This window comes from Diospyros lotus, chromosome 1, assembly GCF_014633365.1.
Source record: "Diospyros lotus cultivar Yz01 chromosome 1, ASM1463336v1, whole genome shotgun sequence".
Classification (NCBI taxonomy): domain Eukaryota; kingdom Viridiplantae; phylum Streptophyta; class Magnoliopsida; order Ericales; family Ebenaceae; genus Diospyros; species Diospyros lotus.
In genome coordinates, this window is record NC_068338.1 from 8,327,031 (window position 1) to 8,615,388 (window position 288,358).

Here is a 288,358-nt window from a genome sequence, read left to right on the forward strand (position 1 = left end):
CAACAAATCATCAACTCGGGGAAGAGGGTACTTATTCTTCAATGTCAACTGGTTCAACTGGCGATAGTTTATGCATAACCTCATGGATCCATCCTTCTTCCTAACAAACAAGACCGGAGCGCCCCAAGGTGAAGCGCTCGGGTGAATGAATCCCTTCTCAATCAACTCCTCAAGCTGTACTTTCAATTCCTTTAGTTCATTTGGCGCCATTCTGTAAGGTGCCTTGGAAACTGGCTGGGTTCCTAGCATCAACTCTATGGAAAACTCTACCTCCCTCGGTGACGGCAAACCTGGCAACTCATCAGGGAATACATCAGGGAATTCTCAGACTACAGGAATGTCTAGCAATTTTGTATCGTTCTCCTTGCTCGTGGTCACAAAAGCCAAATACACTTCACATCCATGTCGCATCAATTTTTCAGCCTTCATCACCGATATCATAGGAGTGACACTCATTGGTTTAATGCCTCGATACGCTATGACTGGTTGCTGAGGTAACTCAAAGTGGATAACCTTACATCTACAATCCACCTTGGCATAATGTCGAGATAACCAGTCCATGCCCAAAATAAGATCAAAATCATGTATGTCTAAGATTATCAAATCCCCGGGCAGCTCCTTATCATGCACCATAATCTTACATCCCTTATAGACTTCACTCCCCACTAACTCAACTCCTCCCGGTGTAGACACGATCAAATAATAAGGCAACAATGTACTAGAAAATGGAATATAGCACACAACCCTAGGTGTAACAAATGAATGTGTAGACCTCGTGTCAAACAAAACACGCACGTCAATGTCATATAGGGAGAGAATACCTTGCACAGTGTCCTTTCCCTTCTCTACCTCTGCTGATGTCAAAGCGAATGCTCGTCCCTGGGTGTGGGGTCGACCAGCGTATGTGGTGCCCTGTCCTGATGGTAGTGCCAATGGTGGTGCTGTCCCCTGAAGTCTCGGCATTGGTTGCCTTTGTCCCATCTTGTTGCCTTGGTTCCCATACCTCTGTCCTCCTTGTTGTGGTTGTTGTCTGCAAATGTCAGACGTATGCCCCTTTCTTCCACACCGGTAACAAGTCACCTCCCTGTTGCCCGTTATACCTTTCCCTTGTGGACAATCATTCTTCATGTGCCCCAACTGCCCGCAACTGTAGCACGCCTTACATACACCTCGGTGTCGCTTCCCACAAGTGGTGCAGGGAGGAATGTTAGCTACATTACCAGAAAACCCCGGTGCTCCCTTTCTTTTCCTGTCATTGCCTTGCCCCCGAGCTGAACCTGATCCCCTAGCGGCTGCCTGAACTGCCCTTAGCTCACTCATCTCCTTCTCTATGATATGTGCCCTCTGCACCAGTGTAGCATAATTCGTGATCTGTGCACCAGCTAGGTGAAATCTGATGTCCACTCGTAGACCTCTTTGGAACTTGGATGCTTTCTTTTCCTCGGTACATACCAACTCGGGAGCGAATCGTGCCAGAGAGATGAACTCTTCTTCATACTGCGCCACTGTCCTATTGCCCTGTGTCAGCTCAATAAACTCATATGTCTTCTGATCTCGGACCCAAGCTGGGAAGTGGTTGGCATTGAAAAGCTCTCTGAACTCCGCCCAAGATAGCTCTCTGCCCACAAACCTCTGTCGAACTGTCTCCCACCACCTCTTAGCTCCTCCTCGAAATAGATATGTAGCCAACTGTACCCTCTGGGCGTCATTGCACCCTATTGTTCGAAGGTGCTTCTCCATTGCCATCATCCACTCCTCTGCTGCCAACGCATCAGTCCCTCCACAGAACTCTGAAGATCTCAGTGCCATGAAATTCCTTACCAATTGGCTCCCGGTATTACCATGCACTCCATGGGGCTCCACCTCCTGTGGCGCTGGGTTTGGAGTCTGACCACTAACGTTCTCATTCAGGCCTGGTTCATTCCTCGCTCCAAGTGGTACTTGCTCCTGCCTTCCCTGATACGCCATAAAATTCTCAAAGTGCCTCAACATAGCAGTCATGGTGCCCCTCAGCTCACCAACCTCCTGGCGCAAGTCTGCCACTGACTCCGCTGGAGTGGCCGGTGTAGGTGGAGGTGTAGGGGTAGGAACAGGTGCAGGCTCAGGAATGGGTCTAGGAACTGGAGTAGGGATGGCCCGGTTGCCTCGGGCACGGGTCGGCGGTCTTCCTCGTCGTCCACTCATTTCCTACATGCCAAACGACCTTTTAGTATTCTATCTTAACTTAGGCTTACTAGACCATTAGACACAATTCTAACTCTACCCAAACCTAAGTGTACAGAGACTCCTCTACTTCCTAACTTATGCTTTGATACCAAAATTGTAAGGGCCCACTCTCGAATATTCCCGCTAGCATAGGATATTCGAAAGGAGGTCATCACAGAGATGATATAGAACAAACCATAATAAAACATACAACTCAATTTATTACTAGCAGCGGAAACTAAATTAAGATTCAATTACACTTCCAATATCTCAAGAGTTCAGGCTCAACGACCATACAAAATAGATAAGAGACTCTAATGTTAACTAACAAAATAAGAGTCATTTCATCTCAAGTCTCACCAAAATGCTAAACAGGATCTTTAAGTTAAGACGCGTCCCCGTACACCACTATCCTTAGGCCTTAGTCCCACTGGACTCGCCCCCAATAATAGCTTTCCCTTTACCTGGAATGGCAAAGAAGATCAAGTGAGCCACAAGGCTCAGCAAGTTCTAGGACAATAAACAATGATCATGAACCGAGAATAAGGTGACACCAAAAAGAGAGTAATCCAGAACTCAACAATTGTATACAAGTATCACAATTTAAGAATTGATCAATTCCAAGTTAAATGTATCATGCCACCATGTAGTATTTTGAAATGTGCATATAAATTAATGTTAGTATCAAATCTCATAGGCTCGCAAGCCATCAATTCACACATGTCCAAGTGCATCATGTAAATAGAAACTCACAAATAAATATGGAGCCAACCTGCCGGGCTATAGCCATCTCATCCCGTGCCAGGTGCTCTAGGGTACCCTTTCCTTCCGCGCAAAATAATAGGTGCACAAAGATAAGTAATACAAAACATCATAACATGAACATACTATGTACAAAACGTGTCATGCATTCATTTTCATGTAAACATCATGAAATTTTGTCTCACAACTGCTGCTATACTTTTATATATTTTCTGTCCGTCTCACAATACTGGGTAGTTTCCCACTTACATCAATTATACACATGAGACACAATGATTTATCTAAGAATTTATTTAATAAATTTCCAAGAGGCTCATGAATATACAATTTATTTAAATGAGCCCCAAGTATTTATATATATAAATATATATTTGATATATTATTTAATTATTTCATGGAATAACAATTACAAAGGAATATTTACATCTTTATATACATAAATATAATTAATTGGGTAAGGATGAGTTGCACTCAAGTAAGGCAGGCGTTTAAAGGCTTGAATATATATAATATATATATATATATAAGTGGGTTTGTTTGCAACACAACATCCATGCCTTGAATATGTATATATTTATATATATATATATATAAGTGGATGTAAATAGGTTTGTTTTGGGTACCCAGTGGCTTAGACGTATATATATGTATATATATATGTATATAAATGTAAATGGGAACAAGGCATTGGCTTGGACGTGTAAATGTACATATATATATAAATGTAAATAGGTTGTTGGGAGCAGGACGTTGGCTTGAACGTATCTGTAAACATAAATGTAAATGAGTTTATTTGGGGCAGGCATCCAACAACTTGGGTGTGTATGTATATATATATGTGCAAATGTGGGGGCAGCCGAACAGAAACAGAGCATGGTGTATATGTATATATACATCTTGGGTGGTTCGAAAATGGCAAAATGGAGCTTCCGAATGTAGCAGTGAGGGGGAGAGAGAGCTCTATTTGGATGGTTTTATTGATATATATATATATATATATAGAGAGAGAGAGAGAGAGAGAGAGAGAGAGAACTTCCAATGAGCAGCTACTCTGCTATGCACAGAAGTATATATGTATGAAGATGTAAATGGGTCTGCTGGGGACAAGGCATCCATGGCCAAACTGTGTAGGTATATATATATATATATATATGTAAATGTAGATGGGTTGCTTGGAACAAGGCATCCAACAACTGATACAGCTACAACAATATATATATATACAAATGGGTTTGTTCTTCTGGCTAATGCATTCGACAGAGGTGGTGCATATATATAAATATGTGTATATATACATCTCTATATAATTTAGCTGCTATGGATACAATGAATGAATATTTGCATCCTTATCTACCAAAGAGCCATTCACTTGAAACAAATAAGGCGATCCGAGTCCCCACTGTAACTCAACAAATTTGTATATATATGCTATTTACATCAAAGGGCTTACAGCATGCTAGCAAATTTCAAAATACTAAGAAGTTAAGTACCAAATGTAGAGAATGTAGTAGAGGTTGAGTAAGAAACTTGCCTGATGAAGATGCAAGCAAGAAAAGCTCCACCAGCGTAAAAATGGAAGGCAGCAGTGAGTTGAATAGAAATGGGAGGGGAAGGTGAAGTATAAGAAGATATGGGGAGTGAGGAAAGAAATGACAGAGTAAAGAAAAGAAAGGGGCAATATACACTTAAAGTAGAAAATCTCTGCACTTAGAAAGGCTGTGCAAATTGCACGCCAATTTTGAAATTTTTACCAACATGTCCCTCTTCTCATATAATAGATAAAAATATCTAGGGACTTTATTGACAAATGCTAACTTAATTTATTTTTTTCTTTTTCTTTATTTTATTTATTTATTATTTTTATTGTTATTTTATTTTATTTTTTATTACACCACCAATTTCATTATTTTCAAGTTATTTATCACCATGGGCCTAAGCCCAAGCCCCATATACTCCATATATATATATCAAGCCCACTAGGCTTAATTTCCCACCCTGGTCAAACCCGTGACCTCGTTAACTAATTAATTGCGGCCCATTACATTATTTCTAAATTAAAAAAACAAATTAGACCCACACACTTATCTTCCGACCACATGAACTATAAAATAAAATTGTTCGACCTAAAATTATTTCTACGCCCTCAAAGAAATTTTATTAAATATTAAAACACTTAGACCCACATCTAAAATGCCCTTGAGCTAAAATTAAATATTAAAAACACCTAGACCCAATTTAGGGTCATTACAGTTTCTCCCCCCTTTCAAAGAATTTGGTCCCCAGATTCGTACCTGGTCATGCGAATAGTTGGGGAGAAAGACGTCTCATCTCATCCTCACGCTCCCAAGTAGCCTCGTCCGGAGAGTGGCGCTGCCACTGAACCCTCACAAAAGAAAAAATAAAAAAGAAAAAAGAAAGGAAAATTTGGAAAAAATGAGAAAAATAGGAAAAAATAGTCGACAGTTCCAGGAAAAATTAAAAAAAATTAAAAATTAATTTGGGGCTCGAGAAACGTGCCAGAGGCTCGAAAATAAAATTTGGGAGCAAGGTGGCAACCAAGAAGGCTTCAAGCTAACAAAAGTGTGTGCAAGTCGAGAATTGGTCTTTTCAAGACAAGTTCCTAACCCTCTCATCGTGTTCTTCAATCCCTATGCAAGTCTCTATCGTTTTAAATATTTTAATCCTTTCCTTACTATGATTTGATTCTTACATTAATTATATCTATATAATAAGGCAAGAAGGTTTTTGAAAATATCTCAAATGTATCAGAGACACATTTTATATCAATGACTAGGATTAATTTTGAACATTTATCAATGGCTGAGATACATTTAAGTTCCCGCCCAACACTCACTGTTTCTCTCTCTCTCTCATAGACCCACCCACTTCCTTTCTGTTCTTCTTTCCACCTAACACTCACTGCCCCTCTCTCTCTCCCTCTCACAGAACTGCCTACCCACGTCATCGCCGACCCACCTTGTGTCCATCCCTCAGGTGGGGTGGGTATGACGACGGCGGGTGGGGGTGAGGTATTGCGAGCGGCTAGTGATGGTTGTCCGAAAGGCGATGTGGGGAGGGGGGCGACTACCGTTTGTGGCCGGTGAAGGGGGCGACTAGGTGAGGCAGTGCGAGCGGTAGGTGGAGAGGGCACGACAAAAGGTGTTCATGGAGGATGGCGACGGACGACAAACATTGTACGCGATGGGAGGGGGACAACGATGCTTGCAGTGGTGGTGAAGAGGCGTAACAATTTGAGAGAGAAAGTGATGGGTTTGAGAGAAAGAGAGAATATGGGAGAGAAAGAGAGAGAGTGTGTGTATGTGTGTGACAATAGGCGACTATAGCGAGGAAGAACAACGAGATCTAGCGAGGAGAAGCAACGCGGTAGCAACGAGGAAGAAGAACCAAATTCGACGAGAAGCAGCGCAGTTGCGTCGGAGAAGAAGTAGCTCCGACTACCAGCAGTGGCGACGGCTCCCTCTTCCAACATCCAACGATTGCCTCTTCAATATGGGTTTGCTAAATCTAGGTTTGTAATTTTTATTTATGTATTTTATATAAATTTTGTATATATTGAAGTATTGGGTTTTAATTATATTTTGATTAATTTGTGTATTTGATTATACATTTGTTTGTGTGCGAATATTTAATTAATTAGTGTATTTGACTATACATTTGTTTGTATGTGAATATTTGATTATACATTTGTTTGTATGCGAATATTTGATTAATTTGTGACATTTGAAAAAAATTTAGTAAATTTATTTAGTAACCCAATGTTGGGACTCAAGAATGATTTTGCATGCCTTGATGTTAATCTAATTATAATGTAATGTTGTGGGATTTAATGGATTGGAATGTTGATGTTTGGTGTAAGTTGCTTCGGTGTTATGTGTAAGTGGTATGGGTGTGATCAAGTGTATAAGGAAAAAAAAGATAGTGTTTAACCTAAGGCATTCGAATGAGGCTTGAGCCACTCGGATGTGTTGGATGTTTGGCCATATTCGGATGAGGCATAATGCATTCAAATGACTTGGGGAAGCATTTGGATGGAGAGACCACACATTCAGATGTCATTCGCATGGGTTTCTCACCCTTTGTGTCTAACATTCGGATGAGGCATGGAGCACATTCAGATGTCACTCTTATGCTTTTTCCTTTTTTTTTTCTCTCATGTTTAACCTAAAGCAAGAAGCTTTGATATCATTATTAAAGATACAAATATTAAAAAAGAATTCATTTATTCGTATTATTACAATAATTTTTTTTAATTAAAATAATATAAAAATCAAAAAGTTCCTGACCACGCATGGTCGGGGAACCTAAGGTTCAAGAACACAAGAGTTTTCGATCACTTACGGTCGAGAACCCAAGGCTTCCCCGACCGTGTATGGTCGGGGAACCCAAGGTTCTCTGACCTTAAACCAAGGTCCCCCCGTTGATGTCAGTAACACTAACTGGTGTGCAATTTAATTTTAATTTCTTTTAGATTGCAGAGTATTGACTGTTGTGCTTTATTTGATATTTATTTTTTTATATTTAATTTATTTGGAATTTTAGAATACAAGCTTGTATGTATTGTTTGATTTTTAATTTTCAATTTAATTTGTTCAGATTTTAGAGCACTTACTGATGTGCTTTATTATATAGATTTAGTATTTTTTTTATTATAAAACGTTAACAAGTATACAATAACTTCAATTTTTGTTTTTTGTTTAGTGTTTACATTTTTTTTTTACTTGATCTTATATTTTGATTTACAATATTAGTGAATATTATAAATCTTATATATTTGTTTCTTATTTGAGTTTTGTAGAGCGTTTAATACAAGTAGAATTGTTACAAGTTTTTTATAAATTTTAACATAATACGTATAAATTATAATTATATTTTAATTTTAATATTATTTATACCGTATTTTTAGACACGAGTATACACTAGTTAATATATATTATATTATATATAAATTCCATATATATCTCAGGGAAAGGAATTTCCCTCCCTAATTGATTTTTCCTATTTCTCTTTGCAGGTCCTGCAATGTGCCAATCTCAGAGCTTTCCTTGTCTTCTCAAATCTCTTCAAAATTTTTTAATTTTTAATTTCTCACAATTTTGACTTTTCTAACAATTGCCCTTACATATATACATATATATATATATATTATTGTTCCACTAAATGTAAAAAGTGTGTGATAGAAAAAAAAGAAAGATAAAGTCAAAGATAACAAATAAAAAAAGAGAAAATAAAAATATAAAGAAATTTATCTATATTTATAAATTGAATTTTATTATTTTTATATTTATTTAATTTTTAAAATACATAATTTAATTTATTAAATTTGACAATTATATTTATCTAATTTAGGACAAATTATAATTTAGTTCTAATTAAATTATAATTATTTATGATAATATATATAAAAATAAAAAAAAGTCAGCTGGGTCAAAGCCCAGCTGGCCTGGCTCCGCCACTGCAGTTTCCCCTATGGTCTCTTGGACACTTGTCTATCGAGAGACCTTTACTCAACCTTTCTTCTTTAGCCGTACAGCCCTTTTTCCACTCACTTGATTTTCCCTTATAACGGGTGGGTCTACGCAATGTGCTATGGGCCTATTTTTATCATATTGGGCTCATTATTGGGCATAAGAGATCATTTATCTTATTCTATAAGAAAATTAGAGAGAGAAAGCGGAAGGGAGCGCGGCGATTAGAATTAGCGCTAAAATCTCTTCAATGCTCCCGAGCGGAAGCGGCAGAAAAAGGCAAGTTTCCGGGAGGGACTGAGACTCATCGGAGTTTCTCTCTCTATATCTCTCCTCTTAAAACAAAGAAAGCCCTAACCCTAACGCCAGCCAACGCACGCAAGAACAAGCACCCACACAGCTCAAGAAGGATTCCAATCAATGGCGGCTGCTGGCCACCGGGATGCCGCCCACGGCGGCATTCTGACTGAATTGGAAGGCGACCATCTAGGCTCCGACGACTACTGCTTCATTAGGATCGGCGAACCTGTCCCCATCAAGCCTGCCGCCGATGATGATGATGATCCTCTGTTTGATTCCGAAATTCCTCCTTCTCAACCTTTGGCTGTTTCTGGCGGTCTCATATTTGTTGCCCATTCCACTGGTTCTTCCCTTCCCCTTCATCTCTATTACTTTTTAAAACCAATAATTTTATTCTTATTATCTCCATTGCGTTCTCATTAATTGATTATTCATTCCCATCCTTTCACATTTGGCTTCACGTGTTACTCCTCTTTTTGTTAGGGTTTTGCGTTGCAAGGACTAGAAATGTCATAGAATCTGCCAAGGAGATTAAGGAGAAAGGGCAAGGTTCTTCAATAAAAGAGGTCAGTATTGTGGATGTCCCCCTTGGCAGGGTGAGCATTTTAGCTCTCTCTGCTGACGACTCCACTCTTGCGGCTTCTATTGGTGGCGACATTCATTTCTTCTCTGTCAGCTCGCTCATCAATAAGGTACGGCCATCTAAACCTAAACTCTTGTCAATTTGTGAATTTTCTTTCAAAGATTTTCAGCTTCTTTCAGAAATAATTGTTGTATGCATCCAAGGACTTCTGTCACACGGTATCTGCTTGTACCCCGTCTTTTGACAATGTTTAAAATAGCCATTGATTTTCCTGCCAAGTAGCCTTTGTATGGAAGGCGCAAACATTGAACTTGTTACGAAGTAGAAGTCTCTATTTCTATATTTAAGCTTGTGGATATGTATTTTCCCATGTTTTAGTTGGGTGTTCTAAATGTTGATCCAGCTTTGTCTCAATTTTTTGACTTTTTCGAGAATTTTGAACGGTTTGCACCTTAAAAAAAAAGGTTTTTATGTTTTCTGCGTGTTATCAACGTGAATATTGTTGATTTTATTTGAAAGTATCCCAAATAAATTGTGTTAGGGTCTGTTTGGTGTCCATTTCATTTTCATTATTTTCAAAATAAAACCAGAAAATTGTGTTTGATTGTTTGTTTTTCATTTTAGAAGTTTTTGAAAACTTTTGGAAAAATGAGGTGGCATTCTTTTTGCTGTTTTTAATCCGTTTTGAGTTTTCATTTTTTCAGCACTTAAAATGCGTTTATTTTGCTATTTTTAAAAACGTATTTTCGAAAACAAGAAAAAATATTGTAAAGGAAATCCAGAACACCTAAAACCTGGAAAACACATAGCCCCCCCCCCCCCCCCCCCCCCCCAAAAAAAAAAAAAAAAGAAGAAAAAAACGCACACCAACATCTCTCGTCTCTCCCCCCTCTTCCGTCACAACCCAAGGGCAAGTCTGTAATTAGAGAAGTATAGCAGGGTAAATGGGGAGAGTGGTGTAATTGTAATTAGCTTCATTCGGCACATGGCCATTTGGAAGCTCTCGAGAAGTAGTTAGAGGAAGTCTCTAGCTATAACCACCCCCTATAAATAAGAAGCGTCTAACGAGGATGGGGATATGTGAAAATTATTCCATAAGTCATTTCCCTCCAATTTTCAATCTTTATTCTCTCTCTCTTTTTCGCTCTGATTCTTGCCTATTCTCTTCTTCTTGCCTATTCTCTTCTTCCTCAATTCTGGAAGAATTTTCTGGTCAGATCCCTTGATCTAACATCTTCTTTTGGCTGTCGACTGCCACCGTCACTATCGCCGTTGACTGTGCCTGTCATTGGCGGTGCGAGCCGCCGTCGACCACCCCCCGTTGTTCTCTTGTTGGTTTTGTCTCCTCTCTTCTCTCTCCTCTTCCTTCTCTTGTTGGTTTTTGGGTATGTTGGTCGATGGGCCCTTGGGTGTCGGGTGGTTGCCTCTGATCGCCGGAAACCATCAGTCACGGTGGCCGGTGGTGACTGTCGGTGCATTTTTCACTTGTGGCCGAAAATTTAAAATTAGATCTACGAAAATTCAATCGTTAAATCTGGCCCATTTTTGTGTATGTTAACCCCCATTTTTTTGTATGTTAACCCCTTTGCCTTGGAGTTTCTAATGGTAGGTTTTGATTGTGTGAATTTCTGGCCGGCGGTGGTCGCTGGCGATGGAGAAGAAGAAAAAAGAAAAAAAGAAAAGGGAAAAAAAAAGAAAAGAAGAGAAAAAAAGAAGAAAAATTTATTATTAAAATTATATAGGATAACAAAATAAAATTATATATTGATTTAAAATTTTAAAAATATAATATATCTATATTATAATTAAAAATATAGGATAACATCTAGTATATTATTAAGTGTATAATTTAATATAAATTATTGTTAAGATGTATGTCAGTAGTTTATTAATTAAATCTTAATATATATTAAAGTAATAGAGTTCTTACAAATAGTTTCTTGCCTAAAAGCTGCCTCTAACATTTGCATTAAATTTACATGAGTTTTTCAATGTTATTAATTAATCAAAAATAAATATTTTTTATCATATCTTCTTATCAATTAATTAAAAATAAATATTATTTCTAAAAAATATCAATAGACAAGTTAAACTATTAATTCAGTCATAAAACATCGTCCATATTTTTTAATATTTTCAATGTTTTGTTATTATTGCATAAATTAAATTTCAATAGTATAAATCAAAATCCATATTTTCAATATTATTGCACACAATTTCTCGCTAAAAAGTTGCCATTTAGTTTTTTTTTTTTTTTTCAGGAAGTAATATTCCTTTCAATTAAAAACGTGTTATTGAATTTATCTAAAAACATGTTATGCAACATTCAAATTTTGGACTATTTGATTTTCACGCATAGACTGCTCTATTATTAGATATTGAAAATTGGAAAGTGTGTATCAGCAATAACCAATGGATTTTTCAATGCTATTAATTAATCAAAAATAAATATTTTCTGTCATATCTTCTTATCAATTAATCCCTCAATCAATCAAAAATAAATATTATTTCTGAGAAATATGAATAGACAATTAAACTATTAATTAAGTTATAAAAAATTGTCCATATTTTTCAATATTTTCAATGATTTGTTATTATTGCATAAATTAAATTTCAATAGTATAAATTAAAATCCATATTTTCAATATTATTGCACATAGTTTCCCGCCAAAAAGTTGCCTTTAGTTTTTTTTTTTTTTTTTTTCAGGAAGGAATATTCCTTTCAGTTAAAAACGTGTTATTGAATCCCTCTGAAAACGTGTTATGCAATATTCAGATCATGGACTGTTCGATTTTCGTGTATAGGCTATTCTATTATCTGATATTAAAAATTGAAAAACGTGCATCAACAATAACCAATGGTTTTTTCAATTTAATTAATTAAACAAAAATAAATATTTTCTGTCATATCTTCTCATCAATTAATCCCTCAATCAATCAAAAATAAATATTATTTTTGAAAAATATGAATAGACAACGAAACTATTAATTAAGTCATATAAAATCGTCCATATTTTTTAATGTTTTCATTATTTTCAATGTTTTGTTATTATTGCATAAATTAAATTTCAATAGCATAAATCAAAATCCATATTTTCAATATTATTACACACAGTTTCTCGTCAAAAAGTTGCCTTTAGTTTTTTTTTTAAAGAAATAATATTCCTTCCAGTTAAAACGTGTTATTGAATCCCTCTGAAAACATGTTATGCAATATTTAGATTCTGGATTGTTCGATTTTCGCGCATAGACTGCTCTATTATCTGATATTGAAAATTTGGAAATGTGTACCAAGACACAAGGTCTTCATTTCAAGGATGTCATTGACTCCATCAGATTCAAGATTGTCATTCAAGTTTCAGAGAAGACAATTTTATTTGATTGTATTCTACGTTATGACTATCAACAAAAGTCAGGGGCAATCATTGTTGCATTTATGACTTTATTTGAAAAATCAGTATTCAGTCATGATCAATTATACGCAGTTGTATCAAGAGTTACAAGCCAGAATAGTTTAAAGATACTAATATGTGATAAGAAAGGAGAACATACAAACTCAACCACAAACGTTGTATTCAAATAAGTTTTCCAAATTTTGTAATATTTAATCTTATTATAAATTTCATTTCTTATGATATTTACAATCTAATAAAATTAAATTGTGGTGTTTCCAATATTTATCGAAAGTTCATATATTTTTTATGTCTCCGTTTGTGAATTCATTTTCTGTGTATCGCACGGGTGAAGAACTAGTTTATTATTTTATTTTAATAGTAGAATTTCATTAAAAAGAGTTAATTTTATTATTTAATAATTAAATTCATTAAATAAAATATCATAAAATAAGGTTTTTCAAAATTTCAAAGTAAACGCATTTTTTAGTTTTCTATTTTAAGAAATAGTTTTTAGAATAACAAAAAGAATGCGTTTTCAAAAATTTCAAAACACACTCAAAATACAAAGTTGAAAATGAATTAAAAATTCAAAACTTAAAACTGAAATACGAAGAGAACATCACTTGACTTTTGTTGTTTCCACATTTTCTATTTTGTTTTCATTTTCTTTTCCTACCCCCTTGCTATTTGTGACTGTTGTCACTGGGCTCTCGGCAAGGCCTCTAGGAGCCACTATTATGACTCCTAGAAGGCCAGAAGGGTTTGGGAGTCATGCCAGTGACATCAGACCCTATCCCATTGGCGCTTAATCTCACGCAACATTTTATTTATATAATATATGTCGACTCCTCTATACGAGACCACTAGGGAACTAGTAGTTTAGTACATTGATGACTATTATGTCTAAAGTTTGTTTGTATGTTTAATCCTTGGACTCATGGATGTAGCCCATTTATGTACTTTATTTTGGTCCAAATTATACCTTTAAGTGGCATTTTAACCATGGATTATATCTTAGTTTCAACTTGCAATTCCATCTTTGACTTGGTTTCTGTCTAGCTCAAGGCTCTTGATTGTTGAAACTTTTAGCCATAAGCCTAGAAGTTGTTGATAGTTTCAAAGCTCTAGTGAACAGTCGTAAACCTAGCTTTCAGTTCCTTGTATTTTGGCCCATAGATTTTGTCTGTTAATAGTGCCTTCTGATAGATTGATTGACTTGGCCACCAACTGTCGATTGTTCCATTGTGTCACGACCCAGGGAATCTCCAAGGATATAATAGTTATACGAATTATATGTTTCTTCTTTTGATTGTATTTTCTGTTATACCTGTTAGTATATTCATTTGTAAGCCTATAAATAAGCTGGAGTAGTTAGAGGATGGTATGTTTTTTGAATGATAACTGAATTCTCCCATTTCCCCCTCATTAATTCTCTCTCAATTTCCCTCTGATCTCTCTCTCTCTCTCTCTCTCTTTCTGTGTAAATGTCCCCAATTCTTGCCGTATCTTTTCCCCCTTTCAGCCTAATTTCCCTCAATTTCTTCCAAATTCCCATTCAAACCCTAGCCAAACCCTAGGGTCGTAACATTTGGTATTAGAGCGAGTCATCCTCGACTGAGATTCCAACAATTCTCGCTCTAAGAATTCAGGCGAATTCATCTTTGGCTGATTTCCAACACTTCTTGGCGGATTAATCTCCAACCGTTCTTGATGCAATTCCGGTGATACTGAGTCGAATCTAAAAGTAAATTAGAGTGGCGTATCAGGAGCATGATAGATGATTCATAGGCGCGATGCAGCGAAATTAAGTCTACAACGATTTTCGATTGCCCAGTAGAAATTAAGGTTGCTCAGGTTAGGTCTTTCACAGAAGTTAGCTGAATCGCGGAAGTTGTGCAAGCCAATAGGTTTTCGAAGCTGCCTCTTAGGCGATTGTTGCCTGTGAATTGTGGCACTCTTGTTTGAATCTTGAAGGCGAAGCGGGCCAGGGGACTTCCGACAGTGACTCCAAGAAGATCGCAACAGAGCTAATGGTTCTTCGGCCCTTGGACGGTGATTGGGTGAAGGACGATGGCATCAATTTGGGCGGGAAAGGAAGTTGCAATTGAAGAGGAGTCAATCAATCCTTGGCCATTTCAATTGTGATTTTAGATCTAGTTCGTTGCATGAGAAAGGGTGACTGTTGTGATGCAATTTCGGATGGAATTTCATAAATATTGTTCGAAATTGGAAGGCGACGAAGAGCCAGTGAATCTCGGTTGATAATCAAGGTTCGGATTTGAAGGCGAATCAAAGTAAAGTACTCTTGGAACCGATCTAGGTCATTGTATGTGACCGAGGGGAGAAGGAAGGAACAGTTGGAAGTGGATCTTGAGCGATTGAACAACAATAGCGAGTGCATGTTTCTGATGAATACAAGGAATTGTTGTAGCAGGCGATTCAGGAGGTTGAAGCAGATATATCGCCTATCAATTCAATTCGATTGGAAATTGAAGGTTGTTGACCAGCGGACGATTGATTTTAGGAGGTGAATCAGGTTTGTTGAATTAAGGCCTGAAAGCAATTTTAGAGACGGTCCTTGGAAGCTGTATAGGAGGTGATTACCAAGAGGTCGTTATAGAGGTAAAGTGGATTCTTAGAAGGCGGATTCGTAGCAACCGATTCTCAGCTACTGCATTGTGACCTAGGTTTTGTAGCTTTGAATTGTGGATGGTCAAACCACAGTAGATGATGATGTTGATTGGGTAGTGATTCTTGTAATTTCGGTGAATTCAAGAAGTTCATTGAAGAAGAATCGGACTTGAAGATTGGTCTCGGTGGCGATTCAAACGGTCATTAGCAGTTGTATGATTCGATTTTGAAGGAGACTCAGGGAGCTAATTGATTCTTGACTGTTGCATTTCAGATCAGGCAATTATTGGAGGCTGTTCAGCAACAATTGAACTTTGGAGGTTGTTTCTAAATCAGAGATTAAGGAAGATGTACATAACAAAGATCTATGGAAGATTCTTGACGGAATTTTGAAGCTAAGGAATCTAAGGTAACGTAGGAGGCGATGACCCACAATTGGGAGGATAGTGGGGCCAACAAAGAAAACACGCGGGAGGATCAAGTTGCCTCTTAAGAAAGAGTGTAGAAAGACTTGGAGAGGCATTGGAAGATGTTGGAGCAACATGGTCAGCAGATCCACAACATGTTCAACATGTTGTCTTCGCTATCTCAATTTCAGTTATCACTGGATTTTCCTCTCTCGACAGTAGCTGATCCAATTCTGCCCAACCATGGCACCCTCCCTATGACCTATGGTTTGCAAGAGGCAGGGGAACTACTGGCCTTGGAACCGAAAATTCAGGTAAGAGGTTCATCTTCCCACACTCCACATCATACCCCAGTGCCTAGGAAAGGGGAGGCTTGAAGGACTAATTTTGCTGGAAATTTACATGACCGATTTGGGGAGAGGAACATGAATAATGTGATTGTGTCACAGCCTGAGCCTGACAATGCCTTTCCTTACAATCCGATATGAATTAGAAGGACTAAACATCGAAACAGATAAAAAACGAGAGAAGAATGAGGAAGAACAGAGAGAAGAGAAGAGAAGAGAGATCTTGCAGAATTATGATATTTTCGTGTCTTGTGATAAGGGTAGCTGTGTAATAGCCTATTAGAAGAAGGGTAATAGTGTAATAAAAATGGCAGGTGGTTAGAAGAATAGAAGAATGTAGAAGCTCGGTAGTTAACAGCATGTAATTCAAATGTTGGCGCCACTCCTCGAGAAGGGTATATAAGCCAACACACATTGCTGGAGCAGGCATGATTGAATACAATTGGATCTCAATTTCCTCTCTCATATTCTTTCTCGACTCTCTCTCTCTTTTTCTCTGTATTCTCTCCTCTCCCTCTTTTTTGATTCACAATTCTCGTGCAATTCATCTTGAATTGTGAGAGAATTCCTTGTCAGTATCGAGTTCTGACAATCTGGTACCAGAGCAAGTTCTTGGGCGATTGGGTAAGCCATGGCAAATGGAACACGGATGAAGCAGATGGAGGCACAGCTCCAGCTGGTGACGGCTTTGGTATCGAGGATGCAGAATAGGATGGATACGTTTGAAAATTCGGTGGAAAGATGGATTGATGGAGCGGTGAATGTATGGTGTGAGGAAAGTAAAACGCAGGTTGCTCGATTGGAGGAGCAAATGAGAAAACATAACCAAACTCTCCAAGATCACATGCATCAGTTTATGCTAATGCTCTCGCGCCAAACTCAAGTGCAAATATCACCTGAGTTCCCTCTGAGGGAGCACTCTGAACCGATCCTAAATGCCAGGGAGGTAATTGCAGATCGGATGGATATGCCAAATTGGAAATAGAGCAACCGGTGATGGAGGAAAACGCGGGAGTTAGGAGGCCGGGTGTGGCACATGGAACGAACCAGATTGGTCCACTTATGCCTCAAATGGAGATTCCCCAATTTGATGGTTAGAACCCGAGGTGATGGGTGAGGCAATGTGAGAGAGTGTTCAGCCTCTACAATGTGGCCGAACAACAGCAGGTAACAATCGCTGCGGCCTACCTTAATGATGTAGGGGATGCATGGTATCAAGGTTGGATGGGAGTGAAGGAAGAGTGCTCCTGGGAAGAGTTCTTGGAAGGGCTATGTGGGAGATTTGGGGAGAAATGAATGTTAGACGTGGTGGAAGAATTCAATAAGCTTAGACAAGGGGGGTCTGTGCAAGGTTACCAGTAGAGGTTTGAGGAGTTGAAAGCCCTCATGCTGATCTCCAATCCCACCCTTACCGAGGGATACTTCGTGTCAAGTTTTATCAGCGACTTGAATGAGGAGATTCGCCCCACTAGGGGTGTTCAAAAAAACGGGCAAACCGCGGAAACTAATCGAACCGAATCGCACCGCACGGTTTTTTGAGGGGGGGCAGTCCAGCATAGTTTGAGAAATCCTCAAACCATGCGGTTTGCTATTTGAGAATTTCTCAGTTCGATTTGAACCAAACTGCCCAAGTATAATGTAATAATAAAAAAATTATGAAACAATTTATTTTGGTTCATGATGTTTATATACATGAACCAAAACAGATCTCAAACTATAACCAAAACAGATTGTATAAATAAACAGATTGTATAAATAAAAGATTGTTTATATACAATCTTTTATTTATTTTGGTTCATGGGCTAAATGGTTGATGAAACAATTTATGAAACTGTGGAAATCGCATCACGAAAATGGGTGGATTAATATTTTGGATGTTTTGGGCAAATCGCGAAAATTGCATCGAATCGTGCGGTTTGGTTTAACAGAATAACCGCACAAGCGGTTTGCATATTGAAAATGTCAAAAACTGGCCAAACTGGACCGTGCACACCCTTACGCCCCAACATGAAAATGTTCCAACCAAAAACAATACAACAGGCCACGAAGTGTGTTTAGTTGCAAGAGTTAATAGTAAAGGCATTAACAAAGAAGTAGAAGAGGGTGAGCAAAGGATGGCAGGTGATGCCTCTGCAACAGAGTAACCGGGGTTGGAATAAGGAAGGCGGAGCATCGGGACAGAGCAACAAGGGGTTAGCTCTCTCGGCTCCATCTTAGTCATTTAGGAACAGTTTGAGGGAGCAGAGGAGGTTAGCAGGGCTTTGCTTTAGATGTGGGGACAAGTAGACCTCGGGCCATCAGTGTAAATGCCAATTACTACTACTAGAAGGAACTGAGGAAGAGGTTGGCAAAATAGATAACCAAGAGAAAGAAGAAGAGGATGAGAAAATGGAGATTTCGTTTCATGCTCTAAGGGGAGTGTCCACAAGTAAGATCATAAAAGTAAATGGTAAAGCATAGGAGAACGACCTATCAATACTCATTGACAGCGGAAGCACACATAGCTTCCTCGATGAAGGTGTGGCTAAGAGGCTTCAGTGCAGACTAACAGGGACTCAATTGCTGTCCGTTATTGTCGCGAATGGACAGAAAATAATTTGCAAATCAGCCTATATGGGATTTTGTTGGCAGATACAAGGGGAAGTCTTCGAAGCTGATTTAAGACTTTTCAGATTGGGAGGCTGTGACATGGTCTTAGGCGTGGACCGAATGGGAGAAGTAAGCCCCATTTGCTTTGATTTTAAGAAAATGGAAGTTAAATTTGAAAAAGGGAGAAAAAGAATGATTATCATGGGCAACATAGAGGCTGGTACTTGCAAGCTTATCTCAGGAAAGAGGTTGCATAAGCTATTAAAAAATAAGTGGACACAAGTGACTCAACTGTTCTCGATACAAGCCGTTAACCAGGAGGAGGAGGAACTGGACTATGGTGGGAAACTTATGCTGGACTCAAAGTGGAATGGCTTCATTCCCTGGGAGGTAAACCAATTGGACTTACTTGATGTACTATGTCATGAACCTAGGGTTCATAACGAGCTGAAATTGGCATTCGGAGGGATCCGAGAGGCTTAGGGTTAAGGATAGAAAGTTTAGAGGGATATTTGGACAGAAATGGGGGAAGGATGTAGAGAGAAATGAGGGAGAGAAGTAGAGAGAAAATGAGAGGAAGAATTGTAGAGAGAGAATTAGATTTTCATTAATCAATTCAAGCATAATCATCTCCTCTTATAGTGGGCCTTTTTATAGGCATATGTAGCTCCTTAATTAATTTCTAACAGCATCCATGTGCTCCTAACAAACAACGAAATATCTCTTAACAAACTAATATAAACCTATTACAATATTACTCATTTATTATATCCCTGTCACAATATTATCCTTCTAATCCTCCTAGGGACATGACAATTTCTCCCCCTTGAAATGTTTCTTGTCCCCAAGAAATTTATTACCACCTAGCCGTTGCTTCTTTATCCAATGCTCATCTTCACCCAGTAGTTTCTTCTTTGCTTTTCCTTATCTTGTTTTTCCCTTTTCTTTTGCCTTCTCTTTTCTTTCTCCTCAGCAGCAACAACATTATGGCTTGCTGCCACACCAATGAAAACATGAATGAGCAAAACATTAAGGGTCTCGGTCCCTTCAACAAAGAAGTCCTTCCCTTTCTTCCTTTCATCTTGTTTCGCTTTATCCTTTTGCGTCCTTCATTGATCCAGATGCGCCGTCAATCCTACAACCCCATTCTCCAACTCTTCGGGCTGCAATGTTAACTTTGTTTTGTCTTGTGTGCTCGTGCCAATGACATGCATGTGGGATGTTCCAAGTAAGGTGCTCGGTGCAATCCTTTGTTCCTTCTCTTTAGACTCCTTATTTTGCTATTTTAGGAGATCAATGGCATAAGGAGTCTCAACACAAGTGGCAGTGCTTGAGAGACTGCCATCCTCCACTTTCTCCTCCCCGATCTTTTCTTCCATGTACTCCTCAGCCTTCTCCATAGCCAAGACCAAGGGAGTAGTATGTTTAGACCCTTTCATATCTTTTGTAGAGGTCTCCTCCAGTGGAAATACTTTTACTTGCTGGTAGCTGGAGTACACCAAGGATTTACTTTCAGCAAGGCTGTCCTCCTTCGGCTGCTCCACTTTAAGGAATTTCTCCTTGTTAAAACTCCCGCGATAATCATCGAAGTATTCAATGGGAAAGTTGTAATAATACTTCTTGATTAGTATCATTGCAAACTCCTGTAGCTTCTCGCCGAACATACGGCCAAATTCCTCGCACTCTTCATGAATCCCACTGCTTGTTCCTTTGTCCTTGTTGTTGCCAACTGAAAATGCAGCCTTCTTTGGCTGCCATTGAGGCTTTATTCCAGCTGAAAATGAAGCATTCTTTTGCTGCAATTTAGGGCTCATCTGCTCCATGTATGCACTGCTTCCAATGGCCTCATGATCAGGTTGTCCCCCCTGAAAATGCAACACGCTTCTGCTGCGACTGAGACTCTAATGTCCTCGTGCTTGCACTATTGCCCTTAGCAACTTCTCACGAGCAGGACAACTCGAAGGCCAATAAACAGGAGCTTTGTACGTCCTAAATCCCTCACTTCTCTTCAATATGTACCTCTAACAGTCACCTCTAAAGTTGATCCAAGAGGTGGCAAATTGCAGGTTCTAGAGTCGCCTAAAGCTATCAATTGTCCTGACTCGCCTGTTATTTATTCCGACAGTCGAAATTCTAGCTTCGAAGCTACCACCTGCTTCCCCTCTCAAGATTTGAACAGGAGAGCCCAGCTTCATAGGTGACAATCGCCTCACGTCAATTGCCCAGGGAAGTTGCCAACTCAATCACCGTCCCTACTGGTTGTGACTCCCATTTCCATGTTTGACCCAATCTCTATCACCTTCCAATTTCAAGTCCGACAGTGCCTTCCTTGCACCGGTTGCCACCCAATCACCTTCCAATTTAGAATCGCCCAGCGGAATCCGTCTTCTATGTTGATCGACTTTGATGCAGTCAATACACTTTGTCGGATTCAAGCCGGAAATTGCTTGACCCGCTTCGCACGTCAGTTACGAGCAAGAATTACTGAGATTTGCAGCCGAGAGTCAATGGAACTCCTTCGAATCTCAATTGGGCAATATTTCCAATCGGAGGTGTTCAATCCGTTCGCCCAGACTGTTGGACTCACCTCGGATCCTTCCTTTGGTTCTGCCCAATCACTGATTGTTGAAAATGGCTGCGACACCCACTGCAACATCGTGAGGAACCCGCTGCACAATCGCCAGACCTACTGCAATTAACTCGGCTGCAACATTCATTTCCTTGCCTGATCAGACCGCGATCGCTTGGAACTCCTGCACCAGTCGCGACCTCCTGGCCATTAGCGTCGACCTCTGTCACCCACTCCAGTCACACTAGTAGATGGCTCATTGAATTCGCTTGGGTTGCTAAGAATCGTGGCCGTATCTCACAACCTCTATCATGATCGGATCTGAAAATTCACTAGCTTGATACCGTCCTTCGAAGTCACCTCCAGAAGTCGGCAACACGCTTGAATTTCACAACCGATCATCACTATCGGCTTCACCTCCAAGAATCCACAATGCTTCCAATCACTTCCTTCAACTTGACCATTAGAGTCTTAGCCGAAGTCACTCCTCCTACTTCTCCTTCAGATCCGAGCCGACACTCACTTCCTTGTGTGTCGGAATCAATTCTGAGATTCAATGGTCGTCTTCGTCTTCAAAACTCGAACAGGAGTGCCTCTGATCTTCAATTGTAAGCCTATAAATAGGCTTGAATAATTAGAGAAAAGAAGCTTAATAAATGATTTGAATCTCAATTCCCTCTCTCAATACTCTCCCACGGCTTTTCTCTCTCACCCTCAATTCTGTTATGTTCTTCCTTGCCCTCTTCTTTGCTTTATCTTCCTCAAACTCTTATCCAAATTCCTTCCTAGACCCTAGCTAAACCCTAGGGTCATGACAATTTGTTCTATAAAATTGTCTTGAAAGCGTGAAATAACAAGTTTTCTGTTCACATTTCATTTATTGGAAAAGAAGCTTGGAACAAAAAAGTTGTAGCACCTTCTTAAAGCTTTAGTCATAAGTATATTAGAAGTATAAGAATTCTAAAATTAAAAAATCTAAAGGAGGGATTAATGGATGATATCCAATTTGTTTTGATAATTAGATGCCGTGTTATCTTCTGCAAACTTATAATGTTTCTCATGTGTATGGAAGTTACGTGTTTTCTCTAAAATTTCCAGTATATGTTCTGTTATAGAAGGGCCAAAACAACATGGCATGTCTAGCATGATGTTCAATATTTATCTGTGAGCATCCAATAAGGTCTGGTGTTTGACACACACACGGTACCTTTAGAAGTGTGTGCTTGTTAGTCTATTTGTTTGATGTATGAAGCTTTCAAATCTTGATTAACAATATGTTCTTTTAAGAAAGAGGGGTTGACATCATTTCTGTTGATGGGAATCTTGGTCACAATAGAGACACTACTGTCCAATCCATTAGTGAGTCTTGCATGGGCTTTCTTCTATTTTTTGTTTTCAAATATGTAGGCTAAGAATCTGGACCACATTATATGTTCTGGCCATATAAATTCTGAAAGTAAGCTTGGTGTAGGCTAAGAATCTGGACCATATTAATTCCTGCAGGCTGCCAGACTCTTAAGCATCTTTTTTTTTTTATCTGGAACTGCATGATTTAACAAATATACTGCTCTAACATACAGAGATCAAAAGGTACTAGATCTTTGTGCAATCTGTTTAAAGTCCATGTCAAGGTTTTTGCCCAAGGATGTTATAGATAAGTTATACAGTATGTAAATAATGTTTGTGCCATTAAGGTAGTGTAAACAATTAGTTAGTTTGGCTTATCTCTCAAGCTATAAGTGCATGAGAATAATGTTGCTGCCTATTTTTTGTTCGTATTTATTTATTTTTCACATTTTTGCTTGTAACAGGAACAAGGTGCATCTTTCTCTTGTTCACTTAATGACTCAAGTTGTGTCAAAGATATGCGATGGACTAAAAAGTTGGAAAATTGCTTTGTTGTTCTTTCAAATGTTGGGAAGTTGTACCATGGAGCAAGACAAGGCCCTCTTAAGCATGTAATGGATAATGTAGATGCTGGTAAGTTGTATTATATCAAGCCCTAATTTAGTTTATGTCATATGGATTATGTTTACTTTGTTAGTGTTTATTATTGAAGAGTATATGTAGGATAATATAAACGATAAAAGTTACTCCTCTTCTTGGAAACTTAATCTTGTTGATGAGTTGGTGTTGAATAGTGCAACATAATACATGAGCAAACAAAAGTCTAACGTGAACCTATGGGGAAAGAGAGAGCAAAAAGGGAGGGAGAGACAAAACAGAAAGAGGGAGAAATTGAGAAGAGAGGGGAATGGTTTGGATGAGGAGAGAGAGAAACAAAATTCCAATTCATTCATAAGCTACCGTTCTCTAGTCCAACAACCTATTTATAGGCTATTACATCTCTTCAGTTAGTAACTAATTGTAGGTACAACACCATAACAACCTAAGGTACAACAAATACAAATACATGTAACGAAAAAATTACTCCTATGCCCTTGGGGTCGTGACAATCTCTTCTCCTTGAAAAGTTTCTCGTCCCCAAGAAACTTATTACAATTGAACCGTTGTTTCTTCATCCAATATCCATCTTCACCATCTAGTTTCTTCTTCACTTTTTCTTGTTCTTATCTCTTATTTTCCTTTTTTTGTACTTTCCCTTTTCTTTTTCCTCAACAGTAACAGTTCTATGACTTGCTGCAACACCAAGTGTGAGCATCCTCCGTCAATCTCTCACCAACCTTGAATTGTACTCCATTGGTCATTCACTTTGATTAAAGCACCGATTCCCTCACCATTGTCTGATTTTTTAGTTGACGTTACTTGATCCAGTGTAGGTAATTCAACAATTTCTTCCAGTCCTGGTGATTGAGGGTCTATGCCTTCGCGCAAAACAGATTTACAATCTTCAAACTCTAAGGTTAGTGTAGTCGTATCCTCTCCCATCTTCACACCCTCTTCTCCTTCCTCATCTTCAGTAGAGACCTCCTCAAGTGGAGTATCTTTTACTTCCTGATTGTTGGTGTACACCAAAGGCTCACTTCTAGCAAATTTTTCCTCTAGTGGAACCTCAATATCTTCTTTAGCAATTACCATTCCTTTCTTGTTATCTTGAATTGCCTGATCCAATTCAAGTTTTTTCTTATTCTTTGCAGCTATCATTCCTATTCTTAGGACCTTCGTCAACCTCATACTTCTCATAAGTTGCATGAATGCTATCTTTATCGCAATCCTTCTCTTCCAATGCTACTTCATCAACTTCTTGCAAATATAAACTGTGATCCCCATCGATATACATGTCTGATCTCTCTTCATTGCTGGAGTTTTTAGTTACAATTGCCCAGTCCAATTGCAATTTTCCCTCAGATTCCAGCTCGACATGATTTGTAGCCTTAGAAGCTCCTTTAATTAGTTGGCTGCTCTTAGTAGAACTGTTAGGCTGCAACCCTTGCTTTCTAAAAATGGTTTCTAGGGCGAGTCCTTGAAACCTTGCTTTCTCAGTCGTATGTTTCACGGTTGCAAGCATCATTATCTTGACCATTGACCTCAGTTCGTCCCTCAAACCACTAATAAAACTTGAAACAAAATAGTGCTCCGTCAGGGTTGGTTGAGCGTTCCACATTAAGGATCTTATCTCCTCCAATCTAACCTGATAATTTGTCACCGATCTCTCTTGCCTTAATTTGTTGAACTCCTTAATCACATCAATCATGTTCTTCTCCCCAAATCGGTCACATAAATCTTTAGCAAAATCAATCTGCCTGACCTCCCCTTCCTAGAGGCATTGGGATATGATTGGGAGTGCGGGAAAATGATCCTCTTACCTGAATTCTCGGTTCCAAGGCTGGTAGTTCCTCTATCTCATGCAGTCCAGAGGTCCTAGGGAGGATGCCATGGTTTGGCAGAATTGGATCAGCTACTGCTCGGGGAGGAAAATCCAGTGATACTCGAAATTGAGGTAGCGAAGATAGCTTGTTGAACATGTTGTTGATCCGCTAGCCATGTTGCTCCATCGTCTCCCAAACAAATAGCTTTCGATGCACGACTCTGATTATTGCCTATCCTGAATTCGTCGGAATTGAGAATCAATCGTTGCAGTCGTCTGTGTAATCACGTCCAAATTCACGATTGGCTGCCTGAGTCTCTGTCACGGACCTCTTCTAAATTCCCTAACTACCCTTAATTTCTTGTTGTAAAAGCTAGTATAGGAGAGTAACTAACCGCACATGTAGCGGTAGTTATATGGCGGGAGTAATAAAGAGCGGGAAGCTCCTTTCATATTCAAATTGTAAGTGATCAGTATAAAAGGCTGACCGCTCACGGCAAATGCATGAATAGATTGATTCCAAATTCAAACACTCTCATTCTCTCTAAAGTTCTCTTACCCTCCCTTAAAATTCTCTCTCTCTCTCCCTCTCCGTCCATTCTCTCCCGCATGAATTCTCTAAGAACCGAGAAGTTCACCGCTACCAGGCTGCACTTGACAATTTGGTATCAGAGCGATCCAGGCCAATTTAGCTGCGGACCGATCTGGATATGGCAGACGGCACAAGGATGAAGAACATGGAGGCGCAACTACACCAATTCGGATCCATGGTCTCGGACTTGTAGGTGCGAGTAGATCAGCTCGAATTAGGATCAAATCGTAACCACGAGGCGATCAGTTCCATTGACCGCAAATTGGATGGGGCGGTCAATCAAATCAAGAAGAGGTAGGAATGCAAATCCGAGAGTAGCTTCAAGAATTCATGGTTATGTTTGCGCGACAACAACCGGTAAGTCTCTCTCCAGATTTTCATCCTCGGGATAGGGTGGATCTGATTCTTCCCAGCCACGGAATGAGCAAGAGGAGGCCGGTAGCCTCGGAGGTTGGGGAGGAGCCAGAGGATATAGGAGATTACACGACCGGCCAGAGGGCAGTAGGAACTGGTACTGTTGGGCATTCGGGAATACCAATGCCAAAATTGGATATCCCCATGTTTGATGGGAATACAACCCGTTGGTGGATTAGGCGATGTGAGAGAGCCTTCGAGTGGTTTGGGATTTCGGAGCACCAGAAGGTAACCATGGCTGCGACCTACCTAAACGATGCTGGGGATGATTGGTACCAAGGATGGGCGAAGACAAGGGAAGAGTGTCACTGGGCAGAGTTTGCAACAGAACTCTGCGAGCGGTTTGGAGAAAGGGGAATGACTGACATGGTGGAAGAATTTAACAAGATTAGGCAAAGTGGATTGGTGGTCGAGTATCAAAGGAGGTTTGAAGAGTTGAAGGCACTGATGCTTAACCATAATCTTTACCTCACGGAGGCTTATTTTGTCTCCAGTTTTATCAGCGGTATGAATGAAGAATTGAAGCCTATGGTTAAGGTGCTACAGCTCCAGACTCTTAAGCATGCTACTGATAGTGCCCAGTTGCATGAGTTAGCAGTGGAGGCGCTTATGAAGAAGCAATGGTTGGCGAGTAAGGGAGGAACACACAATGTGTTAACTCCCATTGGAAGGGCTCCGATCAGAGACAATTGGAAGGGAATACAAGGAACGCGAAATTTACTTCCACCAGCCCCCACAGCTTAAGGGGAGAAACTGATAGAGCAGAGGAGATAGGCCAACCTCTGCTATAAGTGTGGGGATAGGTACTTTTCAGGCCATTAATGTCGGAAACAGCTGCTGTTGTTGGAATGAGAGGAGGAGTGCTGGGAAGAAGAAGAAGAAGTACTGGAGGCTCAAGAAGGAGGAGAGGAAGACAATGGTGAGATTTCGCTGCATGCCCTCAGGGGTTTAGCTAATAACAAGATTATTAAAGTGGAAGGAAGAGTGGGGGATTGCAAGCTTATGATTCTCATAGACAGTGGAAGCACCCACAACTTTATAGATGAAGGAACGGCTAAGAGACTAAAGTGTTCATTAATTAACACTCAGCCGCTGACAATAATTGTGGCTAATGGAAGTAAAGTGGTTAGCCAATCAGCTTGTGCGGGTTTTTGCTGGACTATACAAGGGGAAAGCTTCGAGACAGATCTTAGGTTGCTCAAATTGGGAGGCTGTGATATAGTCTTGGGAGTGGATTGGATGAAGCATGTGAGTCCTATATGTTTTGATTTTAATAAGATAGAAGTCATTTTTGAGAAGGATGGGAGAAGATTGACGCTAGTGGGAGGCAAGGAGGTGGGCATGTGTGAAATGATCACAAGCAAGAGACTACAGAAATTATTCAAACGCAGAATGAGCAGGGTGACTCAGCTTTTTTCTATCCAAGCGGTAGAAGGAGGAGAAGAGGAGCCCAAAGAGCAAGGTGATCTGATGGCGGTGGTAAGCAGTCCGCATCCAACTACTTGGGAGGTAAGGCAACTTGACTCATTAGATTTATTGTTGGTTGAATATGAGGATCTGTTTAAGGAGCCCACCACCCTACCTCCATCCCGAAACCATGACCACACCATTAACCTTAAACCCTAATCCAAACCTTGCAATTCTCGAGCCTATCGTTACCCCCTAGCCCAGAAAACGAAAATAGAGAAAATGATCAAAGAAATGCTACAAAATTCTCTAATCCAGCCTAGCCACATCCTCTTCGCGTCCCCGATGTTGTTGGTTAAAAAAAAAGATGGTTCATGGCGTTTTTGTGTGGATTATCAACAACTAAACGCCATGACTGTCAAAGACAAATTTCCCATTCCACTTATTGAGGATCTTTTGGATGAATTCAAGGGGGCCACTTTTTTTTCTAAACTAGACCTTTGAGCTGGCTATCATCAGATTAGAATGAGCCCAAACAATACCCATAAAATTGCCTTTCGTACCCATCAAGGCCATTACGAATTTTTAGTAATGCCCTTTGGTCTCACCAATGCACCAGCTATATTCCAATCCTTAATGAACCAAATCTTCAAACTGCACCTCCGCATCTTTATACTTGTGTTTTTTGATGATATATTGGTATATAGCCGAGACTTTAACCAACACATTACACACCTAAAGGCTACTTTTGAGATCTTTAGAGTCAACCAATTGTATATCAAAAAGTCAAAGTGTTCCTTTGCACAAAAACAAGTAGAATATCTAGGGTATGTTATTTCTGGAGACGGGGTCGACACTGATCCCAGCAAGGTGGTAGCTATGCAAGAGTGGCCAAGACCTACAAATCTTAAGTCCTTAAGGGGCTTCCTCGGGTTAACAGGTTACTACCGACGATTTGTGAAAGGGTACGGTATAATAAGTCGACCACTAACTCAATTGTTAAAGAAAGATGCATTTAAGTGGGGGCCGGAAGCTGAGGCAGCGTTTGAGCAGCTGAAGAAGGCCATGAGTGAGGCGCTCGTGTTTGAATTGCCAGATTTCAACAAAGCATTTGTGGTTGAAATTGATGCTTGTGATAATGGGGTAGGGGCGGTATTGATGCAAGAGGGAAGGCTCATAGCATTCCTCAGCCAAGCTTTATCCCCACGACATGAAGGGCTAAGTATTTACAAAAAGGAGTTTGTGGCAATCTTATTAGCAGTGGAAAAATGGAGGCACTACTTGGAAGGAGGTTAGTTTGTGATCAAAACTGACCATCAAAGCCTCAAATACTTGTTGCAACAGAGACTCCACACACAATTACATAAAAAGGGTATGGCTAAATTGATGGGGCTTGATTATACCATATAATATAAAAAAGGGAAAGACAATATAGTGGCAGACGCTCTATCATGCTGTATGGAGGAGGGTGAGACCACTGCCATTTCAGCAGCCATACTAGAATGATATCAAGAAGTGGCAAGTAGCTATGAGCTTGATGAATTAATGAAAAAGATATTGGAGCAGTTGGTGTTGGATCCTAATAGTAAGAAAGGTTACACATTATAGAATGGGGTGTTGAGATATAAAGGGAGAATAGTGGTTGGGGATTGCTCACAGTTAAAAGACAAGATCCTCCATGCCTTACACGGATCTCCTTTGGGGGGACATTCAGGGATTCAGAACACCTACATCAAGTTCAAGCAACTTTTCTTTTGGCTGAAGTTGAAGGAAACAATGGTTCAATTTGTTATGGGGTGTGATGCTTGCAAACGGTGCAAATATGAAACAGTGGCCACACCAGGACTCCTATAACCTTTAGAAATTCCAGGGCAAGCATGGGATAGCCTATCCATGGACTTTGTGGAAGGGTTTCCTAAGTCTGAAGGAAAGAACTGCATAATGGTAGTGGTTGATCGGCTCACAAAATTTGGCCATTTCATAGGGCTATCCCATCCCTACACTACCCAAGAGGTTGCTAGGGTATTTTTGGACCAGGTTATTAAGTTGCACGGGATTCCAAAGACCATTATTTCTGACCGTGACAAGGTATTTACTAGCTTGTTCTGACAGGCTCTCTAGAAGAATATGGGGACCAAACTCAGCATGTCATCAGCCTACCATCCTCAAACGGATGGACAGACGGAAAGGGTTAACCAATGTTTGGAAAATTACTTGAGGTGCCTCAGTTTTGAACAACCAAAGTAGTGGTACAAGTGGCTGGCTTTAGCCCAGTGGTGGTATAATTCCAGCTACCACAACTCCATACGAAGATCACCATTTGAAGCTCTTTTTGGATATAAACCCCCCTTCCTACCAATGCCCCTTGAGTTTGTTAAAGTAGCAGCGTTAGATGACTACCTTCAGCAGCGGCAAGGAATTCTTCAACAGTTAAAGAAAGACTTAGCTATGGCAAGAAATCGAATGAAGCAACAAGCTGACAAAGGGCGAAGTGAGAGGGAGTTTTCGGTAGGAGAGTCAGTGTACCTAAAGTTGAGACCGATGCAGGTGTAGGCGGTGACTGGAGAGCCCACTACTAAATTGAGCCCGAGGTGCTATGGTTCATTCGCTATAATAGCAAAGCTGGGAAAGGTTGCTTACCAGCTCCAACTACCGCAAGGATCTCTCATTCATCCGGTCTTTTACTTATCATTGCTCAAGAGAGGTGTGGACAACCAACCTACTAGTTCCTGCCTACCTACCAGGAGTCCAGGTCCAGAATTACCAAAGGAACCAGAAGCTATCATGGACAAAAGAGTGATCCACAAACACGGGATTGCCCTAATGCAAGTGTTAGTGAAATGGAGCTAGCTGCCTAACGAAGACAGCACTTGGGAATACCTCCCAGAACTGCACAAACAATTTCCGAGCGCTGCAAGTCTACTCTATATTTCTTGAGGACAAGAAATTTTTCAAGGGGAGGGTAATTTGTCACGGACCACTCCTAAATTCCCTGACTACCCTTAATTTCTTGTTGTAAAAGCTAGTATAGGAGAGTAACTAACCGCACATGTGTGGTAGTTATAAGGGCGGGAGTAATAAAGAGCGAGAAGCTCCTTTCATATTCAAATTGTAAGTGATCAGTATAAAAGGCTGATCGCTCACGGCAAACGCATGAATAGATTGATTCCAAATTCAAACACTCTCATTCTCTCTAAAGTTCTCTTTCCCTCGCTCAAAATTCTCTCTCTCTCTCTCTCTCTCCCTCTCCGTCAATTCTATCCTGCGTGAATTCTCTAAGAACTGAGGAGTTCACCGGTACCAGGGTGCACCTGACAGTCTCCTACAAAATTGGATCGACATAACTGCCTGACATGCCACCGAAACTAATTGTCAGGTCTCAATTCTTCTTTGTTGGGCTTTGTTGCAGTTAATAAATGTCGTTGGAATTCTTAAATTCGTCGACTCTGTTGAATACGCCGGAATTACAAGAATCATTGCGCGATCAACATCGTCACCTGCTGTGGTTCGACAATCCACAATTTCGAGCTGAAAACCTAAGTCACGATGCAATAGCCGAGAATCGGCTGCTACGAATCCGCCTTCCAAGAATCTGCTTCGCCTGCTATTTTCGAACCGAGATTAGCTCCAAATTTGCCTCCAATAATCACCTAATCTAGCTGCTTAGAATTCACTAAGATTCGATTCACCTTCTTCAAAATCAAAATTCAGCAATCTTGAGTTTGCCTCAATCAACTGCACATGATCGCTTATGTTCGCAGTTACCGACGATCAGCATGCTCAGGCATCTACTTCCAACACTCGCCTTCCTTCTCGCCTCAGTCACATGCAGTGACCTAGAGAGGTTCCGAGAGTTGCTTGCTCTAGGATCAACAACTTTGCTCGGTTGCGATGACTGATCGGAATTATTGTATTGCCTCTATATCCATAATTTTTGTGACTTGATCGGCTCGGTTGAGCTTTTCTAAGAATCGACTCTCTTGTCGCAACTTCTTGCTTCGATTTCAAACTAAACCTTGATCAATTCCCCAGAGAGTTGTCGACTTTGTTGCAATCTTTCGAGAATTCGATCGACTCTGTCGAATTAGCAGCATTGAATTGCTGGAATCATTTGCAGAATTAGCTTCATTGGCCTGCTATGCCTTCAATCAGCTTTTGAGGAAAGCCTTGCTATGATACCAAATGACACGAACCTAGTGTTGGGCTAGGGTTTATAAAGGAATTTGGTAAGAATACGGGAAAATTAGAGTAGAAAAGGAGGAAGAGATAGAACAAAAAGAGGGAGAAATTGAGAAGGGATGGGAATGGCTTGGACTAAGAGAGAGAGAGATAGAATTCCCATTCATTCATAAGCTACCATTCTCTACTTTTACAACCTATTTATAGGCTGTTACATCACTTTAGTTAGTAACTAACTGTAGGTACAACATCATAACAACCTAAGGTACAACAAAGACAAATACATGTAACAAAAAAATTACTCTTACGCCCTGGGGGTTGTGACAAAGTCTATGTTCAAACAACGACAACAATAACAACATATTAATCCTTTATCCCACTATCTATAGTTGGCTACATTAATTCTAGACCCCTTTTATCTATATGATTATTTTCTATAAGGCCCTCTTTATAAATCATATCATACTTAAGTGCCCCCATCTAGTTTTTCTTGGTCTTACTCTACCCCTTTTGCTAGGTACTAGTTCCATGTCCGCTTTCCTCATAGAAGTTCCTATTGGTCTTCTTTTCACATAACCATACCATTTTAATTGTCTCATGCATTTTATCTTCTGTTGATCCACTCTGCCTGTATTAAGAATAATCTCATTTTTAATTTTATTTTTTCTTTTCTGGTTTCACAGTCATGTTAACATCCTTATCTCCTTTATGCTCACACTTTGCATATGTTGGTGCTTTGCTACCCAACACCCTATGTCATTCAACAAAGTTTTTGTTATAGTTGTCTTATAAAACTTCCTTTTGCTTTAATGAAATTTCACTCACATAAAATGTCAGATGCACCTTTCCATTTTAACCTCTTGCCTTAATTCTATGGGTAACTTTCTCATTAATCTTCACATCTTTTTGGATGATTGATCCAAGATATTTGAACTGATCTTTTCTTGATATGATGTGATCTCCTAGCTTTACCATAACTTTATCTACACTTGTATGTTTGCTAAATTTACGTTCCATATATTTGGTTTTCAATTTGTTTAACCAAAAATCTCTGGATTTTAAAGTGCTCATCTATATCTCGAGCTTGGTATTCATGCCTTCTTTGGACTCTTCCACCAAATAGACACACCGAGACCTAGATATTTTTATTGAGTTCTTTTATTACTAGCGTAAATAGGTAAGGGCTCAAAGCAAATCTTTGATGTAATCCACTTGTAATTTGAAAATCCTTAGTATCTCCTCCACGTGTTTAGACATGTGTTGTTGCTTCATGATGTCTTTAATAATCTGTAAGCAATTTAGACTGCTTTCTTCTCTAAAACCATCCATAAGACTTCTCTACATTACCATTAACTTTTTCTTTTTTTGTCCGTGCTGTTCAGAGGGGAAGCATGCTACTCAGTTTTTAGTAATAGTCTCGTATGCAGACTTAGTGTAGTTAATTGTTCCATACGCTTTCCAATTTCTATTGGTTTTACCTGAAAGCCAACGTATACAAATTTGTGGTGTTTTGACCCATACCCAATGGATTGTAATGGGGTTGGAAGTGATATCTTTGTTCCTAATAAGTAGTTGCAGTAATTTCTTTTGTATGTATTGCTTCTTTACTTTTAAAATACATTCTGTTATGCAGTTGAATGGAGTATGAAAGGAAATTTTGTTGCTGTGGCAAGAAAGAATAATCTTAGCATCTTCTCATCAAAATTCAAACAAAAATTCAGCATCTTGTTGTCATTCAAGTCGTGGATTGGTGACTCTGATTTGGATTGCACTGTGAAAGGTATTTACTTGTCATATGTCTTAATGCTTCAATATTTGTGATTAAAATTTGTTTGTTATGAGCTTCTCTTGTCCTCTGTTTTTGTTACATAGAAATAATTGTCTTTCTTATGTCACATCTGCTTCTTTCCTCTATTTAAGCATGAATTCTTAATTGATCTAGTTTTTTAATTTTTGGTTTTATATGATCTAACCAGTTGTAGGCTTCCTTTTTCTATTTATGAAAACTTATAGCAATCATGAATTGGCAGTATGACCTATGGTGATATGTCCTGTTATTTGGCACTTAGAATTTAGGCATCTGATGCATTTCTAATGATATGAGAAACTCACTGTCAATTCCAAACAAGGGAAAGCTTCCAAAAATCTATATGCTTAATTCTCTATTATTAGATTTGGCTTCTGTGCACTTATTTTCTATGCATGCCTATGCAAAGCTATTTAATTTTTATTTTATATTTCTTTTTTTTTCGTTGGAATGGGGGGTTAATAAGTTGTTTCAACCCACAACCCTCACCTACTCCTTTATCTATTATTAGAGTTGACATCATTTTTCCCCTTATTTGATTTATGTGCAGTTATGTATAGATAGATCGCAAAATAAGTATATATGAAGCTCACTTTTTCTTTTCTTTTTTTTTTTTTGATAAATAAAGAATATATTATGCAAAAATGCATTGAATAGTGCAAACCCTAAAAAAAGGTATAGGGAACCTAGAGTTTCCACTATTCTCAATCGAGAAATATTTGTAATAAATAAATTGCATGAATAGGACAAACAAATTAGAGAGTACACCTTAAAGCAAAAGAAAAAAGGGAAGAAACAACATTACCTTTTAACAAAAATACAATACAGTTACAACCTTCAAAATCCTTTTTTTTTTTTTTTTTCTAAATGGCAGCTTGCCCAAACTTGGGGCTAACCCTTGTCCAAAGGGTTATATATATCGATAGCAATGCTTAGCAGGTCATTGATAGCAATTAGGGTCTCCATCTAGGTTGTTAGAATTATTAGTATAATTGTGATTATTATATGTTTATGTTTTATTTTTTAATTAGGATAAACCCATACGTGTTTAAGGCCTGTTATGCCTATTATAAATAACAAACTAAGAGGGGCTAATCTTTTAAGTTTTTCTCTCATAATTATTTTCTCACATGGTATCAGAGCCACCGGTAAGAAAAACCCTACCCGTCGCTGTGTATCTTTTTCCAGTGATCGTCAAACCCTCGCTGTCAAACCCTAACGTCACTGCCTAATACTAGAACCCCACTGTTCGGCCACCATTGGATAACATCGCCACCACCATCGGGTTTGCCGCCACTAGATCAACTGACCGCAGAAGACTTGTGGCCGCCGGACCACCCACGCGCCCCCGCCACTTGTTGCCTCCGTCTCCATGCGCCGACGCGTGAGAGTGCGTCCGCTGGCCAATATTTTCCAGCTTCTCCAGATCTGATCGCCGGCGACCCCTCAAGCCAATTCCAGTGTCGAAACCCTCACCATGTCTGATTTCAATGATGCCGTTTCTGCTGATGCTATTCCCGCTTCGATACCTATTGCCCCTGTTGCCTCTCAATCCTTTACTGTCTCCAATCTTGGGACAACCAATATTACCACTGTTAAGTTGATAGGGTCGGCTAATTATCTCTCATGGGCAGCCTCTGTCAAAATATTGTTCAAAGGGCAAGGCCAAGCGAATCATCTTACCACAAAGGTTGAAAGTGTGCCAGAAGCGAATCGGGCAAGATAGGAACTAGTTGATGCCCAGTTATGTAGCCTCCTATGGCAGTCTATTGATCCTTCCATCATGCAACTCTTTCGCCCCTTTGAAACTTGTGTTGATATGTGGAAGGAAGATGAAGAGTGTTATACAAACGACATCCAATGTTTGTACACTGTGATTTATAATATCAAGAATCTCAAGCAGGAGTTGTCCATGGAATCTTATCTGGGGCAGGTTCGGGCTCTCATGCAAAACTTTGATGCTGTTCTTTCTCTCACTACGACCCGCACTGAACATAATGCTCGACGAGAGAAGTTTTTTATGGTTATTGCTCTCTTCGGTCTGAAATCAGAGTTTGACGCTATCAGGCATCAAATCTTGACCAGCTAGTTCCACCATGAAGGACTCTTTCAAAAGGTTATTGAATGTGACAGGTGCGCATGGTATGTCATCTTCTTCTCATGTTGTTCCTCCAGCCGATATTTCAGCTCTTGTGTCTTAGGCTTCCACCGTAGGAGAAAATAGAGGACGCAATAATAATCGCTCACGTCCACAGTGTACCTTTTATAAGAAACTAGGTCATCTTGAGGATAAATGCTGAAAGAAACATGGTCGGCCAACTACTCCACCTGTATCATCTACTAGTGCAGGTCATGTATTTCAGAGCGATCCTAATCCTGCTCAATCTTCACTAGGTTCGCAATTGGTACCTATGTCTGCAGATGAGTATGATGCCTTCCTAAAGTTCTAGGCCACCTAATAGTCTCATCCTGGTAATCCTGTTGCTCAAGGCTCATCTTTTAGTCTTTGGATTATAGATTTTGGCGCCATTGACCATATGTGTGATAATGAACTTTTTTTCTCCTCACTTGCCTATTCTGATACCTTGCTTACTGTTACCCTGGCTGATGACACCAAAACTGCAGTTAAAGGAATCAGCCAAATCACACCCGCCTCGTCTTTCTCATTAAATTTTGTTTTATATGTTCTTGATAGTCCTTTTAATTTGATTTCAGTTAGCCAACTCACCAAAACCCTTCATTGTTCTGTTATCTTTACTCTTACCTTTGTTTGTGTTCAGGACTGGGGTGTGGGGTGGACGATTGGTGTTAGGCGTGAGTCACAGGGTCACTATCATTTTGCTGTGCCTAGTTCACTGGTAGCTTGCACTAGTGCCGCTTCCCCAGATCTTCTCCACTACCATCTCGGTCATCTTAGTCTCTCCAAACTAAAGAAATTAGATCCTAGTTTGTCGTCATTGTCCATGTTTAATTGTGAGTCGTGTCAGCATGGTAAACTTGCTCGTAATTCTTTTTCTCATCGAGTCCATAATAGGGCTGAGACTCCCTTTTCCCTTGTGCACTCTGATGTATGGGGGCCCAGTCGTGTCAATTCTACTCTTGGTCTTTCATATTTTGTTACTTTCATTGATGACTTTTCTCTTTACACTCGGTTGTTTCTTATGAAGAGTTGGTTCGAGTTGTTTTCTATCTTTTAGACACTTACTGTTGAAATAAAAACACAATTTGGAGTTTCTATACGTACCTTACGTAGTGATAATGCATTTGAGTATTTTTCTTCTCAATTTACTACCTTTATGACTACTAATGGTATCCTGCATCAATCTTGTTGTCCTTACACACCTCAACAAAATGGTGTTGCTGAGCGTAAGAATCGCCATCTTATTGAGATTTCCCGGACGCTCATTTTACACGTCAATCTTCCTACAAAATTTTGGGGAGATGATGTTCTAACTGCATGTTATCTAATCAATCACATGCCATCTTCAGTGTTACATGACCAAATCCCTCATTCCCTTTTGTTTTCTACACAACCACTTTATTCTGTTCCTCTTCGTGTTTTTGGTTGTATCTGTTTTGTGCATTCTTTTTCACCTAGACAAGATAAGCTTGCTGCAAAATCTCTCAAGTGTATCTTCCTCGGCTATTCCCGGTTGCAGAAAGGCTATAAGTGTTATTCTCCTCAGCTGAACCGCTATCTTTTGTCTGTTGATGTCACATTCTTTGAACAATAGTCTTTCTTTTCTGTTGCTCAGTCTGATTCACAGAGTCTTTTCTAGGTTTTGCCCGTTCCTTTTTCTTTTCTTTCGCTGTCCTCATCAGGTCTGCTTGTCTCCTCTCTGGCGCCTACTCTACCATTTTTCCGTCCACCTGCCATGACGACTCCACTTCTTACGTATCATCGTCGTCCTCATCTCGCTACCGGCGCCAGCATTCCTCTAGCCCAGGACTCTCCTAACTCATTCTCTCCGTTTGTGGTCCCTCCTGCTTCAGATCCTGAGCCCAAAAGTCTTCTTGTTGCATTTGCAAAGGTACACAGTCTACTCGTAATCCCTATCCTATTTCTAACTTTTTATGCTATGACCGTTTGTCCCCTTCTTATAGTGCCTTTATTTCGAGTCTTTCCTCTATTTCTATTCCTAAAACCACAGGTGAAGCTCTATCCCATCCTGGTTTGCATCAGGCTATGTTAGATGAGATTGATGCCTTACATTCAAATGGTACTTGGGATTTGGTGCGTTTACCACCAGGGAAGACTGCCGTTGGTTGTCGGTGGGTATTCACTCCCAAAGTGGGTTCTTATGGCCAGGTGGAACGTCTTAAGGCCCGCTTGGTTGTCAAAGGCTTTACACAGATCTATGAGTTGTATTAGTGATACCTTCTTTCTTGTTGCGAAAATGGCCTCTGTTCGCCTCTTTTTCTCTTTGGCTACCACACGTCATTGGCCACTCTACGAGCTCGATATTAAAAATGCCTTTCTTCATGGTGATTTGCAGGAAGAGGTCTATTTGGAGCAACCACCTGGTTTTGTTGCTTAGGAGGAGTCTAATGTAGTCTGCAAATTCAAGAAGTCTCTCTATGGTCTAAAACAATCTCCACGAGCATGGTTTGGCAGGTTTAACACTATGGTTCAAGCCTTTGGTCTCACTCGAAGTGAAGCTGATCATTTGGTTTTCTATCGCCATTCTTCTTCTTTATGTATCTACCTTGTTGTTTATGTAGATATTGTTATCACAGGGAGTGATCAGGTTGGAATACAAAAGCTGAAGGAACATCTACATCAGCACTTTCAGACCAAAGACCTAGACTGATTTCGGTATTTCTTGGGTATTGAAGTTGCTCAGTCAAGAGGTGGTATCTCAATTTCTCAGAGGAAGTATGCTCTTGACATCCTAGAAAAAACTGGTATGGTGAACTGCGAACCAGTTGACACCCCAATGGATCCAAATGTTCAACTCGTGTCGGGACATGGGGAGCTTTATTCAGACCCTAGTAGGTATAGGAGATTGATAGACAAGTTGAACTATCTCACAGTCACTCATCCCGACATTGCTTTTGCTGTGAGTGTAGTTAGTTAGTCCCTCAGTTCTCCATGTGATTCTCACTGGGATGCAATTATTCGGATTCTGCGATATATCAAAAGAGCGCGAGGTAAAGGGTTACTCTATGAGGATAAGGGACACACATATATTTGTTGTTATGCAGATGCAGATTGGGCAGGATCTCCTTCTGGTTGTCAATTAACCTCTGGGTATTGTGTTCATGTTGGAGGAAATTTGGTTTCTTGGAAAAGTAAGAAACAAAATGTAGTAGTTAGATTTAGTGCAGAGACAGAGTATTGGGTTATGGCTAATGCAACTTTTGAGCTCATCTGGCTTAAACAACTTTTGTAGGAACTCAAGTTTTGTGGAGTGTCCCTTATGAAGCTTATTTGTGATATTCAGACTGCCTTATACATTGCTTCCAATCTAGTATTTCTTGAGCGGACTAAGCATATTGAAATCGACTGTCACTTTATTAGAAAAAAGATGGTTGAAGGTGTTATTGTTACAGAGTTTATTAACTCCAGTGATTAACTTGTAGATGTCTTCACCAAGTCTCTAAATGGTCATCGAGTGGAATATATTTGTAACAAAATTGGTGCATGTGATATTTATGCTCCAGTTTGAGGGGGAGTGTTAGAAGTATTAGTATAATTGTGATTATTATATGTTTATGTTTTATTTTGTAATTAGGATAAGCTCATAGGTGTTTAAGGTCCGTTATGCCTATTATAAATAACAAGCTAAGAGAGACTAATCTCTTAGATTTTTCTCTCATAATTATTTTCTCACATGGGTTATCTTTATCGGAATATCTTGACAATATCCCTAGAATACTTATAGATCTTTCATTTCTTCTTTCTAATCTTTCCATAATTGTTTATTACCTTTTTAGGTTAGTCAAAAGCCTTGTATATATCCATTATATATTGATTCTCTTACTTTAACATGGTATTAGAGCCTCACTGATTTGCGAGCATGGTTGTCAAAGGCATAAGGCACATTCTGGCGCAAATTAATGCTTGGGGCCTAGGCATGAGGTGCAAGGTGAAGCACGAGCTTCAGGCACATGAGGCTCGCAATTAGTTTCGTTTAAATTGCAAAAGGAATTAGAAGAGAGAGAAAAAATTAGTAGGTCCCACATTGAAAACATTTGCCTCTTAGCAACTAGTTTCTTCTTGCAACAAAAATTAGAGTAGAATATACAGCAAAAAACAATTACAGCGTAAAATTAGTTTCTTCTAAATTGCAAAAAAATTAGAAGAAAGAAACAAAAATGAAGTAGAATGCAGACGTGAATAGTTCTCTAGCAAGTGAACATCACTGCCAAAGGATCCCAACCAGTGGGAGATTCGACAAACTTTCGGCTTAAACCACTAGGTTTGCCTCTCACTAATATACAAGAATATGCGATCAAATCAACGTTAAATAAGATCTCATATGACAAATGGATAAGAAATAGAGTTTTAACCCAAATATACAAGGCACCTCATGTGCCTTGAGCCTTGTGCCTTGCATGTGGGGCACTCCTTGTGTGCCTAGGGCAGCACCTCAAGCATGGCTTTGTGCCTGAGTGGTGATGAGGTGCCAGAGTTGCGCCTCTTTGGGCCTGGCCTTTGACAACTATTTGTTCGAGTCTTATGTGTTATTGAACACGACACTGATCATGTGCAAAATCAACTTCCTTTCCATTATTAGTGTTTGCCGAGTATATTCTTAGTTCTCTTTTCTTTATCATTCTTTTTGCCTACATCATCATTGTTGAGTTATATGGTTATTGTTTAGGGTTAATCTTATGTTAGAGCCCATGGCCTATTGTATTTGTATATATATATATAGGTGTATAGTCTGTGAGTTTAATTAAGTGGTATATATATATATATTAAAAGTTAGGGTTTTCTTCCTAAGCTTCACATGGTATGAGAGCTAAAATCAAACCCTAACAGCCACCATACAAACCCTAGCTGCCGCCGCTGCCCACATCATTGATGACCATCGTTGGTTGCGTCGCCACCGACCGCTGCAGCCTGCTGTGCTACCGTATTCGTCGCCCACTGCAGTTTCACTGCTCGCGCTACTAGTCTGCAGCGGGTCTTCACCATCCGACCACCGATCACGCACACCGCCACCACTGTTGCGTTCGTCGGCTTTCGATCTGTCGACCCTTGGAGGACCATTGCCGTTGCCGCTGCCTCTCTCGCACTGTTCACGGAGAGTTTTTTGCTCCGATGTCTCTCTCCAATGCTTCGATCGCAATGCCGTCTTCATCATGGGACTCGCCTCCTTCAGTCCATCCCAGTCTCGTTGGTTTCGTCGCCATCTGCCGTCTGCTGTCGCTCCAGCACGCCTCATTCTCTGTGCTGGATCATCCAGCCTCTCTATTTGGCTATTTTTAACCCCTTTTGTTTCAGATTTGTTGATCTTGTAGGGCTCCATTTTGTCCAACATGGCTGGGAATAGTAAATTTGGCTCATTCTTTGGTATTTTGTCTCCCTCTTCAGCCATTGCTACTGAGAAGTTGATGGGCAGTTCCAATTATATCTCTTGGTCCAAGGCGGTTGAACTATGGTGTATGGGTCAAGGTTTACAGGATCATCTAACCACCAAGGCCGAGAATGTGACCACAGATAAAACTGAGTGGCAGAGAGCTGATGCTCTATTGTGCAGTCTCCTATTGCAGTCAGTTGATCCTTCTCTTCATTCGATCTATACTAACTACACCACGTGCTGTGAATTGTGGGCTCAGGCCAAGGCGCTTGTGGGCTCAGGCTAAGGCGCTATACACTAATGACATTCAACGTCTGTATTTAGTGGTGTCTAATTAGCTTAGTTTACGACAGCAGGGTTTTGACTCTTCTTGATTTTCTTGGTCGGATGACCTCTATTAAAGCTGAATTTAATTCCTTGTTACCTGCTGGTAAGACTGCTGCAGAGGATCTAACTCAGCGAGATAAGTTCTTCATGGTGTGTACTCTTGCTGCCATTGGTCCTGAGGTTGCTTTTGTTCGTGATCAGATTCTTGCTAGTCCTACTGTACCTACTATGGATGAAGTGTATTCTCGTCTTCTTCAGGTTTCATCTATTCCTACAATACCTCCCTCTTCTATAGGTGATCATTCAGTTATGGCTTCACAGGTTCAGAGTAGTGGCGAACAGGGAGGAGATCGTGGTAATCGGGACAAACGCCCCAAGTGTAACTACTGTCACAAGTGGGGGCATACTAAGGAACAATGTTATAAGTTGCATGGCCGCCCTCCTCGTGTTAATGTTGCTCATGCTGATGGTTCTCGATCTGAGTCATTTGATGGTCATCCACCACAATCTGTCTTTCTCACTGGGGATGACTTTGATGAGTATCTCAAGTATAAGACATCCTAGCAATCCTCATCCACAGTTGCTTCTGTCACCCACTCTGGTGATTCCACTGCTTGTCTCGCTTAGTCATCTTCTTTAGGACTATGGGTCTTGGACTCAGGTGCTTCTAACCATATTTCTGGTAATCTCCATTTGTTCTCTCATTTTACTAATTCTATTTCTTTACCTTCTATAACATTAGCCAATGGGTCCAAAGCCGTTGCTAAAGCTGTTGGCACTGCCAAACCCTTACTTTCTCTACCTTTAGATTCTGTCCTTTATTTTTCTCATTGCCCCTTTAATCTTGTCTCTGTTAGTAAATATACGTGTGCCTTAAATTGTTCTATCACCTTTGATGATCATTCTATTACTATCCAAGATCGCGGTACGGGATAGATGATTGGTGTCGGATGTGAGTCGTAGGGTTTCTATCATCTCAACCTTCCCGCATCTCCTGTTGCTTGCTCGGTGACTGAGTCTTCTGCTATTCTCCACAATCGTTTGGGACATCCTAGTTTGGCTAAGTTTCAGAAAATGGTCCCCATTTTGTCTAGTTTGTCGTCTTTTCATTGTGAGTCTTGTCAACTTGGAAAATAGTCTCTTATTTCTTTTCCAAAGCGTGTGAATAATCGGGCTGTGTCACCGTTTGCTTTAGTTCATTCCGATGTCTGGGGTCCTAGTCGTGTCGTGTCTGTTTTGGGTTTTAAATATTTTGTAATGTTTATTGATGATTATTCTCGTTGCTCATGGTTATATTTAATGAAAAATCGTTCTGAGTTATTCTCAATTTTTGAATCTTTTTGTACTGAAATCAAAACGCAATTTCATACCTCTGTCCAAGTATTGCGCAGTGACAATGCCCCTGAGTATTTTTCTATTCCCTTTACTACCCTTATGTCTTCTCTGGGGATCTTGCATCAGTCGTCTTGTGCATATACACCATAGCAGAATGGGGTTGCTGAGCATAAAAATAGACATTTGATTGAAACTGTTTGCACTCTTCTTCTACATCATCATGTCCCTTTTCGCTTTTGGGCTGAAACTGTCCTTGTTGCTTGTTATCTCATTAATAGGATGCCCTTATCGGTTCTTTTGCACCAGATTCCTCACTCTCTTTTGTTTCTTGATCAACCATTATATATTCTTCCTCCCCGCGTCTTTGGTTGCACCTGCTTTGTCCATAACTTGTCTCCCAGTCACGATAAATTGTCTGTTCGGTCTATCAAATGGATTTTTCTTGATTACTCTCGCCTTCAAAAGGGTTATCGGTGTTATTCTCCTGACACCCGCCGCTATTTTCTTCGGCAGATGTTACCTTCTTTGAGTCGTCTCCTTTCTACTCTTCACCTCCTTCCAAGTGTCAACACATTTTTGAGGCAATCCCTCTTCTTGCGAGTCCTCTTGCTCCTATTCTCCCTGTTCCTTCTTCTACCCCATTGCAGGTTTATCATCGATGTCATCAACCTCGGTCTCCTCCCGGTGGAGATGTTGTTCTTGTGCCTTCTCTCGTGTCTCTATCACAAGCCTAATGGCTTAAGTGTAATAAACTATAGATGCATAGCTATAGCGGTAATAGTAGAATGTAATATCAGAATGCATGTGATGGGCAATTCCGCCTAGGCCACTTGTAGGCAATTGGTTGCAATAACAAATGGATGGGTTAGCCTATAAAGGCCAGTGTATATGAGGATGGGATCTATCAATGAATACATTCGGATCTTTCCCTCTCTAATTTCTCTCTCTTTCTTCTTAATTCAAATCCTCCCTCCCTTTCTCTTTCTTAAATTTCTCGGCTCTTCCAGAATTGCCCAAGCCTCATACTCGAGGCCTGACAATTGGTATCAGAGCTAGCGGCCTCGGTAGTGTTTGTGGAAGGAATTGCGAAGCAGAAGATGGCGGAAGGAACGAGACCTCAAACAATTGGAAACCAGAATGGAAGCGCTGGAGTTCAGAATGTCGCAGACACACGAAGTTATCACCCAAAGTAGGGAAGATGTGGCTGCAATGCGAGAAGGAATGCGAGAGGAATTGGCGACTTCTCGTGAGGATATGCATCGCGAGCTGGAGAGGCATAGAGAAACGATGGATCAGTTTGGTCAAATGATCAATAGCATGTTTAATATGCTATCATCCTTACCGCAATTCTGTTTGCCAACGGAATTTCCCCCGGGATCTGGAGCTGGACCGAACTCGAATTGATCTGGAATACTTCCGAGACCTCCAGGAGAAGCGGAGTCAGAAGGAGTGCAAGGAATTGACACGGACCCTCAGGTAAGGGAATTTCAATTACAATCTGGTACTCACACACCAATGCTAAGGCTGGAGATACCATTGTTTGATGGAACAAGGCCAAGGTGGTGGGTCCACCGGTGTGAACGTTTCTTCCAATATTATAATGTGGCTGAGTCACAGCGAATTACATTGGCCACAACCTATCTTAACGATACGGCTGATTCTTGGTTTCAAGGATGGTTTAGGTACCAAGGAATTGGGGTGAGATGGATCGAATTTACCGAAGAATTGTGTAGGTGATTTGGAGAGAAGAATATGGTAGATGTGATAGAAGAATTCAATAAACTTCGGGCGCGGGGGGGGGGGGGGGGGGGGGGGTAACGGAGTATTTGGAAAAATTCGAAGAGTTAGGAGGCTTAATGTGGAACGCTCAATCAACACTTACTAAGCAATATTTTGTGTCTAGCTTTATTGGTGGGCTTAAGGATGAGTTGAGATCAATGGTGAAGATGATGATGCCAATTACAGTTAAGCAGGTAGTAGAAAAAGCCAGATTACAAGAATTGACGGTAGAAGCCATCTACAAAAGGAATAAGGCCTCTTATACAGGACCATTAATCAGTTTACCTCCTAGTGGTCATGCTAGGGAGAAGGAGCGATAGGGGGTACAGGTCCACCGAGAGGAAGTCAGCAAGCCCTGGCGATCAGAAACCCCACTATGGGACAGAGGAGGCAGATGAGGCTTTCTTTCAAATGTGGAGACCCTTATAGTCCTGGCCACCAATGTAGAAGGCAACTACTGAACATGGAGGGTGGTGAGGAGCAAATACTAGAGAAGGAGCAAGAAGACCTTGAAGAAACAGAAAAGGAGGTTTCTCAATGTGATTTTGCCGGTGAAGGAGGGGAAATTTCATTTTATGCACTGAAAGGGGAACATGCGGGGCAAATCATTAAGGTTGAAGGGAGAGTGGGCAAGAGAAGGATAATGGTGCTGATTGACAGTGGCAGCACCCACAGCTTTCTCAATGAAGCAACTGCTACTGAATTAGGTTGTACCTTAGTGAATACTTCCCCCTTATCTGTAACTGTAGCCAACGACAGTAAAATGTACAACAATTATAAGAGTGTAGGGTTTAAATGGTTGATGCAAGGGGAAGAGTTCTCTACGGATCTAAGAATTCTGGAGCTAGGAGGCTGTGACATCATCCTTGGGGTGGATTGGATGAGGACAGTCAGTCCTCTGACTTTCGACTTCAACAAATTGGAAGTCACACTGGATTTGAAGGGACGAAAGTTGACTTTAAAAGGATGCCTCGAGGCAAGGGAATGCAAGATGATTACAGGGAAAAGGTTACAGAAGCTGCTGAAGAAAGGAAAAGGGCAGATATCCCAGCTGTTCTCTATTCAAACTATGGAGAAAGATGAGCAGGAGGCCCCTCCCACCACAGACCTCTTTGCAAAGGTAACCTTTCCTATTGTATTACGACCATTGCTTATGGAATTTCAGGAATTATTTGTGGAACCACGCACCTTACCCCCAAACTGCTTGTTTAATCATACTATACCTTTGAAACCCAATTTTGAGTCAGTAAACGTCCGAGCCTACCGTTACCCCCCTTACCAGAAGGCTGAAATTGAAAGATAGGTCAAAAGTATGCTCCATGCTTCCATTATCCAACCTAGCCAAAGCCCTTTCGCCTCTCCTGTTCTTCTTGTCAAAAAGAAGGATGGTACTTAGCGCTTTTGCATAGATTATAGACAGTTAAATGACCTTACTGTGAAAAACAAATTTCCCATTCCCTTGATTGAAGACCTATTAGATGAGTTAAATGGGGCTGCCATCTTTACTAAACTAGACCTGAGGGCAGGGTATCATCAAATCAAGATGAACCCTGCCGACATCCATAAAACAGCCTTCAGAACACACCAAGGCCTCTATGAATTTCAGATGATGCCATTTGGACTCACCAATGCCCCAGCCACTGAACCACCTATTTGCCCCATACTTGCGGAAATTTATCCTAGTATTCTTTGATGGCATTTTAGTTTACAGCCCTAACCTCAAAGAACACCTATCCCACCTTCAAACCACATTTGAAATCCTGAAATTTAATCAATTGTTTGTTAAACTCTCCAAGTGTTCCTTTGCAAAGAATGAGGTGGATTATCTAGGGCATATCATTTCCGGCCAAGGAGTCAGTACAGACCCCAGTAAAGTTGCAGCAATGTTGGAATGGTCTAAGCCTTCGTCTATAAGGGAGTTGAGGGGATTTCTTGGCTTAATAGGGTATTATAGAAGATTTATACAGAATTATAGAGTGATCAGTAAGCCATTGACTGAGTTACTCAAGAAGGACAATTTTGGATGGAATTCCCAGGCTGAAAATGCTTTCAACACTCTTAAAAAAGCAATGACACAAGCCCCGGTTTTGGCTTTATTGGATTTCTGTAAGGCTTTTGTGGTGGAGACCGATGCATGCGACATCGGGGTAGGAGCAGTGCTGACACAAGAAGGGAAACCCCTAGCTTACATCAGCCAAGCACTGGCTGCTCGACACCGAGGGCTAAGTGTGTATGAAAAAGAATTGCTAGCTATGATCATCGTTATCGACAAGTGGACACATTATTTGGAAGGAGCCCCCTTCTTAATACGGATCGACCATGACAGCCTAAAACACCTCCTACAACAGAAATTGCATACACACCTGCGAAGGAAGGGAATATCCAAATTGTTGGGCCTGAATTATGTGATACAGTATAAGAAGGGGAATGAGAACATTGTGGCAGATGCTCTGTCACGAAGATCAGAAATAGGGGAATGTAAGGCTATCACCGCAGTGGTGCCTGATTGGGTCAAAGAAGTTATTGAAAGCTATGAAAAGTCTGAGTGGACTAAGTCCCTACAAACTCAATTGGCAGTCCAACACACCAACGAACAAGGGTATTCTATGTCTAATGGTCTAATCAGGTTTAAGGGCAGATTGGTCGTGGGTAATGATAGGGAACTAAAAGCCAAAATCTTATAGGCACTACATAGCTCTCCACTAGGCGGACACTCGGGGGTTAGAGCTACTTATTATCGGGTTCGACAGATGTTCTTTTGGCCTGGCCTCAAAAAAGAAGTCATGGAGTTTGTGGCAGCTTGCATGACATGCCAACGCTGCAAGCATGAACAAGTGGCTTATCCAGGATTGTTACAGCCACTGGCTATACCGGATCGAGCGTGGGAGGAGATATCCATGGATTTCATCGAGGGCCTACCTAAGTCAGAAGGCCGAAATGAGATCCTAGTTGTGGTCAACAGGCTGACCAAATTTGCTCACTTCATTGGCCTCACACACCCATTCACAGCCTAGGAGATTGCTCGAGTGTTCATTGATACAGTGGCCAAATTGCATGGACTACCTAAATCCATCGTCTCGGATCGAGACAAAATTTTTACCAGTCACTTCTGGCAGGAATTGCTCAAGAACCTAGGGGTGAGTCTACACATGTCATCAGCATACCATCCTGAGTCAGATGGGCAAACCGAAAGAGTCAACCAGTGCTTGGAATCTTACTTGCGATGTATGTGTTTTACTCGGCCTAAGAGTTGGGGTAAGTGGCTATCTTTAGCTTAGTGGTGGTATAATACAACTTACCATAGCACTATCAAGAAGACTCCCTTTGAGGCTCTATTCGGTTACCAGACACCTACAATGCTTGCCACGACTGGTACCAAGAGAGCGCGAACTAACGCAACTGAGTATTTGCAAGACCGATAGGAGATCATTTCACTACTCAAACAAGAGTTGGCTACCGCTAACAACAGGATGAAGCAGGTCGCAGACCGCAAACGAAGTGATCGAAACTTCGAAGTAGGCGATCAGGTCTTTCTAAAGGTTAGACACTTCCTACAGTCTTCCTTTTCCAACGTTACTCCCACCAAGCTCAGTCCTAAGTACTTCAGACCATTTCGTATCTTGGAACGGGTGGGTCAAGTCACCTACAAGCTGCAGCTACCTCTCCACATGGAATGCCATCCCATATTTCATGTCTCCCTCTTGAAGAAGTATATTGAGCCTAATGCTACTGTGAGCTTAGAACCACCTCCTGCGGCTGAAGAGGCCGACGGAGAAGTGGAACCACTAGCCATCATCGACAGAAGGGTAGTCCATCAGGGCCTCGTACCTCTCATCCAAGTGTTGGTTCAATGGTCCAATCGACACCTTGAAAATACCACTTGGGAATACCTTCCCCAGTTGTTGAATCAATTTCCACGCGCTGCTCAACTACTCACCTTCCTTGGGGACAAGGAAGATTTTAAGGGGCAGGGATTGTCACAAGCCTAATGGCTTAAGTGAATAAACTATAGATGCATAGCTATAGCGGTAATAGCAGAATGTAATAACAAAATGCATGTGATGGGCGGTTCTGCCTAGGCCACTTGTAGGCAATTGGTTGCAATAACAACCAGATGGGTTAGCCTATAAAAGGCCGTGTATATGAGGATGAGATCTATCAATGAATACATTCGGATCTTTCCCTCTCTAATTTCTCTCTCTCTCTTTCTTCTTAATTCAAATCCTCCCTCCCTTTCTCTTTCTTAAATTTCCCGACTCTTCCAGAATTGCCCAAGCCTCATACTCAAGGCTTGACAGTCTCCTACTACTTCAGCGACTCCTGCTGCCTCACATCCTGCTCCAGTTTCTCCACTTCCTGTGGTCTTGCCTTTTGAGGATTTGCTTCCTATTGCCCTTTGGAAAGGTACCCATTCTTCTCGCAATCCTCACCCCATTTATAATTTTCTTAGCGATCACCATCTCTCGTCTCCTTTTTGTGCTTTTGTCTTCCTTATTCTCTATTTCAGTATCTAAGACTGTTAGTGAGACACTTTCTGATCTGGGGTGACGATAAGCAATGGTGGATGAGATGACTGCTTTGCATTCCAATGGTACTTGCGATTTGGTACCTTTACCCCCAGGGAAATCTCTTGTTGGCTATCAGTGGATCTATACTGTCAAGGTGGGTCCTGATGGGCAGGTTGATCGCCTTAAGGCCCGTTTGGTTGCCAAGGGGTATACTCAGGTTTATGGTCTTTGTAAACAATGGAATAAAAATTCTGTTTCTATCAATCTAAGAGATATTTACATAAAAGGAAAGCAATCAATCTATGCAATAGGAAACTATAGATCTATACACAATAGGAAACTATATAATAGGAAAGGATAGCAGCTGTATATTTAGGAGAGTTTCCTAAGATTGGTTTAGGCAAAATTCCCTAAACCAATTTTAGGAAACTCATATCACATTGAATTCTCTGAATGCTAACACTCCCCCTCAAGTTGGAGAATGTATATCCAACATTCCCAACTTGCTTACCAAGTCTTCAAACCTCTTCGTTGGTAGCCCTTTGGTTAGGATATCCACAACTTGTTCTTTGGATGGCACATAGGGTAAATGAATTAGGCCGGCTTCCAATTTCTCCTTGATGAAATGTCGGTCTATCTCAATATGTTTAGTCCTATCATGTTGGACAGGATTATGGGCTATGCTAATTGCTGATTGATTATCACACCAAAGGCTAATTGGTCCTTGGGCTTGAATCTTCAGGTCTTCAAGGATAATTCTTAGCCACAAAACATCACATAGGCAAAGGGCCATAGCCCTAAATTCCGCTTCTGCACTTGATCTTGCTACAACACTTTGTTTCTTACTCCTCCATGACACCAAGTTTTCGCCTAGATAAACACAGTAACCACTTGTTGACCGCCTATCTGTGATAGACCCAGCATAGTCAGCATCTGAGAAACCCTTGATGTCCAGCTCATTCCCTGCTTTAAATAGAATTCCCTTGCCTGGAGTGGACTTGAGGTAACTTAGAATTTTTCTTACAGCAAGCATATGATCCTCAGTTGGGCTGTGCATGAACTGGCTCACAAGGCTAACTACAAAAGCAATGTCAGGCCTTGTGTGGGAGAGATAAATCAGCCTTCTAACAAGTCTTTGATACCTTCCTTTGTCCACTGTTTGGCTGCTAGGGTTGTTCCACAACTTACTGTTAGGTTCAATAGGGATTTTAGACCCTTTTACGCCTGTTAACCCTGTTTCTGCCAACAAGTCCAGCACGTACTTCCTTTGAGAAAGGAAGATCCCAGCTTTAGAATAGGCAACTTCAATTTCCAGAAAATACTTGAGAACCCCCAAGTCTTTGATCTTGAATTCCCTAGACAGCCTTTTCTTGAGTTTTTCTTGCTCCTCCTTATCATTGCCCGTGACAATCATATCATCTACATATACTAATAGAATTGTCACTTTACCTTCTTTAGAGTATTTTATGAAGAGAGTGTGGTCTCCCCTACTTTGGTCATACCCGAAAACTTTCATAGCTTTGGAAAACTGTCCAAACCAAGCCCTAGGAGATTGCTTAAGCTCATATAGAGCTTTCTTGAGCTGACATACCTTCTCTTCATGCCCTTCTTGGAACCCTGGTGGCAATTCCATATATACGTTCTCCTCCAAATCCCCATGGAGGAATGCATTTTACATCTAGTTGTTGTAGGTTCCATCCAAAATAGGTTGCCAATGAGAAGAGAATACGTACCGTGGTCATTTTTGCGATTGGAGCAAATGTCTCAAGATAATCGACTCCATAAGATTGTATGTATCCCTTAGCTACCAGCCTGGCCTTATATCTCTCTAGGGTGCCATCAACCTTGTATTTTACATTAAAAATCCATCTACACCCCACCGAATTGATCCCCTTAGGTCTGGACACAAGATCCCATGTATGGTTCTTTTTTAGGGCACTCATTTCCTCCAACATAGCTTGTTTCTAGTTCTGATCCTGTAATGCCTCATTTACTGACTTAGGAATGATAATTGAATCCAAGGAAACTAGGAAACTCTTATGCCTTTGGGAGAGACGATGATAGGAGAGAGAATTGGTTAAGGGATGTTGTGTACAACTCCTAACCCCTTTTCTAACTGCAATAGGTAGGTCTAAATCATCAAAGATAGGGCCATCAGAAGAAAAAGTATCTTGCGTGAGATTCATACCTAGATCAGAATCCGAGGGTGGTGTATGCTGTGTGTCTTGGATAGGCTGCCTTCGCTTGTAGATGTAAGGAGACCCCTTGTACCGAATTGGAGAGGACAGCCGTTTGATGGCCGCTTGTTCACCCAACTCAGCCTGATCATGCACTTCTTTGTGACTGCCAGGGAACAGACTACTGAGAGGATGAGAAGGTCGGGTTGATGATGGCTGAGTTGTTTGAGCGGTAGTAGGGCTGGTGTGGTCAAGAGAATTAGAACTGGAGTGAGGTGTATGCCGAGAGGCAGACAAGAGAGTATAATCAAAGCTTTCATTGAAGCTGTAGTCTCCATAGGAAAGTCTCTCCCCCTGGGGACCAGCTGGAGAGGTACCAAAAAAAGAAAGGGACTCAACAAAGGTAACATCTTTGGAGACATACAACTTGCGAGTAAAAGGATGATAACACTTATATCCTTTTTGGGTAGGAGAATACCCTAGGAAAACACACTTAAGTGCTCGTGGATCCAACTTATCTCGATGTTGTTTGGATATGTGAACAAAGGATACACACCCAAAAACTCTAAGAGGAAGAGGATCATGCACATTAAAATTTGGAAAATGAGTAGTTAGACAAGCAAGAGGGCTTTGTTGGTGAAGGAGCTTTGTGGGTACTCGATTAATAAGAAAGGCAACAGTGAGGACAGCCTCTCCCCAAAAACTTTTAGGAACTCTATGATGGTGAAGAAGAGTACGGGCCACATTAAGGAGATGTCTCATCTTCCTCTCAGCTACTCCATTTTGTTGTGGAGTATCTATACAAGAAGATTCATGGACAATTCCTTCTTGTTGGAAAAACTGATGCATATGGTGATTAAAATACTCTCGGGCATTATCAGTTCTAAGTTTCTATATAGGTGTTCCAAATTGAGTAGTAATCATCTTACAAAAATTTGGCAACACCGTTCCTATGGCAGCCTTATCTTTTAGCAAAAACACCCATGTCATTCGAGTACAATCATCAATGAAGGAGATAAACCACCGAGCCCCAGAGTAATTAGGAATTTTACAAGGCCCCCCATACATTAGAATGAATTAGAGCAAAGGGTTTAGAACTAATTTTATTACTCATGGGATGAGGAACACGATGCTGTTTGGAAAGAATGCATACATCACAATGAAAGATATTGGGATCAATAGAATGAAATAAAGTAGGAAACATAACTTTTAGTAGAGCAAATGGAGGATGACCAAGGCGGTAATGATGCAGCCATATATTGTGATGATCTGCTGTAGTTTGAGAGGAACAAGCAACCGGTGGCTGGTTTCTAGATGGATAAGAAGCCTTCCCTACAAAGCAGTACAGCCCACCTTTTTCTTTAGCAACACCAATCCTCGTCCCTGTCTTTAGTGCCTAAAACTCACACATATTAGGTGAAAAAACAGCTTGGTAATTTAAGGTTTTAGTGAGTTGATGAATGGACAGCAGATTAGCTGATAAGTGTGGGACATGAAGGACTGGTTTGATGGAGAGATTAGGGCCAAGATCCACACTGCCATGGCCAACAATAGGAACTATTGTGCCATTAGCAATTGTGATCATTTTGGTGGTCCTGAGAGGTTGATAGGTGGAAAATACATAGGGGTTAGGTGTCATATGGTCTGTTGCTCCCAAATCCAAGATCCAAACATCATTCCGATCAGTTTTTAAGGTAGAACAGAATGTAGAATGAGTGCATTTACTTGGGATTTTCAATTGTGCTAGAGAGCAGGATCCATCTTGCATTGATTTGAGGAAGGACTTCAGCTTGTTGATCTCTTCAGCATTAAATGGAGTGAGATTGGAGCTGCTGTCAGCCTCATCTTTTACTCCCGACTGGTCCTCTTCTTTCTCATTGTGTGATAGATAAACCTGATTTCTTACAGCCAAATTCTTGAATCCTCCTCCACTCCTATTTAGGACAGCCTCTTTGCCATGAAGCTTGAAACATGTGTCATGGGTATGCTTGGGTTTCTTACAATGAGTGCACCATAGTCCCTCTCTTCCATTGGCTCTAGTTTGAGCCTCTATTCGCCCAAATCTAGGCCGTGTCCCCTCTCCTTTGTTCACTGCCATTGCTGATCCGTCAGTGACAGATTCCCTTAGCATCACCAGCCTCCTATTTTCTACACTTCTTACCACAGCAAATACCTCATTAAGAGAGGGAAGTTTTTCCCGACCAAGTAGCTGCACCCTTACTTGATCAAATTCGGGGTTAAGGCCAGCCAAAAACTTAAAAATCCTATCCCGTTCGACTATTTGGTTAAGGGTTGAAGCATCCATGCTGCAAATCATCTTTATATTCTGTTAGTGGTCTAACTCAAGCCAAAGACCATTCATATGATTATAATACTCGGTGACAGACAACCCCCTTGTTTAGAACCATTAATTTTAGTTTTCACTTCATAGATGACTGATGCATCCTGGATTTTGGAGTAAGTTCGCTTCACAACTTCCTAAATCTCCATAGCAGTATCCAAAAATATGTAATTCTTACTTACCTCTGGAAGCATAGCATTCCACAACTAGGACATTATTTGGGAATCCTTAATATCCCATTTTGGGTACATAGGATCGGTTGACCTTGGAGGAGAGGCAGTGAGATGACCGTTCTTACGCCTTCCTTTAAGAAATGTCCTTACTAATTGAGCCCATTGCAGGTAGTTTCTCCCATCTAGTCGATAGGATAGGTGGAAATTGGGCAACTCCCCTGCTGCTGCTCTATGCCCAGCTTCTGGGATTGCTGCTGGAACTAGATCTACTGCTGGTGAGGTTTCTCCAGTTATCACTGCTTTAGATAGTTCAGACATGCTGCAGAGAGCTTAAATAAAATGCGAGAAGGCTGGCAGCAAGACAGGAAGAATGAGTGTGATGCAGGAAGGGTTTCAGAAGGTACTGCAGTGCTAAAAGGTGCAATGAAGGCACTAGGGTTTGTACGGCTGTGATGGCTCTGATACCATGTAAACAATGGAATAAAATTTCTGTTTCTATCAATCTAAGAGATATTTACATAAAAGGAAAGCAATCAATCTATGCAATAGGAAACTATACAATAGGAAAGCATAGCAACTGTATATTTAGGAGAGTTTTCTAAGATTGGTTTAGGCAAGATTCCCTAAACCAATTTTAGGAAACTCATATCACATTGAATTCTCTGAATGCTAACAGTCTTGACTATGGTGACACTTTTTTCCTTGTTACTAAGATGTCCCCTGTGCGTTTGTTTCTCTCTATAGCAGCTATGCACCACTGACCGTTGTATTAGCTAGACATTAAGAATGCCTTCTTACATGGTGAGCTTCAGGAGAAGATTTATATGGAGCAACCTCCTGGGTTTGTTGCTCAGGGGGAGTCTGGGCAGGTTTGTAAACTCTGTTGCTCACTATATGGGTTGAAGCAGTCTCTTCGAGCCTGGTTTTGTCGTTTCAGTGCTATTATTCAAGACTTTGGTATGACTCGTAGTGAGTCTGATCATTCGGTTTTTTATACACACACATCATTGGAGAGGTGTATATACTTGGTTGTCTATGTGGATGATATTGTTATTATTGGTGATGATCAGGATGGTATTGTTCAGTTGAAGAAACATCTTTTCCATCATTTTTAGACTAAGGACTTGGGGTTACTTAAATACTTTCTTGGCATTGAAGTTGCTCAATCCAGTTCTGGTATTGTTATCTCTCAACGAAAGTATGTGTTAGACATTCTGGAAGAAACTGAGATGCTTGATTGTAAACCTATAGATTCTCTTATGGACCCTAATGTAAAGCTCTTACCAGGACAGGGGGAGCCTCTTGCTGATCCTGGAAGATATTGCAGGTTAGTCGAAAAACTTAATTATTTCACTATCACTCGCCCAGATATTTCTTTCTCAGTCAGTGTTATCAGTCAGTTTTTACAGTCTCCTTGCGATAACCATTGGGATGCGGTAGTCCGGATTCTTAGGTATATTAAGGGAGCTCCAGGTAGAGGACTATTGTATGAGGATAGAGGTCATACTCAAGTAGTCGGATATTCTAATGCTGATTGGGCAGGTTCTCCCTCTGATAGACGGTCTACTTCAGGATATTGTATTCTGGTTAGAGGAAACCTAGTATTTTGGAAAAGTAAGAAACAAGAGGTTGTTGTTAGGTCGAGTGTAGAAGCAGAATATCGTGCTATGGCCTTAGCAACATGTGAATTTATCTGGTTAAAACAATTGCTTCAGGAGCTCAAGTTTGGAGAGATATCACAGATGAGATTAATTTGCGACAATCAAGCTGCATTACATATTGCTTCCAATTCTGTCTTTCATGAGAGGACCAGATATATCGAGATAGATTGTCATTTCATCCGAGAGAAGATTTTATCTGGCTGTATTACCACAGATTTTGTCAATTCCAATGACCAGTTAGCAGATGTCTTCACTAAGCCTCTCAGGGGTTCTCGAATTAAGTATATTTGTACCAACCTTGGTGCATATGATATATATGCTCCAGTTTGAGGGGGAGCGTTGAGTTATATGGTTATAGTCTAGGGTTAATTTTATGTTAGAGCCCATGGCCCATGGCCTATTGTATTTGTATATATATATATATATATATAGGTGTATAGTTTATGAGTTTAATTAAGTGGTATATGCATATTAAAAGCTAGGGTTTTCTTCCTAAGCTTCACAATCATCATCTTCTTCCCTCGCCCCAGTCTGCCTGTTTGCTGCCTATTTACCGGTGCTGGGTCACAACATTGATAACTTCTGAGCATCTTCTTGACTGCAGTTTCATCATCATCTTCTTCTGTGTCTTCATTGGCAACCGTGAAGCATAACTGCTGCTGGGTTTAAAGAACCAATGCCTAGTTCTCACTGCTTCTTGCACTTGCAACCACTGCAGATCTAGCTGGTTCACCAAATGGTTTGCCAATTGCAATCTCGCTGCCATAGCCTCAGCTCTGTTTGCTATTTTCAGTTGCACTGCCCCAACCTTCCTGATCAGTCACCAAGGATCCCCATAGAAGACCCAGCCCAGATTCCGACGACCATCCATTGTAAACCCGTGCAGCTTAGTTGCTGCTGCCTAGCCGGAAGTCTCTGAGATAGACCAGCCCCCTTCTGTTTTCCCCCTGTTTTTCTCCAGATCTGTTCCTCCACCATTTTGCCATTGGATCCGATTTTCATGGGTTTTCTGCCACTGTTCTTCTCCAATTCTCCATCCTTAAAGGCTGATGTTATTGCTGGTTTCATGCTTTTCCATCGCAGGACCTGTGTTGCTTCTCTGAGTCTCTTGTTTTGCAACTGCCATTGATGCCAACCTACCATGGTATCTGGTCTCTCTCTAGTTGCCGCCTGCTGCAATCTCCTTCCCACTTGTGAAGAAGATAATCAGATCTGTCCAGAGGAGCCATCTTTAGGTGATTCTGTTGAGAAATTTTTTGGGATTCTGTTTCAGCTATTGTGGGCATCTTCTTCCTGTGGAGGGCATCTCCAGAGGAGACATGTTCTGGCTTCCCTCTGCCTTCTCTGTTTCGGGCATGCTAGCAGCTTTGGTGCATTGACTGCCAAGCTTAGTCATGCCGCTGAGCATCATCATCTCTCTTTTAATTTTGTGGCTTTAATATTTAAGTGAGATTTTGGTCATTCCAGCAATTTGACTTTCTAGTTGGCACCATGATTTTTTCTTTTTTTTTTTAAATTTTCCATTTTGATATATCAATATTTATTGTGATCAGAAAATTCAACACCTTTGTTGAAGCTGCAACTCTCAGTCTACTTTCTAGGGTGAAGCTGGATCAATCACCTGTCTCTGGCCACTTGTGTTTCCAGCCATGTTTCTCTCAATGGTGGTGCCTGTCTCACCAGCCACGTCTCTTATTAGCTGTGTGTCTTTCGGGCAGTGCATCATTACGGCTGTGCATCTCGCAAACTGTATTGATGTCTGTTAAAACTGGGAGTACTATTCGTACGCAGTAATCACAATATCTCACTCGATCACTCACCAACTCAATCACAAAACATACACCATCAGAAAATAAATGAAAGACATAATTGAAATACAGAAAAGAAAGATCAAACCACAATCTTGCACGCATGCTGATTTTTATCTTGGTTCATGCCACGAAAATGGCACTACATCTAGCAACTCTACCGAGAGAACAATCCACTAAGAATAAAAGAATTAGTACAATGGAGTCATTCACCCTCTCATAGAACCTGAGTACAATTCTCACAAAAGAATTCAAGAACTATTCTTCTCATAACTCTCTCTCTTTTTCACTGCACTTGTACACGAGAATAGAATGATTGTGTGATTGATGATCACGATCGATCTCCTGTCCTCATATTTATAGACTATGGGATGGACCAACCTAGGGATATAACTAACTCTACAAAAGTCTAAACTACTCCTTGTATATCTAGTTAATTACAGAAATGGCCTGCACACTAATTGCCACTCAATCATCATCCTTGACTCCTCTGATTTCTTCTAAGCTTCCAGCACACTTAACTCGGGCAAAACATCAACAAATCTCCACCATTTTGCCTCGAGTAACACCTGAAACTTTACCATTTTCGCTTTGCTCTCCTAGGAAACTTGAAAAATGATCAATCAAACAACATAAAACTGTAACAACCTTAAACAATGATGCAGTTTGGATATGGGAACAACTTTAGTGAACATATCAGCTGCATTATCATCACTTGCAACTTTAATCAGATCAATCTCTTTCTTCTCAAGAATTTCTCTGGTAAAATGGTACCTAATGTCAATATATTTAGTTCTCTCATGGTGGCCTTGATTTTTAGCCAAGTGTACAACACTTTGGCTGTCACACTTTGGAATAGCCTTCACATTATTTCCTAAGATTTCACTAGCCAATCCTTTCAACTACAATGACTCCTTAACAGCCTCAGTCACTATTATATACTTTGGTTGAAAGAGCCACAACTGGTTGAAGATTAGTCTTCCAACTAATTGTGGAGTTCCATAATTGGAACACATAGCCGGTGGAAGACCTTCTTCTATCTAGGTCTGATGCATAATCTGTATCTGTATATCCTATAATATTCGGCTTTTCTAATTCTTTAGCTCCACCATAGACTAAAACCTTATCAATTGACCCCTTTAGGTATCTAGACACCCACTCTACAATTGTCCAATGTTCCTTCCCTGGATTAGCCATGAATCTACTTACAACACTCATGGCATGGGCTAAATCCGGCTTAGAACACACCATAGTATACATAAGGCTACCAACAACATTAGAATAGGGAATTCTCTCCATTTCTCTTAGGCTCTTTTCATTCGTTGCAGATTGGGCATGTGATAACTTGAAATGTTGTGCAAAGGGTACATTTACCACTTTTGCATCCAACATATGAAATTTTCTTATGATTTTCTCTAGATAGGCTTTCTAGGATAGCTGGAGGGTTCTATTATGTCTATCCCTAGTGATTTTCATCTCTAAAATTTTCTTAGCCTCACCTAACTCCATCTCAAAGGCTGAACTAAGTTTCAGCTTTAAACTTTGGATTTCAGCTGTGAATGATTTGCAATCAGCATGCCATCTACATATAATAGGAGATAGATTGCTACTTTAGAAGAAACATGCCTAAGGTAGACACAACAATCGAATGAGCTTCTTTTAAACCCTTGACTTAGCATAAATGAATCAAATTTCTTGTACCACTGTCTAGGAGACTGTTTTAGTCCATATAAGGACTTCTTCAACAAACAACCTTGTCCTCCTTTTCCCTAATTTCAAATCCTCTAGGCTGCTCCATTAGAATTTCCTCTTCTAACTCGCCATGGAGGAATGCGGTGGTGACATTCATTTTCTCTAGGCATAGGTCTAGATGGTGTAAAGATTGAGCTAGGGCAGAGAGTAGAATGAAAACAAGATGAGAGAAAGAATGCTCTGGAATTCTGATTAGTGAATCGAATGAATACAGAAACAAGACTAAGCTGATTTTATACTCAGCCAAGTCTAGACTACAAGCATAATAAAGAAAGCTAACTAAAGGCGCAAAACAGAAAGCGCAAGTTTAAAATAACAGCTGCTACAACTGAAAGCAAAATATATAACATAACTGAATAACAGAAAACTAAAACAGCTTAGGTTATATTTTCTTTAACATTCTCCCTCAATGAAAACTCCCTTCTGACCAGTTGCTTTCCTGCCTCTTCTTGAGAAATTGAGACTGTTGAAATAGGTGACTTTTTGAGATTGATCTTAGCACACAAATCCTGAAACCGACCTCTTGGCAAACTCTTAGTAAAAATATCAGCTAACTGATGTAAGGTAGGCACATAACGAATTTCAACCTCACCATGTTCAATCTTTTCTCGCACAAAATGAACATCAATCTCAATATGTTTAGTGCGAGAATGGAAAACCGGATTTTCAGCAATACTTTTTGCAGCTAGGTTATCACACCACACTATAGGTTTTGAATGACACTTATAACCTAGCTCTAAAAATAGTGATTGTAACCATAAGATCTCAGTCACACCCTGTGCAACAGCTCTATATTCTGCCTCTCCCACTGATCGAGCAACCACAGATTGCTTTCTTGAACTCCAAACAATCAAATTTTGACCAAGAAATACACAAATTCCACTAGTGGAGCGTCTGCTGACTTTGCAGCCAGCAAAATCAGCATCAGTGTACACAAATAGGGGTAAATCAAGAGGTGCTGGTGAGAAAAAGAGACCTAGACCAAGAGTACCCTTTAGATATCTAAGCAACCGCTTACAAGCTTGCCAATGCTGATGTTTAGGAGAGGACAAGAATTGGCTAAGCTTATTTACAGCAAGGGAGATATCAAGTCTGGTGTAGGTAAGGTATTGCAAAGAGCCAATGATAGTACGATAGAGCGATGGATTTTCAAAAGAATCACCTTCATCTGTTAGTGACACAGCAAAATTCATAGGAGTATCACATGATTTACAATCTTGCATATCAGCTTTCTTCAATAAATCCAAAGCATACTTGGATTGTGTAAGATAGATTCCAGAGTGATTTCTATGAGCTTCAAAACCAAGAAAATAGTGTACTGATCCAAGTGTTTTTAGAGCAAAATTTGTATCCAAATCATGAATAAACTTTTCAAGAGCTGCTGAGTTAGAACCAGTGATTAAAATGTCATCAACATATACCAAAGCAAACAAGACAAACTGAGAAGTTCTTTTAATGAATAATGAGGCATCTGAAACAGCTCGTTTAAATCCCCATGATTGTAAAGCTTCTCTCAACTTAGTGTACCATGCCCGAGGTGCCTGTTTAAGACCATAGAGAGATTTTCGGAGCTTACAAACATAAGAAGGACACCGGGAATCAATAAATCCTTCAGGTTGAGACATGTAAACATTTTCAGTCAAGTCTCCATTCAAAAATGCATTATTAATGTCTACTTGTTGAATATCCCATCCAAAAGTAACAGCCAAAGTAAACAAAACTCTAATAGTTGGTGCTTTGACAACCGGACTAAAGGTTTCAGCATAATCAACCCCCGGTGTTTGAAGAAAACCCTTGGCAACCAACCTAGCTTTGTATTTAAGAATAGTTCCATCAGGATTATACTTTATTCGATACACCCACTTGCAGCCAATAATGTTCATATCCTTAGAAAATGGAACTAAGTCCCAAGTTTGATTGCGCTGTAAAGCAATAAACTCATCCTTCATAGCTTTAACCCATTGTGAGTCTAAAAAGGCTTCATTGACAGAACTAGGTACTACGGAACTAGTTAGAACATGAGGAGAAGTAAGTTGGAGCTGTTTGGTCTTGGACTGGGTAAGCATAGGATGAACAGAAGGAAGGGGTTCAGTAGGATATTTAGGATTACGTGCTGCAGGTTTGGAAGAAGGCTGAGGAACTAATGGAGTAGGAGGCAAAGTAATAGAATTCTGAGATGGAGAAGAAGTTGCATTGCTTGGCATGGAAGAGGATACCGGAGGTACTACTTCAAATGGAGCAGAGACTGGAAGAGACTCAAAGAAACGAGTAGAAAAACCAGTTGAAGTAGACTGAGATGTAGAAAGGGAAGAAAATAAGCTCTGAAAGGGAAACTCATATGAATTAAATTGCACATGACGAGATATATAAACTCGACCAGATGGATGTAAGCATTTATAACCAGAATGTATATGACTATACCCAATGAATATGCATTTGGTTGAGTGAAAAGCAAATTTGTGCTTATTATACGAACGTAGAAAAGGAAAACAAGCACATCCAAACGGTTGCAACATCATATAATTTGGTTGCTTGTGGTAAAGAAGTTCAAAAGGAATTTTAAACTGAAGAGATAATGAAGGAAGCAAATTAATAATATGAACAGCTGTTTCGAAGGCATCAACCCAAAATTTTAATGGCATGTTAACATGAGACAGCAAAGTAAGTCCCATTTCAGTGATATGCCTATGTTTCTTTTCAGCAACACCATTTTGCTGATGAGTATAAGGACAAGTGAATTTTGGTTGAATACCACAGCTATGAAGATAGGGTAAAAATGCCTTAAACTCTCCTCCATTGTCTGTTTGTAAGGCCTGTAATTTTGTGTGAAACTGAACTTCAGCAAGTTTGTGAAAGGTTACAAAGGTGGACAAGGCATCTGATTTAAGTTTCAAAGGGTATAGCCAAGTATATCTGGTATAGGCATCAACAAAAATGATATAGTATCGATGTCCTTCAATGGACAAAGTAGGAGAGGGACCCCACAAATCTGAGTAAACTAATTCAAGAGGTTTCTTTGCTGTAATAGGACAATCAGCAAAGGGAAGTTGATTAAGTTTGCCAATTTTACATGAATCACAAAAGGAAACATTCGAATGAGAACAAGGCAATCTGATTTTATTAAGAACAAAACGAAGTACATTGAACGATGGATGACCTAGCTTTGCATGCCATTGATTATACATTCGCTTAGTTTGTGCTAGCTGAACATTAGGTGATAGTCCAGAACAGAGTGGAAGCTGCCCCTTACATTTATTTGAGTGAAAAACATTACAATCAGAAGAAGATGTATTGCTAGAAGTAGAGTTAGACTTAATAGTCTGAGCTGAAACACAAGGCTGGGCTGAAGCACAAGGAGCAGCAGAATTAGGAGCAGCAGAATTAGTTGCTGAACTCAGTTGATATAAGCCATCCTTAAGACATCCTTTGAGTAGCACCTCCCCGGTATTCTTGTCCTTAATCAAACAAGAACTAGAGTTAAATTCTGCTACAAGATCATGATCTCTTGTAAGTTGAGATACACTAATGAGATTCTTTTTCATGGAAGGAACATGTAAAACATTTGACAAAGAAATGTTGGAAATAGGTGCAGTTTGTGTGAACAAATGTCCAAGACCAATGTTAGAAATTGGAAGTTGCTTACCATTACCAACTGAGACTTTGTCATTCCCATTGTAAGGAGCATGGAGTGAGAGATTATTAAGGTTTGAGGTTATGTGATTAGTGGCTCCTGAGTCAACAAACCAAGCTGGATCTTGAAAAGAAGGCTGAGACAAAGGTGTATTATAATCAATAGGTTGAGAAAAATGATTATAATAAGTTCCTTGTGTAAAACCTAGATCACTCATGTAAGCCTCGTTAGAATCACTAAGGGAAGCTACAAAGGCTCTTGAATCTGGTTGTTGGGAAACCATAGGTGGCCGTCCAAAATTTGAATTCTGTCCAAAATTTGAATTCAACATAGGAGAACTTCTTTGAAAATTTCTATCAAACCGATGATAACATTTATCAACAAAGTGCCCTGGCTTGCCACAAAGCTGGCAGTAAATTCTTTTTCCTTGTCTACCTCTGCCTCTACCTCCTCGATTTACAAAACTTCCTCTGTTTTGACCGAAACCTCCTCTATTATTAACAGAATTTTCAGAGTTCTTTTGAGTGTAAGCAGCCATATTTACTTGCATAGCAGATGGCATAACTGACTCAACATTTACAGTTGACGCTTGTGCCAAATTCTTAGAGTTTAATCTTTGTTCATGCATCAATAGCAAATATTGAACTTTCTCAAGATCTATATCATCCATTTGGTAGGTAATAAGACTTACTACTGTCTCATAATCATAATCCAGTCCATTGAGAATTGCAAGAAGCAAATCTTTGTCACTTAGAGGTTCTCCAATAGCTGCAAGAGAGTGACCTACAGTTTTGATCTTAAGAATATAGTCATTTATAGACAAAGAATCCTTCTTAATGGATCGAAGTTGCTATTTCAATTGAAAAGACTTGGCAATTGTTTGGCGGGAGTATAAATTTTCAAGTGCCATCCATACCTCAGCAGATGATTCATAGTGAATCACCTGTGCTAAGACTTCTTTATCAATTGTTGAGAAGAGCCAGCCAAGCAGCAATTGGTCCGATCGTATCCAATTCAAGAATTCAGGATTCAACGTGGGTGCTGCATCTTCATTTGCGTTCGGATCTGTGATATACTTGGATGGAGGAGGAGATTTGTTGAGGAATGATTGCAGGTCAAACGCTCGAATTGTAGCAGAAATTTGTGCCTTCTAGAAAATGTAGTTGTTCGGATCGAGTTTGATAGGTATATAGTTAAACGCTTTTGCCATCATTGAAAAATCAGATTGCGAGGCTGAAGACAAGGCTGAAAGAGATCGAGGAGGAACAAAGGAGGAAGAACTGTGATCCGAATTGAATGCCATTGACCTTAGTCATACGCTCTGATACCATGTAAAGATTGAGCTAGGGCAGAGAGTAGAATGAAAACAAGATGAGAGAAAGAATGCTCTGGAATTCTGATTAGTGAATCGAATGAATACAGAAACAAGACTAAGCTGATTTTATACTCAGCCAAGTCTAGACTACAAGCATAATAAAGAAAGCTAACTAAAGGCGCAAAACAGAAAGCGCAAGTTTAAAATAACAGCTGCTACAACTGAAAGTAAAATATATAACATAACTGAATAACAGAAAACTAAAACAGCTTAGGTTATATTTTCTTTAACAGATGGGCTGTCATAGGTAGCAAGGTTCTTATAGAAGTGTGTCTCACAACCGGAGAGAACCCTTTGTTGAAATCTACCCCTGCTACTTAGGTAAAACCCCTTGCTACTAGCCTAGCTTTATACCTAGGCTTGAGGCTATCTCCAGCTCTATCTTTCACTTTAAGCAACCATCTACAACTTACTATTCTTTTTCCCAAGAGTCTATTTACCAAAACCCAATTCTCATTTTTCCTCAAGTATTCATCTCAGCTTCCATGGCAGGCTGCCATTTTTGAGATTCCTTTGAGTTTACAGCCTCTTCATAGGACCGAGGCTCTTCTCCAGCCATCTCAGCCGCACTTAGTTGTGCGTATGCCACCAAATCAGAGAACCCATATCTCACTGGTGGCCTATTGACTCTTCTTTGCGTATCTTGTCCTACATTATACCTTTTCTCAATTAAATCTCCTACTATACTTGATGAACCAGCATTGTCCATGTGCTGGTCTTCATCATTACTCGATGAATCCCCCACATCTATAGATCTGTCAAGGCTATTTCAACTTGAGGAGCCTTTACCAACACTTGGTTGGTCCTGAATAGGTTCTAAGGGAGTATCATATGCAGCAACATCATCCTGTTGCTGTTGTTCAAAATTTACAACTTTTGCTTTCCCTTTCCTATCCCTATTCTCCTTATTTTGATCAATAAAGGAATTCTCATCAAAAGTTACATCTCTACTTACCATGGTTCTAGGCATCTCTTCTTCTAAATTTCACAACTTATACCCCTTAACCCATGATGGATAACCAATAAACACACACTTCTTAACCCTAGGTTCTAATTTACCTTGTTTTACATGAGCATAAGCTATACATCCAAAACACCCTAAGATGATCTAGGTTTGGCTTATGATTATTCTACATTTCATAAGGTGTCTTAAAACCTATGGCTGATGAAGGTCACTGGTTTATCACATAGGTTGCTATAGCAATAACCTCTCCCCAAAATGCTTTGGGAAGCCTAGCATGAAACAACATACATCTCACCCTCTCTAGGAGGGTCCTGTTCATGCGCTTAGCTAATCCATTTTGCTTAAGGTTACTAGGGGCAGTAAAGTGCCTTAGTATGCCACTCTCTTTGCATAGTTGGGCGAATTTCTTATTACAAAATTCTAGGCCATTATCAGTTCTAATGATCTTTAATTTTACACCCCTTTGATTTTCAATCATAGTTTTCTAGGCGTTAAATGCATCAAAGGTATTATTTTTGGATTTCAAAACAAAAACCCAAACCATTCTAGAGTAGTCATCTATTATAGAAAGGAAATACCTTGCTCCACCTTGAGTTAGGGTTTAACTAAGGCCCCATAAGTCCGTATGGACATATTCAAGTGGGCCTTTAGAGGTATGGAGTGTCTTCTTGGGGAACTTTACCTTCACAGATTTTCCATAGATACATGATTTGCATGTGTCTAAATCTGTTACCTTACCAGAGCCTAAAATCCCTTGACTAACTAGTTCTCTAAGCCCTTGGACACTCATATGAGCCATCCTAAAATGCCATAGCTTTGTGTGCTCATAGGTTTTATTTTCCCCTACATCCACATCCCCACATAATGTGGTAGCTAACATAACAAATATCCCATTTTTCAGGACTGCCTTCATACATACAAGTGATCCCCTAGTTACCTTGAGAACATCACCATGACCACTATAACTATAGCCACTCTTAGCTAGCTCCCCTAGGGAAATCAGGTTCCTCTTTAAGTCCAGGACATATCTCATTGATGACAGGGTCCTTACTGACCCATCAAACATTTTAAGCTTAATGTCCCCAATTCCCTTTATGCTATAGTCTTGGTTATTCCCTAACAAAACTTTCCCCCCACCAATGTCTCTATAATTCAAGAACCATTCTCTATGGGGTAACATATGGAAAGAATAACCCGAATCCAATACCCACACCTCTCTATCCGAATGACTTGATACCACAAGTGTATCTGAGCTATCATAGTCAAACTCGTATATAGAGTTTGAGAATTCTGGTTTACCTTTATCTGAAAATTCCTGCTTTTTCTTTGGACAATATTTCTTTATATGCCCTTCCTCATGGTAGTGAAAACATCTAAGGTTTCTCCTACCACTTCTTGACTTTGATCGAGCCTTCCCCTTAGCCTTAGGATCTCGCTTTTCAGGCCTATATCTAGTTTTTTTTTTTTGAAAAATGTGAGCTCAATATATTAAGACCTATATCTAGTTGTAAGGGCATCCCCAATAGATTTCTTCATCTCCACTTTATGCTGCAGCTCTTTAGAGTTAAGAGCACCTATAACATACTCGAAGGATATGGTGTCCCTACCATGCTTTAGAATGTCCACAAAATGCTCATATGACTTAGGTAATGAATGCGATAGAATTAGGACCTTATCCTTCTCTCTCATATAACATCTTCTGGTTTACCTTTATTTGTGGACTGTCACTATTCTCTCTCTCTCTCTCTCTCTCTCTCTCTCTCTCTCTTTTTTTGGGTCTCTGTAAGTGGATCTTCATGGTACAATTTTTGTTCAAGGATGGCAGATGTTTTGGTTTCTATACTGAAGTATGGTATAATGGAGTCTATTTGAAACATTTTCCAAGAATATATTCTGACACAATCATTTCTCCAACCAGTGGATTCTATCAGGTGGGTGCGTTCAGATTGTATAATTCTGGGATGCTTTCAGCTAAACGCAGATGGCAATGAGGAAAATTATCTGGTTCAAGTTATCACAAGCAAAGATGGAAAAATTACTGATGTTAGTATGCTATCCCTTGATATTTAGTTTAATGAAATTATTAATGGAAGTTAGCTTGTCAAGTACAATGTTGATCAGCATATTCTGACATATTTTGTTTGCAGTAATATTTCAATTTGGTAGTATCTTCTAGCCTTGGTTTTGATTAGTTATTCTTAAGAAATCTCTCCCTCATGATATGCAGTGACTAATTGGTTGCTTATATCTCATCCTTAGGATAAACACTTACCTTACAAATTGAAGAATATATTGCCTGAGTTTAACCTAATCATAGTATCTAAAGTTTTGATTGGACTCGTAGTTATTATTTCTGTCCGATACTAGCTAAGAAACTGTTAGCCTATGTTTGGAAGAGAGGTGGTATAGAGAACTGAATGGAAAGTAAGGGTAAATGAAGTAGTGTAAAGTTTGTTATCTTTCCATTGTTCGTGAAGAATAAAATATAAATAAGTGTAATTTGTTAGATTTCTGATCTGACAAGTGAATTCTCGAGTGATTGAGAAGAGCGAGAGAAAGAGAGAAGGAAGGATTCAGAGAATTAGAGGGAAAGAGAGAATGAAAATTGAGAGGGAAAAGAATATGAGAAGGAAATTGATTTCCTGATTTCATTCAACATAGGGGTAAAGGCGTAGATTGGTTCCTTTTTATACTGATCTATGGCCTATTTGGCGCCAAAAGCGGTTATGCCCTCCCCACTTGCCTTACAACTTGCCTGGGAACATGCTGAAACATTTCTCCAGCTATGCTTTATCTGAGGCTTTTATTTACATAGGCTTCAGCCCAACAGATCGACGCTTACAGCCTATTACATTGGCTCAATTATTCAACTAATATAACATAATATAGCTTTATTTTCTTTGGATAGAGAATGAAAAGGGATAGAATAGTAAAAAAAGGAAAATAAAGTTACATTTATACTCCTTTACTTTCAAAATGAATAAACAAGTGAAAAAAATAACAAGGTTTAGATAGTAAAAACAATAATATATTTATAAATATATTTCCTTCCCCCTCTTTACACCCCAAATCGGGTGTAAGCTGCAAAATATATTTTCTTCCCTCCCTTTCTATTATGAAATTGACGAGAACTTGACCAAAGAAACAAAAGTAATCTTGATTACTCAAAACCAATATCAATTTTCAATATCATTCATCAAAGGTTGCTCTACAATACATCACTAAAAGATTATTTATAGAGATCTAAACAAATAAAAATCTATTCTAACTAGGATTCCTTTATCCAATCTAATTAAGATCATACAAATAATCCCAATCTAATTAGGATTCTAGAAAATAAAAGAAATCAAAAGAAACTAGGAAACAAATTAGAAATAAAGAAACTAATAAAACGTATTAATCTCTATTTTTACTGCTAAAATATTGTTTTCTGAAATATTTGTTCTATGATCTTCATCATTCTCCCCCGATTTGACGCAGCGTGTAGCGTGAGTGTGAAGAAAACACACCAAAATAAACCCTTGAAAGAGAAAACTTCAATAGCCGAAGCTTGGCTTTCAAGAAGACGCAAAAACAAGACTGTTTTGCTAAGAAAACCCAAATAGGTTGCTGAAATTTGATTAATAAAAACTTGATTACAATCTCTAGATCCTAGGTATATTTATAGTGTTTGGTTAATCCAAATCCATCTAATATTTGGAAAACAAAATCCAACTAAAATTCTAATAGAAATAAATCCTAAATAAAAGTCAACTAGAATCCTAATAAAAATAAAACTCTAATCAAACATGAAGTAGAATCCTAAATCAAGTAGAAACATGAAATAGAATCCTAAATCAAGTAGAATTCTAAAATTTAAGAAGTATTAAAATAACATTATAGCACTACTATTTTGGTGATACTATTCCGGTTTAATTGGGTCAGCCTTGGGCCGAGTCTTGATTGGTGACCGCATCATTCACCTTCACTTGAGAAAAAATTCGACCTCGAATTTTGATCCTGTTTGGACAAATCCACATCCGATAAGTACGAAGAGAGATTAGCCACTTTGAATATTTAGAAATACCCATATGATTAGGCAAATCCACAACATAAGCATTGTCATTGGTCTTCTTTGGAATCTTGTAAGGACCATACTTCTTGAACTTGTTCTGCTTTCCTGCTAGAATTTGTTCCTTCTTCAAGAATATCATGACTTCATCTCCAACCTCAAATACCTTGTGCTTCCTATGCTTGTCAGTTGTCGCCTTATATTTCTTATTTGTGCAACTTTTGCTTGACATCTTCCTGAACCGCTTGAACTTTTCTGCAAAGGGAACATGAGCAAAGACATTCCTCCCCTTCTTAGCCATATCAGCATTGGCATGGGTCCAATCATCGCCATGTTTGTTGCCTTCTGCCTCCATTGCATTATTACTGTTAGATTGAGGACGTTGAACCTTCCATCTTGAGCGCTTCTCTAATATAGTAGATCTTATTGCCTTCGATTCAACCATGTCAGATCTTGAATAAACTGTAGAAGGATTTGCTGCCATGACCTCCATCTCCTTTACAGTAGCAAGTCGATCAGAGAAAACACCACCATCATTGGGTTGCGAAGCAATGCTTGAGCCATCAGGACTGGAAAATACCCCAGTATGAGTCAATAACCTTGGAGTTTCTATCATGTTAGCAACATAAATTAGACCTGAGTTTGCAAACGTTGAGGTTGCTGGGACAACATAATCTTCGAAATCAAGCTCCACTTTAGAAGCTTTGGGTTGATTCTTTTCCACTATGGGTAACAAAGTATAACGCACACCTTCTTTCTCAAGTTGATATGTGTTCTTCCTACCCAAGTGCGTAGCATCTACATCAAATTGCCAAGGCCTCCCAAATAAAATATGGCAAGCATCCATATCAACAATATCACAATAGACTTCGTCGGAGTACTTACCAATAGAGAAAGGCACCCTGCAACGTTCATCCACATGTATGCCACCAACTTCTTTGATCCATCCAATCATGTAAGGGCTTGGATGTTTTTCAGGAGTTAACTGCATCTTTGCCACCACGTCTCTTTCTATGATGTTCTCCTGACTTCCACTATCAATAATCAACTCAAAGATTTTTCCTTTCACCGTACACCTCGTGCGAAAAAGCTTATGCCGTTGAGTAGTATCTTCATTCTTTTGAGATAGCATTAACTTCCTCACTACACAGGTATATTGCCCATGTCCATAATCTTCTTTGTCATCCTCCCCATCAAGCCCGCAATATACTTCCTCTTCAGCAACATCTTCCTCTTCCTTTTCTACAATGTTAACTATTTTCCTCCTTGGACAATCACTAGATCGATGCCCAACCTCATTGCACTTGAAACATTTTAAAAGAATAGGCTTTGCATAAGGATTAGGGGATTTTGGAAGATTAGAAATAGTACCTCGAATGTTTCCCCCCGTTGTAACCTTATTAGGGTTGACTGTATGGGGTGGATTGGAGGGTTGCGCTCCTTGATCTGACTTGCCTTTATCAAAAGCTGGTTGTTTATTTTCATTTCCACTATACCGACGATAGTTGTCATTACGAGATCTCTCACTCGACATTAACTCAGCCTTTAAAGCTAAGTTCCTTGCTTCTTGCACACTCAGAACCATCTGAACCCCAATTTTATCACGAATAGCAGGCTTCAATCCATTCAAGTAACAAGCTGCTTGTTGATTGTCACTTTCTGATAATTGGTTTTTCTCCGCCAATTGCAGAAACTCAAAGGTATATTCATTCACACTCTTCATTCCTTGTATACATCTTTGATAAGCTTCAAACATATATTGTTCATAGTCAGGGGGCAAAAATCTACCTCTTAACAGCTGCTTCATTCGTCTCCATGTCTTAATTGGCAGTCGGCCTTCCCTCAATCTCGTTTCTCTTAATCGCTCCCACCAAACAGATGCACCGCCTTTCAACCTGTAAGCCACTAACTTTACTTGTCGTTCATCTGGGATCTCTATGTATTCGAAAAAACGGTCAACCTCAGTGATCCAATCCAAAAACCCCTCAATATCAAGATCTCCACTAAAGGTAGGAATATCAACTTTTAGTTTATACTCATCGTTGCCCCAGTGGTTGTACTGATGCGCATTCCTCCTAACCCCTCTACCACCAGGGTTAGCTATTGCTCGACCAAAATCATTCTCTTCATCGCTATCTTCAATCACTGGTTTTCTAGGATTAACAAGGACATGATTAATGGGTGGTCTTCCCGCTCCGGCTTGATTCACCCCATTATTCAGGTTCCTGTCATCATCAACTCGTAGTAAGGTGCCCAATTGGTTGCTATGTTGCTCCAATCGCTGTTGGATAGTACGAGTTACTTCCCGCTGTTCTTCGATTGCTTTCCAAACTGCGGACAACCCCTGATCATCGTCACGAGGCTGGTTGCTACCGTTACGTTCAAGATTGGCCATCTGATTGGTTGATTAACCGCTCTGATACCACCTGACGCAGCGTGTAGCGTGAGTGTGAAGAAAACACACCAAAATAAACCCTTGAAAGAGCAAACTTCAATAGCCGAAGCTTGGCTTTCAAGAAGACGCAAAAACAAGACTGTTTTGCTAAGAAAACCCAAATAGGTTGCTGAAATTTGATTAATAAAAACTTGATTACAATCTCTAGATCCTAGGTATATTTATAGTGTTTGGCTAATCCAAATCCATCTAATATTTAGAAAACAAAATCCAACTAAAATTCTAATAGAAATAAATCCTAAATAAAAGTCAACTAGAATCCTAATAAAAATAAAACTCTAATCAAACATGAAGTAGAATCCTAAATCAAGTAGAAACATGAAATAGAATCCTAAATCAAGTAGAAATATAAAATAGAATCCTAAATCAAGTAGAATTCTAAAACTTAAGAAGTATTAAAATAACATTATGGCACTACTATTTTGGTGATACTATTCCGGTTTAATTGGGTCAGCCTTGGGCCGAGTCTTGATTGGTGACCGCATCGCGATTGAATAGAACTTGGCTCTGATGAGTTGAATTGTAGATACCACTCTAAAAGCTTATGATCTAGAACTCGAAAATCCTCTTTAGTAATCCAAGTATTATCTAAATCTGGTTGAACTTTTTGTTTGACAAGAAATGTTGATAATCATCAGTTCGAGAAGAAGCCACAATATCATCGTCAAGCACAATATCATATCACATCCTTTTGTTGTAGTATGCGTGGGATACAAGGAACCTAGTGAACCTGGTGAAGAGGGGGAGGGTTAGAGAAGAGAGAGGAGAGAAAAAATAGGGGAAACTAGTGAAGAGAGGGATGGAAAGAAGTAATTGAGAAGGGTTTAAGACAAGAGTTAGAGAAGAGAGAGGCTAGGTATTTTCAAATAATCAAGATGATATATTTATTCCTATACATGTTCCTCAAATTCTCAATAATGAGTGCCCTTGTTGGAGAAGTGACCAAAACCTTGACTTCATTCACCTGCAATTTCCTTGATAATTAAGGCCCATGTTTGACAAGTAGCTGACAAGTGACCAATATCCTTATATTAGAAACAGAATACCCGTTAGTTCTTGGAGCAATCTTGGCCCTGCCTCGACTCACCTCTTCCTAAGTCTGGCGCAAACCGACCTCCATAGTGTTCAGCCTTGCCTCCAATTGTTTCATTCGAGTGCCTTCCGCCATCTCCACAGATCACTTCTTCGGAATTTCGCCATCTCCACAGATCACTTCTTCGGAATTTCGCCTTTTGAGAACAACCTCCAAGAATCACCTTACTTTGATACCAAATGTTAGGTTCCTAGACCTAATCTAGGGTTTCTTTAGGGATGTAGGAAGAAATTGAGAATGAGAGAAACCAGAAAGAACTGAGAGAGAGAGAAAGGACAAAGAGAGAATTTTAGAGGAAAAGATTCTGTTATTTCTCATAATGAATCCCCATCCTCCAACAGATTGCCTTTTTACAGGCTATCAAACTTTCAGTTGTAATTGTAATTGAAAGGTACAAGATGTATCAGCAGCAAAAAATACAAGAAGAAAAATACAAGTAAGCTATATTTACTTCTTTAACCCTTTTGATCTTGACAGTTGGCTAACTAATGTTAAAAGTAGCCAGGAAAGAAAATTATTAAATGTCAATAAACCTGATGTCAGGAACCTAGCCTCACTAATGTTTTATTTGAAGATAGAATTAGAATCAAGGGAGAAATAGGAAGAATTGAGGGAGAAACAAACAAAATACTAGGGAGAATCATACAGAATTGTGGGAGAAGCTGACAGAAAATAGGGAGAAATAGAGAGAACAATAGGGGGAAATAAGAGATTTCAATAACTTCTTGACAATTCCGTCCCCCTTACAGATTTCTTGTTCCTAAGAAATCACAACAACTGGCCACTGTTTCTTCATCTAATCCTTGTTTTCACTATTTGATTCATCCTTTGCCATTTCCTGTGCCTTTCTCTTTGCATCTTTTTCTCTCTCCTTGGCTTTATCTTATGGATGAAAGAGGAAACAACATCTCTTCAAACACCTGCTTTACTGACCTCTGCTAAAACCAACACCGAAAACTGGTCTACACCATCTGAAATGGCAACAAGATTGTCATATTATTCGAGATCAAAAACATTCAGAACAACAATAAAATATTTTCCTGCTGGAATTGTCTTAACCTTTTTGATGCCTGATTTACCCAAAGCTATGGACTCCTCAGTCTTCTCTGGAGCCAAAGGCAAAGGAACAATATTCTTAGGACCTTCTTTCTCAATCTGAAGAAATTCTCTGTTAACTTGTTTCAATCCTGATGATTAATTGTCTGAATCAATCATCTCATGATCAGAATTTCCGAGATAGTTATGTTGAGCTTCTTCTTCCGAAACTTCTCTTTTTAAGCAGTCAGAATATTCCTTAGAAAATATGTCAGCTGGAATACTAACCTGGAACTTTCTTGAAAACTGAATCAAAATCTCGTCCAGCTTTTGGTTGATGTTAGCAAAACTTTCCATGAATGTTTTCTCCAGTGACTGTATACTTTTAAGCTCCCCTTTAGCCATTTCTTTAGGTGAATCCTTCTAACTTCACCCTGAACAGCCAATATAACTGCCTAGATCTCAGTAACTGCCTTTGAACTGCTTCTAGAAACCAGCTTGTCCTACTCACTTTCAAAGCCTTGAGTGAAAACACCTAGATCCAGCCTAGAACCGGACTGCTCTAATACCAAATGTCAGGAACCTAGTCCTTACTAATGTTTTTTTTGAAGATAGAATTGGAATTGAGGAAGAAATAAGAAGAATTGAGGGAGAAACATACAGAATATTAGGGAGAATCAGACAGAATTGTGGGAGAAGCTGATAGAAAGTAGGGAGAGACCTAGGGAACAATAGGGGGAAATAAGAGACTTCAATAACTTCTTGACATCTGATACCTCTGCGTTGGTTACATAGTTTTCTATTACCATTGTTGATGATATTGTGAAATCTTTCTTGCAGGTGTCTTCCAACCCTTGTGCACTATCATTCAGTGATGTTTTTGGAGGTTTGGTGGATGACATTGTGCCCTTTGGAACTGGGCCATATATGTCGTTATGCTATATAGATAAATGGTATGTGAGCTGTTCTTCATATTTGAAAAGTTTCTAGGTTTTTAACTTTTGTGATGCTTGATTTCTTTTTGATACTTGATTTTTGTTTTTGTGTGGTATCTGTTCATTCTATTTTTTCTTATTTTCTTATAAGCATTCAATTATCTTCATTCATTGCCATCTGTTGAAACTTCATTCAAGCCAATTGTGAAGGTGACCTAGATCTGCAAATGGTGTTCCAAGGGAAACTGAGTTTGCAGCAAAGATTCCCAGAAGACAGAACATTTCTCCTGTAGAAGGGCGCCCAGCCCAAAGGTCCTCCACTTATCCAATAGTGGAATGTTCAACATGATATGTGCTCCCATCTCTCTTTTCCCTCTCTTCTTTTCTCTCAGTTCTGCATACCATTTCTGATTGTATTGGAGCCATCAAGAGGTGAATATGGAGAATTGAAGCAGATCTGTAGTAAAACATCAAACTTGTCTAGGTTCTAGATGCGAGCTGCAAGCTACGAGCTGTATCCTCTTGGTTTGAGGATTCTTCATTGCATTTCTGCACTGTGATCTAGTGATCTGGTGCTTAGTGCTGTGATCAGGTTGCTTTTTTGTCTCGTGCAATCTGGTGTAGCTGTGATCTGATGTTGTGAGTTGAATTGATCTTTTTGTGATTTTTGTTGGAGCTAGGGTTTGTATAACATGTCTGGTTCAAATATAATCTCCAATACTCCTGTTACCATTTCAAGTCTATCTGGCACTAAAATCTGAATGGGACAAACTATTTCTCCTGCTCAACTTCGTTTAAAATGTGGTTTAGAGGCCAAGGGGTTAGCGGTCATCTCACTAAGAAATTGAGTGAGATACCATAAAATGATAGGACTTCGTGGGATAAAGTTGATTTGCAGCCTGTTTCTTTATTGTGGCAGTCAATTGAATCAGATCTAGTGTCCCTATTTCGTGTTTATGAAAGTTGTGCAAAGATATGGTCACATGCACAGAGGCTTTATACATGTTCTATGTTTGTATGCTGTGGAAATGGAAGACTTACTTGGCTAATGGGCTTACCATTGCATAAAGAAGATTATGTTTCCTGATGTAGATATGGAATGTACAGTTAGTTTTTCTGTATTAAATTATTAATTAGCTGCCTAATTAGTTAGTTTCCTAATTGTATAAGGTTCCTTAGTAGCTAGTTTCCTTAGAAGATAGATTGATAGTTTCCTTATGAAGGTGTCAAGATTCACCTTAATGACTGTAAATCTATGCTGTGAATATACAAGAATTCCGAGAATTCCTACATATACAATTATTAGTACATTGTTTAGTCTTCAAAAAGAGATTCAAATATGACAACATATCTGGGAAAGATAGAATCTGCTGTAACAAATTTTAAGTCAAGATGTCAGTTACTGAAAATGTTGTTGAACAGTGTGTCCAGCTTGATAAACTATTCATGGTGCTTACATTGGCTGGCTTGGGACTTGATTTGGAGAGTGTGACACAAATTCCTAGTGGACCAGTCATTCCTACCATACAAGATGTATTTGCAAGGCTGCTGTGTAGTACTCAGATATTTTCTGACATTGTTTCAGCAGCTGAGGGTTCTATTAAGGTTTCTCAAGCTCCCTCTTTAGGTAATCAGTCCAAAAATAAGCAGTTGCAGCATGGTGGAAAAGGGTGCAAACGTTCTGCTTGCATAAGGTCACTATAGAGATACCTCTAATGCTTTACATGGTCGACAACCAAGAGTTAACGAGACATCTGTGGATGATCCAACCGCCAGCTGGGTGAAGATTTTGTTTCTACCTCAGTTTCAGCTGGACAGGGAGTTGGCTTTAGGTCTAGGTGTTGTTTCTCAACTCATTTTTGGGGAGGAGTTGGTTGAATGTTATCACTTCCAAGCAATAAGCAGGCATGTACTTTTGTAGCTTAGTTGCACAAGCTGCAGGCTCTGTTACTTTCCTAGTGCTGGGATTTTAGAAAGAACATCATAACTTTATTCATCAAAGTGAATGGTATATATACAGAATACTTCCTTGCTAGTTTCCTATTATGTACACTAAAAATAGAAAGTTACATCTAGGCTATTTAGGAAACCTACAGCTGGCTTTGAGAGTGATTTATTCTCTCTACTCAAACTGAGAAATAAGTTGACTTTACAAAAGAAAAAGGAAACAGAGAAATTAGTTGGCTAATGACTGATACTGCTTGAAATCTCCATACTCCCCCTCAAGTTGGGCTGAATTTGTTGTTTAGACCAAGCTTGCAATTAAAATCTTCAATTATTTTCCTCGGTAAGGCTTTAGTGAGTATTTTTGTGGCTCGACTGTTGGTAGGTGTATAAATAAGTTGAAATATCCCTTCTTCCAACTTCTCCTTGATGAAATATTGGTCAATTTCCATATATTTTGTTCGGTTATGATGAACTGGATTCTTTGCAATGCTAATAGCGGATTGGTTGTCACAATACTTTCACTGGTTTTGGAACACTCATCTTCATATCTTATAGTAATCTTCACAACCATATTCCTTCACAAAATCCTATATCTTTGAACTCAACGTTCGCATTGCTTCGAGAGACCACAAATTGTTTTTTATTGTGCCAAGTAACAAGATTTCCCCATACATATGAGTAGTATCTAGAGGTTGATCTCCTGTATAGAATTGAACTAGCTCAGTCTGCATCGTTGTATACTTCCTCCTCTTTGTCTTCAGTTTTTCTGAATATTAATCCTTTGCTTGGAGTTAACTTTAGATACCTTAGGATGCGATTCACTGCTTCCATGTGTTCTTCTTTAGGATCATTCATGAATTGGCTCACTATACTACTAGAAAACCCTATATCTGGTCTAGTGTGTGACAAGTATATAAGTTTTCCCCCTAGTTGTTGATATCTCCCTTTATCAATTGGAACACATTCCTTACCAATGTCTAATTTTGTAATAGAGTCCATGAGAGTGCAAACCTTTTGACAACCCATCATACCATTTTCATTTAGCAGATCTAAGATATACTTCCTTTGGGAGATTGAAATCCCATCTTTTGACCTAGCAACTTGGGTGGAAATTCAAGGCTAAACAACCCTTAAGTTTGCTTCAATTCGTTTGTTTCTATCTATTGTTACCACTAAACATTGGTCTCTTCATCAGCTTGACATAAAAAATGCTTTTCTTCATGGTGATCTTTGTCACTATCCTAGATAGAGACAATGAACTTCCCTTGACTCGGTGAGATTTAAGGGGACTAACAGAGAGAATTGGGTAGGGAGGATAGAAAGAATAGAGGAGGAAGAGAGAATTGAGTGAGACGAGAGAGAGATAGAGAGAAAATAGGATAATTTTGTATTTAGTCTTTTCATGCCTTCTCCCATGGAATGGGATGAATACATATAGGTGCTTGGTGTGGCAGTGGATGCAGCAGATCATCTCCCCTCTAGCGGTTACAATAAACTATTTTGTTTTTTTCCTAAAGCTTTACACGTGGCTCTCTAATCTAACAAAATTTGATAGCTGGAATATAAATGCAACAGTCAAAATAAAAGAAATATAACATAGCCTATTGTATAAACAAGAATAAGACCGAAATTAAATGCAAAAAATAGCCATAACCATGACAATTCCCCCCCCCCCCCCCCCCCCCCCCAAAACATTTCTTGTCCTTAAGAAATGCTAAGAAGGCTCACAGCTCTTGGAAAGCGCTGAAGTAGACTTGGTAGATATTCCCATGTGTTGTCCTTGTTGTTTCCCTGCTCCCATTTCACCAGCACTTGGATGAGAGGGGCCCCTTGATTGTGTACAACCCTTCTATCTATAGTAGCTTCTAGTTCCATCGGACCTTCCTTCCCCTTAAGTGGTGCTGGTAAGACTGTATCAACTGGCTCTGATTCGGTTGATCTCTTCAGCAAGGATACATGGAAAATAGGATGTATGTGGGTGCTTTCGGGTAGTTGAAGTCTGTAAGCCACCTTACCTATTTTTTCTGTTATGCTAAACGGGCCAAAATATCTGGGACTTTAACTTAGACACTGACCCTTGACTGTTGGTCTTCAAATGAGGGTACCTTAGCTTTAGATACACCTTTTCCCCCACTTCTAATTCTCGATCACTTTTTTTCTTGTCAGCATACTGTTTCATTCGATTTCGAGCTGATGCCAACTCCTACTTCAATTGTTGTAAAACCACACTTCTTTGCTGTAAGTATTCTTCCACTGATATTTTCGTTCCATGCCCTCCTGTGGCAGGTAACAATGGTGGTTGGCATCCATACAATGCCTCAAATGGGGACATTTTTAGGGATGTGTGGTGAGTGGACTTATACCACCACTGTGCCAAGGCTAACCACCTATGCCAGTGCTTGGGCTACTGGATACACATGCATCTTAGGTAGGTTTCTAGCACCTGGTTGACTCTCTCACTTTGCCCATCTATTTGGGGATGATATGTCGTTGACATGTTGAGTTTAATCCCTATAGACCCCATTAGCTGTTGCCAAATATGGCTTGTGAACACTTTGTTGCGGTCTAATATGATGGTCCTTGGCACCCCATGCTGCAATACTACACTGTCCATAAACACCCTAACCATCTCCTTGGTGGTGTAAGCATGAGCCAGCCCTATAAACTGAGCAAACTTTGTGAACTGATCCACTACAACCATGATAAACCATAATACTATCCTTCTCTTCTGATTTGGGTAGTCCCTCGATAAAATCCATAGTCACACTAACCCAAGCTCGATCCGGCACTGGTAGAGGTTGTAAGAGACCAGGGTAAGCCACATTCTCTAATTTACACCTCTTGCATATATCACAAGCTAACACAAAGCTCTTTACTTCCGTTTTCATCTTGGGTTAATAGAACAACTGTTTAACTCTGAGATAGGTATTTTGGATCCCAGAGTGTCCCCCCACGGGTGAGTCATGCAAGGACTGTAAAATTCTTCGCTTAAGGTCTCCTTTGCTCCCTATGAAAAGCCTGCCTTTGAACCTCAACATCCCCTCTCTTTCCAACCCCATTAGGCTCAATCACTAGCCTCTCCAGTAACTCCTTAATTTGCTCATCATTGGCATAGCTGTCAACAACTTCCTGTCACCATTTAGGAACCACAACCACTTTAGTAATTGCTGCCATACTGCTTTCCTCTTGACACCTTGATAGTGCATCAACAGCTATAATTTTCCTTGCCTTGCCTATATTGTATGGAATAATGAAGTCCCATCAGCTTGGCCATACCCCTCTTTTGTAGTTGAGTTTGTAACTTCTACTGTAGTAAAAATTTTAAACTTTCATGATCCGATTTGATGATAAATCTATCTCTTTCTAGATAATGTCGCCGCCTCTTCACAACCATTCACACTACTAGGAATTCTTTCTCATAGATGCTCAACCCCAAGTGCCTAGTACTTAAGGCTTGGCTCAAGAATTCCAGTGGCCTCCCCTTCTACATTAGAACAGACCCTACACCAACTGCATGAGTGTTAGTCTCCAGTACAAAGGATTCACTCAAGTTTGGTAGCCCTAAGACTGGCACTGTACTCACTGCCTCCTTAAGCTTTTCAAAAGCTACCTCGGCCCACCTAAAATTCCCCTTCTTCAACAGGTCAGTTAAGGGTCTGCTGATGACCCTTAAAAAACCTTCTATAATATTCGGTTAGGCTGAGGAATCCCCTTAAAGCCTTCAAGTTTGTGGGTTTGGGCCAATTGACCATGGCTTCCACCTTCCTTGGGTCCGTCCTAACCCCCTCTCACGATATTATGTGGCCAAAATATTCCACCTGATCTTGACCAAAGCCACACTTAGACCTTTTGATGAAAAGCCGGTTGGATTTGAGGACTTCTAGAGTGGTTCTTAGGTGGGATAGGTGCTGTTCAAGGGTCGGGCTATAAACAGGAATGTCATCAAAGAAGACTAATACAATTTTTCTCAAATAAGGCTCAAATATTTGGTTCATGAAAGATTGGTGAGCATTGGTGCATTGGTGAGCCCAAAGGGCATCACTAAAAATTCAAAATGATCATGATGGGTTCTAAAGGCAGTTTTATGGACATCCTCAGATTTCATTTTGATTTGGTGATAGTCTGATCTAAGGTCTAGTTTGGAGAAAATAGTGGCATTATGCAACTCATCCATTAGATTTCTACTAGGGGTATGGGAAATTTGTCTTTTATAGTGAGGGCGTTGAATTGTTGGTAGTCTACAAAAAAACGCTAAGAACCGTCATTCTTCTTGACTAGAAGGACTGGTGAGGCAAAAGGGCTGTGGCTAGGCCTTATAAAGGATTGGTTTAGCATCTCTTTTACCATCTTTTCGATCTCTATTTTGTGAGTGGGCGAATACAGATAGGCGCTGATGTTTATAGGCTCGGAGTTTGGTTTAAGGTTGATAGAATGGTCTAGGTTTTGAGTGGGAGGTAGGGTATTAGGTTGAGCAAATAAGTCCCCAAATTCCACCAACAATTCATCAATAAGGTAGTTAGAGTGTATTTGGCCAATTTTCCTCTGATCGTTGCTGATGGATAAGGTGAGCTCCCGACACCTCAGCTTCTCCTGCCCTTCCTCCACTGCTACAATCGAAAACAATTGAGCCAGCTTACTCCATTTGTTTCGAATGACTTGTTGTAAACTCCATCCTGTCATCATCCTACAGGCCCCGGTTTCTCTTCCTCCTTTGAGTGTCATCCTTTTTCCTCATTTTTCAATGGACACCTCCATTCGATTAAAATTGAAATTGATGGGGTTGACTCCCTTCATCCGGTCAACCCCTAGGACCACGTCACATCCTCCTAGCTGCAGAAGCCTAAGATCGGCTTCAAACTCTTCTCCTTGCATCTCCCAATTGAATCTTAGGCATGCTAAGTTGCTAATCACTCTACCCCAATTAGCTACTGTCACACTAAGGGGTAGAGTGTCCGAGAGGGGGCTTTTCAATCTCCTAGCAGTGCCTTCATCAAGGAAGTTGTGAGTGCTTCCACTATTTATCAAAAGATTGTTAGGCTCTTTTCCTTCACCTTCCCTTCAACTTTGATTATCTTGTTGTTGGTCACCCCTTTTAATGCGTGGAGTGAGATCTCCCCGTTGTCTTCCTCCCCCAATTCTTTACACTCCTCAGTTTCTTCTCCTCCTTCCATCCCTTCTCCTAGGTCTCCCTCCAACAGGAGAATTTGTTGCCTACATTGATGCCTTGGGAAGTACTTATCCCCGCATCTAAAACACAAACCTGGCTGCCTCCTCTGATCGTTAAACCTCCCAGTTGGGTGGGGTACTCCCGACTGTTTAGCTCCTGAATTATTAATAGTCCACTCACGGTTAAATCCTTTGCCCCCTAGGTGGGAAGTTCCCATCATCATGCCCTTACTTTGTTGCCTCTATTTCTTCATCAAGGCCTCAACTACTATCTCCTGCAATCTAGCACTCTCTATTGCTTGTTCCATTGTTCGAGGTCTAATCATCTTGACCATAGGCCTTAGATCTTCACTTAAGCCACTCAAGAAATTGGACATGAAATACGCCTCCGAGAGATGAGGATCGTGGCTACTCATAAGAGATCTAAGCTCCTTAAATCTTTTTAAGTAAGCTTTCAATTCTTCCACCTGCTTGAGTTTATTGAACTTTTTGACAATATCGGGCATACTTCTTTCCCTGAACCTCTCACATAGTTTCTCAGCAAACTCTCCCCATGTAGGATGGTCCCTCACACTAATCCACCCCTGATACCACGCATCCACTACGTCGTCAAAGTAGCAGCTAAGGATACCCTTCTACCTTCTGGGATGCCATACCATTCGAACATCCTTTGACACTTCCTCACCCACTAGCGAGGATTATCCCCTTCAAAGATGGGGATCTCCATTCGGGGCATGGAAACCCCAGCTATTGTCATTGGATCTACTCCACACGACCCCTATGCAACATCGTTTCCCCCTCCTCATCCTGTCCTCCTCCTATCAGTGTTCTAAAAGGCGCTAGGCGCTGGTCGGGCGCCAGGCTGGGGCCTAGCGCCTAGGCGGGACCTAGGAAAACTGCTATTTTTTTTTTTTTAAACTTTGTGATGTAATTTGATGTTATTTTCAATTAAATCAAAGTTGAAAAGCATCAATAATGCAACATAAACCAATCATACAACAATAATGGAATGACAAGTGAAATATAGAATTAAGCATGAGAAAACAAATTGTTGTAGATTAATTCTAGGTTCAATAAGACAAAAGCAACAATAATGCAACATAAATCATACTTGAAGAATCTAAGCATCTAACTATCTAATTGGAATTCTTCCTCTCCATATTCTTCTAACACATGATCTTCATCATACTCAAAATCAAATTTATTGAGCTCTTGCTCATCTTCTCCTTCTTCTGATTGGAAATCATCTTCATGAAACTCTCTCATCCTAGAACTTCTTAGAGGTTGAAGCATTTCGTCTACTCTGGATGTTTCACCAACCACTTCCCAAGTAAGCCCCGTACCAGGCTCAATTTCTTTATCATCTCCTCCTTCAACAATCCATCCTTGTGCATTGCTAGCATCACTAGCAAGTAGCACATCAACATTCCTTTCCTTCTCCCTCTTTTGCTTGTTCATCAGTTTTGCATTAAATTGGATATAGACAAGATTGTTCAATCGATGCACATCCAGTTTATTTCTTTTCTTTGTATGTATCTACATAAATAAAATAAAAGTAATATCAATTTAAATGATAGATAAGTAATTGATATTAAAGAAATATAGTTCATACTTTCATAGGGATAATGAAATTAAAATATTAAAAACGTTTTAAAATATGCACTAACCCCTTCAAAAGTGCTCCAATTTCTTTTACAACCGGATGAACTACTGGTTAACAAGAGGATCCTTGTTGCCATTCATTACAAGTTTGGAGTTTAATTTCTATAAGTCATCCACCATGTAACTACATAAGTTAACAAGTATAAAGTAAACAAATTTATTCACTAATACACATTAGGAACTAAGAAAAAGATTAAAGGAATTGTATACTTGGATTATAATTGTCATCATTTTTTGCACACCATTAAGCTGCCCACACTTTTCCAAAAGCTCCCTCTTTACGAGTATACTATGGCAATTCAATATTTATGACATGACCTTGCAATTTAAAATGATCATTATCATGATAAAACATCTCTAGACAATTAAAAAGCCCATCCATCACTTCATTATCAAGATATATATTCTTATTCTTGAAAAGGTAGTAGGGATTCAAAAGGTAAGCTGCCAAATGCAATGGACTATTTAGCCTATCTTTCACCCTTGCTTCAATAATCTCTATAACAGGCTGATAGTTTTTCTCAAGATTATTTATGGCCTCCTTAATATCTTCCTTTGTCTGCTTAATCTCTCAATGTAAAAAGCCCATAGAAGGCTTTCTTTCTTCATTAACAATTCGAAGAACCTTCACCAAAGGTGCAAAAACCTTAAGGCATAAAGTTACACCATTCTAGAAAGCAATGCTCATTATAGTAGCATATGCTACTTTCCCTTTAACAGTCTTTGACCATTTACACTCCTCCTGTTCAGAGCTGGTAAACATTGTCCTCAATTGGGCCTTTTTCTCCATCAAACTCTGCAAAGTAAGGAAATAAGAAGCAAATCTAGTGACTCCCGATCTCACTGTATCCCTCTTTTTCGTAAATGACCTCATTAAGGATAAGGTCTTATGGTGTGTATAAATGAAGATTGTCAAACTCTTTGCCTGATCAATGACTTTCTTATATCTCAACATTTTTCCAATACTTTCAAGTATCAAATTGATGGTGTGAGTAGCACATGATGTCCAAAAGATATTTGGCCTACTCAGCTTCAATAATTTTGCCGCTCCCATATTGTTGACAACATTGTCGGTTACTGCTTGGACGACATTTTGTGGTCCAACTTGCTCAATGCACTTGTCCACATACTCAAATATGAGTTCACTTGTATGTGCTTCGTCTGATGATTCTTTTGAAGAAAGAAAAGCAGTACCCATGCTAGAATTAACACATAGGTTCATGATGCTCCTTCTTTTTCTGTCTGTCCAAGCATCTATCCTAATAGAGCACCCATTTTGTGCCCACTCTTCTTCATGCTTCTTCGGTAACTCTTTTATTTTGTCAACCTCTTCCTTTAATAACGGTTCTCTCAACTGGTATTAACTAGGAGGTTTGAAGCTTGACCCAAATTGACCAACCGCCTCAACAAACAATTTAAAGGTATCTTGATCAATAGCATTGAAAGGTATACCAGCTTCGTACATCCATCTAGCATAATATCCCTGTATAGCCTGTGTTCTCTCTTTAAACAGTGCTTCACTAATATTTTGTTGCTTTTCCATCATTCTTGAACTAAAACAAATTTCAGGACTAATGGAGCTTGCAAACTTATCTATAGGGCCAAGAGTAGGAGGCGCTTTTTTGCTCCCTAACTCTTCTAATTCATCTTCATCATCCCCCCCTTTCCCCTTTTTAGAAATATTAACAGAGTATCTCATCAAATCTTCATCCTGCTTCTTATTCTTCTTCTTACTCTTTGCCTCAGTATTAGCATTCTTGCATTTAGTTTTATCATCTGGAGAAGATTTTGGACATGCAAAAATATTTCCGAAAATGTAGCCGATGTGTTCTTTGACTCTGTAAACTCCTCCAGTCATAACTTTACCACACCATTTGCATTTAACTTTATCTGTATTCTTCGGATTAATTAACATTCCATACTCCCATCCGACATCATTTGATTTCCTTTTAAGAATTGAGGCGGCATCGGATGACGCTTCCGTACTCCCAATTCCATCCGACATGACTTTTTTTTTTTTTCCTGAGTAAATTGACATTGAATGATTAAATTAAAATAGACAACTAGCTAGCAAATAGCAAGCAGCAACAACAAGCAGCAACAAAGGCAGCTTGATGCATGCTACTTGTTAGCTTTGTTTGTTGCTTGCTTGTAAGTTACAAATATTAAATTTTTTAAAACATTAATAAATATTCAAATAAGTGAATAACAAATAATCAAATATTAACATAAATAATAAATTAAATAACAAAAAAACAAAAAGAAAAGAGGCAACAGCAAGCAAGCAGCACGCTGCTGCTTGCTTACTGCTTACCAGAGGAGGCAGAGGGCAAGTGAGGAAGATGAAACTGTAAGAGATAGAGAGAGTGGAATAAAGGTTGGTGGCGAGTTCACCGTTCATGATGGGCGGCGACGAGAAGGCTAACAGGAATGGAAAATGGAGACAACGACTCTGCAACTGCAAGAGATGGTGGCAGCGTGCGAGCATGAGAGAGGCGACGATGATTGCGACTCTGCAATAGACAGTCGGTGGCAGTGCGTGTGAGAGAGAAGGGGAAATCGACGAGAGAGAAGGGGTAACGAGTAAGGGGAAACAAAAACCCTAATAAATTTATACTAAATTGATTGACGTGGCCCAGGCAGTCGATTAGGCCATAATCGGCCAGGCGGTTCACGCGGCTAGCGTTCGCCTTGGCTGCCTAGGCGCCGCCCGGTACCAATTAGTTGGGCCGGTGCCTAAGGGGGCCGATTTGGCCACAATCGCAGCTGCCAGTGTCCGCCTAGCGTCTCGGCGTCGCCTAGGCTGCGTTTTAGTTCACTGCCTCCTATATCGGGGGTCTCTGGCCGATGTATTGTTCTATTGTTTCTTAAGAAAGGCTCGGTTCTATCCATGGGAGGGAATTCAAAGGCCATACTCATCGAGTTTTGGCGTGTGGACATCAACATGAGTTGTTGAAGTTGCGCTCCTAGCTCCTCCCTCATTTGCACCATCTCTTCTTGCATCTATACTAGCGTTCCATCCAGTCTCATTTCCAATCCTTCTATTGAACCTTCTAGGTTATGATCGATCGCCATGATCGCCTCATGGTTGCGACCATTCCCCAGCTCAAGCTGATCGACTTGCCTCTGGACTTCGAACATGGACGAGCTGACTTGTTGCAGCTGAGATTCCATGTTCTTCATGCGGGTTCCTTCCGCCATAACTTATATAATTTTTGGCCGGGATTGAGCTTTGATACCAAATTGTTACTGTCCTAGACAAAGACAATGAACTTCCTTTGACTCGGTGAGATTCAAGGGGACTAGCAGAGAGAATTGGGTAGGGAGGATAGAAAGAACAGAGGAAGAAAAGAGAATCGAGTGAGACGAGAGAGAGATGGAGAGAAAATGGGATAATTTTTTATCCAGTCTTTTCATGCCTTCTCCCACGGAATGGGATGAATACATATAGGTGCTTGGTGTGAGAGTGGATGCAACAAATCATCCCCCCTCTAGCGGTTACAACAAACTATTTTGTCCTTTTCCTAAGGCCTTACACGTGGCTCTCTAATCTAACAGAATTTGATAGTTGGAATATAAATGCAACAGTCAAAATAAAAGAAGTACAGCATAGCCTATTGAATAAACAAGAATAAGACTGAAATTAAATGCAAAAAATAGCCATAGTTGTGACAATCTTCTTGAGGTTTATATGGATTCACCTCTTGGGTTTGTTGCTGGGGGAGTCTTACCTTGTTCGTCACCTTAAGAAATCCTTATATGAGTTGAAGTAATCTCCTTAGTGTTGGTTTGGTTGTTTTGGTCTGTAGTTTAGTCTTTTGGATTGGTTAGGATTTTTTGATCATTCTGTTTTCTATCACCATGTGTGGAGAATTAGGGTAAGAACTTCTATATGTTTCATTGAATGGAATGGAGAGATATATACTGTAGAGAATTTATAGACATGGAAAGGAGCAAATTTTCCTAATCACCTAATGAAGGTAAGATTCTATATATAGGAGGCTAATTACTTCCTTAATTCTAGCCTTGAATCTCCATTCTTAATTCTAGAATTCTACAGCCTTGATTCTTGACAATCAATCATAGCCTTGATTCTCGACACTCCCTCTCAAGCTTGTGATTAGGCATTGTCCATTCCTAACTTGCCTATAATCTTATGAAAGAGTGGATTGTTGAGTCCCTTAGTTAGGACATCTGCCAGTTGTGATTCACTTGGTACATAGGGTGTACAAATGAGACCACTGTCAAGCTTTTCCTTAATCAAGTGTCGGTCAACTTCGATATGTTTTATTCGATCATGTTGCACAAGATTGTGTGCAATGCTAATTGAGATCAGCTAAATAACTTGTCTCTTTGCTTCTTTTGCTCATTTAGATCAGCTATAATTTGTAGCATAGCGTTAAAATCTGTGACAATAGACTGAATACGACCCTATGAAGTTGGACGAAAATGCTATATGTTTTATTCATATGCAGCCCTAGTTATAGGGTTAGATATTTATAGCTTTGGAAAGATTACAATAAGGAAAGATTACAATACAACACATTAGGAAAGTATCCTAATTTGAAATTAGGAAACTATCCAAACAAGATTTAAAAACTTTTTAAAAAACTTTAGGCTTGATTCTTAGAGGATATGTTTCTGAATCCCACAATCTCTTGTTGCTTGTTGGACAAATGGGCCTGATTCTTAGAGGATATGCTTCTGAATCCCCCCAATTTCTGTTGCACAACTTCCTTCCCGTGCAACTTGAAGCAGGTTTCTCGAGTATGTTTAGGATTTTTATAGTAGGAGCACCACAAACCTTCCTTCCCTTGTGACTTAAATTGCCCATCAGTCCTTCCTTTTTGAGATTTGAACTTTGATCCTTCTCCTTTGTTAGTTAACATGGTTGATCCTTCAGAATTCGTTTCCCCTAGCATTGCTATTCTTCTAATCTCCTCGCTTTGGATAACAGAAAAAAATCTCATTGAGAGTTGGAAGCTTTTCTCTTCCAAGGACTTGAATTGTTACTTGGTCATATTTGGTGTTGATTCCGGCTAAGAACTCCACAATTCTATCTCTCTGAAGTATAGAATTGAGGGTGGCTGCATCTTTACCACATACTATTTTAATGTCTTGGTAGTGGTCAAGTTCCAGCCAATACCCATTCATCTTGTTATAATACTCAGTGACTGTTAAAGCCCCTTGTTTAGTGCCACTCAATTTCATCTTAATCTTAAGAATAACAGACACATCCTGGATTTTAGAGTATGTACGTTTAACTGTTTCCCATGTCTTTAGCAGCGGACAAAATCATGTAATTTTTACTGACCTCAGGCTGCACAACATTCCATAGCCATGACATGATCATGGAGTCTCCTATATCCCAAGCTGGGAAGCCTGGATCAGATGCCTTGGGGCCTGGATCTGTTAAAGTGATGCAGCTTTCCTCTACCCTTTAGGAAAGTCTTTACTAGTTGTGCCCATTGTAGGTAATTCCGTCCATCCAATCAGTAAGATTGGTGCATCCTGGGTAGATCACCAGTAGGGAGACCCCCCATTGGAGTATCAAACGTGCTGGTCTCTCCCGAAGTCATGGCTGGAGTGATCTTGGAGATTTCAGACATGATCGAAGAAGTAGATGAAGTAGTATAGTGCAATTAAGGAAAAACAATAAGGACTTGAGGGCACTAATGGCCCGGCAATGAAGGCTGAAAAAGGTTGAAGGGCAATGAAGGCCATAATGATCTTAGAAGCATGTGTTGGAGAGAATGAGACATCTCGGTTATAGTCTTATTCTCTTATTCTTTATATTCCTTGTTGTGTGTTCTGCTGTATTGTATTTTGGATAGTTGTATTATTTGCTTGTAGTTCTGTTTGTAGCAGATTATTAGTTAGCTGCGTGTGTTGAGCTCTGTTGTTAAGGCTATATATATGTGTTAGCCTTTCGGTTGTTGTGCAGAGATTTAATTTTCTTTAATCAAACATTTGGATGAGGTGCTTTCTTTCAGATCTCCTATTTTTCATTCAGTTTCATTCTGTTACAGCATGGCTATAATACCATGTATAATACCATGTGAAATTGGATGGAAAAGCTATCTGTTTTATTCACTTGCAGCCCTAGTTATAGGGTTAGATATTTACAGCTTTGGAAAGATTATAATAAGGAAAGATGACAATACAACACATTAGGAAAGTATCATAATTTGAAATTAGGAAACTATCCAAACAAGATTTAAAAACTTTCTAAAAAACTTTAGCATTCTGGAAGCAGTCACGGATGGCTGCTTTCCTTTCTCTTTGAAGCAATCATTGATTGCTACTTTCCTTTCTTGATTGCTTTTCTTCCTCTTGAATCTTCTCACGTCATCATACCCAATTAAGTAGGCACATCGGAGTCCCCCTTTTGAATACAGAACAAATTACTAATGATAGTGTATAAACGTACAATATCATTTGTGTATAGCTGCTTAGCATGAGACCAAATATCGAAACAGTTCTCATAGACACGAAATAAGGGGATTGAATCGACATCTATTGACTGCCACAACAATGTAACCAACCGTGCATCTATGTGATCCCATACAGTCTTATTTGCTATAGCAATGCTAGAAAGCTTCGTAGTCAAATGGTCACTAACACCATGCCCGCGAAACCGCATTTGAACAAACGTTGACCATGACATATAAGTCTTACCATTCAATTTGTCAGTGGTAATGGTTGTAATACCAGAAAAAGATGGTACAGTATATGAACAATCACAAATATAGTCATAGTTGAAGAGGATCTCATCATTCCGGGATTTGAAGAGGCTATAGCGCAAAACCCAAGCCCATCTAGCAATAGCTCAACCCGGATCTAAATCAAAATCTTTCAAACCAAAGTGTTGTGAAACAGATCTGAACCTGATGACCTAAGACAGATCTAAAGCTACTGCAAACCAGATTTGAAACTATAAATCCCAAAGCTGGTTCAGATGGCTAACGGTGACGAAAATGGTTGACGGCGACGGAAGGAGAAACGATAGTGATGACAAATCAGCGAAACGGTAGCGATAGATGTGAGATCTGAAACTGGCCACGATGGAAGGAGAAACAGTGGCGATGTCAGATCAGCAAAGTAGTGGCGATGTCAAATGGAAACAGCAACACGAGATTTGAGAAACGGCCGCGATGCACGAGATTTGAGAAACCAACATTGGATAGCGGCGGCAGACAAAGTGACCGGCGACGGCGGTGCTAGAACTAGGGTTGGGTTAGGGTTTGTCTAGTGGCATTGATACCATGTTGTATTTTGAGAGGAGAAAAGTTTTCTAATTTTTTATTCACAATGAGGTGTGTAGATATATATATATATATATACCAATCTACAATGTACAACCTTGGGACAACATATCTTCCTAATATATATGTACAACACTATCTAGCATATATATTATATATGTTCAACACTAGTTCTAACAAATATTATTTTATAGCTAGATAAAAATTTTTATTACCATGGCAAGACAGCTGATATATGGACCCTTGTCATTGGGTTTCCTTTCTTTGGTTGATGAAAGTATAAGCATATAATCATAGACAATGATCAAGGAATGACATCATTTCTTCTGACTCCTGGTTTATGAAACACATTATTTGCCATCTTAAAAAGATGGAAAAAACATCTCTATATGTGGGATAGCTTGCATATATTTGGCCATTTGTGGACCCTGCAAGCAGCCCCGTGCATTGGGTTGCCTCTTATTTCTTGCGACTCCTTGTTTATTTAATATATTATTTTTACCATCTCAAAAGCATGGAAATAACATCTGCATGTGTGGTGTAAAGTTGCATGTATTTTATTCTATGCTGACCCTGTTATGAACATTTTGCATTGGGCTGGCTTTTGTTGTTTTATGTAATATTTGACAGATTCATCATGAATAATCTACTAAATCTTTCTGTGACAGCCAGCTTGCAATTACAGCTAACCGGAAGAGTACAGACCAGCACATTGTACTATTTGGTTGGTCACAAGGAGAAGAGAACAAAGAAGCTGCTGTTATTGATATTCTGAGAGACACCCTATTGCCAAAGATTGATCTTCAAGGTGCTGAAACTAATAGACTAGGCAAACTTATATTTAGTTGTTTTATTCTTCTTGCTTTTCAATTATGAAATTGCACCCAAACCCCGTGGTTTGGGTCTTTTTAGGGAGACCCCCTATCATTTAAAACTGCATCTAGAGGTCCCTGTGTTTTGTATTTTATCCTGGGCACCCCTCCATCAGTTTTCTGCAAGAACGACTTTAATAAAAATTAAATTACTTTATTCCCATTCTTAATCTCTTTTTTCTAATTAAAAAAAGAAAACAAGAAGCTGTGGTCATTGGTTGCTCTTGGACGCCGCCTTGCTGCTGGTGACTGTTGTCTTTTTCTTCCCTATTCTCCTTGGCCGACAACTTGGGTTTTTTTTTTTTCTTTGGGGGGGGGGGGGGGGGGGGGGGTGTGTTCCGTTGGAACTTTGTCCAAGACTGCAACATTGGGTTGTGATTGGATAGTCACTTGTTTTTATGTGCCATATGTGGGTTGAGCAGGATACAAGAGCTTTTGTGGTATGATGGATCTCACTTATGGAGTTAAGAAAACCATACTCATTATTTTCCTTCTTCCTTAGACTCCCTTTTTCTTTTAATATATGATTTATCTCTATAATTAGTTTCTTTGGTTGCTGAGGCTCAGTGTGTTGCCTTTGTATGAAGTTTTCAACCCTCTAACCTGCATTTGCTAATTAAGTTCAACTACCATCTAGCAGTTTGTTTTTATACAGTTGTGTTGGTTATACAAGGGAAAGAAAAATATTTGGGCTTCTTCATGTTGTAATGGTGAGGTCAGGAACCAAGCTAGCATATGCTTTGGAGTTGCTTGAATAGTAGGTTCTTCTTTGTCTCATCTTTTTTTCAGACAATCTTCTGGGGAAGGGAATCCATCTTTGCCTTGGAAAGGGGTTTGGCTCTCTAAGGCCCCTTCATGTATATTCAGTTTGCACCCCCTTTACTTCCTTCTAATGCAGTATTCATGTTTCCATGTAATATTGGTCAGTTTTGCAATATTAACTATGTGATGGAACATAGCTATATCAATTATGTTCATTCACTACCATCTCATGAAAGTTTTTCATATGAAGATGGTGTTGCAACTTTCTCTCATCATTCCCATTGAATTGTTAACCACCATCCTATCTAAAAGTTTAAGCTGGTAGATAGAGGGTTAATTTTATAATCTATATTCTCTTTTTTGTCACGACCTAGGGTTTTCTTAGGGTTTGGATGGGAAATTGAGAGTGGGGAAGAATAGATAGAAATGGAGGGAGATAGCAAGAATAGAGGGAGAACAGAGGAGATCGAGAGGGAGAACAAAGAATTGGGGGGAAATTAGAGAGGGAGAATTTGAGAGAGAAATTCAGTTTATCATTTCACAATATGACTAATTCTCTAGGTTACAGCTTATTTATAGGCTTTCTAGGTAAATGTACAAACTAGCAAAGCAATAAGGTACAACCACTAACTAATACATGTAATATCCTATGCCTAATCTATGCTTGGGATCGTGATAATCCCATCTCCTTGAGAGGTCTCTTATCCCCAAGAAACTTATTACAACTGAGCTGTTGTTTTCATCCAATTCCCATCTTCACTATCTGGTTTCTTCTTCACATTTTCTTGTTCTTTTCTCTTACTTTCCTTTTCTTTTGTTTTTCCTTTACTTTTTCCCTAATAGTAACAATACTATGATTTGTTGCAACACCAAGTTTAGCCATCCATCTTTTCCCTATCGCAATTAAAAATAGTTCCAATTTACCTGTAATTCCTGCAACCTTATCATTTCCAATCGTAGAAAGGACTTCAAACTTCTTTGCGGGCCAAAACTTGATTTGACGCTACACCTCCCCAAGTGGAATATGAATAATGAAGACAACATCATTTACTTCCTGATTGCTGGTGTACACCAAAAGCTTACTTTCAACAAAATTTTCCTCCAGTGGAACCTCGATAACTTCTTCGGCAATTGCCATTCCTTTCTTGTCGTCCTGAATTTGCCTGATCCAATTTAGTGTTTTTCCTCATTCCTTGCAACTACCGTTTCTATTCTTAGGACCTCATCAACCTCGTACCTCTCATCAGCTGCATGAAGGCTATCTTGATCACAATCCTCCTCTTCCAATGTTACTTCATCAGCTTTCTGCAAATATAAAATGTGATCCTCACTGATATTGTAACATCCCGTTCGAGCGATAGGAAGGACTGGAACAACTTACCCTGATGGGCCTACGCGAACTTCCCAGAGGGGTCACCCATCCTTGGATTACCCCAGGTCAAGCACGCTTAATTTGGGAGTTCTTTGCCAACATTCAGCCCAAAAGGTATCCAGCTGGTGTTGTTTCCTTTCTTACACTATCCTCGATATATACTAACTTCTCTGGGCTCTCGGGGTATTACAGATATCCTTGTCCAATCTCTCTTACTTGCTGAAGTCTTTAGTTACAACTGGCTGGTCCAACTTTGATTTTTCCTCAGAATCTTGCTCTACTTGATTTGCAGCCTTAGAAGCTCTTTCAATCTATTGGTTGCTCTTAAGATAAGTTTTAGGCGGCACCTCATGCTTTCTATAAATGGCTTCTAGTGCCAATTCTTGAAACCTTGCCTTCTCAGCCACTTGTTCTACTGTGGATGGATACATAGGCCTCAACACATCATTAAGACCATTAATGAATTCCGACACAAAGGAAGACTCATTCAAGGTCGGATGAGAATTGAGCATTAGCGCTTTCAATTCCTCAAACCTAACCTTATAATCTGTTACGGAGCCTTTTTGTTTTAGATTATTCAATTTTTCATTGCACCTCTTAACTCTGACCTGATTTAATTTTAATCCACCTGCTGTTTGCAAACTGGAAACATTAGGTATGCTTCCAATGCTTCTCAAATTGGTCCTATTGTGGATCTAGAGCTTTCCTTTATCTCTGAAAGCTGACTCCATGGATGAGTAATGTCAAGATCTCCACCTGTCGTCGGATCTGATATATTTCTTTGAGTAATTGGATTTGAATATTCTTTAGAAAGTAACTCAGCTAGAAGGCGAATCTGAAATCATTTGGCCACCATAATCGTAATTTCATCTAGTTGTTTGTTGAATTTAGTGCATGTTTCCTCAAGTCTTGCGTCCATGGCTCACTTCTAAAACTGCTTTTGCTACTCAACTCTTCCTCCTAAATTTGATCAACTCAGTTGCAGCTTCCTGGAAGTCGCCTACTATCTGTTTTAATAACGTAGATCCAACCGTGTAACTAGGGTTTCAAATGTGAAATGAAAATCACACAAGGAGAAAAATGAGAATGAGAGGTTTTGAAGAATGCCTCGATCAATGAATTAATCGAATTGGAATATGATGTAGTTGAACTATTTATATCAAGCTATCATTTACAACAAACTAACTAATCCTTTACTAAATACAACAAACAAGATAACTAATCACAAGAATTCACTAATACTATTCAACATCAATTTTTTCAACAAACTGCTCGGAAATCACCTGAGTATGAATCTGATCTAAAACCGTTTCTTGAATTTATCGACATTGAGATATGAGATGACTGAGTTCGTCATTGACCCACCTTCAAATGCAGCTAGGATTAATATCAATTGCTTTGGATCAATCAACAATTGTTGATGGTCAATCAATCGCTCAAGGATCTGCTTCCCACTTCGCCTTCCTTCTCACCTCTATCACATGCAGTGACCTAGATCGATTTTGAGAATTGCTTGCGAACTGCCAAAGAATCAACTGCTTTGCTCGATTATGATGTCATATCAGAATTACTGTATCGACTTTGTATCTATAATTTTTGTGACTCGATCGGCTCTGTTGCGCTTTTCTGAGAGTTGACTTTCTTGTCACTTGCTGCTTTTGACTTCAAACTCAACCTTCATGAATTCTATAGAGAGTCGTTGGCTTTGCTGCAATCTTCTGAGAATTCCATCGACTCGTCAAGGTAGATAAAATCGGGATTTGAAGTGGGATCGAAAAAGAGTCTATAAAATCGGATTGTAAAATCGAATCGTAAGATTTTAAAGACAATTAAAATTACCCTTTAATTTTTGTAAATATATGTTTATAATAATATAATTTTATAAAAAATCAATTAATATTATTTAATAAATTGATTATTCCATATTATAAATGAAATGCATGTACTTATTTCGAAATTACTTTATCTATCAATTTTAAAAATACTAAATAATATGAAATTTCTAAATATTAAGTCCTTCATTTATCATCATTCATCCATCCATAATCAAAACATGGTTAAAGTTATCACAAATCAATTGTTAGTTTGCATGATTTATGCAATTTTAAAGTTATCACAAATCAATTCTTAGTTTGCATCAAAACATGGTGTTCAAAATTTAAAGCATAAATAAAATCCCCATTTTATGCGATTTTACCCACATGCGGTTTTACGATTCTACCCATTAAAATCATGATTTTATGTGATTTTACCTAATTTCGATTTTGCATGCGATTTGAGTTATTTGGGTGTCTCTGACGCGTAAAATTGTACGCGTTGAATTGGGATTTTAACAACAATGAACTCTGTTGAATTAGTGGTATTGAATCGCTAGAATCGCTTGCAGAATTAGCTTCGTTGAATTGTGGCTATGAATCGCTTATCACGCTTCTGTTGTGCCGCTCTGATCTGCCTTCAACTTCACTCGAAATCATTGTCAAAACTCACCTAGCCTGCTTCGCCTTCAATTTTGAGCCTATATTATCGGAATTCACCTGATTGTTAACTAGAAATTTCTTTGCTATCTACCGAGAAATGATCGGCTCTGATACCAAATGTCACTACTTAGGGTTTTCCTAGAGTTTGGATGGGAAATTGAAAAGAGTAAGGGGAAGAATTAGACAAAAATGGAGGAAGATAGCAAGAATAGAGAGAGAATAGAGAGGAGATCGAGAGGGAGAACAGAGAATTTCAAGGGAAATTAGAGAGCGAGAATTTGAGAGAGAAATTCAGTTTATCATTCCACAATATGAGTAATTCTCTAGATTACAGCCTATTTATAGGTTTTTTAGGTAAAGGTACAAATCAACAAAGTAGTAAGGTACAACCACTAACTAATACATGTAATATCCTATGCCTAATCTACCCTTGGGGTTGTGACAATTTTTATTCTAATAAATTCCCTTGCAAGAGGGTGGTGTTAGGAAGAGCATCCAGCATAAAATTTTGCCGCATTGTTCTTTTGCATGGATTTGTATTGTCAATATGACTTACAGGAGTTAATTGACATTTTGAATGCCATAGCATTGACCCTAACGTGGTTAGGATAAGGTGTAGTTGATGATTTTATAAACTAATTTGGTATACCATTGATTGTCATGGGATAATTTGTTTATATACATGTCAAGAAGACTGAAAAACAGATCTTATTAATCTCAATGAAATGCCAAGACATATATACACATGCGCCTATCTTGAATAGGCAAGATCCTAAGGCTAATTAGGAAGGATTCTTAATTATTAGTTGCCTAATCTAGCTTAGGAAATATTTACAGAAAGGAAATAAATCACACACCTATTGATATAATCAAATCAATCTAGAATATAAAGAATATATGATACAAACACTTTTAGGAAACCAATCATTAATTCGGTAATCTTCATATTAGGAAAGTATAGAATTTCCGGCTTTCTAACACTCCCCCTCAAGATGGAGCGTGATATCATGCATGCCCATCTTGCTCAAGAACCTGTGATACACATTACAGGGGAGACCTTTAGTCAAGATATCTGCCAATTGTTCTCCTATAGGAACAAAGGGTGTGCAGATCAAGCCACTCTCTAGTTTTTCTTTAATAAAGTGTCTATCAACCTCAACATGCTTAGTCTTATCATGTTGGACTGGGTTGTGAGCAATGTTGATGGCTGATTTATTGTCACAATAAAGCCTCATTGGAGCTGACCAACTCACTTTTAAGTCTTCCAACAGAATTTTCAGCCACAATAACTCACAAATACCTAGAGCCATGGATCTAAATTCAGGTTCAGCACTTGACTTAGCCATCACATTCTGTTTTTTACTTCTCCAAGTGACAAGATTTCCACCAAGAAAAGTGCAATAACCCGAAGTAGACCTCCTCTCAACAATAGAGCCAGCATAATCTGCATCTGCATATGCTTCTAGAGTCAATTCTCCTCCCTTTTTAAACAAAATGCCCTTACCAGGCGTCCCTTTAAGATAGTGAAGAATTCGATGCACTGCTTTTAGATGACTCTTATTAGGACAATGCATAAATTGACTAGCCACACTTACCGCATATGCAATATCTGGTTAAGACTGAGATAAATAAATAAGTCCTCCTACCAACCTTTGATAGGATTCCTTATCTGTTGTACCTTTTTCCGAATCAGCACCAAATCTATGATTTGGCTCAATAGGTGTATCAACAGCCCTGCCACCAAGCATACCAACATCTGTCAAAAGATCTAACACATATTTATGTTGAGAAATAAATATTCCTTCCTTAGATCGAGCAACTTCGATACCTAGAAAATATTTTAATTTCCCCAACTCTTTTATCTCAAATTCTTTAATCAAACACACTTCAAAAACTTCATTCCTTCTTTATCATCCCCGGTAACAATAATATCGTCAACATAGACGAGCAAGGCAGTAAGTTTCCCATTTTTCGAATAATGTATAAAGAGAGTGTGATCCGCTTGGCTTTGCTTGTACCCTAAACCAACCATAACTCGTGCAAACTGCCCAAACCACGCTCTTGGTGACTGTTTTAGTCCATATAGAGCCTTTTTTAAACGGCACACCACATTTTCTCCTTGAGTTTGAACTCCAAAACCAGGAGGCACTTCCATATAAATCTCCTCTTCTAGGTCCCCATGCAAAAAAACATTTTTTACATCAAATTGTAGAAGAGGCCAGTCAAAGTTAGCTGCTAATGATAGTAAAACTCTCACTGTGTTCATCTTTGCAACCGGGGCAAAAGTTTCAAGGTAGTCCATCCCATATGTTTGAGTATACCCCTTAGCTACTAGCCGACTTTATACCTTTCTAGAGATCCATCAGATTTATATTTCACTGTGAAAACCCATCTACACCCCACCAGCTTCTTCCCTTTTGGTAACTTAGTTAACTCCCAAGTCTGATTTTTTTCAAGAGCTGCCATCTCAACCTTCATGGCATCCTTTCAATTTTTATTGCTTAATGCTTCAAATAAGGTTTTTGGAATGGGGATAGAATGTAGGTTTGTCAGAAAGGCTTTATGAGCTGGAGATAAGTGGGAGTAAGTCAAGAATAGGTGCAAGGGTTGCCTCGTACAGGTTCGAGTTCCCTTCCTTAGGGCAATTGGAATGTCAAGATCATCTAAATTAGGTTCAGATTCTTGATTGGTAGAGGAATTTGGTTCTGATGTGTTAGAATCAGGGCAACACATAGGCTCGAGTTCTGAATCAGGGCTCGGATGAGAATTTGGACTTGGTGCGGGTAGTTTAGCATTTGGACTTGGTGCAGGTAATTCAGCATGGTTAGGTTCAAGAGGATCTGAGACTTTTCTCCTTGAATAGACCTTTAGTGGACTAGTATAAACTTGTTCCCCATGCATCAAATTTAGAGAATCCTGTGGAATATTCTTGAGATGACAAGAAGATGAAGAATTTAGAGTAGGAAAGAACAATTCCCTATCACTATCCTCCAAGAATGTTGTCTCTCCCTGAGGATAGGACTTGTTGAAATAGGAACTTTCCTCCACAAAAGTCACATCGACTGAGACAAAGAACCATTTTGATGGAGGATGGAAACACTTGTATCTCTTTTGAGTGGAATAATACCCAACAAAAACACATTTCAAAGCTCTCGGATCTAATTTACCTCTATTAGGCCAATGGTTATGAACAAAAGCCAGACATCCAAACACCTTAGGCGGAAGACCATGAGAGGGACTAAAGTCAGGGTAAAACTTAGAAAACAACTGAATGGGGCTGTGTGAGTCAAGACTTTTAGATGGCAACTGATTAATGAGATAGGTTGCTGTTAAAACAGCTTCTCCCCAATAGTTTTTAGGAACATTATTATGAAACAACAAGGCTCTTGTAACAACAAGCAAATGGCCATTTTTCCTCTCAGCTACCCCATTTTGCTGAGGGGTGTAAACACAAGAAGACTCATGGATTATTCCCTTTAATTTGAAAAAATTGGACAGCGTTTGATTGAAGAAATCTTTGGCATTATCTATCCGGACTCTTTTAATCTCAGCCCCAAACTAATTTTTAACCATAGTGTGGAAGTTTTGAAAGATAGTGCATACTTCTAATTTAGCTTTTAGTAGATATAACCACACTACTCGTGTGCAATCATCTATAAAAAGCACAAACCATCGTGCACCTGTGAGATAAGAAATGGGAGAAGGACCCCATATATCATTATGAATGAGATCAAAAGGAGAAGAACTTCTATTATTATTAAAGGGAAAAGAAGCCCTCTTATGTTTAGCAAATTGACAAATATCACACTGAAATTTTCTAATATCTAATCCCTCGAACAAAGAGGGAAACATAACTTGAAGGACACTAAAGGATGGATGGCCGAGGCGAAAATGATGAAGCCAAAGCACATCCTTATTGGACTTCACTAAGAATGATGCAGGAGAAACCCTTTTAGAAATCTGTTCACTAAAACTTTCAAGGTGATAAAGCCTCTCTTTTACTTTAGCATGCCCAATCACCTTCCTCGAGTCCTTTTCTTGAAACTCTCTTTTACTTTAGCATGCCCAATCACCTTCCTCGAGTCCTTTTCTTGAAACTCACAAAAGGTAGGGCAGAAGATAACACGACAATTAGCATCATGGGTCAATTTTTTAATGGAGACAAGGTTGGTGAATAATTTAGGCACATGGAGAACATCTTTCAGGATTAGGTTTTCATTTATCAAGACATCTCCTTGTCCAGCCACTGTTGTTAGAGACCCATCTGCTAGAATGATTTTCTTTGTACTAGGACAAGGTTTATAGGTCAAGAATTTGTGGGAAAAGGGAGTCATATGGTCTGTGGCACCGGAGTAAAGGATCCAAGTAGTTTTAAGGCTTAAATCTGAAGCATGAAAAGCAATAGAAGTGGAAGTTATACCTGTGAAGGCTAGATTAGAGGCTCCTACTGCACTTGTTGTCCCTGATTCTTTTTCAAGCAGTCCCAGCAGATTCCTCAGCCTCTCAATTTCTTCCTGCTTTAGCTCCATCAACCTAGTCAGTTTCGAATTTTTGTTTCGGTAACATGTTGATTATTGGCAATGTAAGCCTGCCCCTTTGATGGACCTCCTTTAGTTGGTTCCCATGTAACTTCCAGCACTTCTCAATCGTATGTCGAGGCTTTTGACAATAGGTATACCACAAATCTTCCTTGTTTGTGGTCTTGAATGGCTCCTTCTTATCTTCTCTGTTGACCACGCCCTTTTAGACAAAGTAGGGCTGAATTTTCCATATGACCAGTCTCTAACATAACTCTTCTTCCTTCTTCTGCTTGTACTATTGATATTGCCTCATTCAATGAAGGCAGTTCCGTTTTGCCAAGAATTTGCACTCTGACTGCATCATATTTTGCATTTAACCCCGCTAGAAAGTCGTAGGTTCTCTCTTTGTCTACTGACTTATTGAAAATAACAGCATCCTCACTACATTTCATTTGGATGCACTGATAGTGATCCAATTCCTGCCACAAGGTCTGCAACAAACTAGCATACTCGGTTATAGACCGAGTTCCCTGCTTAGAAGCTGCAACCTTGGTTCGAATCTCATAAATTTGTGCAGCATCATTCACCTTTAAATATGTGGTTTTCACAACTTCCCAAATTTCTCTAGCAGTTGTGAGGAACATCACAGTGTCACTAATTTCTGGAACCATAGAGTTCCAAAGCCAGGACATCACAAGTGAATCTTCTTCATCCCGTGGAGCGTGTGTAGGATCCGTCTCCTTGGGACCAGTTCCCTCTAAGTGGCTCAACTTTCCCTTACCTTTCAGGAAAGTCCTAATCAATTGAGACCACTTAAGATAATTTTTTCCATTCAGCCTGTAAGCTGTTTGGATATTTTGTAACTCCCCACTTGAAGTTAGACCACTGCCCGAATCGCTTGTGAAAGGAACCTCAGTCGTGTTGCTGGATTCCATGGAGTCGGTCATGGTTCTTAAGTTGGGAAAGGAAAAGAAAGGTGACTGTGAATGTGGCAATAACAGCCAAAAAACAATCAAAGCAAAAGGGTGAAGAATGGCACTAAAGATCAGAGAGTGGACTGAAACAGGAACACCAAAAAAAGAACAAACGCTTGAGGCTAGAAACCAGAGAGCAATTTGAAGTGGCTCTGATACCATTTCAAGAAGACTGAAAAACAGATCTTATTAATCTCAATGAAATGCCAAGACATATATACACATGCGCCTATCTTGAATAGGCAAGATCCTAAGGCTAATTAGGAAGGATTCTTAATTATTAGTTGCCTAATCTAGCTTAGGAAATATTTACAGAAAGGAAATAAATCACACAGCTATTGATACGATCAAATCAATCTAGAATATAAAGAATATATGATACAAACACTTTTAGGAAACAAATCATTAATTCGGTAATCTTCATATTAGGAAAGTATAGAATTTCCGGCCTTCTAACACTCCCCCTAACGTGTATAGCCCTAGTGTCCTAAATTCTCTCCTCTCCTCTATATGAGGACAACCCATGTACATTGTTTTCTAAGTAATTACAGTGCCTTCTCTACACTTATTGATGTTAATCGCTAATGACTGTGCAAAAATAGACAATGATAGTGGTTGTTGCAGTTGCTAAAGAAGATATTTAAACTCCCTACTGCTGTCAGTCACATAACAAATTTTTTGTTGCGCATTGGTACCAATTGGAAGGAACCAAACATATGGGAGTAAGCAAAGGAAATTAAGGAAGAGGGTGTCGGATCTAAGATCTGATTGGAGAATTATCGTCTATATAGAGGAGAATTAGGGGGGAATTGTAAGAAGAGAGGGAGGGAATTTGAGAATTGGGAGAGAGAGAGAGAGTGTAAAGATTCGCTAACCCAATACAAGATAGGAACCAAGCACAACTCGAACTAGATCATTTTTTTTTTTAACAATAAAATAACCTTTATCATTTACATTCCATTAGGCTATTCCCAAGAGGAATATGATAAACTCCAAATAATAAAATACAACCATTAGAATGGCACAAATTAATCAGTGGGAAAACGCTCCTAAAACCTTTTATTCAGGTGAGCTCTGTACACATCTAACCCAACTCATCATGCTCTACTAGGACCTCTTTCATTCTTCGTTTTACCTGCACCTGGAATGTTGTGAAGAGAAAGAATGAGCCGCAAGGCCCAACAAGTATAATACACTGAAATAGAGCATGAGATATGTCATAACAGAGACTTAGGAAACAATAACAAGCAATATATATGGTAGGATCGTGACATAGAATAATACAGGTAGAATTGCAACATAAACATCACGGACGGAATTACAACCGAGATCAGTACATTCTACCCAAATAACAACTCCTACCATAGCATAGACAAAGTAGTCTCCAGTAGCCTTGCTACTATATAGTCTCTGAAACCCATCTAATGCTCTAAGCACAACCATCATTATCTTGAGGTATCATAGATTCATGTTACAGGGCACTTAACTCTGGGCCTATGAACTCAATCCACTCTACGACACAAGCACCTATTTGTGATGCCACACTCTAAGTATACAGTGGCCCCATCAAAGCCGTGCTCTCAATCCATTATCAATTTTGCGGCGCTAGCCCATACCAATGATACCACACGCCGATATGCCATATTTGTATCAAGTACAATCGGTATTATGCATAACTTTAGATATGGTGGAATCTCTAGGAGGTGTCGATGTGGGGTCCTCCTCTTATCAGTCTTACGATCATTTGATTTTTATCACCACCATAGTCTACACCAGCACATGAATTCATACAATTCCTCTTATCCATTCCCAAAGTTGTAATTAATAAATGTGGACCATCATCCACCCTCGCCTTAGTCCGTACTAGGCGATATCGTGAGCCGTAGCTCCCACGGTCAGGCACAAGCCTACCGGCATTAAATGTGGACCATCATCCACCCCCGCCCTAGTCCGTACTAGGTGGTATCATGAGCCGTAGCTCTCACGGTCAGGCACAAGCCTACCGGCATTAAATGTGGACCATCATCCACCCCTGCCCTAGTCCGTACTAGGCGGTGTCATGAGTCGTAGCTCTCACGGTCAGGCACAAGCCTACCGGCATTAAATGTGGATCATCATCCACCCCCGCCCTAGTCCGTACTAGGCGGTATCATGAGCCGTAGCTCCCATGGTCAGGCACAAGCCTACCGGCATTAAATGTGGACCATCATCCACCCCCGCCCTAGTTCATACTAGGCGGTATCATGAGCCATAGCTCCCACGGTTAGGCACAAGCTTACTGGCATTAAATGTGGATCAACATCCAACCCCTGCCCTAGTCCGTACTAGGTAGTATCATGAGCCATAGCTCCCACGGTCAGGCACAAGCCTACCGGCATTAATTGGATATCCTTTGTTTACAAGCACGTTTAACGCCATATAAAATAGTTTAAAGTGAGCACATGTATCTCCATGTACTATGTTTCCTTACTGCTGACCACATGGAATAATGCATTTTCAAAATGCTATTAACTCCCATCTTAACCAAGGACATTTCAATGATAGAATCCCCCTCTAACATGCTTTTGATACATTCCATGCACCCCTAAGGTTCCCCTTATGCAAGCACCTCAACCACTCCCAAATGTTGGTTGAAATTAACTAGACTTGACTTGAAAACAATGTTATACCATTCAAATATTGTCCGAATGATCTTAAACTTATACCAAAACAAAGCCTATCAAGTCTAGTTTACAACGCTTCAAACGGTTCGTCAATCCGATGTCTATACAAAAAGTTATGGCCAAAACTGTATAGGGTGCGCAGGCTGAACCCAAGTTTCGAAACGTGCGAAACGTGTTTCGAAACCTAGTAAACAGAAACTTATGTTTCGAAACTTACTTGACATGTTTCGAAACCTAGAAACCAGAGAGCTATATTTCGAAACCTACATGCCATGTTTCGAAACCTAGTAACGAGAAACACCCAGAAACTGTTCACAGATGCCCCAAAACTCTTCAAACCCATGCCAAACCTTTCAATACTCCATCAAACTGCAATCACACTCTTATCCCTCATCCTAAAGGGTGCTACAACCTCTATTTCAAAACCCACATGAAACCAATGAAATTAATTTGAGAAAAAAAGGTTTTACAAAACTTTTGAAATAGGAAGCTATACAACATTCCTTTAAGAAAAACCATGAGATTTGCTTGACTACACCCTCCACACATCAAGCCCAATGAATAGCATGAGGAAGAAAAGAGAGGAACTTGCCTTGCTCAAATGGAAGATCCTTTGGAGAAGAAGATGTTGAGCTTCAAATACTCCACCAAAGCTCTTGATCTTGACTACCAAACCCATTCTTGAAGCTCCAAATGAAGAAGAAGAAATTGGGAGATAAGGGAGAAAGGAGAAGAAAGAAACGAGAGGGAGAGTAGAGTGAATTGGCTCTCTCTCTCTCTCTCTCTCTCTCTCTCTTTTAAATATCCCTCTTTCCCAATTTGACCTCTCACCATAATACAAATGCCCTCCTTATCCCTTCTTTCCTTTTACCCAATTAAATAAATGGAAACACATATAAATATACACATACAAGGCCCCAATTGACAACCCCATTTGCCTCCAATTTCAAGCCCACAATTGTGGACTTTTCCACATTTGAATTTTCAACCACTTGGCCTTTGACTTTTCAACAACTCTCTTACTTTAAATTTTCAATTTTACTCACTTGGCTTTACTTAAACCTTCTCACACACACAATTTATTCATTTTGGCCTTTGCAACATATTAAACATTCTAAACATTTATATTATCCACGCCTAAAATACGCTGCATATAAAAATAATTCAAAAATGCCAAAATGTTCCAGACCCCCTTGTCGGGTCGTTACAATTTCTCTCCCCCTTTAAAAGAATTTGGTCCCCAAATTCATACCTGGTTAGTCAAATAGCTAGGGATATAAGCGTCTCATTTCATCCTCACATCCCTATGTAGCTGTACCTGGCGAATGCCATTGCCACTGACCTCTCAGAAAAGGGTTCATTCTATTTCGCAATGTCTTCTATTTTCGTTCCATAATACCGACAGACAACTCTTCATAAGAAATATCCTCCCCAATCTCAATAGTTTGATAATCAATAATGTGTTGAAGATTGAGTACAATACATGGGAATACCTCCTTGAACTGCTCCAGAAGTTCCCCCGTGCGGTTAGCCTACTCAATCTTCCTTGAGGACAATAAAGCATTCAACAGGGGAGCATTGTCACGCAGGCAGTCTACTAAGAGTTGCTCTTTTAAATTTTTCTAATTAAGACCTTTAATTTGTAAGTTCATTTCGGCTGTAGCCTTAGGTGCTAGGTGGACCCAGTAAGGTGGTTAGAATCAAGTTGTTACATGGTTAAGGGAGAGGGCCCCATCTGTTAGGGGAATATTTCCTCCAATGGCCCTATAAAGGTACCAGCTGTGCGATGTAGTGAGAAAACAATCAAGAAGATTATATTTTCCAGCTGCTCTCTCTCTCTCGATCTCTCTCTTTCCCTCTCTGTCACTCTCGACTATCTCTCCTTCTCTCAAATTCCTTGCTGTCTTCTTCTTTTCGATGAATCCCTATCAAGTGGAGTTCTGAATCTCTTTCGCAATTCCCTTGGAATTGTGGTAAAGTTGCAGCAGTCACAACCGGGTTGTGACACTTTATAAGCGGCTTGAACGAAGAATTGAGGTCGATGGTGAAGGTGCTTCAACCTAGAACTCTCAAGCATGCCGTTGATAGTGCCAGACTTCATGAATTGATTATGGAAGCACTAATGAAGAAGAAGAGGCTGAAAGCTGAAAGCCAAGGGAGTTAATTAGGGCAATTTGCTCCAAGGGAGGAGCTATGCTAAGGAGATGGGAAGGGGATCTCGCAGGATGAAGAGTTTGGCACTACTTGCTCCCATAGTCCAAAGTGGGAAGACTATAGAATAGAGGAGGCAAGCTGGCCTCTGTTTCAAGTGCGGGGATAAATACTTCCTCGGCCACCAATGTAAGAAACAGCTCTTGTTATTGCAAAGGGAAGCAGGAGAGATAGCAGAGGAGGGGGAAACATCCCAGCCACAAGGAGAGGAAGAGGACAATGGGGAGATATCCCTGCATGCTTTGAAGGGATTGGCCAATAGCAAGATAATTAAAGTGAAAGGGAAGGTGGAGGATAACAAGCTGATGATCCTTATTGATAGTGGGATCACTCACCGTTTTTTGGATGAGGGAATGGCCCGTAGGTTAAAATGCCCCCTGATTAACTCACAACTGTTGACAGTGAGCGTGGCCAATGGCAACAAGGTCATGAGTCGGTCAGCATGCCCCGGGTTCTGCTAGGAGATGCAAGGAGAGGGGTTTGAGGCTAACTTAAGACTCCTTAAATTAGGAGGGTGTGATGTGGTGTTAGGGGTTGGTTGGATGAAGCATGTTAGCTCAATTTGCTTTGATTTAAACAAAATGGAAGTGACATTTGAGAAGGATGGGAAAAAAAGTGACTCTAACCGGGAGCAAGGAGTTTGGAATATGTAAGATGATTACCGGGAGAAGGTTGCAGAAGATGATAAAGCATAAGATGAGTCAAGTGGCCCAGTTGTTCTCTACCCAGGCCATTGATAGAATGGCAAACCACCCCTATTGCCAGCCCTCCAAGGTCCCATAAGTGTGGTAGTCGTGGATGAACACTTGCAACAGCGGCAACAATTCCTACAACAGCTTAAAAAGGATCTAGCCATGGCTCAGAATCGAATGAAGCAATTGGCTGACAAAGGGAGTAGTGAAAGGGAGTTCTCCGTTAGGGGAGGAAGTCTACTTCAAATTAAAGGGACCCCACCTTAATTCACTATCTACTGGCCCTATCTCCAAGCTAAGCCCCAAGTATTTTGGTCCTTTCCCTATTGTGGCCAAGGTAGGAAGTGTGGCCTATAAGTTACAATTACCGGAGGGAACCTAAATCCATCTAGTATTTCATGTATCACTGTTGAAGAAGCCTATAGGGGGACAACCACTGAGCCTTGGACTCCAATCCTTCCCCGGAACCTGCATCTATTGTGGATAGGCGTGTGATCTATCAACAAGGAGTATCGATCATTCAAGTACTTGTGAAGTGGTCCAACATGCATGAGGACAACAACACTTGGGAGTACCTCCCGAACTTGCTTAATCAGTTTCCTAGGGTAGCCAGCTTGCTGACCATTTCTTGAGGACAAGAAATGTCTTAAGGGGAGGGTATTGTCACGTACTTACGATTAAAGTAGTAAAATAAAATAGAAATCAGTTGGTGCAGTAGGGGATTGTACACGAGAAGAGCTATGGGGTGTAGTACATAGGCAGTTATTAGTTTTGGGCGATAATTCATGTACGTGCGGGTAGGCTATAAATTGTTGTCGACCAATCTATTGGAAGCATCTGGATTATTGACTGAATTTTCTTTGATTCCTTCCCTCACTTCTCTCTCTGCCATTCTATCTCTCTTTCTCATTTTCCCACGAGAATTGTCTCGTTTCCCTTGTGATCTTTATCCTAACGGAAGAGATTAGGATTGATTGATCAATTGCTAGACCCCTTAGGATCTGACACCCTTCTAATCTGGGCAATCCCTCTATAAAGTCCATAGTAATGTTGGCCCATGCTTGATTCGGAATGTCAAGGGGCTGTAGAAGGCCTGGTCGTGCCACTGACTCATATTTACACCTCTTGCATATGTCACAATTGAGGACAAATTCCTTCTCTGATTTTTTTAGATTTGACTAGTAGAATATTGCTTCACCTTCCTGTAGGTATTCTAAATACTTGAGTGCCCTCCAGGGGGTGATCCATGCAGGGTTTGGAGGATCTTCTTCCTTAAAGCTTCAAATTCCCTAATCACTAACTGCCCTTGGTATCTTAACAAGCCATTGAGTAAAGTATAACCCTGCCTTCCATTAGCATCAATACTCAATTGTTCCAATAATTCCTTCGTCCATTCTCCCATCTCATAGTTGACTGTGACCTCTTGGTACCAATCAGGTACCAATGCAGCGATGGCTGAGCTAGCACCTTCTTCATAGCATCTTGATAAGGCGTTTATCGCCACACTCTCCCTTCCCTTTCTGAACTGTATCACGTAATTTAGCCCCATTAATTTGGCCATGCCCGCCCTTTGTAGGTGAGTGTGTAGTCTCTATGGTAGTAGAAACTTAAGACTCTCATGATCTGTTCTAATTATAAACTACCGTCTCTCCAAATAATGTCTTCATTTATCCATTGCCATTAGTTCAACTAGTAGCTCTTTATCATATATGCTTAGACCTTGGTGTCTTGGGGCTAAGGCCTAACTAAGGAAGGCTAATGGGCCACCCATCTTGTACTAGTACATCTCCTACTCTGGTGCTACTGGCATCTGTCTCTAATGTGAATGGCGTATTAAAATTTGGTAACCCCAACACTGGTACTTCACACATGTCCCTCTTCAGCTGATCAAATGCTGTGAGCCCTTTCATCCCACCTAAAACCATCATTCTTTAACAATTCAGTTAGGAGTTTGCTAATCACTCTGTAGTTTTTCACAAATTGTCTCTAGTAACTAGTTAACCCCAAAACCCCCCTCAAAGCCTTAGCATTGGTAGGTCTAAGCCAAGCAGTCATGGCAGCTATCTTCTGAGGGTCTATGCTAGCTCTAGCACTAGAGATAACATGCCCCAAATATTCCACTTTTTTTTGTGCAAAGACACACTTGGACTTTTTGATATACAACCAATTGAATCTAAGGACTTGAAATGTTATCCTAAGGTGTTCTAGGTGTTTGGAAAATGAAGGGTTGTAGATTAATATGTCATCAAAAAATACTAGCACAAATTTTCTGAGGTAAGGTTCAAAGATATGATTCATTAGGGCTTGAAATGTGGCTGGTGTGTTGGTTAATTTGAAGGGCATTATTGTGAATTCGTAATGTCCATTATGGGTTTTGAAAGCTATTATGGGTATGTTAGTAGGGTTCATTCAAATTTGGTGATATTTGGATCTCAAGTCTAGTTTGGAAAAGACCGAAGCATATTTGAGTTCATCTAATAGGTCTTCGATAATTGTGATAGGGAATTTATCTTTGATGGTTATGGTGTTGAGCTGACGGTAGTCAATGCAAAAACGCCATGTACTGTCTTTCCTTTTCACTAACAACACGGGTGAGGCAAAGGGGCTTTGGCTAGGACGGATTATAGAATGGTTTAGCATATCTGTAACTAGCTTTTAAATTTTTGTTTTGAGTTTAAGAGGGTATCTATAGGACTGGATATTTATTGGTTTTGCATTAGGTTGGAGGGGTATGGAATGGTCAAAGGGTCTCTTGGGTGGCAAGGCCTTAGGTTTAGCAAATAAGTCTTGAAATTCAATTAGCAGCGTATCTAGTAAAGCTAATATGTGTACTTGCCATAGGGGTGGTACCTGGATGCTGGTTGCCATCCAGCACTGCCCCTCCTGTCCTTCTTGATTCTCTGTTTCCTCTTTTGCCTAAATTGAAAACAATTGAGCCACTTGAGAGAGTTTGTACTTGAGCAACTTCTGCAGCCTTTTTCCCCTGATCATTCTGCAAGCCCTCATTTCCACATTCCCATGGAGAGTTACCCTCTGGACTTCCTTCTCCAGTGTCACTTCTATTTTGTTGAAGTCAAAACTGATTGGGCTTACTCCTCTCATCCAATCAACCCCAAGAACTATGTGACAACCCCCAAGTTTCAATAATCTCAAATCAGCCTCAAAGGTCTCCCCCCTGCATCATCCAGTAAAACACCAAACAAGCTGACTTACCCAACACCTTACTCCCTTTAGCAACTGTCACTGAAAGTGGTTGTGTATTGGATAACTCACAATTCATTTTCTTAGTTGTCCCCTCATCGATGAACTATGGGTGCTCCCACTATCAATCAATACCATGAGGGTACTATCTTGTACTCTCCCTTCTACTTTGATGATCTTACTATTGGCCATCCCTTTGATAGCATGCAATGAAATAGCCCCATTATCTTCTTCTTCCAACTCATTCACTATAGCCACTGTCTCTTCCCCGACATCCTCCTCTCCTCTATTTCACCCCCTTCCAACAAGATTGCATTGATGTCTTGGGAAGTATTTATCCCCACACCTATATTTCACCCCCTTTGCTTGCACTCTTCCCCTTGTCTGTACTAATCCATAGTTTCCCCCCTTACCTTGGATCCTCTGTTTTCTCATCAATGCTTCTACCATTAATTCTTTCAGCAAAGCCTTTTCAGTCGCTGTCGCTTCCTGCACTGCTCTGGGCTTCATCATCTTCACCATGGGTTTGAGATTATCACTCAACCCACTAATAAAGCTTGACACAAAGTATTCTTCGGTCGTGTAGGGATTTCGGTTAAGCATAAGCAACTTCAACTCTTCAAACTTGAGTTGATACTCTTGTGTCGTCCCAATCTGTTTCAGCTTATTAAATTCTTCTACCATATCCATGGTTCCCTGATCACCAAACCTCTCGCACAATCACCTGACAAATTCTTCCCAATTGCAATCATCTCTCACCCTTAACCATCCCTGGAACCATATATCCCCCATATCATTAAGGTAAGCGGCTACCAGAGTAGCTCTTTGGTTATCAACCATGCAATGAATGCTAAACAACTTCTCACACCTTCAAATCCACCACTGGGGTATTTACTCATCAAACATAGGTAATTCCAATTTTGGCACCGAAAAATTGGAATGATTCGAAATCACCTGTGCTTCCGGTCTCCTTTCCACTACATTATCTCCAACGGTAGCCGGATCATCCTTCAACTTCGAAGATCCGACCACTTTGTGATCGATACCAATTCCCATAAGTATTGGTTCCATTCTTTCTCTAGGGGGAAAATCAGGGGAAATTTTTTCCTGTGTCTAACTTGAGAACATAATCATGAACTGTTGCATCTGATCACACAACATGTTGCTCTGTTCTCGCATCTCCTCACAATTAATCTGAGACAACCTGCAACTTCTTAACAACCACCACCCCGATCGCCTCCTCCATGGAACTTGTTATGACCCTAGGGTTTGTCTGGGGTTTAGGAAGGAAATTGAGAAGAGCGCGGGAAAGAAAGAGCATAAAGGAGGGAGAGAGAGAAATCAAAAACATAAAGAATTGAGGGAGAAAGAGAAAAGCCAAGGGAGAGCTAGGAGAATTTAGAGAGAGAAATGGAATTCAAATATCATTCATAAACTTCCATCCTCTAACTACTATAGCCTATTTATAGGCTTACAATTGAAGTTGCTAACGGTTATAACAGAAATACAATGGAAAGGAAAACATGTAATATCTATGATTATTGTATCCTGGGGAATTCCTTAGGGTTGTGACAATCCCCTCTGCTTAAAAGGTTTCTTATCCCCAAGAAAACTTATTCCAACTGAGCCATTGTTTCTTCATCCAATGCCCATTGTCACCATCTTGTTTCTCTTTTGTCTTTTCTTGTTATTGTCTCGTTTTTGCCTTTTCCTTTTCCTTAGTGATAACAGTCCTATGACTTGCTCTTGTTGCAACACTAGGGCCAACCATCCACCTCTTCCCTATTGCCATTGAAAATGGTTCCAATTGATCTGTCATTCCTGCAACCGTATCATTTCCAATCATAGAAAGGAATCCCAACTTCTCTGTAGGCCAAAATTGGATTTGACACTGCAACTCTCCAATTGATACCAAAGGATACAACCTTTCTCCAATATCTGAACTCTGGAACCATCTGGTAGCAGCCTCCTCTTCCATCATCTTCTGAATCGTATGGTTGTTGTCTTGTTTAGTCAGCTTCAATTGTACGTATTCAATCTCCTACTTCTTTCTTTGGTCCAAGTCCTCATTGCAATGGTGTCTTTCATCAGTGGCATGGAAACTATTTGCAACTCCACCCCCATCTTCCACTACTACTTCAACTCCCTTGGAGCCATTATAAACATGTTTGGTATCAACTTCCTTAGTTATTTGTGGTCCGTTACAAACTTGCGAGCTACTCTTACGATAACTTTTCGGTGGCAATCCATGCTTTCTGCAAATGGCTTCTAGTGCCAATTCTTGCAGCCTTGCTTTCTCCGCCGCTTGTTCCACCGTAGTAGGGGCAAAACATATTCACACTGAGCCTTAGCGCATCGTCAAGACCAATAATGAACAACAACAACAACAACAACAATAACAATATATCCAGCCTTTATCTCACTATGTGGGGTCGGATTCATGAATTTTAGACTTCCATGTATTTCTGTCTTTTGTCATATCTTTATTTAGGTCCATACACTTCACATCAAACTTTAATGTTTCTCCCAAAGTCTTCTTAATATAAAATAATTCTCTATCAGGGCTAGTTGGGTGCTCCTCATTAGTGTTCTTAACTCCTCAAATCTGGCGTGATAATTTGTCACCAATCTCTTTTGCCTTAATTTCTTGAACTCCTCAGTCACAATAATTGTGTTATTCTCCCTAAATCGATCATGTAAATTTCTAGCAAAATCAGTCCACTTGACCTCCCCTTCCCTAGGCATTGGGGTATGATTGGGAGTGTGGTAAAATGATCCTCTTACTTGAAATTACGATTCCAAGGCTGGTAGCTCCTCTTTCTCTTACAATCCATAAGTCATAGGAAGGATTACATGGTTGGGCAGAATTGGATTGGCTACTGCCCGAGGAGGAAAATCCGGTGATAATCGCACTTGAGGTAGCGAAGACAACATGTTGAACACATTGTGGATCTGCTGGCCATATTGCTCCATTGTCTTCCGATGCCTCTCCAAGTCTCTTTGCACTCTTTCTTGCAAGGTAGCCTGATCCCGATGCATGTTTGCTTTGTTGGCCACACTATCCTCTTGGCTGTGGGTCATGGCTTCCTGTGTTACCTTAGATTCCCTAGCTTTAGAATTGTGCCTCTTAAAATGATCAACAACCGTAGAAAATCAATCTTCCATAGATCGTTGTTCTATACCATCTTCCTTAATCTCTGATTTAGAAACAACCTCCAAAGTTCAATTGTTGCTGAATAACCTCCGATAATCACCTTATCTGAAATGCAACAATCAAGAATCCATCGGGTTCCAATCTCCTTCAAAATCGGATCGTACAATTGCTAATAAACACTTGAATTGCCATTGAGACCAATCTTTAGGTACGATTCTTCTTTGTTAGACTTCTTGAATTTGCTGGAATTTAAAGAATCACTGCCCGATTGATATTGTCACCTGCGGTGGTTTAACCATTCCAATTTTGAGCCGCAAAACTTGAGTAACGATGCAGTAGCCGAGAATCGGCTGCTACAAATCCGCCTTCTAAGAATCTACTTCGCTTGCTATTTCGGAACCTGGTTCCACTCCAAATTTACCTCCTATGTTGGTCGATTCTGATGCAACCCATAAAATCCGCCGAAATCAGGTCAGAATTTGCCTAGAACTCACCTCTTGCTCAACTTCCAAATCTGAGTTCAGAATCACAATCGAAGTCAAGGCAATTGAGAATCGTTGCTTGCAGAATTCACTTCTAGACCGTTTCTAATTGCGCCTTCCTTTTCACCTCGGTCACATGCAGTGACCTAGACCGGTTCTGAGAGTCGCTCACCTTGCGTTGCCTGCAATTCTGATCCTCACTGATCTGTCGAGGACCACCAGATTTGTCGCTGCTAAGTTGTCACAATACTCCTCTGCTATAGTCTTTCTAAGGATACGATTGTTTTCTGTGGCTGCCAGAAATCAATCGGAATTCATTGATCATTGTCAGAACTCTTCCGACCCGCATCATCTTCAATTCCGAGCCGAAATTGCTTAGCTCTGCTTCACCACTTGCAACTGATCCGTAATCGACAACCTTACTTACTCACCAGAATCTCAATTGAAATCGTTGGGGTTCCACACTCGCCCAGACCTATTCTGTGTCTCAAGTCCACCAAAAGTTAATCGAAGGACTCGCCTGGTCTACTTCCACGTCATGTCTCTTCCAGTCACGTTCCTTGTCGTCAAGCGTCTCTCCAGTACGCTTCAATTTTAGAATCGTCGGAACAACTTTCGCTCCTTACGTACTCTTGAATTTCTGAATTGTTGGAACAACAATGTTGAATTTTGAATTGTCGCCAGAATCGACGTGATTCAACCATAGATGTTAAAGGCGTGCCTAGGCGCAAGGCGCCAGTTTGGCACCTCGACTTGGTCGAGGCGAGGCCTTTTTCGAGAGGTGCTCGCCTTGCCCAGCGAGGCACCAAGGCATGAGGCACGCCTCATGAAATCTAGGTTTTATAGACATTTTTTTGTGAATTTTTTTGTTTAACCTAGGTTTTATAGACATATAGTGGGTAGTTTTGTTTAACTATCCACTATATTAGGATTAAAGTCCTAATCCTAAATAGCAGAAGAGAAAGAAAAAAAAATCAAAGCAAAATTAGGGCAACGAAAATACATGTGAAAAACTCAAAATTGCCTTTATTGTAAAATTGCATATAAAATTTCACGTACTAACTCTGCACAGGAGTAATATGCGCTAAGGTGGTAATTAGGCTCTACACACTAACTCGTCTTTTTTTTTTTTTTTTTCATCATCTTTAGTTCCAACAACCAAAGATGATGAAGACTTGGAAGAAGGAGAAGAATTGGGAGTGGAAGAAGAAGATGAAGGGATGATTGAAGGGGATGATGAAGATATTGACCTTAATGTTGATGATCTTCTTGATGATGATTGATTAAAACTTCTTTATTGATTCTAGACTTGTAGTGTTTATTGATTGTGGATTTGTAGTGTTTATGTGTTTGTTTAGAACTTTGCATGATGATTGGTATTTGTTTGAGTTTGAGACTTTGAGTTTGAACTTTGATGATGTTTCTAGTTTAGAATATGCATGATGAATGAATCAATTTTGATGTTGTTAGTTTAGAATTTGAAGATGATGAATAATTTGATAGTTGTTTATGATTTTACAAGATTTTGAGTTTTTTTTTTTTTTTTCTAAAAGGTGCGCCTCGCTTAGCAAAGGCGCGCCTCGCCTCGTGCACCTCCTGCCTCAGGCTCTAGGACCCTTTGCGCCTCGATACGCCTATCGCCTTTCAGAACTATGGATTCAACGATCGCCTTCCAATTTCGAGCTGCCTGCTCTCAATTTCGTTTGAGTCCTGATACTAGCAACTGATCACCTTTCGCTTCACCCAATCACCGTCCAACACCTCCTATGTCTCGCTTCTTGAATCCTCCAGAACCAATTCAATAGCTGAGGACTATCGCCCTCAAAATTCAAGTTGGATCCAATTACTAAACCAGCTTCGCCTACAATTCACCTAGAATCATTGGAGCCAATCATTCACACTTGAATTTGCTTCAATTATTGGCTAAATTTTACGCGCCTGAAGCATCGGAAATCGCCTCTGCCTCGTCAGAATCGATTAAAATCACAGCTGAAAATTGTCGGCTCAGATACCAAATGTTACGACCCTAGGTTTGGCTCGGGTTTAGGAAGGAAATTGAGAAGAGTGTGGGAAAGGAGTGGAAAAGGAGGGAGAGAAAGAATAGAAATAGAGAGAATTGAGGTAGAAGAGAGAAAAGACGAGGGAGAGCTAGGAGAATTGAGAGAGAGAAATGAAATTCAAATTTCATTCATAAATTGCCATCCTCTAACTACTGCAATCTTTTTATATGCTTACAATTCAAGGTGTTGACGGTTATAACAGAAATACAATGGAAAGGAAAACATGTAATATGTATGACTATTATATCCTTGGGAATTCCTTGGGGTCGTGACAGATCCCACTCGAGCTTGCATTTCTGTCACTGTCGCTCTCACTTGCTGCAACTGCGCTTCCATTTGTTTCATGTGAGTACTGTCCGTTATCACGATTGGATCACCGGAAACCTTCGTCTAGGAGCAGGCTCTAATACCAAATTGTCAGATCCAAGATCTGACTGGAGAATTCTCATCTATTTGGAGGAGAATTAAGCGGGAATTGTAGGAAGAGAGGGAGGGAATTTGAGAATTGGGGGAGATAGAGAGAGAGGAGGAGGAAAATGAGGCAATTCAAATTGTATTTGATGCCTTCAAATGAGCTGGGACCGTGCTTATAAACCGGTCCACAGCTGGGAGTTGGCACCAAAAAGTGTTTACCACTCCCTTGTGCAATTGGTGATGCACACCTTGAGTACAATCCTCTACGGCCAAACTACCCTTATTGCGATAGCTTTGGTCTAGGTACATGACAGAGGGGAAGGAAATAAAAACTAAAAGTGAAACAGGAAATGGAATCCAATTCTGCTGATATATACAAAATTAAGTTTCATAACTTCACATCAAGATTATTTGTATGCAACTCCAAAAGGAAATTAATATTGGTAAAGTACATTGTACTAATAATGGTAAAGTACAAACAGTTAAATTATGCTGACTATGTATTCCCTGAACAAGTTTCTGGATCCTTGTGATTGTAGTACATATTAGCCAGTCAATAAAGTGGAAGATGATGGAACAGCGATGAAGCTTTTGGAGTACACTCCACCTCAAACAAGCTTTAGATCCTTGTGATAACAATAGATACTGATCAGGCAGTGGAGTGTAAAAGCTAGAACAATGGTGGAGTTTATGAACGTTATTTGACACAGTTGTAGTCTTAATGAACATTTTGGTTAACCACAATGATTTTCAAAATGACAGTCAACTAAGTGTTAAACATGAGGGATGAGAGTTGGGGCATGCCTTTGAATCTGTTAAAGATGGGTCAAGGCTAATGGCTAAGGAGAAGGAGAATGAATAGAGCAAGGATTTGGTCAAAGAGAGTTGAAGATTGTGAGATGAATAAGTAAGAAGATAGTTCGTAGCTAAAGTTTTTTGTGGTGATGATGCTTTGTGATGTTTAAAAAAAAATCCAGAAAGCCACATACGCCAAAGAGTAAAAGCACCATTATTTGGCCTTCTGAACGGTTCTTATCTTAAATATTTTAGTAGAATTTCTTAATATAGTTTTTTTACTGCATGAATATTCTTTTTCAGGGAATGGTGATGATAATATTGTCCTTGGGCTTTCTTTGGACAAGTTCTCCTATGATGAAAAAGTCGAAGTCAAGCTTGGAAGTGAATACAAGGAACTGTCACCTTTTTGCATTCTCCTATGTCTTTCTCTCGATGGAAAACTTTTTATGTTCCACGTTGCCAGGTACTTCATCTGATTTTTATTCTCTTGCCAACATTAACGGTTTTCTTTATTACCTTTTCTGTTCTATAATGTGTGTGTATATAATATTAAGTGTCTTCCCTTTGTTGAAAGCTGTGTGCAAGAGAGTTAATCAATTTCTTCTTCAGTGCTTCTGGAGCTTCCCTTCCATCTGAAGTTACCTCTCTGCTTTCTGATGAGGAAGATGATCCAACTGTAGTGGCATGTCCAAAAGATATTTTGTCAGAAACTTCTGGTTTGGCAGTAAAAGGTGTGAAACAACTGGGTCTTGGTTTGCTGTTACAGGATGTGAACAAGAAGGAACTTAACATGCGAGACACTGACATTCCAGTGAAAAATGAGCGACCAGTTCTTGTAATGGAAAATGACAATTTGCAGACCTTTAAAACCAAGGGTCTGCTGAAGTTTCCTGTCACTGAGCAAAACCAAGATACAAATGCTCAAAAATCACTGCCTTCTGCCCAGCAGGCCACAGATTTAGGAACAACTACTCTGAAGACTTCTCACTCAGCAGTACCTGGACTTATGTTCAGAGATTTCAGCAGGACAGAAAGTCAGAAACTCATGGAAGGTGGAGGAGGCCCTCATTCTTTTTTGGGCAACACTTTAGCCAATACATCTAGCCAATCAATTCCTACAATATCACCAAAAGATGTGGATTTAGATATAAAATCATCAATAAACCTTGGTTCATCTAGCTCAAGCAGTGGTTGGTCAGAGCCCTCATCAAATGGAGAGCTTATATTTCCTGTCGCTTCTCGTGGTGAGTATTCACTGTTACCTTCTAGTTCTATAGGAGTAATCAAGTAGGAAACTTCTACAAATTTGAATGTTGAACATTTTCCAGGAGGGTCATTCAGAAATTTTCCCCCTTCAACTGCTATATTTTCTTCTGGAAAAGCAAGCCATAGCAGAGCACAGGGCCCTTCAACTGGCTCAAGGATTACTGAACCGTTGCCTGCCATCCATAGCTCTCCATTATCATCTGAACAAAATTATACATTTGGGAAGACTTCGAAGAATAAGATTAATCCTATCAAGGAGAACTGCAGAACTGTCTCTCTGACCAGGTCACTGAATTCTGAGCCACACCTATCAAAACAATTGGGCAATGTAAGATTATTGTATTTCTTCTGCATTTTATGGCAGACCATACTCTTTCTGTTGTTACCATATCTTTTTGTTCTTTTTATTTTTGCAACTTAATTGTGTTTAGTATTAAGATAATTTCTAGACCATACTGTTTTTGTTCTGGTCCTCTATTTTTTGTTATTCCAACAAGGCTTTAAAGTTTTATAGAGATAATTTTTTATTTATTTTTATAACATTTAGGAAATTTTTTATTCATGATTTTATGACCTTGCATTTAACTCTTTATAGCAATAAATTTAAAATAATGGTATATAGGTATTTTACACGCAACAATAACAACAACATATCTAGCCTTTATCCCACTATATGGGGTCGGCTACATGAATTCTAGACTTCCATATATTTCTATCTTTTGTCATATCTTCATTTAGGCCCATACACTTCATATCAAACTTTAATGTCTCTCCCAAAGTCTTTTTGGATCTGCCTCTATCTCTTTTTTTGACTAATTGTTCCATGTCATCAACTCTTCTCACATGAGCGTCTCTTGGTCTCATTCTCATATGACCAAACCATCTTAGTTTAGTCTCTCTCATCTTCTCCTCAATAGGCACTACTCTTACCTTATTACGAATAACTTCATTTCTAATTTTATCTTTTCTTGTATGACGCACATCCATCTTAGCATCCTCATCTCCACTACGCTCGTCTTTTGCTCATGCTGGTATTTGACTGCTCAACATTATGAGCCATACAACAAGACTGGTCTTATAACTGTCCTATAGAATTTTCCTTTCAGTTTTAATGGGATTTTACCATCACATAACACCCCCGATACATTTCTCCATTTTAGCCAACCTGCCTTAATTCTATGGGTGACATTCTCGTGAATTTCTCCATCTTTTTGAATCACTGATCCCAAATATCGAAAATGGTATTTTCTTTGTAAGATTTGGTCTTCCAATTTTATTATAACGTTCTCCACTCTTGCATTCTTACTAAATTTACATTCCATATATTCTGTTTTCCTTCTACTTAATTTAAATCCCTTAGATTCTAAATTGTTTCTCCACAACTCAAGGTTAGTGTTCACTCCCTCTTTTGTTTCATCCACCAACACTATGTCATCTGCAAATAGCATACACCATGGCACCTTTATCTGAATGTGTTTAGTGGGTTCTGTTGAAATATGATAATATCGATTATTCCTCCAATCACTCTAAAATCTAGGAGGAGATAAGATCTTATCTATCTCTAAAGTTTAGGAAGTTTTTTATTAGATATGTTGTTGTATTTGTATTTTAAATAAGTTTGTTTGTATTTTAAATTTTCTAGATTTTAGGAACTTTAGTCTATTTAAACATCTTATGGTATAATCAAAGTGTAAGACGGAAGTAGGTTTGCACTTCCGAGTTCTTCCAATCTAGATTTATTCTCATTATTTGTTCCAATTTTCAACATGGTATCAGAGCCTTCATTCTGCTCATAGAATCTCATCGTGCCTTCATTACACTCTTGCCTCTCGGTCTTTATTTCCTTCCCTAGGCCTTCATTGCTCTCTCTTGGTTTTCTTGGTACTAAGGATGTCGGGAATCTCGGATATTAATCCTGGCTTAGCTACTGGTGAGTCAGAACCAGATCTGACTACTAGAACAAATGGAAGTGGAGGAACCTTCCCTAGTTCGGGCAGTGGAGAACTGCCGAGCATGCATTTATCCTACAGATTGGATGGCAAGAATTACCTCCAATGGGCGCAACTCGTTCGAACCTTTCTGAAAGGACGGGGGAAGCTAGGACATCTCACTGCCTCGCCACCAAAGTCTATTGATCCAGCCTTCCCTACATGGGATATCGAGGACTCCCTTATCATGTCATGGCTATGGAATGCCATGCAACCTGAGGTTAGTAAAAACTATAAGTTTTTAGATTCGGCCAAGGCTATTTGGGACACCATTAGGCAGACTTACTCCAAGGTACAGGATGCTTCGGTTATATTTGATATCAAAACAAAGATTAATAGTACTAAACAAGGATCTCTAACTGTTACTGAGTACTTTAACAAGATGAATGGCCTTTGGTTAGAGCTAGATCAATATCAAGAAATCAAGATGATATGTAGTGATGATGCTGCCACACTCAGCAGAATCATTGAGAGAGATAGGATTGTGGAATTCCTAGCTGGATTAAATGCTAAATTTGATCAAGTTAGGATTCAGATCTTTGGAAGGGAGAAGCTACCATCCCTGAATGAAGTCTTTGCTATGGTAAGGAGTGAAGAAAACCGAAGGGGAGTCATGTTGAATGATAATGGAACCGAAGGATCAGCCATGGTGACAGCAAGAAAGGATGGGACGCGGTTCAGAGCAGGTAAACCAGAAGCAAAGAATCGTGAGGGACTATGGTGTAGTTTCTGCAACAAGCCTAGGCATACTCGAGATAATTGCTTCAAACTTCATGGCAAGGAGGCTGTGTTAAAGAAGATGGGAGGTTTCAAACATATGGCAGCACAAAAACAGGCTTACATATCTACCAAAGAACAGCACGAGGAAGGAGAAGCAACTAGTAAGACAGAATCAAATTCAAGTACTGTGTTTTCGCCCAGCAAGGTAATTGTTTACATTCAGCCTCTCTTAATGCCTCTAAATTTGATAAGAATGACATTTGGATCCTAGATTCAGGAGCCATTGATCATATGACTCCTAATCCATTGATTTTTGACACTTATGAGCCTATTGTAACCTCTAAACAGATTACCATTGCTAATGGGACTTCAGTACCCATCAAAGGTCAAGGAACAGTCATCCTCAGTCCCAATATTACCCTTCAAAGAGTTCTACATGTGCCAAATCTATCTACCAACCTTGTTTCTATTCATAGGCTTATTAATGACCTAAACTGCTATGCCACTTTCTCTGCTAATATGTGTGAATTTCAGGCCCTGGAGACCGGGAAGATAATTGGTGCAACTAGGGTATAGCATGGGCTGTATTTTCTGGAAAGAAAAGGAGAGGAACCTTCGGCTGGAAATCAAGTCTTTGAGACTGCTGCATTCTCTCAGTTTTCGTCTAACCACACTGCTCATATTTGGCTGCAACATTACAGACTTGGTCACCCACCATTCCCTCTTCTAAAAACAATGTTTCCTTCTTTGTTTCAGTCCTTAGACCTTAATGAATTTCAGTGTGATGTGTGTGCAGTTTCTAAGCATCACAGAGTGTCCTATCCCCCTAGTAATAAGAGATCATCTACACCTTTCTCTTTGATTCATTCAGCACCATTTTGCCATATTTCTGTAAGTTAATTTCCACTCAATTCAAGTGTTCAATCCAGAAGTTTCGGATTGATAATGCAAAGGATTATGTTAACAATCATTTGCATCAATTTTTTCAACAAGAAGGAATCATTCATGAATCTTCTTGTGTCCACACTCCACAACAAAATAGAGTGGCAGAACGGAAGATGAGACACTTACTTAATGTTGCACGAAGTCTTCTCCATCATCATCATGTGCCTAAAAATTTCTGGGGTGAAGCCACTCTTACAGCAGCCTACCTAATAAATCGTGTATCCTCAAAAACCTTAAACCATCAAACACCATTTCAGCTTCTATCTAATCATTATCCAGATCTATATCAGCATTCTCCTCTTCCACTAAAGGTCTTTGGGTGTGTCTCCTTTGTCCATATTCCCAAGCAAAATAGAGACAAACTTGATCCAAGGGCCCTAAAGTGTGTGTTCCTAGGCTATTCTCCTACCCAAAAACAATACAAAAGTTATCATCCAACAACCAAGAAATTTTTTATCTCAAAGGATGTTACATTTGTTGAAACCCAACCTTTTTTCTCTTCTCATCCGACTGGTCATCAGGGGGAGCATTTAGATGGTGACCAGGCAGCGGTTGGGAATATTTTTCAACTACCTACCAGTTCTCCATCTCCCTCTTCTAGTTCTCTCTCTCCTCAGAATTCCAGCCAGCAACTTCAGCAGCTATCAGGCCAAAAATCCAGCCAGCAGCTTCAGCAGCTTCCAGTCCGATTTAAGGGTTCTCCCTATGTTTTCAGAAGAAGACAGCCTATTCTGGAACCACAACAAGTGCCACCATTTGATCCTAGTCAAGGTAAGGAATTTATACTATCTTTTATTCCAGAAAATGAATCACGGCTTCCTGTTTCAGACTCCCAACTCCCTGTTTCAGATTGCTCTAACCTTTCTAACCCAAGCTTTGATGATTTAGATCTTCCTATTGCTGTTAGGAAGGGTGTTTGAAGCTGTACCAAACATCCTCTAACCAATTTTTTGTCCTACCACCGGCTGTCTCAAAACCACATAGGGTTCCTAGCATCTTTGGATTCAATTGTCATTCCTAACTCAGTAGAAGAGGCCCTAAGAGATCAGAATTGGAAGCAAGCCATGATGGAAGAGATGAGAGCCTTAAATAAAAATCAGACTTGGGAAATTGTCACGACCGAGAGGGATTTTATCGATAGGCTGCAAATGGGTTTTTAATGTAAAATACAAGGCTGATGGAACATTGGACAGGTACAAGGCTAGGTTAGTAGCCAAAGGATACACTCAATCCTATGGCATAGACTATTTTGAAACATTCGCTTCAGTAGCTAAGATGGCAACAGTAAGAATTCTGATTTCTTTGGTAGCATGTTTTGGATGGAGATTACAACAATTTGATGTTAAGAATGCCTTTCTTCATGGAGACTTAGAAGAAGAAGTATACATGGAGATGTCTCCAGGGTTTCAAGAAAAAGAAAAGGGAAAAATATGCAGACTCAAGAAAGCTCTATATGGACTCAAACAATCTCCAAGGGCTTGGTTTGGGAGGTTTTCTAAAGCCATGAAAACTATGGGATATAGTCAAAGCCGGGGTGACCATACACTCTTCATGAAGCACTCAAAAGAAGGAAAAATTACAGCCTTACTAGTATATGTGGATGACATAATTGTGACAGAGGATGATGAGGAGGAACAAATACTGCTAAAAAAGGAATCTGGCTTAAGAATTTGAAATCAAGGAGCTTGGTATTCTCAAATATTTTTTGGGCATTGAAGTAGCCTATTCTAAAGATGGTATCTTCATATCTCAACGTAAATATATTTTGGATCTACTTGCTGAAACAGGGCTTACTGGAGGTAAGGGTTCTAGTGTCCCGGTGGAGCCTAATGGAAAACTATGGCAGAATCCTGAGAGTCAACCAATTGACAAAGGTAGATATCAAAGGTTAGTAGGCAGATTAATATATCTTTCTCATACTAGACCAGATATTACCTTTGCTGTCAGTCTCGTAAGTCAATTTATGCATAATCCAATTGAGGAGCACATGCAAGCTGTAAGGAGGATACTTAACTATCTCAAGACTAATCCAGGTAGAGGTCTATTGTTTAAAAGAGGAAGGGAAATTGATGTGAAAGGCTTTACTGATGCAGATTATACTGGATCTATCACTGACAGAAGATTGACCACAGGATATTGTGTATTCTTAGGTGGGAATCTAGTATCTTGGAGAAGTAAGAAACAGAGTATCGTGGCTAGATCAAGTGCAGAATCAGAGTTTAGGGCTATGGCCCTAGGAATATGTGAATTGTTATGGCTCAAGATTATCCTAGATGATTTGAAGATAAAAACTAAGGGAGCAATTGAGTTATCTTGTGATAACAAATCCGCTATAAGCATTGCACACAATCTTGTTCAACATGACAGGACAAAACATATTGAGATAGACTGACACTTTATTAAAGAAAAATTGGATGCAGGTTTAATTTATATCCCTCATGTTTCATCTAAAGAACAGGTAACTGATGTATTTACAAAAGGCTGGGCAGCCAAGAGGTTTGAAGATCTAATATGCAAGCTTGGAATGATAGATATTCATTCATCAGCTTGAGGGGGAGTGTTGAAATATGATAATATCGATTATTCCTCCAATCACTCTAAAATCTAGAAGGAGATGAGATCTTATCTATCTCTAAAGTTTAGGAAGTTTTTTATTAGATATGTTGTTGTATTTGTATTTTAAATAAGTTTGTTTGTATTTTAAATTTCCTAGATTTTAGGAACTTTAGTCTATTTAAACATCTTATGGTATAATCAAAGTGTAAGACGGAAGTAGGTTTGCACTTCCGAGTTCTTCCAATCCAGATTTGTTCTCATTATTTGTTTCAGTTTTCAACAGGTTCATCCATTACTAAAGCAAATAAATATGGACTTAGTGTAGAACCTTGATATAGTCCCATTGTAATTTTAAACGGTTCAGTATCCTTTCTGCATGTTCTGACCCTTGTCTCTACATCGTAATGCATGTCCTTAAGGGTTTGTATATAGGCTATTTGAACTTCTTTCTTCTCTAAAACTCTCCATAATACTTCTCTAGCGACTCTATCATAGGCCTTTTTTTAGATTTATAAACGCCATATGCAAGTCCTTCTGCTGATCTCAATTCCTTTCCATTAAGCGCCTCAATAGGTATATAGCTTCCATTGTTGACCTATCAAGCATGAAACCAAACTGATTTTTCGAGACATCTGTTTCTTTTCTGAGGCTCTGCTCTATTACTCTCTCCCAGATTCATGGTATGGTTCATTAACTTAGTTCTTCTATAATTTTCACAGTTTTGAACATCTCCTTTGTTCTTATATATAGGAACCAAAGTACTCTTCCTCCACTCATCTAGCATTTGTTACATGCATTATGATTAAATGTGTGCTTCATGTCTATCAGTTGTATGCTTGTGCCTTGGCTCCAAGCACTATTTGCACCTTGCACATTTGACAACTATTGTGAAAGTCCAAGGAAAAGAGAGTTGCTGACTTGCAAAGGCTGTTAAGGCTGAAGATCTGATTTGTTGGTTGATTTGCTGAGAATAAATCCTGCAAGGCTGGATTGAGCTGCTTTTTCTGGACGAGTTTATTGATTCCAGGAAAGAGAAAGCTTATAAAGCTGTTGGGAGCTGATTTGTGGGGAAGTAGTAGACAAAGCCTGATAAAGGATGGGTGAATGCTGAAAAGAGGGAGAAAATCTCTAAAAGCTGAGGAAAGACCAGCTTAAGCAGCTTGAGTGGGTATTTTTAAGGAATTATTGGCTGAAAAAATGGATGCATTGATCAGGCCAAGTTAAGGCTGTGTTGAGCTCAAAAAGAGAAGGGGAAAAAGGCTGGAAAAAGATGAGATTCAACTTTTCAGGAAGTTGAGTGATTTCTTCAGTTTTAGCATGAAATAAACGACCTTGAGCTAGCTCCAGATTAGTTGATTTGTTAGAAAAAGGTATGTTTGACAAAAGGCTGAAATGGCTACAAATTTGCCGAGAAGGAATTAATTTGTTGCGGGAAAAGAGATAGGGTTGTTGAGAAAAAGGGCAGATATGTAAAGCTGAAGGGAGAATGGAGCAACCGACAAGAGGAGTTCCTTTTCACCTTCCCAAGCTAGCAATTGGTTGCCTATAAGAGATAGGTCTGTTACATGTGGTATTAGAGCAAGACTTCAACAAGGTTTTGAATAATAATTAGGGGTTGCTTTAGCAAGTTCCCCATGTATAACTATGGTTGGGAGATAGTGGTTTACTTGCCTTTACATTATCTTTTGGCTTGTGAGATTTGGAGTTCTTTTCGGTGTGCCATGATGTTGGCCTTATTGGAGATGAGGATGCTATGGGACACAAGTGGCCTGGGTATGAGAGAAGTAGTAGCATGACTATTCATGTTTCTTTCTGTGATGTCTTGGGAGGAATGGTAGAGCTTTTGAGGGGATAAAACATTATTGTCTTCAAAGGAAAAAAAAAAAAAAATACTTCATTTCCCTATTTGTGGCTGATAAAGGGGCTCTTTTTTATCGATCTCTATTCTTTTGTTTTCTTTCTTTTTGAGTTGTGTTTTCATGTAGATGTGTATGCCTTCTTTTTGTTTTTGTTTCTGATTTCCTTTTTGTTTTTGGTTTCTCTTTCACAAGATTTATCCTTTTCTTGTGTTTCTCTCCTTTTATGATATTAAAATTTATCAAAGTGAACATATTTTGTTGTTTCTCAAATGGTCAAAGTAAATTTGCTATATTTTTGCATTTATTTTAGGATATTTTCTGTTTTCTGTATGTCTTAGTGTCAACTACTTTTTCAGGTTGAAGAAATGATCAAAGAACTTGAAACCCTTCTGGATTGTATTGAAAGAGGTGGTGGTTTTAGGGATGCCTGCACTGTTCTCCAGGAAATGTCTGTTCTATCTCTAGAGGAAGGCATAGAGACTCTTTCTGATAGATGCAAACTATGGAAGGTCGTTTTTCAATCGTGATTTCTTATCTTAATGGTTAAACATATTATTTTGTTTGTTTTGTCAATTTCTGATCTTTCCTTTTTAATACTACTACTCTTTGTCTGTGTGTGTGTACATACACAACTTGATGTGAACTCGTGATGGAACGAAGCCAAAGGACTCCACAAAAGATTGAAACGAATTCCATAAAAGCCAAAATCGGATATAAGGCAAAGAATTCCGAACCTGCTGATTCACGAACCAAGAACCTAGACTATGTTAAAATCTAGACCTGTTGATATGTGAAAACAAGAACTAAGAATTGTGTTGTTGAATGCCACGACGACTGCTCAGATCTTTGATAAGTTCAAGTCTTGAACACCACACAGAAATATGATAGGATACTAATAATTGAAAGAACTACAAGGCTGAAAATTAACAAAATGAAAAGAAAGTGAACATTCGAGAGATCCACGCTCTCCCTCTATATTCACCAGAAAATTCCTCCCCTTCTACTCCATTTGCTTCACTATTTATAAGAATCTGTTGCTCACATGCCCCCTTCTCTTTGCTCTTCCCATTTTACCCCTTAACAGAATTTGTTATCTGCACATGCAACAATTCTCCCATTTCAATATCCCTATTCTGCCCTTAATGTTATGGGCTACCTATCAAAATATCAATCCTTTGATAAGTTTGAAGTTTCGTTTATTGAAGAACAAGATAAAAAAGATAAATCTCTTAAATTCAATTCATAATCTCTGTTTTAATATTTACAATGAAAAAGCCTTTAATTAGGCGAAAATAATTAAATCTTAATTCTACTTGGAACCTAATAAAAATCCTAAACCTAAACCTAATGGGTTTTAGTTAGCCTAATCCAACTATACATTGGAATAATAAAACTGAACAAAGCTAAATAAGAATCTTTCTTAAAAAGGAATTAAAAATCATACAATTGGACTTCTAAACTAAGAAGGAAACAAAAATCCGAAAATCTAGGAAAATAACAAATTTTTGCCAGAATAATTAAAGTGCTAATTTGACATGCTAAACGACGGAATTTGGCCACAAAACCAATGGGCTCAAGGGCTTTAACCCATGAGTTCTTCTCTGTGGCTCGTTTTCGTTTGGAAAACATATTATTCATCCAATTCTGACATGGTTGATGGGGTTGGCTGATTCGATTGCGTCATTGTTAGTCAGCTCTTCATGATTCTCATCACAACTTGTTTTGATAACCTTTCTTTGGGAATGGAGCTTGATGGAAATTGTTAAAAGTATATGGCTTAACAATCGTGTAGGCTCATCTCCACGAGTTGACTGAGATTCTCACATGCTTTCAAGCTGTTGGATCCCTGTTTGTCACACAGTCTACTTCTGCTAAAGATGATCTTGGAAATCATTTGAAGAACATTAAATGGATAAGACATGTGGACAGAGTCACAGCCATACTCTTGTACATTGGTGTGGGGATAACATTTGTAATTCTACCCCCTCCTTCTCCCCTACATCCTCTAGCATTTTAGTTTTTTGTGTCGGTGGACTTATTTCAGTGAATTCTACTAATGCCACTTAACTGCTCAACATCTTCATGAAGGATTTTTTTCTTTTTTTGTAAATACTACAAATTAAAAATTTATTTAAAAAAACTACTGCTTTCAAACTATTTGTAAAAATATTTCTTCTTTTTTTTTTTCTCCAAACCAGCATGCACAGTGGATTAATGCCTGGATGGACACCTAATCTAATGGAACTTGCTCCTGCCAGCAGCAAGTATCTTCTCTTGGTTTTTAAGTTTTGCGTGTGGTTAGATGTATCTCGCTTCTACCCATTCAATACTGTAGCAGCCAGACATGTGGCATGTGTATTACTGCCTCCACATTGCTTGAGATACAGTGGTGGGCAACAATGAATCCTCTCTCTCTCTCTCTCTCTCTCTCTCTCTCCCTCACACACACACACACACAAACATAGCGCGCAGGCATGCACACAGACCTTTTCATTTTGTGTTCTTGTCCAAGTGGGTAGTTAACTTTCTATCTGTCAGGTTCCTGGACCTGATCTAGGTTTTCTTAGGTTTTTAGGAAGAAATCAAGAGAGAGAGAGAGAGAGAGAGAGAGAGAGAATGAATTATGTTATTTCACATCATAATCCCCATTCTTCAATTAGTGGCCTGTTTATAGGCCTTCTAGCTTTCAGTTACAATTGTAACTGAAAGTTACAAGTTGTTTTCAGTTGTAACTGTAAACTGAAAAGATACAGTAATTGCAGGAAGCTTTAATGACCACTATACCCTAGGACCTTGACACTATCTTCCAATCTCTTTAATTTTTCCATTATGTTATAAATATTCTGTCATCCTAATCACCACAACTGCAGTTAGTTAAAACCCTCTTTGTCTTCTCTTGCGGGTAATATTTTCCTGCATACAGAATACCTGCCCCCCCCCCCCCCCCCCCCCCCTCCTCTGTTCATTTATATTCTCCATTCCATCTTTCAGGGATTCATCTGTTCATTCTAATGGCAACATACTTTGAAGAAGAGAAAATGAACCTGCCTGATATCTTTACCTCTTTTAAAACCCTCTCCTCCTCACCATAGCCACCTTTCTCTTCATGCTCTCTTTCCAAGCTCAAAATTCTTACAATGTTCCCAGGATGTTACCTCATCATCACCTTCCAGAAAACTGGAGTGGCTACTCGCTCCACCGAGGAGCAAGTTGCTCACAATCCCCACACTGGCATTCTTCCACTGTGGACACTAACTGGAAGAATTTGTAGCATTTTTTGTAAATAGTTTGAAAGCTGTGTTTTTAATATTATTAAAAAAAATTCCCTCATGAAGTCACATCACTGTTGGCTCACTTAATACAAAAGTTTGTGGATCAATGATGTTCCCAGACCTAGAAGAGGTTACTTCAAAATGTACTAATGATTCTCAAAAAACAGCCAAGTTTGTTGGGTACCCCCCAACAAATGATGATGAATCTGTTATCATAAGGTCTATTCTTGACATCTGTATCCCCTTTTTGAAGCTAACCAATTTTAACTGATTTTCTAGCAACATATTCCTTCTCTAAATATGCCATTTTACTACCATTGTTTGATCATTAATACCTTTGGACAATGCAGAGCATAATGGATGACCGTCTGAGGCAGATTCAACTTCTTTTTGATGATACTGTGCAAGGTACGCCCAAAGTTTCAGATGACTGAATAGTATGAATGTAATCAAAGGGTTAAAAAAGAATAAACTCAATTCCTAGAGAATGGCTGTCATGACCCTAGGAACAATAGAGGGGCAATATTGTAATAAAGTTATAATAGCTGTTAGGAGATATTTTGCAATTTGCTAGGATTATAGTTGTACTGCACATGAGTGCATGGGCTGAGGCCAAACAGTTGTATTGCACATGGGTGCAGGGGCTGAGGCTATAAATAAGCCACTGCTATAGGAGGGTAAGCATGTTTGAATTGATGAATGAATTCTCTCATTTTCCCTCTCTTGAATTCTCTCTCAATCTCCCTCCCATTTCCCTCTACTCTCTCTAATCTCTCCCTTTCTCTGTTCAGATCTGCAACTCTCCCTCATTTCTATCCATTATCTCCCCCCATTTCTGTCCAATTCCCTCTCTAATCATTCTGCTCTTGATCCTAAACCCCTCGGATTCTTCCAATTTCCAATCCAAACCCTTGGCTAAACCCTAGGTACATGACAATGGCAAAAACTCATTTATTGAGAGAGGCAGGGTTAACTTTGGACATAACAGGAAGAAATGTTTATATTGTCTGCTATCTTCTTGTTAATTTGAATTCTGAAACAGTTGTAAAACTCGGACATTAAATGTTCGGGTTTTCTAAAGAATGTTGAAATGGGTTAGCATAGAAGAAACTGAACAAAAGAAAATCAAGAAATCAGAGGTTGAGAAGAACTGAAGCTACTTAATTCTTGTAGAACCTGCCTTCAATCATTTTGCCATTTCTTCACTAGCATATAACAAAATTTGATGTACAAAATTCTTGCTGCAAAATTTAATAAATAAAGTACCAAAAACTTTCTTTGCAAACTTATGACTAGATCTTGACCAATTCTTTTTCCAGAATATTTAGAACTTTCATTTGATAAAAAGAATGTGAAATTTTGAAATGCATTTGAGTGACTTGTACATTTACAACAGCAAATAGAATCAATCAATCAAGGGATTTGGGCCATCAATCAAGAGATTGGAGCCAATCCCCACTAATCAAGGGATTGGTCTCCTTTCCATTTCAACATTTATAATACTAGAATTATTGTAATTTGGATGTAGGCTTTGCTAACTGTTGCAACACCTTCTTCAACCCCCCCCCCCCCCCCCCCCCCCCCACGCCCCGAAAACTCTGGGGCAAAAAAAAAAAAAAAAGCAAGCACGCACGCACACTAAAAGGAGCCCCTAACAGATTGCAAGTTGACTTGCTGATACCTTTTGACGTTCACATTTATCACAGTTCAGTTTCAGTGGGCATAACTTCAGCTGCCACTTCAGGCCACTTTTTGCAATTCTATGAGTTGATTAATATCTTTTTCTAGTTCATCATCTGATCATTGATTATTCTTCAGTTATGGCGAAGAAATTTTATATGGAAGGTATTGTCAAGCAAGCTAGTGATGCCCAATATTGGGATCTGTGGAACCGGCAGAGTTTAAGCTCTGAACTAGAGTTAAAGAGGCAGCGCATGTTAAAAACAAATCAGGTTGACTGTTACATAAATATTACATACAGTGGATTTTCTTGAGTTATATCAGTTCTTCAAATTTTTGGTTTCACTTCCCCTTTTCCAGGAATTGTCCAATCAATTGATTGAGTTGGAAAGGCATATGAACACTCTAGAGCTTAATAAATTTGGTGAAAATGGTGGAGTTCAAATGAGTCAAAAAACTTTTACCAGCAGATATGGGCCTTCAAGGTATGGGAACTTTTAAGTGAAATAATTTGTAGAGCAGTCTTTAATTTGAATTTTGACATGGGAAATGGTCATCCTCTTGCTGTTCAAACTGAGAAATGGTGAGCTTTTTGTTGTGATGTATGTGATGCAGCTCCATGCATGTGGTTTATAGGCAGGATGTATTATTAGACCAGGTTTGAGATTGCAATGAGAGCCTAGTCTTGATTTCTACTAATCCAATCTAGTTCTTGCAGACATATCCAGTCCTTACATAGTTTACTAAATACAATGAGTACACAGTTAGCCACTGCAGAACAACTTTCTGAATGCCTCTCAAAACAGATGGCGGTGTTGAGTATAGAATCACCAGTCAAGAAACGTAACGTGAAAAGAGAGTTGTTTGAATCCATTGGGATCCCTTATAGCGGTGCCTCTTTCAGATCTCCTGATGAAAAAAGTCTTTCCAGGAGAAACCAATCAACTGCTCTGAGGGATTTTGGATCTGATACAGTGAGGAGAAGACGTGAATCACTGGACCAGGTAACATTTTGTTGGACCTTGGCATTCAATTATTCTTATTGTTTCCCATTGTATTTATTCATTTACTAGAAGTAAAGGAGTGGTGTCATGACCCTAGGGTTTAGCTAGGGTCTTAGAAGGAATTGAAAGGAATTCGGGGAAGGACAAAGAAGAATTGAAGGGGGAGATTGAACAGAATTAGGGAGGAAGTAGGGAGAAATGAGAGGGAGAATGAAAGAGAATTCTAGAGAGAAATCAATTCTTGTTTATCAATTCAAGACATATCCCTCTCCTCTTACAATTGGCCTTTTTATAGGCATAGCTAGCTTACTAACTAATTTCTAACAGCACCCATGTGCTCCTAACAAACAGCCAAATATCCCTAACAAACTATTATACCCTATTACAATAATACCCCCTAACTGTAATTGTAACTTAATTACAACTTTGCGCCTATAATACCCAAGGGTCGTGACAAGTGGGTGCTTGTTTCTCTGTACGTTGAAGCCACCTCGCTTCTCAACTTGTCTCTAGGCTTGTAAATGGACCAAATTTGGTCCAGATCCATTAGATATAGTCCATTTACATCAAGATCCATCAGGGTCTAAATCCATTACTTAAATATGCACTACATATTAAAATTTCAATTTTATAAATTTTAATTCCAATTACACATTAATTCTAAAATGTTTTGCTTTCATTAATAGCAAATACAAATATATGTACATAATATCAATATATGTACATAATTTGTTAAAATTTGTAGGTACATATATAAATATATTTATATGTAAGCATACATACATGTATATAAATACGAAAGTTTATATGTATATCTAGAATATTTATGCACGTACATAAAAATATGTACGTATATATAAGCATACATGCATATTTATAATAATATAATATATATACATATGATAATGCATGTATGTATGTATACATATGCGTATGTTAATATGTACATATATATAAACATGTACATATGTATAGTACGTATACACATATGTATAGACATATACATTCACATACATACATACATACATGCAATTATGTATATACATGTTGCATTGAATATTTATATGTACTTATATTTATAGATGTATGTATGTATGCATGTATGTTGTGTATAGGCCTGTCAATGGACCAGATTTAGACCAAATATATTAGGCCCAGATCCATTTATAATGGATATCATAGATCTTGATCTTAATAAGTCTGGATCTCATGGATCTGGATTAGATCCAGATCCATTTTTACTTTCCTTTTTATTTTACAACAAATGTATATGTACATGCATACAGATATTTGAATATGTGTACATGTATTTATTTATACATGAATACAAAAATACATATATATCTAGGGTAAATTGACCATGCACACCTTGAAATTTTGATTTCAATTACAGAATTTTTAATTGAAATTTTGTAACTTTGATCAAAGAAAAATCTGCATCTGTGTTAAGTTATTAGATAAGGAGTAAAGATAGTTTTATTTTCTTCTGACGTTGAATGGTGTATGTTGTCATCATTTGGATTCAGCAGTGCATTAGAGTGCTGATATTTTTTTCAATATTTTTGTATGGTTAGTATATATTGAATTATATCTTCAACAATAATTTTAGTGCTTTTTCAGTTATTATGTTCATAAATATTACAACAATCACAAGCCTTAATCCTACTAAGCGGGATCAGCTACATAAATTTTGGACCACCAACCATCTCAATCGAATAGCCATATCCTGTACTCATTTGTCTGAAATTCATGATGTTTGATCTTGAGAGGTTTACCTGAACTGTCAACAATCTAATAAAACTCTATTTGTGTTCATAAGCATTGTGAATACAACAATAACAATAACATATCCAGCCTTTATCCCACTATGTGGGGTCTGCTACATGAATTCTAGACTTCCATGTATTTCTGTCTTTTGTCATATCTTCATTGAGGTCCATACACTTCATATCAAACTTTAATGTCTCTTCTTAGGTCTGCCTCTACCTCTTTTTTTGACTAATTGTTTCATTTCATCAACTCTCCTCACAGGAGCGTCTTTTGGTCTCCTATTCACATGACCAAACCACTTAGTCTAGTCTCTCTCATCTTCTCCTCTATTGGCACTACTCATACCTTATTACTAATAATTTCATTTCTAATTTTATCTTTTCTTATATGGCTGTACATTTATCTTAACATTCTCATCTCCGCTACGCTAGTCTTTTACTCATGTTGGTATTTGACTGCCCAACATTCTGAGTTGTACAATAAAACTGGTCTTATAGTTGTCCTATAGAATTTTTCTTTCAGTTTTAATGAGATTTTACCATCACATAACACCCCCGATGCATTTCTCCATTTTAGCCAACCTGCCTTAATTCTATGTGTGACATCCTTATGAATTTCTCCATCTTTTTGAATCACTAATCCCAAATATCGAAAATGATCTTTTCTTTGTAAGATTTGGTCTTCCAATTTTATTATAACATCCTCCACTCTTGCATTCTTACTAAATTTACATTCCATATATTCTGTTTTCTTTCTGCTTAATTTAAATCCCTTAGATTCTAAATTGTTTATCTATAACTCAAGCTTAGTGTTCACTCCTTCTTTTGTTTTATCCACCAACACTATGTCATCTGCAAATAGCATACACCATGGCACCTCTGTCTGAATATCTTTAGTGAGTTCATCCATTACTAAAGCAAATAAGTATGGACTTAGTGCAGAACCTTGATGCAATCCTATTGTAATTTTAAACGGTTCAGTATCCCCCCCGCATGTTCTAACCCTTGTCTCTGCACCATGATACATGTCCTTAAGGGCTTGTATATAGGCTATTCGGACTCTTTTTTTCTCTAAAACTTTCCATAATACTTTTCTAGGGACCCTATCATAGGCATTTTCTAAATCTATAAACACCATATGTAGGTCCTTCTGATGCTCCCGGTACCTTTCCATTAGGCGTCTCAATAAGTATATAGCTTCCATTGTTGACCTACCAGGCATGAAACCAAACTGATTTTTCGAGACCTCTGTTTTTTTTCTGAGCCTTTGCTCTATTACTCTCTCCCAGAGTTTTATGGTATGGCTCATTAACTTAATTCTTCTGTAATTTTCATAGTTTTGAACATCTCCTTTGTTCTTATATATAGGAACCAAAGTACTCTTCCTCCACTCATCTGGCATGTTTTTTTATTTAAGAATCGCGTTAAATAATTTCGTTAGCCAAGAGATGCCCTCTCCTCCCATGCATTTCCATGCTTCTATTGGTATATTATCCGGTCTCACCGCCTTATGATTTTTCATCTTTTTTAATGCTTGTCTTATTTCATTTGGACTTATGCGTCGATAAAATGTATAGCTCACGTTCCCTTCGGAGTTACTAAGATGTCCCAACCTAACTCTTGTGTCGCCATCATCATTGAATAATTTTGTGAAATACTCCTTCCTTCTCTCCTTAATCGCTCCCTCATTCACTAATACATTTTGATTTTCATCTTTTATGCATTTCACTTGATTTAAATTCCTTGTTTTTCTTTCTTTTGCTTTAGCTAATTTATATATATCCCTTTCTCCATCTTTTGTATCAAGTCGTTCATAAGCATTGTGAATAAAAAAATTAAAATATATTAAGGCTGTTTAGCTGTGGAAAATGTTTTCTAGTTCTCTATGTCCAATTTTCTATAAAATATCTGAATTTAATTTTCAATAGAAAATTTGGAAAACGCATTCAAATGTTAGCAGTACATAAAACTAATTTTGAATCTATAAAATTCGGAAGTGTGTGTGCACATGGTAGAAAGAGAGAGGTTTTTCTTTTGTGTAACTTGTGTTGGGATGGAGATGGAGATGATTTGGGGAAAATTTTGTGGAGAATGCATTTTCCAATTCTCCAAATTAGTAAGGAAAATTTGGAAAATTCATTTTTGTATTTGAACAAGTTTTCTTCCATTTTTTGTGGAGTAATTTTCCAAAAAGAAAAACTGGGGCTGTTCTCCACAATTGAACAACCCCTTTTTCCATATTGATATCATTCTTCTCAAATTGCAGTATCCCATGTAGGCATGTAAATGCGCCCTCATTTAACCCATTTACACGTGTTTTAATAAAGTTTCAAAGAAGCCTTATGTCTAAGCTATCAATGTCTTGTATTTGTTTTAATTTTAAATGGGGTTAAGTGGGACTCATTTACATACCTAATCTTATGGCTGTGCTTGTGTCCATTTTGTATCAGTATTCTCTGCTGGTGTTTCGTAGTTCACATAGTTGTCTTGGTTTTGCAAGTTTCACTTGTGCATAAACTGTAGTTAAATTTTGTGCCCAGGCTGACTGCTTCAGTGCCCTGGATGGTGTAAGATCTGTCTCTTTAGGAAAATAACTTCTCACTTTTGTATATGTCAGATCTTTGTTTTTGTTTTTGTTTTTGGGATATGAAATGTGTATTGATTCTGCTAAACCTGATGCAGAGTTGGGCTAGCTTTGAACCTCCAAGAACAACTGTGAAGAGAATACTTAAGCATGAAGACTGCGAGAAGGCAAGCATAGACCGATCTTCATTATTGATGGATAAGAAACAAGTCAAGCCCCAAATGTTGGAGGGATCTATAGTTCCTTACTCAGAGTATTGTACCACCACTTCAACCATCCTGTCTCCATATGAGAAGAAAGGTGAGCCAGCAATTGAGTGGATGAAGTGATATGCCAAATGCATAGATTTGCAAGCATAAACAGCTGAAGAACTGTGGTTAATTGTTCATTGATTTTGTTGTAGGCATCCAGGACAGACGAACAAAACAGAACTCTGAACTGACGCCAACTTCATTACAGCAGTTTGATAGCCCTTCTGAATCATTGCTGGCATTCAAGTCTCCTGCAATGAAAATGCCACTGGTGAACAGTTTTGCTGTGACATCGTCACAGTCTTCTTTCATATCCTCAACCATCATCAGTCCAGATAATACAAGAGGAATTTTTAATCTGACTGCTGGTAGATCAAGCACAGGTGTAGCTACTGTTGAGGAGTCTGACTCTGTTTTGGTTAATGAGTCCAAGGTTGCGCAGCAGGCCAATATTGAGCTACATCAAAAACCATCAATGCCCAAAAGCTTACCCTGGCAGACATTTCCTTTGTCCGAGAAGCCCAATGAAATGTCAAATTTAAATGATGAAGATATTAATTTTGTCAAGTCTATCATTGGCTGCGTGAAACAGGAACCTAGCACCACTGGAAGCTCGTTTTCTGAATCTGGTAAAAGTCGTGAATCACCATTTTTTCCTTCATCAGCATTTGGTCAAACTCAATATATTATTGATCACTAACTCATCTGAAAGCTTAAGCTATTAGCAGGAAGTTTCTTGTACATTATTATTTATACTTCTAACATGCTTCCTTGCGTGTGGCTATGTCTTTCATTGATAAGTGGGCCACACATGCAACTATTTCAATAACAGTTTAGCAGTGAAGCATGAACTCAATACTTTTGCCTACTTTAATTCTATGTTAAATCATTGAGAACTAAATCATCTAAAAGCATGAGCTATTAGCTGTTTTATCTTTTATATTACTACTTATAATCAACGACATGAATGCAGGAATGTTCCAGTCTGATACTGCAGCAAGCAAAAGGCAGCCAGATAGAACAGCATCATCTTTTTCTACACCCATCCTATCAACTTCAAGTCTAGCTTCACTTCCATCATCATTGATAGCCCCATCTTCTTTACATAATCCACCACCACCTACCTCATCACCAGCAATCTCAATGGGCAGATTGTTTACAGATTCTAAAGCCGGTACCAACAGTAGTCAGGCATTTCTTTTGTCTGGTTCCTCCTTTGAGGTTCCTGGAAAACCAGTTTCTTCACCTATCTCAATTCCTTCCATGAATTTAAATACTGAGTCTCCGAAGAGCGAGCCAGAAGCTTCTACAGCTAAGCATGATCCTAAAACAGATGAGAATCCTACTGTTGAAGTTTCATCTTCAAAGCCTGAGACCACAAATACTGTGAAACTAGAGTCTTCCATGCCAACCATGCCTACAAGTGAACCATCAGCCAGTTTGCAATCTGGGACCAAGCTCAGTTTCAGTGGCATGGCAAGTCCTGCATCAAATGTAGAAGTGATGTCCAAAGCAGAACAGCCATTTGCCACAGATGTTTTATCTGCAGTTCTGTCAACTTCTGAGAGCGTCAGTGGTGGAAAAAGTGAAGCAGATGTTGTGGTCACCCAGGAGGATGAGATGGAAGAGGAAGCTCCTGAGACAAGTCAGACAATTGAACTTACTTTGGAAAGCCTAGGTGATTTTGGGATTGGATCAGCCCCAAATCCAACTGCTGCCAAGCCAAATTCCTTTGGCATGACATTTGGCAATGCAGCACCAACTCCAGCTAGCTCCCCATTTACTATGACAGTCCCAACAGGAGAGCTATTTCGACCAGCATCGTTCCACTTCCAGTCTCCGCAGCCTTCTCAGGTAACAAGTTTTGGTGTGTATTCTGGAGGCTTTAGCACGGGCACCACTTCTCAAGTTCCTGCGGGAAGTGTTTTCGGCCAGCCTGCTCAGATCGGAGCAGGACAGCAAGCTTTAGGTTCAGCTCTTGGTGCTTTTGGACAGTCGAGGCAGTTTGGTTTTGTTCAACCTGGTACCACTGCCCCTTCTGCCACTGGTCTCAGTGGCGGCTCAGTCAGCTCCCATTCAACTGGTGGATTTGCTGTTGGTGGTTTTGCTAGTCTTGCTTCAGCTGGTGGTGGGTTTTCTGCTGCCGCATCGTCGGGGGTTGGATTTTCTGCTGCTGCTGCTTCTGGTGTCGGATTCCCTGGTTCAGGTAGCACCTTTTTCGTAAAACATCATTTCTAATTTTTTTTCCCTGAAACATCATTGAACTGTACTAACAAGAATGGTATTGGCTTTTAGTGTTACAGAGATATAAGCACACTAAATAGTGGTGTTTTTTTGTTTTTTGGGTTTCCAAAATTGTGAAGGGGGTGGTGGCGGCGGCGGTGGTTTTGGAGCGTTTAGCAGCCAACAAGGAAGTGGTGGTGGCGGCTTCTCTGCATTTGGTAGCAGCGCGGGGGGGAGTGGAAGGCCGCCGTCTCCCATGTTCACACAAATGAGAAAATGAAATGTAATGATATATAAGAGGGTGTCAAAAGCAGCGCTTCTTGTTATGTCTTTAGCCATTTTAATGTTTAGTGTAATAATTAGTAATCTTGTATTATTTGTTTGTTATTATTATAATTTATTTTTGTCTTGCTCTTGCATTAAAGTAACTTGCAGTTGAAGTTCTGAGAGAATTGGAGGGATTTTGAGGTCCTCCATCAATCATCAATCAGGTAAAGCTGATGATGATGATATTATTATTATTATTATTATTATTATTATTATTATTATGCAAGCCTCCCAAAAATTGTAATCAAGCTTCGGAGATCGGGTCTTCCAAGAGGTTGCCCAATAAAGAGGATTTCAGATGAAGTACAAATATAATAACTTCAATGTTCGGAAATATCTTAGAGAATTTCGTAAAAAGATAGATATGATTTATAAAAATTCTAATTTTAGTTGATTTTAAAATAATAATAAGGATACTTAACACAAATTCTTATGTTCTTATATAAATAGATGAGTATTTAGTTTAAAATATATATATTTTTATTATTGATTTTAATATTATCTTCAAGTTTTTAGTGAATTTGAGTGCCTAACGTAAATTTCGAAGTATTTGTACAAGAATTAACATCCGTTTTCTAATTTCTTTTCTTTCTTGTAGAATTTAAACGATTTGATAACAATGTAGAATAATAAATAAGTTTATTATTGTATTCGAGTGATAATACTAGTCATTTAATCTAGTTGATATACATTACATCAATAATGAAGATGTATTAGATTTTTAAAGGAATTTGGGAAACGTGTAAAAAGTAAAACAATAACTATTCGCAAACTAAATGGAGTGGTGGATGGAGAATTAGTACCTCTATAGTTAGGGATGTTAGTGTTAGTGTTCAAATGTTAGATTTACATTGCATGAGATATGTATAAGTGGTCTAAATGATATAATTTTGTTTATATACATATATATATAAGGTCATATTTTCATTCATTCTCCTCATATTTCTTAATTGAGTCTTTAGATTTTCTAATAAAAATCTTATTTTTAAGTGTTAAGAATATGTGACAAATATCTTTAGTTTAAGATTTTTGAAAAAAAAAAATTTAATTTTCCAATTTATCATAACTAACACATAGTCTACTATCATTGGTTAGCATGAGATGCAGATAGTATATATGTGGGTAGGTGTTCCTTGAACATTTACTGAATGTGACATTTGCGATAGATCATATGGCTGTGAGAATTAATAATTTGTTGTTGGTTCTCGATTGTATATTTGGTCCTTTAACTAGAAGCAACAGAGTTGTCTTGTACACTAGTACTATGCATTTTCCATTAAGTGAAATCATCTGGTGTAAGAGGTGGGAAATGCTCTCTGTTTGGTCTTTATGCAATGGTGTATGGAGTTAGGTATTCACTGATGGGATCCATTCTCTTCTATGAGATGAGGATGAACATCTTATGTGGTCTAAGTTGGTTGAGATTGAAAATACCCTTATAGGGTGAACGTGATTGGAAAAGAGTTTCTAATGTCAGAAAAGTTTCAAATGCTACCTTGATCACACCGTACTGGATCTGACATAGTTTTCGAGTCTTGTGAGTTTAATCAATCTATGACTCTTACTCGGTCGGATCTTAGTCAGTGAAAGAACTATAGTACACGGTAATTGAATAGCCTCGAGAGGTTCATCTGAAGTCAAACTTCATTGCCGTTAAGATCATCTTGAGTTCTAGCTAGAAGATACTTAAGATTTTTCAGGATGCTCTGGAGATTTGGAAAGATCCTCTTAGTAGGTCGAACTGTTCAACTAGTGTCAAGGAGTTACATGTCTTGATTGCTACATGGCTATTAACCTAGAAAGTCACACACAAACTAAGTAATGTATTGGATTAGTAAACCATTGTTGTTAGTGTGTTCCTCCTTATTAAGGGGTTAATGATACAAGGTGTGGTTAAGAGTTAACTAGATTAACCAACATGTATGGGAGATTGCTAACTGTTAGCGTGACACACCATTAAGAGTTAATGGGGTCTTTAGTTTCATTAAGAGTTAATAAAAAGACTATTATTGGTAATAGTAGGGCTAAAGTGTTGTATGTAAAAGAAGTGGTGACAGCTAGTAGAACTGGTTGACCGGTGTATGCCACGGTTGACCAGTCATTGTGGTTCGATCAACTGGTCGAAGCATACGGTCGACTACTTCTATCATTCCAGTCATCTACTATTTCATCACATCAGACTACTTCTATCATTCCAGTCATCTACTATTTCATCACATCAGAGCAATTAATGCTCTAATGCGTGTATTAAATGAAGAGAGATGAGGAGGAAGCTTAAGATTTAAGCTAATTTGAGAGAAGTAGAGATTGGAAGAAAATTAGAAGAGGAAAAATCGGGAGAGTCCTGTGTGTGCACTTGTTGCATCTTCTTCTTCCTTTTTGCTACTTCTTCTTCCTCTATTGCTGACCAACTTGTTTTTACTCCAAGCTTTGGGACAACTTCTCATTTTTCTTCTTCTTCCTTGTTAGTCTCGCGGTGGGATAGTGGTTGTGCACCCTAAAGGAACTCAAAACAGTTCTGGTTCACCTTCATCAAGAGGGTCCTAGGACGACTCCGTTGAAGGGTTCTAAGGCTGTTTAGGTGTGAACTGACTAGGCCCTTCATGGCTAAGGAGGTGGGCTGGTGACTCGAGCTTCGCAGGTAAGCAAGAGCAATTTTGGACAACAAAGGAGTAGTAAGGAGCTTTGGCGCTTTGGACAACCTATTACGGGAATCATCCTTGGAGGTATATCACTAAACCCCCTATGGTTGGTTTTCATTTATGGATGCATATGGATGACTTAATATCGAGTCTTGCAAAGGTTTTTGTAAATGTTTCCATTGCGCTTGTTTTCGATTTTTAAAATGTTTTAAAACCCAATATTCCTTGCATTGGTCCACCAAGAGTTAGCATTTTGAGCTCGTCCCTTTCAAGTGGTATCAGAACCTCAACTCAGTATTTTTACTCTATGCGTGTGTTGTGTTTTGTTTGCATGTTTCGACCATTGTTCCTTTCTATTTTGTCGCAAGTTAATAGTGACTGTCAGTCATTACAAAAAAAAAGAGGAAGGGTTTTAAAGAGGGGAAAACTAGTCATTAAAACTTTTGTCATTAATAATATTAACAATGGAAGAAAAGTACTCTCGTTAATATAAGTAGTGAGGGGCAAAAGTCTTGTCATTAAAAATGATAATAACAACGAATATTTTTGTCGCTATAACAATATATATGGTCGTTGAAAATAATATTAACGATGGATATTTTCGTCGTTATTATAATATTTACCGATCACTAAACATAATATTAACGATGGATATTCCTGTCATTATTGCAACATATATCAGTCACTAAACATAATCTAAATTACGAATTGTTATTATAACTATATATATTTACCGATCACTAAACATAATATCAACGATAAATGTTTATGTCGTTATATTTATATTTATTTGTCATTATTGCTATTATTATAATTCTAGTGACTATTTTTACTATTATATAAAAATTTATTTTGTACCTATTAAATTTGGCAAGAGAGATACTAATAAAAAAAAATTGGTTCTCAATTAATTTAGAAAAAATAAGATATATGCAAAATATGATAATTGACATCGATTATGTACTAATTACAATCATCTTAAGAACTTCCATACGTTCACAATAACAAAAATGAGAAAAAAAAAATGAGTTTCATATTGTAACACCCAACTTTTTCCAAGGCATTAGATAACGTAAGATTTCAGAGATATATTTTTTTCAACATAAACTCACCACATAAATCGTTCTCCGACAATCTCGTTACACCTTCTCAATATATCAAACTTAATAGTTAATAAACTAAGACAAGTAAATCATTTCAAATGCGGAAGTTAGATCGGAACCTCAAATGATACATAACCATAATTCCTTTATTCATAATATTGAAATCGTATCGCTTAACATGACATCATCAAAACGTAATACATAGGTACATCTCTTAACCATAACAACAGAAACATGCTAAAGACCACCTATGTAAGTAACAGCTACATCTTGATAACCTCTTTCCCCTTGGCGCTGCTGCTTTTACCTGGAAGCTGTTGTTTTTACCTGGAACGTTTGAATATTTTAGGGACATAATCCAAATTAGATGTCGAATCATTTAAGTAAGAGTTCAAAAATATTTTCATGAATGTATGCCACACATAAAACAAACCAACACATCCCAACAAGCCCCAATTCAAGAGAATCCCACACAGCGCTTAACCCCTATCACGGAAAAAGAGAAATCTCTCTAGAGACAACATAACCACATTGACACATTGGCATAAGACCGTCCCAGCTTAAGAGGGGCAACATCAATGCATGAACCCAGGAATCACCTCATCATCATTGTAGCTCTTAAGAGGGGCAACATCAATGCATCAATACCTTATTTCAAATAATCATGTTGTAGCTCTTTACAGGAGACCACATATCCTAATGAAAACTATATCTTCTTATAATCATCTCTTAATCACAAGATTTTTTTTTTCTTGCACGCATATCCTATCAAAATTTGAGGATGCTATCGCACATCTCAAAATTAGAACCCTTAGGTTGCCCATGCTCACCAATCTCTATACAAGTACACTTGTCAACCATGCATGCCCTTTGAATTTCTCTTTCAAAGCCTATAATCCACATATCCCGGTCCTTGAGCCACGAGTCCCAACTCGAACTACCATCTCAGTCGGTGCACACATCATCATGATGGGCCTGCAACTCTCATAACATCAACTAATTTACTTACACCAAATCATCAATATCACTTCTCTATTGCCCTTTTTTTTTTTTCTTTTTTTCTTTTCTTCTTCTTCTTCTTTCTTCTTCTTCCTCTATTCTTCTTCTCTGCGAACCAGCCACTACCTACGCACAGCCCTAGCCACCCCTGGCCTCCGCCGCCGCTGCGACTACCTAAAGACGACACCACTGGCCCTGCAATCGCCGCCATCGACTGACACATCTGCAGCCTTAGCCACGACCTCTTACATGCATAGCGTCCCCGCCGCTGCAACTGGCCGAAGCCACCTCTTCCTGCCTCCGCCACTGCTCGCAACCCTCTTTGACCACCGATCAGACCCTCGATCCTCCTGTCGTCATCGCCGCGCATCGGATCTCCCTTGTCACCGGCCGCCATCACTTGATTGGCCAATGTCCGTTGCTATTCTTTTTCAGGTCTACCATTTTTCCCTCCTAGCCTTGGTTTTGAAATCTTACAATGTAGATGTTAAATTAGATTTAATTCGACCCGATCCAGTTAGATCTATCACATCCATCTAGATCTGACCCATTAGATTTATCCCCAAATCTAGTTAGATCTAGCCAATGCCCAAATCCATGTCAGGACCCGGGTTTCCATGTTGTGCCTGTACAGTTCGGAGGAGGAGATGCCCTATTGTGTGTTTTTGCCCCTTACTTCTTCCATGAGGAATCATCTTTTCATTTTACTACCATCCATCAGGTCTTTGGTGCCAGTAATGCCTCCAAAATCCTGTCCCAACTTCTAGTAAATGACTGGTTTGGGATAGTCGTTACACTCACTATGGAAGCTCTAGCTCGACTTCAAGATCCTGTTTACGACTGTGTATCCCATATTTTTCCCCTCGAACAACAGGTTGTCGATCTCCAACAATAGGTTGTCGACTTGCAAGCCTATGTAGCTTTATTGCAAAATTTACTATTTGCAAACCATTCTGCATATCATCAACCGGTTTCAAATTGGTTTCACCCACAATCTCATCCAAACCCTATTCCAGAACTTGATCCGAGCTTTGCCAACATTTTTGGACCCATCTCGCATGGATCACTACCCGTGGATGATCCAAATCCATTCGGGAGCTCTGGTTATCCCATTATCCCAGAGAATGTCTCACTTCCTAGTTTCCCAGAGGCTACTTCTCTATTTCACCCTGGTAAGACTAGCGGTAGCCAGTGGCCTAAATATCCCATTATGCCTGAACATGCCTCATTCCCTAGTTTTCCAGAGACTACTTCTCTATTTCACCCCGGCGAAACTAACGGTATCCAATGGCCTGATTATCTCATTATGCCCTAAAATGCCTTACTTCCTAGATTTTCAGAGACTACTTCTCTATTTCACCTCGGCGAATCTAGCAGTATCTAGTGGCCTCTTCATGACGACGTTGATGAGCTTGGACCCAAAATTTTCGGCAGTCATCATCGACATTGAGCATTGGTAGCATTCTAGGGTTTAACTATTTTTTTTTTTTTTTTTGTATAGCTTGATCTCTTGTAACTGTATTGAACATATGGAATGAATATTATATTTTTGGGTACTTTAATGTCTCATTCCCTTATCTTTACCCTTGCTCGCATATCAATCATAAATATCTCAGTCTCTTGCAACTGTTTAATAATTCATCAAATCGAGATAAAAATATCGACTCTTAATTATCATATCTTTCAAAACCTGATAATTTACATCCTCAGTCAAGCCACACATAGCTGATTATTAGATAATCTCAAGTTATTAATAACAATTTTATTTGTCAAGAAACAATTTCAATACATCTTCCGAGAACACATACTAACATTTCTCTCATTACCTTAATTTTCTTACGATATTTCACCATCTGGAAGTGCCTATACCACATATTAACAGGCTCCTTATTTTCATAAAGGATTATCCTAAAGATTTCTCACAGCTATTGGAACAACAATCCATAGTCATATCACCAGCTAGTGGCACACCTCGCACTCTAGTTCATTGGAACTTGGACCCCTTACAAGGTATAAACCCTATTGTGTTGTTCCAAATCTTCAGCATCTGATCGTCTCCCATGTCATCTGTTATGATGTTTTGGTCGACGAGTCTCCCGTACCTTACCACAAGCCATCAATCATCCCTTTACAGTGGGTTCCTAGATCCAGATTTGTTCACTGCGAACACCAAACTAGTAGTGTTGTCATGTTGCAAGGGTTCCTAGTCCCATCTCTGCGAGTCACATCTGTTGTACCACTGTCACCTCATCAATTGACGCAACTCACGCGCCATCACTTAGCCATCTTCGGCCTCTCATTTGACCCAATCCGTTGGATCCCTAATCTACATATCTTATTTTTGAGACACTAAATGATCTTCAAAAATCCTTATCCTTCGATCCACAACTCATCAGCTAGGCCCTCTCACATCAGACTAATTATCCATGATTCGACTATCCTCGATAACCACAGTTATCCTATCTTTCATTGTAATGATTTTGACTAATGACGTCAAATCAACAGCCTCTGAATCTCTCGGGTCCATAATCATGGTTACCGAGTCAACCTTACACCCGAATCACATCATCAGACCCTAACTTCAATAGCTAGATCATTTCTCTTGTATCAGCTTCCATTAGGCTTCCACTATTTACTGAGAATAGTAATCGTATACTGGAATAGTGTCTGTTAGTGAATAGTATATTAGGTAAGTTCCCAGGAAAGAGAGGTGGGTCACAAACGGACACACTTAAATACCAAGTCTTTCCTTAGCCATAACTTTTCTAGACATGCACTTTCACTATACTACACTTAAATCCAGTAACTTTTAAGACTTCGATCATCCATCCCCGAATCTCTAAATAGGGATTTCTAAATCTAAGTTTTTCTAACATCGGGTTCATGGATTCCTGATGATCTTTCCTAAGTTTTTATAGTTTGCTCTGATACCAACTGTAATACCCAGTTTTCCCAGCGCGCTATTACATAGGACAATTCTAGGATAATAAATTTTTTTTCTTAAAAACTATTGCTAAATCATATCACTCCTCATATCTATCCCAAGATCTCCATACATTTATCTCAAAAGAGAATCATCATAAACATTAAATGCGGAAGCTAGAGTTGAACCTAACATCTCAACATTAATCATAAATTAATTCTTACATGCTCATTAATCGTAAATAAGGTTATACATCATCATTAACTATAAGTGAAAGAAATTTTTCACAAAAATTTCCAACTTACCTTTTGGATTCAAGAACACTTCTCTAAAACTCTCTCAACATTCAAGTGAATCAAGAAGACTCAAGTGTAATGAATGAAGAGATTGAGAGCTTTTATATATATACATTAAATGGGTTGGGCTTCTCAAGCCCATTCCATTTAATGTAATTGGGCCAAGCCCAATCCAATAGTGTTAAATTAAATCCAATAGTGCCATTGGGCCAAACCTAATGTGCTAGCAAAAGGCCCAACCCAATTAATGATCAAATTGAATATAATTATTTAATTATTCTTATTTATCTAATAAATAATGCACTATTATTAGTAATTATAAAATTACTAATTTATCTATTTTCTCTTTGAAAGTGATTTCTTTTGGGTGGGACTTTCTGGGTTCACAAATAAATTGGTAACGAGAATAATCAACGATTAATTCTCGTAAATCATGAGTGACATCTAGCAATATGTCATGATTACCCAATTTATTGTGAAGTGGGTATTGTGAACCTTTTACTACGTTACCAAGCAATACGGTCCTTCTATCATCCTATATCCCAACAAGATATGAGATCATGGTCAGTAGGTCGAATCTCTTAATCTCGTCATATGACCAAATCCAAAATCAATCTTGACTAATTATGACACAACCCTTATGGAATAAATTCCATCGTCATTTTCTCGAGCGTGTTATAACTTAGGATTTCAGGAATATAAATTTTTTTCATATCACAATAGCTGTCATACATCACACAATATCTCAAAAATCCCTAATTTTCACCTTCTCAGCTTAACAAACCCGATAATCAAATAGCTAAGATAGGCGTCAAAATCTTGAATGCAGAAGCTAGATCGAACCTGATATGGTTCACAACCATAATACTTTATTTATCATAAAATTATTCAAGATGTCTACAAAATATATTACATGGACATCATCAAGTGATAACTGAACATATTAAACATATCCAAAATTACACAGGTTCGCACAAAAATATGCTAATCATGCTATAGACAGTAATTTAAGCTAATTCTTCAGCTACCTCCTTTCCCTTAGAGCCGCTCATCGAACCTAGAACGTTTGAATATTCCAGGGACATAGTCCAATTAGAAGATGAATCTTCTAGTGAGAAACTCCAAAAATAGTTTATATCGATGCATGATCAAGTATAAAATGTATGAGAAGACAACGAGAACTACTCTGAAGTGCCTCATGAACACGTCAGCCTCCTCCAACGAGAGCTTTCTCAATGGCGCACGCATAGCGCCTCTCGGGAGGTCCCTAACCATGTCACTTCGGTCTGACTTCATAGCACTCATTCAAGCACCACATCTGTTGTTCCTTAGGCTCACGGTCTTCCCCACGAGAGCTTTCTCGATGGCACACGCATAGCGCCTCTTGGGGGATATCTGACTTTTGCCCTCGGCTAACAACAAATAGGTACAACAGTATGGCCACACGAATTTTATAAATGCAACAGTTAAAAAGCCAATAGCATATAATTTTCAGAAAAATACATTTCATATATGCAACATGATTTCACGTAAGAGAATAACAAGAGTCTACGTACAAGAACTTCACAAAATACGTCTCATACAATAGAAGTCTCTCATAAGAGAATAAAAAATAGGATTTGGAGTATAGGAGTCTCACCTTGTTGGTTTATCTCTTCGACGGTATAATTTCACAGCAAACAGCCTAGGTTTCTGCAGAAAATATGCGTTTCGGTAAACCTAACCTCGAATATTTTTATATAGGGTTGAAGGGTATTAAAGTAGGGGCATAACTGGAAAATTTGAAGGAAAATAGGCCCCTCACACGCAGCCATTTTTCAGCGCGTGTAACTCACGCGCAGGCACCAAATTTCGGACAACAACGCCTCGTTTTCGTATTTTGGCCATAACTTTCTCGTTTTAACTTCGATTCGACCACCGTTTGAACCTACATGACCCTCTCTTCCCCCTCTACAGGATTATCAAAAAAATGGACTTACCTCGCTTTTTTTCTGACTGATTTTGACGAATTCTGACAAAAATCGGCAACTTCGACGAGGCTGGTTCTCTGCCGCTTCTTCGCCTTCCCGCCTTCTTGCCGAACTCCCTTCTCTCTCTCTAGAGAAAGCTCCTCCTCTTAGAGTGCTTCACTTCTCAAACTTGATTGGAATGATTTGAGAAGAACCCATGATGCCTTTTTATAGATTTCTTGAACCAATCACATTATGCCACTTGTCACAATCTTAGCCATGGACTCCAAAGACTCAAACCTATAATTGAATGGCTTTTGAAATCCAAAGCTAGAATGAATTCAACTTTTGAAATCCAAGCTAAAACCCCAAACTTCTTTTAAATAACACTTTGGCCCTTATTTCAAGTCCTCAACTTCAATATTTTACCACATAAGCTCTTAATTTTATTCTTATTTTGTTTGAATAATTCTCTAATTACAATTACACCCTCAAACATCAAATTTATCGAGATACTTAAAATCCCAAAATTAATAACTCAAAATTACTCAATATATACGATTTTTTGGAAGTCCCTTACCATCATTCGGTCTTTTTAGGCTACAACTTAGCTTAACCGAAAATCATTTCTGATTTTATTTCTTTCAATGTTATAAATCTCGCCTCGAGACTCTCGTCAAAAATATACCTTTAACCTTAGGTATCTAAGCTCTAGGGTACTCCCTATGACTAATTCGGTCACTTGTTGCCATTTCAAGCATATTTTTCGATATTTTAAACTCACTTAAAATACGTGGCAACTTCATGAAAATATGGGGTATTATATATAACATAAGCAATATCAGGCCTAGTACATAGCATCGCATACATTAGGCTTCCTATTGTTGAAGCATAAGGAATCCTAAACATGCGTTCTCTCTCTTCTTATGTCTTGGGGCACATATCACGAGAGAGGTGGATTCCATGTCTAAAGGGCAGCAGTCCTCTTTTGGAATCCAACATGTTGAACCTCTTCAACACTCTTTCTATGTACTTACTTTGAGAGGGTTCTATCAATCTCTTGGTTCTATCTCTATAGATCCGTATGCCGAGAATATAGGCTGCTTCTCCCAAAACTTTCATGGAGATCTTACTTGACAACCATACCTTTGTTGTTGATAACAATCCTATATTATTCCCAACAAGTAATATATCATCAACATATAAGACCAAAAATGCTATTGCACTCCGACTAACCTTTTTATAAACACATGGTTCATCAATGTTTTTGATGAAATCAAACGATTTGACTTCATCATTAAAACGGATGTTCCAACTTCTGGATGCTTACTTAAGACCATAAATGGATCTCTTAAACTTACATACCTTCCCTGCGTTATCTTTGGGTGTGAAGTCTTCAGGTTGCTCCATATAGATATCCTGATCTATATAATCATTCAAGAAGGCTGTCTTCACATCCATTTCCCAAATCTCATAGTCATAATGAGCAACAATGGTTAGTAAAATTCTAATGGATTTAAGCATGACGACTGGAGAAAAGGTTTCCTCATAGTCAATACCTTGCCTTTGACGATAACCTTCTGCCACAAGTCTTGCTTTATAGGTCTCTACCTTTCCATCTAAACCTATCTTCTTCTTGAAGACCCATTTACATCCAATAGGTACTATACCTTCTGGTGGATCTACAAGAGTCCAGACCTAGTTCTCATACATGGAATCCATTTTAGATTTCATAGCTTCTAGCCATTTATTTGAGTCGATATCTGATATCGCCTCTTGGTAAGTGGTAGGATCATCTGAGTGATCATTGTCTCTTACAAGGAATAACTCTTGTTCATTTAGGAAACCATATCTCTCCGGTTGATGAGGTATCCTCTCACTTCTTCTTATGGGAGGTGCAACACTCGGCCCTGGCTCCTCAATTGATACTTGGACGTCTCGTGGCATAGCTTCAGGCTCGGTGAACCCTTCGCCAAGTTCTATTTTCCTTTCATTGCCTCTTTCTTGAATAAACTCTTTTTCAAGAAAAATGGCATTTCTGCTAACAACAATTTGTTGCAGTTCAGGAATGTAGAACTCGTATCCTTAAGGAATCCTTAGGATAACCTACGAAACTATCTTTTAAAGACCGTGTCTCAAGTTTTTCTAATTTAAGCTTTTTCACAAAAGCTGTACATCCCCAAATCTTAGCATGTTTAAGATTGGGTTTCCTATCAAACCATATCTCATGTGGTGTTATAGGAATTGACTTGGAAGGAACTCTATTTAGGATATATGTTGCAGTAAGAAGGGCGTGTCCCCACAGAAACAAAGGTAAGTTTGTACAACTTAACATACTTCGGACCATATCTAATAAAGTCCAATTCCTCCTCTCTAAAACTCCATTTAGTTGAGGCATTCCTGGTGGGGTCCATTGTGAAATAATACCTGAGACCTTAAGAAAATCTTCAAACTCATTACTAAGATACTCGCTTTCACGATCTGATCGTAAGGCCTTTATCTTTTTACCAGTTTAATTTTCTACTTCAGATTTGAAATCTTTGAACATTTCAAAAGATTCAGATTTATGTCTCATGAGATAAACATATCCATATCTAGACATATTATCTGTAAAAGTTATGAAGTATTGATAACCTCCTCGGGCTATTACATTAATAGGCCCACATGCATCCGAATGTATAAGTCCTAAAAATTCTGTGACCCTTATACCTTGCCCAGTAAAAGGCAATCTAGTCATCTTACCAAGGATACAAGATTCACAGGTTGGATATGGTTCAGAACCTAATGGGCCCAGAAACCCATCCTTTTCCAACTTAATGATTCTGTTATCCCCTATATGACCTAATCTGTGATGCCACAGAATTTTAGAATTTGGGTTATCACGTGGTCTCTTATTATTATTTGACACATGCAGATGTTTACCAGTCACATTCAAAATGTAAAGACCACTGACAAAATTACCAGTAGCAATTAATTTATTTCTAAAATAAATTTCACAAACATTATTCTTAAAAGAAAATTCATAATTTTCTTTCACCAATACAAGAATAGAAATAATGTTCTTAAAAGCTCCAGGTACACATACACAATTGTTCAAAACTAAATTATGTTTATGCGATAAAAATAAAGAAATAGTGCCAATAACTGTGGCTGCAACTCTTGCCCCGTTTGCCACTTTTAGCACAATCTCATCATTTGCGAGCCTTTTACTTTGTTCCAGATCCTGTATAAATGCACAAATATGAGTTGTCACTCCAGAATCTAGAATCCATAAAGTAGAAGAATAGGCAATGAAAAAATACTCATAAACTATCATCATACCTATCGCTTCCTTCTTCAAGGAACTAAGGTAATCTTTACAGTTCCTCTTCCAATGCCCATCTTTGCCACAATGGAAACATTTCCCTTTAGAAACAATTTTTCCCTTCTTCTTTTCAATCACTTTAGTTGCTTGGGTGGCCTTCTTTTTCCCTTTTCCTTTTCTGGTCTTACTAGAAGAGGACACAGCCATCACAATGCCTGTTTTCATGTTTCCCTAGGCCGTTAGTAGCATATTCATTAGCTCTGCTGGAGTACACTCAATCTTGTTCATATAGAAGTTTAAAATAAAGCTCCCATATGAATCTGGCAAAGACTGAAGAATCGCATCTATTTGAAGATATTGATGCATTGGAGCATCTAATTCATTTAGTTTATCCATCCAAGAGATCATTTTGAGAACATGGTCTCCAACTGATCCTCAAGGAGACATCTTTGCTCGAAAGATTGCTTTAGATATCTCATATCTAGCACTACAACTTTGCTCACCATACAACTCTTCTAAATGAGCAATAATCAAATACGTATTCGGCATCTTATTATGCTGCTGCTGTAACTCTTGACTCATAATAAGCAAGATGCAACTCTTAGCAATAAGATCATCCTCTTGCCACTCATGGAGTGTATCTTGTTCCTCCTGAGTAATGTGTTCAACGGTTGGCTCAGGGATAGGCGCTTCCAAAACATATGTGATTTTCTCCAAGTTTGTAATCAGTTTTAAATTTAGAAGCCAGTTATTAAAATTTGGTCCAGTTAGCCGATTCGTGTCAAAAAATTTAGAAAGTGAGTTTAGGAAAGCCATTTGATGTATCTGCAGAAAATAAGTAGATTATTAGATATCTTGTTTTTTCTTAATTTGATTTTGGTCTTTAAATCAAACAGTACCTCCCACTAAATTTTTCAAATTCCTTACTTCCATTAAAGGAAAAAGCGAATTCACGTTGGTATTTGGATTCTTATTAAATTTATTACTCCTCACATAATAAATTCTTAGAATAATAAATTCAATAAGTGGACAACTATTGTCCAGTATATCTTATGTACGACCCAAATATTTTACTTCGGCTCCCAGTCCAATGTATCACATAATAGTTTCTTGGCAATTGAACATAGTTAAATCATACCATCACGCTGACAAGTCTGCACAGTTGAATACCGATTCCCTCACATAATAGTTTCTTGGGTCTCGATATTTGTGCATCCCCATCTCATCAAATGTTTTTAAATAGAAATTAAAACATTTTAATCAATGTGCAACCCCTATGTATCCATAGCTGATTGTAACACCCTGTGTTACCGGTGTTAGAAAATAAGAGAAGTTTCCAAGAATGCTCTTTGAGAGAGAAGCCTGAAATGAAATGACGGTGCCCTAGAGGAGGAGCGTAATTTGGATAGTGAGCGGTCCGGCGGGCCCTAAGGTTAGTTTCGAGAAATGAATTAACAAATTACCAAATCGACGACAGGGAATGCCTCGGGACTTGGATGTCCAGGAAATGGGACAAGGGATTGGTGAGCGTTTCGAGATGAGACTAATGACGTTGAAAGAAGCCAGATCGGGAATAGTTTTCAGTGCCGCTATTATATAAGCTTAAATTATTGGCTAAACCGAATGTTCATGAGGGCCAATAGGGAAATCACCGGTAAGTCAGAGGGGCCCGAAGGGTGGCCCGATTTTATGAATAAGTCAACCCTAAAGTGTTCTCAAGTTGAGATAAGATCCTGTGAAGGCACAAGGATGAGATCGATTTTATCAAGTAATGATCAATTATTAATTTTGGAAAATCAAGATTTTTAGTGTCTTGAGGGCATTTATTTAAGACCTTAGAGGGTCTAAATGAGATTATTAAAACTCCCTAAGTGGAATTATGGAGTATTAGTAGGGTTGATGCGTAATTATTAAATAATTATGTGTCTTATGGTGTAATTAAATGTGTTTAATTAAGTGTAAATAATATATATTATGTGTAATATATATATATATAGGCATTGGATGCCCAAGCTCCAACAATGGCCTTTTCTTTGGATTTGAAACAGTGGGAGAGATCGAGAGATAGCTCGCGAGAGGGAGAATCAGATCGAGAGAATGGAAGAGAGCTCGCGAGAGAGAGAGAGAGAGAGTAATGAGGGAAAGGGATGATCGGCCATGGCAGTAGCTGCCATGGTCGACGATGAAACGAGCAGCAAGCGAGGGAGGCTGGCAACAGCAACATGGAGGGTCCAGCGACGGCGAGCAGTGTTTAGAAGCCGCTTTGAGCCGGTGATGGTGGCTGGAGGCGACGGGAGGCTCTGCAGTTGCAGCAGCAGTAGCAAACAACGCGCAGCTGGTTGCGCGTAGAAGGCCGAGCCGACGTGGCTTGCGGTGGTCGGCGACAGTAGCAGGGCATTTGGCGATAGTTGGCGGTGGTGCTGGCAGCACTAAGGGATGGCGGAGGCGAGGTGGTTGGCCGAAGGCTGGTGTGTGTGGGAGCAGCATTGCGAGGAAGAAGAAGATGCGAAGAAGAAAGAGAAATGAGAAAAAAAAAATAAAATAAAGGGAAAATGGAGAAAATAAGGAAAAAAATAGCTAGAAAATTCTAGAAATTTGAAAAAAATCTAAAAATTAAATTAAGGCTCGAGGAGCATGCTGGAAGCCCAAAAATGGAAATTTAGGCAAGATGTGGCGGCTCGAGAGGCAACGCCGGTATGGGCATTTTTTAAAATTTCTCCTCCAAAATGACTAAAGGTAAATTAATAATTTCTTTTCATTTAATTTGCATTATGTGAGATGTTGTGGAATAATATAATATGAAGAGTTGGTTGGATTATGCCCGCAGTTGGGGTTTATTAGAAGTTATTGATGAGTGATTTTGCGGTGTATAGCAAAAACATAGATCCTTGTTTAAATTTTGTTATTGGGTTTTGTGATTTGAGTCTAGGGTCGATCGAGGAGGCGGTGATCCTAGAAGAGTTTGAAGTTTGGCCTAGCGTTCTTGCCCGTGGTAGAGATAACGCTTCAAGCCAGGTACGAGACGGCCCAAGGGCGACGGCCTTGCGAATGTTTGATAATATGGTTAAGTATATGTTATGTGCAGTTGTGTGTTGTGCATGTTCTATAGATGGTCTAGTGGAGTCCTATGGCTATGGGAGAGACTAGATGCATACTAGGGTAGGGGTAATTTGGGAGGTTAATGCCTCGAATAGATGGGTTCAAAGGGCAATGATGTCTCACCATTCATGCATACTTATTTGTCATTGCATCTCATATATTATCTTGTTTACATTCATTTGCACCCTTACTGAGTCATTGTGACTCATGAGATTTTAGCGACTAGTGTTGTTGCATGTATTGTGAATCGTATTATCTCTTATATGTGTTCAGGTGGTGGTATGTATATATATATCCTTGTGGATAAATGTGTATGTTATTGGGCACTGGATGGTATCCAGTTTGTTGTAATCGGTATAATGTAGTATATGATTGTGTAGACTTCTGGTTGTTAGTGGCTTGCTTGGTGGAGCCAAGTTTTAGGATCAGGTAAGAATCAAAGAGGTACTTTCGATAAATCCCCAGTACTCAGCAGATATTTGATGTACTAGTTTCATGCCTGGGTCCACCTTTGGCTTGTGGTGAGACGAGTTGAAGAAATGTGAAGCTCACTCGAGTTTCGGGTCCCATCTGTTATGTTTTTTTTTTTTTTTTTTATGTTTTGGGACCCACTCCTCGAGTGGAGCGAAGGGAAGGACGAAGCCTAGTCCCCACCTAGGACGTTTCCCGATGAAACATAGTCCATCTCTTCATTAGTTCGATGTTGTGTGTGAGTAACTGGTCGATTATTTACCGGTGGCACTCATAGGTGGGAGCGGGTCTTTACAGTTGGTATCAGAGCATGGCTAGCAGTATGAGTGGGAAAAGCTAGCGTGTTAGTGGTGTTATGTATGGTCAATTAAGTGATTGATGTGAGTGAAATTGCCAAAGTAATGAGTTGGGGATTGTCTGGCATAAGTTTGATGTAAGTCAGAATGTCTTAACTGTTGAGATGGGGTCGGGAACGGTTGTTTGTAATTTTGAGATTCAAATGAGAGTTAATGCAATGGCCTCGAAAGTAAGGACATATGGTCTGAGAACCCTTCAGATTGGGTCAATGTGGTGAGGCATGTGATGATTTGAATGGTATACTCGGATATTCCCGTTATAGGAATAGGAAAATACCATGGGTTGAAATGATATATCCGTAAGAAGTATACAGGTCGAGGCAATGAAGAACCAAAGACCCAAGTGTGGGTGTGGTGTTAAGAAACCTGAATTTGGGAATTTGGGGATAATAAGTGTTCTTAGGATAAGGATTCCTTGAGATTGATGTGTTGAGGCTCGTGTAGGGACATAAAGCCAAGTCATGATAAGAGTCATGAAGGAGTAAGGAGAGCCTGAGGCATAACTAATCCGGGAGGGGATTAGTGGAGCATCCCTATGTTAGGGATTGGCCAAGCATATATGAGGGAATAGAAGTTTCCCTTGGAAGTGGTGTAGTAAGGTTTGTGCGCTTGACATAGAATGAGCTAAAGTGGGATTTAGCTCGAAGTTTAAGGAGATGAGTCGTTAATGGGCCATGTGACAAGCTCTAGGAAGGGAGTAAGGTTACTTGTAATAAGGACTCTGAGGGGAGTCGTGTATGATGTATGCCTGCTATATGTATACGATATGATGTGAGAGTATCGTTATGATCCCAGAGAGGATGTGCCTAGGGTATGAGTGGGCCCTACCTGTTTTCAAGATGAAATGAGTCTATCCTAAGGAAGGATATGTGTGTAGCAAATGGATCCTAGTGGGCTTAGAATGAGATGAAAAAAAACCCTAGCGAGTCGAGTTGAGATTCAGAGGGATTCAGAGTGGGAATGTATGAGTTAGGCATGTGTTGACGTGAGTGTGGAAGCCATAGGATTAGTAGTCCTTGTTGTGAGGAGCTAAGAGATCATTCATGTGAATAATGATGAGGGGCCAATTAAACTTTCATTATGACGCTTGAGGCCTAGTGGGACGCCTAAAGTCGGGAGATAAGAGGTGAATAGACCCTCGTTGTGATGCTTGGGGTTGGGGATGACGCCTAGGGTCATGAGATCCTTGTTTAGGAGGCGAGAAGGTCACCCAATGAGGGATCTGAATGGGTATGTGGGCCGAGGGCGATGAGTTTGTGGCAACAGGACATCCATGGGTTATAAGCACACAAGAAATGCCAACTTTGGATGTCGAGTATGCAGGGGCGTGGCGAGTGACGTAGAGGCCCCGGGTTGAAATTCTAAAGTCTTGGGAGCCTAAGTAAGATGTGTTGAAAGGACGAGCTGTGTGTAGTGACTGTATGCATACGTGGGTATGCAAGGGGAGACGTGAGGTCTCAATTTACTTGGAGGGTGGCAGTAGGTGCTCCAGAAGATGGGTGCCAGAATCTGAGGTAAACTTAGCATGATGGGTATGGATTGAGAGATCGATGCTAGTCAAGTCGTTAAGAGATTGATAAGCATAAGCTCTTATCTTATTCAATACAACAAAAACAGGCATTAACAACCAAAAATTAACGACGACATTAGTTTTGGTCGTTAATGTAGTATTATTAATGACTAAATATAAATCTCATCATTATAAAATAACTTTTAACGACAGGCAAAATAAGTAGTTGTTAATATACCATTTTTCCGTCGTTAATAACTACAATTTTTAATTTGAACCATAAAATAATAATAAAATTATTAAAATTTAACTAATACTTATATAAGCAATTCTTAATATAATTATATTTTTCTATAAATGAACAAATATAATTATTAAACTATGATAATTGAGCATTAGTTATTTATTGATAATATAATATATTAAAAAAATATCAACATATTAAAAAGAATACAATTTATCAAACTAATTTATTATAATTATTAGATTTATTTATAATATAATTTTATTTTTAAATAATTATTAATTTAATACAATCATTTAAATTATTTGATCAATTATCATAATCTTAAATTATTTTATTTTATCAATCAAATAATTATTAATATTATTTTTATAAATTATTTTAATTTTTATTAATTAACAATTTAATATTTAAAAAAATAAAAAAACCAAAATATTTGGCCGGTGTAACACCCCACTTTCCAATTACACAAAGAAGCATTAAGATATTCATTTTATGCTAATAATGATCTCGAACGTTATTGGAAACCCTTATCAACGGAAGCATTGGATCGAACCTGAAAGTTTAATCAAAGCTAGACAAGGGGGTTTCCATTAGATTTTATTTCCAAGAACAAGAAATGCTCATGACTTCCAATATTCCAAAAATGACTCAACACATCATTGTAGGTATAGATATAGGACACCCACATACACACACTTGTTACAACCCTGAGTACCCTAGCTGCTATTCACAATACATTACTTAGGCTACAAGGGTACATAATGAAACCAAAATCCCAAAGCTAGCTAAGCTCCACCTCCTTACCCACGCTTTGATTTGGAACCTGAAACACTTGATATTTCTAATAAAGCTGGGACATTGAATGTCCCAGGGGTATGAAACACCCGAGTTAGACAATTACATCTAAGTGAGTGAATCAGAAAAGAAAATATATGTGCGTGCAAATGCAATAATGCTATTATGAAATCCACCCCTGTGGTAGCAATGCCAGGGTGTTGCAATCACCCCGTGGTCATCATAGTCACCCCTGGCTCACCGTAAGAGCACGAGTTCTTCCATGATGGCTTAACAACTAGCCACAGTCACCAACACAAACATGATATATGACAAAGTAGAAGGAATATGCATAGCCAAGGGAAAATAAGACGTGTAAGCCACAAAGGCATGTTATGCACGCCAACATCCACACACAAGTGAAGCAACAAATGCTCAAAGTTTCATAAAACATGTGGGAATCACTCACCTTGATCGTTTTCCCTTCGATAGCACTGTTCACAGCTCGATTTCGAGCACTAGGGGCTATTTCTGCAGAAATCACGCATTTCAGTGAACCAAAACTTAAATATTTTTATATGGGGTTGTAGATAATTAAAATAGAAGAATTATGGTGAAAATTTCAGGTCAAATGGAGGCCAGACGCGCCTCCAGAAGAGTGGCCACGCGTCATCTTCCTCCCTGTTACGGATTCTGCAACTGAAAATTAAAAATGTTATAACTTGCTCATTTTTTATTAGATTCACTCTCCGTTTGAACCTACGGACTTCCCTTTTCGTGCTCTACGACCCTATGGAAAGAGAATCAACTTACCTCTTCAATTTTCTCACTATTTCGGATGATTTCTGATGAGATGTCTCCACCCTTCCTCTTCCTTGCTTTCTTTGATTCTTTCTCCTCTTGTTTTGCTTAGTGTACTCACCACACTTGTTATACTTCACTCCCATGTAGGTCTCCCCCCCCCCCTTTATATAAGCTTTCAAAGCATCCATATCTCTAGATATTACTTTCCTCTTAAATTACACATTTTTCTCCTCAAGCCATCATTACTACATTATCCCTTAGCTTTTAAGTTACTACATTTTTCTCCTCAAGCCATCATTACTACATTATCTCTTAGCTTTTAAGTTACCCCATTTTTTTCTTCCCAAGTCGTCATTACAACCCTTGAATTATCCCTTTGGATTACCTTTAATTTCCATTTCCTTCCAATCCCAAGCCTCCAAATTACACCTCCACGTGACTTTTAGGATAAGAATCTATTATGACAATTATCTCTCTTTTCCAAAGCCAATCTCATTCTTCCAAGTCATGCCACCATAAGACTTTAGGGTAAAAGCTCATTATTACCTTATCTTTCTAAATCCAATCCTATTCCTCCAAGTCATGCCTTCATAAGACTTTAGGGTAAAGTTCATTATTTCAATCCTTCATTTTTTACGTTAATGCCTTGAATCAAAATACCATTCATTTTGCTATTATAATTTTCATTACAACATCCAAGCTTTATATCAAGTTCCGGGGTATTACAGCTAGAGTTGCCTCACCTTTTCCCCCTGCATTCCCAAATCTATTTTCCCCCAATCCCTAATTCCCAAATCTATTTCCCCTTCACTCCCACCCACCTCCCTCTATCGCTTCTACTGCCTCAACTCCTCTGCCACCTCAACACCGCCGCCATCTCCAACTCCATCACGGGCTCTTCTCCGTCGCCTCCGCCTCCTCAGCACACTCGCTTCAGCAATTCTTTATAACATGGAACCCTCCTCCCTCTTTCACGCATAAAATTTGTACCTATCACTTCTCTCTTGTGTTCTTGGATTCGAATAGGTTGAAAACCCTAAGTCTCTCTGCTACTGAAAGTGTTTCATGTAAGTGAGTGAAGAATGGGAGCTTCATACAACGAGGACCTCCCGAGCTAGAGCTACGTGACATTAATGGAGACTAACATCTCATCCACGATAACATGCACGGTAACATCTCACTCGATCCAGTAATTATCTTATATTTCTTGTTCTTTCTTTATGTGTGCTTTTTCGAAATTGTCCGAGATAATTGTGTTTTTGATTCATACATCAAGCAGACATCTAGAGTTGCTTGGAGCTTGCTAGTTTGTATTTTGTTCAACTCACAACAGAGTTTTGTACTTCCGGTTGGATGATTTTGGATTGCGAATATGTAAACACTTCTGCATAAGTTCAAATATAGTTGTCCGTTGGAATACTCAAATATTTGAATTGAACTAAGATATTTTGTTTGGTTGCGTTGGTAGTTGGTTTGGAGGCATTTAAATTCAGAAATTTAGAATTCGGTGGAGGTTATGGATTTGCTTCATGCGTAAGAAATAAAATCTGTGAAGATAAACAGGAAGAGTCTTAACTTACTTTCCAATTTAAACTTGAACCTTAATGCTTTTTATGAAGGCTAATCTGCTTGAGATGTTTTGTGAGCGGCTTTGCGTGCATGAGCTTTGAATTTTGCAAGATATTGTTTATGGTTTATAACCTAATTTCTTCTTCTTTCTTTGCAAATATCTTTTGTAATTTAGGTGAATTTCTTATTATTAGTTCAATATTTAAAGACAGATAAAGGTCTAATGTAATTTCTATTCATAATTGATGCTTATATACTCGTTTGAGAATTTTCAAACAATTATTAAGTAGAAAACTTGATTGTATTTCTGGTCTCTGAAGTTCATTGATACAGAACAGTTTCAGAGGCAAGTCTGATTTTTACAACTATAAAAGTTTTTTTATCCTAGTTTTTCGTATTGTGCTCGTTAATGGTTGTTTCTTTCTACTTGAAGCGTTATCTAATAACTTGTTGATTTTCTTCATATTGCAGACTTCGTGATTTAAAGCAACTTGGTGAGGCTTGATTTTTCTGGTGTATGAAAATTTATTTACAACTTATGTAGCTGTTTCTGCTTTCATTTTTTGAAGATGAATTGTCATTTTTTAACCACTTTTTATAGATTCAAGCACATTAGAATAGAAGGTATCCAAATAATCCTGGAAGAGTTTATCACTTTCTCCTTTTGAGTAGAAAAAAGATATGAGTTCAAAGCCATACCTCCTCATGATATTTATTTCAGATAAAATTTGGAGATGTTGCTAATGAGCTATAAGTGAGTTGTGCTTGATGGCTTCTATAATTTTTTCTCTCTATTCTTGTCCCTATTTAATTCACAAAGAACTTTTCCAAAACAATGTTGTCTCGTATCTTAACATTTACTATGGCTCTATCAGTTGGATTTGACTAATACATTGAAATAAAAATCAGCATGCAACAAAACATCAACATGAGGGTAGAATTTGTGGCAATACTCTTGTTACAGCATCTCACTCTAGCATTTTAGGGCTTTATTAAGGATGAAACGTTCCATGGTGTTCAAACCATCAAAACGCTTGTGCCTAAATTTTGTATGAAATTTCCTTCCACTGAGGTTTAGAGGTCAAAGAGAGGGTTCATTTTTTACATCCAATAAAGGTAATTTCTTCAGATCCAGATTATGTAACAAAAATCTTCCGGAGGATTTGAAGAATTGGATTGGCTACCGTGACCAGGTTTTTTCTAGATGCCTAGTTTGTCTCTCATCTAAAAGGATCCAATTAAAAGTTCTTTGCAAATTTTTTGGTTCCTAACTTGATAAATTTATTTGGTCTCCAGGTTCTACACTCTAGTGAAGGCCCAGTTCATGCAGTGAAGTGGCAAACAAATCTCATTGTATATTTTTGAATAGTATATATGTAACATCCCGAAAATTGAGAAATAAATAATGATTATTAATATTGGTGTTTGAAGTCATTATGGAATATTGAGGAATTAAGGAAAAATAAATATTTATGTTGTAACGACCCGTTAGAGGGCATAGTATTTATTCAGAATTAGTTAATTAATTATTGAAGTAATTAATTAAGAGAACTTGCCATTTAATTTTCAATGTGGCAATTTAGAATATTTTTAATTGAGAGATCAACATTTAATTCTTTATTTAGTGTTGAAATTAAATGCAAGGACTTGAGGGTCATTTAAGAAGTTGTTATTTATTTAATTAGTTAATAAGAGTTATTATGAGATTAAGAGTCCAGGTGCGAGAAGGCTTGGGCTTAGAAGTCTCCAAGTTATAATGGGAATGTGAGATGGACTTAGGGCTGTTTATATATATATATATATTTGATCGTAGCCATATGTTCTTCACGCTGCAAGAACAGAAAGCAGGAGCCAACAGTGGGTTTAAGTCTTTGCTTAGGAAGATTTTCGTTGCAATCGTTGATCCGATCAGAGTTAACATAAGGCAAGTATCCTATCTGTAATTCCTTTCATTACAGATTCATAATAGTTTGTCCTCAGTTTATTCCAGCGTTCCATTGAGTTCTCAGATTTATATCAATTCCAGTGTATATATATATGTATGCGTAGAGCAGTGAGTGCATGAGGAAGTTATGTGGGATTCTTTATAGTGAATCTTTTAAATATGATCTTCAAATCATATTAGCAGTGATCTCAGAATACCAAGACTCTTTGTTTTGGGTTCCCAGTTTAAGCAGATGGTATGTTCAAGTATATATATATATTCTCATGGATATATTATTACCCAGTGAATTATGTTAAGCTATGCATAATCCTTTACATCGTTTTCTTTCATAAGTGATTGATTTAATGCATCTTGATATTATTTTATATTAATTGGGATTGTTCTCCCAAGATTTCTTTTGGAATGGTGTAGTGATGCTAAGTTTTGATTCAAGATATGGTCTCTGTTATCGTAAGCTTCGTTTTGTATAAGTTTCCAGTCATTCGAATGAGTTCAGTAGTATCCGAATGAGTTTTCAGTGCTATCGTAAGTTTTTCCCTTATAATGTATCAGTCATTCGAATGAGTCGCTTTTTATTCGAATGAGTCATGTGTTATCGTATCATTCGTATGTATTTTTGAAGTTTTGAGACTGTCATTCGAATGAGCCCTTGAAGATTTGAATAAGTTGTTGCTTTGTATAGTCTAGCATTCAAATGAGTCTCTCTGTCATTCAAATGACTCGTGAGTACCCCATAAATTCATTCAAATGAGGGTACTGTTGTAACGGCCGGGGTCCACATAGCAACGTATTATCTGGTTTAGGTTGCAACCAATCCCCGGTTTTATCGCTCTAGGATTTAATCCCAAAACGCGCATCACTATGTAGAACACCCTCCGCACTTATATGCCCAGTTCCCCCCCTTTGCATGGCCGATGTGGGATTCGCCTAAGGTGCTTACACGCACCCCCCCTTGGGACTCAGCGTCCTCGTTGAGGTTTGCCCCACCACCGCACTCAGAGGCTCGGGGGTCGGCTCTGATACCATTATGTAATGGCCGGGGTCCACATAGCAACGTATTGTCCGGTTTAGGTCGCAACCAATCCCCGGTTTTATCGCTCTAGGATTTAATCCCAAAATGCGCGTCACTATATAGAACACCCTCCGCACTTATATGCCCAGTTCCTTCCCTTTGCATGGCTGATGTGGGATTCGCCTAAGGTGCTTACACAAAAAGAATGGGTGCAACACGAGGACTTCCCAGGGGGTCACCCATCCTAGTACTGCTCTCGCCCAAGTACGCTTAACTTTGGAGTTCTGATGGGATCCGGTGCATTAGGGCTAGTATGATCGCACCCCAAGGAGACGAGCTGGGTCGATTGAAACCCTTCTCTATCAACTCTTCCAACTGGGTCTTCAACTCCTTAAGCAGCGCGGTGGTGGGGCAAACCTCAGTGAGGAGGCTGAGTCCCGAGGGGGGTGCGTGTAGACTCCTATGGGGGGTGCGTGTAGGCACCTTAGGCGAATTCCACATCGGCCATGCAAGGGGGGAGATCTGGGACCGATTGTAAGGTCGCATGACAAGGACGTCATGTGCTTAAGGGGGGAGAATGTAATACCCCGAGAGTGCAGAGAAGTTAGTATATATCGAGGATAATGTAAGAAAGGAAACAACACTAGCTGGATACCTTTTGAGCTGAATGTTGGCAAAGAACTCCCAAGTTAAGCGTGCTTAACCTGGGGTAATCCAGGGATGGGTGACCCCCCTGGGAAGTTTGCGTAGGCCCATCAGGGTAAGTTGTTCCGGTCCTTCCTATCGCTCGATCGGGTCGTTATAGGTGATATCAGAGTCGACCCTCGAGCCTCTAAGCGCGATGGTGGGGAAAACCTCAGCGAGGAGGCTGAGTCCCCGAGGGGGGGTGCGTGTAAGCACCTTAGGCGAATCCCATATCGGCCATGCATCGGGGGGAGATCTGGGACCGGTTGTAAGGTGGCATGACGAGGACATCATGTGCTCAAGGGGGGGAGAATGTAATACCCCAAGAGCCTAGAGAAGTTAGTATATATCGAGGATAGTGTAAGGAAGGAAACAACACCAGCTGGATACCTTTTGGGCTGAATGTTGGCAAAGAACTCCCAGGTTAAGTGTGCTTGACCTGGGGTAATCCAGGGATGGGTAACCCCCCTGGGAAGTTCGTGTAGGCCCATCAGGGTAAGTTGTTCCGATCCTTCCTATCGCTCGATGTGGGATGTTACAACTGTTGCATTCGAATGAGTCACTTTTTGCCAGTTCAAAAGTTGGAAGTTGTCAAAATTCATTCGAATGAATTTGTGAGTCATTCAAATGAGTCATTGATCAGATCCGAATAGCCTTTGTTATATATCATCTATCATTCAAATGAGCCTCTGTCATTCTAATGAGTCTCTATCATTCGAATGAGTTTCTGCCATTCGAATGAGCTTGCTGTAATCCATTTTTTTTCATAAAAATGGGCTGCTGTTTCATCCAAATAGTATCATATGGCATCCGAATGGCTTCCAATAAATTCTTAATGCAAGTCTTAAATTTAATATAAATATTCAATAATTCAAATATTGAATTTTTATGCCAAGATATGATAAAAATCCAATAAGCCATGCCTATACTCAGAAATATCAGAATAATTGTGCCTCAATATGGTTGGTAAAAATCATATACCATGTTTAGTAGTTAATTATAACATGATCAACATTATTTTGTGAGATTATGTGCATACACATTGGTATGAGCATTGAGTATGACTTTCTATGGAGCACTACATATTGTGTGCTAGCATGTATGTGAGCATTGCGTTATGCGCGCCAGGCGGCTAGTCCGCGGGGATCCCACCAGTTTTCAGTTGCAGTTTGTGTGTCGCTCACCTAATGTCGATCAGGGAGCTAGGGGCATATTGTCCAAAGTATGTGCTTACAGTTTTTTATGTTTGCAGGACACAGATCAGTTAGGTATGTATTACAGTTATGTGGGCCTACGTGCCAAAGTTGCATACCTGCATTTAGTTACAGTTTATGTGCATTACATCTTGTAAATGCTATCCAATGATTATTATATCTCTCAGTACAAGTTCAGTAAGTATTTTATCAGCATCGATATTCTTCGATTCAGCTTCAGTTATTCTTTCCAGTTTATTACTTGATGAGCTTTGTAGCTCACCTTGTACTCTTCACCATTCCAGGTCCTAGTGGGGGAGTACCAGATGTGGGGCCTAACAGTAGTGTCCAGTAGTGTGTGTACATGGAGCCGCTAAAGATCAAAGATGTCTGGGAGTTTATTAGTTGGTGTTTTATTAGTTTAGGTTTATTTTATATTTCAGTTTAGGGATTTTCCCTTAGATGTAGTTTATGATTTTTAGTTGATGTTGACTCTGAGTTTTATTTCAGTTGATTGAGATATTCAATATTGGTATCAAATTTCAGTTTATCAGTCAGTTTATTTTATTTTCCCGTAGTACCTCTTCTCGGGCGGTTCTAGGAGAGGGGGTGTTACAGTATTGGTATCAGAGCAGGGTTTTGAGGAGTCTCCAGTACACACATAGGATGTTGGGTAGAGTTAGGACTTGTGTCCATCGGTTAGATAAGTCGGCCTAATTTACAGTATTCTAACCCTAAGTGGTGATGCAGGAAGATGAGTAATCAAAGAGGGCGACCCCGTACTCGCAGTTAGGTTACTTCTAGGCCAAACGAGGTTCCAGTACCCACACCAGGCTCACGAGGTTCCAAAATTCTTTTTTTTTTCTTGGTCATTTTTAACCCAAAATTTCCAGAATTCTTACCCCTTATACATGCATCAAAATATCCACTTTCCCAACCAAAAACCATATTATTTTACTTCTTTGGTGCTTCCCACAACACACATTAAAATGAGACTTTCACCCAAACCTAGGCTTCAACATCCATAAGCCAATATCTCATTTCACAATAAAGTCAAACATTCCCCAAAAATAAAATACACACATGATCTTAGGCTTTAACAAGCCATTTCCAACAAAATAAATTACAAGACATGAATTAAAAACAACAACATAGGCTTTTCATAAGCTATACACTATTCTTGGATCTTCTTTCCATACTTCCACATGCCATTCCACCATTGCCTTTACTTTCTCATGCCTTGACAATCTATATGTGAGGGTAAAAATCTCATGAGCTATTAAGCTTAATAAGGGTGCAATGTAAAGTAAATATGAACATAACAAGATTATATGATGCCAAATGCATGCAAGTGTGACTAGGTCTCTTTACCCTCACAACCCACCAAGGTTAGAGGCATCAACCCACCATTCCAACTATGTTCCCAAACTACCCTATGGCCATAAGTCTCATGAACACAATAAAATATGCCAAATGCAACATACACATTTATGAACCATACTTATAACACATTGCAAGGCCACCCTCCCATGAGGCCATCCCTTATCTCATTTTTTTCTTTGAAGCTTTAAATCCCCATCTCAAGAGAGCTCCCACCATCATTTTCTCTCATCTAAGATGACATTCCAAGAAGAAATTTACTTTGCATACAAAGCATACCAAATGAAGTAAAGAAAAATGGGACTTACCTTGATCCCTTACTTCTTTTTCTTTTTTTCTACATTCATTCTTTTATTCTCACAACAAATGGCCAAAGGGAAAACAAGTCTTCCTTACTTGCCCTTATATACTACCCTTTTCCATTTTCAAGAATAGATCTCTACCATTCATTTAAAGCACAATCCATGTGGTTAAGGAAAATTAAATCTCCACCTTCCATTTCAAATAAACAAATCTCCTCTCTAGGAGAAAGCACAATCCATGTGCTCTTTATCTTCTAATCTCATCCATTGAAAAATTCAAGACAAATCCTCCACCCTTGGATCTTGTTTTACACTCCATGAATAGATTTTTCTTATCTATTTATTTAATTCGACCATTTTTCAACCATCACATGAGAGACCACTTTGAAAGACATAAATACTTTCTTTTCCATTTAAATAAATCCCACAATTTTCCAAAGCATTAATGGGTGACTAATTTCCCATTTCATTTGGATTTATTTAATTCTCCTTAATCATGCTCAACATTAAATGCTTGAAAGACTAATTAGAATTTCTTTTGCATTTAATTTAATTCCCTTATTTAACTTGGACCACATTAAGTCATGTGTCACTCCAAGACACCAACCTTAGCTTCCAAGTTCTAATCTCATCCATCCATGTGGCATTACCACATTTATTCACTAATTTAGGAGAAAATAATTACTTTCTCAAATAATGCAATATCCACCCCTTTCCCTATTTTCCATAATTAAATTACTTTATGAAATTTGTTCCAAAGTTACCAAAATACCTTTTATGAATTATTAATCCCATATATCTCCACATAGATACAAAATGGGGATTTAATTCACTTACACACCTAATTCCACATAGGTATTATTTTTAATTTACCAAAATACCCTTTATTGGACTTCACTATCCAAATTACCAAAATACCCCTCTCATAGGGCACCTTCTCAAGGATATTTTTTGAAATTTCACACTTCTTTTCTTATTCTCTTAACATTGGTAACACTGGGTGTTACATTCCACTCCCTTAAAAGAATTTCGCCCTCGAAATTCACTTTACCATACTCTCTTGCCCAAGACAATCACATTCTCGGGCTACATGCCAAATTCTCATGCTCGAGAATCTCATAGCCTATCCATTTCTCCCATTTACCTTGGGCTATACCCACCTCGAGGCTTCGCTTAGGCTTTTGGTCCCCCAACTCTCGAGGACATTTACCAACCGAATATCACTTTGGCCTCCTGCCAAATTGCACCACTGGTCGCTGATCACTCTTACTGCAACGCTGTCCATCTCTGGATGGATTTTCTCTGCCTCGAAGCAACACTTTGCAATCCACTTCCCATTTTTCCATCAATCGAAACAAACTCTCATTAACATTGCATCACTGATCAGTCTACCACGATTTTACGTCGATCACACACGGTAACGTTTCCCCTTGCCAAACATACATGGCCACAATTTTACATTGGTCCAACTAGCAATGTTTTAGGACTGACCATACGCCGAAGTGCCCACAAGACACTCTGACACCCATGCCATCCTGGCATTACGAGATTAACCATATATATGCATAGCTTGAGTTGATCCTTATGGCAACCTCTCATTACCGATCAACTAACCATGCTAGCACTACATGGAAAGCAACCATTTGGGCCACCTAGCCCACTTCGACCATTTCATAAATGGTCTACTACTTTGACCAGCAAACCCTCATTTATCGATACAATTATGCATAATCGATATACTCAACACCATGCTAGGCTATTTCACATTTCAACCCTAAATGCACTACCCGAGTCCACCTTGAGTTTGGCGATGCCCGCATCGTCACAATCTCACCTCGAGCTTAACCCTGCACGAGCCATAACCTTCTCCCATCCAGGAGCTCTTCACACAAGCACACAAAGACACTTTGGCCTTCATTACTGGCGCATATTACACACTAGTAGAGGTCTCATACCCATACCAGGGAACTCTTCACTGAGCAACCCCTCTTCAATTCTCAACCCCATTTCAGCTTTTACCATCATGACCCATGCTAGGCCTTACCTTGGCTATTAAACCTTACCACAAGTCAAGGATCCTACCATTGCGCTTAAAGGCTTGGAACCATTAACCGACCCTCATCATCACCCATGGTGCGTGGCACAAGTGATCAGCTCATTACCATCTGCACAATCACTTATTGCATCGCACCTATAGGATGGCTCGTGCCTTTAGTCCCTCACCATAACAAGCCAACATGGTTACACCCCCTACCCTTGTAGCGGTCTTCTAGCCAAATTTCACTGGCCCAGCTTCAATTTCATTAGGACTTTTCAAATCTCACCATTTCTCAACAGAGCCTCTTACCCTAGAGGCATGAAACTTTCAGCCATCCTAAATCAGGTTCATTCTCAATCTGCAATAAACACCTGATTTAAACCATGCATAATGGTTCCCCCTGTCCTCCTCGGCAAGGATAACACCAAGACAGCAACGAATTTTCCCCCACGGTCGTTGCATCTCAAATTTCACAGGCACTAGCCTTCATGGCCACTCATACTCGGCTTCGAGGTCTTACCATGCATAATGGTTACCTTTGACCTTCTTGACATTATCTTTTCCCTAACAGCGACGATGACACCACCATGTCGTCTCAGAAGACTTGCTGCTCCTTGAATCTCACTGGTCATCCCAACCAGCATGACCCCACTCTTAGGCCGCCTTTCTCATATCACTTTCTATACTTATAGCAGTTAGCTAATTCCCTGAGAGACTCTGGCTTCTCTCGAATTTCTTATACACTTTGCTACAACCAGCTCACACCACTCGGTAAGCGACCACATAGGCTTTAACACCACAACAGCTTCACTAGCCGATTTCCTTTCACAACCATTAACCTTCGACACGAGCTTAATTCTCATCAATTGCCCACAGACTAAGGCATCCCTCTAGCTGTATCACTCACAGCCATTAGGTGATTTCATCACCTCAACACCATTCCTGGAAACCAATCTCGTCCCATAAGCTCTTCCTTCGAGCTCTCTTTACCCATTGGCGACATCTTAAATTCGCCCTCAACTTCCATTTATCCAACTCGATTAGCTCTAGCCGGATCGCTCGGCTCACAACCAACACAACCTTTCTCCAGGCACTACTCTTGCAATCATTGACTACCGCTTTGATATAAACTCCATCCATTTAAAATCACTCCTTCCATTATTGTGGAATTCATGTTTCCATTTAATGCTGTAGGACTCATCTTCCTACTTAGGAATTTTCCATTACGTTGGCTTTTCCCAGGTGATCTCTCCTGATAAAGTTGTAGCACCTTAGGAAGTTCATCCCGCACTGTTGCCCCATGCTCAACTTTTCTTTGGAGAACATCTTAAGTTCTACCCATGCCACATTTCAACACTACCATTTATACCCTCACTATGGAGTAACACTCTTTCAAGCGGCACAATTCTGCCCTGACCAACCATTTTTATCACCTTGGATCTCTTTCTTAACATCCGTCTAGTCTAACCACCAGGACCCGTTGAACTTTCATATTAAAAGCATATACGGCAATCAACAAGGATTTACATCATAATCCTCGAGACTCATGCTTCTATCATTGCCATCAGGTGCTACCACCTAGCAACTGATCTTGTGTCATCAACCGGAAACCCCTCCAGTGCCACATGAGGATACTTCCTCATTTCGCATCGACACATTCAGAACTAACATTAGACTGTGCAATTGTGAGCCTTCCCGAATTTCTAACCATGCCTTAGCCACGCGTTCAGCCCACCACAACTCACATCACAGGATTAGAGATCCCCTTACTCGAAGCCTTCATGCTCTTTAATATTCCCATCTCATGGTTGGCTTCCAACTCGTAAGTCTCGCCCTCCACGGAACTTACCTAACATTCTGGAGCCATTTACCGACTCCACCAATCAACCCATCTCCCGCATTATCGCAAGGTCACACTGGGTCCATCATCCCAATTTACCATAACCATTTCGGTCAAATTTAACCAAAACTGCGTTAGCATCTTTTAGCAAGGAGCATCGCTATGCATCTTGATATCACACCACAAGATATCACCCAATCGATTCACAAACCTTCTGTTAGCATGACAATAAAAGCACTATCACGATACTTCAACCCTCACAAAAATTTAGGTCTGGCCCAGGCATAACCTACAGCATACCCTAGGTCTTCGGCGTCTAATCGTCTCCACTACAGATGGGTTACTCCACGTAGAGGGTTGCAGTCCCTCCTGTGGACTAACCATCTGTATCAAATGGTCCCTAGCATTAGACCCATCACTGATAGGCGTCAACCATAGCGTTATTCCTATGCTAGACCCTTTTCTTTTCCTCGGGTTTCTTTCTCAAACATCCCGAGATGCTATAACACCTCAACATTCGCTAAACCGCCTCAACACCAATTATTACTCACAGCTGAGTTGCGGAACTGACCACAGCTTTCGCCACCCCTATCGTTCATCTCACAGATCTTCAGCCCCTGACCATCTGCACAGTTACTGTGTTCCCTGTGCTTTAGGCTAGCCAACACCTGGTCATCATTATTGTGTCACTCCTATACACTAGCCCAACACTGGTTCCCCATTGTGTTGCCCTGTGCTTTGGAGAGTCAACACCCAATCATTATTACCGTGTCACTCCCATACACTGGCCCAACACTGGTTCCCCATCGTGTTGCCCTGTGCTTCGGAGAGTCAACACCCAATCATTATTACCGTGTCACTCCCATACACTAGCCCAACACTGGTTCCCCATCATGTTGCCCTGTGCTTCGGAGAGTCAACACCTCATCATTATTACCGTGTTGCTCCCTTACACTGGCTCAACAACAATTTCCATTAGCATGGCTCAGGTCCAACATTGATCTGCTTCACACCTCGTAGTGTGACTGTCAGCCTTCCAGTCCAACCTCTGATATCAAACCCAGCATGACTACCCCACCACGCTCGCAGCCATTATCCTTACCAGGCTGTAACATCCCGTATCGAGCGATAGGAAGGATCGGAACAACTTACCCTTATGGGCCTACACGAACTTCCCAGGGGGTCACCCATCATTGGATTGCCCCAGGTTAAGCACGCTTAACTTGGGAGTTCTTTGCCAACATTCAGCCCAAAAGGTATCCAGCTGGTGTTGTTTCATTTCTTACACTATCCTCGATATATTCTAACTTCTCTGGGCTCTCGGGGTATTACATCCTCCCCCCCTTGAGCACATGACGTCCTCGTCATGCGACCTTACAACTGGTCCCAGACCTTCTCCCCTTGGGGGCTGCCATCCTAGAAGCCTGCCAGAAGCCGCTCCTTGTACAGGCCCTCGAGCCCCGGCGCCACTCCCCGCCCTCATTGGACCGCCTTCACCAAGGGTCGGCTCTGATACCACCTGTAACATCCCGCTCCCACTTACGAGTGCCAATACCGAATAGTCGGAGGGGACCTCCTGGAAGCTGAGGGGACCCTAGGGGTGGTTCAATTTTCTGAGTAAGGTAACCCTTAAGTGTTTTCGGGTCAAATTAAGGTCCCGTGCAGTCGTAGGGACGAAATTGACTTTGGCGAGTAAAAGTCAATAATTAATTTTGGAAAATTAATGTTTTGGTGGCTTTGGGGTAATTAATTAAAACTTGGAGGGTCCAAGTGTAATTATAAAATCCCTCAAGTGTAAATATTAATTTCTTAATTGAAATTATGAGATATGGGGGTTAATGTGTAAATTACTCATATATATATATATATATAAAGTGGCAGGCGAAGGAAGCTTCCTTGAAGCTTCGTGCATCCCTCTGCCATTTGAAATGGCCGATCAGAGAATGGGAAAGAGAGATCGCGAGAGCGTGAAGAAGAGCTCGAGAGAGAGCTTTGCCGAGAGAGTGAAAGCTTGTGAGAGAGGAGAGAGAGAGAAAGCTGATGGCCATTCGGCCATGGCAGAAGCTGCCATAGCCAGCGAAGAAGAAAACAGCCGCAGTGGGTGAGGCTTCAATGGCTGGCCATGGAGCTGGTCGAAGCAGCCGATGGCGATCGCGGCGTGCGGCAGCTGATGCGACGCGTGGGTGGAGATCGGAGTCGATTGAAGCGTCGGCAATGGCGGCTGGAAGCTGCGAGGTCAGCCATGGCGGCGGCTGGAAGCGGCGTCGTGCGAGCAGGGGAGGCCGGAGTAGGCTGCGGTGGTGGCCGGCGGTTGTGTTGCAGCGAGGAACGGCCGGCGGGAGCGAGTGGGCTGGCGGCAGCTTGCGCGGCCAGCGGCCATGCGCAATGAAGAAGATGAAGGAACAGTGGCTGCGCGCGGGAGAAGAAATCCAAGGAAGAAGAAAGGGAAAAATAAAAGAAAAAGAAAAAATTAGAAAATAAGAAAATCTGGAAAAATAGGGGAAAAATCCCGAAAAATTCCAGAAAATTGGGGAAAAGTCCTGGAAATTATATTGAGGCTTATAGAGCTTACCGGAAGCTCGAGAATGGGATTTCGGGCATGTGATGGCAGCTCGGGAGGCAACGTCGGCGTGGTCGTTTCTGAATTTCGTTTCCATATTGTCCGAGGTAAATTAATATTTCTTCTCAAATTATTTACATTAAGCGAGTTAATGTAGAATAATTAATTATTGGATTAAACCCTGTGTTAGGGTTATTTGAAATCTTGTTGATGGATGGTTTTAGCGATGTGCGGTGTAGTTGAGGGCATTGGTTAAATGCCGGATGTTAATGGAGTTGGGGTTTTGTGTGTTTTGCATCTAGATTTGATCGGGGAGGCGGTGATCCTAGAGGAACTAGAGGTTCGGGCTGGAATTCGGGCCGAGGCAGAGATGAGGCTTCGAGCCAGGTAAGGGATAGCCCCATGTGGAGGTGGCTTTGCAAGTCGGTAAATACGTTTGATAATGTTTTTATGTTGCATTGGCATGTAATGGTTATATCTTGTGTGATGCAAGCTCTAGTGGACCTGTGGCCATGAGGAGGACTAGTGGTGGGGGCTGATAGGTTGATGCCTCAAACCTTAGTGGGTTGTGAGGATGTGTGGGCCTAGCCTCATTTGCATGCATTGGCATACATAAACATCGTTATATTCATATTTACATGCATTGCACCCTTACTGAGTCTTTATGACTCATGAGGTTTTACCTCATGTGTAGATGATGAAAGTCCAGATGCAAGCAGGGATGGGTGACCCCCCCTGGGAAGTTCGTGTAGGCCCATCAGGGTAAGTTGTTCCGGTCCTTCCTATCGCTCGAACGGGATGTTACAGGAGCTTGTGGGACGAGATTGGTTCCTAGATATGGTGTTTAGGTGATGGGACCACCTAATAGTTGCAAGTGGTACAGCTAGATGGACGCCTTGGAGTGGGAGCAATTGATGAGATTTAGCCTCGTGGTTAGAGGTTAATGGGTGTAAAGGAAAACATCTAGTGGAGCCGATTGATGACTGGCTGAGGGTAGTTGATGGTGACCAAAGGCGCCAATTGGTGATAGCAGCAGCGGCGAGCAGTGGCCAGCCATGGTCGTGTTGCGTCGTGAGAGTAGTTGGTCAGTGGCGTTGGTGGATCTGGAGTCACGGTTGCGGCTGGATGTGGCGCTAAGCGATGGCAAGAGATTGTCTTAGCTGATGATGATGGCGTTAAGGCTAATGTAGACGCTCACTGAGTGATGTGAGCTGGTTGTAGCAAAAGTTATAAGAAACCTGGGAGAAGCCAAAGCTTCTCAGGGAGTGAGCTAGCTACTATAAGTATAGCAAAGTGATTTGTGGAAAATGGCCTAAGGGTGGGGTCGTGTTTGTTGTGATGACCAGTAAGATTCAAGGAGCAGCGAGTCTTTTGAGATGACGTGGTGGTGTCATTGTCGCTGTCAGAGAATTCATCGTTGTCATGGTGTTGTCCCTACCGAGTAGGACAAAGGGAACCATTATGCATGGTTTAAATTAGGTGTTTATCGCAAATTGAGAAAGAACCTGATTTTGGGATTGCCGAAAGGTTCCATGCTTCAAGAGTAAGAGGCTTTGTTGAGAAATGTGAGATTTAAAAAGTCCCAATGAGATTGAAGCTGGGCGAGTAAATTTGGCTAGAAGACCGCTACAAGAGTGGGGGTGTTACCATGTTAGTTGTTGTGGTGCGGACCAAAGGCACTAGTCATCCTACAGGTGCGATGCAATAAGTGAATGAGCAGATGGTAATAAGCCAAACACTTGTGTCACGCACCGTAGGTGATGACGAGGGCTGATTAATGGTCCTGCGACCTTAAGAACAATGGTAGGATCCTTGACTCGCGGTAGGGTTTAACAGCCAAAGTAAGGCTTAGCATGGGACATGATCGTGAAAGTTGAATTGGGTGAAGAATTAAAGAAGGGGTTGCTCAGTGAAGAGTTCTTTGTTTGGGGTATGAAACCCCTACTAGCGTGTGATATCGGCTAGTAAGAAGGCCTAAGTACCCCTATGTGCTTATGCGAAGAGCTCCTGGTTGGGAGAAGGTTGTGGCCCGAGCATGGTTAAGCTCGAGGTGAGATGGTAATGGTGCATGTATCGTCAAGCTCGAGTTGGACTCGTGTAATGCACGTATGGCTGAAATGTATAATTACCTGACATGGTGTTAGGTATATCGATTTTGCGTAACCATATCGATAAATGAGGGTTGGCTGGTCAAGATGGAAGACCGTGTATGAAATGGTCGAAATTGGCAGAGTGGGCCAAATTGGTTGCTTCCCTTGTAGTGCTAGCGTGATACGTTGACCGGTAATGAGAGATTGCCATGAGGATCAACTCAAGTTATGCATGTGTGCGATTTATGACGGTATGCCATGATAAATGGGTGGCTGAGTGTTTTGTGGGCACTAAAAGAAACATTGCGGCTGATGATCAGTGCTAAACGTTGCTGGTTGGACCAGCGTAAAATCGTGGCCATGTGTGATTGGCAGTGGGAAACGTTGCCGTGTGTGATCGGCGTAAAATTGTGATAGACTGATCGGTGATGCAATGTTAGTGAGAGTTGTTTCGGTTGATGTGAAAAATGGGAAGTAAACTGTAAAGCGATGCTTCGAGGCAGAGAAAGTTCATCTGGAGATAAATGTCGTTGCAGTAAGCATGACCAGTGACTAGTGGTGCGGTTTGGCGAGAGGCCAAAGCGGTGTTTGGTTGATAAATGTCCTCGAGAAGTGGAGGACTAAATGCCTAAGTGAAACCTTGAGGTGAAAATGACCTGAGATAAAGGCCGAGAAATGGTTCGGTTACGAGATTCTCGAGCGGGGGATTCGGCGAGTAGCCGGAGAGTGTGATTATCTTGGGTAAGAGATTTAGGCAAAGTGAATTTCGAGGACGAAATTCTTTACGGAGGGTGGAATGTAATACCCGGTATTACATGGTATTGAAAATAAATAGATTTTTATTAATTTGGCAGGGCCTCGGGTGGTCCGGGAAGGCCAAAAGTCAATTTCGAGTAATTTATTAACACTTTGCCGAATTGGCGGCTGGGAGTGCCTCGGGACTTGGATGTCCAGGGAAAAGGCAAGAGATTGATGAGCGTCTCGAGATGAGATTAATGACACTGGAAGCGGTCCGACCGGGAATAATTTTTAGAATAAATTCTGTATAAGCCCGAGTGGGTGCCGGGAGACTGTTGTGGCGATTAGTTTGTTGCCTGAGATGTGTTGTGGTGTACTCTCCTGTATTTTCATTCATGTATTTATATGATTGAATGTAAGCGCTATTGAGCACTAGATGTGTTTAATTATTGTAATCATTATTCTTTGATAAATGATTGTGAGATTATTCATTGATTATGGCTTAGTTGGAGAAGCCGAGTTCCGAACGAGTAAAGATCAGCGAGGTACGTTCTCATAAATCCCCAATACTCAGCGAAATGTTTGTATGCTAGCTTTGTGCCTGGGTCACCTCTGGCTTGCTATGGGGCGAGCTGAAGAGAGGTGAAGCTCACTCGGGTTTCGGGTCTCAGTCCGCTGTGTCTTCTTGATTGAGTTAGGACCGATTCCTGAGTGGAGCGAAGAGAAGGACGAAGCCTAGTTCCCACCTAGGGCGTTTCTCTTGAAACATAGTCCAACCCTTCAGTTGTGGTTTGATGCGTGAGTTATTTGGTCGATTATTTTCCAGTGGCACCCGTAAGTGGGAGCGGGTCGTTACACAGGCTTCCTACTCAGCAACAAATCTATCAGATCATTACTGCATTCCGCGATTCCTTCTTTGGGCTACTCTAGATGTCCTATCCCTTACAGGAGATTCTCTGTCTCACCTGACCAAATTTCCTAAGGTGCTGCTCCAGATCTTCGGCATCTAACTGTCACCTAGAGTTCACTAAATTGCTCAGGCCCATGGGCCACTTTCCCTCAATGCGAGCCAATGTATTAGTCCTCTGCCACACGGTCCATAGCATCAAATCTGTCATATCGAGCCTTGCACCCATAGCATCAAAGCTACTTAAGCCTCCCAGAGCTACGATGGTTCTGCCACCATCTTACCAAAGCCATCTTACTTGCTTATCCTTGCCTTGATAACCTCAAGCTCATACCATGAGCCCCGCTCCTCAGGACTCTACATCTCTTATCACTTAAGAGACTCTCAAACCACTTCACATCTTGAGGCCTCATGATCTTACCCCACAAGATTATACCTCACGGCTCTCACTCAACATTTGAAAGCTCCAACTTTCCATGACAATGGATCCAAATCCTTCATGATTCATTTCACCACTTAGATCCCAAAGCTTGATTATCAATGATCTCTCAATCCACAACCGACATGTTGAGCCTACCTCAAGCTCCGACACCCATAACCATAAAGCACCTACCATTACCCTCCAGGTAAATCAAGACCTCCCGTCTCTCCTTACACACCCACGTATGCATTCAGTCACGATACCCAGCTTGGCCTTCCCGCACGCCTCGCTGAGGCTCCCATGACTTGGAATTAAAATTTCGGGGCCTCCACATTACTCACCATGCCCCTACCCACTTAGCATCCAAAGTTGGCATTTCTTGCGCGCGCATAGCCCACGAATGTCCTGTTGCCACAATTCACTACCCTCGGCCCACACACCGCTCATACCCTTCATTGGGTGACCTTCGTGTCTCCCATCAAGGGTCTCGTAACCTTAGGCGTCATCCCAACCCCAAGCATCCCAATGAGGGTCTATTCACCTCTCATCTCCCGACCTTAGGCATCCCACCAGACCCCAAGCGTCATAATGAGAGTTTTTAATAACCCCTCATCCATCATTCACATGAACGGTCACTTGGCCTTTCACAACCAGGACTTCCAATCCCATGGTGTAATACCCGGTATTACATGGTATTGAAAATAAATAAATTTAGATTATTTTGTTAGGACCTCGGGTGGTCCGGAAAGTCCAAGGGTTAATCTCGAGAAATTAATTAATAAAATTGCCGAATTGGCGGCTGGGAGTGCCTCGGGACTTGGATGTCCAGGGAAGAGGGCAAGGGATTGGTGAGCGTCTCGAGATGAGGATAGTGACGCTCGTAGTGGTCCAACCGGGAATAATTTTTGGAATAAATTCTGTATAAGCCCGAGTGGGTGCCAATACCGAATGGTCGAAGGGGACCTCCTGGAAGCTGAGGAGACCCTAAGGGTGGTTTGGTTTTCTATGTAAGGAAACCCTTAAGTGTTTTCGGGTCGAATAAAGGTCCCGTGAAGGCGCAGGGAAGAGGTTGGTATTCCCGAGTAGCGGTCGCTTATTAATTTTGGAGAAATCAAGATTTAGTGGGGCTTGATATCTATTAATTAAGGCATGGAGGGTCAAAGTGCAATTATCTAAATTTCTAGTTGTAATTAATAAATCCTTCAAGTGTAATTATAGTGAATAAGGAGGGTTTAACATGTAATTATATATATATATATATATATATAAATAGGCGTGAGGAAGCTTCCTTGAAGCTTCACGCCTCTGATATTGAAATGGCCGAAATAGTCAGCTCGTGTGAGGTGGAGAAGTGGCCAAGAGAATGAGATTAAAGAGGGGCAAATGAGGGATTTTGGAAATTACTTAGATTTTTAAGGGGATGCGCGAGCCTGCTGGGCAAGCTTCCACAGTACGCCCCCCCTGAAATTTTGAACCAGAGAGCTCACGAGGGAGAGCATGAGAGCTCGGGTTGAGGGCGAGACCGAGAGAGATCGAGGCTGCGAGGGTGGCCGACAGATGGTCGAGTAGCAAGCAGCGATTAAAAAGTAGGGGCGCTGGAGGTAGCCGGGCGGCTGAGGCTGAGGCTGAGGCTGAGGCGATTAGCAGCCATGGCTGCGGTGGCCAACGTCGATGTTGGGTGGAGCAACAGCTTGGGATAGTGGCAGCCGGTCGTGGTCGCGAAGTAGGTGGCTAGAGCAGCAGGGCGAGCAGCGGTCGAAGGCGCTGCTGCGCGCGCGCAAGCTGGAAGCTCGCGGTGATGGCTGCGAGCGAGGGAGCAGTGGGGTCGTGGCAGGAGTCGGGCGGTGATGGTGGAGTTGGCTGCATCACCGATCGGCGAGGGTCCAGGCGGTGAAGGCTGGCATCGACCGTGCATTGGAGCGGCCGCTGTGCGAAGAAGAAGGAGCCACGCGGGAGAAGGAAATGGAGGAGGAAGAAGAACAATGGAAGGAGAAAAATAAAAGAAAAAAGAAAAAAAAAGAAAAAGAAAAAGAAAGAAAGAAAAAAAAAAGAAATGCTGAAAAATTGGGAAAAATAGCCGAAAAATCCAGAAAAATTTGGGAAAGTCCTGGAAATTAATTTGGGGCTCGAGGAGTGGGCCGGAGGTTCGATATGTGAATTCGAGGGCATTATGGCGGTCCAATAGGCGATGCTAATGTGGGCGACTAGCCGATTTTCTCTTCCAGATTAACTGAGGTGAGTTAATTAATTCTTTTCAAAATATTTCCTTTAAGTGAGATATTAAATTGTGTAGAGTAATTAATTGTTGGATTAAACCCTGGGTTGGGGTTGTTTAGAAATTATTAAACGGGTGATGTATGCCGTGGTTGGTTGTTTGGAGATAGTGTTGATGGTGATTCTGCGATGTGTGGCGAAATTGAGGGCATTGGGTTAATGCCGGATTTTAATGGAGTTGGGTTTTTGTGTATTTTCCTCTAGGTTCGACCGAGAAGGTGGTGATCCTAGAAGAGCTTAGAGTTCGGGCTGGCATTCTCGCCGAGGCAGGGATAAGGCTTCGAGCCAGGTAAGGGATGGCCCCATGTGGAGGTGGCCTTGCAAGTTGGTAATATGTCTGATAATATTTTTATGTTGCATTGCATGTTGTGGTTAACACTTGCGTGATGCAAGATTTAGTGGACTTGTAGCCATAAGGAGGACTAGTGTTATAAGGGCTGATAGGTTAATGTCTCAAACCTTGGAGGGTTATGAGGATGAGTGGGCCTAGTCTCATTTGCATGCATTGGCATACATAAACGTGGTTATATTCATATTTACATGCATTGCACCCTTACTGAGTCTTTATGACTCATGAGGTTTCACCTCATGTGTAGATGTTGCAAGTCTAGATGCAAGCAGGGATGGCGCCAGGAGGCTGCTGTGGCAACTAGCAGTGTTGCCCGAGTTGTGTATTTTATTATTTCTTGTATGTAGCCATGTGGGGTTATGTATGTATACCCTTGAGAGTAAATGTATGTGTTGTTGAGCGTTAAATGTATTTAATTGTTGTAATCATCTTAGTGTGATAAATGATTGTGAGATTGTTCGTTGTATATGGCTTAGTTGGACAAGCCGAGTTTTGGACTAAGTAAAGATCAGCGAGGTATGTTCTCATAAATCCTCAATACTCAGCGAAGTGTTTGTTATGCTAGCTTTGTGCTTGGGTCACCTCTGGCTTACTATGAGGCGAGCTAAAGAGAGGTGAAGCTCGCTCGGGTTTATGGGTCTCGGTCCGCTGAGTTTTTCTTGTTTGAGTTGGGACCGATTCCTAAGTGGAGGGAAGGGAAGGATGAAGCCTAGTTCCCACCTAGGGCATTTCCTGTTGAAACATAGTCTAACCCTTCAGTTATGGTTGGTCGGATGAGTAATCCGATCGATTATTTACCGGTGGCGCCCGTAAGTGGGAGCGGGTCGTTACAGTTGGTATCAGAGCATGGCTAACTATATGAGTGGGGAAAGCTAGCGTGCTAGTGGTATCATGTATGGTCGGTTAAGTGATTGATGTGAGCAACTACTAGAGTGTTGAGTCGGGGATTATCTGGCATGATTTGGATGTAAGTCAGAATGTCTTAATTGCTGAGTTGGGGTTGAGAATAGTTAATCTATGGTCTTAAGACTTTGATGTGAAATTAATCCGATAACCTTAAAGGCAGGACATGTGGTATAAGGACCCTAAGGGGTGGGGTTAAGGTGTTGAGGCCTGTGTTGGCTTTGGAGGTATACTCGGATATTCCTTCTCTAGCAATGAGAAAATACCCTGGGTTGAGATGATATGCCCGTAAGGGGTATACAAGTCGAGTAAGCGGAACTGAAAACCCAAGTGTGGATGTCGGTGTCAGGAAAACCTGAACATTGGAATTCGGGTGTATGGAATGTTCTAAGGATGAGAACTCCTTGAGATTGAAGTGTTGAGGCTCGTGTGGGGACACGAAGCCGAAGCGTGACTAGTCCGGGAGGTGACTAGTGGAGCATCCCTATGTTAGGGATTTGTCGAGCATGTTCGAGGGAATGGAGTTGTCCCTTGGAAGTGGTACGGTGAGGCTCTATGTGGAGTGTTCATGTAATGCATTTGTATGTCATGGCCAGTGAAGGCATGACGTAAGTAGAACCTGGAGGGACTTTGAGGGGAGTCAGGATGCTAGGTGTATGTGATGTGATGTGATCGTATTTGTTATGATGATCTCGAAGGGGATGTGCCTAGGGTATGAGTGGACCCTAGTAGGTTTCTGTATGAGATGGAAATTCCAAGTAGGTCGAACTGGAATCCAGGGGAATCCAGATCTAGGATTAAGAAGTTGGGCATGCGTTGATATGCGTGTGAGAGCCATTGGGTTAGAAGTCCTAGTTGTGAAGGGCCAAAAGACCGTTCATGTGATTGATGGATGAGGGGCCAATCAAAACTCTCATTAAGACGCTTGGGTTCTGGTGGGACACCTAAGCTTGGGAGATGAGAGGTGAATAAACCCTTATTGTGATGCCTGGGGTCGAGATGACGCCTAAGGTCACGAGATCCTTGATGGGAGATACGGAGGTCACCCAATGAAGGGTATGAGCGGTGTGTGGTCTAAGGGCGATGAGTTTGTGGCAACAGAACATCCATGGGCTATGCGCGCACAAGAAATGCCAACTTTGGATGCCAAGTGGGTAGGGGCATGGCGAGTAATGTGGAGGCCCCTAATTTTAAATTCCAAGTTATGGAAGCCCGTGTGAGGTGTGCTGGAAGGCCAGGCCAGGCATCATGAATAAATGCACTGTGGGTGTGCACGGAGATGGGAGGTTTCGATTTACCTGGAGGGTAATGGTAGGTGCCTTATGGTCATGGGTGCCGGAGCTTAAGGTAGGCTCAGCATGTCAGTTGTGGATTGAGAGACCGATGATAATTAAGCTCTAGGATGAGCTAGGTGGTGAAGTGAATCACGATGGATGTGGATCCATTGTTATGGAAAGTTGAAGCTTTCAAATGTTGAGTGAGAGCCGTGAGGTATGATCTTGTGGGGTAAGATTATGAGGCCTCAAGATGTGAAATGGTTTGAGAGTCGTTTAAGCGGTAAGAGATGTAGAGTTTTGAGGAGCGGGGCTCATGGTATGAGCTTGAGGTTATCAAAGCAAGGATAACCAAGTAAGATAGCTTTGGTAAGATGGTGGTGGAACCATCGTAGCTCGGGGAGGCTTTAAGTAGCTGTGATGCTATGGGTGTAAGGCTCGACGTGATGGATCTGATGTTATGGATCGTGTGGTAGAGGACTAATGAGTTGGCTCACGTTGAGGGCAAGTGGCCCATGGGCCTAAGCAAATTAGTGAACTGCAGGTGACGATCAGATGCCGAAGATCTGGAGTAGCACCTTAAGAGAGTTGGTTAGTTGAAATCGAGAGTCTGCTGTAAGAGATAGGACATATAGAGTAGTCCTAAGGGAAGAATCGCGGAATGCGGTAATGGTCCGATGGATTAGTAGTTGAGTAGGAAGCTCGGTGAGGTGATGCCACGGGTGCGAAGTAAGTTAGTGTTGGACCTGAGCCATGCTGTTGGGAACTGTTGTTGGGCCAGTGTAAGGGAGCAACACGGTAATAATGATTTGGTGTTGACTTGCCTAAAGCACAGGGCAACATAGTGATTATGCAGATGGTCAGGGGCTAAAGATTTGTGAAATGCGGTAGGGTGACGAAAGTTGTGGCCAGTCCCACAACTCGGCTGCTAGTAATAAGAGCGGTTAGGGCGTTGCACCCGAGTCAGGGGTTAAGCCCTTTATTTCGATAAGTAGTGTCGAAGTGGTTTGGCGAATGTTTGGGTGTTGTAGCGTTTCGAGATGTTTGAGAAAGAAACCTGTGGAAAAGAAACAGGTCTAGCTTGGGAATAACGCTACAGTTGATGCCTACGGTTGACGGGTCTAATGTTAAGGACCACTAGATATAGATGGTTAGTTCACGGGAGGGACTGCAGGCCTCTATGTCAAGTAACTTGTCTACGGTGGAGACGGTTAAACGCCGAAGACCTAGGGTATGTTGTAGGTTATGTCTGGGCCAGACCTAAAATTCCGTAAGAGTTAAAAAAAAAAAAAATCATTGTAGTGTCTTTTGTTGTCTTGGAAGCAGGAAGATTTGAGAATCAAGTGGGTAATATCTTGTGGTGTGAAAACAAGACGTGTGACGATGCTCCTTGCTAAAGGATGCTAACGCGGTTGTGGTTAAATTTGATTGAAGTTGATCGAGTAAATTGAGATGATGGACCCAGTGTGATCTTGCGGTGATGCAGGAAGATGGGTTGATTGGGGGAGTCGGTAAATGGCTCCAGGATGTTAAGTAAGTGTCGTGGAGGGCGAGACTTACGAGTTAGAAGCCAACCATGAGATGGGAATATTGAAGCTTGCGAAGGTTTCAAGTAAAGGGATCTCAAATCCTGTTATGTGAGTTGTGTAAGCTGAACAAGTGGATAAGGCACGGTTCGAAATCCATGATGGCTCGCAATTGCACAGTCTAGTGTTAGTCCTGATGTGTCAATGCAAAAATGAGGAAGTATCCTCATGTGGCACTGGAGGGGTTTCCAGTTGATAACACGGGATGAGTTGCCAGGTGGTAGCACCTGATAGCAATGATAGGAGCGTGAGGCTCGAGGATTGTGATATAAATCCTTGTTGATTAACCGTGTACATAAAGGTTCAGTGAGTCCTAGTGGCTAGACCAGGAGAAATTTGAGAAAGAGATCCAAGATGATAAAAGATGGTTGGTCAGGGCAGAATTGTGCCGCTTGAAGGAGTGTTATTCCGTAGCGGGAGTTATCAAGGGTAGTGTTGAAAAATGGCCTGGGTAGAACTTGAGATGTTCTCCTAAGAAAGGTTGGGTATGGGGCCACAACACTAAATGGACCTCCTAAGGCACTACAATTCTAACAGGATGGATCACCCGGGGAAAGCCAGCATAATGGTGAGTGCCTGAGCAGGAAGATGAGTCCTACAGCATCCAATGGAAGTACGAATTCCACAAGAGTGGCAGGGGTGATTTCCAATGGGCAGAGTTTAAATCGAAGTCTTAGTCGATGTTTGCGAGTGTAATGCTTGGAGGAAGGATGTGTTGGATATGAGCCGGGTGATCTGGCTAAAGCTAATCGAGTTGGTTAGATGGAAGTTGACGGCGAATTTAAGATGTTGACAATGGGTGACGAGAGCTCGATGGAAGAGCTTATGGGATGAGATTGGTTCCCAGGAATGGTATGAGGTGATGAAAGCACCTGATAGCTGTGAGCGGTACAGCTATAGCGATGCCTTGGAGTGTGGGCAATTGATAAGATTTAGCCTCGTGGCTAAAGGTTAGCAGATGTGAAAGGAAATCAGCTAGTGGAGCCGATTGGTGACCGGCTGGGGGTAATCGATGGCGACTGAAGGTGCCGATGATAGCGGTAGCGGCAAGCAGCGATTGGCCATGATCGTGCAGCGTCGCAAGAGTAGTCAGTCAGTGGCGTAGGTGGTTCTGGAATCGCGGTTGCGGTTGGATGTAGCGCCAAGCGATGGCAAGAGGTCATCTTAGCCGATGATGATGGCATTAGAACCAATGTGGTCGCTCACTGAGAGGTGTGAGTTGATTGAAGCAAAAGTTATAAGAAGTTTGGGAGAAGTTAGAGTCTCTCAGGGAATTAGCTAGCTGCTATAAGCATAGCAAAGTGATATGAGGAAGGCGGCCGAAGAGTGGGGTCATGCTGGTTGCGATGACCAGTAAGATTCAAGGAGCAGCGAGTCTTTTGAGATGACATGGTGGTGTCTATAACACCCCCTCTCCTAGAATTACCCGAGAAGAGGTGCTACGGGAAAATAAAATAAAACTAACTGATAACTAAAAACTGATACCAATAATGAATATCTTAATCAACTGGAATAAAACTCTGAGTCATCAAGACTAAAAACCATAACTGCATCTAAGGGAGAATCCCTAAACTGGAAATAAAAATAAACCCAAATTGACAAACACTATAAATCTAACAACTCCCAGATATCTTTTGTCTTGAGCGGTTCCACGTACACACACTACTAGACACTGCTGCTAGGCCCCACATCTGGTACTCCCCTAGTAGGACCTAGAATGGTGAAGAATACAAGGTGAGCTACAAAGCTCAGCAAGTAATAAATTGGAGTTGAATCGAAGAATATCGATACTGATAAAATACTTACTGAACTTGTACTGAGAGATATAATAATTACTGGATTGCATTTACAAGATGTAATGTACATAAACTGTAAACTAAATGCAGGTATGCAACTTTGACACATGGGCCCACATAACTGTAATACATACTTGGCTGATCTGAATCCTACAAACATAAAAAATGTAAACACATATTGTGGGCAATATGCCCCTAGCCCCCTGGTCGACATCAGGCGAGCATCTCATAATTGAGATATAACTAAACTGATACTAGTGGGATCCCCGCGGATAAGCCGCCTAGCGCGCATAATGCAATGCTCATATAAGTGCTAGCACACGATATGTAGTGCTCCATATAAAGTCATGCTCAATGCTCATACAAATGTGTATGCACAATAATCTCACAAAATAATGCTGACCATGTCATAATGAACTGCTAAACATGGTATATGATTTTTATCAGCAATATTGAGATACAAAGATTCTGAAATTTCTGAGTATAGGCAGGGCATATTGGATTTTATCATATCTTAGCATAAAAATTCAATATTTGAATAATTAAATTTTTATATTAAATTTAAGACTTGCATCAAGAATTCATTGGAAGCCATTCGGATGTCATATGATAATATTCGGATGATTGAGGAAGCATAAGGAGCAATTCGAATGAAGCAGCAGCCCATTCAAATTAAAAAAAGTGGACTACAACAAGCTCATTCGAATGGCAGAAACTCATTCGAATGATAGAGGCTCATTCAAATGATAGATGATATATAACAAAGGCTATTTGGATGTGATCAATGACTCATTCGAATGACTCACAAATTCATTCGAATGAATTTGACAATTTTTCAACTTTTGAACTGGCAAAAAGCGACTCATTTGAATGCAACAGTACCCTCATTCGAATGAATTAATGGGATACTCATGAATCATTCGAATGACAGAGAGACTCATTCGAATGCTAGACTATACAAAGCAACAACTTATTCAAATCTTCAAGGACTCATTCGAATGACAAGAAAACTCATTCGAATGATAGTCTCAAAACTTCAAAACACATACGAATGATATGATAACACATGACTCATTTGAATGACTGATACATTATAAGGGAAAAACTTACGATAATACTGAAAACTCATTCGGATGCCTCAAAACTTATTCGAATGACACAAGACTCATTCGAATGACTGGAATCTCATTAGAAATAAAACTCCCGATAACAGAGACAATATCTTGAAAAAAGAACTTATCTTACTACACCATTCCAAAAGAAATCTTGGAAGAACAATCCCAATTGATATAGAATAATATCAAGATGGATAAAACAATTGTTTCTGAAAGAAAACGTTGAAAAGAATTGTGCATGGCTTATCAAATCTCACTGGATAATGATATATCGCATGAATATATATATGCATATACATGAACATACCATATGATTAAACTGGGAACCCAAAACAAAGAGTCTTGGTATTCTGAGATCACTGCTAATATAATTTGAAGATCATATTTAAAAGATTCACTATAAAGAATCACACATACCTTCTTCATGCACTCACTGTTCTACGAATATATATATATATGCACTGGAACTGATATAAATCTGATAACTCAATGAAGCGCTGGAATAAACTAAGAACGAAAACATGAATCTGTAATGAAAGGAATTACATATAGGATACTTGCCTTATGCTAACTCTGATCGGATCGAATCGATGACTACAACTAGAAATATTCCTAAGTAAAGACTTGAACCCACTGTTAGCTCCTACTCTCTGTTCTCGCAGCGTGTAAACTACGGCTATGGTCAATTATCTATTTATATATATAGATAACCTTAAGCCCATCTCATTCCCATTATAACTTGGAGACTCGCAAAACCTTCTCCTATTGAGACTAGGAGACTTTCAATTCTCACGCACGCTTGGTTTCCCTTAAGAACACAACTCTTAATAATAATTAAATTCTAATTATTATTTAAATCTCTAAATTACTTTCATGCCCTTGCCTTTAATAAGGAAATATAATTAAATGCTATTTAATTAATATTTAAATACTATTTCCTCAATTAAAATCTCTAAATTACCACATTAACAATTAATTGGCAAAATTCCTCCAAACAAAACTGATTAAGGCTGGCAATCATGGCTAGGAAGAGATGGTGATCGGCAGCTAGGGCGCGAGGAAGCCACATGGTGGCTCGTGGCCGAAGGTAGAGCAGGTGTTGGAGGTGGTTATTGAGCAGGCGGTGGTGGCCGTCGAAGGTGGTGGCGACGCTTGCGGCTGGTGGCTGTTAGCTCGGTCGGTGCGTTGCAGAGGAATGAGGAAGAAAGAGGAAGAAGAAGATGTGGGAGAAGAAAGAGAAGGAAGGAAGAAATGGGAAAAGAAAATATATATATATATATATTTATCTATGTATTTGAAAAAAAAATCAAAAAAATACCATAGATCTTATCATATGCTGGGCACACCCGGCACTGCCCAACCATCCCGAAACAGATTCTGGTGCTTCTAGCTGCGCCAAATCTAATTCCAGCACTGTCGAGCGGTGTCAAATCAATTCTACAGCGATGCCAGCATGCAACCCATGCTCGAATCTCATCCAAAATTCTTTTATTTTTCAAAAACACCAATTTTATGTCCAATAATCATATGAATAAAACCATAAAACTGAAAAACGATGGCTCTGATACCACTGTTGGGATTACATAGATCTTATCATATGCGCATTGGAATTAAAATTTATTTTATAAGTATCCCCTTTTTTTAGAAATTATGGTTTAACAAATAAGAAACAAAAAAAATGAAAGGTTTCCCCTTTGATGAAATCCGATTTCACCGTTAGATTTATCGCCGTTTAATCCTCCAAGTGTAGGATGCCGAGTCGGTTTACCCGAAACCACTTCTATTCAAAAATATCAAAGAGAGAGATAAGTGAAAGAAAATTTTCACAAAAATTTTCAACTTACCTTTTGGATTCAAGAACACTTCTCCAAAACTCTCTCAACATTCAAGTGAATCAAGAAGACTCAAGTGTAGTGAATGAAGAGATTGAGAGTTTTTATATAGATACATTAAATAGGTTGGGCTTCTCAAGCCCATTCCATTTAATATAATTGGGCCAAGCCCAATCCAATAGTGTTAAATTAAATCCAATAATGCCATTGGGCCAAGCCTAATGTGTTAGCAAAATGCCCAACCCAATTAATGATCAAATAATTATATTCATGATATAATTATTTAATTATTCTTATTTATCCAAAAAATAATGCACTATTATTAGTAATTATAAAATTACTAATTTATCTATTTTCCCTTTGAAAGTGATTTCTTTTGGGTGGGACTTTTTGGGTTCACAAATAAATTGACAACGAGAATAATCAACGATTAATTATCGTAAATCATGAGTGATATCTATCAATATGTCATGATTACCCAATTTATTGTGAAGCGGGTATTGTGAACATTTTACTACATTACCATGCAATACGGTTCTTCTATCATCCTATATCCCGATAAGATATGAGATCATGGTCAGTAGGTCGAATCTCTTAATCTCGTCATATGACCAAATCCAAAATCAATCTTGACTAATTATGACACAACCCTTATGGAATAAATTCCATCGTCATATTACCTTAGCCAAGGATTTATCGTCAAGTGATTACTAGATCGCATAAGATATCTTCCTTATAAATCTCAAGGTGATAGATTCCATGTCTGATGCACACATACCTCATGTATCACTGAATTAGGCACATAGATACGTATGATTATCCTTAATCAGAACAACCACATAATATTGCTGATATCCTAATCCACCAATACATAGATATCCATGTCATCTCAGGTCTAAGGACTAGTTGCACAATTGCAACTAACATTAAATCATTGACCCATGAGAAATAACCCATGTGATTTAATGTTAACAATCGCGTTCAGTGAACTCGTTCTTGTAACGAGCACCCACTCATCTTCCTTCTATATCTCATATAGAATGGCACGAGACTCACCAACCTTATCTTTCAGTATCTCATACTGAATAAGGAAGAAGACGATGTGGTAGCCTTTACAAGTTGCTATTATCCAGATTAGGAATTCTATGGCCAGGAACATGTTTATCGTATAACGAACTGTGGATTATCCGTAACTCATTTTCTTAACTCTTAAGAATGGTATCCACTCCTTATTATACTAATGGATGTATTTTTTATAATTTAAACCATATTACAATTTAAATAAAACATAAACTTGCCATTTAAATAATATTTAAAGAATTACAAGATCGAGTCCTTTTGTGTCACTAGAATTGGTCTTTAGGGCTCATATCTAACACTTACAACCAAGCATTTTCATAAAACTAAATCTAGTTGGAAAGTACCACTTACTTTAGTATGAAATTCAGAATATCTCGAAAAAACACACATCGCCTCGATTTGTGCGCTCGACCTTGATTTGTGTGCCAACCCTCAAAAGTTGCACTAATCACTTTATCTCTAGTGCAACAATCCTATAAATCATATTTAATCACTAAATATCTCAAAACATTAATTTCCTAATTTTTTATACATTTTCTTTCATTTTCCCTTTTAAAAATCCAAATAAATACCTTTTGGGACTATTTTCTACAATCTTTTCCCACAAAAATTCATTAAAGTCTAAGAACATCAAAGGAAAATTACTAGACTTACGTCAAACCCTCATTTGCACGCAAAATAAGGCTGGTCGGTGTGAAAACCTAGACATCGGGAAGGCCAAATCTAAATCTTTTTGCAAAAACCCCCATAAAACATTTTTCTAAAATTTTTAGATTCTTCCAAAAATTTTCCAGCCCTCCACCCCCCCGCACGCTCCCCCACGTGCTAGGGCGATTGGCCGCTCGTGCAGCCCATGCGCCAGTCATCTTCCCAGCCACGACACACTGAAAAAATTAGCTGACTCCACCATGATGATCTCCTCAACCAATCAATCACTATCGCATGCTTTGTTGCTCCAAAGGATTTTCGGAAGGCCCTCAAATGAGCGACCAAAGTTTCGGCTCGGCCGTCCGCCTCCTTCTCCGGTGAGGTTTCGAACAGCCTTCAAATCTCTTCCAAAATGTCTAAAATTCTCCAGAATTCATCCTTAGGCTATGGGCAACAAAAGCCTTCTATTTTGGAGGCTCAATTCATTCGAAATCGGGAGCAATTTGAAACTCTATTTCTTTGATACTTTCAGCCATGCCATTGCTATTTATAGTAAAACCCGAGCCTTAAAACCCCTTTGGCCTCCCAATCTGACCCCTAAGGCATCTCAACCTCCCCTGGATCGACCTTGAACGAGCCTTATCAGACCAAAATCGCAAGTTTCCTACCGCGACAAATCGACCAACTTTTTAGTCAGCATTTCTTCAAATCTCAGCCACCACGGTGGCTATTGTTGGCCCAACCTTTACAAAAAGGCTTCCCCGACCAACCTGTTAGTGTAGGTGCTCTAGACCCAATTAGATTGGGCAAATTGTACGCTGACATTTTTAATCATATTTCATATTGAATAAAGAGTTATTTAATTCTACAAGAAGTCGTTCTATTAGTTTCTTGTTATTAATGTAATGATTGGATGAAACTAGATAGAAGTCCATATGATGTATACTGTGATTAATCTATAAAGATGTGAGATGATGCATCACAGTTTCTCGACATCATTAAATGTCTCAAGTCGTAGCAATGTCAAGAATGGACATTGACAATTGCGGTAAGACTTGTATGTGCTATGTTTTTGCTATGTGATAGCAATGGGGGACTCACACCCATAGGCATGGGGATGCCTAGACAAGTACATAGGTGACCAATGTTGGAGAACATGTCACTGGACATGACTCGCCATGAGAATCCATTTTGGTTAAATGTTGATGGAATTCTCATACGAGATGGGTGTAACTAATCCTTGGACCTGAGGTTGTCACGGTCATCTCATAAGAAGACCGATATGCTTTGACATCGTTTCGATGGGCCTAGATAAAGGCTGCACGTGGGCGATCGTTGGGCATATCGTGAGGCTTATGGAGATGGGTGCATAACTAAGATGGGACTCGTCTATCCCTTGATAGAGGATGATGTATCTAAGGCGCCTTCGGTGGATATTCACTTTAAATCCATGGCCATGGTGAAAGAGATCAATAAGGAGTTATTGATTCACTTTCTATTAAGTGTAGATATCCGGATAACCGAAGAAAGACTTATGTGATCATAATCAAGCAACACATTGCCAACTTGAGATCACATAGGATACATTGACGAGAGGATCGAATTACACGGTAACCATGCTCGTGAAAGGTTATTTGCGGATTATGAATCCTTCTGAATAATTGGGTAGGCATGATACCTTGCTAGAGGCCAATCTTGTCTTATGTGTTCGTACCGACACATTACCAACATATTCGGGAGCCTAATGAGTCATACGCAATAGGCACGGTCCCTGGCTTAAACTAGGAAAGCGGACGTATGGTTAAGTGGGACACTTCGGCAAGAAGTTGTGCCGTCGTAGGTTCTCACAGGAAAAGAACAAACAGACGTAATGACGTCGATATGACGAGGGGTCGTCATAAAGGAAAAGGTTTCCTAAAATAGCAATTGATTAAATTAGAAAGTAGTGTCTAACTTAATGATTAAATTAGAAAGAAGTTTCTAATTTAATAATTTGGGCTTAATTTAATACTTGGGCCAAATAAAGTATTTGGGCCAAATATTAAATTAAATTAAATATTTGAGCTAAATTAGATTTGGGTCAAATATTAAATAATAAATATTATATTTGGGCTAAATAAGATTTGGGCCAAATATTAAATATTAATTATTTGGGCTTGAATTAGATTTGGGCCACATATTTATAAATGAATTTGGGCCACTTTAATTTCTAGTTGGACTAGGATTAATGGGCTAGCCCAATCCATGTCCCCTAGGGTTTGGGAAAACCCTAGGAGGTTGCTTATTTATAAATAGCCCTTTATGGGATGCCTAAATTATGCCTCTTATTTTGTTGGTTTTCAAGAGTTGAAAATCAATTATTTTCCCGTCCATTCATAAGCCTTGTTAAGAGAAGGAGCTAGCACTCCCATTCCGCTCTCCTCGCCAACGGACGCGCGCCGCGTATCACAAGTTAGAGGCCGGACACTTGGACGGCTTGAATCCGCAAACGACTTAAAAATCTAAAGGTTAGATTTACTTTATTATGTGTGTGATTGTTTGATTTCGATGTTGATCCAATCGCCGGGATCAGGGTTAGGTTCAAAATTTTGAACTACGTTGCTTGCCCCATAGCGATCTTGCTTAACTTTCAGTGGTATCAGAGCCATCGTCGAAATATTTCAATTCCTTACGTGCGGATTCGGTTATGTTGTTATTTGTGAAATAATTAATTAATTGTTGCGTTTGTATTTTTGGATTGCAAAACTTTTTTGGTTGAAGGGCAAAAGATCGTGTATGACACGAAAAAGGGCGAAACGGGGTTCGGGGTGCATACGGATGCACCGGAGGGCCAAAAGGTGAAGCCATGCGGGGCTGGCACGCGCAGGGCACCGCCAGGGGCGGCCCAGCGCGCGCAGGCGCCAAAAGGCGCGACCGCGCGCAAGCTGTGGCGCCCCAGGCGCGATCACTCGCGCGCGCAGGTGCTGCAAGCGGCCCGCGCGCACGCAAGGCGCAGCCGTCGCGGGTGCGACCCGCGATCCGCATGCGGGCGCGATCCGCGGGTGCGACCCGTGGGCGCGATCCGCAAGCCGCACGCGGGCGCGACCGACCCGCGCGTGGCCTTCTCGCCCCAGCCGCCTGCGCGGCCACGGCCTGCACGCCCCAGCGGCCGCGGCCAGCGCGCCAGGCTTGCCCGGGCGCGCCCTGCGCGCCCCATGCCCGCCCCATGTCCGCCCCACGCGTGCTGCTGCTGGCAGCCTGTTGGACAGGCGCGACCAGCAGCTGGGTGGCCCCCCTAGCTGCCTTGGGCTGTGTCTTGGCCCTTTCTCGGGGTTCACGTGAAGCACTCCGACCGACTCTTTGGTGTCCCAGTGCATTCCGTACCCTCAGGTAGGGCTCGGCCAAATTGTTTGGCTATTTTATTATTTTTATCCCATCCATGAGTGTATGACATTTATGGACCGTGATTAAAATTGGGCCAGGGCCGTTATTTGGGTTATTTATTAATTATTGGGCTGCTAGTGTATGTTTGACATGCATTGGTTGATCCAAGGCCTATTGAGCCTTGTTAGTTAGACTAATGGATAGAGCTCAAGCCCAACTCAATTAAAACAATTTTGTTTTTCCAAAATTATACAAATTTTCAATTTATTGAAAACGTTTCATTAAGTTTGAAATAAATGCGACAATTAATTAACATAATCTAAATGAATCAATGTGATTGATTGCATGGGTGTATGGTATGGATCGAGTCGACCATTTACATTTATTTTATGTTGGGAATGAATGCTTGTAAATTTGGTTTTTGAAATAGGGCCTGCGTGTCCTGCCTCTCTTATACTCTGATGTACATTCTCTTCTCATCTCACTCCCCCCGAATGTAACTCGGGGTTTCTGATTCTATGTAATGTATGTAGAATAGAATAGAGTAGCGATAGTTGTAGTTTGTATGAAGAGCAAGAGATGGAGCCAAATTGAAGACAAGATTCGAAGACCAATGAAGGCTTGAAGAATGTGCTTATGAAGCAAGATGTGATTCTTCACCTAGGTTTGACCCGCTAGCTTTCCTTCTATGGCTCGAGAAGGCTAGCCGTAGTTATCCATACCATACACCGGTTTGAGTCGTTTATTATGCATTATTAATTTGATTAATTGCATGTGATGAGACCTAAATAAATAAATAATAAATCCCTCATTAATATTAAGCCAACTTGCCTTCCATCATTATGAAGCGTTAGGTTTCTAGCTGACACTTGATTTGTTGAGTCACTCAAGGTCATGTGTCACCTATGATTCCTATGTTTCATGGGCCATGAGATGTCCCTGAATGATGGGTCCGACTTAACTAGAAAGGTGGGGTTTGTTGAGTCACTCAAGGCCTTACTGAGTATAGAGGCAAAGATTGGGAGTCACATAAGATGTGCTTGGCAAGAAGTTGTCAACCCAATGAATCTAGGAGTTGCATGGAGATGCAATTGGTAGCAAGTACCTACCTAATCAATCCTAGCACAATTTGTTGAGTCACTCAAGGTTGTGTGAGGGGAGATGGGATCCTAGCTCACTAGGAAATCTTCCAACGGGATTTCCCGAGTTATGTCTTGAGGGTGGCAAACTCGTAGAAAATAGTGGGAGCAATCATAAAATGTTACTTTTTGCAATTTATGATTTCGTAATTAAATATGATTATAACATTTATCTCTATAATTCAGGTTGTTGATCCAGAATGTCTGGAAATGTGTCGATAAGATCGATACTCGATGGCAATAATACCTTCAATGGGACGAATTTCCTCGATTGGGAGATGAATGTGAGGATAGTCCTCACTCATGAGAAGATCCTCTATACGATAGAGACACCTCTTCCTCCCGAACCATCACTCGAGGATGTCGTAGCACATGAGGCCTGGAAGACACACAAGGGTGATATGATCACTGCTCAGTGTATCATCCTGGCAGCCATGACCCCGGAACATAGGCGTCAGCATAAGGGTTATACTGCCTATGAGATCATGGCTAGGCTCAAGGATCTCTATGAGGAGCGAACTAGGCATGAACGTTATGACGTTGCCAAAAAGCTCTTCAGGTGCCGTATGGCTGAGGGATCATCTGTTGAAAAGCATGTCACTGAGATGATAGGCTATATTGACAGATTATCAGAGCTTGGTGTGGGTATGGATTCAGAACTTACCCTTGATTTTGTGCTATAGTCCCTTCCTGATTGTTATGGACAGTTCATCATGAATTTCAATATGATGAATATGGATAAAACTCTTGGAGAGTTACTGTCCATGTTGCGGGAGGCTGAGCCCGAGATAAACAAGAAGGCTAAGGGAAGTGTTCTCTTAGTTGGAGGTCCCAAGGGGCGCAAGGGCAAGCCTAAGAGTAAGAAAGCCAAACAGAAGAAGAGTTCTTCCACAGCGCCATCTGGAGGAGTCCAGAAGACCAAAGCCCGTAAGGGCAAGGAGGATGCGGTCTGTTTCCACTGTAACAAGCCGGGCCATTGGAAACGGAACTGTAAGGAATACCTTGCAGAGGTGCAGAAGAAGAAGAGTTCTACTTCGAGTACTTCAGGTATTTATGTTATTGAAGTTAATTTATCTGCTTCTGATCAGTCCACATGGGTATTAGATACTGGATCTGGTGCTCACATTTGCACTTCTGTGCAGGGGCTTAGAGGTACGAGACGATTGACTCTAGGAGAGGTGGACCTACGCGTCGGCAATGGATCAAGAGTTGTTCCATTAGTTGTAGGGACTTTTTCATTGACATTGCCCTTTGGGCTTGTGTTAGATTTACATAATTGTTACTTTATTCCTAGTTTGACTAGGAATATTATTTCTATTTCTTGTTTGGACAAAGATAGATTTTCATTTTTATTTAAGAACAATAGTTATTCATTTTATAAAAATGAGTTGTTTTATGGTAAAGCAACAATATGTAACGGTTTGTATGTTCTTGATGTTGATACTCCTATTAATAACATAAATATTAAGCGACTGAAATCAGGTGATTTAAATAGCACTTATTTATGGCATTGTCGCCTTGGCCATATAAATGAGACTCGCATATCCAATTTGTATAAAAATGGATACCTTAGCACATTTGATTATGAATCATATGGTGCTTGCGAATCTTGTTTACTTGGTAAGATGACTAAATCTCCTTTTAAAGGAAAGGGAGAGAGGGCCAGAGAAGTGCTAGAGCTTGTGCACACTGATGTGTGTGGGCCCATGTCCACCCAGGCTCGAGGTGGGTACGTCTACTTCATAACCTTTACTGATGATAGATCATGTTTTGGTTATGTGTATCTCATGAGACACAAATCTGAAGCTTTTGAAAAGTTTAAGGAATTCAGATTTGAAGTAGAGAAACAAACTGGAAAAAGCATCAAAGTACTTCGATCAGATCGAGGTGGTGAATACTTGAACAGTGAGTTTCTAGATCATCTGAAGCAGAATGGGATTCTCTCACAATGGACTCCACCTGGAACACCAGAGATGAATGGTGTGTCTGAGAGGAGGAATAGGACCTTGTTGGACATGGTTCGATCCATGATGAGTCGCACTGAACTCCCCATTTCATTTTGGGGATACGCACTCCTCACCGTGATCTTTATTTTGAATAGGGTTCCAAGTAAATCAGTTACTCAGACTCCATATGAGATATGGAAAGGAAAGAAGCCAAGTTTATCTTTCCTTAAGATTTGGGGTTGTGAAGCTTATGTCAAGCGTGTTGATAGTAATAAGCTAGAACCCAAATCAATGAGAAGTTTGTTTGTGGGATATCCAAAAGAAACAAATGGATATTACTTTTACCACCCACAGGAACAAAAGGTGTTTGTTGCCAAGCATGCGGTATTCCTTGAGAAGGAATTCTTAGATGCTGTGGTTAGTGGCAGGAATGTTAAACTCGATGAGATTCGAGGTAATCCACAAACAGATACTCCCCTCCAGGAACCCGAGGAAGATCAGACACAAGATGTTGTGTCAATTCCCCAATCTTCCACACAAGGACTTCGTAGGTCAACGAGAGTTCGTCATGAGCCTGAGAGATATGGATTTCTCATCTCGACACATGGAGATGTGCTTCTGGTTGAGAATGACTAACCAAATACCTATGATGAAGCAATGTCAGACATTGACTCTAGGAAATGGCTTGATGCCATGAAATCCGAAATGGATTCCATGTACACTAACCAAGTATGGACTTTGGTTGATCCACCCGAGGGTATTAGACCCATTGGGTGTAAGTGGGTCTTCAAAAAGAAGACTGACATGGAAGGTAATGTACAGACGTACAAAGCCAGGCTCGTGGCCAAAGGTTTCAGTCAAAGACAAGGAGTTGACTATGATGAAACCTTCTCGCCTGTAGCAATGATAAAATCCATTCAGATTCTGCTTGCAATAGCTGCCTATCATGACTATGAGATTTGGCAAATGGATGTCAAAACAGCTTTCCTCAATGGAAACCTGATTGAGGATGTGTATATGACACAACCTGATGGTTTTGTCATCCAAGAACATGCAAATAAGATTTGTAAGTTACAAAGGGCCATTTATGGTCTAAAGCAAGCATCCCGGAGTTGGAATCAACGTTTTGATGAGACAATCAAAGGGTTTGATTTTTCACAAAACGAAGATGATCCTTGTGTTTACAAGAAGATTAGTGGGAGCGCGGTGGTCTTTTTAGTCCTCTATGTAGACGATATATTGCTCATAGGGAATGATGTTCCCATGTTGCAATCAGTTAAAAAATGGCTTTCAGAAAATTTCTCCATGAAGGATTTGGGAGAAGCAACCTATATTCTGGGAATAAGGATCTATAGAGGTAGATCCAGGAGGTTGCTAGGACTCTCCCAAAGCACGTACATTGACAAGGTGCTAAAGAGGTTTAGCATGGAAGATTCTAAGAGGGGAAATCTTCCCATGTCACATGGAATACATCTTTCCAAGGCTATGTGTCCAAAGACACAAGATGAAAGAGATAGAATGAGTCGAGCACCATATGCATCAGCCATTGGCTCGATTATGTATGCCATGTTATGTACGAGGCTTGATGTCGCATATGCTTTGAGCATATGTAGTAGATATCAAGCTGATCCAGGTGAGAAACACTGGATTGCAGTGAAGAACATCCTTAAGTACTTGAGAAGGACTAAAGAGATGTTCTTAGTATATGGAGAAGGAGAGCTTACTGTGAAGGGGTTCACGGATGCCAGTTTCCAGTCCGACCATGATGATTTTAAATCACAGTCGAGATTCATATTCTTCTTGAACGACGGGGCCGTTTGTTGGAAGAGTTCCAAACAGGAAACAATTGCAGATTCAACAACCGAAGCCGAGTACATAGCAGCCGCCGAAGCAGCTAAGGAGGTTGTATGGATCCGTAAGTTCATTGGTGAACTTGGAGTGGTGCCCAGCATTGTTGATCCAATAACAGTGTATTGTGACAACAATGGAGCCATCGCGCAAGTGAAGGAACCACGGTCTCATCAACGGACCAGACATGTATTGCGGCGTTACCATCTGATAAGAGAAGTTATCAGCCGGGGTGACATGCGTATAGAGAAAGTATCGACGGATGACAATGTCGCAGATCCCTTAACTAAAGCTCTGTCCCAGGAGAAACATGAAAGTCATGTTCGATCATCAGGTATGAGATATATGAGTGATTGGCTCTAGTGCAAGTGGGATGAAAGTCATGTCCATTTTATCCCCTAAAGATTCTGAAAAAACATCGCTTCGACCTCTATCTGGCAATTTCAAAAAATTATACTTAGGCTCGAATTTTCGTTTTTGCCGTAAACCCTTTCGTTTCTTCCTGAAATTGCTAAAGGGTTGCTCTACATGCCCAATATGAACCCCCTCATGATTCCGTTGACTTCCTGGAAGTCCCCTATAACATTTCGATTTTTCAGCCTAAATCGCAGTTGCATTTTAGCTGTACCAAAAATCGTTCCTGATCCAATTTCTTTCGATAGCATAAATCATGCCTCGAAATTCTCATTAAAGTCATATCATTTTCCTTAGATATATCAGCTCCAAGGCACTCCCTACAGTCAATTTGGTACTTATAACTGCTATCAAGTCAATTTTTTGATATTCTAAACTCACTTAAATTACGTGGTAATCTCATGAAAATACGGGTTCTTACACTGATGGGGGAAGGACCCCATAATAGTATTTGACATCGCATAAGAATGATGGGGGAGGACCCCACAACGGCATCACCTAGAGATTCCACCATACCTAAAGCTGTGCATAGTACAGATTATGCTTGATAAAAAAAATATGGCATGTTAGCGTGTGGTATCATGTGTCTGGGCTAGCACCACAAAGTGGAGAATTGACTGAGAGCACGGCTATGATGGGGCCACAACATACTTAGTGTGTGGTATCACAGACAGGTGCTAGTGCCGTAGAGTGGATTGGATTTAAAACCTAGAGTTAGTTTCCTTGTAACATAAATGTATGATACCTCAAGATAATGAGAGTTGTGCTTAGAGCATTAGATGGGTTCCAGAGACTATATAGTAGCAAGGCTACTAGAGTGTGCCTTGTCCAAGCTATGGTAGGAGTTTGTTATTTGGGTAGATGGTGTTGATCTCGGTTGTGATTCTGTCCATGATGTTTTATGTTGCAATTCTACCTGTATTATTTTATGCCATGATCCTACCATATATTGCTTATTATTGTTTCTTGAGTCTCTGTTATGATACATATCATGCTCTATTTCATTATATTATGCTTGAAAGGCCTTGTGGCCCATTCTTTCTCTTCACATCATTCTAGGTGCAGGTAAAGCGAATAATGAAAAGGGTTCTAGCAGAGCATGATGGGTTGGGGTAGATGTGTATAGAGCTCACCCAGATAAAAGGTTTTGGGAGTGTTTGCCAACTGGTTGATTTGTGCCATTCTAATGGTTGTATTTTTTTTTTTATTGGGGTTTATTGTATTCCCCTTAGGGACAGCCTAATGGAATGTAAATGATAATGGTTATTTTGTACTGTAAAAAAAAAAACAAAATGATGATCTAGTTGGAGTTGTGCTTTGTTCCTATATTGTATTGGACCTTCGGGTCATTATACCAAATCTTCTAAGATCTTCTCCAATTATTTCAAATCTTCTAAGATCTTCTGCAATCATTCCAAATCTTCTAAGATTTTCTGTAATCATTTCAACTCTTCTCAAATCTTATCTAAACCAAATCTTATCCTTAAAGTCATCATGAAGATTCATCTTTATCTCTAAAGTCATCATGAGACTTCATTCTTATCTCTAAAGTCGTCATGAGGCTTTATCTTATCTCTAAAGTCATCATAACGCTATCTTCTAAGATTTTCTGTAATCATTTCAACTCTTCTCAAATCTTCTCTAAACCAAATTTTATTCTTAAAGTCATCATGAAGATTCATCTTTACCTTTAAAGTCATCATGAGATTTCATTCTTATCTCTAAAGTCATCATGAGGCTTCATCTTACACTTTGGCCCAAAATTTTTGAGTAATTGCACTTTGACCCTTTTCAACTTGGTCTCTGGGCCATTTTTTAATTGAAATTATTCCCCTAGAGAAAAAGAATTAATTACGCTAATACCCCTGATTTTTAGGTAAATTACACTTCTACTCGAACCTCAAAAATTATGATTTTGCCCTTGGCTCAGAAATTGAACTTTTGTTTCAAGACTTTCATAATCCTTTGAAATGTCATATTTCCTCAAATATCTGAATCTAAAAACCTCAGATATTACATCCCTTATGATCATTCGGTTTTCCAGGCTTGAAATTAGTTGTACCAAAAACTGTTCCCGATTCAATTTCTTTCGACACCTAAAATTGTGTCTCGAAATGCTTATCAATACTATATCATTTTTCTTTGACCTCTAGGGTTTGGAGCACTCCCTTCCATTGATTCGACAAATACTTAACTAAATTCTCAAATCTATTTTCAGTTCCTTGAACTTACTTAACACTACATATATGGACTATTACATTCTCCCCCCTTGAAAGAATTTCGTATTCGAAATTAGCAATCTCTAGGGATGAAGTCATCTTCCATCAGAGACTTAAACGTTTGATTTCCTAAAATTTAAATTTCATATCCAAATTTTCACATGAACACCACAAATCTCAACTTACCTTAAAATCAATTGTACTCAAGGCATCAATTTCTCGAGTGAGTTTTTTTTTTTTTTTTTGTCCTTGAAATTTTTATACTAGACAAATCAATGATATTGACAATAACTCCAACTAATGACTTGATATTCCTCAATCATATATATATTATTCTTCATTCGCAGTAAATATTCTAACTTGCATTTTTACTCGATCACGGCTTACCAAGCATACCGTATCTTTCACAGAATTTCTTGTTGTGGTTTTACACAGACAATTACACACCTCTCGAAATGATCTATGTCACTCGATATTATTTCTCATCATGTCATCAAGAGATCCTCAAAATTTCTTCGACAAATTTAATCCGACTCCCAATTTCCCAAATTTACTCCTACACTAATGCATATGATCACGAAAAATTATATTTGAACACAATCGGCGTACCTTTTTCCATTGTTGGGTAGATCTCTTCGTCCTCTTTTGAGAAGTAGTAAACTCGTCTAGTGTGAGGTCCTTGTGTCCCATCTACTTATCCCAGTTGCTCCACCTTCTGTCGTTTCAGACATTCATTAGCGTAATGCTCAGGTTGTTTGCACGCGAAAAATGTAACCTCCACTCGATTCCTGGTTGGGGGTACTTCCTTACTTTTAGGACAATCTTTTTCTTTGTGCCCCTCTTTGCTACATGCAAAACACGTGATATTTCCTTGATAACAATTTCTTCTTGGGTGTACTTTGTCACATCGGGGGACATGGTTTGCTATCTCTATCTTTAAAGTTCTTTCCTCCTGACTTATGTTCCATGCCTTTCGCATCTCTTTTCTTATTGTCCAATCTTATCAATCCTACCAGCAGAAGATTCGTCTCAATAGTCAAAGCCTTATCCAATGCCTCGTTGTAAGAGTCAATAGCACACGTGCTAAGAGCTTGCTGCAACTCTACTCGTGGTCCACCTACAAATTTCTGAGCCTTCTGCCACTTGTCAGCATCGTACATAGGCATGTACCTAATTAGTTGGGTAAACTTGGCATCGTATTGAGTTACTGACATCTCATCAGTCTCCCACAATTTTATGAACTCCCAAGTCTTTTCTTCCCTACAACTCCGAGGAAAATATTTAGCTTGAAACGCTTCCTTGAATCTTGCCCAAGTCATAGGTTTGATCTTGCTTGAGCCTCGGATCCTGATGTAATACCCAATATTACATGGTATTGATAAATAAATAAATTTCAATTATTTAAAGGGACCTCGGGTGGTTTAGGAAGCCCGAAAGTCAGTTTTAAGAAATTAATTAATGAAATTACCATATTGGCGGCAAGGAATGCCTCAGGACTTGGATGTTCAAGGAAGAGGGTAAGAGACTGGTGAGCGTCTCGAGATGAAGTTAATGATGCTGGAAGCAGTTCAATTGGAATAAATTCTGTATAAGCCCGAGTGAGTGCCAATACCGAATGGTCGTAGGGGACCTCCGGGAAGCTGAGGGGACCCTAGGGGTGGTCTGATTTTGCGAGTAAGGCAACCCTGAAGTGTTTTTGGGTGGGATAAAGGTCTCGTATAGGCGCAGGGACGAAATCGATATTCTCGAGTAAGTGTCGATTATTAATTTTTGGGAAAATCAAGTCTTAATGTTAATAATTTAAAGCTTGGAGGGCCCAAGTGTAATTAATAGATCTCCAAGTGGAATTAGTGAAACCCTCAAGTGATATTATTGAAAAATTAAGGGGTTAAATGTGTGAAAATCATATATAGATATTTATATAGTGTGGGCGAGGGAAGCTTCCAGGAAGCTTCATGTCTCTACCATTTTGAAATGGCCGAGAGGAAGGAACTAGAGAGTAAGGAAGAGAGAGCTCGCGGGAGATAGTGAGAGAGAGAGAGAGAGCATTGCCAAGAGCAGTCGAGAGTGAGAGATAGAGTGTGAGGGAGAGCTTGAAGCCCAACCGGCTATGGCAGCCGCTGCCATGGCCGACGAAGAAGGGCAGTAACCAAGGTGGTTCTGCATCATGCAAGGGTGGCCGATCAATGGCTAGCGGCGGCTGGAAGCTGCTAGAGGTGGCAGCGAGCAGCATCGAAAGCCATCTTGGCCAACCGACGATGTTGGTTTCGACTGGAGCAGCAGTGGCTGCGGGCAGGGGAGGTCGGCCATGGCGATTGTAGTGGCTGAGGTACACGAGGAGGCTGGAAGGAGGTAGGCGGTAGTCGCGGTGACCCGAAGGTGAAGCTCGTTGCCAGAAATGACCGCACGCAGCGGTGGCTCTGTGCGTTTGGGCCGGTAATGGTTGGAGGCTTGGGAGGTCGCAACGGTGGCTGCGGTGGAGGCTGCCCTACAAGGCTGAGCTGGGGCGTTGATGGCGTCGTGAGCAACGGCGTTGGCAGCGGGTGGCGGCTGGAGAGGCCAGCGACGACGGTGGCCAGCGCGCAGGTGCTGTGCGCTCAAGCTCGGTGAAGAAGAAGAAGAAGGAGCGTGCACGGGAAATGGAGGAGGAAGAAGAACAGTAGAAGAGGAAAGAAAATAAAAGAAAAAGGAAAAGAAAAGAAAAGAAAAGAAAATCTGAAAAATTGAGGAAAAATAGGGAAAAATTAGGGAATAGTCTGAAAATTATTTCGAGACTAGAGGAGCGTGCCAGAGGCTTGAAATCAGAGATTTGGGCATGAGATGTCAGTTAAGGAGGCAACACCAATGTGAGCGATTGGCCAAGTTTCTTTTCTCGATTGACTGAGGTAAGTTAATTAATTCTTTTCAGAATATTTCATTTATATGCGATATTAAACTATGTAGTGTTTGTTGGATTGAACCCTCGGGTGGGGCTTATTGGGAATGTTATTGGGCGATGTTTGCGATGTGTGGCGAAGTTGAGGGCATTGGTTTAATGCCGGATGTTAATGGAGTTGGGTTTGTGTGTGTTTGCATCTAGGTTCGTTTGGGGAGGCGGTGATCCTAGAAGAGCTTGGAGTCTGGGCTGGCGTTCTCGCCTGAGGCAGGGATGAAGCTTCAATCCAGGTAAGGGACGGCCCCATGTGGAGGTGGCCTTGCAAGTTGGTAAATATGTTTGATAATATTTTTATGTTGCATTTTCATGTAGTGGTTAACACTTGCGTGATGCGAGATTTAGTGGACCTGTGGCCATATGGAGGACTAGTGTTGTGGGGGCTGATAGGTTGATACCTCAAATCTTGGTAGGTTGTGAGGATGTGTGGGCCTAGCCTCATTTGCATGCATTGGCATACATAAACATGGTTATATTCATATTTACATACATTGCACCCTTGCTGAGTCTTTATGACTCATGAGGTTTTACCTCATGTGTAGATGATGCGAGTCCAGATGCAATCGGGGATGGTGCCGGAAGGCTGTTGTGGCAATTAGCATTGTTGCCTGAGATGTGTTGTTGTGTATTTTCATATATGTATTTATGTAATTGAATGTAAGCGATATTGAGCACTAGAGGTATCTAGTTGTTGTAATCATAACAATGTGATAGATGATTGAGTCTGCGTGATTTATATGTGGCTTGAGTTGTTGAAGCCAAGCTCGGTCCGAGTAAAGATCAGCGAGATATGTTCTCATAAATCCGCAATACTCAGCGAAGTGTTTGTTATGCTAGCTTTGTGCTTGGGTCACCTTTGGCTTGATATGAGGCGAGCTAAAGAGAGGTGAAGCTCACTCGAGTTTCGGGTCTCGGTCTGCTGAGTTTCTTGTCTGAGTTGGGACCGATTCTTGAGTGGAGCAAAGGGAAGGACGAAGCCTAGTTCCCACCTAGGGCGTTTCCTGTTGAAACATAGTCCGACCCTTCAGTTGTGGTTTGTCGAGTGACTAATCTAGTCAATTATTTACCGGTGGCGCCTGTAAGTGGGAGCGGGTCGTTACACCTGATTTGCTTGCCTAGGTGTCCTTTGCAAAGCTCGCTGGGCCGATTACCACCATCTCCCAGCTTCTTCTTTTAACATGAACGTAGCACAGTTGACATTCTCTTCATCAATGAACTGCAAATGTTGGAGCAACTTCTCGGTTTGCTCCATCCAATACTCAGCCATGCCAAGGTCATCGCTTGCTCTTCCTTTGAACACTAGGGGTCTTTGTCGACAATACTAATCTAGAACATAAGTGGTATGCCTTGGCAACTTGTTCCTTGCTACATGAGTCAGCAAGTTCTCTAGAATTCTTTCCATTCAATCGAGCCCATTCTCATTAGGACCAGATCTCTCTTCTCGTCGTCCATCGCTTGTGGCATGATTTCTAGATCGACCATGGTTACTGCTACCACTATCTTCCTCATTTCGACTGTTGAGATTCAGGTTTCTCCGAGTGTTCACCATCTGAAAAAAAAGCACTTTCTAAATCATTTCTATACTCACCTAAAGGTAATCTCAAACTTGCTAACGGTTTCTTAGGTCTCACGTGACCGTCTTCGGGGTAACCTATCTACACGTCTCATCTCAAGATCGTACCCAGACTTTTGATCATCACATGTCTTATCTGCACATATATACTATCATCATCTACAAAATTCATACCATCATCCTCCAAATTCATAATGGCTCTACCACATTGAACCGTTAAATCACGTCCCAAATCGAGGATAGCTAAAATTTCCAACTTGAAACTCTTTTGAGGCTTAAGACTACACCTTGGCCATTTCATCAACTAAGTTAATACTAAACCAAACATACTTGACTCGTTCCCATGAGTCATTTTCACAAGTTCTCCTTACCTCAATTCTTATATCATTAATTTCGAGATCCTCACCTCAATATCCGTATCATCAAAATCAATTTTTAGTATCCCCAAATTCTATTCTCAAAAACACTTTGTCGAACCATCCTAGATTTCTTATTTTGGACCATTCCCTAGGATCCTCAATTTATACCAAATCATTCTTACACTTGAACCTCAATGATTTATATCATCATTCACGAATCTAATCTTGGTAGCTAGGTTATATTACATCAGTCTAACCATCCATGACTCGATCATTCTTGATAACTACTAGTTATCCCATCATTCAACGTAAGGATTTTGACTAATGACCTTAAATTTCAGGGATAACTAGTACCAATTGTAACTCGAAAAGAGCAATACATAGGTACATCTCTTAACCATAACAATGGAAACATGCTAAAGACCACCTATGTAAATAACAGTTACATCTCAATAACCTCTTTCCCCTTGGCACCGCTACTTTCACCTGAAATGTTTGAATATTCCAAGGACATAGTCCAAATTAGATTCTGAATCATCTAAGTAAGAGTTCAAAAACATTTTCATGAATGTATGCAAAACATGAAACAAATAGACACATCCCAACAAGCCCTACCACTGGAAAAGAGCAATCTCTCTAGAGACAACATAACTACATTGACACATTGGCATAACACCGTCCTAGTTTAAGACGGGCAACATCAATGTATGAACCTGGGAATCACCCCATCATCATTGCATTCACAGTCAGAAGCATTCTAGACCACGTTAACACAAACCCTGGGGATAAAATTATCAATACTATTGTTGGGAATCCACCTCCACCTCGGAAACAATGCTACAGTTCAAAGGCCCCGGGGTGGTGTACATTCTCAGCCCCGCCACTTGTTGACTCGCAAGGGTGGTGTCCATTCTCAACCCCCTTCACAAGTGGGCATTAATCCTTGGCACGCCTCCCTAGTGCTATCACTCAAGTGCCACATCACAGGTTGACATCCCACATGGACAAACACAAAAATATTCTAATCCCATATACCATGATTTGATGCATCATTTAAAAGAACATTTCATGTACATAATTTATCGCACAAAATTCAATGTACATTCATAAAAACATTTAGGGACTAATCTCTCTCATGAAAACAACCATCACAGGTTAAACCATTCACATGCAACAAAACCTCTTTTACATGTAATTAACTCAAGTTTAGGTAGAAACAAAACCAAATTTTAGGATAGAACTACTCACAATAAACCAAGTTTTTAAATAAGAACACTCACATTGAATGAAACTCAGAACACCTCAAATCTTATGTCTAATCTCGATTTTCTTGCAACTCCTCAAGTCTTTTGAGCAAACCACCTCCTTACACGCCCTCACGCATTGCCCAAGTGCTCTGCACGTGTGATGCCTCGTGTATGCTTTAAAAGACCTCTATCCACTAAACCCGAAGCACTCTCGTCTGTTGAGCCAACTTGTTCATATTTATTAAGTTTTTATGATTAACAAAAAGAAAATTTTTAATATACAAAATATAGTATTTTTAGTGATTAACAAAAAGAGTATTTTTATCAAATATATTAATTATAATATCAAATTATATTAGATTAATTTATAAAATATTTTTCATAACATGTGTATTACCAAAAATATTATTTTCTATTAAAAATATTTTTTATATAATTTCTAGATTAATTTATAAAATATTTTTCATAGTATATGTGTTACCAAAAATATTATTTTCTATTAAAAATATATTTTTAAATTAATTTATTAAACATTTTTTTTCATAAGTGTATGTATTTCAAAAATTTTATTTTTCATTAAAATTATTTTTCAAAATATTTCTAACATGTATAAAAAATAATTTTGTGAAATTTGGACAAAAAATCGATTTTTCACTATTGCTACAGTACCGCTACAATGACGCTACAATGCCCCCTCCAACTATCAGAATTTTAACCGTTGCTATAGTCACACATTACCTTTGCTATAATACATATTAGAATTACTACAGTGAACTTAACCATTGCTATAGTGAATTTGACCATTGTTACAGTGCTACTACAGTATTTTTCAAAATGCTTATAAATAGCTCCAAATTCATTTTGGGGAGCATTCTTTGCTCATATTGCCTATCCAAAGCACTCAAAAGCTCTCAAAATAATTTTAAATAATTCTAAAGCTCTTAAAGATTCGTTGCACATCTATCGAAGAGCCACAAAGCAAAAGGAGAAAAAAAGATTGCAAAGCCGAATTTGATCTTTTTCATTCATACTGAGGCCACCGTTTATTTATTTATTTAAATATTATTTCCTTGTATATTTTGGGCTTAATTTCTTATTTGTGTCCAAGTGTGGACAATTATTTGTGAACAATTAAATTATCATTGTGGATTGTATAGGTTTCATAGAATCGTTAAAATCTAGGTGAATCTAGTTTTCAAGATAAGCTATGGATAAAACCTTGGTGTTTGTGGTTTTTCCAAAACCTATTATAATCTTGGAGTATATCTAGTTTTCAAGGTGAGCTAGTGTAAAAACCTTGGTAAGATTAGTGGAACCCTAAAAGTGGTTGAGACCTTGGGAGAGTGGAGTAGCTGTGTGGAGACATCAAACTACTATAAATTGTCTTATGTCTCATTTATTTATTCTTACTATATCTTGTGGCTTGCAATTTATTAATATCAAAGTCACATATACATAATTATAAAATCTTAATTTGTTTAAAATTAAATAACAAGAATTTAATTAAATGAAAATAATTTATATATTCTTAAAGAAAATAATTAATCAATAATATTTATTAAAAGGGAGAAAAAATTTAAACACTCAGTTCACCCCCCTATTGGGTGGTCATACCTTAAGGGACCAACAATTGGTATCAGAGCAAGATTCTAAAATAGTTAAACTCTTAGTTTATACTTTAACTTAGAAAAGATCTAGATGGCCGCATTCACCAACCAAGCTATAGCCGAAGGATCCTCACCCTCTAGATCACCATTCTTTGATGGCACAAATTTTACTAATTAGAAAATGAGGATGGAGTCTTATTTATTTTCAATAGATTATTATTTGTGAAAAATAATTAGAGATGGATTTGTTACATCTAAAATTGAAGAAAAATATTGGAATGAAGAAGATATTAAAAAACACCAAATGGATCATAAAACTAAATACATAATTTTTTGTTCAATCCTTCCTAGTGAATATGAAAAAATATGTGCTTGTTCTACATCACATGAAATTTGAAAAAAATTAGAAATAGTATATGAAGGTACCGATCAAGTAAATGATACTAAGATTAATCTCTTAATGTCCCAACATGAAGTATTTAAACTACTTCAAAATGAAAATATTAGTGATATGAATGATAGATTCCAAAAGATTATAAATAATCTTAAAATGTTAGGAAAAATAATTTCAAAAGAATATCAAATTAAGAAAATTCTTAGATCTCTAATAGTAGATTGTAGCCAAAAGATCAAGTGGGTTTTCAAGAATAAATTAGATAAAAATGAAAATATAATAAAAAATAAGGAAATGCTTGTAGCCAAAGGATACTACTAAGAGGAAGATATTGATTTTGAAGAATCATATTCCATGATAGCTAAGTTAGAACCAATCAAGATTCTTTAGCCTTTGCCTCTCACATGAAATTAATGTTATATCAAATGCATTTTCATAGTATTCGGATGGCATGAGTCATATCTAGATGAGTTTAAAGTAATATCTGGATGTTATTTTCATATATCTAGATGGATGCCTGCTATGCATATTCGAATGTTTTCTTGTGCAAATTTCATTTATGTTTTTTTTAAATAATAATAATAAATAAATAAATAAAATAAAATAAGGGGCCGACCCAAATAAGGTCGAACCCCTCTCTGTTATCTCTCTCACTCGAATACCCATCTCTCTCTCACTCTTTCGTTCCCTCTCTCGTTGCCGACATTGTCTTCGCCGATTCCCGCTGTCATCACCTCTATTCTTCACGCATCGCTCCATCTTCGATCTCCCTTTTCAGGCTTAGTGGTTCACTGTATTTTCAACGCTTCTCCGTCATCTCATCGATCGGATCCATGATAAGTTTCTATTTTCAACGCTTATGTTCGTCTGTTTGCTTTTCCTCTATGATCTACCCCCTTCATCCGGAGCTTCCGTAACTTGGGCTCATCATGCTATTCTCACAGGGAAAGAAAAACGAGCAGTTTATGCTTTAGTAGCTACCGTTTCACATCTTATATTCAGTAGATATCTCCAAAGTTTCATTCTAGTCTTCGAAGTAAGTTTGAATCAGCGCCTATCTAGTTTTCCGAGGTAGGTTTGATTCACCTAGAGCAATTTGCCTGCTTCTTTTGTGGTTACTTAGATATACAATCTGAACAGTAGTGTCAGATTTGGTTGAATGAGATGTTGATCTAAACGACAAGGGTTAGATATAGATGAGCAAGATGTAGATCTGAGCATTGGTGGCACGAATTTAAGCAATGGTGGCTAGCCTTTCATCTACCGTTTCGGGCTCTCATCGCCTCCAACCTTTCGTCCGTCTGTTCATCTGTTTATCCGTTTGTCTATTTGTCCGTCAGTCTTTCTATTCATCTAGCCAAATCTACCCCGTTGCCCTTAACCATTCATCCACGGCCTGCTTATCAGCCCCAAGAAAAAAAAATAATAAATAATAAATAAATAAAACAATTAGAAAATCATGTTAGGAATCGGTTCTCCATAAGGTGCCTACAAAGTATTAAGAAGAAAATATACTCAATCATGCGTCTTTGCCCCTTATTTCTGCCATGAAGAAAGATCTATTGATTTTGTAGCTATTCATAAGATTTTTGGTGCTAGTAATAGCTCAAACCTCCTGGCTTAGCTTCCGATTAGTGATCGTTATGGGGCTGCCACTACACTCTTGTATGAAGTTCAAGCTAGACTTCAAGATCCTATTTATGGTTGTGTCTCCTACATTTTTTTCCCTCTAACAGTAGGTTGTCGATCTTCAATTTTGTCTAACTTTATTGGGGGAATTATTATTTGTAAACTCTTATGCAAACCCTTTCAATGTTCAAAATTGGTTTCACCTAGAAACTAATTCAAACCCATATTATGACCATAGATCTTTCCTCATGGATGATCCAAACCCTATTTGGAATTTTGAAAACCCAGTCATCCAAGAAGAAAATGTTTCGTTTCCTTATTTCCAAGATACTAGTTCGCAACATTACCCAGTCAAAGCTAGAAGCAGCCAGTGGCCATTCCCATGTGATGTTGATGAACTTAGATTCGTCGTGTTCGGCAACCATCATTAGCATTGAGCATTGACGAAATCCAAAGCTATCAACGTGGATGACTTAGATTAGTGCTTTGTAGATTCTGTAATACTACTGTTCCCTTTAACTATTCTATGATTTCTTTCTTTGATGTTGTGTAATTTTGGATCTATTGTTGGAATGGTTAGTGTATAATTCCATGGTTGGTATAATGTATTATATTTTAGTACTTAACGTTGCATCTATATTTTCAATACTCTTTGTTCATTATCCATTATATTGTGGATTATGCTTGATATATTTATTTCATCGACTGTATTGTTATATATCTTTATTCTCTCAACTTATAATGATTTTTTGATTATGAAAAAAAGGGGGAGAAGAATAAGAATTTATGTATGAGAGTGAGTTGTAATTTTAAGTTGTAAATATTTTTGTTGGGGGAGAAGAATGTATGATAATTTTTTTTTTTTTTTAGAGATCTTGTATGTAAGGAAATTGTATATTTGAGAGATAAGAAATCAATTTAGGCATCCAAGGCAATCAGATTTGGCAATAAGGTTTGTTCCTTAAAACTCCTAAAACAATATTTTATCTATTAAGGTATATCGAAAACACTTTTATGCTACTAGTATTTTTGAAAGGGGGAGCTTATAGTATAAAATTAAGGGGGGGTTAAAAAAATATTTTATCTAATTAATAATCTCATAAATCATGTTTTTGTCATCATAAAGAAAGGGGAGAATGTTGAGCCAACTTAGTCATATTTATTAAGTTTTGATGACTAACAAAAAGAGAATTTTTAATATACAAAATATAGTATTTTTAGTGATTAACAAAAAGAGTATTTCTATTAAATATATTAATTATAGTATCGAATTATATTAGATTAATTTATAAAATATTTTTCATAACATGTGTATTACCAAAAATATTATTTTATATTAAAAATATTTTTTATATAATTTTTAGATTAATTTATAAAATATTTTTCATAGTATATGTATTACCAAAAATATTATTTTCTATTAAAAATATACTTTTTAAATTAATTTATTAAAAAAATTTTTTCATAAGTGTATGTATTTTCAAAAATGTTATTTTTCATTAAAATTATTTTTCAAAGTATTTCTAAAATGTATAAAAAATAATTTTGTGAAATTTGGAAAAAAAATTGATTTTTCACTATTGCTACAATACCGTTACAGTGACGCTACAGTGCCCCTCCAACAGTCAGAATTTTGACTATTGCTACAGTACACATAACCGTTACTATAGTACACATTACCATTGCAATAGTGAACTTGACCATTGGTACAGTAAATTTGACCATTGCTACAATGTTGCTACTGTAATTTTAAAAATGCTTATAAATAGATCCAAATTTATTTTGGAGAGCATTCTTTGTTCATGTTGTCTATGAAAAGCACTCAAAAGCTCTCAAGCTAATTTTCAAGAATTCTAAAGCTCTTAAAGATTCGTTGCACATCCACTGAAGAGCCTCAAGACAAAAGGAGAAAAAGAAATCGTAAAGCCGAATTCGATCTTCTCCATTCATACTGAAGTCACTGTTTATTTATTTAAATATTATTGTCTTGTATATTTTGTACTTAATTGCTTATTTGTGTCCAAGTGTGGACAATTATTTGTGAACTATTAAATTATCATTGTGGATTGTATAGATTTCTTAGAACCGTTAAAATCTATGTGAATTTAGTTTTCAAGTTAAGCTAGAGAGAAAACATTGGTGTTTGTGGTTTTCCTAGAACCCGTGTATCTAGTTTTTAAGGTGAGTTAGTGTGAAAACTTAGGTGAGATTAGTGGAACCCCAAGAGTGGTTGAGACATTGGGAGAGTGGAGTAGGTGTATGTGGAGACACCGAGACTACTATAAATTATCTTATGTCTTATTTATTTATTCTTGCTATATCTTATGGCTTGCAATTTATTAATCTCAAACTCACATATACATAGTTATAAAATCTTAATTTGTTTAAAATTAAATAACAAGAATTTAATTAAAAGAAAATAATTTATATATTCTTAAAGAAAATAATTAATCAATAATATTTATTAAAAGAGAGAAAAATTTTAAACACTCAATTTACTATAACTATGTAAATTTGGCCATATCTTAAGGGACCAACATCGTCTAGCACGAATTTATCACAACTTTCAATGAGAAAATCCTTGGTCATGAACAACCTATTTATATGATTTGAAATTTGGCCACCAAGTAAGTCACATTATATTACAACATTTCTTAATCATTTCAAATCTTCCAAGATATTTTAATCATTTCAAATCTTTTAAAATCTCTTGCAATCATTATAAATCTTCTAAGATTTTCTGTAATTATTCCAAATTTTCTAAGATTTTTTCTAATAATTTCAAATATTCTAAGATCTTCTACAATCAATCCAAATCTTCTAAGATTTTCTATAATCATTTCAACTCTTCTTAAATCTTATCTAAACTAAATCTTATCCTTAAAGTCATCATGAAGCTTCATTTTTATCTCTAAAGTCATTATGAAACTTTATTCTTATCTCTAAAATCATCATGAGGCTTCATCTTATCTCTAAAGTCATTATGAGGCTTTTCCTAAATCTCCTACATGTTTGTAAGAGGAAAGTTTTAAGAATTACACTTTGACCTGAACTTTTTGGGTAATTACACTTAGACCCTTTTCAACTTGGTCCCTGGGCCATTTTTTAATTGCACTTGTTCCCCTAGAGAAAAATGATTAATTTTTCTAATACCCCTAGTTTTTAGGTAAATTACACTTTTACCCGAATTTCAAAAATTACAATTTTATCCTTGGTTAAAAAATTGAGCTTTTTGTCTCAAGACTTTCATAATCCTTTGAAATGTCCTATTTTCTCAAATATCTGAATTTAAAAATCTCGGGTATTATATCCCTTATGATTATTCAATTTTTCAAACTTGAAATTAGTTGTACCGAAAATCGTTCCCGATTCAATTTCTTTCAACACCTAAAATTGTGTCTTGAAATGCTTATCAATACTATATCATTTTTCTTTGACCAATAGGGTCTGGAGCACTCCCTTTGATCGATTCAACAAATACTTAACTAAATACTCAAACTGATTTTCAGTTCCTTGAACTTACTTAACGCTACATATATGGGGTATTACACATATTATCCTAATCTCTCCTTATAATCAAAATCAAAAAATTGTTACAAGTGTCATTAGAATCCATGTATTATAGTCACAACTAATACCAAGTTTTCCTTACTCGATTTGTATCTTCAAATACCTATAAATTACGAAGAGAAAAAAAATCATATTACTCATCATATTCAGATTAAGTGTGACGGGTATGCATTAAACACTCACCCATTAACAATTAACAAATATTTGAAGAACAAGCTCATGTTTGATAATTGAAATACATACACACCCCTATCATTTACTCAATAACCAACCAAACAACCATTTGATATTAAATACTCAGACACAGAATAGAAAAATCAAACTAATTGAACACATGGACAATGACCAACTGAACAACCATCCGACAAATAAATAGATTAATTGAACAACTATATGACAAACTAATCAAACAACTGTATGACAACCAAACAAACTAATCCAACAAATGTACACTAACCAAATAACTAATTTCATTTAAAAACACAAAGAAAAATAGCAAAAACAAGGAAATTCGCAGAGACAACCCTAACATGTAGCAAAAAATAAAACATAAACCCTTAAAATAAACCACAATTGTAAAAACCACAAGTAAAGTTGGAGGAATAATTTACTTAAAAATATTGTTTGGCAATTGACATTTTTATTTTTGAATTGCCTGATGTCTTATTAACAAATAATCCACATACTATGTCTTATTGTAAAAATAATGTCTTTTTATTTTTGAATTGCCTAAGCATTTTTTTCTTTGTTTTTTGGATGATCATCATTTCAAAGATCATTTAAATTTTTTCCCAATAATAACAAAAATCAAAGCAAGAAACACAGTGAAATAGATATATCTCTACGAGAATGACAATCAAAGCTGAAAATACACACCACAAGGGCACAAACATTAGATTTCAGAATCAATAATAGAGTGGACTCTAGAACAAAAACAAGTCATTGCATAACATAAAGGAAAAATAGCTAGGTTTGGTAAAGAAACTTGTCAAGGCATTATCCAATAACGTAAAATAGCCATGTAAAACATGAAAACACAACTTGAATATAAGTTGATTATTTGAGGTATTGATACCTTAAAATTAGTGATTATGCTATATCATATCATAATAGGCACTTGAAGATGTATAATTTTTATTTTTATTATGTAATCAAATTTTAGGGTAAAGTTCTATATATATAGCAGATAGTAGTTTAACAGTGATTACACCACATTTAGCGAGAGTATATATAATTCCTCGTTATAATCATTAAAATTATACTTTTAACACTATCTATACTCAATAAACTCCATAAAAACATGAATACATTAATCCCATGCTTAACACTATCTGTAACACCCCGTTTCTCAAGCGTGTTATAACTTAGGATAATTATGGGATAATAAATTTTTTCTATTCAAGATTAATGCTAACCATATCATTCCTCATATCTATCCCAAAATTTTCATTCATCTATCTCGAATGAGAATCATCATAAACATCAAACGCGGAAGCTAAGAATCGAACCCAACTTTATCATTAACCATAAATAAGGTTATACATCATCATTCCTCAAAATTTTCAGAATTAAAATTAGCAGAATTTAAATACATAGGCTATATAACATACAATTAATATATCATGCACTTTGTTAAGTGCCATTTCATGTCTTTTTCATCCTCATTTTTGCTACAATCTCCATCTAGAATGTTTGAATATTCTAGGGGCAAATCCGAGATTAGATGATGAATCATCTAAGTAAGGGTACAAAATCATATTTCGTGCATGGATACAATATGCAAAATGTCCTTTCCTTTTCCTTTTGCTTTGAGCCAACTGTACCTTAATGCTACTCTCCATTTTTACAGCCTCCTTACCATGCCGAAGTCTATGGGTGTACCATTGGTAGAGCAGTGGTGGCGGCCCGTACTCTCAACCCCTATTCGGCATGATCAATAATATCATCGTGTACATATGCACATTTTATCATAGCATGTAAATGCAATCTACATTACATATTCACATCAAGCCATGACAACATGATAAAACCATTTACATAAAATCGATTTTAGGGTTGGACCACTTACCTTGAACGTATATCAAAATATCTTGATTCTCGTGCCAGACTTCTAATGTACTCAATTTGAAACCTCAACGTACCCTGGCCATCAAATTTATTCAAGGATATCAATATTCTACTTTTCCTAATTTCCTCATAATTTTCCTCTATTTCTTCCTATTTTCCTCAATAATTCCTCAAATATTTTTCTAATTTTTCGACTACCATAATTTATAAAAATAATTTCTAAGAAAAATCACTCACATTAACTTAGCCTCTTAGGCTTCCTCGGCATGCGTGCCTTGACCTTAAAACGCGTGCCTAAACAGTTTCCTAACTTTAGCATGCTCTTCTAGCCCCAAATAAATTCTCTAGAATTTTTTTGAAATTTTGAAAACTTTTTCCTATTTTTCCCATATTCTTTTCTTTTTTCTTCCATTTTTCTTTTTCTTTTTCTTCTTCTTATCTATTTATTCTTCTCTGCATGCGAACACCGCCATGCACCAGCTGCCGTGTTGCTGGCCGTAGCAATACCAGCATCACTGGCCGCCTTAGCCGCGAGCCACCACAGCCAGCCTCCTACGAGCAACCACCGCTGCTGGCCATCTATCTCCCAATCTCTCTTTTCTCTCTTATTCCCTCTCTCAGCCCAAACTCTCAAACTCACTTGGAATGGCTTTGAGAACAACCCCATGGCCTTATTTCTAGACTTGGACTCCAAAGTGATCCAAAGCTAGAATGGATTAACTTTTGAAATCCACGATCATAACTCTTACTAATTAACTCACCATACTTTACCATACCTCACTTCACCTCACCATACCTCATCGTACCTCACATCATCTCACTATATGTAACGATCGCTCCTACTTACGGGCGCCATCGATAAATAATCGACTGGATTACTCACCCAACAACCACAACTAAAGGGTTGGACTATATTTCAATGGGAAATGCCTTAGGTGGGGACTAGGTTTCGTCCTTCCCTTCGCTCCACTCAGGAATCGATCCCAACTTATACAAGAAAACACAGCGGACCGAGACCCGAAACCCGAGTGAGCTTCACCTCTCTTTAGCTCTCCCTATAGCAAGCCAAAGGTGACCCAGGCACAAAGCTAGCATAACAAACACTTCGCTGAGTATTGGGAATTTATGAGAACATACCTCGCTGATCTTTACTTGATTCGAACTTGGCTTCAACAACTAAAGCCACATATACATCACGTAAACTCACAATTATCTATCACATTATGATGATTACAACAATTGGATACATCTAACGCTCAACAACACATACATTTACTCACAAGGGTATACATACACAATGCCACCTGGCTACATACAAGAGATAATAAAATACACAACTCGGGCAACACCGCTAGTTGCCACAACAGCCTCCCGGCGTTATCCCTGCTTGCATATGGTCTTGCATCATCTACAACATGAGGTAAAACCTCATGAGTCATAAAGACTCAATAAGGGTGCAATGCATGTAAATATGAATATAATCATATTTATGTATGACAAATGCATGCAAATGAGGCTAGGCCCACTCATCCTCACAACCCACTAAGGTTTGAGGCATCAACCTATTAGCCCCCACCACACTAGTCCCCCATATGGCCATAGGTACACTAGATCTTGCATCGCATAAGAGATAACTACTACATGCCAATACAACATAAAAACATTATCAAACATATTTACCAACTTGCAAGGCCACCTTCACATGGGGCTATCCCTTACCTCGCTCGAAGCCTCATCTCTGCCTCAGCACAAACTCCAGCCCGAACTCTGAGCTCTTCTAGGATCACTGCCTCCCCGGTCGAATCTAGATACCAATCACACAAAAACCACTCCATTAACATTCAGCATTAAACCTGTAACACCCCCTCTCCTAGAACTGCTCGAGAAGAGGTGCTACTGGGGATAATAAAATAAACTAGCTGATAAACTGAAATCTGATACCATGACTGAACATCTCAATCAACTAGAATAAAAACTCTGAGTCAATACAAACTGAAAAGCACAAACTCTATCTAAGGGACAATCCCTCAACTGAAATATAAAATAGATCTAATCTAAGAAAACTCTATAGATCTCAACAAACTCCCAGACATCTTTTATCTTGAGCGGCTCCACGTACACACACTATAAATCACTGCTGCTAGGCCCCACATCTGATACTCCCCTGCTAGAACCTGGAGGGGTGAAGAGTACAAGGTGAGCTACAAAAGCTCAGTAAGTAATAAGTTGGAAAGAATACTGAAACTGAATCAAAGAATATCGATACTGATAAATAACTCACTGAACTTGTACTGAATAATCACTGTCTGTTTGCATTCATAAAAATGTAATGCACATAAATTGTAAACTAAATGTAGGTATGCAACTTTGGCTCTTAGGCCCACATAATCTGATAATACATACCTATCTGATCTGAAACCTGCATACATAAAAACTGTAAGCACATACTGTGGGCAAAGCCCCTAGCCCCCTGGTTGCCACCAGGCGAACAACTCATAAACTGAGCTGAAACTGAAACTGATAGGATCCCCGCGGACAAGCCGCCTAGCGCGCATAATGCAATGCAATGCTCATATAAATGCTGGCACACGATATGTAGTGCTCCATATAAAGTCATGCTCAATGCTCATACCAAAATGTATGCACATAATCTCACAAAATAATGCTGATCATGTCAAAATAAAATAATATTGAACATGATATGATCTTCATCTATATATTGGAATACAAAGATTCTATGAATTATGATTTATGGTATGGGTATGATTAACTTGTCATGTTCTGGCTTATGAATTCAATGTTGGAAGGTATTGAATACATTGATTGAATTAAACTTGAATTAGGACTCACTGGAAGCTAAATTAGATTTCTGGAAAAGTCATCCGGATATCAGAAAGGATATCAGGATAAGAAGAAAGACATCCAGATATGAAGAAGGCTCATCCGGATACACTGACATTCAAAGAAGAAGCTATTCGGATATGCTGGGAAGTATTCGGATATGAACTAGGACATCCGGATATGATTTTGGTCCTCCAGATATCTCACTGATGCATTCAGATATAATTGGGGACTATTCGAATGAAAAATTCAACTTTTGAGGGAGGCATCCGGATATCAGGCGAGACAACTGGATATTATCTTGACCTTTTCGGATGTATAAACAAACCATTCGGATATCATACTTGAAGAACTTTAGATACATCCAGATACCATACAAGATATCCAGATATTAGAACTTAGAGTAATAGAACTTGCAATCCAAAATGGATAAGGATTAATAGAACTTGCAATCCAAAATAGATAAGGATTACTGGAACTTGCAATCCAAAATGGAAGAGGATTTATAGAACTTGCAATCCAAAATGGATAAGGATTATTGGAACTTGCAATCCAAAATGGATAAGGATTATTGGAACTTGCAATCCAAAATGGATAAGGATTATTGGAACTTGCAATCCAAAATGGATGAGGATTAATAGAACTTGCTCATAACTTCACTGTTATACGCATATATATATATATATACGTCTCTGCTTACTGATATAAAATCTGAGAACTCAATGAAGAACTGAAATAATCTGAAAAACTGATATGAACCTGTAATGGAAGGGATTACAGGAAGAATACTTGCCTGATAGAACTCTTTGATCGAATCTTGGAGCGATCCTGAAGACTCTAGCAAGCCTCTGCTATCTCTTGGCCTTTCTGTTCTTCACATAATGTGAAGAAAAGCTAAGCTATGGGCTCTATATATAGACATAAAGTCCTAGATCTCTTTCCTTTTATAACTTGGAATCCTTCTCCCAATTGAACTTTGAGACTCTCAAAACCTTCTCCTATTGGGACTAGGAGACTGTTAATCCAATTCCATCTCATACATGGATTCTCATTCTTCTTTAAATACATAGTCCCACTTAATTAATAATAATACAAAAATTATTATTAAAACTCTCAAATAATAATAAAACTCCAAAATTACCTTCATGCCCCTGGCATTTAATCCACAAAATAAATGTCATTTAAATACTATTATCTCAATTAAAAATCACTAGTTTGCCACCTTGGCAAATTCTGTAACCCCAAATTAAAAAGAAATAAATGCTATTCTTTTCCTTCAAAATCTCTAAATTGCCACATTAAATAATTAATTGGCAAAATCGCTTAATCAAATACTTCAACAATTAATTAAATCATTCTTGAATAAATACTGGACCCTCTAATGGGTCGTTACAAAACCAATGCCCTCAACTTCACCACACACCATCAGAACCATCCATCACCAACTCAACAAAACAACCCCAACCATGGCATAAATCCAAGCTATCAACAACTTTCCAAACAACCCTAACATAGGGTTTAATCCAACAAACAATCATTCTACATTAACTCACTTAATGCAAATAATTTGGGAAGAAAATATTAATTTACCTCGACTCATCTGAAGAGAAGTTCGACAACACCCACACCGACGTTGCCTCTCGAGCTGCCATTTGCGCCCAAAAATACATTTTCAAGCTTCCGACCTGCTCCTCAAGCCCCAATTTAATTTCCAGAACCTTCCCCTATTTTTCAAAAATTTTCTGACATTTTTCTTCATTTTTCCCTTATTTTCCAGAATTTCCATTATTTTCTTTTATTTCTTTTCTTTTTCTTTTTTTCTTTTTTATTTTTCCTTCTCCTTCTTCGTTGCATCTTCTTCTTCCCGTGCACGATCGGCCCCTGTTCAGCGTCTTCCTCGCACCCTCCTTGAGCGCACCAACGCCGGCCACTCACTTGGCCACTGCTGTTGCCGGCCCCGCTGCCATTGCCGGCTTCGCATCACGCCACCACCGGCCGCCTCACCGCAGCAGCCTCCCGCACACGATCGCCGCTGCTCGTTCCACTGCATCAGGTCGCCGCACTGCGGCTGCCTTCGGCCACCATCGGCCTCTGCTCAGCCAGCTTTGGCCGCTTCCGCCTTCCGCCGCATCAAACGCCACCGCTGCTGGCCATCGACGGCCGCTATTGTTGCAGCTTCATGACACAGCTGCTTTAGCAGCATCAGCCATGGACGCCTCAAACCAGCCAGCCACCAGCCTCCCTCATCTCTCGATCTCGATCTCGCAATGCCTTGGCCTAGCTCCTCTCTCTCCCTCTCTATTTCAATTGTGAGCTCTTACGAGCTCTCTTTGATTCAAATATTTGGGGGAGGAAGCTTCCTCCCCACTTTCGCATAACATATATATATAATACTTATATATTACATGTTTAGCCCCCCTACAACTCATTAATTCCACTTAAAAATTCATTAATTGCACTTAGGGACTTTATAATTGCACTATAACCCTCCAAGCTTTAATTTAAACCATCAAGCTTCACAATTCCTTAATTTTCTAAAAAATTAATGATCTGTATTTACTCGCAAATGTCGATTTTGTCCTTGCGCCTGCACGAGACATTTATTCCACCGGAAGATGCCTATGGGTTAGACTTACTTGCAAAACCGGACCACCCCTAGGGTCCCCTCAGCTTCTCGGAGGTCTTCTACGATAATTCGGTACTGGCACCCATTCAGGTTTATACAAAATTTATTCCAAAAATTATTCCCAAACAGGCTGCTTTCAGCGTCATTAACCTCGTCTCGAGACGCTCACCAATCTCTTGCCCTCTTCCCTGAACATCCAAGTCCCGAGGCACTCCTTGCCGCCAATTCGGCAATTTTATTAGTTAATTTCTCAAAACAGACTCTTGAGCTTCTCGGACCACCCGAGATCCTTTCAAAATAATAAAAAATTATTTATTTTCAATACGATGTAATACCGGGTATTACACTATACCTCACCATACCCTCATAATTAACCTTAAGGCCATACCCTCAATTAATTTAATAATCCCATTTTTGACTTTGCACAATTGCTATTACACCCTCAAATATCGAATTAATAATTCCAAGTTACTCTATAAGTTTTTGCTCTAGTGTCCTCACATGACCTTTGTTTCATCTTGATACCACTTCAGGGTTGTCCTTTACATAAAATCGGAGTCTCTTCAGGGTTTTGTTTACTTTTTGAAAGTCCCTTACGATCATTTAGTTTTTCAAGCTACATTTTAGCTGTACTGAAAACTATCTCTATTTTAGTTTTCTTTTAGTGTCATAAATCCCGTCTTAAGATGCTTGTCAATGATATACCTTTTTCTTTAGACATTTACGTTTCAAGGTACTCCATTTCATTGATTCAACGATTTAAAATTAATAAACTACCTTCTAGATCTTTGAATTTAACTCTTCTAACATCATGAAATATGGGATATTATTTATTTTGATTTGGGGCATTACACTATCTCTACTCAATAAGCAATATTATTAACAATTAAATAGGTTCACCATTAATCTCATGTAGGAGGTTTAAGATTGTAATAGCTATTTAATAAAAAGTTCCCGAAAACTTTCATCTAGCTTTAAACATTGTCTTGCAAAAATTTAAACTATTTAGTAAAAGGGAAAAAAAAAATTAGGATCAAAAGTAATCATGTATCTAAAAATAGTCTTACATCATAAAGTCATGAAAAAATAGTCTTTACCAAATCTTCTAGTTTAAAATGTAATTGCAAATTCTTCTTTAAGTCATCAATAAGACTACTGTTATTGCTTGCAATAACAATATCATTTACATACACCAACAATGAAATAAAACCTACATTTATATTTCGTATAAATAAGGAATAATCTGCTTTTGATTGTTGGAAGACATGTTGAATTAAACACTTTATGAATTCCTATTGATTCTGCAGTATTATTAGCATTTGATTTATCAGACTCACCATGAATCTCCCCCTAAGGTTGATAACCCTAAGGTAGTTCCATATAAACATCCTCCAAAAGATCTCCATTCAAGAAAACATTATTAATCTCCAATTGAGACAAATGCCAACTGTAATGACCCGCTCCCATTTACGGGCGCCATCGGTAAATAATCGACCAGATTACTCACCCGACGAACCACAACTGAAGGGTTGGACTATGTTTCAATAGAAAACGCCGTAGGTGGGAACGAGCTTCACCCCTCTTCTGCTCGCCTCATAGCAAGCTAGAGGTGACACAGACACAAAGCTAGCATAACAAACACTTCGCTGAGTAATGGGGATTTATGAGAACATACCTCGCTGATCTTTACTCGGTCCGAACTTGGCTTCAACAACTAAAGCCACATATACTTCACGCAGACGCTCAACTAGCTATCACACCATTATGATTACAACAACTAGATACCTCTAGTGCTGAATAACGCTTACATTCAAACACATGAATACATATAAGAAAATACAGGAGAATGCACATCCACATATCTTGGGTAACGATGCGAGTTGCCACAACAGCTTCCCGGCACCATCCCTGCTTGCATATGGTCTTCCATCATCTACAACATGAGGTAAAATCTCATGAGTCATAAAGACTTAGTAAGGGTGCAATGCATGTAAATATGAATATAACTATGTTTATGTATGCCAAATGCATGCAAATGAGGTTAGGCCTAACCATCCTCACAACCCTCCAAGGTTTGAGGCATCAACCTATCAACCTCCACAACACTAGTCCTCCATATGGCCATAGGTTCACTAGGTCTCACATCACGCAAGATAACAACTACATGCAAATGCTTCATAAAAACATTATCAAACATATTTACCAACTTGCAAGGCCACCTCTACATGGGGCTATCCCTTTCCTGGCTCGAAGCCTCATCTTTGCCTTGGCTAAGAACGTCAGCCCGAACTCTGAGAACTACTAGGATCACCGCCTCACCGGTCGAACCTAGATACCAATCACACAAAAAACCCCACAATATTAGGATTTAATCCAAGGCTTCGATTTTTCCATACACCGCAAACATCACCCAACAACACTCCCAATAAACCCCACCCGAGGGTTCAATCCATCCAACACCACACAGTTCATTATCTCAAATAAGGGAAATTAACTCAAAAAGAAATTTAATTAATTACCTTAGCCAATATGGGGGACAAATTCGAAAAATTCCCAATCCGGTGATGCCTTATGGGATGTCACCTTGTGCTCAAAACCCCATTTTCGAGCTTTTGGCACGCTCCTCGAGCCCCAAAATACTTTCCAAACTTTTCTCCCATTTTTCTGAAATTTTTTGCATTTTTCTCCATTTTCCCTTATTTTCCAGAATTTCTTTTATTTTAATTTTTCTTTTTCTTTTATTTTTTTCTTTTTTCTTCTCCTTCTCCATTTCTTCTTCCTCCTTCCCGCGCTTCTTCTTTTTCTTCCTGCACGAACCGCCCCTGCTCGCACCAGCAGCCCCCCCGGCACACATCGCCTTGCTCCGCCGTTGCCGCCGCTGCTTCCGTGCCACCGTCACTGGCCACACTACACCGACTGGTTGCCGCCGCCATGAGCCATCGCTACAAGTAGCAGCGCGAGCACCCTTGCATGCTACCATGGCCAATCGTTGCTGCTTGCATTAGCCCGCTGCTCGCACGACCTCACCGGCCACCTTTGCCCCCCATTGGCCGGCCATCGCTGCTTCCTTCATAGCCTCAAGCTCCAGCAACCGCAGCCATTGCCGCGGCTTCTTCAAGCCGCTGTTGCTGCCTCCATTCGCGACCGCCATGGCCGCTCCAACTGCTTCGCTACAACGCCTCCGCCATTGCCTTCCCTCGATCTCTCACTACTCTCTCCCTCCCTCGACCATTGCTTGCCTCGACCAAACTCTCATGAGCGAGCTCTATCTCCCGAGCCCTCTTGCCTCTCTCTACCTCACTCTGATTTCAAATATCAAAGGCAACATGTGAGGAAGCTTCCTCCTCACACACACACACACACATATATATATATAATTTATATATTAATCCCCCCAATTTTTGCATATTCCACTTAAGAATATATAATTGCACTTGGGAATTTTTTATAATTGCTTTTGGACCCTCCCAAGGCTTTAAATTATACCATCAAGGTACACAAAATCTCGATTTATCAAAAATTAATAATCGGCATTTACTCGAAAGTACTGATTTCATCCCTGAGCCTGTACGAGACATTTATTCCACCCAAAAACACTTAAGGGTTGCCTTATTCTCAAAACCGGACCACTCCTAGGGTCTCCTCAGGTTACCAGAGGTCCCTTGCAACCATTCGGTACTAGCACCCACTCGGGCTTATACAGAATTTATTCCAAAAATTTATTACCGATCTGATTACTTCCAGCGTCATAAATCTCGCCTCAAGACGCTCATCAATCTCTTGCCCTTTTCCCTGGACATCCAAGTCCCGGGGCACTCCCGGCCACCAATTCAGTAATTTTATTAATTAATTTCTCGAGATTGACCCTGCTTCCTGGACCACCCGAGGTCATTTCAAAATCACAGGAGATTATTTATTTTTCATTACCATGAAATACAGGGTATTACACCAACCCTTAGCAACAATCAAAGCTAGAAAGACTCTAATGGTAATACGTTTAGCTACTAGACTAAAAGTCTCTTGATAATCAAATCCTTACTTTTGAGTGTAGCCCTTATCAACTAGTCTAGATTTATACCTTTCAATACTCCCATCTAAACAGAACTTAACTTGTAAACCCACTTACTGCCTATACTACAACTTTACCAAGAGGAAGTGGAACTATTTGCAAAGTCTGATTCTTTTCAGCAGCATCCAATTCTTTTGCCATAGCTTGCTTCCAATGATCAAACTTTATGGCTTGATTTTCAAAAATGGAAGAAACAGATTAAATAAAATTTCTACGAGATGGAGATAAGTGATTATAAGAAAGGTAGTTTTGAATGGGATAAGTAACACATGAAGTAGTAAAAGAGGGCTTGGAAGGAAAATTAGTATGATAGTATTGTAAATAGGTGGGAATTTTGGTAGTTTTAGTACTCCTTCTTGGAGAGAATGCTGGTTGGGAAGTGATAGTATCAGGAAAATAAGGTGAAGGTGTGGCTGATGGAATGGCAGGTGAAGTAGGTTGAGACAAATTAGTAACAGGAGAATTATCAGGAGTATAAGATGGTGAACTGATGTCCGAGGAATAGAATTATGAGAATGAGATTAAGGAATGTCATCATGAAACTCATTTGGAAAGAAGACGTGAAATATCAGTAGGAGTAGGCAAATCCGAAGTATAATATTGATAAGAAATTTGTTGAAAAGGGAAAATGTTCTCATAAAATACAACATCATTGGAAATGAAAATAGACTTTGAGTCCAAATAATACAATTTGTAATCCCTTAACTCCTATGGGATAACATAATAGAATGCATTTTCTAGCTCTAGAATCAAATTTCTTTCTAGGAGCAGTTATATTGATAGTAAAACATAAGAATCCAAGTGACCTCAAATGCTTATATACAGGAGGGTTATGAAAAAGCAATTAATAAGGGCTCTTGTTCTGTAACAAAGGAGTTGGAGTTCTATTCATTAGGTAAGTGGTAGTAAGGATGGCATCTCCCTAGAATTTAAGTGGTAGAGAAGCATGAAATAAAAGGGCCCTGCCTATGTTGAGAATATGCTGATGCTTCCTCTTAACAAAACTATTTTGTTGGTTTGGTGAATGATGCCTTTTGAGTAAAATGTGGGTATAACAAATTCTAAAGCATTATCTGTTATGATATGCTTGATAGTGACTTGATACTAACTTAAGATAAGGAAATAAAATTGTTGAATCAAGTGAAATACTTCAGACTTGTGTTTCATTAGAAAGACCCAAGTGCATTTTGTGAAATCATCCACTACAAAAAAAAAAATAATGATTTCCATTAAGATCAGACTAAGAATATGGACTCCGACATCCATATGGACAATTTTAGTATTATTTAGAAGAATAGGAAAAGGAAGCCTTTTCTATTTGTATAACACCCTATATTTTCGTGAAATTGCCACGTATTATAAGTGAGTTAAAATACCGAAAAATATGTTTGAAATGGCAACAAGTGACCGAATCAGTCGCAGGGAGTGCCCTAGAGCTTAGATACCTACGGACAAAGGTATAATTTTAACGAGTGTCTCGAGGTGAGACTTATTGCACTGAAAGAAATCAAATCAGAAATGGTTTTCGGTTAAGCTAAGTTATAACCTAAAAATACCGAATAATGGTAAGGGGCTTCCGAAAAATCGTATATATTGAGTAATTTTGAGTTAATAATTCTGGGATTTTAAGTATCTCGATAAATTTGATGTTTGAGGGTATAATTCTAATTAGAGAAATTATCCAAATGAAAGAATGATGAAATTATGAGCTTAGGTGGTGAAATGTTAAAGTTGAAAACTTGAAATATGGGCTAAAGTGTTATTTGAAAGAAGTTTAGGGTTTTAGCTTGGATTTCAAAAGATGGATTAATTCTAGTTTTGGATTTCAAAAGCCACTCAATTATGGCTTTGAGTCTTTGGAGTCCATGGCTAAGATTGTGACAAGTGGCATAACACCATTGGTTGAAGGATTCTATAAATAGGCACCTTGAGTTGCTCTCAAACCATTCCAAACAAATTTGAGGAGTGAAGCACTCTAAGAGGAGGAGCTTACTCTAGAGAGAGAGAAGGAGGTTCGGCAAGAAGGCGGGAAGAAAGCGGCGAAGAAGCTGCGGAGAACGAGCCTCGTCGGAGTTGTGGGTCTTCGCCGGAATTCGCCAAAATCAGTCAGCAAAAAGGCGAGGTAAGTCCAATTTTTTTTGATAATCTTGTATAGGGGGAAGAGAGGGTTGCATAGGTTCAAACGGGGGTCGAATCGGAGTTAAAACGAGGGAGATATGGCCGAAATACCAAACCGACACGTTGCTGTTCGGAATCTGGTGCCTGCGCGTGAGTTACACGCGCTGGATAATGGCTGCGCGTGGGGGCGCGTGGCCATCCTTCTTGGGGCTCGTGAGAGCGCATGAGAGGTCATTTTTACATGAAAATTTTCAATTATACCCCTACTTTAATACCCTTCAACTCTATATAAAAATATTGGAGGTTAGATTTACCAAAACACATATTTTCTGCAGAAACCTAGGCCGTTTGCTGTAAAATTATATCGTCGAAGAGATAACTCAACAAGGTGAGACTCCGTGAGACTCCTATACTCCAAATCCTATTTTTTTTTATTCTCTTATTGTAACGACCCATTAGAGGGCCCAGTATTTATTCAGGAATTATTTAATTAATTATTGAAGTATTTGATTAAGCGATTTTGCCAATTAATTATTTAATGTGGCAATTTAGAGATTTTGAAGGAAAAGAATAGCATTTATTTCTTTTTAGAGTTAAAGGAATTTGCCAAGGTGGCAATTTAGATTCTTAATTGAGAGAATAGTATTTAAATAGCATTTAAATGACATTTATTTTGTAGAAATTAAATGCAAGGACATGAAGGTAATTTTGGAGTTTTATTATTATTTGAGAGTTTTAATAATAATTTTTGTATTATTATTAATTAAGTGGGACTATGTATTTAAAGAAGAATGAGAATCCATGTATGAGATGGAATTGGATTAAGAGTCTCCTAGTCCCAATAGGAGAAGGTTTTGAGAGTCTCAAAGTTCAATTGGGAGAGGGATTCCAAGTTATAAAAGGAAAGGGATCTTGGACTTTATGTCTATATATAGAGCCCATAGCTTAGCTTTTCTTCACATTATGTGAAGAACAGAAAGGCCAAGAGATAGCAGAGGCTTGCTAGAGTCTTCAGGATCGCTCCAGGGTTCGATCAGAGAGTTCTATCAGGCAAGTATTCTTCCTGTAATCCCTTCCATTACAGGTTCATATCAGTTTTTCAGATTATTCCAGTTCTTCATTGAGTTCTTAGATTTTATATCAGTAAGCAGAGACGTATATAAATATATGCGTATAACAGTGAAGTTATGAGCAAGTTTCATTAATCCTTATCCATTTTGGATTGCAAGTTCCATTAATCCTTATCCATTTTGGATTGCAAGTTCCAGTAATCCTAATCCATTTTGGATTGCAAGTTCTATTAATCCTCATCCATTTTGGATCGCAAGTTCCAGTAATCCTTATCCATTTTGGATTGCAAGTTCTAATAATCCTTATCCACTTTGGATTGCAAGTTCCATTAATCCTTATCCATTTTGGATTGCAAGTTCTATTAATCCTTATCCATTTTGGATTGCAAGTTCCATTAATCCTTATCCATTTTGGATTGCAAGTTCCAGTAATCTTTATCCATTTTGGATTGCAAGTTCCATTAATCCTTATCCATTTTGGATTGCAAGTTCCAGTAATCCTTATCCATTTTGGATTGCAAGTTCCATTAATCCTTATCCATTTTGGATTGCAAGTTCCAGTAATCCTTATCCATTTTGGATTGCAAGTTCCAGTAATCCTTATCCATTTTGGATTGCAAGTTCCAGTAATCCTTATCCATTTTGGATTGCAAGTTCTATTAATCCTTATCCATTTTGGATTGCAAGTTTTATTAATCCTCATCCATTTTGGATTGCAAGTTCTATTATTCTAAGTTCTAATATCCGGATACCTTGTATCGTATCCGGATGTATCTAAAGTTCTTCGAGTATGATATCCGGATGGTTTGTTTATACATCCAGAAAGGTCAAGATAATATCTGGATGCCTATCTCAAAGTTGAATTTTTCATTCGAATAGTCCCCAATTATATCCAAATGCATCAGTGAGATATCCGGATGACCAGAATCATATCCGGATGTCATAGTTCATATCCGAATACTTCCCAGCATATCCGAATAGCTTCTTCTTTGAATGTCAGTGTATCCGGATGAGCCTTCTTCATATCTGGATGTCTTTCTTCTTATCCTGATATCCTTTCTGATATCCGGATGACTTTTCCAGAAATCTAATTTAGCTTCCAGTGAGTACTAATTCAAGTTTAATTCAATCAATGTATTCAATACCTTCCAAGATTGAATTCATAAGCCAGAACATGACAAGTTAATCATACCCATACCATAAATCATAATTCATAGAATCTTTGTATTCCAATATATAGATGAAGATCATATCATGTTCAATATTATTTTATTTTGACATGATCAGCATTATTTTGTGAGATTATGTGCATACATTTTGGTATGAGCATTGAGCATGACTTTATATGGAGCACTACATATCGTGTGCCAGCATTTATGTGAGCATTGCATTGCATTATGCGCGCTAGGCGGCCTGTCCGCGGGGATCCCATCAGTTTCAGTTTTAGCTCAGTTTATGAGTTGCTCGCCTGGTGGCAACCAGGGGGCTAGGGGCTTTGCCCACAGTATGTGCTTACAGTTTTTTATGTATGCAGGTTTCAGATCAGACAGGTATGTATTATCAGATTATGTGGGCCTATGAGCCAAAGTTGCATACCTTCATTTAGTTTACAGTTTATGTGCATTACATTTTTATGAATGCAATCAGACAGTGATTATACAGTACAAGTTTAGTCAGTTATTTATCAGTATCGATATTCTTCGATTCAGCCTCAGTATTCTTTCCAGCTTATTACTTGCTGAGCTTTTGTAGCTCACCTTGTACTCTTCACCCCTCCAGGTTCTAGCAGGGGAGTATCAGATGTGGGGCCTAGCAGCAGTGTTCAGTAGTGTGTGTACGTGGAGCCGCTCAAGATAAAAGATGTCTGGGAGTCTGTTGAGTTTCATAGTGTTTTCTTAGATTAGATCTTATTTTATATTTCAGTTGAGGGATTGTCCCTCAGTAAGAGTTTATGCATTTCAGTTTGTATTGACTAAGAGTTTTTATTCCAATTGATTGAGATGTTCAGTATTGGTATCAGATTTCAGATTATCAGTTAGTTTATTTTATTTTCCCCGTAGCACCTCTTCTCGGGCAGTTCTAGGAGAGGGGGTGTTACAGTATTGGTATCAGAGCGGTGTTTTGAGGAGTCTCCAGTACACACATAAGATGTTGGGTAGAGTTAGGACTTGTGTCCATCAGTTAGATATGTTGGCCCAATTAGCAGTATTCTAACCCTAAGTGGTGATGCAGAAAGATGAGTAATAGAGGTGGACGACCCCGTACTCGCAGTCAGGCTGCTTTTATGCTGGACGAGGTTCTAGTGTCCACACCAGTCTTACCAGGAGAGTCCAGTCGTGATCTACGGCAGGGAATGGCCGAGATGTGAAGTATGTTAGCAAAATTGATGAGGGTAATAAATACCCTAGTTACTAATCAGGTAAGGGAATCACAAGTTCCCCAAGAAGTAGGAGGTAGTAGAGGAGATAAGCCAGTCGCTCCAGCAGCTCTAGTTGTGGAGGCAAATACAGGGAGTTAGCTATTAAAGGATTTCGTCGCCTTCCGACCATCAACATTCCATGGAGGCACAGATGCAGCAGCAGTTGAGAATTTGATGCTATCGATTGTATGGACGATCGCCGAGTGCGACTTAACACATTCTTGTTTAGAGGTGATGCCGAGAGATGGGGGAAGACCACCCGCCAGAGGTTGGTAATCAAGAACCCACATGGATCAAATTTTAGCAAGTGTTCAATGACGCTTATTATTCAGCATGGGTCAAGTACCAAAAAGTTTTTAAGTTCGTTGAGTTGGTGTAAGGTACCAAGACAGTGGCCCAATGTGAGGCAGAGTTTACAGCCTTAACTAGATATGTCTTAGAGTTGGTGTCCATTGAAGCAAAGAAGGCTGCTAAATTTCAGAGATGATTGTGTGTTGATATTATCCATTCTTTTGGAGGAGCTCAGAGTGTGGATTATGCCACGGTAGTTCAGCAAGCATATGCTATCAAGAGAAATGTTTGAGAATTGTGAGATCGAGGTACATGATAAGAAGTTATTTGGAGACTTAGAAATTCTTGATGTTAGGAATTTTGATTTGATCCTTGGCATGGATCGGTTGTCAAGGCATTATGCAAGAGTTGACCGTCGATGGAAGATTATAGACTTTGATTTAGCTCGACAGCCAGTCTAGATATATAGAGGAGTTAAGCCTATGGCTATGATTCCTATAATCTCAGTAATGAAAGTAAAGAAGCTGATGTGTAATGGATGTGAAGTTTACCTAGTTTTTGTTACCTCAGATGAGGGAAGCAAGAGGAAGTTGTTTGAGGTGCCAGTAGTACAAGATTTCTCAGATGTTTCTTTAATGAATTATCAAGATTACCTCCTCAGAGAGGAGCAGAGTTTACTATTGAGTTATTACCTAGTATACAGCCTATTTCTAAGGATCCATATCGAATGGCACCTGATAAGCTAAAGGAGTTAAGGACCTAGTTAGAAGAATTAATAGAAAAAGGGTTTTATCTGACCTAGTTCATCCCCGTGAGGGTGCACTAGTAATGTTCGTGAGGAAGAAAGATGGATCTTTGAGGTTGTGCATAGATTATCGCCAACTAAATCAGATGACAGTGAAGAATAAGTATCCTTTACCTGGAGTGGATGATTTATTATACCAGTTGCGAGGAGTTAAAGTGTTCTCAAAGTAGACTTAAGATCAAATGCGAGTTAGAGATGATGATATTCAAAAGACTACTTTCAGGACTCGCTATGGACACTACGAGTTTGTGGTGATGCCATTTGAGTTAATGAATGCTCCAACTATTTTCATGGATTTGATGAATCGAGTTCTACGTGAGTACTAGATTGCTTCATTATTGTCTTCATAAATGATATTCTAGCTACTCACCAGTGTAGAGGAGAATACAAAGCATCTTACTATGGTATTGCAGAGGCTTAAAGAAGAGCAACTATATGCTAAGTTCAACAAGTGTGCGTTTAGCTCACTTAGATTGGATTTCTAGGCCATGTGGTGTTTGAAGATGGCATTTCAGTAGATCTAAACAGGACTAAAGCAGTTATGGATTGGCCGAGACCTACGATAGTGACAAAGATACGTAGTTTCCTAGGTCTTGTAGGATATTATAGGTGATTCATTGAGGGATTTGTTCGTTTATCTTCCCCTATGACTAAGATAACAAGGAAATGAGAGAAGTTGGAATGGAATGACGCGTGTGAAGGAATGACGCGTGTGAACGTGCTTTCAAAAAAATTAAAATAGAAGTTAACTACTACACCAGTTTTAGCTATACCAAGAAGTGGAGATAAATTTTCCATTTACAGTAATGATTCCATTAGGATTGGGATGCGTATTGATGTAATTGGGTTGAGTTAATGCTTATGCATCCAGATAATTGAAGAAACACGAGATGAACTACCCTACTCATGATTTGGAGTTGGCAACGATAGTATTTGCATTGAAGATATAGCGACACTATTTATATGGTGAGAAAGTCGAGATTTATACAGATCATAAGAGTTTACATTTTCTTCTATCCCAGAAAGAATTGAACATGAGGCAGAGACGTTGGGTCGAGTTATTTAAAGACTTCGACTGAGAGATTATATATCATCCAGGAAGGGCTAATGTAGTAGCCGATACTTTGAGTCGGCGAGGAGCTTCTATAGATATGATGATGGTTCAAGAATGGAAGTTATTAGAAAAATTAAGTGCTTTAACTATTTCAGCCCCAGAAGGTAGATCAGTTGTGAGTTGTGCTTACATAAGAATACAGCCCGAGTTATTTGATTTACTCAAGAACCAGCAATCAAAAGATGAAAAGTTGGAACAGATTTTAACAGATATCAAGAAATTTTCTCCTTTGGGATATACTCTATGGAGTGATGATATACTCTTATTTCAGAGATGTATTTGTATACTCAATGATGGAAATCTTAAGCAAGAGATTTTGAATGAAGCACGCAAGAGTTGTTACACTATTCATCCAAGTGTTGCAAAGATGTACCACGACCTTAAGTGGTAGTATTGGTGGAGTGGTATGAAGAAAGATATAACCAGATATATTTCACAGTGTTCAATATGCCAACAGGTTAAAGCAGAACATCAGAAACCCACAAGTTTATTACTTCCATTGCCTATTCTATAATGGAAATGGGATAATGTTACTATGGATTTTGTGATGGGTTTTACCCAGGATGACTAGAGGCTATGATGCTATATGGGTGATTGTTGATCGTTTGACTAAATCAACCCATTTTCTGCCTATCAAGAAGACTTATCCATTGAATAGATTTGCAAGAATTTATATTGAGGAGATCGTGAAGTTACACGGTGTTCCATCCAGCATTGTATCAGATCAAGATCCTCATTTTAGTTCTCATTTTTGGGGAGCTTTGCATAAGGCATTGGGATCTCAGTTGAAGTTTAGTACAGCATTTCATCTGCAGACAGACAGTCAATCAGAGAGGGCTATCAGGACTCTTGAAGATATGTTGAGAGCTTATATTCTAGATTTTCAAGGTAGTTGGGATGAGCATCTACCTTTGGTGGAATTTGCCTACAATAATAGTTTTCATTCAAGTATTAGAATGATACCGTATAAGGATATGTATGGATGACCATGTTGATCAACGATATGTTGGAAAGAGATTTGAGATAGGACTTTATTAGGTCTTGAAATTGTTGAGCAGACGACAGAAAAAATTTGAGCGATCAAAGTTAGAATGAAAATAGCCCAAGACAGAAAGAAAAGCTATACAGATAAGAGACAATGAGACCTTGAGTTTAAGGTAGGCGACCATGTTTGGTTGAGAGTCATTCTATTAAAGGTGTGCGAAGATTTGGCGTAACAGTGAAGCTTAGTCCTCGTTACATTGGTCCGTTTGAGATTTTGAGATGGATAGGGACTTTGGCATATGAGTTAGTTTTTCCACCTCAGTTGTCCCATGTTCATAACATGTTTCATGTTTCGATGTTGAGGAAGTATGTGCCAGATCCTCAGCTTGTAATTGATTTTCAGACTCTTAAAGTTAGAGAAGATGTGTCTTATGAAGAGATGCCTACCAGTATTCTAGAGCGAAAAGAAAAGATTTTGAGGAACCGATCAATTCCTCTTGTTAAGGTTCAATGGCAGCAACACTCATCAGAAGAGGCGATGTGAGAATAAGAAGAAGAGATGAGGAGTCTTTACCCCTCGTTGTTTGAGTAACCAAGTACGAATTTGGAGGACCAAATTCTTTTAAGGAGGGGAGAAATTGTAACGACCCATTAGAGGGCCCAGTATTTATTCAGGAATTATTTAATTAATTATTGAAGTATTTGATTAAGCGATTTTGCCAATTAATTATTTAATGTGGCAATTTAGAGATTTTGAAGGAAAAGAATAGCATTTATTTCTTTTTAGAGTTAAAGGAATTTGCCAAGGTGGCAATTTAGATTCTTAATTGAGAGAATAGTATTTAAATAGCATTTAAATGACATTTATTTTGTAGAAATTAAATGCAAGGACATGAAGGTAATTTTGGAGTTTTATTATTATTTGAGAGTTTTAATAATAATTTTTGTATTATTATTAATTAAGTGGGACTATGTATTTAAAGAAGAATGAGAATCCATGTATGAGATGGAATTGGATTAAGAGTCTCCTAGTCCCAATAGGAGAAGGTTTTGAGAGTCTCAAAGTTCAATTGGGAGAGGGATTCCAAGTTATAAAAGGAAAGGGATCTTGGACTTTATGTCTATATATAGAGCCCATAGCTTAGCTTTTCTTCACATTATGTGAAGAACAGAAAGGCCAAGAGATAGCAGAGGCTTGCTAGAGTCTTCAGGATCGCTCCAGGGTTCGATCAGAGAGTTCTATCAGGCAAGTATTCTTCCTGTAATCCCTTCCATTACAGGTTCATATCAGTTTTTCAGATTATTCCAGTTCTTCATTGAGTTCTTAGATTTTATATCAGTAAGCAGAGACGTATATAAATATATGCGTATAACAGTGAAGTTATGAGCAAGTTTCATTAATCCTTATCCATTTTGGATTGCAAGTTCCATTAATCCTTATCCATTTTGGATTGCAAGTTCCAGTAATCCTAATCCATTTTGGATTGCAAGTTCTATTAATCCTCATCCATTTTGGATCGCAAGTTCCAGTAATCCTTATCCATTTTGGATTGCAAGTTCTAATAATCCTTATCCACTTTGGATTGCAAGTTCCATTAATCCTTATCCATTTTGGATTGCAAGTTCTATTAATCCTTATCCATTTTGGATTGCAAGTTCCATTAATCCTTATCCATTTTGGATTGCAAGTTCCAGTAATCTTTATCCATTTTGGATTGCAAGTTCCATTAATCCTTATCCATTTTGGATTGCAAGTTCCAGTAATCCTTATCCATTTTGGATTGCAAGTTCCATTAATCCTTATCCATTTTGGATTGCAAGTTCCAGTAATCCTTATCCATTTTGGATTGCAAGTTCCAGTAATCCTTATCCATTTTGGATTGCAAGTTCCAGTAATCCTTATCCATTTTGGATTGCAAGTTCTATTAATCCTTATCCATTTTGGATTGCAAGTTTTATTAATCCTCATCCATTTTGGATTGCAAGTTCTATTATTCTAAGTTCTAATATCCGGATACCTTGTATCGTATCCGGATGTATCTAAAGTTCTTCGAGTATGATATCCGGATGGTTTGTTTATACATCCAGAAAGGTCAAGATAATATCTGGATGCCTATCTCAAAGTTGAATTTTTCATTCGAATAGTCCCCAATTATATCCAAATGCATCAGTGAGATATCCGGATGACCAGAATCATATCCGGATGTCATAGTTCATATCCGAATACTTCCCAGCATATCCGAATAGCTTCTTCTTTGAATGTCAGTGTATCCGGATGAGCCTTCTTCATATCTGGATGTCTTTCTTCTTATCCTGATATCCTTTCTGATATCCGGATGACTTTTCCAGAAATCTAATTTAGCTTCCAGTGAGTACTAATTCAAGTTTAATTCAATCAATGTATTCAATACCTTCCAAGATTGAATTCATAAGCCAGAACATGACAAGTTAATCATACCCATACCATAAATCATAATTCATAGAATCTTTGTATTCCAATATATAGATGAAGATCATATCATGTTCAATATTATTTTATTTTGACATGATCAGCATTATTTTGTGAGATTATGTGCATACATTTTGGTATGAGCATTGAGCATGACTTTATATGGAGCACTACATATCGTGTGCCAGCATTTATGTGAGCATTGCATTGCATTATGCGCGCTAGGCGGCCTGTCCGCGGGGATCCCATCAGTTTCAGTTTTAGCTCAGTTTATGAGTTGCTCGCCTGGTGGCAACCAGGGGGCTAGGGGCTTTGCCCACAGTATGTGCTTACAGTTTTTTATGTATGCAGGTTTCAGATCAGACAGGTATGTATTATCAGATTATGTGGGCCTATGAGCCAAAGTTGCATACCTTCATTTAGTTTACAGTTTATGTGCATTACATTTTTATGAATGCAATCAGACAGTGATTATACAGTACAAGTTTAGTCAGTTATTTATCAGTATCGATATTCTTCGATTCAGCCTCAGTATTCTTTCCAGCTTATTACTTGCTGAGCTTTTGTAGCTCACCTTGTACTCTTCACCCCTCCAGGTTCTAGCAGGGGAGTATCAGATGTGGGGCCTAGCAGCAGTGTTCAGTAGTGTGTGTACGTGGAGCCGCTCAAGATAAAAGATGTCTGGGAGTCTGTTGAGTTTCATAGTGTTTTCTTAGATTAGATCTTATTTTATATTTCAGTTGAGGGATTGTCCCTCAGTAAGAGTTTATGCATTTCAGTTTGTATTGACTAAGAGTTTTTATTCCAATTGATTGAGATGTTCAGTATTGGTATCAGATTTCAGATTATCAGTTAGTTTATTTTATTTTCCCCGTAGCACCTCTTCTCGGGCAGTTCTAGGAGAGGGGGTGTTACAGTATTGGTATCAGAGCGGTGTTTTGAGGAGTCTCCAGTACACACATAAGATGTTGGGTAGAGTTAGGACTTGTGTCCATCAGTTAGATATGTTGGCCCAATTAGCAGTATTCTAACCCTAAGTGGTGATGCAGAAAGATGAGTAATAGAGGTGGACGACCCCGTACTCGCAGTCAGGCTGCTTTTATGCTGGACGAGGTTCTAGTGTCCACACCAGTCTTACCAGGAGAGTCCAGTCGTGATCTACGGCAGGGAATGGCCGAGATGTGAAGTATGTTAGCAAAATTGATGAGGGTAATAAATACCCTAGTTACTAATCAGGTAAGGGAATCACAAGTTCCCCAAGAAGTAGGAGGTAGTAGAGGAGATAAGCCAGTCGCTCCAGCAGCTCTAGTTGTGGAGGCAAATACAGGGAGTTAGCTATTAAAGGATTTCGTCGCCTTCCGACCATCAACATTCCATGGAGGCACAGATGCAGCAGCAGTTGAGAATTTGATGCTATCGATTGTATGGACGATCGCCGAGTGCGACTTAACACATTCTTGTTTAGAGGTGATGCCGAGAGATGGGGGAAGACCACCCGCCAGAGGTTGGTAATCAAGAACCCACATGGATCAAATTTTAGCAAGTGTTCAATGACGCTTATTATTCAGCATGGGTCAAGTACCAAAAAGTTTTTAAGTTCGTTGAGTTGGTGTAAGGTACCAAGACAGTGGCCCAATGTGAGGCAGAGTTTACAGCCTTAACTAGATATGTCTTAGAGTTGGTGTCCATTGAAGCAAAGAAGGCTGCTAAATTTCAGAGATGATTGTGTGTTGATATTATCCATTCTTTTGGAGGAGCTCAGAGTGTGGATTATGCCACGGTAGTTCAGCAAGCATATGCTATCAAGAGAAATGTTTGAGAATTGTGAGATCGAGGTACATGATAAGAAGTTATTTGGAGACTTAGAAATTCTTGATGTTAGGAATTTTGATTTGATCCTTGGCATGGATCGGTTGTCAAGGCATTATGCAAGAGTTGACCGTCGATGGAAGATTATAGACTTTGATTTAGCTCGACAGCCAGTCTAGATATATAGAGGAGTTAAGCCTATGGCTATGATTCCTATAATCTCAGTAATGAAAGTAAAGAAGCTGATGTGTAATGGATGTGAAGTTTACCTAGTTTTTGTTACCTCAGATGAGGGAAGCAAGAGGAAGTTGTTTGAGGTGCCAGTAGTACAAGATTTCTCAGATGTTTCTTTAATGAATTATCAAGATTACCTCCTCAGAGAGGAGCAGAGTTTACTATTGAGTTATTACCTAGTATACAGCCTATTTCTAAGGATCCATATCGAATGGCACCTGATAAGCTAAAGGAGTTAAGGACCTAGTTAGAAGAATTAATAGAAAAAGGGTTTTATCTGACCTAGTTCATCCCCGTGAGGGTGCACTAGTAATGTTCGTGAGGAAGAAAGATGGATCTTTGAGGTTGTGCATAGATTATCGCCAACTAAATCAGATGACAGTGAAGAATAAGTATCCTTTACCTGGAGTGGATGATTTATTATACCAGTTGCGAGGAGTTAAAGTGTTCTCAAAGTAGACTTAAGATCAAATGCGAGTTAGAGATGATGATATTCAAAAGACTACTTTCAGGACTCGCTATGGACACTACGAGTTTGTGGTGATGCCATTTGAGTTAATGAATGCTCCAACTATTTTCATGGATTTGATGAATCGAGTTCTACGTGAGTACTAGATTGCTTCATTATTGTCTTCATAAATGATATTCTAGCTACTCACCAGTGTAGAGGAGAATACAAAGCATCTTACTATGGTATTGCAGAGGCTTAAAGAAGAGCAACTATATGCTAAGTTCAACAAGTGTGCGTTTAGCTCACTTAGATTGGATTTCTAGGCCATGTGGTGTTTGAAGATGGCATTTCAGTAGATCTAAACAGGACTAAAGCAGTTATGGATTGGCCGAGACCTACGATAGTGACAAAGATACGTAGTTTCCTAGGTCTTGTAGGATATTATAGGTGATTCATTGAGGGATTTGTTCGTTTATCTTCCCCTATGACTAAGATAACAAGGAAATGAGAGAAGTTGGAATGGAATGACGCGTGTGAAGGAATGACGCGTGTGAACGTGCTTTCAAAAAAATTAAAATAGAAGTTAACTACTACACCAGTTTTAGCTATACCAAGAAGTGGAGATAAATTTTCCATTTACAGTAATGATTCCATTAGGATTGGGATGCGTATTGATGTAATTGGGTTGAGTTAATGCTTATGCATCCAGATAATTGAAGAAACACGAGATGAACTACCCTACTCATGATTTGGAGTTGGCAACGATAGTATTTGCATTGAAGATATAGCGACACTATTTATATGGTGAGAAAGTCGAGATTTATACAGATCATAAGAGTTTACATTTTCTTCTATCCCAGAAAGAATTGAACATGAGGCAGAGACGTTGGGTCGAGTTATTTAAAGACTTCGACTGAGAGATTATATATCATCCAGGAAGGGCTAATGTAGTAGCCGATACTTTGAGTCGGCGAGGAGCTTCTATAGATATGATGATGGTTCAAGAATGGAAGTTATTAGAAAAATTAAGTGCTTTAACTATTTCAGCCCCAGAAGGTAGATCAGTTGTGAGTTGTGCTTACATAAGAATACAGCCCGAGTTATTTGATTTACTCAAGAACCAGCAATCAAAAGATGAAAAGTTGGAACAGATTTTAACAGATATCAAGAAATTTTCTCCTTTGGGATATACTCTATGGAGTGATGATATACTCTTATTTCAGAGATGTATTTGTATACTCAATGATGGAAATCTTAAGCAAGAGATTTTGAATGAAGCACGCAAGAGTTGTTACACTATTCATCCAAGTGTTGCAAAGATGTACCACGACCTTAAGTGGTAGTATTGGTGGAGTGGTATGAAGAAAGATATAACCAGATATATTTCACAGTGTTCAATATGCCAACAGGTTAAAGCAGAACATCAGAAACCCACAAGTTTATTACTTCCATTGCCTATTCTATAATGGAAATGGGATAATGTTACTATGGATTTTGTGATGGGTTTTACCCAGGATGACTAGAGGCTATGATGCTATATGGGTGATTGTTGATCGTTTGACTAAATCAACCCATTTTCTGCCTATCAAGAAGACTTATCCATTGAATAGATTTGCAAGAATTTATATTGAGGAGATCGTGAAGTTACACGGTGTTCCATCCAGCATTGTATCAGATCAAGATCCTCATTTTAGTTCTCATTTTTGGGGAGCTTTGCATAAGGCATTGGGATCTCAGTTGAAGTTTAGTACAGCATTTCATCTGCAGACAGACAGTCAATCAGAGAGGGCTATCAGGACTCTTGAAGATATGTTGAGAGCTTATATTCTAGATTTTCAAGGTAGTTGGGATGAGCATCTACCTTTGGTGGAATTTGCCTACAATAATAGTTTTCATTCAAGTATTAGAATGATACCGTATAAGGATATGTATGGATGACCATGTTGATCAACGATATGTTGGAAAGAGATTTGAGATAGGACTTTATTAGGTCTTGAAATTGTTGAGCAGACGACAGAAAAAATTTGAGCGATCAAAGTTAGAATGAAAATAGCCCAAGACAGAAAGAAAAGCTATACAGATAAGAGACAATGAGACCTTGAGTTTAAGGTAGGCGACCATGTTTGGTTGAGAGTCATTCTATTAAAGGTGTGCGAAGATTTGGCGTAACAGTGAAGCTTAGTCCTCGTTACATTGGTCCGTTTGAGATTTTGAGATGGATAGGGACTTTGGCATATGAGTTAGTTTTTCCACCTCAGTTGTCCCATGTTCATAACATGTTTCATGTTTCGATGTTGAGGAAGTATGTGCCAGATCCTCAGCTTGTAATTGATTTTCAGACTCTTAAAGTTAGAGAAGATGTGTCTTATGAAGAGATGCCTACCAGTATTCTAGAGCGAAAAGAAAAGATTTTGAGGAACCGATCAATTCCTCTTGTTAAGGTTCAATGGCAGCAACACTCATCAGAAGAGGCGATGTGAGAATAAGAAGAAGAGATGAGGAGTCTTTACCCCTCGTTGTTTGAGTAACCAAGTACGAATTTGGAGGACCAAATTCTTTTAAGGAGGGGAGAAATTGTAACGACCCATTAGAGGGCCCAGTATTTATTCAGGAATTATTTAATTAATTATTGAAGTATTTGATTAAGCGATTTTGCCAATTAATTATTTAATGTGGCAATTTAGAGATTTTGAAGGAAAAGAATAGCATTTATTTCTTTTTAGAGTTAAAGGAATTTGCCAAGGTGGCAATTTAGATTCTTAATTGAGAGAATAGTATTTAAATAGCATTTAAATGACATTTATTTTGTAGAAATTAAATGCAAGGACATGAAGGTAATTTTGGAGTTTTATTATTATTTGAGAGTTTTAATAATAATTTTTGTATTATTATTAATTAAGTGGGACTATGTATTTAAAGAAGAATGAGAATCCATGTATGAGATGGAATTGGATTAAGAGTCTCCTAGTCCCAATAGGAGAAGGTTTTGAGAGTCTCAAAGTTCAATTGGGAGAGGGATTCCAAGTTATAAAAGGAAAGGGATCTTGGACTTTATGTCTATATATAGAGCCCATAGCTTAGCTTTTCTTCACATTATGTGAAGAACAGAAAGGCCAAGAGATAGCAGAGGCTTGCTAGAGTCTTCAGGATCGCTCCAGGGTTCGATCAGAGAGTTCTATCAGGCAAGTATTCTTCCTGTAATCCCTTCCATTACAGGTTCATATCAGTTTTTCAGATTATTCCAGTTCTTCATTGAGTTCTTAGATTTTATATCAGTAAGCAGAGACGTATATAAATATATGCGTATAACAGTGAAGTTATGAGCAAGTTTCATTAATCCTTATCCATTTTGGATTGCAAGTTCCATTAATCCTTATCCATTTTGGATTGCAAGTTCCAGTAATCCTAATCCATTTTGGATTGCAAGTTCTATTAATCCTCATCCATTTTGGATCGCAAGTTCCAGTAATCCTTATCCATTTTGGATTGCAAGTTTTAATAATCCTTATCCACTTTGGATTGCAAGTTCCATTAATCCTTATCCATTTTGGATTGCAAGTTCTATTAATCCTTATCCATTTTGGATTGCAAGTTCCATTAATCCTTATCCATTTTGGATTGCAAGTTCCAGTAATCTTTATCCATTTTGGATTGCAAGTTCCATTAATCCTTATCCATTTTGGATTGCAAGTTCCAGTAATCCTTATCCATTTTGGATTGCAAGTTCCATTAATCCTTATCCATTTTGGATTGCAAGTTCCAGTAATCCTTATCCATTTTGGATTGCAAGTTCCAGTAATCCTTATCCATTTTGGATTGCAAGTTCCAGTAATCCTTATCCATTTTGGATTGCAAGTTCTATTAATCCTTATCCATTTTGGATTGCAAGTTTTATTAATCCTCATCCATTTTGGATTGCAAGTTCTATTATTCTAAGTTCTAATATCCGGATACCTTGTATCGTATCCGGATGTATCTAAAGTTCTTCGAGTATGATATCCGGATGGTTTGTTTATACATCCAGAAAGGTCAAGATAATATCTGGATGCCTATCTCAAAGTTGAATTTTTCATTCGAATAGTCCCCAATTATATCCAAATGCATCAGTGAGATATCCGGATGACCAGAATCATATCCGGATGTCATAGTTCATATCCGAATACTTCCCAGCATATCCGAATAGCTTCTTCTTTGAATGTCAGTGTATCCGGATGAGCCTTCTTCATATCTGGATGTCTTTCTTCTTATCCTGATATCCTTTCTGATATCCGGATGACTTTTCCAGAAATCTAATTTAGCTTCCAGTGAGTACTAATTCAAGTTTAATTCAATCAATGTATTCAATACCTTCCAAGATTGAATTCATAAGCCAGAACATGACAAGTTAATCATACCCATACCATAAATCATAATTCATAGAATCTTTGTATTCCAATATATAGATGAAGATCATATCATGTTCAATATTATTTTATTTTGACATGATCAGCATTATTTTGTGAGATTATGTGCATACATTTTGGTATGAGCATTGAGCATGACTTTATATGGAGCACTACATATCGTGTGCCAGCATTTATGTGAGCATTGCATTGCATTATGCGCGCTAGGCGGCCTGTCCGCGGGGATCCCATCAGTTTCAGTTTTAGCTCAGTTTATGAGTTGCTCGCCTGGTGGCAACCAGGGGGCTAGGGGCTTTGCCCACAGTATGTGCTTACAGTTTTTTATGTATGCAGGTTTCAGATCAGACAGGTATGTATTATCAGATTATGTGGGCCTATGAGCCAAAGTTGCATACCTTCATTTAGTTTACAGTTTATGTGCATTACATTTTTATGAATGCAATCAGACAGTGATTATACAGTACAAGTTTAGTCAGTTATTTATCAGTATCGATATTCTTCGATTCAGCCTCAGTATTCTTTCCAGCTTATTACTTGCTGAGCTTTTGTAGCTCACCTTGTACTCTTCACCCCTCCAGGTTCTAGCAGGGGAGTATCAGATGTGGGGCCTAGCAGCAGTGTTCAGTAGTGTGTGTACGTGGAGCCGCTCAAGATAAAAGATGTCTGGGAGTCTGTTGAGTTTCATAGTGTTTTCTTAGATTAGATCTTATTTTATATTTCAGTTGAGGGATTGTCCCTCAGTAAGAGTTTATGCATTTCAGTTTGTATTGACTAAGAGTTTTTATTCCAATTGATTGAGATGTTCAGTATTGGTATCAGATTTCAGATTATCAGTTAGTTTATTTTATTTTCCCCGTAGCACCTCTTCTCGGGCAGTTCTAGGAGAGGGGGTGTTACAGTATTGGTATCAGAGCGGTGTTTTGAGGAGTCTCCAGTACACACATAAGATGTTGGGTAGAGTTAGGACTTGTGTCCATCAGTTAGATATGTTGGCCCAATTAGCAGTATTCTAACCCTAAGTGGTGATGCAGAAAGATGAGTAATAGAGGTGGACGACCCCGTACTCGCAGTCAGGCTGCTTTTATGCTGGACGAGGTTCTAGTGTCCACACCAGTCTTACCAGGAGAGTCCAGTCGTGATCTACGGCAGGGAATGGCCGAGATGTGAAGTATGTTAGCAAAATTGATGAGGGTAATAAATACCCTAGTTACTAATCAGGTAAGGGAATCACAAGTTCCCCAAGAAGTAGGAGGTAGTAGAGGAGATAAGCCAGTCGCTCCAGCAGCTCTAGTTGTGGAGGCAAATACAGGGAGTTAGCTATTAAAGGATTTCGTCGCCTTCCGACCATCAACATTCCATGGAGGCACAGATGCAGCAGCAGTTGAGAATTTGATGCTATCGATTGTATGGACGATCGCCGAGTGCGACTTAACACATTCTTGTTTAGAGGTGATGCCGAGAGATGGGGGAAGACCACCCGCCAGAGGTTGGTAATCAAGAACCCACATGGATCAAATTTTAGCAAGTGTTCAATGACGCTTATTATTCAGCATGGGTCAAGTACCAAAAAGTTTTTAAGTTCGTTGAGTTGGTGTAAGGTACCAAGACAGTGGCCCAATGTGAGGCAGAGTTTACAGCCTTAACTAGATATGTCTTAGAGTTGGTGTCCATTGAAGCAAAGAAGGCTGCTAAATTTCAGAGATGATTGTGTGTTGATATTATCCATTCTTTTGGAGGAGCTCAGAGTGTGGATTATGCCACGGTAGTTCAGCAAGCATATGCTATCAAGAGAAATGTTTGAGAATTGTGAGATCGAGGTACATGATAAGAAGTTATTTGGAGACTTAGAAATTCTTGATGTTAGGAATTTTGATTTGATCCTTGGCATGGATCGGTTGTCAAGGCATTATGCAAGAGTTGACCGTCGATGGAAGATTATAGACTTTGATTTAGCTCGACAGCCAGTCTAGATATATAGAGGAGTTAAGCCTATGGCTATGATTCCTATAATCTCAGTAATGAAAGTAAAGAAGCTGATGTGTAATGGATGTGAAGTTTACCTAGTTTTTGTTACCTCAGATGAGGGAAGCAAGAGGAAGTTGTTTGAGGTGCCAGTAGTACAAGATTTCTCAGATGTTTCTTTAATGAATTATCAAGATTACCTCCTCAGAGAGGAGCAGAGTTTACTATTGAGTTATTACCTAGTATACAGCCTATTTCTAAGGATCCATATCGAATGGCACCTGATAAGCTAAAGGAGTTAAGGACCTAGTTAGAAGAATTAATAGAAAAAGGGTTTTATCTGACCTAGTTCATCCCCGTGAGGGTGCACTAGTAATGTTCGTGAGGAAGAAAGATGGATCTTTGAGGTTGTGCATAGATTATCGCCAACTAAATCAGATGACAGTGAAGAATAAGTATCCTTTACCTGGAGTGGATGATTTATTATACCAGTTGCGAGGAGTTAAAGTGTTCTCAAAGTAGACTTAAGATCAAATGCGAGTTAGAGATGATGATATTCAAAAGACTACTTTCAGGACTCGCTATGGACACTACGAGTTTGTGGTGATGCCATTTGAGTTAATGAATGCTCCAACTATTTTCATGGATTTGATGAATCGAGTTCTACGTGAGTACTAGATTGCTTCATTATTGTCTTCATAAATGATATTCTAGCTACTCACCAGTGTAGAGGAGAATACAAAGCATCTTACTATGGTATTGCAGAGGCTTAAAGAAGAGCAACTATATGCTAAGTTCAACAAGTGTGCGTTTAGCTCACTTAGATTGGATTTCTAGGCCATGTGGTGTTTGAAGATGGCATTTCAGTAGATCTAAACAGGACTAAAGCAGTTATGGATTGGCCGAGACCTACGATAGTGACAAAGATACGTAGTTTCCTAGGTCTTGTAGGATATTATAGGTGATTCATTGAGGGATTTGTTCGTTTATCTTCCCCTATGACTAAGATAACAAGGAAATGAGAGAAGTTGGAATGGAATGACGCGTGTGAAGGAATGACGCGTGTGAACGTGCTTTCAAAAAAATTAAAATAGAAGTTAACTACTACACCAGTTTTAGCTATACCAAGAAGTGGAGATAAATTTTCCATTTACAGTAATGATTCCATTAGGATTGGGATGCGTATTGATGTAATTGGGTTGAGTTAATGCTTATGCATCCAGATAATTGAAGAAACACGAGATGAACTACCCTACTCATGATTTGGAGTTGGCAACGATAGTATTTGCATTGAAGATATAGCGACACTATTTATATGGTGAGAAAGTCGAGATTTATACAGATCATAAGAGTTTACATTTTCTTCTATCCCAGAAAGAATTGAACATGAGGCAGAGACGTTGGGTCGAGTTATTTAAAGACTTCGACTGAGAGATTATATATCATCCAGGAAGGGCTAATGTAGTAGCCGATACTTTGAGTCGGCGAGGAGCTTCTATAGATATGATGATGGTTCAAGAATGGAAGTTATTAGAAAAATTAAGTGCTTTAACTATTTCAGCCCCAGAAGGTAGATCAGTTGTGAGTTGTGCTTACATAAGAATACAGCCCGAGTTATTTGATTTACTCAAGAACCAGCAATCAAAAGATGAAAAGTTGGAACAGATTTTAACAGATATCAAGAAATTTTCTCCTTTGGGATATACTCTATGGAGTGATGATATACTCTTATTTCAGAGATGTATTTGTATACTCAATGATGGAAATCTTAAGCAAGAGATTTTGAATGAAGCACGCAAGAGTTGTTACACTATTCATCCAAGTGTTGCAAAGATGTACCACGACCTTAAGTGGTAGTATTGGTGGAGTGGTATGAAGAAAGATATAACCAGATATATTTCACAGTGTTCAATATGCCAACAGGTTAAAGCAGAACATCAGAAACCCACAAGTTTATTACTTCCATTGCCTATTCTATAATGGAAATGGGATAATGTTACTATGGATTTTGTGATGGGTTTTACCCAGGATGACTAGAGGCTATGATGCTATATGGGTGATTGTTGATCGTTTGACTAAATCAACCCATTTTCTGCCTATCAAGAAGACTTATCCATTGAATAGATTTGCAAGAATTTATATTGAGGAGATCGTGAAGTTACACGGTGTTCCATCCAGCATTGTATCAGATCAAGATCCTCATTTTAGTTCTCATTTTTGGGGAGCTTTGCATAAGGCATTGGGATCTCAGTTGAAGTTTAGTACAGCATTTCATCTGCAGACAGACAGTCAATCAGAGAGGGCTATCAGGACTCTTGAAGATATGTTGAGAGCTTATATTCTAGATTTTCAAGGTAGTTGGGATGAGCATCTACCTTTGGTGGAATTTGCCTACAATAATAGTTTTCATTCAAGTATTAGAATGATACCGTATAAGGATATGTATGGATGACCATGTTGATCACCGATATGTTGGAAAGAGATTTGAGATAGGACTTTATTAGGTCTTGAAATTGTTGAGCAGACGACAGAAAAAATTTGAGCGATCAAAGTTAGAATGAAAATAGCCCAAGACAGAAAGAAAAGCTATACAGATAAGAGACAATGAGACCTTGAGTTTAAGGTAGGCGACCATGTTTGGTTGAGAGTCATTCTATTAAAGGTGTGCGAAGATTTGGCGTAACAGTGAAGCTTAGTCCTCGTTACATTGGTCCGTTTGAGATTTTGAGATGGATAGGGACTTTGGCATATGAGTTAGTTTTTCCACCTCAGTTGTCCCATGTTCATAACATGTTTCATGTTTCGATGTTGAGGAAGTATGTGCCAGATCCTCAGCTTGTAATTGATTTTCAGACTCTTAAAGTTAGAGAAGATGTGTCTTATGAAGAGATGCCTACCAGTATTCTAGAGCGAAAAGAAAAGATTTTGAGGAACCGATCAATTCCTCTTGTTAAGGTTCAATGGCAGCAACACTCATCAGAAGAGGCGATGTGAGAATAAGAAGAAGAGATGAGGAGTCTTTACCCCTCGTTGTTTGAGTAACCAAGTACGAATTTGGAGGACCAAATTCTTTTAAGGAGGGGAGAAATTGTAACGACCCATTAGAGGGCCCAGTATTTATTCAGGAATTATTTAATTAATTATTGAAGTATTTGATTAAGCGATTTTGCCAATTAATTATTTAATGTGGCAATTTAGAGATTTTGAAGGAAAAGAATAGCATTTATTTCTTTTTAGAGTTAAAGGAATTTGCCAAGGTGGCAATTTAGATTCTTAATTGAGAGAATAGTATTTAAATAGCATTTAAATGACATTTATTTTGTAGAAATTAAATGCAAGGACATGAAGGTAATTTTGGAGTTTTATTATTATTTGAGAGTTTTAATAATAATTTTTGTATTATTATTAATTAAGTGGGACTATGTATTTAAAGAAGAATGAGAATCCATGTATGAGATGGAATTGGATTAAGAGTCTCCTAGTCCCAATAGGAGAAGGTTTTGAGAGTCTCAAAGTTCAATTGGGAGAGGGATTCCAAGTTATAAAAGGAAAGGGATCTTGGACTTTATGTCTATATATAGAGCCCATAGCTTAGCTTTTCTTCACATTATGTGAAGAACAGAAAGGCCAAGAGATAGCAGAGGCTTGCTAGAGTCTTCAGGATCGCTCCAGGGTTCGATCAGAGAGTTCTATCAGGCAAGTATTCTTCCTGTAATCCCTTCCATTACAGGTTCATATCAGTTTTTCAGATTATTCCAGTTCTTCATTGAGTTCTTAGATTTTATATCAGTAAGCAGAGACGTATATAAATATATGCGTATAACAGTGAAGTTATGAGCAAGTTTCATTAATCCTTATCCATTTTGGATTGCAAGTTCCATTAATCCTTATCCATTTTGGATTGCAAGTTCCAGTAATCCTAATCCATTTTGGATTGCAAGTTCTATTAATCCTCATCCATTTTGGATCGCAAGTTCCAGTAATCCTTATCCATTTTGGATTGCAAGTTCTAATAATCCTTATCCACTTTGGATTGCAAGTTCCATTAATCCTTATCCATTTTGGATTGCAAGTTCTATTAATCCTTATCCATTTTGGATTGCAAGTTCCATTAATCCTTATCCATTTTGGATTGCAAGTTCCAGTAATCTTTATCCATTTTGGATTGCAAGTTCCATTAATCCTTATCCATTTTGGATTGCAAGTTCCAGTAATCCTTATCCATTTTGGATTGCAAGTTCCATTAATCCTTATCCATTTTGGATTGCAAGTTCCAGTAATCCTTATCCATTTTGGATTGCAAGTTCCAGTAATCCTTATCCATTTTGGATTGCAAGTTCCAGTAATCCTTATCCATTTTGGATTGCAAGTTCTATTAATCCTTATCCATTTTGGATTGCAAGTTTTATTAATCCTCATCCATTTTGGATTGCAAGTTCTATTATTCTAAGTTCTAATATCCGGATACCTTGTATCGTATCCGGATGTATCTAAAGTTCTTCGAGTATGATATCCGGATGGTTTGTTTATACATCCAGAAAGGTCAAGATAATATCTGGATGCCTATCTCAAAGTTGAATTTTTCATTCGAATAGTCCCCAATTATATCCAAATGCATCAGTGAGATATCCGGATGACCAGAATCATATCCGGATGTCATAGTTCATATCCGAATACTTCCCAGCATATCCGAATAGCTTCTTCTTTGAATGTCAGTGTATCCGGATGAGCCTTCTTCATATCTGGATGTCTTTCTTCTTATCCTGATATCCTTTCTGATATCCGGATGACTTTTCCAGAAATCTAATTTAGCTTCCAGTGAGTACTAATTCAAGTTTAATTCAATCAATGTATTCAATACCTTCCAAGATTGAATTCATAAGCCAGAACATGACAAGTTAATCATACCCATACCATAAATCATAATTCATAGAATCTTTGTATTCCAATATATAGATGAAGATCATATCATGTTCAATATTATTTTATTTTGACATGATCAGCATTATTTTGTGAGATTATGTGCATACATTTTGGTATGAGCATTGAGCATGACTTTATATGGAGCACTACATATCGTGTGCCAGCATTTATGTGAGCATTGCATTGCATTATGCGCGCTAGGCGGCCTGTCCGCGGGGATCCCATCAGTTTCAGTTTTAGCTCAGTTTATGAGTTGCTCGCCTGGTGGCAACCAGGGGGCTAGGGGCTTTGCCCACAGTATGTGCTTACAGTTTTTTATGTATGCAGGTTTCAGATCAGACAGGTATGTATTATCAGATTATGTGGGCCTATGAGCCAAAGTTGCATACCTTCATTTAGTTTACAGTTTATGTGCATTACATTTTTATGAATGCAATCAGACAGTGATTATACAGTACAAGTTTAGTCAGTTATTTATCAGTATCGATATTCTTCGATTCAGCCTCAGTATTCTTTCCAGCTTATTACTTGCTGAGCTTTTGTAGCTCACCTTGTACTCTTCACCCCTCCAGGTTCTAGCAGGGGAGTATCAGATGTGGGGCCTAGCAGCAGTGTTCAGTAGTGTGTGTACGTGGAGCCGCTCAAGATAAAAGATGTCTGGGAGTCTGTTGAGTTTCATAGTGTTTTCTTAGATTAGATCTTATTTTATATTTCAGTTGAGGGATTGTCCCTCAGTAAGAGTTTATGCATTTCAGTTTGTATTGACTAAGAGTTTTTATTCCAATTGATTGAGATGTTCAGTATTGGTATCAGATTTCAGATTATCAGTTAGTTTATTTTATTTTCCCCGTAGCACCTCTTCTCGGGCAGTTCTAGGAGAGGGGGTGTTACACTTATGAGAGACTTCTATTACATGAGACGTGTTTCATGAAGTTCTTACACATAAACGCATGTTATTCTCTTACGTGAAATCATGATGCATATATGAAATGTATTTTTCTGAAAATTGTATGCTATTGACTTTTTAACTGTTGCATTTATAAAATTCGTGTGGCCATACTGTTGTACCTATCTGTTGTTGGCCGAGGGAAAAAGTCGGATATCCCCCAAGAGGCGCTATGCGTGCGCCATCGAGAAAGCTCTCGTGGGGAAGACCGTGAGCTTAAGGAACAACGGATGTGGTGCTTGCATGAGTGCTATGAAGTCGGGCCAAAGTGACATGGTTAGGGACCTCCCGAGAGGCGCTATGCGTGCGCCATTGAGAAAGCTCTCGTTGGAGGAGGCTAACGTGTTCACGAGGCACTTCGGAGTAGTTCTTGTTGTTTCCGCATACATTTTATACCTGATCATGCATCAATATAAACTGTTTTTGGAGTTTCTCACTAGAAGATTCATCTTCTAATTGGACTATATCCCTGGAATATTCAAACGTTCCAGGTTCGACGAGCGGCTCTAAAGGAAAGGAGGTAGCTGAAGAATAAGTTTAATTTGCTGTTTATAGCATGTTTAGAATATTTTCATTTATATGCGAACCTATGTATGTCTTGGATATGTTTAAGACGTTCAGTTATATCTTGCGAGAGATGATGTCCATGTAATTCATTTTGTAAACGTCTTGAACAATTTTATGATAAATAAAGTATTATGGTTGTGAACCATATCAGGTTCGATCTATATTCCGCATTCAAGATTTTAACGCCTGTCTTAGCTATTCGATTATTGGGTTTGTTAAGCTGAGAAGGTGTAAATTTGGATTTTTAGGATATTGTGTGATGTATGACAGCTATTGTTATATGAAAAATTTTTATATTCCTGAAATCCTAAGTTATAACACGCTCAAGAAATTTGAGGTGTTACAATTTGGATTTAGGACATGTCAAATATGGAGAATTTGTATCTTGAATATCTAAAACAAAAGATCTTAAAAGTTTGAAACTAGCACCTGAAAGATGACCTAATCTATGATGCCAAACAGAAAAAGAAACATTACAAGCTTTAGCAATAACAAAAGTTGTAACAGAATACGAAGATTGTCAATTAATGGCAGGTTGGAAATCCTATTGTAAGTAGAACAATCCATCTTGCATTTTAGCTAGTCCAATCGTCATCCACAATGTTGATTCTTTTCTGTTAGCTTCTCTTAGCTGAGCTCGGTATATAAGCTGCAGCTATTGCTTTGTTTCTGCAATCTTTGGTGATCAATTGCAAATTCCTAATATTTCTAGTTTTCCCTTTTAAGATTTGTCATGGTATTAGAGCCCTAAGACCTATTGTTTCGTGATTCATCTTTGTTTTCTTTTGTCATGGTATCTACCAAAAATAATAAGCTAATAGCAAAATTTTAGCATATGTTGTAAAGATGTTTTATTTAATCTTGTTAAAGCACAGTTAAAATTACTAGTTGCCAGGTACCTTCTTGATCACAACCACTAAAAGAATACAATAACCAACCAAACAACCATCCGATATTATATACTCAGACACAACAACAAAATCAAACTAATTGAACAACCATATGATAACCAACCGAACAACCATTGAACAAATAAACAAATTAATTGAACAGTTATATGACAAACTAATAGAACAACTATATGACAACCAAAAAAACTAATCCGCAAATGTACACCAACCAAATAACCAATTTCATTTAAAAACACCAAGACAAATAGAAAAAATAAGAAAATTCGTAGAGACAACCCTAGCATGTACCAGAAAATAAACCACAAAGTAACGGTTAGGGTTTCGCAACACATACAAAGGGATTAATGATTCTAATAGTTGAGTACCTGAATATTGAAAACCTAGGTATTCAACTTCAACCTTCGAAGAAACTGTAACAAAAGGACCAAATAATGTCAAACAATATCAATTGATTGAGATCACAAAATTGATTGTGTCGTTAAAGCTTCACTGAACAATGAACCAAAAAAAGAAAATTTGGAAAAGCCATAGAGAAGCTTACACGAAACTAAGATTGAGGATGACATAGGCAACTCGATATGCAGGAGCTTCGATCGCTAATTGTATGAAAGAAAATAGAGTGAAGAGAAAGGAAAAACATGAAGAATCGAGCCGAATTTGGATTGACAGGAAGAAGGGGTGAAAATCTAAAATAGGTAGAGGGATTTGGATTTGAGGGGAAGAAGAAGATTTGGATTTGGTAGGGATTTGGATTTGACGGGATGAGGTAGAGATTAGGACGCTCGGCAAGAATATGGAGTAAAAAGCTATGGAATTAAGTGGTTAAAAGAAAGATGATGTTTTGCCTCAAAAACAATATTTTGGAAAAAGAAAGATGAAGAATTAAAAGAGAAATTTATAAAAAAAAAAAAAAAAAATTCCTAATTAAGATTATGAATATATATTTGGCGAGAAATATTTAAGTTGATTTTTTAGGCTCAATAACAATAAGATTTCTTAGTTAATAGCTAGAAATTTAAAATCTGTCGTTAAAAACTAATTTTACACCACATTTAACGAGGGTATAAATAATTCCTCACTATAATCATGAAAATTATGCTTTTAACGATAGACTATTTGTCCTCTCATTAATTGTCTCTCATTAAAGGCACTGTTTTTTTATAGTGTTGTCCAAGCTGTCGACCAATTATGGCGTTTGCAAGGTGAGTCATTGACTGTCTTTGGAAGATGAATCAACCGCTCCCAGTGACCTAGAAGCCAGTCGACTACTCTTGGAGCCTGTCGACTAGTCATGCTATACTAGGTTAAAACAGTTGACAATCTTGAGATCGACCGAACATTCCAGCCCCAAGAGAAAATAGCAACAGAGGGCACTCGAAACTTGATCGGGCTACATGCTTGGACTCTCAAAACTGTTATAAAAGAATGATAAGATCATGGGAACAAATTTACATAAAAACCATTATTTACTAGTAAATAGTAAAAATTCCAATTTCACCGCACGAGTCATTTGTTCTACACACATAAAATACAAACAAGGACCGTTTATTCATAAAACCCATAACATAAAAAAATAATCCTCTCACGACTCATGAACTGCATATACCGGTGATGCATCTTCCATTACCACTTTCCCCTTTTCAAAACTCGAGCCATCTGTATGGTTAGTAATAAGGGGTGAGTCCTAAGACTCAATAAAGACAATATGTAAAATAGCAAATCATAAATTCATGACAAACATAGAAAAACATGGAATAAGTCATACATGCAGGCCCGTCCACCTCATCCATCTTGGACTCTTGATGACCCCATATGACTTTCCCCAAGCCCAAACATGAGCTCCGTTAGTCCCAAATCATAGCCTCATGCCGAAGCACTCCCCTATTATCATATGCAAGTCATGATAGAATAATTTGCATATAAAACATATTAAACCCTTAAAATATTAGTTTTTTATGCCTTAATAGCCCATTTGGAAAATTTTCTCCACAGTGTTAAAATCATTGATATTACTCCTCAAAATTCTTTTAACAAAAATTAAACACAATAAGATAAAAGAATCATTTAAATAAATATTACTAATATCAACTTCCATCTAAAATTAGACATTTTGCACTTGCCTTGCTGTTTATGCTCACATTGTTAGTTCTTTCCTTCCAATTCCTCTCTCTCTCGTTGTTGTCTTCCAATCTCTTCTCTTCTAATTTCTCTCTCACTGCTGTCTTTCTAATTTTTCTCTCTCACTGCCTATCTTCCAATCTCTCTCTCTCTCTCTCTCTCTCTCTCTCTCTCACTCACTCAAATTAAACTTCTCAAATCTTCCCTCAAACCTAGGGTGAGGTTAGTATAATTAAATTTTCAACTTCATCATTGCCCACTTAATATTTTTTATTACCCATTAGTCTTTTTATCATTACCCATTCCCATTATCTTCTTTTATTTGCCTACTAATTCCCCACTTGAACTTTTTTGATTAATTAATCTACCCTTACCCACTAATTCCCATTTTAACTTTCTTTTGATTTATTATTTCCCACTTAACCCACTAACTCAACCCATTTACTTAGCCTTATCTATTCACTTAGCATCCTTTCGTTAATTAATCTATCCACTTAGCTTTCTAGGCCAGCACACAGCTACTCCACCAGCCTTGGACACCAACCCACATCTCACGGCATGCGTCACATAGGCCTACGCGCTTGCGCATGGCTACCTCCAAAATAAATAACTTTTAGTGCCTCTACCAAGCCTCGAACCCGTGGCCTCCTTCTTCCCTAGCACACGTGTAACCACCTAATTTGCAAACCTCTTTATTAATATATATGTGCAAATTAATTATATACTAATCCAAGATTCCATTCACAAAAATTAAATTCCAATATTATTATACTCCCAAGGTTCAAACCCGCAACCTATTGGATCCCTTGTGCGCACATAACCACTAAGCTACAAGACTTCTTATTTACATATTTGCAACGATTAATTTTAAGCCAACTGCTAGATTACAAAATTATACTTTGATCCAAAAAATTTCTAAAAACTTCCAACCAGCTCTCTATTCACAAACAAAATAATATTAATTTTCTCCATTAAATTTCTCAATCCACAATTTCCAATAAATTACAAATAAATCATTTCACATACAAAAATTAATTATTATTATTATTTTAAAATACTGGGATGTTACATTAACAATAACCCTTTGCCACTAACCGAGTTTTATAGGTGAAAACGTATCCATCAACACCGATTTTTCTATTGAAGATCCATTTACACCTGACAGGAATAGTTACCTTAGGTGGATCTATCAAGACCCAAACCTGATTGGAGTACATAGACTCCATCTCAGATTCCTCAACTATTTGCCACTTCAAGACATCGATATCAGATATCGCCTCCTCATAGGTGGTAGGGTTAACTAACTTGTCACTATCCCCATACAAGAACAATTTATGTACTTTCTCCATCGATAAACCATACTATCGAACCAGAGAATGAGACACTCTACTAGACCTACGAGGAACTTGTGGATGATTTCCCTCACTTGATTCACCATGCTCAATAATCTGATTAGGTATTTGTGGAACAAAAAAACCTCTCTTCTGCCAAATCTATTTTCTTTCCCATACCATCCTCTTGGATGAACTCTTCTTCCAAGAAGATGACATGCCTAGCGACCACAACCTTTGGGTCAGCTAAAAAATAGATATAATACCCTAAACTATCTTTAGGATATCCCACAAAATAACCTTTCTTATATCTAGGATCCAACTTATCTCTTCTCAACCTTTTTGCAAAAACCAAGCAACCCCAAATCCTAACATGCTTAAGACTCGATAGTTTCCTAACCCATATCTCATATGGTGTAGTTGAAGGAGATTTAGTCGATACTCGATTTATCAAATAAATAGCGATAAAAATAACATATCCCCATAGTGAAATAGGCAAATTCATGTAGATTAGCATATAACTAACCATGTCTAACAGAGTTTGATTTCTACATTCAACTACACTGTTTAACTATGGTGTATAAGGAGGAGTCAATTGTGAAACTATACCACAAACCTTAAGATAGTCAACAAACTCAGTACTCAAGTATTCATCTCCTCGATCTAATCATAGAATCTTGATACTCTTTCTTATTTAGTTTTCTACTTCAACCTTGAACTCTTTGAACTTTTCAAATACTTCAAACTTGTGCTTCATTAAGTACATGTAACCATACCATGATAAATCATCAATAAAAGTTACAAAGTAGATATAACTTGTAATACTCGAGATTTTTTAGAATCAAATATGACATAATGCCTGAGACAAAAGTTCATTTTCTGAGCTAGGGGCAAAGTCATAATTATGGAAGTTCGGGTACGAGTGCAATTAACTAAAAATCTTGGGAATTTATGAGATTCAATGATAACTTTAGGGGACCAAAGTGAAATGGACTTCAAAGTTTTATTAAAACTAACTTTGGATTCCAAAAGTTATCAAAAGTGGCTATGGATTTCAAACCCAAAATAAATCAAGCTTGGGACACATGGCGTTATAGGAAGAAAGTAATGATGATAACTCATATCTCGAGGACATGTGGCACCATAGGATGAAAGTAATCATTATGACTCAAATCTCCATGACACGTGGTGAAAATCCATTCGTCGAAGGGTTTAAAATGTCATGATTAGGCCCATATCTCAAGGGCCACTTGTACACAAGGGGAAGAAATCAATGATTATGGTGCAAATCTCAAGTTCCAAGTGTTACCATCTTAAGAAAGCCAAGTGTCCCAATATTATGGATTTAAGGGCTCTATATAAGCATGCTTTGGGTTGGGTTTTTGGCCACTAAATTAAGGGGGTAAGTTGCTTATAATAAGGGAGAAATTCTATCAAAAAAAGGGAAGGAAGCTCTACCCGAGTGGAAGCCAAAAGCAAGCCATCAGAAGATACGAGCTCATCTCGAAACCCTTGTAAACAGTTACCAAAACTATGAGCTAAGCTCTTTTTTTTCTGTAATCACGTAGAGGGTCAAAATAGAATTATGTAGGTTCAAACAGCACTCGAATCGGAGTTAAAATGAGATAGTTATGCCCATTTTAATTTTCAAGGTCGGAAGTCTATGCAGCGTGTGCGCCACACGAGCCCAACAAGGCTGTGCATCTAGGTGCGTGGAAGCCCCTTGTGGTGGTGTGTGTGGGCATGTGAGAGGCCCTTTGGGCTTGAAATTTTTCATGTAATCTCATCTTTTTAATGGCTATCTACCCATACAAAAATATTTTAGGTTTGGTAACCATAAGGTCTCGGTTTTTACAGAAACAGCTCAGTTGGAGCAACGTTTGGCCTTAAATTTGTGCAACCAAGAAGTGAGAAGCTACGGTGAGTGGTCCTTATGCATGTAAACTATTCTTGCATGCATCTTGCTTCAATTTGATCACTCTTGACTTCATTTATAAGTGGTTGTGGCTTGCGTTTCATGGTTTCCTTGTTTCCAAGCATATCCTCCCTATTTTGCATGTATCATGGCGTTTTTGTGAACATGGTGTGAGTGGTTCTTATGCATGCTCCTTGATGCCTATTTATCATTCTTAGGTTTCATTTGTGGATGTGTTATTGCTTACGTCTATGTTCCCTTTGTTTCGAGCATATTTTTTTTACTTTGTTACATCGGGTTTGACCATGACAGCTTTCGTGTGCGGCTTGTGGCTTGCATATCATATTCCTTCTGCTTTTTCATTCAACATGTCATGGTTGAGGGATTACATCTCATGTATTACTTCTTTTGAGCATATATTGCCTATTTTATACTCATCTCAGTATTCGTATCTATGGTTAGTGGTTGGGACATCACGTGGGATCTTGTGCTCTTGCGGTGAGCTACCATGATGATTGCAGGACATCACAGGGGATCTCGTGCTCTTGCGGTGAGCCATGATCTCACGCTCTTGTGGTGAGCTACCATGATGACTCCAAGGGTGATTGTAACCCCCTGACCTGATTACCACCTGGGAAGTTTTATATTGGCATGATCTTGGAAGATTTGTACTTATCTCTGCATATTTATTGGCATAGCTACATATTGCTCTTGCATGCATAGTTTTCTTTCCTTGTACTACTCACTTAGATGTAACAATCTAACTTGGGTGTTTCATACCTCTGGGATATTCAACGTCCCAAGTATATCAGTCGTGCCAGGTACCCAGAGATAAGCATGAGAAAGAAAAAAAAAAGGGCTACAAGGAGGCCAAAGTTTAGTTTAATTTTCTATTACTCATGTTCTATGGTTCTTATGTAATCTTTGGGTATGTTATCAGAGTTGTGTATCGCAGTTGTATAAACAGGGGTTACATAGGGCTTGGATTTACTTAGTATGCTATTAAAGTTGTAAATCGTGATTACTATGTACCATGATTGTGATAAGAGTTATTTGACGAATTTTTGAAAGTCATGCATTATGGTGTACTCATATTAGAGGTTTACTCATATTAGAGGTTTTATTATTGGAAATCCCTTTTTATCTATCTTCAGCTAGCTATCAGGTTCGATCCATCGCTTCCGTTGGTAAGGATTTCCATAACGCCCTTGTGGATATTATCTTGTATTTAGCTTCAGCATATAATTAAAGAGTGGGGCATTACATAACCACCCTGGGCCATAACATTTATGGGGCTGCATACATCTGAATGTACAAATCCTAACAATTCAGTACCCTTTTCCCCTTCTCCAACAAAAGGAGACTTAGTTATTTTCCCGAGAATACATGACTCACAAGTTGGCTTGGATTTAGCACACAAATCACATATAAGAGCCCAATGAGCTAACTTCATAAGCCTACTCTAGCCGATATGACCCAGCTTAAGGTGCCACAACTGTTTGGGATTAATTTGATTACCTCGAGAATGCTTCTTTTTTAATGTGGTATTAGGTCTAGCAACTATTTGCTGACTATATTCATATGCATGTGTTTCTAGGAAATATAGACCATTTATCATCACAGCTTTGCAAACACACACATTATCAAACATTCATTGCATGCAAAAGAAAATGTACAACCGTGACTTACAAGTTGTGGAATTAAAACAACATTCCAAATCACATTTAGTATATGTAAATAGTCATATAAAACCAACACATGCCCAAAAGGTAAATGTAATACCCTGTTTTCCAAGCGTATTATAACTTGGGACAATTTTGGGATAATAATTTTTTTATTTCAAAACTAATGCTAAACCATATCATTCCTCATATCTTTCCCAAAATTTCCATTCATCTATCTCGAAAGAAAATCATCATAAACATGAAATGTGGAACTTAAGAATCAAACCTTAACCTTTAACATTAACTATAAATAAGGTTATACATCATCATTCCTCAAAATGTTCAGATTTCAAAGAAGCAGACTTAAATACGTAGGCTACATAACATACAATCAATACATCATGCACTTTGCTAAGTGCCATTTCATGCCTCTTTCATCCTCATTTTTGTTATAATCTCCATCTAGAACATTTGAATATTCCAAGGGCAAAGACTAGGTTAGATGATGAATCATCTAAGGGTACAAAATTCATATTTCGTGCATGGATGCAATATGCAAAATATCATCTTTCTCTTAGTTTGAGTTTACACCCAACTGCTACTCTCTATTTTACAACCACCTTATCAGGTCGAGGTGTATGGGGGCAGCCTTGGTAAAGCAACGATGTCAGTCCCTAATTTCAGACCCTATGCAATGCATGACCAATAATATCATCATGTACATATGCGTTTTTCACCATCAATACATGTGAATGCAATCTACATGATGTATAGCATAACAAGGCATGTCAACATGATAAAACCATTTACATAAAACCGGGTTTTGGGTTGAACCACTTATCTCAAACGTATCTCAGAATATCTTAATTCTCATGCTAGGCTTCTAACATGCTCAACTTGAAACCTCAACTTACCTTAGCCAGCATATTTATTCAAGAATATCAATATTATATTTTTCATAATTTCCTCCTAATTTTCCTCTATTTCTTCCTATTTTTCCTCAATAATCCCACACTAAATAATTCCTCAAACATTTCTTCAATTTTTCTGCTATCACAATTCAGAAAATAATTTTTGATAAAAACCACTCACCTTGACTTAGCTTCTCAGGCTTCCTCGCCTAGTTGTTCACTGCTTGTGGCCATGGCAGCCACCATTTGCCGCTTCTTGCCTTTGCTTCCAGCCACCATCGCCAGCCATCTCTCTCTCGATCTCTCTTCTCCCTCTCATTCCCTCTCTAGGCCCAAGCTCTCAAATTCACTTGGAATGGCTTTGAGAACAACCTCATGGCCCTATTTATAGGTTTGGACTCCAAAATGATCCAAAGCTAGAATGAATTAACTTTTAAAATCCACAATCATAACCCTTACTAACTCACCATTCCTTACCAAACCTCACATCACCTCACCATACCTTACAATTAACCTTAAGACCATACCCTCAATTAATTTCATAATCCCTTTTAAGACTTTGTACAATTGCTATTACATCCTCAAATATCGAATTAATAATCATCGAGGTACTTAAAATCCAAAATTAATAATTCCAAATTACTCGATAAGGACGATTTCATCCCAGTGTCCTTATCAAGCTATCGGGCTATTGTTTCATCCCGAAACCACCTCAAGGTTGATCTTTGCATGAAATAGGAGCCTTCTCAGGGTTTCATTGACTTCTTGAAAGTCCCCTGCAATTTGGTTTTTCAGCCTGAATCATAGCTATACTAAAACAGTCTCGGTTCTAATTTCTTTTAATACCATAAATCCTATCTCGGAATGCTCGTCAATACCATATCATTTTCCTTAGACATTTACACTCCAGGGCATTCCCTACAGTCGATTCGACTATTTAAAATGCTTAAACTATCTTATAAATCCTTAAACTTGACTCTTTTAACATTATGAAATATAGAATATTTTAATATATTACTCATTTTGATTTAGGGTATTACAGTAAAGATACATAAATAGTCCCTATGGATGATGCAACAACGATTGCCCCATTACCAACTCTCAAAACCACCTCATGCTTCCCAAGCACCCTACTTCGATTGAGATCCTACGCAAACAAACAAATATGAGAAGTAGCATCAGAATCCACAATCCAAGAAACAGGGTATCGACCAATCAAAAGATTAGTCTCAATAACACACATAGAAATAAAAATAGCTTAACCCTCTGGATGCTTTCCCTTAAAGCTCCTTAGATAGTCTGGGTAGTTCCTCTTCCATTGTCCCTTCTGATCTAAAAAATAACAATTACTCTTGCCTTGAACCTCTTTACCCTTTGAATATGTCTGACCACCACCCTTGTTGGCCTGAAGAACATTTTTCTTCCTTTTCCTAAACTTATGCCTTTTCTGAGAAGAAGATGAGTCAACAACGAGAACTCTTTCCCTACCTCTGTGACGCCTCGTTCCCACTTACGGGTGCCACTCGTGAACAATTACCCGAATTGTCCACCTGCCCGGCCTTTGGTGAAGGGCAGACTATGTTTCAAGACGAAACGCCCTAGGTGAGAACTAGTCTCGTCCTTCCCTTCCCTCAACCCCAGGATTCTCTAGCAGAATTGGGCTTAACCACACCGCACTTGGCTAAAAAGAAAATCTCATTCATATCCCAATTGCCATTTTCTCATATATATTTAATTCTTTCTCCATCAAAGAATTACACCGGGCTCCAAAAATCCACCATTTCAATCCATACATTGATTGATTACCAATTTTGGAGGAAAAACTCAAAAATTTTCATTTTTCAAAATTCGGCATTTATCTCCAAAAATGCCCGAAAAATTCCTTTATTTTGAAAATTTCTCCAGGGCCCAAAATCAATTAAGAAATGCCCCAAAATCCCCTAAAAAATCAATTTTTTTGAAAAAAAAATGGCCGGCGGGCCCGGGGCCCCGCGGTGCGTTGGCCACGCGTGCCCGCGCCCCAACGCCTGCTGCTGCCAGCTGTGGCCCCCTGCGGGCCACGCGCAAGCCCCGGCAGCTATCGCTGCTGTAACACCCCAAAATTTATTGAGCGTGTTATAACTTAGGATTTCGGGAATATAAAATTTTTTCATATCACAATCACTATCATACATCACACAATATCCAAAAACCCTAATTTTCACCTTCTTAGCTTAACAAACCCAATAATCGAATAGCTAAGACAGGTGTTAAAATTTCAAATGCGGAAGCTAGATCGAACTTGATATGGTTCACAACCATAATGCTTTATCATAAAATTGTTCAAGACGTCTACAAAATGTATTACATCATCTCTCGCAAATGATAACTGAACATCTTAAACATATCCAAAATTACATAGGTTCGCACATAAGTAAGAATATGCTAAACATACAACAACAGTAAATTAAGCTTATTCTTCAGCTACCTCCTTTCCCTTAGAGCCGCTCGTCAAACCTAGAACGTTTGAATATTCCAGGGACATAGTCCAATTAGAAGATAAATCTTCTAGTGAAAAACTCCAAAAATAGTTTATATCGATGCATGATCAGGTATAAAATGTATGAGAAGACAATGAGGACTACTCCAAAGTGCCTCGTGAACACGTCAGCCTCATCCAACGAGAGATTTCTCAATGGCGCATGCATAGCGCCTCTCAGGAGGTCCCTAACCATGTCACTTTGGCCCGACTTCATAGCACTCATGCAAGCACCACATCCGTTGTTCCTTAGGCTCACGGTCTTCCCCATAAGAGCTTTCTCGGTGGCGCACGCATAGCGCCTCTCGGGGGATATCCGACTTTTGCCCTCGGCTAACAACAAATAGGTACAACAGTATGGCCACACGAATTTTTATAGATGCAATAGTTAAAAAGCCAATAGCATATATTTTTTAGAAAAATACATTTCATATATACAACATGATTTCACGTAGGAGAATAACAAGAGTTTACGTATAAGAACGTCACGAAACACGTCTCATGCAATAGAAGTCTCTCATAAGAGAATAAAAAATAGGATTTGGAGTGTAGGAGTCTCACCTTGTTGGTTTATCTCTTGGATGGTATAATTTCATAGCAAACGGCCTAGGTTTCTACAGAAACACGAGTTTTGGTAAACCTAAACTCAAATATTTTTACATAGGGTTGAAGGGTATTAAAGTAAGAGCATAATTGAAAAATTTGAAGGAAAATAGGACTCTCACGGGCCTTCACGCGCCCCCAGAAGGTGGCTCACGCGCCTTCACGCGCAGCCATTTCCAGCGTGTGTAACTTACGCGCTGCCCAGCAGTTTCGGACAACTTCGCCTCTCTTTCGTATTTCGGCCATAACTTCCTCATTTTAACTCCGATTCGACCCCCGTTTGAACCTACCCGACCCTCTCTTCCCCCTCTATAGGATTATAAAAAAAAAAGGACTTATCTCGCCTTTTTTCTAACTGATTTCGGCGAATTCGAATGAAGACCCGCAACTCCGACGAGACTCGTTCTCCACCGCTTTCTTCCCGCCTTCTTGCCGAACTCCCTTCTCTCTCTCTAGAGCAAGCTCCTCCTCTTAGAGTGCTTCACTCCTCAAAGCTCTCTTGAATGGTTTGAGAACAACCCGTGGTGCTTATTTATAGATTTCTCCAACCAATCACATTATGCCACTTGTCACAATCTTAGCCATGGACTCCAAAGACTCAAACCTATAATTGAATGGCTTTTGAAATCCAAAGCTAGAATGAATTCAACTTTTGAAATCCAAGCTAAAACCCTAAACTTCTGCCAAATAATATTTTAGCCCTTATTTCAAGTCCTCAACTTTAATATTTTACCACACAGGCTCTTAATTTTATCCTTATTTCATTTGGATAATTCTCTAATTACAATTACACCCTCAAACATCAAATTTATCGAGATACTTAAAATCTCAAAATTAATAACTCAAAATTACTCGATATGTATGATTTCTCGAAGCCCCTTACAATCATTCGGCTATTTTAGGCTACAACTTAGCTTAACCGAAAAAATCGTCTCTGATTTAATTTCTTTCAGCTTCATAAATCTCGCCTCGAGACGCTCGTCAAAAATATACCTTTGCCCTCAGGTATCTAAGCTCTAGGCACTCCCTACGATTGATTTGGTCATTTGTTGCCATTTCAAACATATTTTTCGGTATTTTAAACTCACTTAAAGTACTGGCATCTTCACGAAAATATGGGGTATTATAGCTGCTGCCTCCACTACTTTTCTCTTCTTTTTTTTCTTTCCTTTTATTTGGTTTTCCTAACCCAAATTTTCCAGAAATTAATTTAAATAAATAGGCTTCACTTTCATTCAATTTTTACCTCTATTTTTCCATAAATAAGGCTTAAACAATACTCTTCATGCTTCCACAACATACATCAAACACCCACTATTTTTCCAACAAAAATCATATGATTTAACTTCTTGGTGCTTCCCACAACACGCACCAAAATGAGACCTTCACTCAACCTAGGCTTCAACATGCCATAAGCCAATATCTCATTTCAATTTAAAATCAAACACTACTAAAAGGAAATACACCCATAGCCTTAGGCTTAAACAAGCCATTACCAACCAAATACATTACATTACATAAATCAAATGCAACATGGTAGGCTCCCTTAAGCCATACAATACACTTGAATCCTCATTTCCATGCTTCCACAAGCCATTCCACTTTGTCTTGATTTTTCCCATGCTTTCACAAGCTATATATGAGGGTAAAAACCTCATGAGCTATTAAGCTCAATAAGGATGCAATGCAAAATAAATATGAACATAACAAGATTATATGATGCCAAATGCATGCAAGTGTGGCTAGCTCTCTTTACCCTCACAACCCACCAAGTTTAGAGGCATAAACCCACCATTTCAACCATGTTCCCAAACAACCCTATGGCCATAAGTGTCATGAACATAAAAGAACATCCCAAATGCAACATATACATTTATGAACCATACTTACTACACATTGCAAGACCACCCTCCCATGGGGTCATCCCTCACCTCGTTCTTTAAAGCTTTAAACCATTCCTAGCTTCCTTCCATCCATTCTTCCCAAGAGACCTTTTAAGCAAAATTTAAAGAACTAAGCCACCAACAAGAGAAATAAAAGAACATACACAACCTAATGAAAGAATACTTACTTCTTTATAATCTTCTCTCCCTTTCTTTCTTTTCTTCTCCTTGGAAGGCTTCTTTCTTTCTCTTTCTTTCTTTCTTGCAAATGGCAAAATTTGAGACAAGAGCTCCCTTTCCCTTTATATACTACTCTTGTTTTGAAATCTCAATTTCAAGATTTCATCTTAGCCCTTGATTTCCATTTGCTTTTTAAGAGAAAATCCTAACCACACAAGAAGGCACAATCCATGTGCTTTTGCCTTGATTAATCTCATCCATTGGATTTTATTCACTTTTCAAGAGAAGATCTCAACCTTCAATTGAAAGCACAATCCAAATGCTTTTGGAAGCTTTAATCTCAACCACTCATCTCTTAATATTTGGAAATTCATGCCATTTCTTCTCCTTAAATCCCCACCTTTGGATTCATTCTCTTTTCAAGAATAGATATCATCCATTGGATTCTTGAATTTTTCATTTATTTCTCATTTACTTAAATGAGACTATTTTCATATCCATCACATTTGAGAGACATAAAACATTTCTTTCCCATTTAATAAATCCCATAATTTTTCATCATTAATGGGAGACTAATTTCCCATTTTCCTTTGGATTTATTTAATTCTCCATAATCATGCTCAACATTAAATGCTTAAAAGACTAATATAATTTTTTTTGCATTTAATTAAGTCTTTCTTTTAACTTGGACCACATTAAGCCATGTGTCACTCCAAGACACCATCCTTGGCTCCCAAGTTCTAATCTCATCCCTTCATGTGGCATTTCCACATTTATTCACCAATTTAGGAAAAACATAATTATTTTCTCAAATAATTCAATATCCACCATTTTTCCTATTTTCCATAATTAAATTCCTTTATGGAATCACTCCAATTTACCAAAATACCCCTTTCATGAATTATTAATCTCATATCTCCACATAAATACAAAATTGGGAATTAATTCAGTTACTCATCTAATTCCACATAGGAATTATTTTCAATTTACCAAAATACCCTTTATTGGACTTCACTATCCAAATTACCAAAATGCCCCTCTCATAGGGCACCAATATTCTCAAGGATCTAACACCTCCTCAAGGGTATTTTTGGAAGTTTTCTTACTTCCTTTCTCATTCTCATAACACTAGGATTACTGGGTGTTACATTCCACCCCCCTTAAAAGAATTTCGTCCTCGAAATTCACTTTACCATAATCTCCTGCCCAAGATAATCACATTCTCGGGCTGCATGGCAAATTCTCACGTTTGAGAATCTCATAGCCTATACATTTCTCACATTCACCTCGAGTTATTCCCACCTCAAGGCTTTACTTAGGCATTTGGTCCTCCACCTCTCGAGGACATTCACCAACCGAATACCGCTTTGGCCTCCAGCCAAACTACACCACTTGTCACTGGTCATGCTTACTGCAACGATGTCCACCACCGGATGGATTTTCTTTGCTTCGAAGCATCGCTTTGCAGTCCACTTCCCATTTTCCCATCGATCAGACAAACTCTCACTAACATTGCATCACTGATCAATCTACCACGATTTTACACCGATCACACACGGCAATGTTTCCCACTACCAATCACACATGGCCACGATTTTACGCTGGTCCAACCAGCAACGTCTTAGCACTGATCATCCACCACAATGTCACTTTTAGTGCCCACAAGACATTCTGACACCTATTTCACCATGGCATACCGCTATTTATTACAAGCATGCATAGTTTGTGTCGATCCTCATGGCAACCTCTCATTACCGATCAACTAACCATGCTAGCACTACATGGGAAGCAACCATTTGGCTCACCGAGCCAACTTCGACCATTTCATACATGGTCTTTTTACTTGACCAGCTGACCCTCATTTATCGATACGATTATGCATAATCGACATACCTAACACCATGCTAGGCTATCACACATTTCAACTATACGTGCACTACTCGAGTCCACCTCGAGCCCACCTCGAGCTTAGCGATGCACGCACCATTATAATCTCACCTCGAGGTTAACCATGCTCGGGCCACAACCTTCTCCCAACCAGGAGCTCTTCGCACAAGCACACAGAATACCTTAGCCTTCCTTTTTGGCTAATCTTGCACGCTAGTAGGGGTTTCATACCCATACCAGGGAACTCTTCACTGAGCAACCCCTCTTAATTCTTCACCCCAATTCCGCTTTCACAATCATGCCACATGCTAGGCCTTACCTTGGCTATTAAACCCTACTGCGAGTCAATGATCCTACCATTGCACTTAAGGTCACGGAACCATTAATCGACCCTCGTCATCACCCACGGTGCGTGGCACAAGTGATTGGCTTATTACCATCTACACAATCACTTATTGCATCGCACCTATAGGATGACTTGTGCCTTTGGTCCGCACCACAGCAAGCTAAAATGGTTACACCCCCACTCTTATAGCGGTCTTTTAGCCAAATTTACTCGCCTAGCTTCAATTTCATTGGGACTTTTCAAATCTCACCATTTCTCAACAGTGCCTCTTACTCTAGAGGCACAAAACTTTCATCCATCCAAAATCAGGTTCATTCTCAATCCGCAATAGACACCTAACTTAAACCATGCATAATGGTTCTTCTTGTCCTCCTCGGCAAGGACAACACCATGACAGCAACGAATCCCCCCCCCCCCACGGTCGTTGCATCTCAAATTTCACAGGCACCAACCTTTATGGCCACTCATACCCGGCTTCGAGGTCTTACCATACACAATGGTTACCTTTGACATTCCTGACAACCTCTATTCCCCGACAACAACGATGACACCACCATGTCATCTCAAAGACTCGTTGTTCCTTGAATCTCACTGGTCATCGCGACCAGCACGACCCCACTCTTAGGCCGCCTTCCTCATATCACTTTCTATACTTATAGCAGCTAGCTAATTCCCTGAGAGACTTTGGCTTCTCTCGGATTTCTTATACACTTTGCTACAACCAGCTCACACCACTCGGTGAGCGACCACATGGGCTCTAATGCCACAACAGCTTCACTAACCGATTTTCTTTCACAACCATTAACCTTAGACACGAGGTTGATTCTCATCAATTGCCCACACACTAGGGCATCCTTCTAATTGTATCACTCACAGCTATTAGGTGATTTCATCACCTCGACACCATTCCTGGAAACCAATCTCGTCCCCTAAGCTCTTCCTTCGAGCTCTCTTTACCCATTGGCGACATCTTAAATTCGCCCTCAACTTCCATCTAACTAACTCGATTAGCTCTAACTAGATCGCCCAGCTCACAACTAACACCACTTTCCTCCAGGCACTACACTTGCAAACATCGACTATTGCTTCAATTTAAGCTCCACCCATTGGAAATCATCCCAGCTACACCTGTGGAACCCACACTTCCACCCAATGCCGTAGGACTCACATTCCTACTCAGGCACTTGCCATCACGTTGGCCTTCCCCGGGTGATCCATCCTAATAGAGTTGTAGTGCCTTAGGAAGTTCTTCCTGCACTGTTGCCCCATGCTCAACCTTTCTTGGGTGAACCTCTCAAGTTCTACCCAGGCTACATTTCAACACTACCATCTATAACCCTCGCTACGGAGTAACACTCCTTCAAGCGGCACAATTCTGCCCTGACCAACCATCTTTTATCACCTTGGATCTCTTTCTCAACATCCGTCTGGTCTAACTACCAGGACCCGCTGAACCTTTATATTAAAGGCATACACAGCAACCAACAAGGCTTTACATCATAGTCCTCGAGTCTCACGCCCCCATCATTGCCATCAGGTGCTACCACCTAGCAACTGCTCTTGTGTCATCAACTGGAAACCCTTCCAGAGCCACATGAGGACACTTCCTCATTTTCGCATTGACACATTCAAAGCTAATGTTAGACTATGCAATTGAGAGCCTTCACGGATTTCGAACCACGCCTTAGCCATGCGTTCAGCCTACCACACTCACATCACAAGATTTGAGATCCCTTTACTTGAAACCTCCGCACGCTTCAATATTCCCGTCTCATGGTTGGCTTCCAACTCGTAAGTCCTGCCCTCCACGGCACTCACTAATCATTCTAGAGCCATTTACCGACTCCACCAATCAACACATCTTCATGCATTACTACAAGATCACATTGAGTCTATCATCCCAATTTACCCTCACCATTACGGTCAAATTTAACGACAACTATGTTAGCATCCTTTAGACAGGAGCATCGCTACACTTCATGATATCACACCACAAGATATCCTCCAATTGATTCACAAACCCTCTGCTACCCTGACAACAAAAGCACTACCACGATACTTCAACCCTCATGAAAATTTAGGTCTGGCTCAAGCATAACCTACAGCATACTCCAGGCCTTTGGCGTCTAATCATCTCCACTACATATGGGTTACTCCATGTAAAGGGTTGCAGTCTCTCTTGTGGACTAATCGTCTGTACCCAGTGGTCTCTAGCATTAGACTCGTCACTGATAGGCATCAACTGTAGCGTTATTCCCACACTAGACCCATTTCTTTTCCCCGGGTTTCTTTCTCAAACATCTCGAGATGCTATAACACCTCAACATTCGCTAAACCGCCTCAACACTACTTATTACTCGCAGCAGAGTTGCGGAACTGACCACAGCTTTCGCCACCCCTATCGTGCATCTCACAGTTCTTCAGTCCCTGACCATCTGCATAATCACTGTGTTACCCTATGCTTTAGGCGAACCAACACCTAGTCACCATCATCGTGTCACTCCCATACACTGGCCCAACACTGGTTCCCCATCGTGTTGCCATGTGCTTTAGAGAGTCAACAGCCAATCATGTGTCACTCCCATACACTGGCCAAACACTGGTTCCCCATTGTGTTGCCCTGTGCTTCAGAGAGTCAACACCCAATCATGTGTCACTCCCATACACTGGCCCAACACTGGTTCCCCATCGTGTTGTCTTATGCTTCGGAGACTCAACACCCAATCATTATTACCATGTTGCTCCCTTACACTGGCCCAACAACAGTTTCCAACAGTCTGGCTCAGGTCCCACTCTGATCTGCCTTGCACCCCATAGTGTGACTTTCAGTCTTTCAGTCCAACCTCTGATATCGAACCCGACATGGCTACCCCTCCACGCTTGCAGCCATTATCCTTACCAGGATCCTACTCGGTAACAAATCTATCGGATCATTACCACGTTCCGTGATTCCTCCTTAAGATTACTCTAGATGTCCTATCCCTTACAAGAGATTCTCGGTCTCACCTGACCAAATTCCTAAAGTGTTGCTCCAGATTTTCGGCATCTGACCGTCACCTGCAGTTCACTAAATTGCTCAGGCCCATGGGCCACTTGCCCTCAATGCGATCCAATTCATTAGTCCTCTGCCACACGGTCTATAACATCAGATCCGTCACATCGAGCCTTGCACCTATAGCATCAAAGCTACTTAAAGCCTCCCTGAGCTACAATAGTTCCGCCACCATCTTACCAAAGCCATCTTACTTGGTTATCCTTGCCTTGATAACCCCAAGCTCATACCATAAGCCCCGCTCCTCAAGACTCTACATCTCTTACCGCTTAAGAGACTCTCAAACCATTTCGCATCTTGAGGCCTCATGATCTTACCCCACAAGATCATACCTCACGGCTCTCACTCAATAGTTGAAAGCTCCAACTTTCCATGACAATGGATCCAAATCCATCATGAGTCATTTTGCCACCTAGCTCATCCTAAAGCTTGATTATCTATGATCTCTCAATCCACAACCGACGAACTGAGCCTATATAATACCCCATATTTTTGTGAAGATGCCACGTATTTTAAGTGAGTTTAAAATATCAAAAAAATGTTTGAATTGACAACAAGTGACCGAATCAGTCGTAGGGAGTACCCTAGAGCTTAGATACCTAAGATTAAAGGTATATTTTTTATGAGCGTCTCGAGGCGAGATTTATGACACTGAAAGAAATCAAATCAAAAATTATTTTCGGTTAAGCTAAGTTGTAGCCTAAAAAGACCGAATGATGGTAAGGGGTTTCTGAAAAATCGTATATATTGAGTAATTTTGAGTTAATAATTTTGGGATTTTAAGTATCTCGATAAATTTGATGTTTGAGGGTATAATTCTCATTAGAGAAATTATCCAAATGAAAGAATGGTGAAATTATGAGCTTAGGTGGTAAAATGTTAAAGTTGAAAACTTGAAATATGGGCCAAAGTGTTATTTGAAAGAAGTTTGAGGTTTTAGCTTGGATTTCAAAAGTTGGATTAGTTCTAGTTTTGGATTTCAAAATCCATTCAATTATGGCTTTGAGTCTTTGGAGTCCATGGCTAAGATTGTGACAAGTGGCATAACACCATTGGTTGAAGGATTCTATAAATAGGCACCTTGAGTTGCTCTCAAACCATTCCAAACAAATTTGAGGAGTGAAGCACTCTAAGAGGAGGAGCTTTCTCTAGAGAGAGAGAAGGAGGTTCGGCAAGAAGGCGAGAAGAAAGCGACGAAGAAGCGGCGGAGAACGAGCCTCGTCGGAGTTGTGGGTCTTCGCCAGAATTCACCAAAATTAATCAGCAAAAAAGCGAGGTAAGTCTGATTTTTTTTTGATAATATTGTAGAAGGGGAAGAGAGGGTCGCGTAGGTTCAAACGAGGGTCGAATTGGAGTTAAAACGAGGGAGATATGGCCGAAATACCAAACCGAGGCGTTGCTGTCCGAAACTGCTGGGCAGCGCGTGAAATACACGCGCCAGATAATAGCTGCGCGTGAGGGCGCGTGGCTATCATTCTTGGGGAGCGTGAGAGCGCGTGAGATGTTCTTTTTTCATTAAATTTTCCAGTTATGCCCCTAATTTAATACCCTTCAACTCTATATAAACATATTTAAGGTTAGGTTTACCGAAATATATGTTTTATGCAGAAACCTAGGCCGTTTGCAGTGAAACCATACCGTTTAAGAGATAAACCAACAAAGTGAGACTCCTATACTCCAAATCCTATTTTTTTATTCTCTTATGAGAGACTTCTATTACATGAGACGTGTTTCATGAAGTTCTTACACATAAACGCATATTATTCTCTTACGTGAAATCATGATGCATATATGAAATGTATTTTTTTGAAAATTATATGCTATTGGATTTTTAACTGTTGCATTTATAAAATTCGTGTGGCCATACTGTTGTACCTATTTATTGTTGGCCGAGGGCAAAAGTTGGATATCCCCCGAGAGGCGTTATGCATGCACCATCGAGAAAGCTCTCGTGGGGAAAACCGTGAGCTTAAGGAACAACGGATGTGGTGCTTGCATGAGTGCTATGAAGTCGGGCCAAAGTGACATGGTTAGGGACCTCCCGAGAGGCGCTATGCGTGCCCCATTGAGAAAGCTCTCGTTGGAGGAGGCTAACGTGTTCACGAGGCACTTCGAAGTAGTTCTCGTTGTTTTCTCATACATTTTATACCTGATCATGCATCGATATAAACTGTTTTTGGAGTTTCTCACTAGAAGATTCATCTTCTAATTGGACTATGTCCCTGGAATATTCAAACGTTCCAGGTTCAACGAGCGGCTCTAAGGGAAAGGAGGTAGCTGAAGAATAAGTTTAATTTGCTGTCTATAGCATGTTTAGAATATTTTCATTTATATGCGAACCTATGTATGTCTTAGATATGTTTAAGACGTTCAGTTATATCTTGCGAGAGATGATGTCCATGTAATTCATTTTGTAAACGTCTTGAACAATTTTATGATAAATAAAGTATTATGGTTGTGAACCACATCAGGTTCGATCTAGCTTCCGCATTCAAGATTTTAACGCCTGTCTTAGCTATTCGATTATTGGGTTTGTTAAGCTGAGAAGGTGTAAATTTGGATTTTTGGGATATTGTGTGATGTATGACAGCTATTGTTATATGAAAAATTTTTATATTCCTGAAATCCTAAGTTATAACACTCTCAAGAAATTTGGGGTGTTACAGCCTACCTCAAGCTCCAGCACTCATAAGCATAGAGCACCTACCATTACCCTCCAGGTAAATCGAGACCTCCCATCTCTCCTGGCACACCCACGTATGCATTCAGTCACGATGCCCAGCTTGGCCTTCCCACACGCCTCGCTCAGGCTCCCATGACTTGGAATATAAAATTCGAGGCCTCAACATTACTCATCATGCCCCTGCCCACTTGGCATCCAAAATTGGCATTTCTTATGCGCGCATAGCCCACGGATGTCCTATTGCTACAATTCATTACCCTCAGCCCACACACCGCTCACACCCTTCATTGGGTGACCTCCGCATCTCCCATCAAGGGTCTCGTGACCTTAGGCGTCATCCCGACCCCAAACATCATAATGAGGGTCTATTCACCTCTCATCCCCAACCTTAGGCGTCCTGCCTGACCCCAAGCGTCAATGAGAGTTTAGATTGGCCCCTCATCCATCAATCACATGAAAGGTCACTTGGCTTTTTCTAACCAGGACTTCTAATCCCATGGCTCCCACGTGCATATCTACACATTCCCAACACCTTTATCCCAAATATGGATTCCCCTAGATTCCAGCTCGACTCACTTGGGATTTCCATCTCATACAAACACCCGCTAGGGTCCATTTTCCACACACCCATCCTTAGGATAAATCCTGTTTCATCATGAAACTAACTAGGGTTCACTCATACTCTAGGCACATCCCCTCCTGGATTGCCATAGCGATACAACCACATGGCACCATATGCATCCCTCATGCATAACTCACACCCGACTCCCCTCGGTGTCTTTCTGCAAGCTACCAACGTCATGCCTACCCTAGCCATGACAGTCATATGCTTCACATGCTCGCTCCACCTAGAGCCTCACTAGAAGCAACATTATCTTACTCTCTTTCTGTGTTGGTCACATAACCCGTTGACAACTTCTTTCCTTGGGTTTCGAGCTAATTTCAACCTTAACTCACCCTAATTCAATCACACAACCCTTAACATGCCACCTATACGGGAACAACTCCATTCCCTTATACATGTTTAACCATATTCCCAACATAGGGATGCTCCGCTAGGCCCTTCCCGGGTTAGATATACTTCGAGCTCTCCTTGTTCTATCATGATTCTTATCATGACTCAGATTTGTGTCCCCACACAAGTCTCAATACTTAAATCACAAGGAAATCTCATCCTTAAAACGCTTCACTTACTCCCAAATTTTCACATTCGGGTTCCTGATACCAACACCCACACTTGGGCTTTTGACTCTTCTTTGCTCGACCCGTATATCTCTTACGGTATATCATCTCAACCCACGATATTTTCCTATTCCTATAGCAGGAATATCCGAGCATTCCATTCACATTACCATAAGCCTCAATGCCTCGACCCAACTCCTAGGGTCCTCAGTCATTTGTGGTCCTACTACTAAGGTCTTCACATCAACCTTCAACCACATTTCTCCAAGCATCCTCCACTTAATTGATGCTCTAACCATCACTCTGATACCAAACTGTGACGCCCCGTTCCCACTTACGGGTGCCACTCGTGAACAATTACTCGAATTGTCCACCCGCCCAGCCTTTGGTGAAGGGCGGACCATGTTTCAAGATGCAACGCCCTAGGTGGAAACTAGGCTCGTCCTTCCCTTCCCTCAACCCCAGGATTCACTAGCAGAATTGGGCTTAACCACACCGCACTTGGCTAAAAAGAAAATCTCATTCAAATGCCCAATTGCCATTTTCTCATATATATTTAATTCTTTTTCCATCAAATAATTACACCGGGCTCCAAAAATCCACCATTTCAATCCATACATTGATTGATTACCAATTTTGGAGGAAAAACTCAAAAATTTCCATTTTTCAAAATTCGGCATTTATCTCCAAAAATGCCCAAAAAATTCCTTTATTTTGAAAATTTCTCCAGGGCTCAAAATCAATTAAGAAATGCCCCAAAATCCCCCAAAAATTCAAATGTTTTGAAAAAAATAATGGTCGGCGGGCCCGTGGCCCGCGCAGGGCCCAACGGTACGCTGGTTGAGCGCTCGGGCCCCAGCACCTGCTACTGTCCACTGTAGCCCCCTATAGGCCACTCGCGGGCCCTGGCAGCTGCCGTTGCAACCTCCACTGCTTTTCTTTTTTTTTTCTTTTATTTGGGCTTCCAAACCCAAATTTTCCAGAAATTAATTTAAATAAATATGCTTCACTTTCATTCAATTTTTACCTCTATTTTTCCATAAATAAGGCTTAAACAATACTCTTGATGCTTCCACAATATACATTAAACACCCACTATTTTTCCAACAAAAATCATATGATTTAACTTCTTGGTGCTTCCCACAACACGCACCAAAATGAGACCTTCACTCAACCTAGGCTTCAACATGCCATAAGCCAATATCTCATTTCAATTTAAAATCAAACACTACTAAAAGGAAATACACCCATAGCCTTAGGCTTAAACAAGCCATTACTAACCAAATACATTACATTACATAAATCAAATGCAACATGGTAGGCTCCCTTAAGCCATACAATACACTTGAATCCTCATTTCCATGCTTCCACAAGCCATTCCACTTTGTCTTGATTTTTCCCATGCTTTCACAAGCTATATATGAGGGTAAAAACCTCATGAGCTATTAAGCTCAATAAGGGTGCAATGCAAAATAAATATGAACATAACAAGATTATATGATGCCAAATGCATTCAAGTGTGGCTAGGTCTCTTTGCCCTCACAACCCACCAAGGTTAGAGGCATCAACCCACCATTTCAACCATGTTCCCAAACTACCCTATGGAAATAAGTCTCATGAACATAAAAGAACATGCCAAATGCAACATATACATTTATGAACCACACTTACTACACATTGCAAGGCCACCCTCCCATGGGGTCATCCCTTACCTCATTCTTTAAAGCTTTAAACCCTTCCTAGCTTCCTTCCATCCATTCTTCCCAAGAGACTCTTTAAGCAAAATTTAAAGAACTAAGCCACCAACAAGAGAAATAAAAAAACACACACAACCTAAAGAAAGAATACTTACTTCTTGATAATCTTCTCTCCCTTTCTTTCTTTTCTTCTCTTCTCTTCTCCTTGGAAGGCTTCTTTCTTTCTCTTACTTTCTTTCTTTCTTGCAAATGGCAAAATTTGAGAGAAGAGCTCCCTTTCCCTTTACATACTACTCTTGTCTTGAAATCTCAATTTCAAGACTTCATCTTAGCCCTTGATTTCCATTTGCTTTTTGAGAGAAAATCCTAACCACACAAGAAAGCACAATCCATGTGCTTTTGCCTTGATTAATCTCATCCATTGGATTTTATTCACTTTTCAAGAGAAGATCTCAACCTTCAATTAAAAGCACAATCCAAGTGCTTTTGGAAGCTTTAATCTCAACCACTCATCTCTTAATATTTGGCAATCCATGCCATTTCTTCTCCTTAAATCCCCACCTTTGGATTCATTCTCTTTTCAAGAATAGATCTCATCCATTGGATTCTTGATTTTTTCATTTATTTCTCATTTACTTAAATGAGACTATTTTCATATCCATCACATTTGAGAGACATAAAACATTTCTTTCCCATTTAATAAATCCCACAATTTTCCATCATTAATGGGAGACTAATTTCCCATTTTCCTTTGGATTTATTTAATTCTCCATAATCATGCTCAACATTAAATGCTTAAAAGACTAATATAATTTCTTTTGCATTTAATTAAGTCTCTCTTTTAACTTGGACCACATTAAGCCATGTGTCACTCCAAGACACCATCCTTGGCTCCCAAGTTCTAATCTCATCCCTCCATGTGGTATTTCCACATTTATTCACCAATTTAGGGAAAACATAATTATTTTCTCAAATAATTAAATATCCACCATTTTTCCTATTTTCCATAATTAAATTCCTTTATGGAATCACTCCAATTTACCAAAATACCCTTTTCATGAATTATTAATCCCATATCTCTACATAAATATAAAATTGGGATTTAATTCACTTACTCACCTAATTCCACATAGGAATTATTTCCAATTTACCAAAATACCATTTATTGGACTTCACTATCTAAATTACCAAAATGCCCCTCTCATAGGGCACCAATATTCTCAAGGATCTAACAACTCTTCAAGGGCATTTTTGGAAGTTTTCTTACTTCCATTCTCATTCTCATAACACTAGGATTACTGGGTGTTACAACCTCTTTCTTTTCATTTGGGACTGGGCAGTTATTAACATGTTTAATAACTCAGAGAAATAACACTCGATCTTATTCATATAGAAATAAGTAATAAAAGAGGTGAAGGAATTCGACAACAATTGCAATACATGATTAGTCTTGAGTTGAGTGTTCATTGGGAATTCCAAGGCATCCAGTTGATCAATCATATTGATCATGCTGATAACATGGTCTCCGACATTTGAACCCTCAAGCATCTTAGCTTGAAACAGCTTCTTTGATATCTCATATCGAACTGTTCGACTATGCTCGCCAAAGAGATCCTTAAGATGTTGTATCATGCTCGCAGCACTCATGAAGTGCTCAAGTTGATGCTGCAAGTAGCTGGACATCGATGTGAGAATATAGTTATGGAATCTCATGTCATTTCTTTCAAAATCTCCCAAGTGGCAATCTCCTCCTCAGTCGCAGTTTGAGGAATTTTACTAGGTGATATATAAGATAAAGTATCATCTATCTTTTGTTAGATATGAGCCCTAAAACTAATTCTAGTGACACAAAGGGAGTCGATCTTGTAATTCTTTAAATATTATTTAAATGGAAAGTTTATATTTTATTTAAATTACAATTTGGTTTAAATTATAAAACATATATCCATTAGTATAATAAGAAATGGATACCATTCTTAAGAGTTAAGAATACGAGTTACAAATAATCCACAGTTCATTATACTATAAACATGTTCCTGGTCATAAAATTCCTAATCTAGATAATAACAACTCGCAAAGGTTAGCGTACTGTCTTCTTCCTTATTTAGTATGAGATACTGAAACATAAGGTTGGTGAGACTCGTGCCATTTTGTATGAGATATAGAAGGAAGGTGAGTGGGTGCTTGTTACAAGAACCAGTTCACATGAGTGGGTGCTTGTTACAAGAACCAGTTCACTGAATGAGACTGTTAACATTAAATCACATGAGTTATTTCTCACGAGTCAATGATTTAATGTCAGCTACGATTGTGGAACTAGTCCTTAAACCTGAGATGACATGGATATCTATGTATTGGTGGATTAGGATATCAACGATATTATAGGGTTGTTCTAATCAAGAATAATCATACGTATCTATGTGCCTGATTCAGTGATACATGAGGTATGTGTGCATCAAACATGGAATCTATCACCTCGAGATTTATGAGGAAGATATCCTATGCGATCTAGTAATCACTTGATAATAATCCTTTGCCGAGGTAATGTGATGATGGAATTTGTTCCATAAGGGTTGTGTCATAATTAGTCAACATTCATTTTGGATTTGTTCATATGACGAGATTAAAAGATTCGACCTACTGACCATGATCTCATATCTTATTGGGATATAGGATGATAGAAAAACCATATTGCATGGTAACGTAGTAAAATGTTCACAATGCCCGCTTCACAATAAATTGGGTAATCATAACATATTGCTAGATGTCACTCATGATTTACGAGAATTAATTGTTGATTATTCTCATTGTCAATTTATTTGTGAACCTAGAAAGTCCCACCCAAAAGAAATCACTTTCAAAGAGAAAATGGATAAATTAGTAATTTTATAATTACTAATAATAGTGAATTATTTATTGGATAAATAAGAATAATTAAATAATTATATTATGAATATAATTATTTAATCATTAATTGGATTGGGCCTTTTGCTAACACATTAGGCTTGGCCTAATGACACTGATTTGGATTGAAAAACTCCATTTGATTGGGTTTGGCTCAATAGTATTAAATAAAATGGGCTTGGGAAGCCCAACGCATTTCCATTAAAGGAGTAGGGTTAATAGAGCTCTATAAATAGCTCCATTAACCTTTCATTTATATCTTTTGAAACTCTTGAATCACTTGTGAGTTGAGAGAGTTTTTGAAGAAATGGTGTGAATCCAAAAGATAAGTTAGAAATTTTTGTGAAAATTTTCTTCTACTTATCACTCTCTTTGATATTCTTGGATAGAAGTGATTTCGGGTGGACTGACTCGGCATCCTACACTTGGAGGATTATACAGCGGGAAACCAAATAATGAAATCGGATTTCATCTAAAAGGTAACCTTTCATTTTTGCATTCAATTTGTAGATCATAATTTTTGAAAAATGGAATACCTGCAAACTAAATTTTAATTCCGCTGTGTATATGATAAGATCTATGTAATCCCAACAGTGGTATCAGAGTCATCGTTTTTCAGTTTTATGGTTTTATTAATGTGATTATTGGACATAAAATATGTGTGTTTTGAAAAATAAAAGAATTTTTGGATGAGATCTGAGCATGAGCTGCGTGTCGGCTACATGGTAGAACTGATTTGGCACTACTGGGTGTTGCTAGAATTAAATCGGGCTCGACTGGTAGCGTCGAAATTTGTTTCGATGCGGCTGAGTAGCACCGGGAGTGCCCGAGGGGCTACCAACGCGCGTATAGCGCTCGCGCATGTGCACTAGCTCCGTGCGGCATGAGCCCAGCCTGTGCCTGTTTGCCAGTCAAACCAATAAATAAATAAAATAAATAATTTTAAAATTATTATTATTATTTTATTTTATTTATTTGATTTTTATTTTAAAACACCAAGGTATAATTGGTTATACCCACGTCCAATAATCATATGATTGTTTATAATATGCTTTTAATTGTTAATAGTATGTTGTGGATGCCTTGTTGCATATCGATATTGGTCATGGGCTTAGGACACTACATGGATGATGTATGTGTGATATGGATGTATGGATTATTTTATTTGACAGTCTGCGTGCTCGAGGTAGCCATCTTTTTCATGACGATTGTAAAAAAATTATTTATTGCTTTTAATTTTATTGTAAAAGTAGTTTATAGTACATTGTAAAAGCAAGGGATTCACACCAATCGAGGCACGGCTTGGAGTGAAGTCGTTGATGGCAAAATAATCATGGAAACAAAGACTTTATGTGAAAGGGTTATGCTTGTAATAGTTATAGGCGTTTCCTCATTTATACACCCACAAATGGACAGCATAATTCCAATGGTTGGAATTGCGCCAAGAATGCATGTTTGAGTCCATGACTGTATCGACTACTTTTATGTAATGTTTATTTACATAGTTGATGTATGTTAAAATGTTGCATGTAAAAAGTGAGACCTAATAATTAAAAATCAAAAATCACCCAAGTTTGTAAAATTAAATTGTAACCGATTAGACCTTAAGAGTTAAGACAATCTAATCGGGGCTCTCCATCACGGTAGAAATTGGGCCATTTTAATTCGTCTGTTGATCGACTATGGATACATAAGGGTTGCACATTGGTTAAGATGTTTTTAATTTCTATTTAACATTTGATGAGATGGGGATGCACAAATATTGAGACCCAAGAAACTATTATGTGAGGGAATCGATATTCAACTGTGCAGACTTGTCAGCGTGATGGTATGATTTAACTATATTCAATTTCTAAGAAACTATTATGTGAGGTACATTGGACTGGGAGCCGAAGCAAAATATTTGGGTCATACATAAGATGTACTGGACAATAGTTGTCCACTTATTGAATTTATTATTCCAAGAATCTATTATGTGAGGAGTAATAAATTTAATAAGAATCTAAATACCCACTAGAATTCATACCAACGTGAATTCGCTTTTTCCTTCATTGGGAGTAAGGAATTTGAAAAACTTAGTGGGAGGTACTATTTGATTGAAAGACCAAAATCAGGTAATTAAGAAAACAAAATATCTAATAATCTACTTATTTTTTGTAGATACATCAAATGGCTTCACTAAAGGTACTTTCTAAATTTATTGACGCAAACTAGCTAACTGGACCAAATTTTAATGACTGGCTTCAAAATTTAAAACTGATTACAAACTTAGAAAGAATCACATATGTTTTGGATACGCCTATCCCTGGGCCAACTGCTGAGCACATTACTCGGGAGGAGCTGGACACTCTCACAAAGTGGCGAGATGATGATCTTGTCGTTAAGAGTTACATCCTGCTCTCTATGAGTGCTGAGCTGAAGCGGCAACATAATAACATGCCGGATGCATATTCGATTGTTACTCGTTTACACGAGTTGTATGGTGAGCAATATGAGATATCTAAAGCAATCTTTCAGGCAAAGATGTCTCCTGGAGGATTAGTTGGAGACCATGTTTTCAAAATGATCTCATGGATGGATAAGTTAAAGGAATTGGATGTTCCAATGCATCAATATCTTTAAATTGATGTGATTCTTCAGTCTTTTCCAGATTTGTTTGGGAGATTTATTTCAAACTTCTATATGAACAAGATTGAGTGCTCTCCTACAGAGCTTATGAACATGTTAATAACAACCCAGGGCAACATGAAGACAGGCACTGTGATGGTCATGTCCTCTTCTAGTAAGACTAAGAAGGGGAAAGGGAAAAAGAAGGTCACCCAAGCAACCAAAGTAATTAACAAGAAGAAGGGAAAAATAGTTGCCAAAGGAAAATGTTTCCATTGTGGCAAGGATGGGCATTGGAAGAGGAACTGTAAAGATTACCTCAGTTCCATGAAGAAGGAAGCAAAAGGTATGACGATAGTTTATAAATATTTTTTCATTGCTTATTCTTTTACTTTATGAATTCTAGATTTTGGAGCGACAACTCATGTTTATGCCTCTATACAGGATCTGGAACAAAGTAAAACACTTGAAGATGATGAGATTGTGCTAAAGGTTGCAAACGGGGCAAGAGTTGCAACCACAACTATCGACATTGTATCTTTAATTTTATCACATAAATATAATTTAGTTTTGAACGATTGTTTATGTGTACTTGGAGCTTTTAAGAACATTATTTCTATTCCTATTTTGGTGAAAGAAAATTATGAATTTTCTTTTAAGAATAGTATTTGTGAAATTTATTTTAGAAATAAATTGATTGCTACTGGTAATTTTGTCAATGGTCTTTACATTTTGAATGTAACTGTTGATAATAGTGAACATCTACATGTGTTAACTAATAATAAGAAACCACGTGATAACCCAAATTCTAATGTGACACCCGTAACTTACTTACATGCTTAACAATAAATAATAATATTCGAACGAACTTTAAGGTTTAGCGCAGAAAAATTGGAGAAACCAGACTTCTATAAACTTAAGTAAAGTTTAGAACATAATAAAAATTCAAAGCACGTTTTGTGTAAATATAAAGTTTGACATGGAAACATGGTTTCAACAGAAGAAACGAGACTTCGCGAAAATTCTTTATAGCAATAACATATATAAAAATATTCGGAGCTTAAAGCCAAACTCATACTTCCTTGAAATTAGATAAAAATCCAAGACATGCTTTATGGCATACATATAAGAAAAGATCAGAGTTCAACCCCAAGAACTTTGTTTCAAAAGGAAACTAAAACTTAAATTCTTGAAAAATTCTTTTTCATTGATCCACCACGCTCCACGTCCCGATCTCCTCATTCATAATCACTTGAGGGGGAAATATAAGGGGTGAGATTACGCAAATCTCAGTAAGTACAAGAGAACCATCATATGTATTTAAACAAGTCATAACATAACATAACATATCATATGGAGACACAAAAGGTTCCACCAACTTGCAGGGGTAAGAAACCTCGTGCGTAGCGCTACCGAGCTCCGGTCCCGAAACTTGCGTGAACATAACATAACATGAGGGACCACATAACATAGTTCATGGACATGCTTAAACATCATAAATAGTTCATAATGTACTTACCTCAACTTGGTTTGATGAGATTTGAATGTTTAAGGCTTCACCTTTACACCTCTCAATATGGCATAAACTTAGCTTCGATTGATTTGGAATACCCAAAACTCACCCAAAGGTCCTATTTATAGAATTATCCAACAAATCATAACCTGCCACATGTCATGTAATTATTTGGGACTCATCATGACTCCCAAGTGTTCACATTGCCAAATATCCTATATAATCATTTCTATCCATGTGTTCTTATCAAATGGTGCCATGTGTCCCATATAATCATTTATATCCATGTGTTCTTATCTTATCTTTGTAATGACCAATGGAAGCTTGCCATGTGTCCTTGATATTTTGAACCTCACATGCTTAATTACATTTTCAACACTTCCATCATTACATCTCATACGATTTAATTCATTTTTCTACATTTCCCATCATTACTCCACATGGTTAATTTATTTTCTACATTTCCCATCATTACTCCCACATGGTTATTTGATTTTCTACATATCCCATCATTACACCCACATGGTTATTTGATTTTCTACATATCTCATCATTACACCTTTAACTAGTTAGCTATATTTGGTTACTTTAACTATTTAGTTTGAGATATTTTGATGAGATATTTTTAGGTTTCAAGAATTGCACCTTGGCCCAAAATTTTCTGATAATTTGCACTTAGGCCCTTGCAACTTAGTCCCCGGGCTATTTTTTAATTACATTTTAGCCCCCGAAGAAAGGATAAATTACGCTAATACCCCAAGATTTTAGGTAAATTACATTTTTACCCGAACTTCAATATTTACGATTTTGCCACTGGCTCAAAAACTGATCATTTGTCTCAAGGTTTCTATAATCCCTTGAAAGGACATATTTCCTCAAGTATTAGAAGCTAAAAATCCCAAGTATTACATTATATTTCAGTTTTAAAATATTGGGCGTTACATCTAAAATTTGGCAGCATCATAGATTGGGTCATATAAGGGATGACAGAATCACTAAGTTGGAGAAAGATGGGCTTCTCGGCCCATTAGGTTATGAACCATATCCAACTTATGAATCTTGTATCCTTGGTAAGATGACCAAATTGCCTTTTACTGGGAAACATATAAGGGTCGTAAAATTGGTAGGACGTATACATTCGGATGTATGTAGGCCTAATAATGTAATAGCCCGAGGAGGTTATCTATACTTCATAACTTTTATAGATGATATGTCTAGATATGGATATGTTTATCTCATGAAACATAAATCTGAATTTTTTGAAATGTTCAAAAATTTTAAAGCAAAAGTAGAAAATTAAATTGGTAAAAAGATAAAGGCCTTACGATCAGATCTTGGAGGCGAGTATCTTAGTAACAAGTTTAAAGATTTTCTTAAGGTTTCAGATATTATTTCACAACGGACCCCACCAGGAACGCCTCAACTGAATGGAGTTTTAGAGAGGAGGAATCGGACTTTATTAAATATGGTCTGAAGTATTTTAAGTTGTATAGACTTACCTTTGTTTTTGTGGGGACACGCCCTTCTTACTGCAATATATATCCTAAACAGAATTCCTTCAAAGTCAGTTCCTACAACACCACGTGAGATATGGTTTGATAGGAAGCCCAATCTTAAACATGTTAAGATTTGGGGATGTATAACTTTTGTGAAAAAAGCTTAAATCAGAGAAACTTGAGACACGGTCATTGAAGGGTAGTTTTGTAAGTTATCCTAAGGATATGAGTTCTACATTACTGAACTGCAACAAGTAGTTGTTAGCAAGAATGACATTTTTCTTGAAAAAGAGTTTATTCAAGAAAGAGGCAATGAAATGAAAATAGAACTTGGCAAACAGTTTGCCAAGCCTAAAGCTATGCCACGAGACGTCCAAGTACCAATTGAGGAGCCAGGGCCGAGTGTTGCACCTCCCATTAGAAGAAGTGAGAGGATACCTCATCAACCTGAGAGATATGGTTTTCTAAATGAACAAGAGTGTAATACCCAACGTTTAATATTAAGAGTATTTTCAGAATTTACGGGTTCAAAATTGGTATTTACTAAAGTTTCGGGCCTACGTGTAATATTAAAAATGTAAATTAAAGGTGAGGGACTATGACAAAGAAATTCAAAGAGGGTAAAATTGTCTAAATAAGCAATATTTGACAAAATCAAAATATTTTCAAAGGTTTGAGGTCGAAAACACGTGATTAGAGGCGTCCGGGCAAAAGTGCAGATTTTGTAAACTGTCCGAGGGAGGTCTAATCGACGAATTTTCTAGAAATTCTTAAGGAAAATGAATAGTTCAAAACCTGAGGGCAGTCAAGGAATTAACAAGAAGTCTAGGGGTGCCATGGATAGGGAGAAAATGCAATTAGAAATTTCATGGGGGCAAATCTATAAATTCAAAAAATTTCAAACGGGAAACCAACCACCGCACATGGCCCCCGGCAGCCGCCTCTGGAGGTGTAGAGAAGCTCGCCTGGAGGCTCGGGAGTATCCTCCAGGTGATGATGAAACTTTTGAAGCATGCTATTGGCAGGAGAAAGCATCAAGGTGACCGGTA

General features: G+C 39.1%; 1 protein-coding gene, 1 long non-coding RNA gene and 1 other non-coding gene across 4 annotated transcripts; 2 read left to right on the forward strand and 1 right to left on the reverse strand.

Moving 5' to 3' along the window:
• Positions 1 to 8,622: 8,622 nt before the first annotated feature.
• Positions 8,623 to 139,608, forward strand: LOC127794182 (nuclear pore complex protein NUP214). 2 transcript variants are annotated; one of them, XM_052325151.1, is made up of 19 exons: positions 8,623 to 9,096; positions 9,237 to 9,445; positions 23,086 to 23,254; positions 33,269 to 33,415; positions 66,721 to 66,845; positions 74,277 to 74,389; positions 91,080 to 91,219; positions 117,364 to 117,526; positions 117,673 to 118,307; positions 118,392 to 118,657; positions 126,754 to 126,906; positions 130,020 to 130,077; positions 131,488 to 131,621; positions 131,710 to 131,834; positions 132,068 to 132,353; positions 136,805 to 137,006; positions 137,110 to 137,586; positions 137,931 to 139,163; positions 139,321 to 139,608. In XM_052325151.1, the coding sequence occupies exons 1-19, from the start codon at positions 8,874 to 8,876 to the stop codon at positions 139,458 to 139,460; spliced, it is 4,998 nt and encodes a 1,665-aa protein (XP_052181111.1). In that variant the 5' UTR covers positions 8,623 to 8,873; the 3' UTR covers positions 139,461 to 139,608. The 2 variants fall into 2 exon arrangements, with proteins under 2 accessions (XP_052181111.1, XP_052181178.1); XM_052325218.1 differs by lacking the exon at positions 126,754 to 126,906.
• Positions 139,609 to 164,716: 25,108 nt separating this feature from the next.
• Positions 164,717 to 164,835, reverse strand: LOC127793602 (5S ribosomal RNA). The gene has a single exon (XR_008021447.1). It is a non-coding gene; the product is annotated as a 5S ribosomal RNA (ribosomal RNA).
• A 64,254-nt stretch (positions 164,836 to 229,089) lies between these two features.
• On the forward strand, positions 229,090 to 253,998 carry LOC127799118 (uncharacterized). The gene is made up of 3 exons (XR_008022551.1): positions 229,090 to 229,485; positions 229,817 to 229,869; positions 253,833 to 253,998. It is a non-coding gene; the product is annotated as an uncharacterized LOC127799118 (long non-coding RNA).
• The last annotated feature ends 34,360 nt before the right edge of the window (positions 253,999 to 288,358 follow it).

Excerpts from the sequence above, each read along its gene's own strand:
- LOC127794182 (XM_052325151.1), top strand. The coding sequence starts at position 8,874 with ATGGCGGCTGCTGGCCACCGGGATGCCGCCCACGGCGGCATTCTGACT. Across the intron at positions 131,622-131,709 it reads GCATGTTAAAAACAAATCAG|GAATTGTCCAATCAATTGAT; the intron begins GTTGACTGTTAC and ends CCCCTTTTCCAG. Across the intron at positions 137,587-137,930 it reads AAGCTCGTTTTCTGAATCTG|GAATGTTCCAGTCTGATACT; the intron begins GTAAAAGTCGTG and ends ACATGAATGCAG.